This window comes from Pseudochaenichthys georgianus, chromosome 6 (genome assembly GCF_902827115.2).
Source record: "Pseudochaenichthys georgianus chromosome 6, fPseGeo1.2, whole genome shotgun sequence".
Classification (NCBI taxonomy): domain Eukaryota; kingdom Metazoa; phylum Chordata; class Actinopteri; order Perciformes; family Channichthyidae; genus Pseudochaenichthys; species Pseudochaenichthys georgianus.
This window is the reverse complement of record NC_047508.1, coordinates 1,080,858-1,369,215: the sequence shown is the minus strand read 5'-3', so window position 1 is coordinate 1,369,215 and position 288,358 is coordinate 1,080,858. Positions and strand designations below refer to the sequence as shown.

The following is a 288,358-nucleotide window of genomic DNA, read 5'->3' as shown; positions in this document are numbered from 1 at the left end:
CAGATTTATGCTTACATTCTCTGAGAAAGTTACTGAGAGATACACTTTAGTGTATAAAAGCTGAAAAGTAGATAATGAAGTACTTTGTGTCAGTAGATTTCGTTAAGAATCTGACTCTTAATGGCAGCTTGTGATTTTGAGGCTAATTCGGTGAAGCAAGGCTGTTTTGAACATTTGACAGATTTATGCTTAATTCTCTGAGAAAGTTACTAAAAGATACACTATTCTTTTTAAAAGCTGACCACTACCATGAAAGTACTCTGTTTTAGTAGATTTAATTAGGATCCTGACTCTTAATATCAGTTTGTGATTTTGAGGCTATTTCAGTGAAACAAGGCTGTTTTTAAAACATTTGACAGATTTATGCTTAAATTCTCTCAGAAAGTTACTGAATGATACACTTTGTATTTAAAAGCTGAAAAGTAGATAATGAAGTACTTTGTGTCATTAGATTTCGTTAAGAATCTGACTCTTAATGGAAGTTTGTGATTTTCAGGCTATTTCTTTGCAAGCAGATACTTCCTTGTAGTTAACAGTTTCACAACAACTTAAAAAGAACATCCTTAGCACTCACATATCATTTAAACAAAACTGAATCAGATCTAGGTTTTTTAGATTTTAGGTGTCTTAGTGAGTGTCTTAATTAACATATAGATGAACACCCCCTGCTTATCTCAAATCCTCACATCAAGGGGCAACTCCAACGGTGGTGTGTTGTGGTGTGTGTGTGTGCGTGTGTGTGTGTGTGTGTGTGTGTGTGTGTGTGTGTGTGTGTGTGTGTGTGTGTGTGTGTGTGTGTGTGTGTGTGTGTGTGTGTGTTAATTGTTCAGATAGTGTTCTAAATCTGCCTACCTTCCCTGCACTTTTGTGTATAAAAGCTGAAAAAAGTAGATAATGAAGTACTTTGTTTTAGTAGATGTCGTTAACCCCCTGACTCTTAATGTCAGTTTGTGATTTTGAGGCTATTTCAGTGAAAAACAAGGCTGTTTTGAACATTTGCCAGATTTATGCTTACATTCTCTGAGAAAGTTACTGAAAAGATACACTTTGTGTATAAAAGAGGACCAATAACACAAAGTACTATGTTTGATGAGATTTCGTTAGGATTCTGACTCTAAAAAGGCAAGTTTTTTGATGTAAAGACTTTTTTTACAGACACTCGCAGATTTATGTGTAAAGATTTCATTAAGAATCTGTCTCTTAACCCACCATCCCCCGAGAGCCAAAACATACTCAACCCCTGCAGCAGCTCGGGTGTGTACTCCCATACAGAATGTCAGTCACTGCGTAAAACTTTTTTAGTGACACTCTGCAGATTTGTTTGTAATTCGCTCACAAAAGGAACTGTAAGATACACTTTAATGGATGCAAACCTATAGTTAATAAAAGTAATTATACATTAGTTCACAATCCTACAACTAAAGGAACTGTAAGATACAGTTTTTATGTATGCAAAACCTGTCATTTTGGAGAAACCATCTCGAGTGAGCTATAATTTGAAAGTACACAAACGGGGGGAAAATATCCCCCTTCCTTCAGACTTCCTTAGAGAACCCCTCCTCCAACACACATGACCAGAAAGAGGCTGTACTCTGAACCCGGCCCCGATGCTGCATTAGTTTATTGACTGGCGCTCGGACGGGTGGCGGTCACAGGCTGGTTAAACCCAATTCGAGGCGTCTCTGGTTCATTTTTCTTTTTTTAATGGTGACTTGGTAAGTGTAAATGACTGTCTTTTTTAATTTAGTTTGAGTGTATTTCTATTTCTTTCCACCCCACTATCTGCTGGCTTCATAGCCACAGGAAGGGGGGTTGAGAAAAGGGGGAGAGGCCTGGGCTGGGAGGGGGCGGGTAGACAGTCTCACGCATAACTTCAAAGAGACACCTAGATTAACATCCAAGGCTTTCACCAGTGTGAAATCACACCTTACATCAAAGGGCAAAACATCAAAGGCTAATTCGATTAGATGACAAAGGGCTCTGAGGGACAGGGGCCAGACAACATAACTTCAAAGAGTCTGCCTTAATCAACACATCAAATAATTAGACAACAAAGGCACTACACAGGGGGGCTTTTCACACCTACCTGTTATAACACACATCAATGGACTATACTACAAAGGGGTGTGAGGGGACAGGGGCCAGACAACATAACTTCAAAGAGTCTGCCCTAATTAACACATCACAGAATTAGACAACAAAGGCACTACACAGGGGGCATTTCACACCTACCTGTTAGCACACATCAATGGACTAGAATACAAAGGGATGTGAGGGGACAGGGGCCAGACAACATAACTTCAAAGAGTCTGCCCTAATCAACACATCAAAGAAATAGACAACAAAGGCACTACACAGGGGGGCTTTTCACACCTACCTGTTATAACACACATCAATGGACTAGACTACAAAGGGGTGTGAGGGGACAGGGGCCAGACAACATAACTTCAAAGAGTCTGCCCTAATTAACACATCAAAGAATTAGACAACAAAGGCACTACACAGGGGGGCATTTCACACCTACCTGTTAACACACATCGAACAATGGGAGACGGGACATGGGAGGCGGGACTTAGCTCATTGCCCAATGGGAGACGGACTTAGCTCATTTGCATAATGGGGGGCGTGTCCACCTGTCACTTTTCATGCATACTAATGAGACTAAAGGGGTATGATTATAACTGTGACGGAGCGGATCACAGAGTGACTGACTTCGCCACTGACAGCCGTAGCGGCGACACACACACACACACACACACACACACACACATACACACCAAACATTTCCTGCGCTCTTCCGTTCGTCAATAAATAAGGTTAAATCATCACTAAAACGTCCACCTTTTCCCCCTTCCTTTCTGTAGCGTGACCACAAGTGCACGCTTGTGAGTCTACAATTATTTCAACATACATTTAACTATATTACACCATACTTACGTGGGGAGCGGCGGGCGGAGTTTCACCGCCGTCTCCCCAGCAAAGGGAAGGTGGAAAAGACGGAGGCGCATCACTTCCGTGATTTAAATAGGATGTAATTTATTATTTATTTTGTGTTTATTAATTATGGGGAATGACTGTTAAGAGGTAGTTAACCTTTGTATGTTTGGTTCAGATAGTTTCCTCATGTTTGAGGAAATTACATTTATGTTGACAATGTGGTTTGGAGATAATTGTGTAACCGGTTGACGGTAAGCCTGTGGGGAGGGGCTATGGGTACAAAAGGGACGGTGTTGGCCCTGGAAGAATCATTCGGGAGATTGTTGCAGTGAAGGCAACAGCTAGAATGTGTTTACTCCATGAGTAATAGACAACCAAATTTGGTAACTTTGATTTTGTTTATTTAAGTTATACTGTTTCACTTTTATCAAACAGTATATATTCTTTGGTTGCTGTATGTAGGGTTAGGGTTAGGGTAATGTTGTGAATCGAGTGGCCTGTGTTCGTCATCCATTACATACGCCTGCCCATACCATAACCCCACCACCACCATGGGCCACTCGATTCACAACATTACCCTACCCCTAACCCTACCCCTAACCCTAACCATACCCCTCACACCAGATACTGCCTGGTTTTCGGACCCCCCCAGACCCCCCCAATAAAGCAAAAATGCACGTTTCAGAGTGGCCTTTTATTGTGGCCATTCTAAGGCACACCTGTGCAATAATCATGCTGTCTAATCAGCATCTTGATATGCCACACCTGTGAGATGGGATGGATTATCTCGGCAAAGGAGAAGTGCTCACTATGGTTATTTTGTGTATATAACAAATGTTTTAGATCTTATAATTAACAAGGATACACTGATGTTTTTTAGTTGATGAGTACTGCAGATATCACTGTTCAATCATTTAATCATTGGTGTAGGAGCCAAAATGCTTGTTTTTGCCTTACTTATTATTTGTATTATTATCTTGTATTTCTGTTTACATCGCGTTTAATTCTTATTGTTTATCACTTCCGGCAATGGTCACGTGGGTATGGTTTATTGGTATGTAGTCACCTGTTGGATGCTGGTTGGGAGGATATGATGTAGGAAGAGGGTGAATTTGCTCCGATACTTTCTGTTGACCGTCAGTTGTATATTGTTTGTTTTCGTCTTTATTAAACACCATCGACAAACTATAGTAAAATAAACACTTAAATGTGTATTTTGTACGTTTTCCTTCCAAAAGCCTGAAAGAAAACATGTTATAGAATCAAAATAGCACAAAATCTCAAAATTGACCAGTACTTGAAAAACGATGTTTTTGCCTGCCGTGTCTCGCCTTAAAACGATAAAAACGCTGCTGAAGTTAATCCATAGGTTAATCCAATGTGTCTGTGTCCCTTTGAAATGATTTATGATAATCCATAAGCAAGAAACTTGAGTTTCCGTTTCTTGAAGTCAGACCTAGAGACAGCTTCACTCTGGTGCCAAACTGCATGCGCGAAGCTCACACCTTTTTGTTTTAGACTGTGTGTGTGTGGGGGGAGATTCCCCTTCGATTCTATTGGCTCTAGCAGTCAGAAAGAGATGTAAATCAGCAAAGTCGACCAATGGATTCCAGTGAAACGGTAAAACCCCGATTTCCACCCAAATCACCTCAGAGGTGGATTTTTTTTTTGTTAAACCTCTCTAAAAAGGTCAAATGTCACTTGTTTTGCATCATCTTGATACAGGGTACTTATTATATGTTGTACTTTGGATTCCTAAAGCTTGTAGTCTACCTTACCATCATCCAAGGGTAGTTTTCACTATAAGTAAAAAATAATTTTTGGACGGACACTATAATTTACAGTTTTTTACTATGTTCAATCTGAATTTTCTACATCCAACTCACAGGTTTATCATTACTTTGAGAAAAAAGATTATTAATGTAACCCTTTTAGAAGGGAAGATATGGTCAGACCAGATAATTAGCTTCTATGGAATAGAACCGCCCGCATAGAACCGTAGGCCATGGTCACAGTAGTAACGGAGGAGGTGCACTGCGTGGTGCACTGGCTCTCGGTAAATGAGGGTTTAAAATAAACATAGCCCTACAAGACCTTATAAAAACCCTTTTAAAAGCATTATAAAAGCTCTTTGAGGACAAGACCTTTTTAAAAGACTGGTTAAAAAGTGCAGGACGGGGCTGGACCACAGAACAGCGGCAGAGTGTTAAAAAGCAGATCTCCCCCACCCAGGGTCTCTGGAGGGGGCCGTGTGTGTGTGTGCGCGTGTGTGCGCATGTGTGTATACTAGGGGTGTAACGGTTCACAAACATTTCAGTTCGGTACGTACCTCGGTTTTTAGGTCACGGTTCGGTTCGGTACGTTTTCGGTACAGCAGAAAAAATTCTCACAAAACATAAAATATATTTTTATTTTCTTTATTATTATTAAACTGTGAACTCAAATAAATACAAAATATAATAAAATAAACATTAAGGTGCAGCATTTCTATGAACTGAAATCTGTGCTTGAACTGTACTGTAGTACTCTGTTCGTAATGTACATTAGCCGGCAGATTGCTTCTCATTGTATTTTCAGTTTTTTTTTTGGAAAAATTAACTTGTCCACATTGCTTGGCAAAAGGGCAGATCTGCTTGCACTAACAATGTCTCCTGCTGTGGAGAACACCCTCTCGCTAGGGACAGAGGTAGCAGATACAGCCAGGTAGCGCTTTGCTAACATGGCAACATGAGGATATTTGGCCTCATTGTTCTTCCACCATGCAAGTGGGTCGGAGTCCAGTGAAGTGCTGTCCGCTGCCATGTATGAGGTAACCTCTCCCTTCACCAGCTGCAAAGTGGGCTTGTTTCTCTCCTCAGTGTTGAAGAGCTCACCAAACAGTTCTGCCATGACTGACTTCCTGATGGGAGGAGGAGGAGGAGGAGGAGGAGGAGGAGGAGGAGGAGGAGGAGGAGGAGGAGGAGGAGGATTCTCCAGATTCCTCTGAGTCAGCTCTCCCTGCGGATGACATGGCTCCTGCTGTCTCTGTGGCCTCCCTCTGCAGAATTAAATGACAGAAATAATGTTATATTTTACATGAGAGTACTATTCACATTGTAACAGCTATAAAATGTTTCAAATTAAGCAAACATTGAATTTATGCATAAGGAAATTAATTAATTGTATACCTGTTCTTCAATGGCCACACTCTCTGTAGTGAGACTGTTGTAGACTGTTCACGGCAGGCATTATCCATATGAGAAAGGGCCTTGAACCTTGGATCTACAGCTGTGAATTTATGAAGAAAGTCCTGAAGAGCAGGGTCAGTGTATCTGTCCTTTACACTCCCTCTGATGGCAGCTTTGACTTCCTTCACAGTTGGACAGTCCTTCTCATTTGGTCCCATGTATTTAATCAGCATTGTTTTGAGAGGCATCATTGAAAGTGATGGAGTTGTTTCAGTGCACATCAGTGTTGTAATCGTTTTTAGGGGTTTAAGGACCTCAATTACTGCCATTCTCACATCCTGGTCACTCAATGTATTCATGTTTTTCTTGAGGGCCTTTTCTGTCAATGCTGAGTAAACAGCAGCTTGCTGCTCAAGATACCTCTCCACCATGTCATAACTGGAGTTCCAGCGAGTGGGGACATCATGGATGAGTTTGTGTGTTGGCACATTGAGCATCTCCTGTTTGCACTGCAATACATGTGCAGCTGTTGTGCTACGGTGGAAGAAAGACACAACACTCCTGATTCTGCTTAGCAGCCTGGACACCTGGTTGATTCCTGTTGCTTTTTGTGCTGCTAAATTAATTGTGTGAGCAAAGCATCCAATTTGGGGGCCCAGTCCAGCTTCACTGATTGCATTGACAATGTTTCTAGCGTTATCTGTTGTGACTGGAATTGTGTTACCTGGCCTCTCCAACTTCCATTCTGACACTACCTCCTTCAGTACCTCTGCCAGATGTGCTTGTGTGCTGTTCGTAAAGGGGGCGAGTTTGCAGGACGTGGCTTTGTATGTTCCAGTTGCAGTCGGGTGTAATGTAGTGCGCCGTTACAGTTAAATAACTCTCGGAGGCCCTAGATGTCCACCCATCGGTCGTTAGAGCAATAGAAGATGCCTTGGATAGGTCGTGTACAACTGTCGTTTTTACTTTATTGTAAAGTGCTGGTATCACTTCCTGGCTGAAGTGCGGACGAGAGGGAACCTGGTAACGAGACTCGACCACTCTCAACATGTGTTTGAACCCTATATTCTCCACAACGGAATATGGTCGCATGTCCGCTGCTATGAAAACACCTATGGCGTTTGTGATAGCTGTGGCTCGGTTGGAACTTTTTACGAGTGGTGGAGGCTTAAATGATAGTGGGAGTTGGGTTTGCACTTCAGTAATTTTTAGTTTGTTACCGGTAATATTTACGTTCAGGTGATGCCTTTTCAGATGCCTGTGCATGTTTGTTGTATTGCCGGCCAATGTGTGTCGAACAAATGCTTTAGTTCGGTCCACCTTTGTCCGTCATCGTTGTACGTAACTGCGAAACCATAATGTTCCCAAACCGGAGACTTCAATGATGGTGGAGTATTTTCGAGCTCAACTTTCCCTGCGTTCGCCATTTCGAGAGTTCCTCAAATTACTGACTACATTTGAACGCATCCCTGTGACCAGCTCTCATAGCATGCCTCTCGTCCAATGAAATGACTTGCTTGCTCTATGACGCGTTGAACCCAATGTGAGCAAATTACTCTGAATGCTGCGCCGCAGCACCTGAGATTACTTCCAAAAAGTTGTTCACGTTCTCAATTTTTTTACGTTTAACGTTATATTCGTTCGGTACACTTCGGTACACATGTGTACCGAACCTGTATACATGTGTGCATGCGTGTGCAGGTGTGTGTGTGCATGTATGGAGCTCGTCCCAATGGAATCAGTAAAAGACCTTAAAGGAGAAGGGGATCTAAGATGATGAATTTAAAAGTGATTCTAGTTCTGTTAGTTAAAACCATGCATAAAATACATTTAAAAGTGAAAGTACAAGTATTAAAACTAGGGCTGTCAGTCGATTAAAATAGTTAATCGCGATTAATCGCAAATTAATCGCACATTTTTGATCTGTTCTAAATGTACCTTAGAGGAATATTTTTCAAGTTTTTAATACTATTATCAACATATGAGTGTACAAATATGCTTTATGCTAATGTTTATTATCATTTGAACAATGACAAATATTCTCATGAATATTAAATACAACAACCTGAACATTACAAATATTCACCTCAATTCAACCTGGAACCTCTCTCATACAATACAAATGGTGTGTGTGTGTGTGTGTGTGTGTGCGTGTGCGTGTGCGTGTGCGTGTGCGTGTGTGTGTGTGTGTGTGTGTGTGTGTGTGTGTGTGTGTGTGTGTGTGTTGGATCGTTGGAGCTTTGTGCAACTCAAGGCATATGCTCGAACGGGAGCTGCCTGGACGCTGCAATCATGTTGCTGCAATCAACATGAGTGTGCTGACTTTTCGTACACTGTCCCGCTGTCTGGCTTCCTGCATCAAGTCAAGTGCTCGGCGCAGTTGTGTGGATAGAGCGCTCCTCTGTTTTTATTTAAACAGCTCCTTCTATCCGTTAGCGCAGCTAGCTAGCACCAGATGCTAACAACAATGCACGTAAGGTCTCTCTCTTGCTCACTCGCGCCACACATACACACACCCTCCCGGTCCTCCCGATGGCCAGTCGGTGCCTGCCGGTGAGCGTGGAAGTGTGGTCTGCCACAAGCGGGCGGCAGGAGCGGGGCTGTCAGCATCAGCTTGTTGATGGTATTTTAAACTCGATGCGCTCTGAAACTACGGGGCGGCCGAGGAAAAAAAATACACATGCTAATCGCGTTAAAATAATTAGTGGCGTTAATTTTTTTTTGCGTTAACGCGTTATTAACGCGTTAACTTGACAGCCCTAATTAAAACACAAGTGCAATAATAAAATTATTGTGTGTGTGTGCGCATGTGCGTGTGTACCAGTAATGGAATGATAATTTGAGCTGGGAATAATTAATCAGTCATTACTGTGTACAATCAGACTAAATGTGTTGTTAACATGGATGTGACACTGCAAGCAGACAAGCACGGAAATACAGCGAGAGCTTGCACACACACACACACACATGCACACACAAACACACACACACACACACACACACACACACACACACACACACACACACACACACACACCCACACACACACACACACACACACACACACACACACACACACACACACACACACACACACACACACACACACACACACACACACACACACACACTTAATTACAATACATTGGCTAAGACACTGACACAGTCTCTGTCAGTGTCTTATTCAGCAGGGCAATGCATTTGGACACATTAACGATTACAGAATGGTGTGTGTGTGTGTTTCACTGTTCAGCGGCGGACATGAACATTTTATGAGATAAAAAAGCAGCCAGTTATTTTACAGAAACAATAAATTAAAACAATTGAGACCAGTGTAATGTCAAAGTTTGTTCCACGTTTTTCCACATGGACTTCAGTTTGAAAGCCACAACAAGTGTTTAAAAGAGGTTTCCTGATTATGGTTAGTTGTAATCAGACTGCAGATACTGTTGTGTGTAACCCTGATGATGGCTTGTGTTGTTTTGAGGCCAGATACAGTGTGTTACTTACAGTACAAAGACTGTTTATAAGAAGTGGGCGTGGTCATGTGATATCACCTGTTGCTTAACCTGTTAAGCCCAGAGGAGCCCGAGGACGAGCCAGCGGCAACATGCGGCTGAGCTGCGCCCTCTCTTCCTCCAAGCGACTGAAACGCTGGGTGACCGAGGGGATCGACACGAAGAGCCCTTCCGTGGATACGCGGGCCCCAAGGAGATCATCACGGTCCTGTGCTTTCTGGCATCTGTGCACCGTCATCGCTGGGAAATGACTCTGACACTGTAGTGATACTTTCTAACTAAACTTTATGCATTTGTGACACCACAATGTTTGGGAAGCCTTGACGGTTAATAGGCCCAGTTTCTGAAATCAAAATGTGTGCATTTGCTGGTGAATTGAGCATTTTGATACTTACTCAGCATCAATAAACCACAAAGACTTATATAAACAATTTTAAAAAAACATGGAAATGTTACTTTTTCCAATAATTGACCTTTAAAACTTCATGTTAATAAAGACAAAGAGAGATTGTTTAAAAACAATCAGGGGTTGCTTTACTCTTTCCTCTGCATTTACTACAGGTATGTCCTTAACTCAAACCTGCAATGTATTGGGCCACTGTGTCATCCCATTATGTGAGTGGATCACCATGGTTACAGTGGATGAACTGGTTGGCAGGTTGAATGTGAGATCCCCCCAGCACACATACTCCTCCTCACCCTCTCCTCCCCCTCCGCTCTGATTGGCCTGGTTTAAACTGCTGGATGCATCCTAAAGAGGGGGGGGGGGGGGTCCCAGTGGGCCGGCAGATAATGAATGCCCTCTATCTCTCCTGGAGAGCGAGCGCCACTGAGAGAGAGAGGCTATACAGTCTCACATACTGTGGAATTATGGAAACATACTTTATATCCGTCTCTCTAACCCTCGCCCTATCACCTCCCTCTCTATTTACCGCTTATACACACACATTGACACACGTATGGGGCTGAACCCGCTGACCGTCTGCTGCACCGTCCTGACATCCATCCCCACATCCCACCGTGACCTTCAGACACTCAGCAGCTCCAGCAGGGGAAATTGGGAATGGCAGGTGTCATCTCCAATCATGATCGATAGATATAAAAATCGCAGAGCAATCTTATATTTAAGAAAGGAGGACATCGGTGGTAAAAGGGAGCATGCTTGGCTTAGGGATGGAATATATACCACACTTCGTCCAACATTTATCCTGGGACCTTTGTGGCATGTCACACCCTTCTCTATCCCTGTGTTTCCTGAGCTACAACTAACAGTTATTTTCCATCTCAACCAAGAATAATAAGGGAGAACAATTATGTGCAATCATTTAACGCTTAGATATTGCAATTCTGAATCTATAGATGTGTCTCCCATCACCTAAAACCCCTGACTATTCTCTCAACTCAGTGTTTACATTCTTTAATTGCAAATAAAATCAATAATATCTATAAAAATGAACAAACTAAAAGTCCCATTATATCAGCTCTGGCCGTTATGCAAAACGACATCATGTTTTGTAGTTTATTTTGGGTATGCACAAAGGTGTAAAATATAGGCTATCTACTGATTGCATCAAATATAAAAGTCATTGCAAGGAGATGTATTGTTTGAAGAGAAATTGAAGATGTTGTTTAATTGTGGATATATTTGTTATCCATGTCATGGATTCAATTTCGTTGTCAGAGTTCTTCCAGTTTGTCCAAAGATAAGATAAGATAGAACTTTATGGATCCCAATTTGGGAAATGTTTGTGTTGCAGCAGCATGAAAAGACATGACATTGTACAATACAAATTAAAAGACAAGATATAAACAAGAAAGTAGAAAATGTACATGTTGAATATTTACAAAGACAAAGGTCTTCTATTCAGGGCTCTATAAATAAAGAATTATGGCAGATGTGTAATGTTTAATGCAGCCGAACCATATAATATGCATTTATGTGATGACTGTAAAAGAGAAAAGCATGTTTTTGTCTGTTTTTTCTATCGCATAAACACCATTTCCAAAACTCAGAAAAAAGAAATGAAATGGAAAAAACACAAACGCATTCTACACAATTCAAACCAATTAATGTTGTGTAATTAACAAGGAGTTGATGAGTACTGCAGATATCACTGTAAAATCATTTGACAGTCAGGGGGATACTTCCGGTTTTACTATGTCATCAACAGGGACGGTTTCTCAATCTGTTGCTGGTTCTGGAACAGCTTCAAGACCTTTTAATGTATGGAGCGCCGTCTGATACTTATCTAAAATAGCATCCGGACAGCTGACACACACACAGACAGACACACACACACACACACACACACACACACACACACACACACACACACACACACACTACACACACACACACACACACACACACACACACACACACACACACTCCATCATACCTCACTAGCCACATGTCTGGTTTGACCCTCCTTCACACTTGAAATGCTCTGCAGTGGAGAAAGAATGCTGCTTTGACGCCCTCAGACACACTCCAGGTTTGCTTCGTCTGTCGCTGACTTTGAAACCCTCAACAACAGAAACCAGAACAGAAGGAGAGACAGTGAGAGAAAATAGATTCATAAAGACGAGAGTTACATATTAGTCTAGTTGCCAGCACTGTGAACCCGGGAATGTTGAGTACCAAAACGTTTTGTGTTAGAAATGTATAGTAGGTTCCTCAGCACATAGAAACTGCCGGATGCTCACCTGCATATGTTGGGCAATTTGCATATATTGCGTTAAATACTATATGTCGACAATAGTTTAAAAATCGCTTGGCAGATTTGGAAAATGTTGGAGGGGTTTTGGGGGTTATTGAGAATGCTAAATCTAATTATGACGTTATACATTAATGTATCCATTAATGTTGCCACCATGGATAATATAGGAAAGTAGAGGAAAAGAAAGGAAGGAAGGGAGTTAAGAAAATAAAAAGGGAGAGGAGTGAAAATAGAAAGTACAAAGAGGATATTTCTGCTGCTGGTAAAGAGGACGTTAGTGGGGCACAGGGGACAATAGGCAGTGTCCCCCACACACACACACACACACACACACACACACACACACACACACACACACCACACACACACACACACACACACACACAACACACACACACACACACACCACACACACACACACACACACACACACACACACACACACAGCCCCTCCCCTGGCTGGCAGTGTGTGTAAACCGGCATCATGTGTGTGTTTGTTTGTGTGTGTGCGTGTGCTGTGAGAGGCAGTTAGCGGCTTGTTACGGGACAGAGAGAAATTAAGGGACAACTCAGGTAGGTAAGAGAGAGGGACAAGGGACATGACTGTGTAATCATTACGGAGGTGAATGTATGTGCAGTGTGTGAGATACAACCACATGTTCATACTTGTAATTATATGGTGGCACTGAAAACTCATTGTGCTGCAAATTAAGAAAATGCATTGAGGCAAAAAGTAAGAGACCACCGACATAATGAAGCTGCGAAAACAGAAACAGTGTGTTTTCTAAGTGGCAGTGCACAACAATAATGTAAGCTTAATAATACACTGTTATACATAGTATGAGTTGCAACCTTACAGTTTTTCTCAATTGCTAAACCCACTAGTTATAATCAAAATTCATTTCTTCAAAACAAGAACATAGCCATCGAAACAGAAACACACTTGCCTCACACATAACTCTGAATATCTTTTGCAAAATGCACTTACATGACCAAAACTGAAAATACTGGTCACAAAAAAGAATAAGTCGATCGAAACAGAACCAATTGTCCTCTAATGAGACAAATGTGTTTTCATAACTGAAACTCCGGTCACCATAATAACACATTCTACCATAACAATATACATTTCTTGCAAGGTGCTCTAGGGCACTCAAAACTAAAAATACCCCTTCCAAAACCAGATACCTTCTCCAAAAACAAAACATTTGTCAGCTCATTAGAAGACTATTTGAACAGTCATTACTAAGTGGCACACTAAATACTGACTACAATCATCAACACACAAACCTCAAGCTATCGATATTGGAAACTGAACGGAAAACTGACAAGTTGGGAGAAACAAACTTACATACAGGAAAAACAGTATGTTACTGTAACTATATCATTGTTTTTATTGCCTCATTTTCAGAAGAGCACCGTAACAGAAACAAAAGATGAATAGCAATACACTGGAAACAAAATAACATGGGTAAATGATGTAAATCAGCAGTAAAGCAGAGAATGAGATCTATATAGCTTTACTGATCTGCTCTTTGGCCTCTGTCTGGCTACATAGCCTCATCTACGTCACAGCGTATGTCTTCCCTTGCAAGGCAGCGTGGGAAATATCTCCCTGCGTGTCGACACCACCCTTGACAGGATTCCGCAGAGATGTCCCGACAGCCAGCATTCATTGCGTCCAAAAGGGGCATTCTGTCATGAGGATGATGGTCACAAACCTTCCATCTCCAGGCAGAGAAGAACTCCTCAATGGGGTTTAGAAATGGGGAGTATGGAGGGAGGAACTCCATGGCCATGTGTGGATGAGCCTCAAACCATGCCCTCACGTCACGAGAGTGGTGGAATGCCACATTGTCCCATATGACCACATGAACCGACCTCACTCGATCCCTCTCTTATGGTGGCACCAGTCGGTCATACAGGACATCCAGGAAGGCAAGGACACGTTGCTTGTTATATGCTCCCATTACAGGGATGTGAGCAAGGACGCCTTGTGTCGAGATAGCCGCACACAATGTTATGTTTCCTCCCCTTTGGCCTGGAACAAAGACTGTTGCTCTTTGCCCAATAAGGTTCCTCCCACGTCTCCTCACTTTGGAGAGGTTGAAGCCTGCTTCATCCACATATACAAAAACATGTGGTAATGCATTGCCTTCCAGCTCCATCATTCGCTAAAGAAAATGAAACAAACAGAGGACCATTTTACATTACTGTAAGCAGTCCGACATACTAAAAATATAGGCAAGCCATCACTGTGATTGAGGTCCTTACCTGTACATACCGGTGCCTTAACTCCTTCACACGGTCAGAGTTGCGTTCAAAAGGAACCTTATAGATCTGTTTCATTCTGAGGTGGTGCCTCTTTAACACCCGGTCAATGGTTGCAACACTTATAGATGGAATGTTACTGAAGACATCCTGGTCTGCAATTATTCTGGCCTGAATCACCCTTAAGCGGATTTCATTGTTGGCCACAACCATATCAACAATGGCAGACTCTTGTTCTGGAGTAAAGGCCTTTCCTCTGCCACCAGAGTGGGGTGCTCTTTCAGTTCTATCAATACATATTTGAGAATGTTATGTACTGTAATATAAAAACAGTGATCATAAAAATAAAAATACATAAAAAATACATAAAAATAGAAATGCATGAAGTGCTGTAAAAAAGGGTTACAGTAGCTTACCTATTTGCGTGCCTGAAGATCCTAATAATGGATGCCACTGTTGATCTCCGTATGTTGGGCTGAACCCTTTGGCCAGCCTCAATGAGGGACATGCCATGGTTTATGACGTGGTCCACAATAGTTGCACGGGTGTTGTCCGAAACTACTATTCGCATTGGTCCCCTTTCAACTCTTCCACCATGCATACGTACAGCCCTCCCTCTTCCTCTGTGAACATCAGGGTTCCCTCTTCCTCGGTGAACATCAGGGTTCCCTCTTCCTCGGTGAACATCAGGGTTCCCTCTTCCTCTGTGAACATCAGGGTTCCCTCTTCCTCTCTGAACATCAGGGTTCCCTCTTCCTCGGTGAACAACAGGGTTCCTTCTTCCTCGGTGAACATCAGGGTTCCCTCTTCCTCTGTGAACATCAGGGTTCCCTCTTCCTCTGTGAACATCAGGGTTCCCTCTTCCTCGGTGAACATCAGGGTTCCCTCTTCCTCTGTGAACATCAGGGTTCCCTCTTCCTCTGTGAATATCAGCCCTCCCTCTTCCTCTGTGGACATCAGGGTTCCCTCTTCCTCTCTGAACATCAGGGTTCCCTCTTCCTCGGTGAACAACAGGGTTCCCTCTTCCTCTCTGAACATCAGGGTTCCCTCTTCCTCTCTGAACATCAGGGTTCCCTCTTCCTCTGTGAACATCAGGGTTCCCTCTTCCTCTGTGAATATCAGCCCTCCCTCTTCCTCTGTGGACATCAGGGTTCCCTCTTCCTCTCTGAACAACAGGGTTCCCTCTTCCTCTCTGAACATCAGGGTTCCCTCTTCCTCTCTGAACAACAGGGTTCCCTCTTCCTCTCTGAACATCAGCCCTCCCTCTTCCTCTCTGAACAACAGGGTTCCCTCTTCCTCTGTCAACATCAGCCCTCCCTCTTCCTCTCTGAACATCAGCCCTCCCTCTTCTTCTATGAACATCAGGGTTCCCTCTTCTTCTGTGAACATCAGGGTTCCCTCTTCCTCTCTGAACAACAGGGTTCCCTCTTCCTCTCTGAACATCAGCCCTCCCTCTTCCTCTCTGAACATCAGGGTTCCCTCTTCCTCTCTGAACATCAGCCCTCCCTCTTCCTCTCTGAACATCAGGGTTCCCTCTTCCTCTCTGAACATCAGGGTTCCCTCTTCCTCTCTGAACATCAGGGTTCCCTCTTCCTCGCTGAACAACAGGGTTCCTTCTTCCTCTCTGAACATCAGGGTTCCCTCTTCCTCTCTGAACATCAGGGTTCCCTCTTCCTCTCTGAACATCAGGGTTCCCTCTTCCTCGCTGAACAACAGGGTTCCTTCTTCCTCTCTGAACATCAGGGTTCCCTCTTCCTCGCTGAACAACAGGGTTCCTTCTTCCTCTCTGAACATCAGGGTTCCCTCTTCCTCGCTGAACAACAGGGTTCCTTCTTCCTCTCTGAACATCAGGGTTCCCTCTTCCTCTGTGAACATCAGCCCTCCCTCTTCCTCTCTGAACATCAGCCCTCCCTCTTCCTCGCTGAACAACAGGGTTCCTTCTTCCTCTCAGAGCTCCTCTACCTACTCGATCAGCCATTTTGTTCACACAAACATCTTACTGAAGTGAGGGAGGTCTTTTATAGGATTCTCACTAATTACAATTACTATAGGAAAGTCATTGATATCAGCTAACAGTAACATCATTACTGTAAGGTATACAGTACATTCCATGGAGTTACCTTTTTCAATGGGGTGATTGACTGATAACAAGTGTTAATATGTTGCACATCAAGTGTCAATTAGTGTAGCTATGGTCTACGTTTATGAGGAGTAAGTGTTATCGACTGTGAGAAGATTATTTTGTTTTGTAGACATGAGTTACACAAAATATTTTTGATGTTTGTGTAGAGAATTGTAACTTCAGTTAGAGAATTGTGTGATCTGTTTTGCAAAACACTGCTTAGCATCTGCATTTTGTGTGATATCAATGATAAATGTATACTGTTGTAGAGAAATGGTTTTCTGTTTCGATGGCTGTGCTGTTGGTTTGATGAAAGGAATTTTGATTCTAAACAGTGGGTTTAGCGATTGAGAAAAACTGTAACTATGGACAATCATGCGATTAATTGCGATTGCATATTTTAATCGACTGACAGGCCTAATATATATATATACTGTATATATATTTATATACATGATGTACTATACATCTGGACCTACAGTAAAGTGCTGCAAGCTAGTGTGCAATAATCTCTGTCAAAGACTATTTCTAAGTACATAATACAAATTGGCAGTACATCAACAACTGCAGACCAAAACGGAACCTGCTGCCCCGGACTCATCTAAGATCTCTATGAATACCTTTTAGTGTTTATATGCTGCTTATAAATGCAAAATAGTGGAGGTGAAAAATAAAATGTTATGGGAAACTTTTCTTCAGTTAACACACCATCAGCAGCACACTTGCATATGTGCACACACACACGAGTCATATACGATGATGGGAATCACGGCGCAGGTAGTTTAAATCTGACACCGGCATAAATGAATATGAAGGGATGAAATAGGATTAGCCTCTTTGCTATTGATTAGCTGGCCATGTAATAATTAAAGCAGGCTGAGCCGCAGGGCTACTGCAGTGTGTGTGTGTGTGTGTGTGTGTGTGTGTGTGTGTGTGTGTGTGTGTGTGTGTGTGTGTGTGTGTGTGTGTGTGTGTGTGTGTGTGTGTGTGTGTGTGTGTGTGTGTGTGATGAATGCCAAAGTCCCCAAACTGAAGATTGCTCCACTCAGCACAATCACGACCAGCTCTCCCCCTGCCAGCACTACAGCCAAACCACTGGTCACGTAACATCAGCTTTACTGTGTGTGCGTGTGTGTGTGTGTGTGTGTGTGTGTGTGTGTGTGTGTGTGTGTGTGTGTGTGTGTGTGTGTGTGTGTGTGTGTGTGTGTGTGTGTCAGAGACAGCACGAGTGTGTTCAAGAGACAATGTGAGCCTTTTTTTAAAGGTTGAACATCATTCATATACGAAGCAACACACTATAACTGTACTTTTTTTTGCAATATTGATGCCGTAACAACACTGAAAAAACTGAAGCATGAACCTTAATTAAATATATTATGTCAACATATACAATACATAACTGTATTAGGTTAGTTGAAAGCTATAATATTAGGATCAAATAAATATTAGGTTTGACTTAATACATGTTTTGTTTATGTAAACATGTGCTTGCCTTCTTTTTAAGATGTTAGACTACTCTTTTCAGTTGCCTATCACTGTCCCCTTTGTTGTAACAGTTTACATTTCCCTGCTGTTCTCCCAGTGCAGGATTTCTGATTCTGATATGTGAAATCTAAATAAGAAAAATCATTAGGGTGGCAGTTTATCAGAATGCGGGCGATATAAAGTTTAAAACGTGATATCATGTGAGGGATGTCGCATGTTAAAGCTCCTATGACATGGCCATTTCTACTGATCATAATTCCAGTGTTGAGGTCTACTAGAATAGATTTACATTGTTCAATGTTCCAAAATCACATTGGTACAGCATCTCTGAGTAGTATGTGCATTCACTCTCTGTCCTAAACGCCTTGTTGGAGCTCCAAACAAGCTGCTCCGCCCAGTGGGGCTCGAGGAGCGGACAGTGTGAGCTGAGTTACTGGTGTGGTCATTTCCTGGTTGCTGTGTGGGGTCTGCGAGACAGTGAGACGTCGCGGAACTCAGCCTGAGCACACACTCGAAGCCAGGCTGTGTGTATGTGTGTGTACAGTGTACAGTGAGTGTACTGTGAGTGTATCATGTTTTGGGTTAATGGAAGCCAACAAATGTACGCAGGTTAATTCATCAATGTTAATTCAACAAAACCACATGGTTATGTTTCTAATACTTGATTGGGCTATGGAAGAGATCTTAGTTTTGGTTAAAATAAGTATGTGTGTTGTATACTATTTTTGATGAATCCATCCTCTCCTTGTCGCGTTAAAAAATTACTTGAAATGAGCCAAAAAGGTGTGGTCGAACACACAATGCCATGCTAAAACAGGTGTAGTGGTAGAACACACAATGCCATGCTAAAACAGGTGTAGTGATAGAACACAAAATGACCTTTACTTTATTCATCCACCATTTGTGAGACCACTCTGGCACAGAGTATATTTCTGACTCCATACTCACACATGGTGGGCCTTCATTAGTCAGTGTGTGTGTGTGTGTGTGTGTGTGTGTGTGTGTGTGTGTGTGTGTGTGTGTGTGTGTGTGTGTGTGTGCACGTGCGTGTGTTGTAATACACCACTGAGCAGTTAGTCCTCTATCTCCTTAGAGCGTAATCTCTTGATTTGTGGGATTGACCCCTTTTAATTCAATGGAAAATAATCGCTGTGACAGCAGCACTGCATGGATTTTCAATGCACTGCACCTGCTCTAATAAGTTTAGGCATAACCTCGGCCTTCCTGCCGTGCACACACACACACGTGCACACACACACACACACACACACACACACACACACACACACACACACACACACACACACACACACACACACACACACACACACACACACACACACACACACACACACACACACACACACACACACACACACACACACACACACACACACAGAGAGGAGACAGAGAGGGGAGTGGCTCAGATATTGTACAAACTGAATGAAGTCATCGGCCTTAATCAGGCGATTGAATTCCTCCATTCTACCCTCTTACCTTTCCCCAGTCTCTGTAATGTGTCTCCAGTCTGGTGGCTCTGACCAATGTCAATGTCCTCTCTATGGCTCTGTCTCTGAGGACTCATCCCAGGACATCTTCATTAGGAGTCTGATGCCAGATCTCACAGTCCCCGACAATAAAGCCTGTTAAAACTCAGATCCATCAGTCTGAGACCTGGCTGTCATAAGGCTTACATTTTACATCTCAGGAAGCTGGCTGACACTCTGTTCCATGCTTTGAATAAGAAGAATTATTCAAGACTGTCAACACCTTCAACAACTCACGACTCAGGACATCTTTGGTTCACTTTATAGCACACTGGGTACCACTTGCCGAGGTCAGCAGTGCATCTCTTCTAAAGCCAGTACTTGTCAGGTTAAAGCAAGAACATAAGGCCAGCTTTTAGGGAAAGACTGTTAATTGGATTCAAATAAATACGTCTGTTACATTACTTAACCCTCCTGTCATGTTTGGGTCAAATCTGAGGGATTTACTACTTTCATCAAACATATTGTGTTTTACATTTGATTGCTTCAAAGTCTTATGATATCCTCCAAAGTAGGCATTGGAACATATACAATTACTGACCACCACATAAGCAAAGAATGGGCAACCTTTTTGATATGAAGTGGCATTAAAAAATGTTTGTTATCAACGAGCAGACGATCGTGAATTATCAACGGGAGGGCGGGGGGACCCTTGCTACGGGGAAGCAGTGTGTGGACCTGTCAGCGCAACTTACATTAGGGATGCTCCGATCGCCAATTTTGGGGCCGATCCAATCGAGTGGGTGGGGCCTATGGGGATCTTCCATTTAAAGTGATGTTTAAAACTCAGTTAATGGGGCTCATTCACTGGAGCTTCCACAAACAACAACCAACATAATTATTACATTCAAATGAAGTACATTATTCAAGTTTACATTCACTTTGGAGAATAACACGGGAGAAATTAGCAGAAGCGCTCTCTTTTCCTCTCTCCCCCTCTCTCTCTCTCCTGACAGCCTGTCAGTATCATTTTATTTCATTTCATTTCAAACCTTTATTTAACCAGATTGGTCCCATTGAGATCATAGATCTCTTTTTCAAGGGAGACCTGCAGTATCGTCTCATGCAGCTCACTGATCCAGTAATGAGTGACCGACAGTGAACAATGAATATATTTATAACTAGTTTAGCTTGTTCCAGAGGTAGATAAAATAGCTAAGTGTGTGAGGTCTAACTCTTGTGTGTTTTGCTCCGCTCAGCGGTCCGTCATAGCGGGTGGAGCTGCAGGATTTCTGCTTCACACACGTTGCATACCGCTATTGTCATTTTCGGACACCTTAAAAAACTGCCAGACCGGTGAAGCCATTTTGGCAAGCTTGTTTTGCCGCGCACAGAGAAAAGTGTCATGTATTTTACGTCATACGATCGGCATTTGAGCACCGATCGATCGGCAGAGAGTGAGTATCGGCCGATATCGATTGGCGGCCGATCGATCGGAGTATCCCTAACTTACATAATGCCGAATTTAACAAATACATTTAAATAATTGGTTTAAACGGCATAATAATAAGGACGATCGTCCATTCTGTGATTCTCCAGAACACACATGGCCAGTCCGCCCCTGTGTAGCATGTTATTTCAACACACTCTCACTCCCTAAGCGTCCAGGAGCGACGTTGGTCAGTGTCCGTGGCGTCCAGTTGTGACGCTCCTAGGCTCCTTCAGCGTCATAAAGGGACGCAAATAGCTTTCAACTGATTGCAATGTATTCCCATCTGCGGCGGGATTTGACGCTCATGGAAGCACGGCATTCGGCTGCCCTTAAAGGCAATGTGAGCGTCCATTCCCATTGGATAACGGAGAATTGCACACCCGGAAGTAAGTATTCTTCTTACTGTCGATTGATTTAAAGTGATATCTGCACTACTCATCGACTAAAAAACACCAGATTATCCTTGTTAATTACACAACATTGATTGGATAAACTTGTGACCATAATGGGCAGCATTAATATATATACACACATGCCAGCTAAGGTCAGAAGAGCTTTATTTAACAGCTGGTCTTATGTTTGTGACCCCTGTGTTAATTGATAACATTACATTACATTATATTAATTGATAAGCCTGAAACATGCACTTGTCAAGGTTCAGAGGCACATTTTGCAAATATGGCAGTAGCCATCAATCAGCTTAAGATAAGATATACTTTATTGATCCCAAGTTGGAAAATGTGTGTTACATCAGCATGTGTAACAGTTAAATATGCAGTTGTGTTTATTTGTAAATCATTTAGTATAATCACACAAATTATGTGTTTTATATTTAACAATTCTGTGTTCTTTATTTATTGATTGTTCAATACCTGACAAGGCCGGAGATGAAATATCTACATACATCTTATAAGAGTATAATACATTATGTATAATATCAGTTAAAATAAGTGCTTCAACATAGTTAACATTGCTGGAGGTATGCACAAATATTGATAGATGTATTGTAATGCACTATTGAGGAACCTGCGACCCAAGTTTGTCATTCAGTGCAGAACTACACCATAGTTGTGTAGGCCTATATGATATGTCAATAAACCTTAGAACATCTTGAAATCTTGAAAGGGATTTGCAAAATAGTCATTATATACAGTCTTTAATTAACTATTAGTAGAGAATAACGAGTAATGAATATACTTTATAGGGATCCTACTAATATCTAATAATACAAATAATGAAATTCAATAACATGCTTTAACCACCGGGTGTCCCTTTATATCAGCTGTGCATCTTTATGGTGTAAATACAGCCTATCTACCAATTGGATCAAATATAAAAGTGAGCCGAATTAGTGTTGATACTGCAAGGAGACGTATTGTGTGAAAAGAAATGTAAGATGTTGTTTAATGGCTGATATATTTATGATCCACGTCACGTTTTCAGTTCCTCATGTTTGTCTAGAAGTCTTCTCATCAGGGCTCTATAAATACAGAACTACGGCAGATATGTAATATTTAATGCAGCCGAACCGTGTTTTACAATGCAATGTGATGACTTTCAAAGAGAAAAGCAAGCACACTCGGAATAAAGTATTTTTTTTTTTTTTGTAAATGGTTTCGGTCTGTTTCCGGTATTTGTTAATGACGATGTGCTGTGAGACTGGAATTGCACAGGGGAAAATAACGTAGGCTATCTTTAGATGAAACGTAGGCTATCTTTAGATGAAACTAATATGTTTGCGCTGTGGACCAACACTATACATTGACGGGGAAGGGGGTAGCAATAAAGATAACGCCATTAAACAGTAACACAACATAACATAAATAATATCGATAGCAGCGTCCCTAGCAACCACCTTGGTAACAATGAAAACGTTGCGATTTCCTGAAGTAATCTTCGTAATAACTAGCAAACTAAAGATCATGTACATCCACTGCACACATCATCTGAAATAACAACTCATATTTCTCGCATCAAATGACATCAAAACGCATTTTAATGGCCAAACTAACTTTAAAATAGGCATTTTCCACCGAGAATAAAACGAAGTTCGGCCATGTTTTCTATTTCTGCAGGGAGAAATTTGAAGATCACCTTCAGCCAACGGGGTTTGTCAAACAGAGCACATGGTGTAGTCCAAACGATAGCTGGGGATTCTGGGTAGTGTAGTGTCTTCTGCCATCCTTTACTCCGAAAAAATATTTGTTTCTCCGAATCGAAGGGGAAAAATACAAAAGCATTGCACACAATTTAAACCAATCAATGTTGTGTAATTAACAAGGATAATCTGGTGTTTTTTAGTCGAGGAGTAGTGCAGATATCACTGTAAAATCAATCGACAGTAAGAGGAATACTTACGTCCGGGTGTACAATTCTCCGTTATCCAATGGGAATGGACGCTCACATTGCCTTTAAGGGCAGTCGACACAAACGAATGCCGTGCTTCCATGAGCGTCACATCCCGCCGCAGATGGGAATACATTGCAATAAGTTGAAAGCTATTTGCATCCGTTTACGACGCTGAAGGAGCCTAGGAGCGTCACAACTGGACGCCACGGACACTGATCAAACGTCACTCCTGGACGCTTAGGGAGTGAGAGTGTGTTGGTTATTTCGATGAGAGATGAGCAGATCGCCACTGGGCTTTCAACTAAAGACACAGCCAGGCAAAAACTGCGGCATGTGTACAGCTCCTTATGGGTACCCCAATTAGTGAAGTGCTTTCCTCTGTGGTGAAACTATCAGCACTGCACCACAGAGGAAAGCGGCAGAAAGTCGCCTGGAGTTAAAGAGAGCGGGGCAGCGGTAACGCAGGTAACGGGGAGACGTGCTCTGGCGGCGGTCTCGTTCAGGATCCGAAAATACAATTTAAATATTTTGCACACTTATTCCACTTATTCCTAGTGTGCCACTGGTTAGGGTGCCACGTGCCAATGGTGGCACGCGTGCCAGGGGTTGCTGACCCCTGCCCAGTGGCGTTGCGCAATATTTCGGGGCTCCCCCGCAGGTCGGACCATGAGGCCCCGCCCACTCCCATTAATCAATAATAGAGTGACATGGGATAGACATCGCGGCCACTTTTTTAAATGTTTATTTTTTCAGGCATCTTTTGTAAACAGTAGGCCTATAGGTCAGTAGGAACTTTCTGTATAAAGATACATCTGATTTAAACAGTATAGGGTCAGTAGGAACTTTCTGTATAATATACATCTGATTTAAACAGTAAGGTCAGTAGGAACTGTATAATAATATACATCTGATTTAAACATCATTGACAAATACAAACAAGTGGCTGTGTATTTTGTGTAACATGAAGGTATATTGTAGAACGTTATAGCCTATCATCATTGGAGTTCACACAACGGAACGGTTCACATATATATAACATTCTGTATAAAAGAAAAGTAGCCTACAAAAAACAAACAAATAAAACACATCCTATAGGCTACATAGAGGATGCAATCAGGAGCTGCTTTGTAGGCCTATTATTTTATACGAGCGTGTCTCCTGGCATTCTTCTGCGCAAAATCCTGTATAACAGTCTTTAAATCTATACTGCGCGCGTGTCGGCTCTCAAAACTAAGGACTGCTAACCCAGACAGTCTCTCTTGCGACATTGTGCTCCTCATGTCTTTATTAATTTAAGTTTTGAGAAAGATCTCTCAGCACTGGCAACAGTCACGGGTATAGTTAAAAACAATTTCAGTGCTGTGGCAACATTGGGGATACTTGGCAAAATGGACTGATTTTCAATGAGCAGGTTTGTGCAAGGTCTTTGATTATTCCACGCTCAATTTTCTTTATAGTAGGCCTAAGATAATTACGGAGGGACAGGATCTGGAAAGGAAACTCGGCTGACAGGTCATCTTTAAACTGGCCTGATAAAGCACTTGCGGACTCAGACAGATCCTTGTCTGTTTGCGGGCAAGCAGAAAAGAAAATCGCTGTGCAACTTCGCTCATTCCAACAAATCGATTTTTGAGTTGGGCAACGACAATATCGATATTTGCGTAAAATACCGCCACTCTAAAATGCTCCCCTGGGTCTTGGAGCCGCTGGTCCTCGCAAAGCTCTGAAAAGTGCTTCTTTTGACGCATGAGGATGCCAGGTCTTGCATGTGCGCTTTTAAGCCATCAAACTCTCCTCGGAGTTGGGCAAGTGTATCGGTTGCGTTACCAAGCATTGCTGTCGCCTGTAAGAGGTCCACGTCTTTGCGCTGGAGAGCTTGGGACACAATGTTGACTGTTTCAAGGACATTGCCCTGTATTATAGTCATTACAACAAACTCAAAGCTCTCCATGGCCTTTTTCAAGCCAGTCACCTCGGCACGTTCCTTTTGGAGAGCAAGTCTATCTTAGTTAGCGCTTGCATAATGTCAGCATAACAGAACCGCAATGATTGGACGGCGTCTTGTCTTGATGCCCATCGTGTCGGGCATAGTCTCTTCAGTGTAGGCTGGCCAGCCTTGGGCACTGAGAGGTGTGTTTCCAAAAGCTCCCCATCGTTTGATACTTCCACTAAAGAATATAATAGCCTTTCAACAGTGTCGTAGAAGTCTTTTATCTCAGGTATATTTTGGCATGTGTCATTGAGTACAAGGTTTAAATTGTGCGCAGCACAATGAATGTACACTGCGTTGGGCTCTTATCACTTATGCATTTTTGTACACCGGAGTAGACGCCACTCATATTGCTAGCCCCGTCATATCCTTGTCCGCGGCACTTCCCAAGTAGTATCCCCTTTCTCTCCACGATTCGAGAATTTCTCTCTCTAGACCTGCAGCAGTTTGGTTCTGTGACTGCATGGAAGCCCAAAAAACTTTGTTTATTTTCACCTCTGTAGGGTTTCCATTTTCATCATTTGCTATAGTAACATATCTGAACACTTGACTCAGTTGGTCTACTTTTGAAATGTCCTGGGTAGTATCCATTATAATCGAATAGAATTCTGCATTCTGTATGTCTGTAATGATTGTGTTCTGCACTTTTTTCGATAGCAATGAAATTATTTCGTTTTGAGTTTGAGGACTTAGGTAGTGCACCTTCGTTTTGCTTTCAATAAGCTTTTGCAGAACTGGATCATAACGCGCCATAAGTTCTATGGTAGATAATAAATTACCATTATCTATATCACCTATTTTCTCTCTGTGACCCCGGAAAGCAGAGTTGCGAGAGGCCATTGTTAGTGTAACATCAGTTATTCTGGTTAGGACCTCGGTCCAAAACCCCACCTCTCTCTTTAACTCAGATGATATGTGTGCGTCAATGGTCAGATAATTTTTTCCATGTATCATACACGACACATGCTGCCAAATGAGAGCGAGATCATTTGTGTTCTTTAATCTTTTTAGAGAGACCCTGCCAATCATTTATTCCTATTCTCCACGCTTGGTGGAGGTGATGGGCAGACGGTCTGTCACCGAACAGCCAGCACTGCTCACAGTACACCCAGTCCATAGATGGCGAGTAACATAGCCACTTGTGTGGAATTCTACATCCAATTTTGGATGTTTTGTTATAGAACTCTTTTGAAAAGCACCTTCCCTTCCCATCCCTTTTGAATGGCCCTTCAGGCTTGCATGGCCCGTTATTCAGAATGTACCGTTTAACATCATCGTCTTCTAAATCTACAGGGAATTTCCCCCTATCAGTAGGGTATTCAGTCACAGAGTTGTCGCTGGCCAACGTGTCCCTGGGGTGGGTGGGCAACCTTGGCTATGTCTGAACTGGCCTCGGAGGGGGCACAGCTGACTTCTTGCTGACCTGCAAAAATGAACGGATTAGATTCCAATTCCAATGTAACCTGTAGCATACTCTTACTGGTTATGGTGAATAAAACTTTCTATTATTCTAATGTCTAACCTGTCTCGAAGCGCGAGGCACGACTAGCTGGCTCGGCTGTAACGGAGCTGCTGGGCTGTCTGCCTGGACTCGGAGCTGACGGCCGGGGAGGTTGCTAGCGGTCTATCTGCAGTAACGTTAGAGTCTACGTCCACCTTTGCTGCCTGCCAGAACAATGACGTTATTTTAGGTAGTTTTGCCCTCTCCTGTTCGGCTTTCGCTCTCATTTTGCTTTTTCTGAGCACCGCTTGGGTAGTGGTGCTTCATTTTTCATGTTTACCGGCAACACAACTAATCACGTTATTTATATGAGCAATGCTTCCCGCTTTGTTTTGAACGCTGCCCAACCTGCCAATGAACATTAGTTATCAGCCGGCTAGCCCTATCGCAGGTGAGCAAATAATTATAATGATACACTGTTGTACTACTACAGGCAGCGTACACGTGACGGTAGCAACATAGCAGGGAGGGGGGGGGCCCCCTTGTTCCCGCGATAGCCTACAGTGGGGGCGGGGCCCGCTAAGCTCCGGGGCTCCCCCGCACCGCGGGGGGTGCGGGGGCCTCCGCTATGCCCTTGCCCTTAGATTATGTTCTTCTTCAGAGAGCACACACACAAACATTTGAATTTTGGAATACATTTTCAGTGTTCTATTCCTTGGATATTCACTACAGTTATTCATGTAAACCAGTATTCTGAGATATTGATTAAAGCTTAAAGGGAGTTAAATAAAATGTGGTGATGATTCATGTTTTTTGTCTTAATGCAGAGGTGCCTTTGAGCAAGGCACCGAACCCCCAACTGCTCCCTGGCGCCGGCTAACTGGCAGCCTCTCTGCTCTGCCACCTCTCCTATCTGCATGTGGTTGTGGTTTGTGCATGTATATCTGTGGAGTTAATTTTGGTTGTTTATTCATTTATTTTCTATTTATTTATTTCAATCATGAAGCTTTAATATATTTGTTTAGTTGTGCAGGTTGTAATGAAAATAGGTCTCAGTTGGGAGGGAACCTGGTTCCAGTATTTTGTTTCCCTTGTGACTCTTTTGATGAGGGGACCGTCAGCCATCTTTAAAAGGCCAGTGAAATGTTTGTCACTGTCACTACCCGATCCGTCCCCCTACCCGATCGGTACTGCGCATGTGCGAGATGGTCCGCCATATTGGACAACTCCGGACGGCAACCAAGATGGACACTTTACACAGTGGCTTTTAGCAAAGCTCAAAAATAAAACTCGAGAGAGATGAGTTATTGTTATACAAGTGACTTCACTATTATTTAACAACTATTTTTATTGGGTTCTTTTATTTGGGGTTAAGTACACGTCAGAATAAGTGAGGGAGGAATGAATTTAACGTTCTGTTAGACAGCAATATGCCATACATTTTTGCATACATTCACAGTAAATATTTATTCAGTATGATAGCTAACAGAAGTTAAATCAATTTGCTCACTTATTCTGACAATGTACTTAACCCCAAATAAAAGAACCCAATAAAAGAGTTGTTAAATAATAGTGAAGTCAAGTTGTAATAACAATAACTCATCTCTCTAGTGTTTTTCATTTTGAAGCTTTGCTAAAAAGCCACTGTGTCAAGTGTCTCAACTTGGGTTGACATCCGGAGTTGTCCAATATGGCGGACCCATCTCGCACATGCGCAAGTACCGATCGGGCAGGGGGACGGATCGGGTAGTGACAGTGACTTATGTTTTGATCAGCCACAGGGCACACAGGCAGCCGGTGAGTGTTTGGTTTACACATGGGATTTTGGTGACAGACTTTTGTTGTGTATGCTCTATGTAATTTGTGTGTAAATGTGTTTTCTCCTTAGGTTGATAACCTAACTGTAAATGGATTTGTATGAAGAAAGCTGGACTTTCTGATACCATGTTGCCTCTCTTGAGTGGAGAAGAGGCATGTTAAATAAACATAAATCCGAAACTAAAGTTGAGTGGTCACGCCCCGTGTGTCCAACACCCTTTCGGTGGGAGTAAACCGAACAATATCCTCCCTGTGTAGTATGGAAACACAACAGAATGGATAAATAAAGTATATCTTCTTCTTCTTAATGTAAGAGCAGTTAAAACAGACTGCTCAAATCTGACCAGGAACACCAAAGTAAGGGGGGAAAAAGGAGCACAGACACAGGAGGGTTAAGTTAAGTATGTTACGCAATGAATGTAAGTTATGAAGGTTGAACAGCTTGCATATGCAAATAGAATAAAGAACTAGTTTTACACAAGAAAAGTTGTTTTCTCACGGGAACCGAAAACAACTGGGTAAGAAGTCCTGGGGATATTTCACCAATCCATCCAACCTGAGTATGCAGACTTTGTGGGTGTCTCTTAATGTCGAGTACGCTTCCTTGGTAGGACATGTCTTCCGAGTCAGGTCCTTCAGAAGCGAGGCAGGAATCCTTCCTAGCCTCGGAAAACGAGGAATGGTGGAACAGGTGTGCAGGTGTGCGTTATATGCGAGGCTTAAATGGAGCTGGATTTCCGCCAAAGATTTGGGAAATTGTCTTGTGCGCCAAGCATGGGGATTTTAAGACTGCGGAGGATACACATGTGCAGCCTCAAAATTTTCACGCAATGAAGGACGCCGGGTCTGGTAGAATTCCAAGGATCCTGGACATTGGAACAGTCCTCGGTGGGAATCGATGACGTAGCATCCTTGATATAGTTGCTCTGGAGGAGCCTTCCTCGACATTGAGAAACACCCCACTGTCTCTGACTTCCTTCTTTCCCGTTGTCAGAATAACTAAAGCCACTAGAGGCAGCACTGCACGTACATATCTGCTGCTGCAGGGTTAACATGCGCATAATCACAGGATGACGAGTGGAGGCACTGACACGTTGATGGTGAGATGGTTGCTGATGTGTACATCTGCAAGTATGAAGATCAAACTTGTAGTCCTATGGTTGCCTTTTTTGTACTGACACTCAGTACGTTGTAGTGTACTCTTGGGGAGAGCTTAAAAATATGATGCATTAATAAAGACTAAACCTAACCAGTGGTGCCTGAGCCCTTAGGAAAAAACATTTGTGGAATTTTGGTGATTTTTCTCTTGTTTGGCTTTTTGATTGATTGAATGTTTTTTTATTATCCGATTATTATTTAACTCTTCAAATATGTAAAATGCATGGTTATCAGTTTTTTTTGTTTTTTTTATAGAGAATTGTATGCAGATTGTCAATATTGCAGATTCTCTATCTAAAGAAACTAAGAGGTGCAATATTTGTTTTAACATTGATTTGTAGTCAACATGGCTGGCACCACTTACTGTATTTTAAATGAAGCTGTATGCGGATGCGTTATTCTTTTATGTTTCCTGAAGCCACAACAAGCTCTGCTAATTGTCTCAAGTTTCCTTTCTCCATTTAAAATTATATTATGGAGAAGCTGTTTTCTGTCACCAAGATCAATATAAAATAAATAATACTTACTAACAGCTAACAATCAAAGAAGTGCATACGGCAGTGATACAAACAGCCTGCACCAACACATACTGTCTGAGTAATAGCCCTCTAATTATAAAGAACAGGGAGAAATCATTGGCCATTCAGGGGACGACTAATATCTAACCTTGGGATTGCTGTGAGCAATGAAAGATAAGATAAGACTTTATTCATCCCGAAGGGAATTGTTTGTGCCAGAGTAACAGTAACAGTAACAAAATACAATAAAAACAGCAGAAAAAGAGCAATCAAACATCCACCGACAACATGAAATAGATGGTCACAACAATCAATGCAATCATTATTAGCAGCATTCAGTAGTTTTCAGTAGTTAGTAGTGCAAAAAATAAAACGTAGTGGCAGTTACGTAATTGCACATTATCATAGCATTATTAATAATAATACTAATACTAATACTAATAATAATATAATAATGCACATCGTTATATATAGCTGTGAGTGTAATTGCAATGATGTTAATTATATTGATATTGCACATAGTGTTGGTATGGAAGTTCTCAGTGCCCTTTACTTAGGGGTGAAGAGTTAAAGAGTTGATGGCCACTGGGAGGAAAGACCTCCTGTGGCGCTGTGTGGTGGTTATCGGTGATCTCAGTCTGTGGCTGAAAGTGCTCCGGTAGGAAACCAGCGTGGCATGCAGGGGGTGAGACCCGTTGGTCCAGAATGCCGAGGAGTTTCCTCAGCATTCTCCCTCCGACACCACTGCCAACGACTCCTGATCCCTCCCAGGACAGAGCCTGCTCTCCTGATGAGCTTGTTGAGTCTGTTGGCATCAGCTGTCTTCACCCCGCTGCCTCAACACACCACAGCAAAGAAGATCACACTGGAGACCACCGAGTCATAAAACATCTGCAACATAGCGTTGCAGACGTTGAAGGACCTGAGTCTCTTGAGGAAATACAGGCGACTTCTGGCCTTTCTTATATAGGGCAGGCAGTGTTTTTACTCCAGTCCAGTTTATTGTCTATGTGGACACCCAGGAACTTGTAGCTGTCCACAATATCCACATCCATGCCCACTATGGTAATTGGGCTTGGGGCGGTACTCCGCTTCCTGAAGTCAACCACTAGCTCCTTGGTTTTTGTGACGTTGAGCTGCAGATGGTTCTGACCGCACCACTCCACAAAACTGTCCACCACACTCCTGTACTGCAAAGGTTGCTTTATAAATCAAATGTATTATTATTAATACTGAGGGACTGAGGAGTGAGTGGAGAGGAGAGTGGGCCCTCTAGTGATCAACATGAGTAGTACCAGAGCCTTCAGTCATCCTGTAAACATGACTTTTCTCTTCTACTTTTATTGCTCCTAACTTTTAATAATGTCAATATTACAAATGTGCTCTACAGTTCTGCCACATAAAGCAGCGTCAGACTGTGATCTTCATCAGGCCTAAACAGGATTATTCCTGGAGCATTGCATCACTCAATGCTCTGCTTTAATGTAGCACATTATCCACGCTATGTGTTGTAAGGTTTTCCCCAAGCCTTCCCTTATCCTCTTCATTCAGATGAAGCAATAACCTGACAGGGCTTCCAACTGTCATTTTGTGTGTGTGACAGATGAGCATTCATTTAAATCGTGATTCAGGACACCTGCTGAGTAGGGTCCATTATTTATTGTCCTTTCAGCTCTGATTTTGGTCCATAGCAATTCCCAAGGATATACGTGTCTCTTTTAGCCCCACTTTGTTCACTGTGTCACTAACAGTGTCTGTGTTTGATGCAGTATTTCTGTTGAGGGAAATTAAACGGGCCAGAAAACCGAAACTATGAGCTAAAAGATCCTAAAACCATAAAGATGGGGGGGGAACTGCAATGTTGATTCATCAAATATTATATATTGTTTCCCAATGACTCAACAATGATCCCAGTCCACAACTCCCCTGTGTAGCCCACAGAACCACTAAGCTTTATGCAAACTAATGTATGACTTCATCCGGTGATTCTTAGCAACTTCTGCAGCAAGTGCTTTCATTGAGAAAATTAAGGAATGAACAGTGATATACTAAAGGCCCTGTCACACTGTCCCGAAATTGACACCGATGGACACACGATAAAGGAAATGTTCAAATTCGGCTGTGATCGTTAGCAACATCGGGCCATTCGTGAGGGCATCTAAGCCATTGTATGACGCCGGTGGAGTTTCTCAGGCTCCGGGCAGCAACTTCGTGAGCGCATCTTGTCAAATCGTGTCATCTTCGTTTATCATCGGTGCATTCACCCTCACTCTGATCGGGGCGAATGCCCGATGGCACCGAGGATAACAAGATGCCCTCACGATGGCCTTACGAAGGGCAAAATTGACACACGAATTCAACAAAAAAAATGAACCTTCGCAAGGTCCTTCGGCAATTTTTTGGCATGCCAAAGATTTTGCCTCCGCTCACGAAGTTGCTGCCGGAGCCTGAGAAACTCCGCCAGCGGTCATACGATGGCTTAAGATGCCCTCACGAATGGCCCGATGTTGCTACGATCACAGCCGAATTTGAACATTTCCTTTATCGTGTGTCCATCGGGTTGTTTTATTGCACAACAAAATCATGTAAATATATTATGTAAATAACCCAATTTGTGTTCTGTGAACTAAAAAGGATATAATATATTATTTTGAAGGACAGTTGACAGGAAATTGTTGTTGTTATGGAAACAACATTACGGAGAAAACGTAATATTTTCTACATATAAAGACGGATAAAGTAAAGAACAAAGTCTGAAGATATCAGTACAGTATCATAGTACTGTAACATAATTGTTTTTGGTACTTTCATTGCAGTTGTATGTCTTAAATGTAATGTAAATGTTGCCTTCGTGTGTGGTTCGGGGCCATCTTCGTGCGAAATTCACAATTCCATATTCGTGTGTCCATCGGGTGTCAATTTCGGGACAGTGTGACAGGGCCTTTAGTATCTGGGAATAGCTACCAACAGAAGGGCTAGCTCTTCCTGTTTGGGTTGCGCAGGTTGACGCGGTTCCTTTGTTGTTTGGGAGATTGAACCTGGCAGACAGAACTGTGTTGTGAATGGAATGAAAACAGGAAACCAATCTAAACCCGGATAGTTCCACTGTTCTGCAGCCAGTACAGACAGTGCAATCCACATTTACTTCATAATGAAAAGTTGAAGCAAAAACATTGCCGAGTGCCACTTTAATGGTAGAATAATAACCTTCAAAATGCAGCAAAGTACAAGTTGTACGTACAGATACTTCAGCATTATACCTAAATAAAGTACAGGTTGACCTTTCACCCTTGCTTACTTGTGAATGTTGCTCTCTATCTTTCAGTCAGGTCTGCTGGTGTAGAAGGTGTGTTTATGTCCCTGAAAACACCACAGCCAGGGCCGTATCCAGGATTTCCTAAATACCGAGGTCCAAACATGTTAGGGGGGTACCCCCGAGATTTTTGGGATTTTCATGATCTAGTTAGGTGCTTTTTAAGTCCTGTGGGGGGTCACAAATTGGATAATATATTGATTTCAAACCAAGTCAGTGGGCTGCAGCATACATTATTTTTGAAAGTGTAATACATACAAATCAGTTGATTGCTACTATTAATGATCTGGACATGCAGAAGAGGCTAAAATGATCACACAACATTGTCAACATTCATTTTCCATGTCTCTCTCCTATCCATAACCTGCAGCCTCTCTTCCATCTTCTTGAGTCTCTCTGTCTTCTTCCTGTTCATTACTCTCTCTTAAAAAGTATGCCTATTGTAAATGAAGACTATTGTTATAGATAGATACATAGATAGATGGGCTTATTAAGCCTACCTTCTTTTGTGTGACTGTACCTGCAGTTCCTCCCTGACTTCCATCACTTTCTCTCTCTCTCTTTCTCTCTGCCTGTCCTGTCTCTTCCTTACCCAAGCTGAGCTTCGACTGACGTAGTCTTTTAATTATATCTTGTGGGTCTAAGGATAGAGGATGTCGTTTTTCTCATACTGATATTCTGAACAATCTGTGCTGTTGTATTTGCTGTAAAGTATTTCTACTGTAGGCTATTTTTATTTTATGTACAGCACTTTGGCTCGACCAAAAATCGTTTATAAATGTAACTTGATTTGATATCTGAGTCAGTGTAAAAAGAAAACAATACAATGTTATATCTTCAATGTTTTATTCAAATTGAAATGAAAGAAAAGCATTACAACGTTTGTTAAAACGTAATCCTTCTGACATTGGATGAATGTAATTAACTATAGCTCTCTAGCGAGTTTATTCACGCAATTTAATCCAAGGTATAGCCTATACTATAGCTGCTGCAATATAAGTTAGTGTGCATGTTGTCAGACGTCCACTAACTAACGTAGAGCGTTCACACAGGATCTGCTGGTCCTATGATGTCCTGATGAACAGAAGCACAAGCAGCCCGCTGGACTCAGATCTCTAGATACCTCATCACTCCTTCGCTGCTCCGGTTCAAGTCCGGGCTGCGGAGGTTTGTTGATACATGTCGTCTTTCTTGTTTGCTTTAATCGAGGCTACGTAGTTATGCAGCGCCCCCATCGTCAGTAAATTGAAGTACTACAAATAACCCCGTTTAGTGCAATTATTTCACAAGTTTTGTTATATACACAACTCGAAAAATATTACCGAGGTCCGGACCTCGGTGATCTCAATGGTAGATACAGCCATGACCACAGCTGCATGCTTTTCTGCATTTTCTGGCCCTACATCAGCGTCTCGTCCTTTGTTAGGCCAGCGTTGGGGTGGATGTCGACAGATCTCAACGGCCTGCATGTCATGAAAAGCCCTCATTAATTCTGCAGAAAAATACTCCGAAAACCTTTCTGCTGAAGCAGCCTTTCCCCGCCTGCATTGATTTTTCCGGGCCTCTCACCTCTTGCTCCCCCTTGCTCCCTCTCTGTCCAGGCCAGCTCAGCACACGCTCTTCCACACTGAATCATCTGAATATCATAATATAGCCCATGATGAATGCTAACTAGACAGCACTCCCGTTTGATTAATGGAGATACGGCACTGGTTCACAACAGCAGACCTGCGCAACGAGCAGACGATCGTGAATTATCAACGGGAGGCGGGGGGACCCTTGCTACGGGGAAGCAGTGTGTGGACCTGTCAGCGCAACTTACATTAGGGATGCTCCGATCGCCGATCGAGTGGGCGGGGCCTATGGGGATCTTCCTTTAAAGTGATGTTTAAAACCCAGTTAAGGCTCATTCACTGGAGCTTCCACAAACAACAACCAACATAATTATTACATTCAAATTAAGTACATTATTCAAGTTTACATTCACTTTGGAGAATAACACGGGAGAAATTAGCAGAAGCGCTCTCTTTTCCTCTCTCCCCCTCTCTCTCTCTCCTGACAGCCTGTCAGTATCATTTTATTTCATTTCATTTCAAACCTTTATTTAACCAGATTGGTCCCATTGAGATCATAGATCTCTTTTTCAAGGGAGACCTGCAGTATCGTCTCATGCAGCTCACTGATCCAGTAATGAGTGACCGACAGTGAACAATGAATATATTTATAACTAGTTTAGCTTGTTCCAGAGGTAGATAAATAGCTAAGTGTGTGAGGTCTAACTCTTGTGTGTTTTGCTCCGCTCAGCGGTCCGTCATAGCGGGTGGAGCTGCAGGATTTCTGCTTCACACACGTTGCATACCGCTATTGTCATTTTCGGACACCTTAAAAAACTGCCAGACCGGTGAAGCCATTTTGGCAAGCTTGTTTTGCCGCGCACAGAGAAAAGTGTCATGTATTTTACGTCATACGATCGGCATTTGAGCACCGATCGATCGGCAGAGAGTGAGTATCGGCCGATATCGATTGGCGGCCGATCGATCGGAGTATCCCTAACTTACATAATGCCGAATTTAACAAATACATTTAAATAATTGGTTTAAACGGCATAATAATAAGGACGATCGTCCATTCTGTGATTCTCCAGAACACACATGGCCAGTCCGCCCCTGTGTAGCATGTTATTTCAACACACTCTCACTCCCTAAGCGTCCAGGAGCGACGTTTGGTCAGTGTCCGTGGCGTCCAGTTGTGACGCTCCTAGGCTCCTTCAGCGTCATAAAGGGACGCAAATAGCTTTCAACTGATTGCAATGTATTCCCATCTGCGGCGGGATTTGACGCTCATGGAAGCACGGCATTCGGCTGCCCTTAAAGGCAATGTGAGCGTCCATTCCCATTGGATAACGGAGAATTGCCACCCGGAAGTAAGTATTCTTCTTACTGTCGATTGATTTAAAGTGATATCTGCACTACTCATCGACTAAAAAACACCAGATTATCCTTGTTAATTACACAACATTGATTGGATAAACTTGTGACCATAATGGGCAGCATTAATATATATACACACATGCCAGCTAAGGTCAGAAGAGCTTTATTTAACAGCTGGTCTTATGTTTGTGACCCCTGTGTTAATTGATAACATTACATTACATTATATTAATTGATAAGCCTGAAACATGCACTTGTCAAGGTTCAGAGGCACATTTTGCAAATATGGCAGTAGCCATCAATCAGCTTAAGATAAGATATACTTTATTGATCCCAAGTTGGAAAATGTGTGTTACATCAGCATGTGTAACAGTTAAATATGCAGTTGTGTTTATTTGTAAATCATTTAGTATAATCACACAAATTATGTGTTTTATATTTAACAATTCTGTGTTCTTTATTTATTGATTGTTCAATACCTGACAAGGCCGGAGATGAAATATCTACATACATCTTATAAGAGTATAATACATTATGTATAATATCAGTTAAAATAAGTGCTTCAACATAGTTAACATTGCTGGAGGTATGCACAAATATTGATAGATGTATTGTAATGCACTATTGAGGAACCTGCGACCCAAGTTTGTCATTCAGTGCAGAACTACACCATAGTTGTGTAGGCCTATATGATATGTCAATAAACCTTAGAACATCTTGAAATCTTGAAAGGGATTTGCAAAATAGTCATTATATACAGTCTTTAATTAACTATTAGTAGAGAATAACGAGTAATGAATATACTTTATAGGGATCCTACTAATATCTAATAATACAAATAATGAAATTCAATAACATGCTTTAACCACCGGGTGTCCCTTTATATCAGCTGTGCATCTTTATGGTGTAAATACAGCCTATCTACCAATTGGATCAAATATAAAAGTGAGCCGAATTAGTGTTGATACTGCAAGGAGACGTATTGTGTGAAAAGAAATGTAAGATGTTGTTTAATGGCTGATATATTTATGATCCACGTCACGTTTTCAGTTCCTCATGTTTGTCTAGAAGTCTTCTCATCAGGGCTCTATAAATACAGAACTACGGCAGATATGTAATATTTAATGCAGCCGAACCGTGTTTTACAATGCAATGTGATGACTTTCAAAGAGAAAAGCAAGCACACTCGGAATAAAGTATTTTTTTTTTTTTGTAAATGGTTTCGGTCTGTTTCCGGTATTTGTTAATGACGATGTGCTGTGAGACTGGAATTGCACAGGGGAAAATAACGTAGGCTATCTTTAGATGAAACGTAGGCTATCTTTAGATGAAACTAATATGTTTGCGCTGTGGACCAACACTATACATTGACGGGGAAGGGGGTAGCAATAAAGATAACGCCATTAAACAGTAACACAACATAACATAAATAATATCGATAGCAGCGTCCCTAGCAACCACCTTGGTAACAATGAAAACGTTGCGATTTCCTGAAGTAATCTTCGTAATAACTAGCAAACTAAAGATCATGTACATCCACTGCACACATCATCTGAAATAACAACTCATATTTCTCGCATCAAATGACATCAAAACGCATTTTAATGGCCAAACTAACTTTAAAATAGGCATTTTCCACCGAGAATAAAACGAAGTTCGGCCATGTTTTCTATTTCTGCAGGGAGAAATTTGAAGATCACCTTCAGCCAACGGGGTTTGTCAAACAGAGCACATGGTGTAGTCCAAACGATAGCTGGGGATTCTGGGTAGTGTAGTGTCTTCTGCCATCCTTTACTCCGAAAAAATATTTGTTTCTCCGAATCGAAGGGGAAAAATACAAAAGCATTGCACACAATTTAAACCAATCAATGTTGTGTAATTAACAAGGATAATCTGGTGTTTTTTAGTCGAGGAGTAGTGCAGATATCACTGTAAAATCAATCGACAGTAAGAGGAATACTTACGTCCGGGTGTACAATTCTCCGTTATCCAATGGGAATGGACGCTCACATTGCCTTTAAGGGCAGTCGACACAAACGAATGCCGTGCTTCCATGAGCGTCACATCCCGCCGCAGATGGGAATACATTGCAATAAGTTGAAAGCTATTTGCATCCGTTTACGACGCTGAAGGAGCCTAGGAGCGTCACAACTGGACGCCACGGACACTGATCAAACGTCACTCCTGGACGCTTAGGGAGTGAGAGTGTGTTGGTTATTTCGATGAGAGATGAGCAGATCGCCACTGGGCTTTCAACTAAAGACACAGCCAGGCAAAAACTGCGGCATGTGTACAGCTCCTTATGGGTACCCCAATTAGTGAAGTGCTTTCCTCTGTGGTGAAACTATCAGCACTGCACCACAGAGGAAAGCGGCAGAAAGTCGCCTGGAGTTAAAGAGAGCGGGGGCAGCGGTAACGCAGTAACGGGGAGACGTGCTCTGGCGGCGGTCTCGTTTCAGGATCCGAAAATACAATTAAATATTTTGCACACTTATTCCACTTATTCCTAGTGTGCCACTGGTTAGGGTGCCACGTGCCAATGGTGGCACGCGTGCCAGGGGTTGCTGACCCCTGCCCAGTGGCGTTGCGCAATATTTCGGGGCTCCCCCGCAGTCGGACCATGAGGCCCCGCCCACTCCCATTAATTCAATATAGAGTGACATGGGATAGACATCGCGGCCACTTTTTTAAATGTTTATTTTTTCAGGCATCTTTTGTAACAGTAGGCCTATAGGTCAGTAGGAACTTTCTGTATAAAGATACTCTGATTTAAACAGTATAGGGTCAGTAGGAACTTTCGGTATAATATACATCTGATTTAAACAGTAAGGTCAGTAGGAACTGTATAATAATATACATCTGATTTAAACATCATTGACAAATACAAACAAGTGGCTGTGTATTTCTGTGTAACATGAAGGTATATTGTAGAACGTTATAGCCTATCATCATTGGAGTTCACACAACGGACCGGTTCCACATATATATAACATTCTGTATAAAAGAAAAGTAGCCTACAAAAAACAAACAAATAAAACACATTCCTATAGGCTACATAGAGGATGCAATCAGGAGCTGCTTTGTAGGCCTATTATTTTATACGAGCGTGTCTCCTGGCATTCTCTGCGCAAAAATCCTGTATAACAGTCTTTAAATCTATACTGCTGCGCGTGTCGGCTCTCAAAACTAAGGACTGCTAACCCAGACAGTCTCTCTTGCGACATTGTGCTCCTCATGTCTTTATTAATTTAAGTTTGAGAAAGATCTCTCAGCACTGGCAACAGTCACGGGTATAGTTAAAAACAATTTCAGTGCTGTGGCAAACATTGGGGAATACTTGGCAAAATGGACTGATTTTCAATGAGCAGGTTTGTGCAAGGTCTTGATATTCACGCTCAATTTTCTCTTATAGTAGCCTAAGATAATTACGGAGGGACAGGATCTGGAAAGGAAACTCGGCTGACAGGTCATCTTTAAACTGGCCTGATAAAGCACTTGCGGACTCAGACAGATCCTTGTCTGTTTGCGGGCAAGCAGAAAAGAAAATCGCTGTGCAACTTCGCTCATTCCAACAAATCGATTTTTGAGTTGGGCAACGACAATATCGATATTTGCGTAAAATACCGCCACTCTAAAATGCTCCCCTGGGTCTTGGAGCCGCTGGTCCTCGCAAAGCTCTGAAAAGTGCTTCTTTTGACGCATGAGGATGCCAGGTCTTGCATGTGCGCTTTTAAGCCATCAAACTCTCCTCGGAGTTGGGCAAGTGTATCGGTTGCGTTACCAAGCATTGCTGTCGCCTGTAAGAGGTCCACGTCTTTGCGCTGGAGAGCTTGGGACACAATGTTGACTGTTTCAAGGACATTGCCCTGTATTATAGTCATTACAACAAACTCAAAGCTCTCCATGGCCTTTTTCAAGCCAGTCACCTCGGCACGTTCCTTTTTGGAGAGCAAGTCTATCTTAGTTAGCGCTTGCATAATGTCAGCATAACAGAACCGCAATGATTGGACGGCGTCTTGTCTTGATGCCCATCGTGTCGGGCATAGTCTCTTCAGTGTAGGCTGGCCAGCCTTGGGCACTGAGAGGTGTGTTTCCAAAAGCTCCCATCGTTTGATACTTCCACTAAAGAATATATATAGCCTTTCAACAGTGTCGTAGAAGTCTTTTATCTCAGGTATATTTTGGCATGTGTCATTGAGTACAAGGTTTAAATTGTGCGCAGCACAATGAATGTACACTGCGTTGGGCTCTTTATCACTTATGCATTTTTTGTACACCGGAAGTAGACGCCCACTCATATTGCTAGCCCCGTCATATCCTTGTCCGCGGCACTTCCCAAGTAGTATCCCCTTTCTCTCCATCGATTCGAGAATTTCTCTCTCTAGACCTGCAGCAGTTTGGTCTGTGAACTGCATGGAAGCCCAAAAAACTTTTGTTATATTTCACCTCTGTAGGGTTTCCATTTTCATCATTTGCTATAGTAACATATCTGAACACTTGACTCAGTTGGTCTACTTTTGAAATGTCCTGGGTAGTATCCATTATAATCGAATAGAATTCTGCATTCTGTATGTCTGTAATGATTGTGTCCTGCACTTTTTTCGATAGCAATGAAATTATTTCGTTTTGAGTTTGAGGACTTAGGTAGTGCACCTTCTTTTTGCTTTCAATAAGCCTTTGCAGAACTGGATCATAACGCGCCATAAGTTCTATGGTAGATAAAAATTACCATTATCTATATCACCTATTTTCTCTCTGTGACCCCGGAAAGCAGAGTTGCGAGAGGCCAGTGTTAGTGTAACATCAGTTATTCTGGTTAGGACCTCGGTCCAAAACCCCACCTCTCTCTTAAACTCAGATGATATTTGCGCGTCAATGGTCAGATATTTTTCCACGTATCATACACGACACATGCTGCCAAATGAGAGCGAGAATTGTGTTCCTTAATCTTTTTAGAGAGACCCTGCCAATCATTTATTCCTATTCTCCACGCATGGTGGAGGTGATGGGCAGACGGTCTGTCACCGAACAGCCAGCACTGCTCACAGTACACCCGGTCCATAGATGGCGAGTAACATAGCCACTTGTGTGGAATTCTACATCCAATTTTGGATGTTTTGTTATAGAACTCTTTTGAAAAGCACCTTCCCTTCCATCCCTTTGAATGGCCCTTCAGGCTGCATGGCCGTTATTCAGAATGTACCGTTTAACATCATCGTCTTCTAAATCTACAGGGAATTTCCCCCTATCAGTAGGGTATTCAGTCACAGAGTTGTCGCTGGCCAACGTGTCCCTGGGGTGGGTGGGCAACCTTGGCTATGTCTGAACTGGCCTCGGAGGGGGCACAGCTGACTTCTTGCTGACCTGCAAAAATGAACGGATTAGATTCCAACTCCAATGTAACCTGTAGCATACTCTTACTGGTTATGGTGAATAAAACTTTCTATTATTCTAATGTCTAACCTGTCTCGAAGCGCGAGGCACGACTAGCTGGCTCGGCTGTAACGGAGCTGCTGGGCTGTCTGCCTGGACTCGGAGCTGACGGCCGGGGAGGTTGCTAGCGGTCTATCTGCAGTAACGTTAGAGTCTACGTCCACCTTTGCTGCCTGCCAGAACAATGACGTTATTTTAGGTAGTTTTGCCCTCTCCTGTTCGGCTTTCGCTCTCATTTTGCTTTTCTGAGCACCGCTTGGGTAGTGGTGCTTCATTTTTCATGTTTACCGGCAACACAACTAATCAACGTTATTTATATGAGCAATGCTTCCCGCTTTGTTTTGAACGCTGCCCAACCTGCCAATGAACATTAGTTATCAGCCGGCTAGCCCTATCGCAGGTGAGCAAATAATTATAATGATACACTGTTGTACTACTACAGGCAGCGTACACGTGACGTAGCAACATAGCAGGGAGGGGGGGGCCCTGTTCCCGCGATAGCCTACAGTGGGGGCGGGGCCCGCTAAGCTCCGGGGCTCCCCCGCACCGCGGGGGGTGCGGGGGCCTCCGCTATGCCCTGCCCTAGATTATGTTCTTCTTCAGAGAGCACACACACAAACATTTGAATTTTGGAATACATTTTCAGTGTCTATTCCTTGGATATTCACTACAGTTATTCATGTAAACCAGTATTCTGAGATATTGATTAAAGCTTAAAGGGAGTTAAATAAAATGTGGTGATGATTCATGTTTTTTGTCTTAATGCAGAGGTGCCTTTGAGCAAGGCACCGAACCCCCAACTGCTCCCTGGCGCCGGCTAACTGGCAGCCTCTCTGCTCTGCCACCTCTCCTATCTGCATGTGGTTGTGTTTGTGCATGTATATCTGTGGAGTTAATTTTGGTTGTTTATTCATTTATTTTCTATTTATTTATTTCAATCATGAAGCTTTAATATATTTGTTTAGTTGTGCAGGTTGTAATGAAAAATAGGTCTCAGTTGGGAGGGAACCTTGGTTCCAGTATTTTGTTTCCCTTGTGACTCTTTTGATGAGGGACCGTCAGCCATCTTTAAAAGGCCAGTGAAATGTTTGTCACTGTCACTACCCGATCCGTCCCCCTACCCGATCGGTACTGCGCATGTGCGAGATGGTCCGCCATATTGGACAACTCCGGACGGCAACCCAAGATGGACACTTTACACAGTGGCTTTTAGCAAAGCTCAAAAATAAAACTCGAGAGAGATGAGTTATTGTTATTACAAAGTGACTTCACTATTATTTAACAACTATTTTTATTGGGTTCTTTTATTTGGGGTTAAGTACACTGTCAGAATAAGTGAGGGAGGAATGAATTTAACTTCTGTTAGACAGCCATATGCCATACATTTTTGCATACATTCACAGTAAATATTTATTCAGTATGATAGCTAACAGAAGTTAAATCAATTTCTCACTTATTCTGACAATGTACTTAACCCCAAATAAAAGAACCCAATAAAAAGAGTTGTTAAATAATAGTGAAGTCAAGTTGTAATAACAATAACTCATCTCTCTCGTGTTTTCATTTTGAGCTTTGCTAAAAGCCACTGTGTCAAGTGTCCAACTTGGGTTGACATCCGGAGTTGTCCAATATGGCGGACCATCTCGCACATGCGCAGTACCGATCGGGCAGGGGGACGGATCGGGTAGTGACAGTGACTTATGTTTTGATCAGCCACAGGGCACACAGGCAGCCGGTGAGTGTTTGGTTTACACATGGGATTTTGGTGACAGACTTTTGTTGTGTATGCTCTATGTAATTTGTGTGTAAATGTGTTTTCTCTTAGGTTGATAACCTAACTGTAAATGGATTTGTATGAAGAAAAGCTGACTTTCTGATACCATGTGCCTCTTTGAGTGGAGAAGAGCATGTTAAATAAACATAAATCCGAAACTAAAGTTGAGTGGTCACGCCCCGTGTGTCCAACCCTTTCGGTGGGAGTAAAACCGAACAATATCCTCCCTGTGTATGTATGGAAACACAACAGAATGGATAAATAAAGTATATCTTCTTCTTCTTAATGTAAGAGCAGTTAAAACAGACTGCTCAAATCTGACCAGGAACACCAAAGTAAGGGGGAAAAAAGGAGCACAGACACAGGAGGGTTAAGTTAAGTATGTTACGCAATGATGTAAGTTATGAAGGTTGAACAGCTTGCATATGCAAATAGAATAAAGAACTTAGTTTTACACAAGAAAAGTTGTTTTCTCACGGGAACCGAAAACAAACTGGGTAAGAAGTCCTGGGGATATTTCACCAATCCATCCAACCTGAGTATGCAGACTTTGTGGGTGTCTCTTAATGTCGAGTACGCTTCCTTGGTAGGACATGTCTTCCGAGTCAGGTCCTTCAGAAGCGAGGCAGGAATCCTTCCTAGCCTCGGAAAACGAGGAATGGTGGAACAGGTGTGCAGGTGTGCGTTATATGCGAGGCTTAAATGGAGCTGGATTTCCGCCAAAGATTTGGGAAATTGTTCTGTGCGCCAAGCATGGGGATTTTAAGACTGCGGAGGATACACATGTGCAGCCTCAAAATTTCACGCAATGAAGGACGCCGGTCTTGGTAGAATTCCAAGGATCCTGGACATTGGAACAGTCCTTCGGTGGGACTCGATGACGTAGCATCCTTGATATAGTTGCTCTGGAGGAGCCTTCCTCGACATTGAGAAACACCCACTGTCTCTGACTTCCTTCTTTCCCGTTGTCAGAATAACTAAAGCCACTAGAGGCAGCACTGCACGTACATATCTGCTGCTGCAGGGTTACATGCGCATAATCACAGGATGACGAGTGGAGGCACTGACACGTTGATGGTGAGATGGTTGCTGATGTGTACATCTGCAAGTATGAAGATCAAACTTGTAGTCCTATGGTTGCCTTTTTTGTACTGACACTCAGTACGTTGTAGTGTACTCTTGGGGAGAGCTTAAAAATATGATGCATTAATAAAGACTAAACCTAACCAGTGGTGCCTGAGCCCTTAGGAAAAAAACATTTGTGGAATTTTGGTGATTTTTCTCTTGTTTGGCTTTTTGATTGATTGAATGTTTTTTATTTATCCGATTATTATTTAACTCTTCAAATATGTAAAATGCATGGTTATCAGTTTTTTTGTTTTTTTTATAGAGAATTGTATGCAGATTGTCAATATTGCAGATTCTCTATCTAAAGAAACTAAGAGGTGCAATATTTGTTTTAACATTGATTTGTAGTCAACATGGCTGGCACCACTTACTGTATTTTAAATGAAGCTGTATGCGGATGCGTTATTCTTTTATGTTTCCTGAAGCCACAACAAGCTCTGCTAATTGTCTCAAGTTCCTTTCTCCATTTAAAATTATATTATGGAGAAGCTGTTTTCTGTCACCAAGATCAATATAAAATAAATAATACTTACTAACAGCTAACAATCAAAGAAGTGCATACGGCAGTGATACAAACAGCCTGCACCAACACATACTGTCTGAGTAATAGCCCTCTAATTATAAAGAACAGGGAGAAATCATTGGCCATTCAGGGGACGACTAATATCTAACCTTGGGATTGCTGTGAGCAATGAAAGATAAGATAAGACTTTATTCATCCCGAAGGGAATTGTTGTGCCAGAGTAACAGTAACAGTAACAAAATACAATAAACACAGCAGAAAAAGAGCAATCAAACATCCACCGACAACATGAAACATAGATGGTCACACAATCAATGCAATCATTATTAGCAGCATTCAGTAGTTTTCAGTAGTTAGTAGTGCAAAAAATAAAACGTAGTGGCAGTTACGTAATTGCACATTATCATAGCATTATTAATAATAATACTAATACTAATACTAATAATAATATAATAATGCACATCGTTATATATAGCTGTGAGTGTAATTGCAATGATGTTAATTATATTGATATTGCACATAGTGTTGGTATGGAAGTTCTCAGTGCCCTTTACTTAGGGGTGAAGAGTTAAAGAGTTTGATGGCCACTGGGAGGAAAGACCTCCTGTGGCGCTGTGTGGTGGTTATCGGTGATCTCAGTCTGTGGCTGAAAGTGCTCCGGTAGGAAACCAGCGTGGCATGCAGGGGGTGAGACCCGTTGTCCAGAATGCCGAGGAGTTTCCTCAGCATTCTCCCCTCCGACACCACTGCCAACGACTCCTGATCCACTCCCAGGACAGAGCCTGCTCTCCTGATGAGCTTGTTGAGTCTGTTGGCATCAGCTGTCTTCACCCCGCTGCCTCAACACACCACAGCAAAGAAGATCACACTGGAGACCACCGAGTCATAAAACATCTGCAACATAGCGTTGCAGACGTTGAAGGACCTGAGTCTCTTGAGGAAATACAGGCGACTCTGGCCTTTCTTATATAGGGCGGCAGTGTTTTTACTCCAGTCCAGTTTATTGTCTATGTGGACACCCAGGAACTTGTAGCTGTCCACAATATCCACATCCATGCCCACTATGGTAATTGGGCTTGGGGCGGTACTCCGCTTCCTGAAGTCAACCACTAGCTCCTTGGTTTTTGTGACGTTGAGCTGCAGATGGTTCTGACCGCACCACTCCACAAAACTGTCCACCACACTCCTGTACTGCAAAGGTGCTTTATAAATCAAATGTATTATTATTAATACTGAGGGACTGAGGAGTGAGTGGAGAGGAGAGTGGGCCCTCTAGTGATCAACATGGAGTAGTACCAGAGCCTTCAGTCATCCTGTAAACATGACTTTTCTCTTCTACTTTTATTGCTCCTAACTTTTAATAATGTCAATATTACAAATGTGCTCTACAGTTCTGCCACATAAAGCAGCGTCAGACTGTGATCTTCATCAGGCCTAAACAGGATTATTCCTGGAGCATTGCATCACTCAATGCTCTGCTTTAATGTAGCACATTATCCACGCTATGTGTTGTAAGGTTTTCCCCAAGCCTTCCCTTATCCTCTTCATTCAGATGAAGCAATAACCTGACAGGGCTTCCAACTGTCATTTTGTGTGTGTGACAGATGAGCATTCATTTAAATCGTGATTCAGGACACCTGCTGAGTAGGGTCCATTATTTATTGTCCTTTCAGCTCTGATTTTGGTCCATAGCAATTCCCAAGGATAATACGTGTCTCTTTAGCCCCACTTTGTTCACTGTGTCACTAACAGTGTCTGTGTTTGATGCAGTATTTCTGTTGAGGGAAATTAAACGGGCCAGAAAACCGAAACTATGAGCTAAAAGATCCTAAAACCATAAAGATGGGGGGAACTGCAATGTTGATTCATTCAAATATTATATATTGTTTCCCAATGCTCACAATGATCCCAGTCCACAACTCCCCTGTGTAGCCCACAGAACCACTAAGCTTTATGCAAACTAATGTATGACTTCATCCGGTGATTCTTAGCAACTTCTGCAGCAAGTGCTTTCATTGAGAAAATTAAGGAATGAACAGTGATATTACTAAAGGCCCTGTCACACTGTCCCGAAATTGACACCCGATGGACACACGATAAAGGAAATGTTCAAATTCGGCTGTGATCGTAGCAACATCGGGCCATTCGTGAGGGCATCTAAGCCATTGTATGACCGCCGGTGGAGTTTCTCAGGCTCCGGCAGCAACTTCGTGAGCGCATCTTGTCAAATCGTGTCATCTTCGTGTTATCATCGGTGCATTCACCCTCACTCTGATCGGGGCGAATGCCCGATGGCACCGAGGATAACAAGATGCCCTCACGATGGCCTTACGAAGGGCAAAATTGACACACGAATTCAACACGAAAATGAACCTTCGCAAGGTCCTTCGGCAATTTTTTGGCATGCCAAAGATTTTGCCTCCGCTCACGAAGTTGCTGCCGGAGCCTGAGAAACTCCGCCAGCGGTCATACGATGGCTTAAGATGCCCTCACGAATGGCCCGATGTTGCTACGATCACAGCCGAATTTGAACATTTCCTTTATCGTGTGTCCATCGGGTTGTTTTATTGCACAACAAAATCATGTAAATATATTATGTAAATAACCCAATTTGTGTTCTGTGAACTAAAAAGGATATAATATATTATTTTGAAGGACAGTTGACAGGAAATTGTTGTTGTTATGGAAACAACATTACGGAGAAAACGTAATATTTTCTACATATAAAGACGGATAAAGTAAAGAACAAAGTCTGAAGATATCAGTACAGTATCATAGTACTGTAACATAATTGTTTTTGGTACTTTCATTGCAGTTGTATGTCTTAAATGTAATGTAAATGTTGCCTTCGTGTGTGGTTCGGGGCCATCTTCGTGCGAAATTCACAATTCCATATTCGTGTGTCCATCGGGTGTCAATTTCGGGACAGTGTGACAGGGCCTTTAGTATCTGGGAATAGCTACCAACAGAAGGGCTAGCTCTTCCTGTTTGGGTTGCGCAGGTTGACGCGGTTCCTTTGTTGTTTGGGAGATTGAACCTGGCAGACAGAACTGTGTTGTGAATGGAATGAAAACAGGAAACCAATCTAAACCCGGATAGTTCCACTGTTCTGCAGCCAGTACAGACAGTGCAATCCACATTTACTTCATAATGAAAAGTTGAAGCAAAAACATTGCCGAGTGCCACTTTAATGGTAGAATAATAACCTTCAAAATGCAGCAAAGTACAAGTTGTACGTACAGATACTTCAGCATTATACCTAAATAAAGTACAGGTTGACCTTTCACCCTTGCTTACTTGTGAATGTTGCTCTCTATCTTTCAGTCAGGTCTGCTGGTGTAGAAGGTGTGTTTATGTCCCTGAAAACACCACAGCCAGGGCCGTATCCAGGATTTCCTAAATACCGAGGTCCAAACATGTTAGGGGGGTACCCCCCGAGATTTTTGGGATTTTCATGATCTAGTTAGGTGCTTTTTAAGTCCTGTGGGGGGTCACAAATTGGATAATATATTGATTTCAAACCAAGTCAGTGGGCTGCAGCATACATTATTTTTGAAAGTGTAATACATACAAATCAGTTGATTGCTACTATTAATGATCTGGACATGCAGAAGAGGCTAAAATGATCACACAACATTGTCAACATTCATTTTCCATGTCTCTCTCCTATCCATAACCTGCAGCCTCTCTTCCATCTTCTTGAGTCTCTCTGTCTTCTTCCTGTTCATTACTCTCTCTTAAAAAGTATGCCTATTGTAAATGAAGACTATTGTTATAGATAGATACATAGATAGATGGGCTTATTAAGCCTACCTTCTTTTGTGTGACTGTACCTGCAGTTCCTCCCTGACTTCCATCACTTTCTCTCTCTCTCTTTCTCTCTGCCTGTCCTGTCTCTTCCTTACCCAAGCTGAGCTTCGACTGACGTAGTCTTTTAATTATATCTTGTGGGTCTAAGGATAGAGGATGTCGTTTTTCTCATACTGATATTCTGAACAATCTGTGCTGTTGTATTTGCTGTAAAGTATTTCTACTGTAGGCTATTTTTATTTTATGTACAGCACTTTGGCTCGACCAAAAATCGTTTATAAATGTAACTTGATTTGATATCTGAGTCAGTGTAAAAAGAAAACAATACAATGTTATATCTTCAATGTTTTATTCAAATTGAAATGAAAGAAAAGCATTACAACGTTTGTTAAAACGTAATCCTTCTGACATTGGATGAATGTAATTAACTATAGCTCTCTAGCGAGTTTATTCACGCAATTTAATCCAAGGTATAGCCTATACTATAGCTGCTGCAATATAAGTTAGTGTGCATGTTGTCAGACGTCCACTAACTAACGTAGAGCGTTCACACAGGATCTGCTGGTCCTATGATGTCCTGATGAACAGAAGCACAAGCAGCCCGCTGGACTCAGATCTCTAGATACCTCATCACTCCTTCGCTGCTCCGGTTCAAGTCCGGGCTGCGGAGGTTTGTTGATACATGTCGTCTTCTTCTGTTTGCTTTAATCGAGGCTACGTAGTTATGCAGCGCCCCCATCGTCAGTAAATTGAAGTACTACAAATAACCCCGTTTAGTGCAATTATTTCACAAGTTTTGTTATATACACAACTCGAAAAATATTACCGAGGTCCGGACCTCGGTGATCTCAATGGTAGATACAGCCATGACCACAGCTGCATGCTTTTCTGCATTTTCTGGCCCTACATCAGCGTCTCGTCCTTTGTTAGGCCAGCGTTGGGGTGGATGTCGACAGATCTCAACGGCCTGCATGTCATGAAAAGCCCTCATTAATTCTGCAGAAAAATACTCCGAAAACCTTTCTGCTGAAGCAGCCTTTCCCCGCCTGCATTGATTTTTCCGGGCCTCTCACCTCTTGCTCCCCCTTGCTCCCTCTCTGTCCAGGCCAGCTCAGCACACGCTCTTCCACACTGAATCATCTGAATATCATAATATAGCCCATGATGAATGCTAACTAGACAGCAGCTCCCGTTTTGATTAATGGAGATACGGCACTGGTTCACAACAGCAGACCTGCGCCTCGCAGCCCAAACCTCAGATAACCATTCAGCTGGTATTAATCATGTTAAGCAGGCAGCACGTTCTTAAAGGACAAATTAAGTAGCTTACTGGGTACAATGAGATCCCCCTCACACACTTACTGTAAGACCAAATACACTCACACATCAGTGAGAGTATATAATGCGCAAGGTGATCTTTAGAAGCCTGTTTAATGATGAGTCTCTGCACAAAACAGAAGGACTACAGCCTGTTCTCACCTTGCTTCACAGTTACTCACTTGTTCTGTTCTCCTGACTTTACATCTCCATTAAAAATAAATCACCAATCTGTATTGCTTTGATTCTATTATGGCTGCATTGCTTTCTTGTTAACTGGAATGTAAAGAGTCTGACTTTAACAAATGTGTCATCAGGCTGTGAAATTACACTTTCTATTAACACTCTGCTGTCACATCTGAGCGCTTTGGTTTGTTTTCTTTATTCGGGCGATTAGTTTGGGCTGATGGGAAACCTTGTTCAAAGTTCGGTGTGAACCAAACCATTGAAAAATGTGGACCTTGGTATGAATCTAAGTGCACTGTGATCAGTTCCTCCCTACATCCAGGACATGGTTGAACCCCACACTCAAGCATTTGCTCTCTCCTTCTAAAGTTGGAATGAGCATTGATATCATTAACACAAATTCTACACATCTTCCATCAGAGACTGAAAACCCACCTGCCTCACCTGGCCATCAACCCTGACAACAATGCATTACTTAAAAGGTTGAGCCTTTTAGAAGCTGATTCATGCATATTTCTTGCGTAATTTTAATTGGTATCTGTTTGGTTGATTTCTTATAAGTCTATATGAAACATTTTTAAAAAGGCAAAATGTCCCTTTCATGCTAGTTTATACTTCTACAGCACATCCCAGGGAAATGTTGCTTATGCTGCACTACTTTTATTGTACAGCTATTATAACTTTACTGTTGAAGATTTTACATACAAACCATATGCCTAGAATATAAAATATAATTTGTTATATATTCAATTCCTTTTAATTTGTGTTAATTAATATCAACTAACTATTGTTATATTTTGTCTTTTTATCTACGAATACCTTTTTTTAAATATCAATTTATTGTTTTGGTTGTTAAGAAAATGACATCACAATTTTTCAGAACCCAAAGTGACGTCTTCGAATTGCTTTTTTCCAGAACCCAAAGAATTCCTCACATTTTCAGAAGATGGAGACAGAAAATATGTAATGCTTTTGCTGTCCATCATTAAACATCCCTTCCAATGTGTGAGGGTGTTTCTCTGTGAGCAAGGACCCTGGAAATAATTTGTATTAAATATCAATAATGTATTTGTTGTTAAATAACTTTTTCACTAACATGTGTTCTCTTTTGGGAATGTATTTACCACAGGATCAAAACACATCCAAGCCCAAGCCATTATTAATAGTTAAGATATATCATTGTATACAACCAGTGGCGACTGGTCATTAGGCGCACAGCCCCACCTAGTGTCAGCAGAAAGTATTACAAATAATGATTACAACAAAATGCAAAACAATCATCTGTACATTGCTGTTTTAGTATGTGTTCTTCTAATTAGTGTCTACAGTGTGCCTATTGAGCTGTTTAGAGCCATGTGGGACACAACCCGATCATGCCCCTCCCTCTCACTGTCTAAGTCAACGGTGACTATAAAAACTACACGGTGCATGCTCAGAGTACTGTCCTATTTAATGTGTGTGGCAAAAAAATAATGACCATAGGGGCATTGAGCTGCCATCCCCACCATACGTCATCTCACATCATTCAGAGCTGATTGGCTATAAGTACGTGTGCCGCGAAAAGTGTGGTGTGTGAAGAGGAGACGAGAGAGCTGCAGTGACGCGTCCTAAAACCCGAAAGTAAGCTACGCATGGCTTCCCTCGACAAAAAAGCAATGAGATTTCTCCATGGGATTTTTGAAAATAGCTCAAAATAAGATCTGTGGGAAACAAACCTGTTAGATAAATGCACGTTTTGTTCAGCCGGATAATATCCACATAAATAAATGTGCATAAATCTATAGATTAGATTCGATTTATGATAGACTTTTGAAACTACAAGAAGATAAGGAGGACTTTTACAAAAAAGGGATAGGCAAATGGACTTCATCTTCAAGTCAAAGACCACCATTTTATTGAAAATGGGATCTTACTAAGAGAGAACAATTCAATATTTAAATGATACAATTAAATTGTTTGGGTATCCTTTTATTGTCTGTTTAAAATGTATCGAAGCATCAGACAAAAAAAGCTTTTTGAAAATAATATTATATTTTGATTTAGGTCAAAATATAATATTTGTAAACCTGAAGAGCCAGTGCCTCACCAGCCATGAACCTCACTGCACGTCACTGCAGAAGCTCATATACTGTATAGACATCTACGTTTGTTGTGCCCCACCACTTTTGTACATATAAAAACACCACTGTATACAACGATAATTATGAAGAACACAAGCAGGGCAGCAAATACATGAGAAATCCAAAAATGTGGCAGAATTAAGTAAAATAAATATGCAGAAAAAAATAGACCTTCAGAAAATAATGAAGTCATAACAATTGAAATAACACAGACAATAATCAACTCCGAATCATAATAAATCATACAAATCTTGAAAACCTCATGTAAATCACTCTCCCCCCACCAAAAAAACCTCCATAGAAAAGAAACAAATAGGTAGCATTAACAGAAAATATTGAAATTAAATTCAAAGTGAATAGCAAAAAACCTTCAAACATAACAAAAATGTAGAGATGAATGATGTTTGACAGCATTAGGAGACCCGTACATCATTTATAGAAAGGGCTGGATAATTTCATTCAAAAGTTAAAGGATGTATTAAATGGAGATGTGTACATCTGTAAGTACACAGATCACGTTTCTTCCTCATTAAAATAATGACACATATTTTGAGAGACAGCTGTTCAACAGGCTCATACAGCTAAGGTCAGCTGACACATGAGTACACCCCCCTCCAGTGGTGACACACCGCAGATACACTTTCATATGACTGAAACTCTCAAATACAAAAGTCATGACATTCAAACCTTTTGCCCTCCAACAGGCGATATAAAGTCCATACATTTAAAACTCACTGGCGGATCAGTTATTTTATACAGCAGTATATCCTGTCCTCCAAAATCTGTGTGCTGCTAACAGAAATATCAATCGAGAGGAAATAATTTGATGTGTTTCATTTGTCATGTTCAATCAGTTCATTAACGTCTACGAAAGTGTGGTGTGAGTAACTTAATGTTCAAACAGTGTGAAAATACCTTGAGAGAACTGCCAGAGGAGCAACATTTATTTCAGTGTGAACTGTCGATAAAGAGAGTGAAAAACAAATATATCAAATTACCTGGTACATTTATACATTGCCCCCCCTAGTGGCTGAAATATGTCACAGCATTACTACTTCTAAAACTGGTCCAATACAAATATTTCATATATCAATATTTTAATAGATGTAATATAATGATTGTTACAATACAATATGAATAATATCATGTTTTGTTTGAAATAATTTCATTTTTGAGCAGTCACATATTGTGACGTGTGTGTGTGATGTGTTACGTATGAGGTTAAGTACACAAGCTCCCTCGCTTTTTTTTAGATACAAGTGATTCAGCTATTGTATTACAATAAGATATGCGGCGATTTTTAAAACGTAGGACACTGGCTAATAATAATGTAGCGTGTTCAAGTAACCAAGGGATATAGTAGTTATCAAATAAGTATAAGATTAGGGTTGGGTTTGAATTTCCACGATTCGGATTCTACTTTTTGATTCCAGTTCTTAACGGTTCTCAATTCCGATTCTTTGAGGGGCAGGGTAAAAAAATGATATGCTTCTTCCACCAAAAAGTTAAATTTATTCGAGAAACTTTTACACAGGTTAGTTTACAGTAATATTCACATTAATCAGTCTGTTTATATGCACTGCTATGTAACTGTAACCTGAGAACCACTGAAGCTACAATAGTGCAACAGTCCAACTTTTAAAGGAACCCCCCCCCCCTTTAAAAACAGTTCTTGTTGAGAAAAACAAGCATATCTGCCTTCTCAGGCATACCGGGAAGAAAGGTTTGAACATTTTAAAGTAAAATGCTTCAATCTGGTGCACTTTAAGCATAATTACTAGAGACTAGGGCTGAAGTCGAATAGTCCATTTAGCTTAGGAACCTTCCTAACAGAGTGAAATGACCCGGAAGTCCCTCAGTGGCAGCCATGATAAGTGCCATTCGAATTCTCTAGAATGATAGGAAAGGAGGTTTAAAACTTCCTTTATAACCTCCTTTAGCTTAGGAACTACTGGACCTCCCTAACCGAAAGGAGAGGAGAAAATGCTGCCCCACAATGCCTTGCAGCTGCAGCATTTGCGTCACACAACAGTCCAGTTCACGGAAACAAACGATTATGACGGAGAAATTATATCATGAAAGTTACGGTGCTTATTAAGCATTTTAAAACGTATGTGGTAAGTTGCCAAAGTGCTTTGTTTTGAACGTTCATCAGTATTATAATCAAAGAGAAATATGAACGTCAGTTTTTACTGAAATGATCAAATAAAGTCACATTTCACTGAACTGTGTGGGGTTTGTTCAACTTTTAAAATATGTTTGAATGGTGATGTACACAGTGATAGGTGTTAAGGACTAACGTTTATAATAAATACATTGGTATTGATTTTAAGATATTTTCATAGTTCATACAATCATACGTATTGGGATCATTTGTATTAATGTGGACCGGAGGGAGAGGGGGACGAGCATAAGTTTCACTTTCCTTTTTTATTTCAATTCCAACTTTGGTCATGAAGAATATGTTTCTCTGTTGTCCACGTTCATAAAGCAAAGCAACAGCATCAGAGCACGGTGCAGAGTCTCTAGATGAGTCCGTCATTCTTATTGAACATCCATGTTGTAGTCCGCTGTATAGAAAACTGTAGTTTCCATAGTTTCCCCACAGCAGCAGACACACAAAATGACGTCCGCTGGCGCATCATAAACACGTCGGATAGTGAAAGTGCATTCGGATTCTCCTAAGTCCTTTTGAATTCTCCTATCCACTATCCCTTAACCCTGTGACGTTTCACTCAGAGGTCAAGGAATAGGAGATAGGGTTAGAACTTAGGAGCTGATTTTTAAACTATCCGACCGCAATCCGGATCTAGAGGGTACAACTCTAAACACCCATATGAAAAAGATCAGTTTACATTTTAATAATTAAATAAGTATGTGAACATAACCAATACCCTACCACAGCCAATAACAAATACATGTAACGTATTCTATTTTTGTTGTTCATTCATATCGATAGTTACGGCTGTAACTACGGTTCTATGAGTCCCGGATGACCGCCAGAGGCGGTGCTTTTAGCACTGGATATGTCCATCGCACGCATGCACAGTTCGAGTACCTAATAACAACACCTGTGACCCACGTGACTACGGCTACATAGGCCGGCGTCACTAGTGGATCGGTTCCCAGAATCTTCTCGCGAGCACACAATAATTCTGAGTGACCGGAAACTCTGGCGGTCATCCGGGACTCATTAACCGTAGTTACAGCCGTAACTATCGTTCTATTTCGTCCCTACTGACCGCCAGCGGCGGTGCTTTTAGCACTGGATGACTATACCAACCATGTCATGAAGAATTTGAACACTTGCTTACCTAGCTTGAAGCAGCGGAGCTCGGCAACAGGACCACGCCCAAAGGATGGGGAGTGGCGACATTGACCCGGTAGAACCTGGAGAATGTGCCAGACGATGCCCACGACGCCGCAGCGCAGATGGTCTCCAGGGCAGCCCAAGATGTTGAGATGCTCCTTGTAGAGTGACATCTCAGCCCTGATGGTGGGGGGGCGGCCACTGGCCCCACAGGCATGTGAGATTGTATCCACAACCCAGTGGGACAGCCGCTGCTTGGAGAGAGCACAGCCCCTTCACAGCTAGGGGGATGCTGCCGTAAATCCCCTCTCAGGAAGAGGGACACCGACCTGTGGCACCCCGTCGTGGCACCGTCGACCCGAATATGTCGGGCAGAAATAGCAGCCACATAAATTCAGAGTGGAGTGAGAACGCCCACTGTCTAGAAGGGACTGCTGTCTGGGCAACATCGTACCTGCTGTCCCAAGGAACACGCACATTCTTGCCCCCCAGTAGGGGTAGAAAGTGCGTGAGTGCAAGCTGCCCAGCCCGAAGCTCTAGCACTTTGGCATGGCGTGCACCCTCCTGGGCAGACTACTGACCCTGAATGGTCCTGCCCTGCCGTACTGCACCCCACCCTGAGAGACCTGCACCTATGGTGACGGTCTCTTGGCGGGATGGGATGGCGCCCATGGGCACGCCCATCAGGAGATAGGCCCTGCCCCTCCAGTGTGACCGATAGTGGAGGCAACGCTGCGACACCCTGACTTCCCTGCGCCTGTGCCACTTGGCGTCCAAGTGAAGGCTGTTCAGCCACATCTGCATGGGGCGCAACACCAGCCTGCCCAAGGGCCGAAGGAACTGAATATAAGGCACCATGTTGCCCGGCCCACGTGGAAGTAGGCATCCCTCAATTCCACGGCTGTGCATGTGCTGTGGTCAGCATATAGAGTGGCAGCACCTTCAGGAATCTGTTGATTCCTCTGAGGTCCAAGATCAGGCGAAATCCGCCGACTTTCTTGCTCATGAGAAAGTACGCCGAGTAGAACCCCCATGGGCTAAGCAGAGGGTCTACTGGCTCGATTGCGTCCTTGGACAGAAGGACGGACAACTCTTGGGCCAGAGCTAGTGCCTCTGCCGGTTCGCTGACGACTGTCATTTTGGCCCGGCCGAAGGCTAGGGGCCGGAACTGCGGTTCGTACCGCTAGGTTAAGGTGAAAACCACCCAAGGGTCGGAAGTACAGACAGCCCAGTAACTGAGCTGCTGCTGGGAAAGCAGCCGACGACTGTCCCCGAGAGTCTCGGGGACGGTCGTAGGCCAGACCTGGCGACGAGTCTGCACCAATAAGGACATAACTCGTCCCCATTCCATAGACATTAGGGCAAAGGCTTACAGTGATGCATCACTGAGGCCCAGCAAAGAAGGCTCAGCCGGCGCCTGCTGCAGAGAGGTAGAGAAAGCCAGTATCAGATGCGTGCCGCTGTGTCTTAGGCCCTACAGAGCAGCTCGTTTGTGACCCTGCACTGGGGCCGAGGGCACCTGGCATCAGGAGCCCGAATCGAGGAGGCAATGGCAGGCTCAATGGATGGCAAGCGACCCAGCCCCACCCTCGCCGGATCCTGCCTGGCAGCAGAGTGGGAGAGGGCCCTGGTGTCTCTCCAGCCTGCATGTGGGAGTGAAAAGGGGCAGGGTTATGCCTGAAAAAGGCGCCTGAGCCGAGTCGGCCTGCGGAACCTGAAGCTGCAAGCGTACCAGGGCTGCACGAATAATGGCCGCCATGAAGGCGTCCTCCGTGCCCTGCAGAGAGCTCTGAGCAGAGGAGTGGGAAGCCTCCTCGGGGGTGAGCGGGGCCCCGCCCCCCTTCATAGAAGAGGTTTGTCCAGAGCCGCTAGCGACATGGCATCCTCAAGTAGAGGTGTGGCAACCGAAGGAGGGCCAGGCGGCAAGCTAGTAGCCCCCGCACCGGCCCCTGGCTGAAGGGCCAACAGGAGCGACTTTGTCTGCTCCATGACGGCATCTAACCGACCCACCTTAGAGGACAGCCTGTTTCTAGCCCTCTACCTGGGGGGTGAACCCATAGCCATCCCTCCATCAAGTCACCGGGAACAGTCAGACTGAGCTGGAGGAAGTTGTGACGAGGAGAGGTGCCACCTCTGCGACTCTAGCTACTCTGAGCACCCGAGGCATGAATCTACAGCTCATGCAGGCGCTTTGCGTGAGACCCTCCCTCAAATGCTCAAGGCCAAGGCAGAGGGGGGCAGCGGTCATGGCCGTCCTCGGGCTCAAGAGAAGCCATACAGGCGCTACATGAATGAGCCAGTCTATAGGTAGCCGGATGCAGCGTAGCCGGGAATGGGCGTGAGAACACAGCCTTCCCCAGCTACCTGCTAACAGGACAGTTTAGCCGGGCGGCTGCTGCTAGAATCAAGCAACACGTCTACCAGGAGCGGGGGCGAGAACACTGCCTTCACTGGTTGAGTTCATAACGAATGCCAGGCGCAGCGTACCCGGGAGCGGGTGCGAGAACACAGCCTTCACCGGCTACCTTCTAAACGGAAAGAGTAGAGCAATGCTCCTACTCGCCGAACACAGAGAGGGATGTAACTACACCCACGTTACCAGCAGAGGGAGCGGGAGCGAGAGCACTGCCTTCACCTAGCTGGATTAAATAAAGAAGCTTAACGGGGCAGCTTAGCCAGGTGGCTGCTGCTAAGAATCAAGCAGCACGTCTTCCAGGAGCGGGGGTGAAAAACACTGCCTTCACTGGATGAGTTATACAACGTAGCTCAACAGAACACGCCAGATGTTAGCCAAGTGGCCGCTGCTAACAATCAGAGCAATACGTTACAGGGAGCGGGAGCGAGAGCACTGCGTTCACCAGCTGAGTTTAAATAAAGAAGCTTTAACAAAACATGCAAGATGTTGGCCAAGCGGCTGCTGCTAACAATAAAGACAATAAGTTTACCGGGAGCGGGAGCGAGAGCACTGCCTTCACCAGCTGAGTTTAAATAAAGAAGCTTTAATAAAACATGCAAGATGTTAGCCAAGCGGCTGCTGCTAACAATCAAAACAATACGTTACCGGGAGCGGGAGCGAGAGCACTGCCTTCACCAGCTGAGTTAATAATGAAGCTTAACAGTACACGCAAGACATTAGCCAAGTGGCTGCTGCTAACAATCAAGCGAGATCAAGTCAAACACAAATGTTTAAGACCAGACAACTAGCTTCTAAAGAAGAGAACAGCACAGAGCCGTAGTTACGGCAGTAACCATGGCCAGTGCTTACACGGCATAGAACCGTAGTTACAGTAGTAACTATGGCCATTATTTACACGGCTTAGACCCGTAGTTACAGTAGTAACTCTGGCCAGTACTTACACGGCTTGGACCGTAGTTACAGTAGTAACTGTGAACGTTGCCTAAAAGTGGCAGCCAACGGCTGCACCCTAGATAATATAATATTGGGAGGATGAAATCCTCTTTAATGGCCACACATGCAGAGCACACAGCACACACAGTGAAGATTGTTCTCTGCATATCATCCTAGTACAGTAGTAGTAGTCTAGAGTCTAGTACTAGGAGCAGTAAATACCACGATATAGCGCCACTGCAATCAAAACCATACGTTACCGGGAGCGGGAGCGAGAGCACTGCCCTCATCGGCTAAGTTAAATAATGAAGCTTAACAGTACATGCAATCAACAATCAAGCAACCAAGTCAAACACAATGTTAAGACCAGATACTTAGCTTCTATGGAATAGAACAGCCAGCATAAAACCGTAGGCCATGGTCACAGTAGTAACCATGGCCAGTGCTTACATGGCCTAGGACCGTAGTTACAGTAGTAACTATGGCCAGTACTTACCTTACTCTCTGCATCTAAACAAAAAACGGGCAAAATATGGCACACTGGGATTTCCATACTAAATTAAATGAGAGACGCAGCTAAAGCTGGGACTCAAATGCTAATGATAGCTCGGGCACAACGCCACAAGCAGAACTTTCAAAAGAGCATAATAAGGGCAACTTTATGGGAGAGGAAGCGGGAACACTGTCGTCACCAGAAAGTCTAAGCCAAACAATAAATAAGACAGCAATCAGGATAACTTAGCTGGGAGAGGGTGCGGGGACACAACCATCACCAGCAACAAGTTGACACAAACCTGTCGGTCGAGGCTCACAGCGCACAGCCGGCCACAGCTCCTGGAGGACGCGTTAACAACCCGTAGCTCCGACTGTCAGTCACGAAGCTGCACGCGGCCAGCTGCTTGCAGAGAAATCCCTCAGATCAAACCTGAACGCTGTAGGCTACAAGAATGAAGCCACGGTACTCTCGCGAAGTGAGAAGATGAAAAGGAACCGATCCACTAGTGACGCCAACCTATGTAGCCGTAGTCACGTGGGTCACAGGTGACTTTGTTGTTATTAGGTACTCGAACTGCGCATGCGTGCGATGGACATATCCAGTGCTAAAAGCACCGCCTCTGGCGGTCAGTAGGGACAAAATATAACTTATTTTACTATTTTATTTATGCATATTTTTTTATCTCTCCAGTTTAAAATGATATGTCTGGTTTACTGTCCTATAGTATACATTGAAATTATTTAAAACCTGTTTTATCCCAATAATTATAAAGGAGTGCCTTGGAAAAATGTGTTTACATAAATTGTGATCAAAACGTTTGAGACCCACTGAGATAACTTAGACTAAAGTGAACTATCTAAACACTCAAGAGTCCTTTACCTCACTGAGCTGTAGTTATCAGCCTCTCAGTCTGACTGGAGAGGACTCTCCCCCCACATTATTGTAGAAACATCTTCTTCTAATATCCGTTAGAGCAGCTAGCACCAGATGCTAATAACAACAGCGCTGGTACCGGTGCACCCTCTCTTTCTCCCTCGCTCGCTCCCATGCTCACTCGCACTTTGGCTGTGAGCTGCGGGTGCCAGATAAGCCAACATCCCCCATTTGCATCACTTACAGCGCCCATCATACAGGGCAAATTAAAAGTGTAACCGGGATGAAAAGGGTGTTACATTTACTTAATTATGAATGTTGTTACATCAAGGCCGAAAATTAGGATGAGCACCAACGGCCAAAACATTTGTTTTCCCTCCCAGAGCTGTCAGCGCAGCGCCTCCACAGGTCTGGCGCCCTAGGCGAACATCTATAACACCAGTGCAACGGGCCGGCCCTGGTCTCAGGTTACGCTGTAGGAAGTGAAGGTACAACGCTACATTTCCCGCCCCGCCGCAGTCATACAGTAGGCTACGGAGAGCGGCGAGAAACATTTCCTCAGGCATCGAAAAGCGGAACCGAAATTCACATGTCTAAATGATGCCGTTGGAATCGAAATGTTGGAACCGGTTCCGAACCGGAACCGGTTCTCGGTACCCAACCCTATATAAGATGCGCACAGTTATGACATGTTTTACAGATGTAAATACAGTTTACACAGTTTTACAGTTTGAAATCCGATACCATAATGAGACATGTGTAAACGTGTTATGAACCACCACCAGTTATATGCATAGATACCATAGTTAGGTAGACCCTCCAGAAAAACGCGGGCAAAAATCCTAGATTATGCGGGCTAAAATCCTTGATTATGCGGGCTAAAATCCTTGATTATGCGATCAAACATGCGGGGTTTTATGTGATTTTATGCGGTGAAATTGCGGGAAGTTGCAAAATATGCGGAAAGTTGCGAAATATGCGGAAAAAATAAATATTGGGCTGTCTTATTTATTTATTCTCTCTCACACACAACCTGCCACTAACGTTAAACCCCTTTACTATTCAATTAAACACAATCAATGTTTATGTATTGTAAAAGCAATTGGGCTATTTTAATCTCACACACACACACACACACACACACACACACACACACACACACACACACACACACACACACACACACACACACACACACACACTTCTCCGCCTCATTCTGTTTTCATTTACTCGTTCGTTATCTGACCAGCTTCAGTCTTGTAGGCTACTCACTTCGTTTCTTGTAACCCTCGAAAGGGTTTTGGAGGTCGATGCCTCGATGAACGTGAGTTGTTTGGCTTTCTTGTCCGCAGCAGCAGAACACATTTTCGAATGTTTGAATGAATCAAAGTGGGTCGTCACCGTCGATGTACTCTTATGCTCCAACACAGTTGCACGGGGTGCAGAATAGTTTCCCGCCTCTTTCGTGCAAGACATCGGGGTACTGCTTTGCCCGGTCTTTAGCAGAAATGTTCGTCGGTAAATGAGATGGATATATTGTTTCATCGTGTGAGCTCCACACGTTCACTCTACGGTGTTATTTACCTTCTGTGATGCGCGAGCTGATGACGTCGTGCATCATCATCACTTCACGTCAAGACGAGTTAACTTTTTTTTTCAACTTTGTGTGGAAAAATGCGGGGATTATGCGGCCTTTTGATAAATATGCGGCTTTTTAAAAATCTGCGCCATTTTGCTGATTATGCGGGAAATTCTGCGATCGCAGAATCGCGTTTTTCTGGAGGGTCTAGTTAGGGTCTGAGAGATATTTGGGAAGCCAGTACGGCGCTGATGTCCGGGCGAATGTAGGTTGTGAAGGCGGAGGAGGACCATCGTCCTACAGATGTTGCGCTTCATTCACAAAATACACAAGGACAACTGGGTGTTGTAGAAACATCAATATTTTAGATCAAATAAAGTATATAGTTTGCTTTATGCAGTATATTTCTTGTAATATTGTTGGGGTGTTTTTACACAGTACAGGACATTGAAGTAAATCAATTTATACATTAAGATAAGATAAAATGGACCTTTATTAATCCCGTGGGGAAATTCAGTAGTTCAAACAGCAACAGGGTGAGAGTGAAAAACAGGATAGCACAGATTCACAGATTAATAAAATCAAAAATAAGATGAGAGATAAAAATAATAATAATGAGAAACTATGAAATAAGAAATGAATACAACTAAAATGTAATTATCATATCACATATTATAATGTATTGTATTATTAAGTAATATCATACATTAACCCCATTATAGCAGTTGCCACATTGAATGGATGAACACATGTATGCATCAATAATTACAACAGAGTATTTCTAAATTCAAGTTGTAAAAATACTTATATGTATTTAATATTAACCCTTTGGAGTCGACCGTCACGCCGGCGTGATCAGATCACATGAACTGTTCAAGCCGGTGCCGCATAAAAACAACAGTCCGGACAACATTGCCGTGTGTTTCTGTTGAAAGTACTGGCTTGAAACTATATCCCAGTCTTTGTTTCATGCAAAAATACCCAGTAAACACGGAGATACGATGATATAAAGTTAATACATTTCAAAAGTATGAAAAATGGAAGCACATATTTGAATATCTTCGCCGTATTTGATCATTTTACGAAACTGAAAATACTGGAAACTGTAGATCCTGCTCAACAGGATGTATGTGTATTTCTGTCGAAAGTACTGGCTTGAAACTATATGCCAGTCTTTGTTTCATGCAAAAATACCCAATAAACACGGACATACAATGATATAAAGTTAATACAGATATATTTCAGAAGTATGAATAATGGAAGCACATATTTTAATATCTTCACCGTATTTTATCATTTTACGAAACGGAAAATACTGGAAACTGTAGATTCTGCTCAACAGGATGTATTTACCAGGAAGGGGTGAGGTAATCAGGTAAACGGAGTGATACGAAACGAGACGAAAATAGACGAAGAGGGACGGTGGGAACCGAAGAGAGACGGTGGGAAATGGAGAGAGACGAAGACAGGCGGCGGGAGACGAAGAGAGATGGCGGGAGACTGCGATTGAAGTAAAGTGACAGACAAACATTGAGAATTTAGATATAGTTAGATAGATTTAGAGTTTTGAAGAGCCAACTATGATGAAGAGAACTCTGAACGTGAGTCAAGCTTTAAGCTTGTTTTTTGACCTGGAGGAGGAGGAATCTGTGATGTTGCCCTCTGTGTCGTAGTTGACAGAAACCACTTTGAAGCGTGGCACAGATAAAGACAGAAAAAACTGATTTTTGTACATAATATGTATATATATATATATATATATTTGTATTATATTTATAATAACACTTTTGCCTTATCAGAATGAAATCCCATGCTACCTCAATCAAATGTTCACATTATCATAGTGACATTCCATGTATATATTTCCAGCTTTTAAATGGTTTCGTTGTGTATGTTTGTGTTACCTATATGAAAAATAATATAATTCTCAAAATCTGTTTTTACGTTTTTTTTGTGATTTTGGGTCCAAAATGTTCATATAGTAGAAGATCACTGCTCTAAACAAAGTCAAAAATCCTACATCCAAACGAAATAAATATAATTAATTATGATGAATACGTTAAGTCTTGTTCATTGTTTTTCACTTTTATTAAATGTTTGATATTTCCGGTGGAAATGGTGGACTATCGGACATTCAAAATGCAGCATATTTTCACTCTTACACACATATATTCTCCTTTTACATACATACATTTTCACTCTCACACACGTATATATTTAAACTCACACATTCATACATTTTGCTCTCATATTATCATATTTCAATGCACACATTCATATATTGTCACTCACACATTCATGCATTTTGTTCTCATATTCATATAATTTAATGCTCATATTTATACATTTTGCTCTAATGCGAAATCTACTAAAACAAAGTATGTCATGGTGGTCAGCTGTTAAACACAAATGTGTATCTTAAGGGCTGTAAATATAATAAGCCTGTTGTCAATTTTAGACACAGGCTTATTATATTTACAGCCCTTAATAACATTCATTTTCTGGACTCAATGTGTGTCTTGGCTGTTTTCTTTGTTCTAAGCAAACGAGTGCTTTTTGTTTTGAAATCACTTCTGCGAGTTTCGCGGGCCCCCCCCCTCGCTCCACTGACCATTAGACCATTTAGTAAGGTAAAAAGAAAACAACCTGATCTCACCAGAATGCGTGACTCCACCACGACTCCTTAACACCACAATGCGTGGTGGAGTCACGAACTTTGTTACATTTGCGTGTCGGCACCACGCAAACAAGCCCAATGTAAAGTGAATGAGGCTCCTTTGTCGTGGTGCACACACGCATTTCTACAACGTGCATTGTGTGTAATGCAACTGTTATTTTTATTAAATTAGTTAGTTTTTAAGGAAGGCCAGAGCTTCAGCTGTGTCAAATAGATTGTTCCCTTCAGTTAACGTTATTTAAAAGATAATGATCATGTCCCCTGTATTGTATTACGAGCGTCCATTCCCATTGGATAACGGAGAATTTTACACCCGGAAGTAAGTAGCCTATTCTCCTTACTGTCGATTGATTTTACAGTGATATCTGCACTACTCATCGACTAAAAAACACCAAATTGTCCTTGTTAATTACACAACATTGATTGGTTTGAATTGTGTACAATGCTTTTGTATTTTTCCCCTTCGATTCGGAGAAACAAATATATTTTCGGAGTTTTTGGACGGCAGAAGACACTACACTACCCAGAATCCTCAGCTATCGTTTGGGACTACACCATGTGCTTAGCTTGACAAACCCCGTGATCAGTCCTCAACCTCTGTGATTGGATGCGCGACGTTTACACAGAGCGTCCAAAAGGACTTTGAAATGGAATGAAACCCATCGACGGTAGAGATGGCAAATCCGGATCATTTTATGGACTCGGAGTCTTCTGAGTCAATCATTGAAGAGATCCGGGTCATACGAGTCATTTGAGTCATTTGAGTCATATGAGTCAGCATGACCAAGACCGTAGAAATCCTACCTGTGAAACCGAAAAGTTGTTGCATTTAACCAGCATATTAAACTAACGTTACATTAACCTCCGCTACACAGTGTCTTTTGCTTTAATAAAACATGTGTGTGTGTGTGTGTGCCTTTTAAAAAATAAGTGTTTTGCATTATATGTATATAGTTATTTTAATATGTTCCTGTACTTAAGCTAATTTTGCACAATTGTGTTTTCATTTAATAATAATAATTGTATAATTACATGTTATATATTCTAACTGTTTTGAAATGTTCTATAATTAGTTTCTTTTTGTGTGCCATGTTCAAAATAAACGAGTTTCCAAGTAAGATCCGATTCCTTATTGGAAATGCAGCTATTATTACAGGAGAGTCTCCTTTAATAATAGCTGCATTTCCTGAGGAGACTGTTGCACAACATGACCATTTTGTTAGAAGTCTACACTGAAACTTAATTTAGAGCCGGAAAAATCGCGGGATCCGTGAATCCAGGTCAATGATCGAGAGAGACCAGTAGCCTACGAGGACTCAGAGCCGTAACATATAGCAGGCAGCAGATCCAGAGATCCAGCAGACTCGTCCCCATGCACGAATCTACAGCAGACTCAGCCCCTCCTCCGGCTCGCACGGCTCCGCGAGTCCACGGCTCCCGCGAGTCCCACGGCTCCCTCGACGAGTCGCAGCAGACTCAGAGATTTGCGGACTCACGGCTCACGGCTCACTCACGGCTCCCGCGAGTCCAACGACTCACGGCTCACTCACGGCTCACGGGACTCTCGCGGGAGCCGGAGGAGGGGCTGAATTTGCTGTTGATTCGTGCATGGCGACGAGTCTGCTGGATCTCTGGATACAACAACGTTGTAATGTGATTGTACACGTTATAAAGAGAGTAAAGAGTGACGCAATTTATAGTTTTAATTGTTACGTCACATCAGGTGTAGGACTCAAAGGACTCGGGTTAATCGAGAGGGAGACTCGTCACGACCGGCTCATTACTAGGATCCGGGTTAATGATCCGGATGAATCATGACTCGCCCATCTCTAATCGACGGCACACTATTCAAAGCAGGAATCGAACGTGTCCTACCCCCCTCCCCCCCTTAGGTCACAGGCTCCTCCAACAGTGCTACGCAATAAAACAGATGCACAGAAAAAATAGTGAAATAGTGCAATAAGAGTCTATATACAAGTGATTGGAATATGATATATTAGATAAATAATTTCTAAGTAGCAGCCAGATGAATGTTATTTCTAAGTTCAGGTGTTTAATAGTCTTCTGGCCTGTGGGATGAAGCTGTCTCTGTGTCTGGTGGTTTTAGTCCGGATGCTGTGGTACCGCCTGCCAGACGGCAGCAGAGAGAACCGTTTGTGGCTGGGGTGATGGTGGTCTTTTATAATCCTGAGGGCTTTCTTTAAGGTTAACCTGGTATTTTTACTCCACTACATTTATTTTAGTTACTTTACAGATTTGGATTAATGATGTGAAATATATACAACCCTTAAATCAGACTTTAGTTACACCTGAATGAAATGCAGTGAAGGTGATTGTCAAGTGCCAACAATCAGGCGAGATATTTGATAGTTGGTGCTTGAGAAGACTAAATATTTATCTGCAGATCCGTTTAAAGCATATTCATTACTCGTTATTCTCTAATAGTTCATTAAAGACTGTATATAATTGCTATTTTGCACATCCCTTTCAAGATTTCAAGATGTTCTAAGGTTTATTGACATATCATATACACAACAGTGTAGTTATGCAATGAATGAACAACTTGGGTCACAGGTTCCTCAACAGTGCATTACAAGACATCTATCAATGTGTGTATACTTCCACCATTACACTGTCGTACTCTGCACATTTCTTTAAATAAAGCCTTATTAGTTAGCACATCCTCCTATCAGGCACTAAACTGTTTTACTCTAGATATCATTTGAGTATCTTCTTGATATTTTCTATTCTATATTTATATAATTGACCTTCTTCTTTCCCACTATTTTGTATGTACTCTTAATATTTGAATGTTTTCATAAAATATAACACATTCAAAAGTGCGTTACAAAAATGAAAGACATTAAGAAAAAGGCATTTTAAACAGTCATTAAAAAGCAACACAATCTTCCTGCATTGCAATTACTCTAAACGTGTAATAACGTGCTTTAACCAGTAGGTGGTTTGGGTTAAAAGCATAGGTTAAAAGGCTGTCAAGTTTACAGTGTTAACAAAATAAAATATACTGCTGTTTCCGGTTTAGTTTACGACGAATATTATTTTGTTATTGTTTTGATATTTGTAACACAAAAGCGATGGAAAAAACCCATAGCAACCAAAAAAAGATGGTCTTAACATGACCCAGAAGTCTATAAGTTAATAAAAAACAATAATATCAAAACAAAATATTACTACTAACTTTATTGTGAAATTAAAACAGAACGGTAAAAGAATAGTTTCTGGTCTATTCTGATGCCCGATCTCTGTAGATAAATAAATAACTAAGACAGATGTGTAATATTTAATGCAGCCAAACCATTTATTACAATGCATTCATGTGATGACTATCAAAGAGTAAAGCAAGCACTGCTGAATAAAGTATGATTTTCTCGTTTACGAAACGTTTTTTTTCATATGGAATGCAGTTGGAGGTCAACCAATCAAAGAGCTTGAGGGCTGATCACGGGGTTCATGGTGTAGTCCCAAACGATAGCTGAGGATTCTGGGTAGTGTAGTGTCTTCTTCCGTCCAAAAACTCCGAAAAAATATTTGTTTCTCCGAATTGAAGGGGGAAAATACAAAAGCATTGCACACAATTCAAATCAATCAATGTTGTGTAATTAACAAGGACAATTTGGTGTTTTTTAGTCGATGAGTAGTGCAGATATCACTGTAAAATCAATCGACAGTAAGGAGAATAGGCTACTTACTTCCGGGTGTAAAATTCTCCGTTATCCAATGGGAATGGACGCTCGTAATACAAGACATGATCATTATCTTTTAAATAACGTTAACTGAAGGGAACAATCTATTTGACACAGCTGAAGCTCTGGCCTTCCTTAAAAACTAACTAATTTAATAAAAATCACAGTTGCATTACACACAATGCACGTTGTAGAAATGCGTGTGTGCACCACGACAAAGGAGCCTCATTCACTTTACATTGGGGTTGTTTGCGTGGTGCCGACACGCAAATGTAACAAAGTTCGTGACTCCACCACGCATTGTGGTGTTAAGGAGTCGTGGTGGAGTCACGCATTCTGGTGAGATCAGGTTGAAAGAAAAAGGGCAAAAACGCCTCTCAGGCGCTCTTCCGTTTACTTTTTTAATAAAGAAAAACAAATGGTCCGTAGATACACGGACTCATATAGCCTATGTATGTATACTGTAAGGAGAATGTATGTGCGTGAGAGGACCAGTATGAATTACGCCATAGAAATATGCAAAGAAAAACCTACAGAGTGGGGGGGGGGCTGTGGAATGTGACCCTTCCTCCACACATTCCGATGGCCAATTCGTTTTAAACAAAGAGTTCGCAACACAGGACAGCATAGGCAACATGGGGGGTGGGGGCTGGTGAACTGTCTGGTCAATGTTTGTAAACACAATCCCCAGGATGTGTCCTAATCAAACCAAAAGAGAAAATGCAGATATCATTCTCTCTCTCGACTCGCTGGTATCTCGAGCTGAGTGCTCATTGGTGTTCATACTGCTCACAGGCTGGGCTGCTGTGTATATCTAGTGTATTCATACTGTACCCCTCCTCACTGTTTATTCATCATTCAACCATTTACACCTTCCTTTTTTCCCGTCAAGAGGTTGAAAAAGATTGAGTCCTATGTTTCCAATTGGTTCCCAAATCTGAACATTGACCAGTGGCATAAGATCAGGAGCCGGGTAAATGAGAGGGAGCCCCCAGAAAACAGATCCCGAAATAGCTCGTCCTGGTTTCCGCAGCAGATAGGCCTACAATATACGGTGTCTGTTATGTCAGTTCTTTTAAATAAAACGTTGAAAACTGAACTTGAAAATTGTTTCCTCTTTTTATTTTATTTATCATTTTTGGGACAGGGAGACGTGGAGAGACGTGTGTGATTAAAAATGAATTTGCAGAAATGTAAAGTAATCTAATTAAGTTATATTCATATTCTTGACGGGAAGAGCCGTGTGGCCATATATGCATTTGAAAAGGAATATAAATCACACAGTTATTATACAATAGGCTATAAAAGCACCATCGATAACCATTACCTTTATCCAATTCAAACTTTGGACGGGAACAAAGGAAGGTGTACATGGTTTGGCTATACTGTAGGCCTACTGTATACATACAAAGGCCATTCAAGCTAGAGTTCTTCTGGAAATGTTCACATCAGGCCAGAGTCCTGCATCGGGTGACCTGCAAAAAAGGTGATTTGCGGGTGGTATTTTTTCAAACGCTTTTTTCCGGGTTCGGTTCTGGGTAAAACAAAGATGATGCGGTTCGGGTCGCGGGTTTCGCATAATAAATATATTAAAATAATAATAATTGAGTTTAATGTTTAAATCCTCAGACTTCTCCCCCGCGGGACCGCGCATAATCATAACCTCTGCAGCGCATCAATCTGCTGCTGTGCGCACCACATTCGAAATGGCTGAGGTGATGCTCTCTATGAAGAATACAGCATTTTCAATAACACTTCCTCAAGAGCGGAATCCAACGTCTGGGAGGCTTTTGGTGTCATCCTAGATGGAGGAAATAACCAACATCCCACGCTTTTTGAGACAAATATGCAACTGCATGTGTTAATAATTGCACGTTTTCACTACTCATATATAGGCTAAGCTATGCGGGTTCGGGTCGGGTTGCGGATCTTGTGCCGACGGGTCGGGTCGCGGAGCTAATTGGCAATATGTGCGGGTAGCGGGCGGGTCCGGTATTGCACCTCGCGGAGCGGGAGCGGGTCTTGAAAATCAGACCCGTGCAGGACTCTGCATCAGGCACTTTCAAGTTAAACAATACTACAGTAAACAATTAACACAGTAGGCCTAAATTATGCGGATTAAACCACATTTATTTCGTTAAAAATAAACGAAATATGATTTTGTTTGAATGATTAAATGTCATCAGGCACCTTCAAGTTAAACAATCAGGTGCACACTTTAATGTGCCGCCGCCTCCGGACTCGGCTTGACTCAGTTTAAAGAATGCACAAATGTGTTTAATCGTTTATGTCAGATATGTACTAAGTAGCCTAAATACATTTGTTCCTGCTCAAGATTAGATTCAACTTTATTGTTATTGCACATATTGCAGGTACTGAGACAACGAAATGCAGTTTAGCTTCTAACCAGGTGCAACAAGCAGCGAAAAGTAATGTGCACACTACTACAGTAAACAATTAACACAGTAAATGATGTGGATTAAACCACATTTATTTCGTTAAAAAGAAACGGAATATGATTTTGTTTGAATGATTAAATGTAGGGTGAATTGCCCTAATGTGGGACATTTTTGCATTTCAGACTTCGGGAATATATTGCGATATGAAGCCGATACAATAAATCAAAATCCAGTAGCCTACCATTCCGAAATCCCCAGTAATATTAGACACTAATAATACAGTAAACTATTAACACTGTACATATTATTGTTTGCCCGTGGGATTAGGATGATCGGTAGTGAGAGCTGCTGCATTTTCCTCCGGTCGGATGTGATATAAAAACAAAGCGATTATTTTTGTTGTTGTAAACTCACGTGGATTAAATGTAGTGCATTCATTTCAACTCGCAATCATATGATACATTAAATGAATGTGAGGATGATGATTGAAAATCGTTTGTTTGAGCCTGGATGCATTTCCTGATCTAAAAACATAGCGATGGTTTTGTACTTACGCCAATGTGAATTAAACATTATTTTGTTAAATAAAAACATGGTGATGTTTAGTAAATGATTACATGTCTCTTATTTAGCACAGAATATGATCCTATCCGTGACATATGGATCTGAACAAATATCCGCTATATCAGATACCTATAGATCAGCTGTTTATTTCACATGAGTTCCAGTGTGGCAACTTTTCACGGCTCCCCCTGGTGGATCCATGATCCATTGCAGCTGGTTTAATTATAATTAAATGTATTTATCAAGGGGGCGTTTCAAGTCCTGCGGGGGGTTTTCCTTTTCAGCAGGGGCCCACCCCGTGCCGATCACGGACCCGCACGGGTAGGCGTCTGAAACGAAGCGCTACATCTGTAGGTCCCAATCCTGGGCCCTTTATTGGTGTAGATGCTAAGGTGAATTCTGGGTAGGTTGAAGTTTCAGTGCCAACACTTGTGAAATACACTGTGGCCTGGATGTCTGTTAATAAAAGGGAAAAGTGCATAAATACATTATATAATACACTAATACATTGTAAAAGGCCAACAACTTGTGTACATCTGACAGATTAATTCATGAACAATTTAGAAAAAAATACAAACAGCACTGTATTTCCTGAAGTACACATAACAGTATTTCTGTGATATACAATAATATCAATTAAAGTTGTATTTATAGAGCACATTTAAAAATGATTTATGGTCAAGCCAAAGTGCTGTACATGTAATAAAAGCACAATTAAGGTAATGTATCACAAATAAAATAAAACAGTCAATGTCAGTGTTATAGTCTACCTTTGCTTCTCACGTGTGCCGACTTCAGTGTTCCCCAGGACAACTGTGTAGCAGCTGACACTTTCAATTCCACTGTCTGTGTTCCCACAGACCGTGTCTCAGCCCTCTATAGAGTTCCCACAGAAACAGTCTGTGTACGGTCTGTTTGCCATCCGACTGTACTGGAGCGGTGGGGGGTACCGGGGTCCTGTTGTGATGTACTCTAAGAAAGATACACATAATATTCATACAATTAATTTTGTATTCGATTAAATCAGTCAAAGCAAAAATCACAAAATATTAGAGAAACTTTGTTGTTTCAGGTTCGTTAGCTTGCCAGCTAGATGAATATGCTAACCTATGTTTGCTAGTTGTTCAGTGTAATATGCCAACCTACATGAACAAAAGGTAGTGGTTCATATTAGGCTAGCAATAACGTGTTTACAATTTAAATCTTACATAGTAGTCTTCTACGTTTCGGTCATTCTTTTGAGCTGGCATGAAAACAATGTTATCGCCTAGCATGTCTAGCTCCCGGTAGCGCGGTGGTTCATCTCGACACGATATGAACGCTATAGCTTAGGGTGACCAAACGTCCTGTTTTGCCCGGACATGTCCTCTGTTCACGCCCTGTCCGGGTCATCCGGGGGGGGGTTTATAAATTCATGAAAATGTCCAGGTTTCGCGGACCGTTTGCATGTACTTAAATTGACTGGCGCATTGCACAGAATACTACGGTACTCTGTTGCGTGTGTGACGTAATCCATGAGTCTGAAGCTTTGTGGGCGGCTCTACAACTACGCTGACACACAAACAGAGAAAGGGGACAGAGCGGACCGCAGCTCACATTCACAATGCCAAAGCGCAAATGTACTTTTACAGATGAATTGCAGAAGAAATTCCAAATGTACCGACCCGGTCGGAACAAATGGGAGGCGGAGTGCACCGTGTGTGCAAAGCTTGCACATACGTCTGTGTCCAATAAAGGTGCAGGCGATCTTAAAGCGCACATGGACGCAAACAAACATAGGAAAGCTGTGCAAGGTGAGAGTTTGTCAGCAAAGTTGACAGACTTCTTTGTTTGCTGTAAATGCAGCGGAGGGTGCGTTTGCATTTCACACTGTGAAACATCACAACAGCTACAGATCTATGGATTGCACAAGTGCCTGGCTAAAAAAATGTTTTCCAGACTCTGACACTGCCAAAAAATTCAGTAGTGCGCACACTAAAACCGAAGCCATTGTCAATGGTGTTATAGCGTGTGGAAATTGATGTAAAGTATTATGGCAAAAAGTTTAATACAGCGTAATTCTGGTATATTCATTGTTATGTCACCCGATATATGGGATGTTAAGTGTTAGTTAATGAGAGAAATGTATGTGCGTTCATTTCAAGACTCCTAAAGAGCAGGAGACGATTGGGTCGCACACAATTAGAGAGACAATGGTCCTTCTGATTCTGGGTAAGCTGACTTCGGGTGGATGGAAGTTCAGAGAGGGCCTGGGGGTATGAGGACAGTTAAGCTCTGTTGGTTAGCTGGTCCTGAGGAGGTCATGAGATGATGACTGTTAAATTCCCAACAAGTATGGCTTTCATAAAGAAAAACACATGACTAGTGTGTGATAAGTTACATGATAGGATGTGTTTTGCTTCAAACTGAAACTGTTTGGTTCTCTGCTGGCACGCGCTGATTCACTGTGACACAGCATATTTTGCATCTCCCAATGAGATGACCTGAAAAGATGACCAGCTGACCCAACCCCTCCTGTTTGTTTTGGTATGAAAGCCTGTTCGGCCTTGGGTTCGCTCTCTCTTCTCGGGCTGCCAAGACCGAAGGATCTAAGCAGCACGTGAACAAGGGCAGGAGTACTCCTTACATTACATTATATTATATTGTAATGTATTATATTGTATTGCATTATTACCTTTTATAATTAAAACAGATTATTGTTTAACCCCCGTCCTGGTTGTTTTGAGTGTTCCTTCTTTTAAAGCAAACTCATAGGATCGGCGCGGAGAAGAGATATTTACTCCAACAAGCGCCCCACTCGATTGATGTCGCACATGAAGCACTCAAAGAAATCCAGTACTGTGGTGTTTCTACAGACGGGAGTAACCACGGAGCAGTGAAAATATTCCCAATCATAATCCAGTACTTTGACTGGAAGAGGGGTGGCATGTAAATAAAATTAATCGAGGTTAAAGACACACCAAATGAGACAGCAGAAACCATTGCACAATATCTCATTGAAACATTGGCATAAACAATTTGTCTGAAAAATGCATTGCATTTACTGGCGACAATTGCAACACAAACTTTGGAGGAATCCGACGTGATGAAGGGGGAAAGAATGTGTTTGCAAATGTGAAGAGGTTGTTGCAGAAGAACTCTGATCGGTGTGGATTGCCCAGCACACATATTGAATAATTGTGTTCATGGGGCAGACACAATATATATTGACCTTGAGAATATCACGTTCAAAATCTACCAGTACTTCCACATGTACACTGTGCGCACTGAGAGCCTGAAGGAATACTGTGATTTTGTTGACATTAAATACAGAAGGATGCTTTCTCACAGCAAGACAAGGTGGCTGTCATTGTTCCCATGCATTGAGAGGATGATACAGATGTTTCCAGCCTTAAAGGCATTCTTTCTGTCTCAGCAAAAACCACCCATAGTGATCAAAACGTTTTTTGAAAACGAATTCAGTGAGATCTACCTCTGGCACATGCAGTCACTCATGTCTGTGTTCCACACCCACATTCAATACATGGAAAAGGAGAAGAACTCCATTATGGAGGTAAAGAAAATAATGAACAGCATCCACACCATTCTTCTTGAACGCAAGAGAAACAACTTCATGTCCCTTAAAGTTAAGGGACTACTGGCACAAAAGCGTAGTGATGGACTTGGTAAGGAATATGACCAGTTCTGTGCTGATGTGCAAGGCGTGTACAGTACATGTCTGGAGTAACGGAGAAGTGGATGACTCCCATGGAAGAGTTCTCCACATTCACGTGGATGGATCTGAGTGAGCCACCAGAGTGGAATGATGTGGAGGCCTGCATCAAGTTCCAAGGACAGAAGGAGGTGGTAATGGATGATGTCAAGTGTTTTGACCAGGTCACCAATTTGAAGAGATTCACAGAAAGGTGCAACCGTGATGAGGAGTTCAGTGGCCTGCAGGTGTACCAGAAGTGGACCAAATATTTGGAGAAGGCCAAAAGCATTGCATGTTACTCAGAACTACTGAAGATTGCACAGTTTGTCTTTGCACTTTCCTCTCACAATGCAAATGTTGAGAGGGTTTTCTCACTGATGCAGAGCCAGTGGACCAAGGAGAGGAACCAGCTGTCTGTTGAGTCAATGAAGGGGATTCTATTTGTGCAATACAATTTGAAAGACATGTCTTGCAAAGACTTTCATGCTTATTTGTTGAGCAACCGAAAACTGCTGGGAAAGATCAGCTCCACAGCTAAATATCGATGGGCAGACAAGGATGAAGAAGAAAAGCAGGATGAAGAAGATTGAAGTATGCAGCTATGCAGAGAGAGAAAGCTATGTAGCTGTGGGAGAGAAACTTTAACTTTTAATTTTAAATTGGGACCCTAGAAAACTGTTTGAAGCTAGAAATAATGTGAGAAGTTGTAGTTTCACTGTGGTTGTTTACAATGACAGGGCCTGGAATTGTGTTTACAAACATTTAAAGTAGGCTTATATTTGGTTAATGGTGCCTCAAAATGTGTTTGGTTTGATTTAGGTAATCAAATGTTATGTTATGTTATGTTCACTAATGGCAATTATGCAAATGTGAAATCCAAAACTGCATAGTGCACTTTTAAAATAATTAGATTAGTATATTTGTGAGTAGTGCTGCGTACCGGTACGACGAACCGGTACTGGACTTGTAAAAAGTTTCGGTTCAAGTCCGGTTAAAACCGGAACGTCGGGAACCGGTACTTGGACTCGCAAAAAAAACTAGCACTTACGTATATTCTGGTGTCTGTGGTTATTTAAACATTCCCTGATAAACGTTATTCAGCGTCAATAAACGAGTGCTAATCCCAGTGTGCTCAGTGTACAACATCACATGTAATTTCACCTTCGATTCACGGTTTGAAAACCTAGCATTTCGCCACATGCTAATGCTAACCTGAAGTGAAGAATTTTCAGGATAAAAGTATTACGTTAAGTGTGAACTTCCGGTTTTTTCAGAATAAAACTGATTTAAATTAAATAGTGTATTTAATTCAAAATTACGCCATATCAACATTGATTTTTAATTTCTAACAGTATGTATGTACATCACTATGTATGTAGTATACTGTATAATGTACACATGTAGAGTTGTAGAAAAGACATGGTGTACAGACAGTACAGTACACTGACTGTATAGTCACTCCAGTGTATACTGTATAGTAGGTGTGTAACAGTGTAATGCGTATAGTCTACTCTACACTCTACCTTTCAGCAACATTTTAGGGATTTAGGCTTAGTCAGCTCAGGGACTGTTTGGTTACTTTAGTTTGGTAAATGAAATAAATGTTTGAACTTTGTAGTAGTTCACTGTAGTTGCTGTCATAAGTCATGTGTAGACTAAGTGGCAAAAAGTGTTTTTTTTACATTTGTACTTTGTAGAGAAATGTAGACACAAGTTGGAAGGGAGCAGAATAAATCTGACGAGTTTGAATTTGAGTTGATTATGAGTTAATTTTCAATTGATAATTAGCTCACAATAAGTTCACTTTATTTACTCACACAACTTGACACAAGCCATGGGTTCAGGTCCGGACTTATAAGTCCGGACCTGAACCTGAACCTCTGGACTTGAGTCCGGACCTGAACCTGAATGTGAGTCCAGGTACGCAGCACTATTTGTGAGGTTACTGTTTTATTGTTTACATTGACAAGATACAAAGAGATTATTTGTTAAAGCTGGATTTTCTATTTTCTACTATTTCATATATTTTGTTATTTATTTTTGTCCAGTAAGACTTGAAAAGAAAGCTATTATTTTGTTACAGGTTGATGTTTAAGTTATTCTAGTGCATTTGAGATTTGTCAGAGATAATTCTAGGCATAATAAAGCATGTTGATTGTTGAGTAACCTTGGTTTGGTGTGTCTTTGGTTATAGAGAGATATTATTGTGTTATAAAATAATATAAATAATAATTTTATATCCATACAGAGGAGGCATACTTTAAAACAATAAGGCATCTTTGAGTAAACGTTGAGTATCATTAAGTATCTCGAGGCTCGGGGCAGCACGTCCTCTTTTTTGGAAATCAAAATATGGTCACCCTACTATAGCTCCATTAGGAACGACCATGGGCGTCGCCTGGGGTAGGCAAAAAAAGACGGCAATTCTCAAGTGGTGGCTCACACAACAACCCCAGAGCCACCACCTGAGCCAGGTGAACAAGGTATGTAAATGTCAGTAAACTTACAAGTTATGTCAACATGTAAGCAAAGCATAAATTATATCTACGTTGACGTTACTTTGAATCGCGTGGGTAAGCTAAACCGTTAGCAAGTAGCTTTAGCTAGCCAGATATATTAAATAAACACTTTGTCATACAATCTAAATGTTGTGTTTTTTAGCGTTACCTGGTGATTTCAAATAAAGCTCTCTGGGAAATGTTGACTTACTGTCTGTTAGTGTTCGACATGAAGCTAGAAGCTACCTTACATTACACAGTTGATCCTGAGTCCCGTCAGTTAAAGTGTTTCATAGTTAGCTTAGCTAAGCATCAACCTAGCACTACAATATATGGATGTTATGTGACAGTATTTCTGAGAAAAAGTCAGCTGCAATGGTGGCATAGTTGCCACTGCTTTACGTGTCGACAGCATGTTTGAACGTATTTGCAGCAGTAAATGTGGCTGTTTGGCCACTGACGCTGCCATAACAACACCTGCATTTAAATCTGCAACCTCTTTTTGTGACAGATTTTTGCATGAAATTATAATTCTTCTGATTGATATTTCCTATTGACAGATAGTTTCTATGTGAACAATATGAGATGGACAGCCAGCTAACAAGCTTTATATAAAAATATTTCAGATCAAAGCTAAACCAGTGGGGCTCCTGAATTGGGGCAAGGGATGCCATGCTCCCAAATATTAAGCCTTGACCCCCATCTTAAAATTGATATGATCAAAAAATTATCTGCATTGTCGGAGGCCTTTTCTCCTCATTATCATGTCAAATTGTACAGCTTTCCTTAGTGTTGAATGCAGAAAGATGACTATATTAGAGTATTAAGTGAAAATGACTATATTAAAGTGTTAAGTGAATATATTAAAGTGTTAAGTGAATATATTAACATGTGCTGCTGTAGCTGAGGCCTGGTTCCACCTGCTCTGCTCTGCTGTGCTGCTGTAGCTGAGGCCTGGTTCCACCTGCTCTAGTCTGTTGTGCTGCTGTGGCTGAGGCCTGGTTCCACCTGCTCTGCTCTGCTGTGCTGCTGTAGCTGAGGCCTGGTTCCACCTGCTCTGCTCTGTTGTAGCTGAAGCCTGGTTCCACCTTCTCTGCTCTGCTGTGCTGCTGTAGCTGAGGCCTGGTTCCACCTTCTCTGCTCTGCTGTGCTGCTGTAGCTGAGGCCTGGTTCCACCTGCTCTGCTCTGCTGCTGTAGCTGAGGCCTGGTTCCACCTTGCTCCGGGAACAGCGTGGATACTGTTGTGCTGGACTGGGAGAATGGCGGGTGTCGTGTTTCTGCTGTGCCTTTTCTTGGCTGTGCTGGACAAGGAGAAGATCGCTAGTCGTCCTGAAAAATCTACTGGATTCGGGTATGTTCTGCCGCCCGCAGTGGACATCTCCTGTACAGTTTCGGAGGTGTTGCACAAACAATTGCTGGTTGCACTGTCGCGGACATTCATTTCGGAAAATGTTTGTCTTTCTCACATGCCTGCCACGATGGTCCTTCAGAATTGTTTTTTAAACTCTAATCTCACTTTCGCGAAGTTTGCTGGTGACTCTAGAACAGTGTGACAATGTATGTGTGTTGATTAAGAGGAAAAGGTGCTTGGTATTTTTATTGTTGTTAATATCAGGAAATGTACAGCCAAATCCAGGTCCACCTAGCAGTATTAGTCAAATAGCTACTCCTGCTGATCTTATATCTAGATCTGGGCTAGGTTTAATTCATTTAAATGTGCGTAGTCTGTTACCTAAATTAGATTTTGTCCGTATTTGGGCGAGTTCGACTGATGCTGATGTCATTGTCTTATCAGAAACGTGGCTAGATAAATCCATTTTGGCCTCTGACATTTACATAAATGGTTACAGTGTATATCGTACTGAAAATCGTTCCAAATCTGTTAGTAAACAGCTAGAATTTGTAGCCGTGAATATTGAGGTAACAAAGGGTCAACAGGTCATGGTGGTGGGCTGCTACAGGGCCCCTTCGGCTGTCAAGGACTCTTTATCGTCATTGGCAAAACTGCTATCACAACTTTCCTACAAGGAAATAGTGCTGCTTGGTGATTTTAATTGGGACTGGTTAACTTCTGTGTCAGAGGATTTTAAAAACCTGTGTACCTCTTTGAATTTTACCCAGATTATAGACAGTCCTACTCGCCCAAATATTAAGTCCCCAAATAAATCCTCCTTAATTGATCTAATTTTAACAAATAAATACTCATCTGTGGGAGTATTTGCTAATGATGTGAGTGACCACTGTGTTGTAGCCACAATTAGGGACACTAAGGTCCAAAAGGTTAAACCACGTATCATCACAAAGAGAGACAAAAAACACTTTGTGGAGCAGGGTATTTTACATGATCTGTTTGATTTTGATTGGGGTAAAATCAATCTGTGTGCTGATGTAGAAACTGCATGGTCTTATTTTTATCTTGGTTTTTTGAAAATTATAGATAGACATGCACCTCTGCGTACATTTAGAGTGAAGGGACGAAACAATCCCTGGTTTTCTGCTAAGCTGTCCAGTCTACTTCATGAGAGAAATAATGCTTGGGCTAAGGCTAGGAAATCAGGCTGAGAGGTAGAATGGCTACGTTTTAGGCAGCTAAGAAATAGCTTCACATCTCAAATAAAAAGTGCTAAATCAAAGTACTATTTGGCGTTTACCACAGAAAACCTGAATAATCCTAGGAAATGTTGGAAAGCCATAAAATCGATTTCCACTGGTGATATCCCAAATGAGCTACCTCCGTGCCTTACCTCAGCATCTGGCACTATATCAGACAGGGCTACTATGCTAAATTGCTTTAATAAGCATTTTGTGTCTTGTGGCTCTATGTTTGATTCTGTCACTGACTGTACTTCTGCTTCTGTGAACGCTCTAATCCTTGACTATGAACAATGTGGTCTGGAAAACCCTTTCAGTTTTACTCCTTTAACTATTGGTATTGTTCATGAAGCATTATCCAAGTTAGATCCTAGGAAACCGGCTGGCCCAGACAACTTAGAACCTTTATTTTTAAAGATAACTGCAGATTGTATTGCTCCACCTCTTACTTCTCTTTTTAACCTCTCCCTCAGCACAAATGCAATTCCAAAAGTATGGAAGTCTGCTTATGTCTTGCCTTTACTTAGTCCACCGAACTGCAGACCCCCCCCCCCCCCCCCACGACTACGCCTCGAAATCCGATCCATGTATATTACAAACAGGATTGGTGACAAAGCGCAGCCCTGGCGGAGGCCAACCTTCACCGGAAATGGGTCCGACTTACTGCCGAGGACCCGGACACAGCTCTCGCTTTGGGAGTACAGAGATTGGATGGCCCTGAGTAGAGACCCCCTCACCCCATACTCCCGCAGCACCTCCCACAGTAACTCCCTGGGAACCCGGTCATACGCCTTCTCCAAGTCTACAAAACACATGTAGACCGGATAAGTGTACTCCCAGGCCCCCTCCAGGATCCTTGCGAGAGTAAAAAGCTGATCCGTCTTTCCACGACCAGGACGGAATCCGCATTGTTCCTCCTCAATCTGAGGTTCGACAATCGGCCTGACCCTCCTTTCAAGTACCTTGGAGTAAACTTTCCCGGGGAGGCTGAGTAGTGTGATGCCTCTGTAATTGGCACACACCCTCTGATCCCCCTTTTTGAAAAGGGGGACCACCACCCCGGTCTGCCACTCCTTCGGTACTGTTTCCGACTTCCACGCAACGTTGATGAGACGTGTCAACCATGACAGTCCCTCAACACCCAGAGCCTTCAGCATTTCCGGGCGGATCTCATCCACCCCCGGGGCTTTGCCACTGTGGAGTTGGGCACAACCATTAGTAGACATTCATTGGGTTTAGATGACATTTAACATCTAAGACAGATAGTAAGATTATGAAAATGGAGTAGAAAGGATTGGATATATTTTACCTCAGTGTGTTGGAATTAGCTATCGGTAATGCGTCCCGAGATCTCTCTCTCTCTCTCTCTGCCTGTCAGACTGCTACGACCCCATCTTCAGACAAATGACCTCACCACAGGAGACTCCTCCTCCTCCTCCTCCTCCTCCATCGAACAGACAGAGAACCCGAGCTGAACCAACAACAACCTGAGGCATCCAGAACCAGCTCCACCTGAGGCATCCAGAACCAGCTCCACCTGAGGCATCCAGAACCAAACCAGCATGCTGACAAAGAGGCAAACTCTCATCGGTCCCTCAATCGGGACCAAACTGAGCCACGAGATTTGGCACAAGAGCAGAGTGTGGGACATGAGAGCGGAATACGCCTTCCATGCAACAGCGTAGAGACTAAAAAGGAGGAGATGAAATGCAAAGCAGTTGGGCCACTGAAAAGAGTTACAGCGGGAGGATCCAAGAGCGGATGGACTAAGGAGAAGGCAGGACTGAGGAGAAGGCAGGACAGAGGAGAGGACAGGACGGAGGAGTTGGCATGGGCCAGCAGAACCTGAGGGGGTCGTGGCTTGACAACCAGAGGGGGAGAGAAGGAGTGAGTGAGTTTACACATAAACACACTTATTAGAAAATAATCCTAAAAACACACTGAGGGTAGAACATATTATTCAATCTTTTCATCATATAAACAAATTATTCTTATAGAGATTCTTATTCATGTGAGAATTTGGGGAAGATTTAATTTGTTACAATATAGAAAGCAGGCAAATCTTTATTTGAATGGAAAATGTTAAAGGTAGAGCTAGAACCAAGCCAACGAAAGTATTCCAATCTAGAGTATTGATGTCTCCATTGTAGCATAGGAGAACTGATAAGGTGGAAACAACATTTGTTTGTCGTTCAAGATGTAGAGTTTTAAAAAGACACTGGGCAAAGAGCGATTGCAAATTAAAATTTTGAAAAACTAGTATAATTGGGAGTAATACATGCGGGGCCTTGGATCACTCAATTTAATGGTGCATATTTTCAACAACAAATATCGTTCAGGGAGAAGGGGTCGCTCAACCCACCCTGCAGATGTTTTAAATCTTACTTGCTGCTTCAGAGGGAGCGCACGGCACCAGAGTATGAGTTTTAAAAGACAAGTGCCACCACCTCCTAATGCTCATCCATTTAATCAGTGATGACCAGACATGTAGAGATGTTATTTAAAAGGAGAAACATATCTGCCATGAGTGAACATTCCTGAATTGAACTACAAACCATTAATGAAATGACTTCTGTTTTTAAAGTCCTTGTTAAAGGAGGGAGGGTACATTTCTCATGAGGAGACAGTTACAAATGCTAGTAGAACAAGACGACCCACCAATATACAGATATTGATGGAAATGATGAGATTATTCAATGAATGTCAAGCTTATGTGATACTTTAAATTATGAAATCATGTGAAGAAGTGAGCAAACTAAAATGCTAAAATGGAGTGAATCCATTTATTCCAAGATAGTTTATTTATTCTTTATTATTTTTTCACTATTCTAATATGGTAGATCTCATGTTTTATAAATCATTGCTATTTTAAAATGGTTTGTTTCTTTTCACTTTGTAAAAACAAGTGCCTTAACACTGAGCGTGGTATGGGAAAGGTTTCTGTGAAAGGAGGGAGGAAGAAATGTTCTGATACCAAGCCATTGCTGCCATTTTGAAGAATGATATTGAATGTTAACACTAAAAGTTATGCACAAGGGAAAACTTTTATGTTTAAGCACAGTCAAAGTATTTTTAGTATTTTTGTAAAGTTGAGGCTATTGAACCATTCCATTTTTATTGTATGTTTTTAATATGAGTTATGTACTATGCGGAGTTCAGATGAAGAACTCATTGATTTCAGTATTATACACACCTTTTAGGTGTGTAAGGAGGGACTGTTAGAAATTAAAATCAATGTTTTATGGCATAATGTACCTTAAACATACCGTCAGTTTAAATGCTATTTTATTCTGGAAAAACCCGGAAGTTCTCAATACCAAGCTTTTATTCTGAAAATCCATCATGACGACATCCGGGACTACCGCCCATTAGTATCATTAAAGTGGCTATTGACGCTGTTAACATATATTACATATAAAGTTATGAAAGAGATAAGGAGAAAAGGCATGTGGAAGTAAGCAATGAGTGTAAAATGTCGAAATCCTCTGTTTAACGCAATATCGGACACAGACGAACGAGGGGGGAAGTCCCCTACTTCACTACAGCTCCCAGAGAGGAGGAGCGAACAGCCAGCAAGCGGGAAGGACGAATGCTTGGAAGCTCTCTTCTGCACGGCCATCAGAGGGAGAGGAAGCTGCAGACTTTCTCTCCTGACTGAACAATATCCTGCTTGTAACATTACCGCGCTTTTTATTAATTAAAGTACCAATTTTGAACCTTCTCAGAGACTTCATTTAGTCTCCTTTTTAAGCTTCTTACCTGGACGCGAGAATAACGAACACAGCATAACACGTGCTATGAGAATCTCCCACAATCCATTGCCGTAACAAGGCTAATGCAGGCACACGTTTGTGACACCAGATGGCGCAATTGTGTATGTGCGTGTGGGGAGTCTTGCAGTAGAAAATTCGACTGTAGCGACGCTACTGTGGGCTAAGCCCTGAATGTTTCCAGGTCCAGGCGACGCCCCTGGGAACGACAACTAAAATGTACTGACCATAGGGTAAATAACCCGGAGTATACTGTCTAGGCTAGCAATAACGTGTTTACAATTGCAAACGCTAGCAACTTAGTTAGCCCAGTTAGCACTGTGTCGATGCCTTAGCAGCCCGAAACAAGTTTACACATTTAAACAGTCGTGGTAGATACCTTGTTTGATAAATACACAAATAACAATGCAAACTTACAGGTTGTGTACTCGAATCTTCCCTTGCTCCAAACGGTCCAAACAAACTAGGAATAGCATCGTCCTTCAGTTTCAATCGCTGTGCATATCCGGCCTTAACCTGGGCAATGTTTTGGAAGCTTTCGTCTGTGAAATGCCACGCACACAGTGACGATCTTCGAACCTCTGAAGGAACAGTGTTAAACAGAAATGTTAACCACTGACTTTGTCGTGGTTCTTCCGACGGTAGCAGAAACAGCTCAGATTTCCCCTCACATTTCAGGAAACAGGTCCTTAGCTTTGGCATGACTGGATCGATTGTGAGCTGAACCAGAGCTTCCAACATGTTAGGATGGAAGAGGGTGCGGCCAGCGCCGCTGGGTGTGGCCATAGCTCTTCCGGATTTGTCCTTTTCGTTCCGGGGACGACATGACATCATGATGTACCCGGAAGAATCAAATGGACAGTGACGTATCTCCAACGAGGCGTTTTGGGGAGGTAAACTCTGTGTTAGAGTTTACTCGCTACATGGTGTACTTTGAGAGTTTTGACTCTGCACACCATTTACATGCATAAAAACCTTCATAACACACAAGGGGATAACCGAAAAGCATGACATGTCACCTTTAAGGTCATGGTGAAGACACAAAGCTTCTGCTGGTAACTGTCTGTCTGCTGGTTCAGCTTCACTCCTCACTCATTGGTCCAGAGCTGATGGAACCACACAGGTTGAACATCATTGGACAGGAAGATGGCTTCTGAATTCAGTGAATACATGTATAGGGGGTGATCAATGCCAGAAACAAGAAGCAGGGGGACGTGAATAAGAAGACTGTAAATTGTAAGCAATATCTCTAATTATGTGAAAGGGTAAAAGGAGGATTAACTACTTTAATCCTATATCTTGGCAGCTCTAAAACTAGTTTTATAAATCATTTTTAAATCATTACTAAAAGAGACAATTTTTTTGCATAACGATAATAATAATAATATTTAAAATGACAATGATTTGAATATATATAATGATGGTAGAGCTGTGGCGATTAGTCTACCAACAGAAAAATATAAATATCTATTTTCCTAATTGGTTAACAGTTGAAGACAATTTTCTAAAATGTCTGTATCAATTAATCTAGAAAATAATCACAAGATCGATTGATAATGAAAATAATATGTAGTTAAAGCCCTAGACAGTTATTTCAGCAGCTGAACTTTAAAACAGCCTTTTGTTGTCTGGGAAGCTCCAACACCAACTGGAGAAACAGAAAGGAAACCATTTATAATAAAAAGAAGGTCTGTAAGAAGCTCATGAGATACTTCCTCTGTACCCCCTATCCAGATATATCTATTTATATATATATATATATATATATAGAGATATATATATATATACCTCTATATATATATATATATACAGTGGCGGCCGGCTCATAGGGGTGCTAGGGGCGCCGCCCCACCTCTTCCCACATACAAAAAAATATATAAAAAAAAATATTAAATTCAAAAAGAAATATTTAAAAAAAAAATATTTAAAAAATATATATATTTTATATTTTTATTTTCAATGAAAAAGGTAAATATCATACAATTGGTATCAGTAAAATGTATAATCTACAATAAAATATAGTTTAAAATTGTGTTACGATGTCTAAAGTTACTGATAAGTCACATGTTTCCTGCCTGGCCTTGCCCGTGGCATTAGTTTATCATTACCGTGCAAGGAGCCCCCGAGCCAAACAGCAGCAACCAGCACGTTGCAAAAGTCTCAATAGTAAACTGTGCCGCCGAAACATAATTTCAGCCAATCAGCGCCGTCAAATATTTTGGTCACGAGGGCGCTCACGTTGGCGCGTGACGTGCGTTGTTTTTTAGACTCGTGAGTGACCAAGGTGACGCAGTAGTTGGATGAGAATGGCTTCGTTTGCAGGTGGAGTCGCCGGACCTCGGTCCCCGCCCAATTCCGTTCAAGAGCTAATCTCAAATCCTTTCGAAAGGAGAAGTTTGGGAGATAAACTGTTGCTTAAAGACCTTGGACCGGACCAACCCGATTTGTATATAACGCAGCAAGCTTGTGAAAAAGACAAAACATATCAACAAGGCTTCTCAAGTAGCTGTTACACCAGAAAGGCATGGCTAGATGGATGCAAACAGGTAAATGCTGTCTTTTGTTTCCCATGCTTGCTCTTCAAACAGCCGGGGACGGATACGATCTGTTCAGAAACTAGACACATGTACAAACCACAGACTGTCTGTGTCATGGAGAATACAGTCACTGGTTTATTTATGTCTGTATAGGCCGTTGTTGTGAGTGTGGACGGTCGGAGCATATATAACGTTAGCTTAGCCAAGCTCCATTTAGAAAACACGCATTTTAAAAGGGTTTTTCGCCTGCCGTCTGTCTGCAGACTTGTCAAAGCATTAATTCATGGTTTTTACTAACCGGTATCAGTATGTTGTTAATTCGGCATCATTTTGAAACGTGTATTACAATTAAATCACGGTAAAATATGTTCATCTTGCTGTAGTTGTAGCCCCCTTGCCAGCGATTCTCTCTCTAGTTTAACATACTCAGCCCGACTCAGCCTGGTTGTTCCTGGCCCTAGAACCACGATTTTATGGGGCCAGAAAAACTGTGAATTAGGACCCGCTAGCCGGTACTAGGCCAAGTGGAAACGCAACCAAAAACGGGCCCCGCACGGCTCATGGCGTGTCATGGCGAATACAGTCGCTGGTTTATTTATGTCTGTAGGCCGTTGTTATGAGTAGGCCGTTGTTATGAGTGTGGAGTGAGCATATACAACGTTAGCTTACCCTGGTCAACCCAATCTCCATTCAGAGTGTATTACAATTTAATCAAGGTAAAATATGTTCATTTTGTTGTAGTTGTAGCTCCCGAGCGCGTCTTGTTTGAATGATGCGAGTAAACACAGCTGGCAGCCGCGGTGAAACTCGAGCAACTAGAGCGATGCGATAGGAGCGTTTAGAGCGAAGCGAATATTCGCATCGCGTCTGGTCTGAAAGCAGCATTAAAGCGAGCTCCGCGCTGCACTGGAAACGCGCCATTACATCACCAGAAGTCCTAATTTAAGGGCTCATTTCTCCCCAAAAAAAATGTTTTACTCACTATATCAACAGCTCCACCAAACATATTTTCCACCAGCCGCCACTGTATATATATATATATATATATAGAGAGAGATATAGAGATATATATATATATATATGGAGAGAGATATATATAGAGAGATATACATATTGTTCCTTATCTGAAGCTACTGCTACCCTCTGTGGTGGCACTAATCACCCTCCATACTTGGAAGGCTTTCACCGCGGTTACTACTCATCCGCTCCATAAAAGAAGGGCGCTAACCAGAGCTGCAATTATTGCCAACACATCTGTAGCCTTCCAGCACGACCCCCAGCTCAGATGGCAGAGCATTCTGTGAGAAGAGAGGAGTGATATACATGTGTTCGAAGGTAAGCATGTTTATTTCCCTGTGGAGGATGCGCTGTGTGCGGGGCTGCTCAGCATCATGTGGGTTTTGTCACATGTTCAAACTTGATACTAAACATACATGTACTGTGTCATCTGCAACATCTTTACCATCCGTGGAGTAACGGGCACAGCTTCCCTCCACTGAGTCTGTCGACTGCTCGCTGGCTCACATGAACAAAGGCTTGTCTATCATCTGTTCATTAATCCTCACATGGAGCTTCCTCTCATCCATGCTCTGCTATACTGCTGTGTAGCAGGGACACCCGTGTAGCTGCCCAGCTTTAAAATACGTTTCAGTGTGTCACGATTATGTTTTAAATGTCTTCTGTGTCATTTCAGTGTTATTTTTTGCAGTTGAGAATATAAACCTCCGTGTCCTTATTGAGCCTCAGATTGATTATAAACCTACAGTGTTCCAGACCCTGCCATGTGCTGTGATTTGTTAGATAATCGATAACTGTAGCTCCAGCTATCTGCATGTGTCAGCTCCACTCAGGGAGGTGCCCTGCTGGGTACATGCTACCGATGTGGACATCATGTGATAATGTGTTTTCATTTCTGATCAGGAGACAGCTGAACTGTGTGTTGGGTCCTGAGCAGCAGGGTGTGTTGCATCAGCTTCCTGAAACACCTGCTCAGTGTTGTGGTTTCCTACCAGTCATATACAGCTTCATGCTTTGTTTGTTACATGATGATGCGCACCGCTGTGGCCCCGGACCGCACGCCCAGGGGCCTGAGCACGCGCTGCGCTGATGCATAGCTGCGTTATTTCGGGGGATTCCCAAAGTGCCACCCTCTGCCGCCTGATGCGTCTAAAATAAGTTATTATAATCGTTTTGTATTACTATAGAGCTTGAAGACATTATTATTGTTGCTTTTTACTTGATTATACACCTGCTGGGTGTTATGATGTCCACAGGGACAGTATACATCCAGCAGTGGACGAGTTATTGGACTACTTGGTTCAGCTATTATGAATAAATATACAGCTCTGAAACAAATTAAGAGATTCCAAATTGTTCTTGAATCTCAATATCTACATGTATGGCAGCCATTCCATTCCAGTGCATTCCAACACAGAGAAATGTAATTATAGAATAAAATATAAAATCATTAATTTAACTCAAACACATAACTAAATCAACTCGGTATCACGCCGAGACATGAACAGGTGACGCTTTACCATTGCTGGGAGACGTGAAGATATCACGGTTGGTTTCGTCTTTTCAAAGCGTGACAGCTACACGGTATTGTTAATAGTGGAGAAATAACCGCAAACCCCGACCTAATGATTTATTTTTTAATAGCCACACTCGATTACGCTGATTTTCTTGTTGCCGCAGCTGGTCGACACCTCTTTTAGCAGAAATAAAGGCTACATTAATGTATTAAATCGATGTTAATCCATGCGTGGAGATGTGACGGACGTGACGTTGTGAATAGACGTCGATGATTGGATGGTTATCCGCAATGCATGCTGGGATTTGGTGTTTATGTGATGTGAAATCTGAAAACGTTTTTTAAAAATACAATAATACTTTATTCCGAGTGTACTTGCTTTTCTCTTTGAAAGTCATCATATAACGGCATTGTAATACACGGTTCGGCTACATTAAATATTACATATCTGCCATAATTCTCTATTTATAGAGCCCTGTTGATACGTGCTCCTGTTTGTCTCTTGACAAACAGGAGAACTGCCGCCAGAGCTGAATATGTGACGTGGATCATAAATATATAAGCAATTAAACATTATCTTACATTTCTTTTCACACAATACGTCTCCTTGCAGTATCAACACTAATTCGGCTAATTTTGATATTTGATCCAATTGGTAGATAGGCTGTATTTACACCATAAAGGTGCACAGCTCTGATATAAAGGGACACCCAGTGGTTAAAGCATTTTATTGAATTTCATTATTTTTATTATTAGATATTAATAGGATCCCTATAAAGTATATTCATTACTCGTTATTCTCTACTAATAGTTAATTAAATACTGTATATAATGACTAGTTTGCACATCCCTTTCAAGATGAATGAAAAACTTGGGTCGCAGGTTCCTCAAGTGCATTACAAGACATCTATCAATATGTGTGTACTACACCATTAAACTGTCATTCTGCACATTTCTTATACTATCTACATACATCTAAGAGTATAATAATACATATATATAATATCAGTTTAATAATAAACACATAATAAACAAATAAGTGCTTAAACAATAAACATAGTTAACATTGCAGGAAAGCAATATATTAGACGTTAAGTACTTTGTCAGGCTTAATATGTATCTGTAAATACAAATGTCACTGTGTGTGCTGTGTGCTCTGCATGTGTGACCATTAAATAATCAGAATCAGAATACCTGTATTAGTTCCACAGAGGGGAAATGTGCAAAAAAAGTACTAAGTTATAATAAAATAAACAATATGCTAAAAAAAAGATAAAAAGTTACATAATTTTCAAAAATACAGATAAAAAACTACTTTTTTTAACGCATGTACGATATGCAACACTAAGCTGTATGTGGCTCTTTCCTGCTGTAACGCTGCACATAAGAAATGTGCAGAATGACAGTTTAATGGTGTAGTACACACATTGATAGATGTCTTGTAATGCACTTGAGGAACCTGCGACTCAAGTTTTTCATTAGGGCCTGAGCACGAAGCGCAAAGACCTATTGAAATCGTCAGTATTATTATTCTTCTTTTACCGGTTCTGCACTTTCGACCTGTTTTTGAGGGGGTTACGACACTATTCATGTAGCGACATTTGGCAACGCCGGCAGGACGGGTGAAAATGTTAACCTTCTGGATTCGATGGGTGAACAATTTCCAACTTGCTCTCTCGCACCACCTGTGTAAATTCAGGTTTTCGAAAAATGTACAAAGTCGCAGCATAAGTCTGACGGACCTGACATTTTGCACACTTATCCGGGTGGAACAGCTCTACATATTATCCTCTCATAGTAAGCTCCGCCTACTTTGATATTCTTTTTAATTAGCATAATGTGAAAAACATTGACATATTAACTTAAATTCCAATTTCTTGATTTTCCAAACCAAACTTAGTGGACAGCATCAATAGAGGGTCAGACACATTACCGTACAAAATGAGCACGAGGTGTGGAAAAATGTGGCCGACATCAATCAAAACTTATTAGCAAAAGAGCGTGGCCTACACATAAATGCTCACAATTCATCCAAAATGTATCCAAATATCACAGATTTCGGTGGATAGGTTAAATGTGTCTTGGGGAATAGGCACAACAAACAATGTTCATTTCAGACAATAGGGGGCGCCAAAAACACAACTAATTTATATCTCAAGAACCGATGGACTAAAAAAATATATGTTTTCATAGACATACTGGCAGGGTGAGTATAAACTGAGATTTAAAGGGTCGCAACCAATGAAAAATGTGGGCGTGTACTATTCAGTTTTTTCTCAAAATCCAAGGGTTAAAAAATGTACCGAGCCATGAGTAGGGGAAAAAATGAGTTATAGCCTTTAAATTCGGAAGACATGTCACAGCCCACAACCTTTTCCAGACTGTAGAAAAAAATCGTATGTTTTAGCAAATATGGCTCAGTAGCGCCCCCTATTGTGCGGTAGTCAAATATAGTTTCTTCGAACTACCCGAAACTTGGCACAGAGATTCCTCATGGAAATGCGGACATATTTCAAAATCGCTTCCATTATCCCCGCCCCCATGAAGTCGGCCATTTTTAAATATGTCCATTTTAAGCGCATTTTCGCATACTTCTCCTAGGAAAATGATCGGAACAATTCCAAACCAGGACAAGATCAGCCCATATCCAATGTGATGCTAAATTGCGAATGAATAGTCGACTGCTCAAACAGGGATCTCGTAAGCTAACAGAACATGTACCAATTTTGACGATTTAAATGCCACAAAATCGCTAAAATGACTTTCGGATGCAAAACTTGGAACACACGTCACAACCCACGTCTTTTTCCAGACTGTACAAAAAAAACGTACATTTTTGTACAGCAGCTCAGTAGCGCCCCCTATTGTGCAATAGTCACATATAGTTTCTCTAAACTACCCCAATCTTACCACAGACATTACTGATGGAATTGCGGACATATTTCAAAATAGCTTCCATTAGCCCCGCCCCCCAGACAGTCGGCCATTTTGAAAAATCGGTGTTATTCATGCATTTTAAGCGCATTTTCGCAAACACCTCCTCGGGAAAAGATCGGAAAAATTCCAGTCCAGGACAAGTTAAGCCCATATCCAATATCATATTAAATTGCGAATAAAATAGTTGCTAGCTCAATCGGGGCGAACGTAGGCTAACAGAGAATGTACCATTTTTGACGATTTACATGTCTCAAATGACTCCAAACTACTCGCATATTTTCCAGATATTCACGAAACGCTGTATACACATTGCTATTATGATGGCACACAAATTTACCAGCAACAGTTCTGCTTATTAATTTCCCACATGAACCATAAACACCCAATACATATAAAAGTCCTAAGCAATGTATGGTGAAATGTTTTCCCTCTTTGTTTTTCTATCTACGACTACAAACAGTCTTTCCACTACAAGCAGAACAGTAACACATCTTGTTATGCAATACAATAGAACAGTATGTGTTCACAGCCAATCCACGATTTAATGAGTATTTCCTTTGTGCCAAGAGCTGATTTAGTATGTTGCATCAACGACCTTTTCAATTAAATTGACAATTATTTTGTGCAATTAATAGTGTGTGAAACCAGGCAGAGTGAGTGACATGGTGTTCATTTCCACTATGCCAAAGCAGTTTACAGTTGCTGACGGTGTAAGGTAATATATATTGTCCTAAGTAATTGTATGTAGCCTGCTACAACTTTGTGATTGTTGTCTGACTAACACTCTTTCAGAGGATATGTTGGAAATTCACACATTATATATATTTTTTGCATCTACTTTCTGGATATTGTACATCTGTTCATCTGTTATATAAACTAGCTTTACTTAAATATGCAGACTAATTGAAATGTTTAAATATGTATTTCCCCCCCCCGATATAACATCAACCTATGTTTTGTAAAAGTTTATTAAATTAATCTGTAAAATGTTATCATATTGTGGATTTATTAAATTATGTATTTTCCTTTGTTATTTGTGTGTGTGTTTGTTTTGAGGATATAATTAATTAGTACCTAAACATAGTATGGTATAACTGCTTTTTGTAATGAAATTCACAATTGGTTTGGGAGCAAGAAATCTTTTAATCGTTGTTGCCCAGGCTTGCCGTAATGAATGGAAACTTATCTCCCGATTATAACATTGTGTAACTTGCTGCTGTTAAATACCGTCAAACTATGTGCAATAGGCCTATGTGCTTTATGTGCAATATATACTTTATATACATATGCCATCTTTAATAACTGTAATATATATATAACGGGCTGCTAAATCCTAAGAACTGCTACAGGATTTGATTTGTGGATTTGATTTGTTTTTTATCTGTATTTTTGAAAATTATGTAACTCTTTTTTTTTTTTTTAGCATATTGTTTATTATATTATAACTTAGTACTTTTTTAGCATATTGTTTATTATAACTCAGTACGATATTCAACACTAAGCTGTCTGTGGCTCTTTGCTGCTGTAACGCTGCAAATGTCCCCTCTGAGGGACTAATAAAGGTATTCTGATTCTGATAACAGGACTAATTTGTCCAAAGGGGCACACAGCAATGTAGTGCCGACTTTCTTACACGCTGGAAGGCCAATCGCTTTTCTTTACCCCGAAATCCGCTCATTCTTGCTCTCGGTATGACATAAACTCTCAAGCTGTCAAAGTTCTGTACTCAAACCGGAAGTACTCAGCCGCACACCCAGCCGCCGGAAGTTGATAGACGCCATCTTGTGCAGAGAGCCTATAGAACACATAATTTAAACCAGCAGGATGTAAACAGAGGAGAACAGCCTGTCTGATTTAGTGTCATGTGATTATCCTGTAATGAGTAACATACACGCTGTTGATCGGCTATATAAACAGTTCATTTATTGTCTCGATACATGTGTTGTGTAAGACATTTGAATCAATTTGATACGTCAATATTAAATGTACCTTTATTTAGAAAAACTTTATTGTGAAGGACAAACCGGATGTCACATTTCCGGTATTGCCGGTTTAGGTAGAGACTTAATTCAGGTAGCTTGCCTTGGCTGTGTGTGTGCGCGTCAACAGACTCATTAAACTACCCACTTCTCAGTACATAGAAACCCTGCTTCACTTTGTCAAAGGTGACTAATATAGCAATTGGTGTGTTATATTGACATGTGTTGCCGTTGTATACTTTTCATTGGAACACGCGGTGGGTGTGTGCATTGCTAATGCTAGTTAAGCTAATGAAGCAGGTAAGCTATTTTAGCCTAGCGCATGTTAGTAACGCGAGTTAACCTCGCAAGTTTGTATCTTTCAGTGTTCAGGTGGGCACCGTTAGATTCTGTGTCTTTACGGTCATAAACACTGTGTTGGATGTGGAGCTAGGATAAGTAATAAGGGAGCTAGGAGTGATTTTCGGTGCAGTAATAGGTTAGCATTTTTCGCTCGAGGCTAATTCAGAGGCTCACTGTTAGCATTGTGTGTTTTTTGTGGGAAAAAAAATGAAAAAGATCAGTTAAATTAGTTTTTTCCCGTTCTATGGATATAAAATATTCATAGTTTATTCAATATCAAGGTTCCTTAGACGTTGTTTCCTGCAAATGACGCGATTTCGGGTCCGTGGGGCCTAAGAGGATAACAGAGTATGTTTTCTTTTTTCTTTCAACAGTTGTATTTGGATGGAATTATTATTTATTTTTACAGTGAAAACGTTCAAATGGAGCTGATGGTTCCCAAATTACCCAGAGGTGAGTATGCCTGGACTTTATTTTTCTAAACCTGGTTAAAAACTAACTAATCTAATAAAAATCACAGTATTACACACAATGCACTGTTTTTTGAGAACAAAAATTCGTAACTAATGCACCATAATACATTCTGACGAAAAATAAAAATTATTATGAATACAAATAAAATAAAAGAAGCCTCCCGCGAGTTACTACAAGCTATAAAGTCGATTTAAAAAACGTTTTATAGAATAAAAGCTCACTGCAGGACGTTGTAGAAATGCGTGTGTGCACCACGACAAAAGAGCCTCATTCACTTTACATTGGCGTTGTTTGCGTGGTGCAGACACGTAAATGTAACAAAGTTCGTGAGTCCACCACGCAATGCGGTGTTAAGGAGTCGTGGTGGAGTCACGCATTCTGGTGAGATTAGGTTGGGCCATACCTATATAAGGTATATTTATACATTTCTGTTTTCAAAATACCAAACAGATCCTGCATTTTAGCCATGCCTCATTTCACTCTATTTTCTGTTCTCCAGCCCTGTTTTTGCAGGGGGCTGATTCTGTGAGCTGCAGCTGACCACGCCCCCCTGCAGGAGAGGGGAGCGTGCTCTGATCAAGTCAGAAGAGGGGGAGAAAAATAGATCTCCGTCCTCCGTGTTTTATTCTTATATGATTATATAGAGTCATTATTCATTTGTTTTAAAGGTCAATAAATAACAAAGAAGACCTTTGACCTGCACTTTTCTAATTTTATCTGTAAGATTTAAACTTTAACGGACATCTTGACCGGCGAACTGAAACTCTGACGCACGGTCCCCTTGTTCCTTGGAAGAGGCGGAGAGGTGGGTGTTTGTCATCTGCTGGTGGACTACCGGAGATAATTACAGTGCTTGCCTCGACGGGGAGGGATTGCATTGAATTACAGTGGCAAACGCTTGCCTCGGGGAGGGAGAAAAGAGCCACAGCGGAGAATAAACAGAAGGGCAACCATGCGCAGGAAGTCTTCTTCGCTGCTTTTGTGGCAGACTACAGCGCCACTTATAGGCCTGGCATATGTACTACAGCATCTCCAGCGCTGTCAAGTGGCAATGGCCCGCCGTGGCCCAACCCCACATTCCCCTGATAGGTGAAGAGTTGGCCCAATAGCCGTAGTGCCACCGTCCTGACGTCAGGACAGTGTTCAAATCTGGATCAGTTTTTATCAGATCCGTTGCAGACCCTTTTTCAGAGATTTGGGTATGGAGGAAAAGAGAGAGGGTTGTGTTTTCTGACACTTGTTGAGTTCCCTGGAACACCGGGGACACATATTCATGTATAAAAGACGTACAAAAGTGCATTTGGCATGATAGGTCCCCTTTAATGTAACTTTTTCAATGTCACCAAGCAGGTATGACTGACTCTGGAAGGGGGGCGGTTATTAGGGGAAGTTCATAAATCCATGTAAACATGACCATTGGTCAGTTAAAACAGACGCTGCGTGCGCACCTCCTAAACCGGAAGCTCCGGTCGGCTAACCATTATAATCCGTTTATAATTGTAATGATGGATTATCAGTAATCATCTCAAAGTTACAGAGACATTGGATTAACCTTCAGAAGCGTTTTTATGCCCTTGAACACAAATTCTGATCACAAACATCAAAGGTAAGACATCCTTATCATCATGGCTATGTAAAGTGAAGTTGTGTTCTTGCTCTTTCCTGGCTGCTAGTTCAGTGAGTTTTGGTCGTACAGTGATGAGACTTATACCAATGGAATCTGTGGAATCTCAGCTCTCGTGTGATATGTCGTTTGTGCAGACAGCATGACGTAGAAAAGATCGCTTTTGCCAGTTATGTGCTAAAGTAGCCGTTAGTCTCGTTAGCCCGTTTCGCTAGGTATTGATTTAGACTTGGGTTGTGGTCGGATAGTTTAAAAATCAGCTCCTAAGTTCTAACCCTATCTACTATTCCTTAACCTCTGAGTGAAACGTCACAGGGTTAAGGGATAGTGGATAGGAGAATTCAAAAGGACTTAGGAGAAGAGACTGCGGTACTTTCGAGAATCCGAATGCACTTTCACTATCCGACGTGTTTATGATGCGCCAGTGGACGTCATTTGTGCGTCTGCTGCTGTGGGTAAACTATGGAAACTACAGTTTTCTATACAGCGTGGATGTTTAATAAGAATGACGGACTCATCTAGAGACTCTGCACCGTGCTCTGATGCTGTTGCTTTGCTTTATGAACGTGGACAACAGAGAAACATATTCGTCATGACCAAAGTTGGAATTGAGATAAAAAATGAAAGTGAAACGTATGCTCGTCACCCTCTCCCTCCGGTCCACATTAATACAAATGATCCCAATATGTATGATTGCATGAACTATGAAAAGATCTTAAAATCAATACAAATGTATTTATTATAAACGTTAGTCCTTAACACCTATCACTGTGTACATCACCATTCAAACATCTTTTAAAAGTTGAACAAACCCCACACAGTTCAGTGAAATGTTAAGTTTATTTGATCATTTCAGTAAAAACTAACGTTCATATTTCTCTTTTTGATTATAATACTGATGAACGTTCAAAACAAAGCACTTTGGCAACTTACCACATACGTTTTAAAATGCTTAAAGGAATGGTCCACTCATTAGATAATTAATCAAAACTTCCGTATTTAGTGAAACATTATGTTTAAACCATACCCTGAAGAAATCAGCGATATTCCCCGGTAAATAATGATTTTATAGCTCTTTTTTATCAAAACCTGTATATTCCGTCTGGCCGCCGCCATTTTTGCCATTTTCAATAGTCACGTGATGGTCGTAACGTCATCCATGCGTTCACTTTGTTAACACACGGAAACATGGCGGGGTATTTGAGTTCGGACTCGTCAGCAGAGGAAGAAGTTTTGACCAATGTGAAGAGATTGGATGGGGGAATTCAGCCATACATATCAGTATGACAATACGACGCCCTCTGTCCTTAGACCCTCACATCGTACAAGGAAAAACTTCCGAAGAAAACCCACAGTTTAAAGGGAACATGGGAGAAACCTCAGGGAGAGCAACAGAGGAGGGATCCCTCTCCCAGGACGGACAGACGTGCAATAGATGCCGTGTGTAAATTGAAAAGATAATACATTTGCAACATAGGTAGTCCAAATGTTTGGAAATGCATGTGTGTATAATAGGAAGATGATATAAGATACTATATGTATGCATGTAGTACCACCCTTGCTAGCGATTCCCTCTCTAGTTTAGCATACTCAGCTTCGTTGTCCCTGGCCATAGAATCACGATTTTATGGGGCCGGAAAAAACTGGGGGGAAATACACACTAGCCGGTACTACGCTATATGGAAAGGCCACCAAAAACTGTCCTGGTCTGGACGCTAAAACGGGGCTAGCCGCTGCAATGGAAATGCGCTATAACATACCTTATTCTTACTCCGAGCACTACTTCTGCTCCTCCGTCGCTTCACACTTGCAGAGGGCGATTTCTCAACTGGCCGAACTAGTGTCCTGGTCTGTGATGACACCAGAAAGACCGATGGTACTGCATCTCCATTAAGTAATGGTTGTTCCATAAATCCCATGTTATGTGTTATCATACTCTCAGAGTAGTCGTCCGGAATTTTGAAATGTTCGCTGCATACATGAGCCTGTGAATCTTTCAGTTCGGGGCGGCCACATTTCGCTAGCCACTGCCTCCGAATGTACTTCTTACGCTTACCTTTTGGCAACAGATGGAACCGAGCATTCCGTGGATTGTTCCTATCAGAATTGTGGCAATATTTCGCGATACAGTGAGGCATATTTGAAGAGAGAAACTACAGTAAATAACATGGAGATCAACGTGTCTTCGAAAACCAAACGCATGGTTTACGTCACGTCCGGAAAATGGCGGCGCCCACAGTGTTGATGTTATTTCGGTATATAATCAGTTTAAAATCACTGATAATGTCATCGGATTAAAAAACAAACAAAAAAGACTGGCAGAGACTGGTCTGTTTTATCTGATGATAATTATTTAAAAATGAGTGTCATGAGCATACCATTCCTTTAATAAGCACCGTAACTTTCATGATATAATTTCTCCGTCATAATCGTTTTTTTCCGTGAACGGCCGACTGTTGTGTGACGCAAATGCTGCGGCTGCAAGGCATTGTGGGTCAGCATTTTCTCCTCTCCTTTCGGTTAGGGAGGTCAAGTGTTTCTTAAGCTAAAGGAGGTTATAAAGGAAGTTTGAAACCTCCTTTCCTATCATTCTAGAGAATTCGAACGACATTTTATCATGGTTGCCACTGAGCGACTTCCGGGTCATTTCACTCCGTTAGGAACGTTCCTAAGCTAAATGGACTATTCAACTTCAGCCTTGGTGTTGGACTTCTGTTCCGGGTACAAATGGTTAAAGCGTCTGTTAGCTGAGTATGCATCATTAAAGGTGGGGTAGGTGCGTTTGAGAAACCGGCTCGAGATACACTTTTTGTTATATTCCATGGAATGCTCTTAACATCCCGATAGCAATGAATGAATGAAAAGTGCTTTGACAAAAAATCCATAAAAAATGTTCATCTGTGGAAGCCGTAGTACTGTAAAAAGCACGACCAATCATCTGAGCCGGCCCGGCTAAAATAACTGGATGGCCTACCTGCCTGTCAGCCTTCCATCTGTGCACAAACTTATCTCGTGCCCTCATTGGTCATATGTGGAGGAGGGGCTCTGTATTTTTTCCGGTTGTGTATTTTCAAATTCTAGCGCACTTGAGCTGGTTTCTCCAAAATTACCTACCCCACCTTTAATAGGTTGTTAAATGTTAAGAAGCCTTGAGACGCTGTTTCTTGCAAGATGTTGCGTCTGCCCCCTCTCACAATAATAAGAGCACTGTTAGGAGAGATGACGAGTGACATTCACAGTGGCCAATCAGAGGGGTACTCAAACTGAATAAGTCACACAGGATGAGGGTTCCCAACCAACCAGAATTGTTTAAAAATTCATAAATCGATAACAGCACCGTTTGTGCAGCGGCTTAACGGTATACCGATACCGCCCAATCAGCTACCGGTACTGACTGAGTACCGGTGCTCAATACCCATCCCTTCTCATAACCATGTGCTATAAGCTGCTCCCTTTTCATGAAAATGTAAAAATGTAAATGTGTGTGTGTGTGTGTGTGTGTGTGTGTGTGTGTGTGTGTGTGTGTGTGTGTGTGTGTGTGCAATGACTCAGCATGTCCTGACAAAGCACAAGAGGCCTATCAGTCTACTTATGAAAGGTTAAAGCTCTTCTTCATTTGGCCATTCCTTAAAGGTAGGGTAGATAAGAATGGAGAAATGTGCTAGAATTTGAAAGTACCCAGCCAAAAAAAATCTGCCTATTCTTTCAGACTTCCTTACAGAGCCAACACACACGAACGTGCACATGACCAATGGTGCACGAGATGGAAGGCTGACAGGCACCACGGCTTCCACCGATGACATTGTTTTATGTATTTATTGTCAAAGCACACGTATTCATTGCTATCGGGATATTAAGAGCATACCATGGAATATAACAAAAAGTGTTTCTGAAGTGAATTACCTACCCTACAGATGTAGCGCTTCGTTTCAGACGCCTACCCGTGCGGCAGGGTTTCCGCTAGGATTTTTTCTCACCGGTCAAATGTCCGGGCAGAATTTATTTTACCGGACTAATTTGAAACTTACCGGTCATATTTCAATAATAATAAGAGTTGTGTAGCAGAGTTTCCGTTAGCATGTAATTACCGGACTATGAGCAGATATGCTTCAGTTTAAAACTCAGTTCACGGGGCTCATTTTTATATTGCTTCAGTTTATAATCGTAACAGATCGAAAAATTCAGATTCATTTTTCAATAAATGATTCCACAAACAACAAACAACATAATTATTACATTCAAACAAACTACTTGTAGTAGATAACGTACATTATTCAAAAGTTTACATCAACTTTGAATAATAACACGGGAGAAACTCTCTTTTCCCCTCTCCCTCCCTCTCTCTCTCTCCTGACAGCCCGTCAGTTTCTCATGCAGCTCCTGCAGCCCGCTAAACAGAGGGCGGGGCTTCAGGTGATTTTACAGAGCTGCGTGTCTCCGTCTGACTCAGCAGCTGACCTGATCTCTCTCTTGCGTCCGGTTACACTTCACTCGCGTTTATGTCCATATCGATCAGATCCAGCTCTCCTGATCGGCCTTTATAGAGAGCACCGATCAAACTATTAAGAGTGAATATCGGCCGATAATGACCGACGGCCGATCGATCGGAGCCTCCCTAATTATTACCAGACATGTTGACCGGCAGGTTTTGAATTTACCGGTTTTTAATAAATGTTACCAGCTAAAAACCGTTAATTACCGGCTAACGGAAAGCCTGCCGTGCGGGTCCGTGATCGGCACGGGGTGGGCCCCTGCTGAAAAGGAAAACCCCCCCGCAGGACTTGAAATGCCCCCTTGATAAATACATTTAATTAAAATGAAACCAGCTGCAATGGATCATGGATCCACCAGGGGGAGCCGTGAAAAGCTGCCACACTGGAACTCATGTGAAATAAACAGCTGATCTACAGGTATCTGATATAGCGGATATTTGTTCAGATCCATATGTCACGGATAGGATCATATTCTGTGCTAAATAAGAGACATGTAATCATTTACTAAACATCACCATGTTTTTATTTAACAAAATAATGTTTAATTCACGTTGGCGTAAGTACAAATCCATCGCTATGTTTTTAGATCAGGAAATGCATCCAGACTCAAATAAACGATTTTCAATCATCATCCTCACGATCATTTAATGTATCATATGTTCGCGAGTTGAAATGAATGCACTACATTTAATCCACGTGAGTTTACAACAACAAAAATAATCGCTTTGTTTTTATATCACATCCGACCGGAGGAAAATGCAGCGGCTCTCACTACCGATCATCCTAATCCCACGGGCAAACAATAATATGTACAGTGTTAATAGTTTACTATATTATTAGTGTCTAATATTACTGGGGATTTCGGAATGGTAGGCTACTGGATTTTGATTGATTGTATCTGCTTCATATCGCAATATATTCCCGAAGTCTGAAATGCAAAAATGTCCCACATTAGGGCAATTCACCCTACATTTAATCATTCAAACAAAATCATATTTCGTTTCTTTTTAACGAAATAAATGTGGTTTAATCCACATCATTTACTGTGTTAATTGTTTACTATAGTAGTGTGCACATTACTTTTCGCTGCTTGTTGCACCTGGTGAGAAGCTAAACTGCATTTTGTTGTCTCAGTACCTGCAATAACAATAAAGTTGAATCTAATCTTGAGCAGGAACAAATGTATTTAGGCTACTTAGTACATATCTGACATAAACGATTAAACACATTTGTGCATTCTTTAAACCGAGTCCAGCCGAGTCCGGAGGCGGCGGCACATTAAAGTGTGCACCTGATTGTTTAACTTGAAGGTGCCTGATGACATTTAATCATTCAAACAAAATCATATTTCGTTTATTTTTAACGAAATAAATGTGGTTTAATCCGCATCATTTAGGCCTACTGTGTTAATTGTTTACTGTAGTATTGTTTAACTTGAAGGTGCCTGATGCAGAGTCCTGCACGGGTCTGATTTTCAAGACCCGCTCCCGCCCCGCGACGTGCAATACCGAACCCGCCCCCCGCACATATTGCCAATTAGTTCCGCAACCCGACCCGTTGGCACAAGATCCGCAACCCGACCCGAACCCGCATAGCCTAGCCTATATATGAGTAGTGAAAACGTGCAATTATTAACACATGCAGTTGCATATTTGTCTCAAAAAGCGTGGGATGTTGGTTATTTTCTCCATCTAGGATGACACCAAAAGCCGCCCAGACGTTGGATTTCGCTCTTGAGGAAGTGTTATTGAAAATGCTGTATTCTCCATAGAGAGCTTCACCTCAGCCATTTCAAATGTGGCGCGCACAGCAGCAGATTGATGCGCTGCATAGGTTATGATTATGCACGGTCCCGTGGGGGAGAAGTCTGAGGATTTAAACATTAAACTAAATTATTATTATTTTAATATATTTATTATGCAATACCCGCGACCCGACCCGCATCATCTTTGTTTTACCCAGAACCGAACCCGGAAAAAAGCGTTTGAAAAAATACCACCCGCGAATCACCTTTTTTGCGGGTCACCCGATGCAGGACTCTGGCCTGATGTGAACATTTCCAGAAGAACTCTAGCTTGAATGGCCTTTGTATGTATACAGTATAGGCCTACAGTACAGCCCAACCATGTAAACCTTCCTTTTCTCCCATCCAAAGTTTGAATTGGATAAAGGTAATGGTTATCGATGGTGCTTTTATAGCCTATTGTATAATAACTGTGTGATTTATATTGCTTTTCAAATGCATATGGCCACCCATTTACACGGCTCTTCCCGTCAAGAATATGAATAGAACTTAGTTAGATAATCACACACGTCTCCCCGTCCCGAAAATGATAAATAAAATAAAAAGAGGACACACATTGAGTCCAGAAAATGAATGTTATTACAGTTTTTCTCAATCGCTAAACCCACTATTTAGAATCAAAATTCATTTCTTCAAAACAAGAACATAGCCATCGAAACAGAAACACACTTGCCATAACTCTGAATATCTTTTGCAAAATGCACTTACATGACCAAAACTGAAAATACTGGTCACAAAAAAGAATAAGTCGATCGAAACAGAACCAATTGTCCTCTAATGAGACAAATGTGTTTTCATAACTGAAACTCCGGTCACCATAATAACACATTCTACCATAACAATATACATTTCTTGCAAGGTGCTCTAGGGCACTCAAAACTAAAAATACCCCTTCCAAAACCAGATACCTTCTCCAAAAACAAAACATTTGTCAGCTCATTAGAAGACTATTTGAACAGTCATTACTAAGTGGCACACTAAATACTGACTACAATCATCAACACACAAACCTCAAGCTATCGATATTGGAAACTGAACGGAAAACTGACAAGTTGGGAGAAACAAACTTACATACAGGAAAAACAGTATGTTACTGTAACTATGTCATTGTTTTTATTGCCTCATTTTCAGAAGAGCACCGTAACAGAAACAAAAGATGAATAGCAATACACTGGAAACAAAATAACATGGGTAAATGATGTAAATCAGCAGTAAAGCAGAGAATGAGATCTATATAGCTTTACTGATCTGCTCTTTGGCCTCTGTCTGGCTACATAGCCTCATCTACGTCACAGCGTATGTCTTCCTTTGCAAGGCAGCGTGGGAAATATCTCCCTGCGTGTCGACACCACCCTTGACAGGATTCCGCAGAGATGTCCCGACAGCCAGCATTCTTTGCGTCCAAAAGGGGCATTCTGTCATGAGGATGATGGTCAGAAACCTTCCATCTCCAGGCAGAGAAGAACTCCTCAATGGGGTTTAGAAATGGAGAGTATGGAGGGAGGAACTCCATGGCCATGTGTGGATGAGCCTCAAACCATGCCCTCACGTCACGAGAGTGGTGGAATGCCACATTGTCCCATATGAACCGACCTCACTCGATCCCTCTCTTATGGTGGCACCAGTCGGTCATACAGGACATCCAGGAAGGCAAGGACACGTTGCTTGTTATATGCTCCCATTACAGGGATGTGAGCAAGGACGCCTTGTGTCGAGATAGCCGCACACAATGTTATGTTTCCTCCCCTTTGGCCTGGAACAAAGACTGTTGCTCTTTGCCCAATAAGGTTCCTCCCACGTCTCCTCACTTTGGAGAGGTTGAAGCCTGCTTCATCCACATATACAAAAACATGTGGTAATGCATTGCCTTCCAGCTCCATCATTCGCTAAAGAAAATGAAACAAACAGAGGACCATTTTACATTACTGTAAGCAGTCCGACATACTAAAAATATAGGCAAGCCATCACTGTGATTGAGGTCCTTACCTGTACATACCGGTGCCTTAACTCCTTCACACGGTCAGAGTTGCGTTCAAAAGGAACCTTATAGATCTGTTTCATTCTGAGGTGGTGCCTCTTTAACACCCGGTCATTGGTTGCAACACTTATAGATGGAATGTTACTGAAGACATCCTGGTCTGCAATTATTCTGGCCTGAATCACCCTTAAGCGGATTTCATTGTTGGCCACAACCATATCAACAATGGCAGACTCTTGTTCTGGAGTAAAGGCCTTTCCTCTGCCACCAGAGCGGGGTGCTCTTTCAGTTCTATCAATAAATATTTGAGAATGTTATGTACTGTAATATAAAAACAGTGATCGAAACCTACATAAAAATAGAAATGCATGAAGTGCTGTAAAAAAGGGTTACAGTAGCTTACCTATTTGCGTGCCTGAAGATCCTAATAATGGATGCCACTGTTGATCTCCGTATATTGGGCTGAACCCTTTGGCCAGCCTCAATGAGGGACATGCCATGGTTTATGACGTGGTCCACAATAGTTGCACGGGTGTTGAGCAGAATCTACAGTTTCCAGTATTTTCCGTTTCGTAAAATGATCAAATACGGCGAAGATATTCAAATATGTGCTTCCATTTTTCACACTTTTAAAATGTATTAACTTTATATCATCGTATCTCCGTGTTTACTGGGTATTTTTGCATGAAACAAAGACTGGGATATAGTTTCAAGCCAGTACTTTCGACAGAAACACACGGCAATGTTGTCCGGACTGTTGTTTTTATGCGGCACCGGCTTGAACAGGTCATGTGATCTTTTCACGCCGGCGTGACGGTCGACTCCAAAGGGTTAATATTAAATACATACAAGTATTTTTACAACTTGTATTTAGAAATACTCCGTTGTAATTATTGATGCATACATTCAATGTGGCATCTGCTATAATGGGGTTAATGTATGATATTACTTAATAATACAATACATTATAATATATGATATGATAATTACATTTTAGTTTTATTAATTTCTTATTTCATAGTTTGTCATTATTATTATTTGTATCGCTCATCTTATTTTTGATTTTATTAATCTGTGTGAATCTGTGCTGTCCTGTTTTTCACTCTCACCCTGTTGCTGTTTGAACTACTGAATTTCCCCACTGGATTAATAAAGGTCCATCTTATTTTATCTTAATGTATAAATTGATTTACTTCAATCTACTGTACTGTGTAAAAACACCCCAACAATATTACAAGAAATATACTGCAAAAAGCAAACTATATACTTTATTTGATCTAAAATATTGATGTTTCTACAACACCCAGTTGTCCTTCTGTATTTTGTGAATAAAGCGCCATCTCATGGTTAACTCCTGTAATTGAACAAATGGGGAAATTGGGCAACGCCCTCTAGCAATTTGGCAACACCCCCAGCCACTGGCATCCGCTGGGCTTTTGACTGGGACACACCCATGTGAGTCCTATCTGGGGTGCTACATCTGTACCTTTAAACCTTAGCACAGCTCAACATGTTTACTGAAGCCTCTGTCAGCATTCAGCAGGTCATCAAAGCTTTAGGCTGCAGCCACACGAGGACGATAACGGACCGCAATCGTTATCAAAAAAGTATTCCGTCCACACGCAACAGGCACCAGAAACGTGTCTGTTCACACGAGACCGCTCGAAAGCGCTGGAGACGCTGTAGTACATATGACAGGCCTGTAAGTGGCGCTGTACTCCTACCACAACATCAGCGAAGAAGACTTGCACATGGTTTCCATGGTTGCCCTTCTGTTTATTCTCCGCTCTGGCTCTTTTTCTCCCTACCCGAGGTAAGCGTTTGCTCCTGCTGTATATCTCTCCGGTTTGCCACCAGCAAATGACAAACACCCACCTCTCCGCCTCTTCCAAGGGACGAGGGGACCGTGCAGCAGAGTTTCAGTTAGATTTTTTTCCGCCGGTCAACATTTCGGTTAAAGTTGAAATCTTCCGGACAAAATTAGAAAAGTGCCGGTCAAAGGTCTTCTTTGTTATTTATTGAGCTTTAAAACAAATTAATAACGACTCTATATAATAATATAAGAATAAAAAACGGAGCCTCTCTTTTCCTCCCCCTCTTCTGAGAGCCCAGCAGCTGATCTCTGAGCAGGAGAGGTGCGGAGAGGAGGGGCTATTGCGTCATCGATATCAGGACATGATCGTATAGGCGAGTCAGGGTCCTTTTTATTTTAATGTAACTTTGGAAGTTGTGTTACCAATGCGGTAATACAATTAATAAAAACAACAAGGTTTGGGTTCGTTCTTCAGATGACTGTGACGTTAAAGAGCTTACAAAATGAAGGACAATACTGTTCTTATTACGATAATATATATACTATTATTAATGGGAAATCACGTCATTCATGACAATATGCCCGCTGTATTTATAAATCGTGGTTTATTACAACTTTCCATGCTCACTTCCGATGTTACACGACCGCTCCGAACAAAACAGCTTTCGCCGGTTAGTGACGTCACGCACGTCACGAGTAGAACACCTGTTGAATAATACACTACCTCTATGGCTGATGTTGGACTCTGGAGACAGAATCGAGTGACAGTGAGTCGTCAAGACTCATTTGGCGGGGATCCGATGCGGCAACAGAATACAGACTGGTATACATTTGACTTTAATTCATAGAGATTCTCAATAAATAGTAAATCAATAATAATTAGGGCTGTCAAGTTAACGCGTTAATAACGCGTTAATGCAAAAAAAAAATTAACGCCACTAATTATTTTAACGCGATTAATGCATGTGTATTTTTTTTCCTCGGCCGCCCCGTAGTTTCAGAGCGCATCGAGTTTAAAATACCATCTACAAGCTGATGCTGCTGACAGCCCCGCTCCTGCCGCCCGCTTGTGGCAGACCACACTTCCACGCTCACCGGCAGGCACCGACTGGCCATCGGGAGGACCGGGAGGGTGTGTGTATGTGTGGCCCGAGCGAGCGAGAGAGAGACCTTACGTGCATTACCGTACCGCAGTGTGAACGCGGCTATTGTTGTTGTTAGCATCTGGTGCTAGCTAGCTGCGCTAACGGATATAAGGAGCTGTTTAAATGAAAACAGAGGAGCGCCCTATCCACACAACTGCGCCGAGCACTTGACTTTATGCAGGCAGCGGGACATTGTACGAGAAGTCAGCACACTCATGATTGCAGTAACATGATTGCAGCGTCCAGGCACCTCCCGTTCGAGCATATGCCTTGAGTTGCACATAGCTCCAACGATCACACACACACACACACACACACACACACACACACACACACACACACACACACACACACACACACACACACACACACACACACACACACACACACACACACACACACACACACACACACACACACACACACACACATACACACACACACACACACACTTTGTATTGTATGAGAGAGGTTCCAGGTTGTTGTGTTTAATATTCATGAGAATATTTGTCATTGTTCAAATGATAAACATTAGCATAACGCATATTTGTCCACTCATATGTTGATAAGAGTATTAAAAACTTGAAAAATATTCCTCTAAGGTACATTTAGAACAGATAAAAAATGTGCGATTAATTTGCGATTAATCGCGATTAACTATGGACAATCATGCGATTAATCGCGATTAAATATTTTAATCGACTGACAGCCCTAATAATAATACATCGTAATGTATCAGGCAAACTGTAGCATGGTCAATAGCGTCCGGAGCACGATAGCAACTCTGCGATCCGCCATTGTTGTTGTTGTTGGTGGCGAAACACTTCAACAATGGCGCGGGGTAAGCGGAGGTGAGCAGAAGAGGTGGGGAGAGGCGGGGCTATTGCGCAATCACTATCAGTGATCTGAAAATGTTCGGATAGGGCGTACACACGGAGCCGTTTGACCCCCAGAGAGTTGTGTATGCCTTTCTATCCACCTTGGGACCCGTTATCGTTTCCTCAGTCGTTTAGTACCGTATTCAGTCGTCGTTGTGTGGCCGAACGGTCTATATGACACTAAACAGTAACGCAAACGACCAAATTCGTCCTCGTGTGGCCGCAGCCTTAGCCTGCAACCTAACCTGCTCCGGGGCAGGTTAGCCGTTCAGCATAAGTTACCATGGAGATCTAGCCCTCTAAAAAGAGAACCAGCTTCGTAGGACCGGAAAGCCGGAGTTTTCCCTGAAGTTAGCCGCTAAGAGAACATCCTGCTTCGTAGTACAGGCCTCAGGACTAACTGAAGACATGTGGAACAGAGGACAGGCATGGTTCCATGTACAGGAAACTGGAACTTTGAACAGGTGTTTTCATCTTTTCTGCCTGAAGATTCACAAGTTCTTGATCAGGTGTTTGATGTGAGCTGGCATGATCCTTTCTGCAGCGATAAATAAAGAAAACAAAGAAAACATTTTTAATAATGGTAATGATGGTAACAACAATAATATTAGTATAATTATGTATATAGCACTTACACAATTGCAAAGTGATTCCCACAACAAAAATAAAGAACAAAACAATGTCAACAATAAAACTAATTAAAAAAAAACTAATTATTACAGGAAAGTTGAGACAAATTAATGTTTTTTCAGTCTTTACAATGCACTGTTGGAAATGACATTCCAAAGACTAAATTCAAACTCAATACCATAAATAACTGGGTACCAAAGTGCTTTACCTGATAGAACACGCTCCACACGGAGCAGCAACCATCTGGCTGGGCCTTTTGCTGCATATCATCTCCTCCCTCTATCCCTCTCTCTCTGGTGTTAGGTTCCAGTAGATCTCTAGTATCCAATAAAACAGAAATTTCCCAAAAAATCATATTAAAAAAGTTAAAAACAATGACTTGCTGTTGGCATTGAAATGGATTAGAATCTCACCTTTTTCCTGGATGTCAGGAAGGCCATGGAGTCGTTCCCTTCAAGTCCGCAACCAGTCATAGGAGTTCAAATGCAAAGCCTGAATGATGACAAGAGCGAGAGACTTACATTTTACAATTATATTTTTAATTCATACCAGAGCAGTGTGTACAGGCCCTGTACGACATGCAAAGAACAGATCAAATCCCCTAACAGACTCACACACTTTGGTGATGTCCTAATCTGATAATGTTTCATTTTTTAGCAGCAAAGTAACATTACTCAAAGTATATGTCAGACCCAACTTATTTACAGTATGTTTTGCATATCCTCAATAATGGTCTGTATAGTTGAGTAGAAAAAAACTGTCCCTACAATTTCAGGTAGATTAACACACATTTGTAAGAAAAGTTTACAATGAAGCACAAAACCCCTCTTTGTATTAAGCGAGCTGCCACAGAAAGTGCAGCTTAACATGCTAACCTTTGGTGAGCTACAGTAAAGCTAACTTCATGCTCAACACAAAACCTTTAACGTGCATTACATTGACGATTTTAAACACAACTTAACTCTCTCTACTTGTAAGATAACGTTTAGTTAACTTACCTTAAATAACTACATCACGTTTTTCAGCGGAAACACAAACTGCAGAAAACGTTAGCTGCTAACTGTTGTTAGCTAAGACAGCTAGCTCTTAATGGCATCGGTTCACAAGAGCGACTGAAGAAATCCTACAGTCCAGCATGTATCTTGTTCTTCAGTCCAAGGACTTTGGGGGAAAGCCTTTCACCACCCATTTGCAAGAGCACTTTCTGAATGAATTCATAGTTGTACCTTAGCTCTTTGGGGTAAGCCATGTTCAGTGTATAGATGACTCCCAGCCAGTGGCGGCTCCAGGTGGGGCTCAAGTCAGTAGGCCTGTTTGCAATGTAATTGCATACACGCTCCCCTTGACAGTGAAACGCCACGCGTGAGGTTTAGATTATTTCCCTGTTTCAATCCAAATTGAACGGTATGAAATAAAAAAGCACATTTGTCTTGTAGTAAATAAAAAGGGCGACTTGGAGCCAATCCTGTAATTTACCCACAGGTGAAAGAGTTGACATGCTGAAAGCCCAACCCCTGTAGGGGGGTCTGGGGGGATTTTACCCCAGGAGATTTTTTGAAATACTAACATAAAATACACATTCTGGTACTCTTTTGAGAAGAAAAATAAATACATCTATTACTACACGACATATTTAAAAAAATGAATGCCATTTTAGTTTTTTGTTACTTTGTTCTGAAAGCTGAACCTGCTGCTCCTCACTGAAGAGGGAAGAGGCTGTGTGGATTACTTTACATTGTGGATAAGGTTGTTGGTTGTTCCTAGAATCTTTAAAAGTACAATGGGAGCCAGAGCCTTTTCTTATCAAGCTCCACATTTGTGGAATCAGCTTCCAGTTTGTGTTCGGGCGGCAGACACCCTATCCGTTTTTAAGAGTGCGCTTAAGACCTTCCTTTTTGATAAAGCTTATAGTTAGGGCTGATTAGATTCAGCCCCTAGTTTTGCTGATATAGGCTTAGTTTGTCGGGGGACATCTTACTTCTTCCTTCTCTCTGTCTATACCCATGTACACTCATGTTCCGATTAACCCAGCTTCCCCAAATGTCTTTCTTTTTGGTGTCTATATACGCTGGGATCCGGATTCATGGATGATCCTGCGGTCCTGTGTCCTGGATCGCGAGCGCTGGATCTTGAGTCGTGGCTGTGGTCCTGGATCATAGGTCCTGGATGGATATCCTCGTGGATTCATCTTCCTATTATACACACATGCATTTCCAAACATTTGGACTACCTATGTTGCAAATGTATTATCTTTTCAATTTACACACGGCATCTATTGCACGTCTGTCCGTCCTGGGAGAGGGATCCCTCCTCTGTTGCTCTCCCTGAGGTTTCTCCCATTTTCCCCTTTAAACTGGGTTTTCTTTGGAAGTTTTTCCTTGTACGATGTGAGGGTCTAAGGACAGAGGGTCTAAGGACAGAGGGTGTCGTATTGTCATACTGATATTCTGTACACACTGTGAAGACCACTGAGACAAATGTAACATTTGTGATATTGGGCTATATAAATAAACATTGATTGATTGATTGATTGATTGATTGATAAGGGTGGATAGCCCCCATTGTTCTGTGTGTCAAAATGAAAGACAGCCCACACACCTATCAATCATCAAACCGTGGGGTCTTATTTCATTACGTGTTGATTTCTATCAACACGTAATGTTGTATCGATGTATATAGACAGGGGTGGCCAACCAGTCAGAGGTTAAGAGCCACATTTTTTCTATGTTACTGCAAAGAGCCACAGTCACTGATACCGCTTGTTTCAGTTTTTTGTTTTCTGGAGACAAGATTTCAACCACTGATGCATTTTTGTGGCATTGGGATATATATTCTTTAAATCCTCTGGAGCATAGAGAGGAGCTGTGGATTATTGTTATTGATTAATGCGTTAGTGTTTCTTAGGGTCAAAAACACTAAACTCACAACTTCAAATGAAAGCGTTTAGTTTATTTAATAATAGAGCACATGTTCAATGTGAAAAGTGACTGTAGTTATAGATTATTTGCAATTTGGTGCTATATATTTAAAAACATTATATATATTTTTTAAACACCTTGAATTTCAGGGCGGGCGCGGGGCTACCAAGACAATGGTAGGGGAAACACTGGATAGTGTTTAATCAACGATAGGTTTTCCCCCCCTCAAACGTGATTGGGTCACTGCATCGCAGGTATTATTGTGATTGGCTCTTGGGCCACATCAAAATTAGACGCGCTGTCATCCTCTCATACTGACATCTGACACCACACATACACACGTAGGGAGAGCCGGGACGAAAGTAACACGGGACGAAAGTAACACGGGACGAAAGTAACACGGGACAAAAGTAACGGAGCGATTTTATCCGAGCCCAAACAACTTTGACCGGCCAAATTACGTCAGAATTATCAGCATTAAAGACTTAACAGACCTACTAAATATCAGGTTTAACTGTCAGGAGTCGCTAGTGTTGTCACCAGTGGCGTTTCTATATGTACAAAAGTGGTGGGGCACAAACAACTCAGATGTCTAAATATAAGCTTCTGCAGTGAGGTTCATGGCTGGTGAGGCACTGGCACTGACTCTTCAGGTTTACAAATATTATATTTTGACCTAAATCAAAATATAATATTATTTTCAAAAGCTTTTTTTGTCTGATGCTTCAATTAATTTTAAACAGAGAGTTCAACAAAAGGATACCCAAAACATGTAATTTTATCCTTTAAATATTGAATTGTTCTCTCTTAGTAAGATCCCATTTTCAATAAAATTGCAGTCTTACCTTGACATGAAGATGAAGTCCATTTGCCTATCCCTCTGGACAAAAATCTCTATTACTTTTTTGTAAAAGTCCTCCTTATCTTCTTGTAGTTTCAAAAGTCTATCATAAATCTAATCTAATCAATAGATTTATGATTCGAAAATTATAAAAGTAGGGTAGACATGTGGATATTAACCGTCTGAACAAAACGTGCATTTATCTAACAGGTTTGTTTCCCACAGATCTTATTTGGAGCTATTTTCTAAAATCTTATGGAGACATTTCATTGCTTTTAGGTCGAGGGAAGCCATGCGCAGCTTACTTCCGGGTTTTAGGACGCCTCACTGCAGCTCTCTCGTCTCCTCGTCACACACACCACATGTACTTACAGCCAATCAGCTCTGAATTATGTGAGATGACGTATGGTGGGGATGGCAGCTCTATGCCCCTCTGGTCATTATTTTTTTGCCACACACATTAAATAGGACAATACTCTGAGCATGCGCAGTGTAGTTTTTACAGTCACCATTGCTTTAACAGGGAGAGGGAGGGGCAGGATCGGGTTTTGTCCCACATGGCTCGAAACAGCTCAATCGGCACACACTGACAGTGTGTGCCTATTGAGCAGTGTGACACTGTAGACACTAATTAGAAGAACACGGACTAAAACAGCAATGTACAGACGAATCAGATGATTTTATATTTTTTTTTTGCATTTTTTTGTAATCATTATTTTTAATACTTTCTGCTGACACTAGGTGGGGCTGTGCCCCACCTGCCCCTAATGACCAGTCGCCACTGGTTGTCACGATACCAAGTCAAGAATTGCGATTCCAATTATTTTTCGATACTTTTCTTAAAAAAAGGGAAACAGTCTTAAATGTAATTATTGTTAGGATTATGTTTTAAACAGGACCCAGGCGCAGGCAAGGACTGAAGATGTTTAAATAATTTATTGCTTCGGAGACTCAGGCAGGTTTGGTGATATGGAGGTCCGGAGTGGAGGTAGGCAGTGAGAGGCTGGACTGATTTACAAGGCAGGCAGGAAGAAACAGGCAGGTTGGCTGGAAGCTCTGGTGGACGATGGCCGAGGGATTGCACTGGAAACACAAGAGAAACTAGTTACAAAAAGGTACAGAATTACACGCAGACATGATAACTCAATGGGCAGCCAGGAGGATGTACTACCACTGATGTAGAAAACAATCTGGCGGTGAGTTGCTGGGAGACTGGAGTAGATAAGCTGTGTCCCGATTAGATGATGAGGGACAGCTGAGTCGGACGGCCAGGTGAGAGCAATCAGGCTGCAGCCTGCAAGGGAAAACACACCCTCTCCACACACAGGAACACAGTTTGGACCGTGACAATTATTGTGCTTTATTTCACACCAGAACCATAACCATAACACAAACTTTTAAACAATGAGAACAATAAATAAAATAAATGACAAGAATTCGTATTAAATACAATTAATACATTTCTTACAGACAGGCCTCGTGGTGTCCGTAGGCTTGCCCTCACTGTCATATAGCTAAAATACATCCAAATGTAGCTTCTGGCGTCTTTTTTGTCAACAAGCCGAGGCGCAGCGGCAGTTGCACTCCCACTTGCAGCCATGCTTCTCGTTTTCTCACATGCTCTGGCAGCTAGCGCGTGCACGAGAGAGGGGAGGCACTTGAGCGTGCTTGAGAGGGGCGGGACTGCAGGCACGGCTGCAGTGCAGGGAGTGGAAGCAGCAGAGCGCTGAACACACACGGCTCTTATTAAAATGGCGCTTTCTCACCGGAGTACTTTCCCCCGCCACAATTAAATATCGTCCACCACAAATAGATCTCATAAAAAAATAAATAATTTTTGAATAAAATATACATTTAATTGTAAAGCGCAGTTACCCGCTCAGCCCCTCTTTGCATGCTCTTTGCTCTCAACGGCCCCTGAGCCCCACCCCCTCCTCACTGCAAGACATTTCTGAAGTTTTAAACCAGATGCCGCGTGCCAGAGAATGACGGCCCGTCCACACAGCGGCGTATATGGTATATATATGGTATATGGTATATGCATACATTTGTCCAAAATGGATGTATTCAAGTTAACTCTGATAAGTTAGTCTCTCTGTTCGTATCACGCTGTAAATCGCCGAGACCCAGCTCTTCAAATAAGTTATTAGCTAACAAGCATGAAAGGAGTTCATGTCAAGGTTAGCACGCTGTGTAACATTATAGCGCTCCTAACGTTAGTCAACTACCGACTGCATTTAATTCTTTAACGCTGAATGATGTTTGCTCCCTCAAACCAGATGAATATAGAAACATATTTTCAGAGGCAGAAACAGGCTCATCTTGAAGAGGAGTAAACACAGCCTGGAACAGAGGTATGAGCAAGAGTACCTATAGAAACACACGTTGGTGGGACACACGCGGGAAAGCTGAACAGTCCGACCAGTGTGATTAGCTATCCAATTAATTAGTTTGAAATATTTCCAGGCCAACCTGATCTCACCAGAATGCGTGACACCACCACGACTCCTTAACACCGCATTGCGTGGTGGAGTCATGCATTCTGCTACATTTACGTGTCGGCACCACGCAAACAACCCCAATGTAAAGTGAATGAGGCTCTTTTGTCGTGGTGCACACAAGCATTTCTACAACGTCCCGCAGTGAGCTGTTATTCTATAAAACGTTTTTAAAATCTTCTGTTATTTTATTTGTATTCATAATAATTTTTATTTTTCGTCAGAATGTAAAAATTACATTAGTTACGCATTTTTGTTCTCAAAAAACAGTGCATTGTGTGTAATATAACTGTGATTTTTATTAAATTAGTTAATAAATAAAATAGAGGGTGCTCACACATTTAGGGTTTCCCATTAATGTACCGGTCGCTACAGTGGAATGTTCTACTGCAACACTCCCCACGCATATACACAATGTACCCGCGACTGTTACAATGAAGGCTCGATATCAGCTCACGGCATATAGGTGTAAGCAGGGGTAAAGTGCTATTTTTGTAGGTGGTGTGTGGACCTCACATAGGGGGGTCCGGGGGCAAGCTCCCCCGGGAAGATTTTTAAATATTGAAGTTAAAAGCATCAATCTGGTGCACTTTGAGAGCAACATTAAGAGATCTATGGATACCTCTCTCAACACCCAGATGAAACAGAACTGTAAACAGATGTACTTTTTCTTTATGTATATTTTACAAATCACTCCCTTTTAAACTTTATTCTTTTTTTACTGTATTTCATACCTGTTTTTCATTTATTCTCTTATTTTTTTAGAACTATAATGATCATATAAACGTGTGCCTCGGAAATAATTGTTTACATTAATGGTGACCAAAACATTTGAGACCCACTGAGATAACACTGAGAGAGTCCTTTAGCTCACTGAGTCTCTCAGTCTGACAAGAGAGGACTCTCCTCCACTTTGTTGTTGAAAAAACTTCTTATATCCATTAGCGTAGCTCGCTAGCACCAGAAGCTAACAACAACGATCTCCGGTACCGGTGCGCGCTCGCTCTCTCTCTCTCTCTCTCTCTCTCTCTCTCTCTCTCTCTCTCTCTCTCTCTCTCTCTCTCTCTCTCTCTCTCTCTCTCTCTCTCTCTCTCTCTCTCTCTCACACACAAAATGGCTTGTTCCACACACACACACACAGCCAAGCTTTAATGAAACACAGAGACCCAGACCTAATATGATTTTTTTAAACTACTAACTACTAGACCGCTGAGTCATGTTAAGACCATATTCTCTGTGTTGCTGTGGGTTTTTTCCATCGCTTTTGTGTTACACATATCAAAACAATAACTAAATATATCTGTCGTAAACTAAACCAGAAACAGCAGTATATTTTATTTTGTTAACACTGTAAACTTGACAGCTTTTTAACCCGCACCTCCTACTGGTTAAAGTACGGTATTACACGTTTAGAGTAATGCAATGCAGGTAGATTATGTTGCTTTTTAATGACTGTTTAAAATGCCTTTTTCTTAATGTCTTTCATTTTTGTAAAGCACTTTTGAATGTGGTATATTTGATGAAAACATTTAAATATTAAGAGTAGCCTACATATAAAATAGTGGGAAAGTAGAAGGTCAATGATATAAATATAGAATAGAAAATATCAAGAAGATACTGTAAATAATATCTACAATAAAAGAGTTTAGTGCCTGATAGGAGGATGTGCAAAACAGACAAACTAATAAGGCTTTATTTAAACATTAAAGAATACTTAGGCTAAGGTCTTTGAGCTTTGGGGGTATCTATCTACAGATACATATTAAGCCTGACAAAGTACTTAACGTCTAATATATTGCATGGTTTGTTTTGGAACTTGACAATCAACTTTCCTGCAATGTTGAAGCACTTATTTTAACCGATATTATACATATTTATTATACTCTTATAAGATGTTAGATAGAATAATACATGTGCAGAATATGACAGTTTAATGGTGGAGGTATACACACATATTGATAGATGTCTTGTAATGCACCTGTGACCCAAGTTTTGCATTCATTGCATAACTACACCGCAGTTGTGTATATGATATGTCAATAAACCTTTGAAAATCTTGATATCTTGAAAGGGATGTGCAAAATATCAATTATATACATTCTTTAATGAACGATTAGAGATTAACGAGTAATTAATATGCTTTATACGGATCTGCAGATAAATGTTTAGTCTTCTCAAGCGCCAACTATCAAATATCTCTCCTGATTGTTGGCACTTGACAATCACCTTCACTGAATTTTACTCGGGTGTAACTAAAGTCTGATTTAAGTGTTGTTTATATTTCACATCATTAATCCAAATCTGTAAAGTAACTAAAATAAATGTAGTGGAGTAAAAACACCACGTTAACATTAAAGAAAGCCCTCAGGATTATAAAAGACCCCCATCACCCCAGCCAAAACTGTTCTGTCTGCTGCCGTCTGGCAGGCGGTACCGCAGCATCCGGACTAAAACCACCAGACTCAGGGACAGCTTCATCCCACAGGCCATAAGACTATTAAACACCTGCATTTAGAAACAACATCCATAACATTCATCTGGCTGCTACTTAAAAATTATTTATCTAATATATCATATTCACAATGTAGTGACTTCTTTTTTGTCTTTTGTTTTCTTAGTTATGTTCTCTTTTATATGTATGTGTTATGTGTAATGTTGCTGCCTTCTTGGCCAGGTCAGCATTGAAAATGAGATTGTATCTCAATGCTTTTATCTGGTTAAATAAAGGTTAAATACAAAAAATAAAAAGATTCCAATCACTTGTATATAGACTCTTATTGCACTATTTCACTATTTTTTATGTGTATCTGTTGTATTGTGTTGCACTGTTGGAGGAGCCTGCGACCTAAGGTGGGGGGGGATAGGACACGTTCGATTCCTGTTTTGAATAGTGTGCCGTCGATGGGTTTCATTCCATTTCAAGGTGCTTTTTGACGCTCCATGTAAACTTCGCACACTACCACTCCAACATCCAATCACAGAGCTTGAGGACTGATCACAGGGTTTGTCAAGCTAAGCACATGGTGTAGTCCCAAACGATAGCTGAGGATTCTGGGTAGTGTAGTGTCTTCTGCCATCCAAAAACTCCGAAAAAATATTTGTTTCTCCGAATCGAAGGGGAAAAATACAAAAGCATTGTACACAATTTAAACCAATCAATGTTGTGTAATTAACAAGGATAATTTGGTGTTTTTGAGTTGATGAGTAGTTCAGATATCACTGTAAAATCAATCGACAGTAAGGGGACTACTTACTTCCGGGTGTAAAATTCTCTGTTATCCAATGGGAATGGACGCTCGTAATACAATACAGGGGACATAATCATTATCTTTTAAATAACGATAACTAAAGGGAACAATCTATTTGACACAGCTGAAGCTCTGGCCTTCCTTAAAAACTAACTAATTTAATAAAAATCACAGTTGTATTACACACAATGCACTGTTTTTTGAGAACAACAATTCGTAACTAATGTAATTTTTACATTCTGACAATAAACTTTTTAATTATGAATACAAATAAAATAAAAGAAGCCTCCCGTGAGTTACTACAAGCTATATAGTAGATTTTAAAAACGTTTTATAGAATAAAAGCTCACTGCGGGACGTTGTAGAAATGCGTGTGTGTACGACAAAAGAGCCTCATTCACTTTACATTGGGGTTTTTTGCGTGGTGCCGACACGTAAATGTAGCAGAATGCGTGACTCCACCACGCAATGCGGTGTTAAGGAGTCGTGGTGGAGTCACGCATTCCGGTGAGATCAGGTTGTTCCAGGCTTCAATCAGTGCGAGTGTAGCAGTAAGAGAGGGTCAGGGAGCCGTGGCAGAGCCAGCTAGCTCAGAAGCAGCAGGTGAGATTGACAGAAAACACAGAGATATAGAAGCAGGTCAGGTGGTCAGAAAACCAGATTTCTGAGGCATCATTTATATTCTTCTGTGCCTCATTTATGTAATTGTGAAGCAAGCAGCAAGCATAGACGCACTGGATTTGATCCAGAGTGGTTGAATATGCCTCCATTTAAAGCCCCGGCCACACGAGGACGATAACGGTAGTTTCCGTTACCGTTTTGTGTCATATAGACCATTCGGCCACACTAGGACGACAGAATACGGCACTAAACGACTACGGTAACGATAACAGGTCCCAAGGTGGATAGACTGGCATACGCAACGCTCTGGGGGGGTCCAACGGCTCCGTGTGTACGCCCTATACGATCATTTTCTGATGATGGTGAGGAAATAGCCCCGCCTCTATCCACCTCTGTTGCTCACCACCGCGTCAAAGTAAACTGCACCCTGAATTCAGATTATTTATCTTTCTCTCGATATGGACCTAAACGCGAGTGAAGTCTAATCTGACAGGACGGAGACACGCAGCTCTGCTCACCTGCAGCTCCTCCCGCTCTGATGCAGCGGTGAACGGAGCAAAACACACACTTCAAGTCAGATCATCACCCTTAGCTATTTTAATTACCTCTCAAACTACCTAAACTAGTTATAAATATGTTTATTTTTACTGTCGGCCGGGTCACTCATTACTGGATCAGCTGCTGCATGAGACAGACACTGACACTGTCAGAAGAGAGGGAGGAAAAAGAGAGGCTCCATGTATTTTATTATTATATTATATAGAGTCGTTATTCATTTGTTTTAAAGCTCAATAAACAACAAAGAAGACCTTTGACCGGCACTTTTATAATTTTGTCCGGAAGATTTAAACTTTAATACACGTTGACTGGCGAAAATCTCTGCCCGGTTCCCTCGGCCCCCACCGCGGAGAATAAACAGAAGGGCAACCATGACAACCATGCTTCTTCGCTGCTTTGTGGAGGAAGTTACAGCACAACGTACAGGCTCAGCATATGTACTGCAGCTTCTCCAGTGGTTGGAGCTAAACGGAGCTGTCTCGTGTGGACAGAAACGTTCCGGTGTCTATTGCGTGTGGACGGAAGCCTTTTTTGCGATTTGCGTTTGCATATGCGTTTTACCGTTATCGTCCTCGTGTGGCCGGGGCCTAAGCCATGGCTATACCACACACAGCATGGTCAATTTGATGAATGGGCTGAGCTCTACCCCTGCCTGAGCCTCCTTGCGGGCATAGGACTAGTTATCCCCGTTTCTAGTGTCAACTGTGAACGCGATTTCTCGACGATGAACAGAAAAAGCATCACTTTGAAAAGCACAACAAATTATTATGCATTTTCTTTATTAGTTCAGTTTGTGGTATTCCATGTTGCTTCATCCTCAGGTGAAAACAGACCTCCGAAACCAGCTCCAAGGAGAACACCTGGCTGCTTGCTTGAAGATCTCCATAAATGGACCCTGTCCTGAGGCCTTCCCATAAGATAGGACATTAGAATATTTGTTCAGGAAGCCCCGTAAAATCGGATGTCAAGACAAAGGGTGCAAACTTTGCACATTGTCTGAACATCTGAAGCGTTGTCTAGCCAAGCCACATTTTATTTTGTTTGTTTGTTAGACATCCTAGTCGTGGTGTTCCAGGCGGGATTTGAACTCGGCACTTAGCCCTCAGTTACTCCAGGGAGAATTGAGTTAAATGTAAATGTATGTAATCTAATGTAAATCACTTTGGAATAAGGCATCTGCTAATTATATCTTTGGGAGAATAAACCCCACAGATCCTCAACTCCGGTGTGGCTCACTCATTGACAAGGCGGGAGGGGGGGTGCCCGAAGGGGGGGTGCCCCCACAAATAGAATCAAATGATGTGGGAAACACTGCATGTATAGTTGTGTCCTAATATTACCACAGTGATAAGAATACGTTTTTTAAAAAAAAACATACTTACAGTCGGTTAGGAACACAGCATGGCCAGTATACAAGCCGGGGCAGCGGTGAAGCTACAAAAAAAGCCATAGTAACAGGCAGTTAACATTGATTAGCCACAAACTAATAAGAAAGTCTAAAAAGACAAAAATTGAATTTATCACGTATTTAACTTGAGAGCAGTATCAAGTTATCTTATAATGTTAATGATGCATGTTACACTTCAATTAGGTTACTTAAAGGGGACCTATCATGCAAAATGCACTTTTGTACGTCTTTTATACATGAATATGTGTCCCCGGTGTGTCAGAAAACACAACCCTCTCTCTTTTCCTCCATACCCAAATCTCTAAAAACGGGGCTGCAACGGATCTGATACAGACTGATACAGATTTGAAATTGTTCTGACGTCAGAAACGGGGTGCTCCGCCTATATGGGCAACTCTCCACCTATCAGGGGAATGAGAGGTTGCGTGGCATGGTAACATGACGCTCGTGCCTCGCCCCCCTCCTTTGCAGGGGGCGTGGTCAGCTGCAGCTCAATTGCCACAGAATCAGCCCTTGTGAAGACAGGGCTGGAATAGAGCAAATAGAGCGAAATGAGGCATGGCTAAAATGCATGATCTGTTTGATTTTTGAAAAAAAACCTTCACAGAAATGTTTTATATAGGTATGGCTAGGGGTGGGCGATATGACGATATATATCGTCGTGACGATATTAGGTCTCCACGATATGCTTTTTCAGAGATTTTTTTTCAGAGATTTCAGAGATCGTGATAAAAAAAAAAAAAAAAAAATAGCGGGAGGGGAAGTGGCTCTCCGTGCGCGGCGCAGGGGGCTATGACAGCGGACGGAGAGCCTCTTCCCCTCCCGCTCCCCCAGCCTCACCTACTGATTTTAATTTCACCATATATCAAGCCCGATCGATTTCACAATGTCAGCGCATCTCTGCTTTCGTTCAGTCCGAGTTGTTTGACACGCTCCCAAAGTCCCCGCCCCCTTTCTTTGCAGCAAGGAAAAATACACTGTTGGCAGTCTGCACACACAGCAATAATGGACGGAGAGTCATATTCTGATGTAGAAGAATTAGATTTAGTCCCCAAATCGAACTCTACGTCTGTGGTATGGAAATATTATGGATATAACACAACAGACACGGAGCAAACAAATGTAATTTGCAAAATGTGCAAAAAAGGAAATTTCAAAGCGACAGATGACAACACGTCGGGCTTACGAGACCACCTCAAACGCAAGCACCAGAAAGAGCATGCAGAGACTGAGTGCAAGGTCCCCCGCGTGTGAATGCACAATCTACCGCAGCGACTGCACCAAAACAAACTACCATAGGGCAGGCATTTCAGAAAGGGGCTCCTTATGAAAAGACTAGCAAACGGTGGAAAGACATAACTGACGCGGTGGCGTTTTATGTTTTTCCCTTCAGTTATGCTTAAGTATTTTATTACACTTCAAGTCTTCTCTAAAGTTTACATTTTAATTGTTTGGCACTGACTTTTCCTCATTGATGTTTTATGTTTTACTTAGTTATGTTTTACCCTCCTTTTCATGTTTATTGATGTTCACTGCTCACTTGTTCATTCAGGGATTCATTTCTGAAATAAAACTAGCTTGAAATGCTATTTTGGTCTGTTACTCCTTTTTGTTTTAGTTTCTGTTACCTTGTAGGTGCTTGTACTGTTAAGTAACTTGAAAAATAACCATAATAACCGACATGAAAAAATATCGTGATATATATCGTCTATCGTGATACTGCTTGAAAATATCGTGATAACATATTTTTCAATATCGCCCACCCCTAGGTATGGCCCTACAATATATTATTTAAATATAGCATGATAGGTCCACTCTAAACATTACTACAAAGCTCAGCTAGGTTAAGGGTAGGCTAACAGTTAGCTAGCTGCTGTAGGCCTATGTTAATGGTTGCTAATGTTAATCTATCAAAACACACAGTCGATAGCGTTAATGTTAGCTATTAAGCTACCTGTTTAAGTATAATATAATACACCCAAGGTTATAAATTAGCTACTTACTTAAAACGGAGAGCCGTGGAGAACGTTCACCTCACGACAGCGGAGCTACGCAGGCAGTCCTGTCTTTCCGAATGGAAAAGGGAGGGAAAAGTGGCGGTCTACTTGTGTATGCACATGCACAGACAGGACAATGTGGTGGTAATTAAATTGTACATAGTTTGTTCTAATTACTTTTAAATGAATGAAATGAACTTGTTTTAAACAGTGACAATATATGTTAAGATTAATTAAAAAAAGATAAGAAGGATGCAATAACACATTCAAATCTATTAAAAAAGGCTCGATTAAAACATGTAACATCTAAAAGGGGTCAGAATCAGTTTTTTTCAGTGTTCCTAAGAATATAAACAAATACGTTTTTACATAGTAAAAAGCAATATTTATAAAGTAAATGATCATATAAAAGTATCGAAGGAGCCGGTAATACATATACAACACAATGCAAATATTGCACATTACTGTATATTGCTCATCTCAATGGAACCTAACATGTGTTTACCTACCTCGCCAGCTTTACTCTTCTTTTAACTACCGATGCCTATTGCAGAACAACCAGCAGGGTTCAAAACCAGCTGAAATAAATGTAAAAAAATATTAGGGACCGTGTGTTTATGAATGTGGGGAGGAGGGGGCTTAGGGTTAGGCGCTTGATTGAGTGAAGGGAGCGATGCTGCTGCTGCTGATGAACACTGCAAATCTTTCGCCCCACCATCAATTCGTAGCTCGGACCACTGCCAAGGCCAATGGTGCATTTACTTGCTCCTCAAATGTATTCCCATGGGAAGTCATCCATCCATTATTTTTTTAGCTGGTTACATTTTCCCTGTGGTTGTCTTGGGCTTTTGAGAAATTAGGTCTATTAAAAGCAGGTAAAAACAGAAATAGTGAATTCTTTTTTTCCCCGGTTCTTATCTAGACATTTTAAGTGAATTGTAGCTCATTACTAATGTCTAGGAGTTTGAATACATCTTGTGGAACAGAAACAAGAAGTTCTTGTTTGGTTGTATAACCTAAGATGTGTGAGAATAAGATCTGACTGATGTCTCCCCCCAAAAGGATATTTGTGATGTCCCTTAGAATGGTTTTGAGCCTAAGATCATCCAGCAAACCATTATTATGTATTGAAATGTATGCAATGATGCATTGATCCCTTCCACCACCCGTCTTTCACTGACAAGGTATAGAAGCATTATTTTCAATAAGAGGGAAATAGTAACACTTCTGTCATTTTCATCAGGTGAAAAAGTGAGTGATACTCACCTGAATTTGTGACCTTATCATCAAATGGAGCTGACAGAGCCACATAAACCAGGGTTTCTTTCTAATTGCACTGTATGTATATTCCAGTCCATATTCAATGTTCTCAGTGTTTTCCCTCTGTGATCATTGTGACACCAAGAGGGTGCAGGAGGTGACACTTCCCTCCTGCACCCTCTTACCCTCCATGATTCCTTGAAAGCAGAGGTGCTCAGGCTAAGGCGGTGTTTCCACGAGAAGGAAACGGGTTGTATCTGCTACTTTTCTCTCGCGTATAGCCTAGGGTGACCAGACGTCCCCGTTTGTATTGCCCTGTCCCCGGTTGAAACTGTCCCCGGAAATATCCCCGTTTTTTAATATGCGTTAAAAACTCATAGCAACGTGAAATAAAACGTTTCATGTCAGGAAACACTGGGTAAACACTACAGACTGTGGTCAAGCCAGCCTCCACTTCGGAAAACACAGTCAAGCCAGCCCGCACGTTGTATTGCGGTCTGATTGCGGTGCGCGAATATCCTATGCATTACGGTAGAGGCCTGTAAAAACTGCCTTCAAAATAAAAGCGTTTACTCGGTCAAAAACAAATATACCTAAAAAACACACCAAACATATTCATATATACTGGAGCTTAAATTAAGAAATATGTGCGATATAATGTGATCAATAATAATTTAAAACACACTACGTATATAACTACCACATTATAACTGAGTGAATGTAAAATGTAAGGATACAGTTATGAAGACATATCAATCAATCAATCAATGTGTATTCATATAACCCAATATCACAAATGTTACATTCGTCTCAGTGGTCTTCACAGTTTGTACAGAATATCAGTATGACAATACGACACCCTCTGTCCTTAGACCCTCACATCGTACAAGGAAAAACTTCCGGTGAAAACCCACAGTTTAAAGGGAAAAATGGGAGAAACATCAGGGAGAGCAACAGAGAAAGGATCCTTCTCCCAGGACGGACAGACGTGCAATAGATGCCGTGTGTAAATCGAAAACATAAGTAGTAGTAATGATACTGTTTCAATCACATTAGTATGCATGAAAAAGTGATATGTGACACGCCCCCAATTATGCAAATGAGCTAAGTCAGTCTCCCATTGGCCAATGAGCTTAGTCCCGCCTCCCATTGTCCCGCCTCCCATTCTTTGATGTGTGTGTTATCAGATTGGAGTGAAAGCCCCCCCGGCGTAGTTCTTTGATGTATTGATTAAGACAGTCTACATGAAGTTAAGGTATTTGACCCCTGCCCCTCAGAGTTGAGTAATTAGCCTTGTAATCAGATAGGAGTGAAATGCCCCACGGCGTAGTGCCTTTGTTGTATAGTTCTTTGATGTATTGATTAAGTCAGTCTCTCTGACCCCTGCCCCTCAGAGCCCTTTGTTGTCTAATCTAATTAGCCTTTGATGTTTGCCCTTTGATGTGATGTGTTATAACAGGCAGGTGTGATTTCACACTGGTGAAAGCCTTTGATGTTAATCTCTGTATATCTTTTGAAGCTATGTGTGAGAGTGCCTACCCTCCCAGCCTCCCCCCTTCTCCCCACCCCTCCTGAGGCTATGAGCCAACAGATAGTGTGGGTGGAATTAGATGAAGATAGAGATATCTCTCCGCGTTTCGTTTACAGTGATCGGTTTATCGTTCAATTCACACTGCCCAAGTAGATGTTTAGGAGTCTCTTGGAAGTATACGTTTTACAAAGGGGGTATGCATGTTATTTTTAAAAGATCTTATTTAGGTTTTTTAATAGTGATACCTGAGGATATTCTCTTTTTTTAATTGTAGGGACTGTGAACTAATGTGTACTATAAGAAAAGTCTCTCTGAAGAGGGGAAATAATAAAACAATTTAAAAAACATGATCTTTGTCTTTTTTTATAATTATTTTACACCACTATAAGGAAACCCAATATTAAGTTTGTGTGAGGTTGTACTAGGGATACTATTATAATTTTGCTGTACCCATAAAAGAGAAGTATCTGCTCCATTTCACTCCATGAAGCCTCCAGCTTGTACAAGGGCTCCGCCTCAACATGTCCCGCCCTCCTCACCAGAGCATTTAAAAGTAAGGGGATGGAAATAGAAAAAAAATACGCTCAAACTAAATAACAGGCCAGTCATTTACAATCACCAAGTCACCTTTCAAAAAAGAAAAATGGCCAAGAGACGCCTAGATATGGGTTTAATCAGCGAGACGCCTGTGACAACTTACAGCCATCCGTCCGGAGCGCCAATCAAGAAACAAATGCAATATCTGTGCCGGATTCAGACGCCTCCAGCCGAAGAACTTCATGAAGAATGGACTCTGAAAAATGGCGATGTTTGGGGTTATGTATTCAACTATATGGGGAATGAACTTCATTTATACAATCTGAAGAATGGAGAAACGTATGGACCACGTAGTGTTAAAGCGACACTGACCTCAACAGATTGGGCTGTGTTAACTCTGGTGTCTTCCAGAGATCTCCACGCAACCACTGTATCGGAAGAAGTAGTGCATCAAGAAACCATAGTGGAACCATCGGTGTACAATATATTTGCAAAGAAAAGCAAAGAAACACAGACAGAATGCGAGATCAAAGAAGAGTTTTCACCGCCGCCCCTCAATGTGGAGGAAGAAGGAGTTTTTCCCCCGCTGCCAGAAGTGAGAAGAGTCCTGACAAGCACCGTCTGGGAAACTAAAAGCGGACCATCGCGGCGATGGTATTACCGCGCAAGCCGTTTGGTGACGCTGGGGAAGGACCCCTCTGATGATTTTGTTTTGGTGTATTTCCACTCTACATGCGGGGTTTTTCAGACATCCTTGCGGGTGCCTCTGACTGCTTGGCTGAAAATGATTGATGGAAAAGCTACAAAGCTTAAAGAACTTTTTAAACAGAGTCAGACATCGATGGACATTATACTGGTGAAAAAGACTCTCACTTTTGCAGAGGACTCCGCCTCCCACTCAACATAACAAGTCACACCCTACTCACCAGATCATTTAAAACTAAGAACCCCTCAAAGAAAAACATTGTGCTTTCTACCTATGTAAAAAGAGAGTCGGGGTTGTCTTACGAAAATGTGTTATCTCTGTATCAAGACGATGTGTTTAAAAATGAATTTTGTGGAAAATACCAACGGTGTGAGAGACGTCATAAAGACACTCATTTTAACCACAGTGTTTGATCTCTACAAATGTTTAAAGATTGTTACAAAATGTAAAAAAAATAAAAAGGTATGGAGACATAATTAATTCAGGTGACTCTGTCTTTATTAGGAAAACAAAAATATAATACAAATGGTTTACGGGGTAAAATGTCACCATCTTGGACTTAATATTCTAACAAAATACTTTATCTGAATACATTTTCTTTTTAAACGCATTTTTTGAAATTATTTATTTATTATTTCAGTAGAACAATCCAGTTTTTGTTAACATCAATGCTTTTTTCTCTTTTCTTGTGTTACTAAGATACTTTTAGACACACTTTGGCGTATGCAACACTTGTTCAGTTAAACAAGGTTTTTTTCTTTTTTCTGATAACCTTACATATTTTAGTTTTTTTCTGCTACCAAGATACTTTAACATACACCTTGATGTACGCAACACTTAACAAAAGGTATAATATGAAGTACTTGGTAAGGAAGGGGTTTTTCTTTAAGGGGTGCAAAACTTTAGAACAGGGTAAAATATTCATTAATTTGTATTGAATTGAGTTTTCTTTTTCTTTTTGATTTTCAACATACTATTTGTACACAATGACTTTTCCATATTTCTGACAAACTATACTTTTTTGACTTTTTTCCGTAGAATCTTGACAAAACTATTACTTGTTCTTAAATGATGACCTATTGCTGGAGATGAGATGAAAAAGCTACAACGCTTAAAGAACTTTTTTCTAAAAACTCTCAATTCTTTAAATGACTCCCCCCATTCAAAGCAATAAACCCCACCCTCCACTCCAGTTTAATGATTTTGATTGAAAAGCCTAAGGAGGCTGGTAAACATTGCAAAGAGGGATTTGTATTCCTTAATAATATTCATAAACGTAACCATGTTGTAGCCTGAGAAAGGCTAAACCATATCAAAGAATACATGTATTAACTACATTATCTCATTTAGCTGTAGCTTTTATAAAAAACAAAAAATACTTATTGTTTAGTTGTTGAACCAGGGACCCTGGGGTCATGAGTCAACTGCTTTCCAGCTGAGCCACAGCAAACACACTAAAGCTCCCTGAAAACACTGCAAGATATGTATTCCTGTATTTATTGATGTTTTTATTCCTACATTTATTTATGCTTGTATCAATGACATGTTCCGACCTCTATAAGTGAGGGTCTGAGCTCTCTTCATTCCATCGTGTCCCCGGGCCCGCCGGGTACAGGAGGGGTACTATGGTTCTTCTTATTATACATCCATGGGTATTATGAGCGCTGTGGTTCAACGGTTCAACCGATCTGAATCGCTTCGTGAAGCAGTCACGTGGTATCGACAGGCAGCGAGGCTTCGTTTGTCATCGATGACGTCACTGGCCCAAAACGATACAAGCCTTGATACATGCTTCACAAAAAGCTTCGGGGATTACTCGACACACGCTCCGAAGCTTCGGCGCAATACGTAACATCACTAGATAGAACACCTCCAGAAGAACCAGCATTTCAATTATTATAATACTATAAGTGAAAATATATGTAAGTATTGATCATTTGTGTTGTTTATGCTGTACTATACGGTCTGTTTCTTTATTGTGAGAAGTAAAGCTGCTGTGAAAGTTCGCTTTTGCTACCTTTAAATCCATAACAATGCAAGCTAAGTAGCCTAACAGTTAGCTACAAAGCTAGCAGTGAGTGAGCGTTCAGACATCGGCGCACACACTCAAACGGACTCGTGTGCCTGACTCTACCAACAGACTTTCATGATTCTGTTTAGATATGCAAGTATAAGCCATGATAGCTTATTTTATTTAGGTGTGGGGAGTGTTGCAGTAGAAAAGTCAACTGTAGCACCTGGTACATTCATGGGAAAACCTACATGTTTGAGCACCCTCTATGAAACATCAAGCTACCCCACAGCCCCCTCAAAAGAAAATCTCTGGCGCCGCCCATGCTGTTGTGTATTATCATATCACCATTCCCCCAAAGGGCATCTCTTTGGTGGCCCCAGATCTGGTAACTAATATCATTCATGTCTTCAGTAATCAAACATTGTAAACAAATAAAACTGAATTAAATGATCACATATCTAGTTTTACAGGCAGACGATATTGTCTTACTATGAAGAAGTATGACAAAAGATTTCTCAGGCAGATATAAAGGCTGTGTATATCTTCTGGTCAACGGATGCTGCCCCAGTGAGATGATAGTGAACTGTTCATGAACTTGTCATGAAAAGTTCATGGAATATCAGTGAACCATATTCATGAACAGCTCATAAACAGCTCATAACAAAGTTGATGAACTGTTCATGAAATTGTCATGAACATTAAATGGCACTAGGGCAGTTCATGAACTACTCATGAAACTCCTGTGCTGGAATGGTTCATGAACAATTCATGGAATATGGTTTTAGGCAGGTTCATGAACAATTTATGAAATGGAGTTTTCAGTGAGTGTGTAGGGATATTCAGTTTTCAACCAAGAACATATCAATAACTGTTCATAACAACTTCATGAACAGTTCATACCCAGTCACTGAATATAATTCAATGGCTGGCTATGAACTGTTCATGAACTGTTCATGAACCATTGACTGTGGGTCAATTGGCAACCATAGAAAACAACAATTATGTCCATCACAATGGAACTTTACTCAAATTAACATACATGTATACAGGTGGAGCACTACAATGAATCCTATCACTATTTGAAGCACAGTTCTTGATACTCAGCTGCACAAAAAAATGTATTACGGGTCCCAAAAGCTTGGGTACGACAGCAACAATAAATGATTTCTGTAGAAAACAGAAAAGTGCAGCAGCAATAATTATACACAGGATCCGGTTGATCGTCTGGATTGCTTCTTATTCAAAATTCAAAGTACACAGTTACATTCAAATAGCTGTACTTTACAAACATCACATTTCTCCATTTAAGTTATCCGTCTGTCACAGTCAATTACTGTATCTCAAGGAGACATTCAACATAGTCAATATAAACATATAACGCTATCAAATAATACTTTCTATCAATATATCTACCTTTACCAAATATAACATATTATGGAGATTACAAAAATACACTGTCAATGTTAATAAACAAAAAACAAGACAATGTGCCTGCAAGACTTCACTCAGGTAAACAACACATATTACCCATGCACAGCAGCTAACCTGCCTGCGAGCCTTCGCTCAGGTCACACTTACCCAGGCGCGGCTGAAGCCCGCGAAAATGGCATCTATTGTTGCCGACAGTTTAGTATTTTTAAAATACCGTTACTATGTCAAACATGCTCAAACCTTTCTGACACACTCTCCTAAACATCTCCAACATCATATCTAATTCACACAAGTTAACATCGATCATTTTCATCATGTACTGACCTGTAGAAAACAGAAAAGTGCAGCAGCAATAATTATACACAGGATCCGGTTGATCGTCTGGGTTGCTTCTGAAGAGGGGGCGGAAGTGTAACCCAGATAACCCAGATGTCACCGCTCACCTGCCAAAGGTTCCACCTTGGCGCTACTTACTCATACTGCTTCTCAGACAGTACAGATACACCATAAAATGATATGAATGTCACCAAAATAAATACAGATAATGTTCAGTTTCAAATTCACTATTATTTTGTTTTAAGATTAAAAGTTTTAAAAAATAAAGAAATGTTCAAATAGTAGATGAATATTCAAGAGGTCTTTAAAATCATCACACTGATCATCAAAAGTTCATAAAATGCTCATGAATATTAAAAAATATTCTGAACTTGCCACAATCATCCAAAATGCATGAAATGCTAATAGTCATGAAAAGTTCATGAAATGCTCATGAAAACTTTTTGGGGTTTTAATTATAATTTTGTGATTGGCTGGATCATGATAAGTTCATAAATTGCTCATAAAAGTCTGTCATGAGCAAAACAGGAACTTTATATGAATGAACAATTTTCATGAACTGCTCTTTAAAATGGTTCATGAGCATTTTAAGAATTTTGGTTCATGAACATGACAAGTGAACATATAATGAGTTGTTCATGAATGTTTCATGAGTGCTCATGAACAGCTCATAAAGTCATGAACTCCATCTTGCAGGGGTGGTAGCTTACAACATGTGCTCAACAAGGACAAATGCACAATGCTGCTGGAGTTTTATTTACAGTCTGAATGCTTTTTCTAATTTAAGGTTCAAATAGGTGGTTCCTGGCAGAACAGCAGTGCTAGGTTCAAACAGGGATGCTTGTTCTCAATGACTCCCTGAATCTCAGCTCCACTCCAGTCTCACAATTTCTCATCTACTACTATATTGTTTTCCTCCAATTAAAACAGATTTTACTTCGTTGTAGTGACATTTCACTGATGCTTTATTTATTATTGACAGTTGCAGACTTAGTCTTATTATGCAGTTTCTCAGATGTTAAAGAACCAGAAAAGAGGCGTCCCTTTGATGTTTCAAAAGGCTTTGTTTACCACGGAGGAGGAAGGACTCCCCAGCTCAAAGCAAATAAGTCTCTGCTATGAAGATGAAGGACCCGGTAGGTAGCGCAGAGCGGCTTGCTTATTAATATTACTACTCTGCTCTGATCTCACTTTGAAAACAGAAATTAAAAGAGCAAGATAAAAAATGTGATAGGAATACAATTTGAAAAAATAACCCAGTGAGAACCTTTCAAATTGGCTCATGTTCTTAGCAGTAAAGGACAGAAAAACAAACAGTGGAACCGGAGGGTATTATCTCACCATAGTGCATTGTTATCAGAGCGCCCCGGTTTCAACTTTATAGACACTCCCACCTCTCACTCATAATCACCTGATCCACTCACTCTCCCCTTCCCCGTGTTTCATGTTATAAACTCTCAACCCCTTACCTCACCAAGGCGTCACATCAAACCTCAGACCACGGAGGACAGGAAGAAAGGTCCAACTACATTTGTCCGTCCATCAATCCTTAATTGGATTCTAGCCCTGGCTTCCCTCCCAAAGCCTATAATTTGTACTTATCACACGCGATTGGCTGAGTAGACAACAGCTCAGAGCAGCATGGTTGGATAGTTCTATTCATTTGCTGTTGTTCAGCAAACAGCTTTGCTTGTGAGGACCCTCTGGTATTCTGTGCTCAGTGCAGATCGTGCAGAATAATGAGCTTGGTAGCTTGCCACCAGCCCTTTTAGAGGCTGCGTTTTAGTTTCAGTGCTAAAAATTGTAGTCAAAGAAAAGCCTGCAGTGAGCATTTTTGTATGTGCACATTCATTGTCGGCACTAAATAGTTGCTGTCCTAACGGGGGACCTGTGTTTTCTCAAAGTTTCAGTCAAAACATCAAGGCAAGGCAAGTTTATTTATGTAGCACCTTTCAACACAAGGCAATTCAAAGTGCTTTCCAAAAAAACGAAAGACATTAAGAAAATGTCAGTCATTAAAAAGAAAAGATAATAAAATAAACATTAAAAGAAAAAATATATGGATAAAAGTTACAGTGTAGTTTAAGATGTGAATTGTTCAATTAAAAGCAGCGGCAAAAAGAAAAGTCTTCAGCCTGGATTTAAAAGCAGTAAGAGTTGCAGCGGACCTGCAGGTTTCTGGGAGTTTGTTCCAGATATTTGGAGCATAATAACTGAACGCTGCTTCTCCATGTTTAGTTCTGACTCTGGGGACAGAAATCTGACCAGTCCCTGAAGACCTGAGAGATCTGGATGTTTCATAATTTAGCAGTAGGTCAGAAATGTATATTGGGCCTAAACCAGCAGCAGTATTTTGAAATCTATTCGTTGACACACAGGAATCCAGTGTAAAGACTTCAGAACAGGAGTGATGTGATCCACTTTCTTAGTGTTAGTGAGGACTCGAGCAGCAGCGTTCTGAATTAGTTTGCAGCTTTCTAATATATTTGTTATTGAGACCTGCAAAGACACCATTACAGTAGTCCAGTCTACTGAAGATAAAAGCATGGACAAGTTTTTCCAAATCCTGCTGTGACATTAGTCTTTTAATCCTAGATATGTTCTTTAGGTGATAGTAGGCTGATTTAGTAACTGTTTTAATGTGACTGTTGAAACTCAGGTAAGAGTCCATGACTACACCTAGATTTCTGGCTTTATCTGTTGATTTGAACATTGCAGACTGAAGCTCAGCGCTAACTTTGATACGTTCTGCCTTGGCACCAAAAACCATTACCTCAGTTTTATCTTTGTTTAATTGGAGAAAGTTCTGACACATCCAGTCATTGATTTGTTCAATGCACTTACTCAGTGTTTGAATTGGAGCATAGTCTCCTGGTGAAATTGTTACGTACATGTGTGTGTCATCCGCATAGCTATGGTAACTTCTTTTGTTGTTTTTCATTATCTGAGCCACTGGTAGCATGTAGATGTTAAAGAGAAGAGGCCCCAAGATGGAGCCTTGAGGTACCCCACATGTCATATTTGTCAACTCAGATGTGTATTTACCTATAGAAACAAAGTTTTGTCTGTCCTTTAAGTAGGATTCAAACCAATTTAGAACTGTTTCCGAAAGTCCCACCCAGTTTTCTAGTCGGTCTAGTAATATGCTGTGGTCAACAGTGTCAAACGCAGCACTGAGATCTAATAATACTAACACTGAAGTTCTGCCACTGTCTGCGTTTAAGTGGATGTCATTGAAGACCTTTACAAGAGCAGTCTCAGTGCTGTGGTTTGGACGAAAGCCTGACTGGAACACATGGAAACAGTTATTTAAATGCAAGAAATTACTCAACTGTTGAAAAACAACTTTTTCAATGATCTTACCTAGAAATGGGAGGTTTGATATAGGCCTGTAATTGTTCATTACTGAAGCATCTAGATTATTCTTTTTGAAGAGCGGTTTAATGACTGCAGTTTTCAGGGCCTGTGGAAAAATACCTGAGTGAAGAGATTTGTTTACTATATGAAGTAGATCTGAGGCCATGCAACAAAACATCTTTGAAAAATCCTGTTGGAATAATATCAAGGCAGCAGGATGAGGATTTCAGAAGTTGAATAATGTCCTCTAGGTTTTTATCATTAATCTGATGGAATTGTGTCATGGTGTTTGAATTGATATTAGGTGGACATAGGGACAACACATTTGCTGTACCTGATGCAGAGGCACTGACTGCTTGTCTGATTTTGTAAGTGAAGAAGGAGGCAAAATCATTGCATGCCCTGGTGGATAGAAATTGAGAGGCTACTGACACTGGGGGGTTAGTTAGTCTGTCGACGGTAGCAAACAAGACATGTGCATTGTTTTTGTTTTTGGCAATGATGTCAGAGAAGAAAGACTGTCGTGCGTTTTTCAATTCCGAATTATAAAGGCCAAGTCTCTCTTTATAGATTTCAAAGTGAACCTGGAGATTTGTTTTTCGCCACCTACGTTCAGCTTTTCGACACTCTCTTTGTTCTACTCTCACGGTCATGGCCTTTCTCCATGGAGATATGTTCTTCCCAGTCACTTCCTTTACCTTAGTTGGAGCAATGGCATCTATAACATTTTTCATTTTTGAATTAAAATGATCTACTAGCTCATTTACTGAGATGTTAGCAGGGGCAAGTGTGGAAGAAAAATTCTGAGTAAACATTTCCCTAGTATTTTTAGTTAAATATCGCTTTGTGGTTACCTCTTTTTGAAAAAATGTGTGAACAGAAATAGAGCTCTCAAAGAAAACACAGGAATGGTCAGAGAGTGCAACATCAGTCACCACAACCTTAGAGATATTCAGACCCTTTGAGATAATTAAGTCCAGAGTGTTCCCCTTATTGTGCGTGGGCTCCGTCACATGCTGAGTCAGTCCATAGTTATCAAGAGCACAAAACAGTTCTTTAGCCCCTCTGTCCTGGGGGTTGTCAACATGGATGTTAAAATCTCCAACAATGACTAGACGGTCAAAGTCAATACACACTATAGACAGCAGTTCAGTAAAGTCATCAAAAAAGCTTGCACAGTATTTGGGTGGTCTATAGATATTTAGGAACAGAGCTTGAGAGGAGCATTTCAGCTGAAGGGCCACATATTCAAAAGAAGCAAAGTTCCCATACATAGTCTGCTTGCATTGAAATAAATCATTAAACAAAATAGCTACTCCACCCCAGAGGTTGCACTAGACTTTTTCACTGCCCGTCATTTTGACAGACAGGATCGTAACATTTCCATCAAAATTCAGTATCACCCGTCGGCCTTTACACTCTGGGGGGGGGGGGAGAGAGAGAGAGTGAGAGAGAGAGAGAGAACTGTCAACCGGGGGGGGAGAGCACGGTCGTGGACTGTCAACGGGGTAGTGGGGGGGGGGGGGGAGCACAGTCGTGAACTGTCAACGGGGGCGGGTTGCACGCTTGTGAACTGTTAACGCCGTGATATGCATGCCCACTGCACCTCGCGGGAGTCCGCACAGCGTAAAGCCAAAACTCAGACATTTCAATAATTTGTAGGGCAAAGTTGGGTTTGGAAACGGTATAATTTCCTTTTTGGCAGGCATGCTTAACACCGGAGCCTCGCTGCGGGGAAACTTTGGCGCTGTTCCGAGTTTGTTCTAATCCGTCAAAATGACGGACTGCTTTCAGATATTTCCGTCATTGTTCAAAAACATCCGTCACAGACGGAAAATATTCGGTTAACGCGACCTCTGCTCCACCCCCTTTCTTATGCATTATTTCCTGACTCATCAAACTAAAGTTGGGAGGGGTTGATTCGATAAGAACAGCTGCACTGTTATTTTGTTCAATCCAAGTTTCCATTAAAAACATAAAATCAAGATTGTGCTCAGTGATAAAATCATTGATTAAAAATGTTTTTCCTGCCAGAGACCTGACATTTAATAAAGCTAGTTTAAGTTTGTTAGATACACTATCAGTAAAATGTTGTGTGACAAACTGTGGCTGATATGGAATCACTGCTAAATTTGATAAACTCACATCAGAACAAACTGTTACAGCCACCACAAATAACCAACTTCTGGCCTGAGGATTTATTTGTATGTATTGTGAACGCAATGCTGTTCAAATGTGGGTCTGCCTCACACAGGGTGACTGGCTGTCTACATGAAGTGGCCTGCTCACATAAAAGACCTCGAGGGGTCTTGTTGTTAGCATCTTGTACTAGCTAGCTATGCTAATGTCTATAATGCCCCTTTCACACCAACGCGGTTCCAAGGCCGGTTCGGAGCTTGAGCATGTTAAGCACCGTTTTTTCCTGTTCACACCGCAGCAGAGCCGGCTCTTTTCCCCGAAAACCGGTTCTTACCAAGCTCGAAACAATTGTCGGTCTAGAAGAAAGAACCGCATATGTCACGCTTACGTCGGACGGGGCGAGATTAACCTGAGCTAACAGTTTATGGCGAGTATGGCAAATACAAGTTGTAACAAGCAGTAGCGCTGAGCATAGTGACTAGAATGCAACAACATACTTTATAAAGTCAGGCAACACTAACCAGGCTTCGTGTGATTCTGTTTATTTGTTCCTTACTTTGACCATCCGTTCACTGTCATTGATCATTGTGGAGAGCATGTAGGAGCAAACACAATGGTGGTGGCTTAAAGCCCACCTCCGCTCCGTGCCGTCCGTTAGATGAGCCTGGTCAGATTAATAAGAGAAGGAGTTCAAAACACCGGAATAAAAGTTATAACAATAATCTGATTTTAATGGTAAAAAACACCAATACAAGTTACAGTTACTCTGGAATCCCAGTTCTACTGCTGTGCGATACAGATATCGGGACCAGCCAGTCAGAAACAGGGGGCATTTTGCATGAATCAACAACAGTATATATAGACATATTTGGGGCGGAGTTGTGTCGGCTCTTCCGTCCTGGGTTCTGGGTCATTGAGTGTAAGTGAGAAGGTTATATATATATATAGGATTACTTAAAACAGTCCAAAATAATACATGTTTACTTCAATACAGTTCAAGATAATACCTGTTTACTTTAATACAGTTTAAAACAATATCTGTTGACTTCAATCCCCCTTTTGATCTCACCTTCAGAGATCAATTTATACACAGCATTTGAAACATAACCACTGTCATTCTATTCTACTGTGTCTGTTTCCCAACATTTATATAAATCCATCAGAAGCTGGGATTTAGAGCACTTTAAACCTTTAGGAACAGTCCACCATAACAACTTCTTATGACAGTGGAGGGAGACCAAAATATGTTAAAAAAAACTCGTCCTTGTCGACTGAGTCATCGTGCTCTTCCCCCTCCAACGCGTAAGCCAACAAGGGCATTTGGTACGAAGGGGAAGGGGCAGCTTTTCCCTCAATGGTGGAACTGATGAGTCTAACACACACTGACCGGATACAAGGCACACAACAACAACCACATGTCACCAAAATGGCAATAAAAGTAGTCACAGAAATTAGAAGAGACATTATTAAACCTTTCCATTTACCAAACATGTTTGTCATCCATTCCTACATAGGATTGTTGATCCCTGATTGTTCATGCATGGTTTTAAATAGGGTGCGTAGACCCTCTAAGGCTTTAGTCACGGAACCGTCAGGCGCCGTGTTGTTGGGAATAAACGTGCAGCACATATCACCGAACATTGCGCAAACACCCCGTTTCTCCGCCAGAATCGTATCCAACGCCATTCTATTTTGTACAGCCATAAGGGAGGTAGGCCCTAACTGTTCAGCTAGGCCTTCTACTGCATCCCTAGTGAGGTTTGCTAAACGGAGGACATTGTAATGTACAAAGTTAATCCTGTCTACATTTTTGTTAGGGGTAATTGGAAGAATAGCTGAAATGATAGGAATATTTTCGAACCCTGCGGCGATCTGGTCAGCTAATTTGTACTCATTAGGGACCCCCCGAGGGATTCCTATGGAGTCAATGTAAGTAGGGGAGTTACTTGAAAGGTCAAAGATGACCTCTGTCTGTCTTTTGTTTAAGACGTGTCTTCGCCGTCGGTTAGCTAACTGACCATTCGAGACGTGTTTTGCATCGAGGGGAATTAACCTATCACCTAGTAATGTCAAAGGGGCATGGAGGCGGGTCATTGCACAAAGTCCTATTGATGCTTCCGGAATTCTGGTATACAACCGTCGGCCGCCACAATAATAGTAACGCCCACCCCTGGCCCACTGACCTACCATATTACCTGCTAGAGTGCTGTTGCACCAGTCAGAGGAAACATTACCCAGATTCAATTTAGGGGAGGCGCTGGTTAATTTGAAACAAGTGTTTTCATGCCATAAATCAGTGGGAAAAGGCTGGCTAAGGTTGTACAGTTTGATGGGCTAGCCATTTGGGTAAGTTGTAACCACAGGTATCTGAAGGGAAGAGAGGAGCTGGGTCAGTTATCAAGTGGGGACGAGCGATCGTGCAAGCTAAACAATCACCTACCATTTGTTTGTGAGCAGTCCCAGCAACCCATTTTAACCATAGGTTATCATCAGTAAAACCCGTGGCCATTTGACTTATGTCTAGTGGTTCAAGTTCGCCAACTTCGCTAGTACATTGATCTCCGCAGATGATTTTGGACATATAGTGTACCTCGGTGGTAGTTGGGCGAGTTACTGCTGGTTTCGGAGTGACAACTATCTTAAACAGACTTTGGGGTGACTTCTTTCCTGCATGTGCTGCCAAAATATATAGACCTGCATCGCCGATCTCAACCCTTCTTAGGATAATTAAGACGGGGTTGCATCTTCGTGTAGAACAGGGAGAGGTAGGGTTCTTTCTAATGACTTTCATTCTACGTTTTAGTGACGCAACAATCCTTGCTGATTTGAATTTAGGCGTATATCCCCAGTCTGTCGGACCAGAGTTAACTAGTACATAAGACCAGGATTCGCATTTACATCCTTGGGTGTGAGTAATAGATCCCTTATCTTCCCTGTTAAAGGGAGAAACAGAGGCATAACTTGCACCTGTGGACCTTCGGTCGGTGAATGTATTGCATACTGTTGAGTGAGGCAGACATATTTAGCGAGACTTGAGTATGATTTGTCAGAGTTGGAACATGGGGCGATCGCGCACAGATCTATGTCCACTATTCCGTCGCTACCTTCTTGGAGAGTGAAGGTTCTTTTTGGGGACATAAGGCTCGCTACTCTAGTACCTCTTTTGGTCCTTAATATCTCATCCTCAGGTGCGGGGGTTGGAGAAAGAACATCATTAGTTTCACAGACAATGAAAATTATCGTTACCATAATGGTAAGTAGGAGGCCCAAGCCTGCTACCATTCTCCAGTGCCCGTACATAATTATGCTGTTAGCTCCAATTCTTCTGGTATCTTTAAACCGTATATTACCAACGGTCAATGCGATCGTACCTTGGTTCCCCAGAATACAAAACGTGCCCCCTGAGGGAGATTGAGACCCAGATATGCCAAAACCCTCTTGAGTACGAGGAGTATTTAAATAGACATCTACCCTCGTCCAGCTGTTGAGTAATGATAAAAGGGCCTATTTGGAAAGTAAAACAGGAGTTACTCCAAACTTGGTTAGTGATTGATTTTAAGCGATAGGTTTCTAATGGTAAATGTGGGTCCCCACATATATCAGTATTCTTCCACCAACTGATCCAAGTTAGCAGGGGTGAGGGAGCTACCCGAGTTTTATTACCTATCTCACGGAGGTCTTCTAAGCGCCTCTGAAAGTCTGAAGAGAGATTACTGTGTCTGCCCTAAAAAAAACCTTCAACATTTCCTGGAACCTTTAACACATATTTCTGTAGAATAAAAATAAACAAATCCATTAAACAATGGGCTAAAAATATACAAATCCCTTAAATTATGGGATAAATCAAGTCCCTCAAATAATGGGTTGATAAACAAAGTCCCTCAAAAAATGGGTTGATAAACAAAGTAACTCAAATAATGGGTTATTAAACAAAGTCCCTCAAAAAATTGGTTATTAAAACAAATTCCCTCAAATAATGGGTTATTAAAACAAACTCCCTCAATTAATGGGATATTAAAACAAAGTCCCTCAAAAAATGGGTTATTAAAACAAACTCTTTCAAAAAATGGGTTATTAAAACAAAGTTCTTCCAAAAAATGGGTTATTAAAACAAAGTTCCTCAAAATGGGTTATTAAACAAAGTACCTCAAAAAATGGGATATTAAAACAAAGTTCCTCAAAAAATGGGATATTAAAACAAACTCCACACCGGCTATATCAACCTGGTTCAGCGGAGAGTGGAGTCCCCTGTGCCGTCTTGGCTTGCCATGTCTTTGTCCCCCGATCCGCTGACGGCGGCTTCTGGGCTGCCTGCTAGAGAGATGTCTTCTGGATCCTCCTCCTCCGGCCCGCTGATGGCGGCTTACGGGTCGATGCTGGAGAGATGTCCTCCCGATCCTCCTCCTCCGGCCCGCTGATGGCGCCTCCCGGGTCGATTTCCTTGACGAGGGCCAGGTCTGTCTTGATGTCGTCTAGGGTCCTCGCAGGTGTTTTCCCGATCGCACACTGGCTCCAGTGGTAGCAGTTGTCGCCCTTTCCTTCTAGGCGGACGGCATGGGAGGTCCTCTGGGTCATTCGGTAGGGGCCGGAAAACCTGGGGTTGAGCCACTTAGGCCTGATGACTTTCAGCCAGACGAACTCTGCTGTGTTGGCCTCGTGCTTCTCGGGTCCCCCTTTGGCGTCAGTAACCTGTGTGTAGAAATCTGATACCAAGCCCTTAAGTTGCCGGTAGTATGGTTTTGAACACATGACCTCTACTTCCTTTCCTACGCTCAAGGCTCCTGGGCCCGGGAATTGGTGGCCATGTGTCAGCTCAAATGGGGAGAAACCTGTCCCTCTGTTAATGGAGCTTCTGATTGACATAAGGGCTAGAGGCAAGGCATCTAGCCAGTTCATGCCTGTCTCCTCACATGCTTAGCTGAGTCTCTGTTGGATGTTCTGGTTCATTATTTCTACCTTTCCCTGTGACTGTGGATGGTAGACTGCTCCAAAACTGTGTCTTAGTCATAAGGACTGTTCTACTGTGCGTATGTCATGGTTCTTGAAATGGCTGCCATTGTCTGACCTCACTTTCCTAGGAAACCCATGTAGTGGAATGTAATGTGTGACTAGGAATTTGATCACTCAGTCTGCATCCTCTCTCCTACATGGCATAGCTTCTGGCCAACCTGTGTATGCATCTACCACAACTAGTAAGTACCTGAACCCTCTTACTTTGTCAATCATGTCAGTGTAGTCAATGATGATTTCTTCTCCTGCCATCTTTGGTAAAGGGAACTTTCCCTGGTGTGGTTTTACAGTAGCTCTGATGTTGTGGGTTAAGCACATTACACATTCTTCCAGGTGATTAGCTATCATGTCAGGTAGGTTCGGGTGCCACCAGTGAGTCAGGTGTCTGCTCATTTGAGTTTTACCGCAATGTGTTGGGCCGTGTGCTTCTTTAAGCATTGATCTTACCCATCCTGGGGGTATCACTAGTCTCCCATCTGGGGAGTACCATATCCCATCTTTGTTGGTAGCTCCTCTGTCTAACCATACTGTTTTACCCTGCTGCTTGAGCTTCTTTGAGAGTATCATCTGTTACTGCGGGCAGTAAGTCAGCAGATTTTGTAACAAGCATTTGAAACCAGGGTGTATACCCTGCTTTGGCTTTAGCTGCTTTGTCTGCTGCATTGTTACCCCAAGTCAAGTAGTTGTCTGCCGTGCTGTGACCTTTGCACTTGAGTAAAGCTAGCTTGTTGGGTAACATTACTGCTTCTACAAGCCTTTTGATCTCTCTCTCGTGTTTGATGGGGGTATTGGTGGATGTTACAAATCCTGCTCTCATCCACTGGCGCATTTCCACATGTATGACACCATGAACATATGCTGAGTCAGTATAGATATTTACCTCTTTTTCTTTTGATAGCTCTAATGCTGCAATGACTCCCATTACTTCTGCCAACGGTGCTGAGACTTTCCCTGTTACTTTTCCTGCTGCTCTTTCCTCAAACTGTCCCTCAGCTGTTTGACCCACCACTGCGTAGGCCGATTGGAGCCCGTTGGTGGGGTGTCTAAAACAACAGCCGTCTGTGAACAGGTTTTCTGCATGTGGCATAGGCTCGTCTCTGAGATCTATTCTTATCTTCACATCCTGGATGATTCTTTCCTCACACCTATGGGGTTCTCCGCTAACCATGGTGTCTGCGCTGTTAACTCCCTCATGTATGTAGGTGATGTGTGCTTTTGTCAGAGTTTTCTCTAACCTGGTCTGTCTGGCGGAAGTCATTGTGAATGCACTTGAGTTCACAAAAGAGACAATGCTATGTGTTGTCAGTACTGTCAAAGGGTGTCTCATCACAATGTGTGAAATCTTGTTTAAGATACGTGCTGTACCTGCTGCATGTCTTGTGCATGGAGGTTCTCTGTTCTCCACTCTGTCCAGTGTGATACTAATATACATCAGTATTGACCTACATCCCCCTTTTTTCTGAAATAGAATACCATTTACTGTGTTTTCACTTTCAGAAATATCAAGGAAAAATGGCAATGCATAGGATGCAGCGGTGAGAGAGGTGACCTGGGACATGGATTGTTTGAGAGAAATGAACGCAGCTTCTTTAGCTTGTGTCCAGTTCAGTGTGGCAGTGAGATTGAGCATGCCTTTCTCATTGATCAGTGCTCTGAGTTCAGCTGTTATTGGGTTATACTCTGGGATGTAGTGTCTGCTGTAGCCTGTGAGACCCAGAAAAGATAGCATGTCTTTGACTGTCTTGGGATTGGGGTGGTTTAAAATGTGTTCCTGATGTGCTGCTGACATGCATGTACCTGCTAGAGAGATTACTCCAAAAATGTCACCTCTTTACGGGTGCATTGTAGCTTTTTCTTAGAGACTTTGAACCCTGTTGCATGGAGGCGAACCAGTAGGTTCCTGGTGGCCTCTAAACAAGAGGCTGCGGAGGGTTCTGCAATGAGAAGGTCATCTACATACTGTATCAATACCACCCCCTCTGGCAATGAAACGCCGTCTAGCTGTTCCCTGAGTATTTTGTTAAATATTCCTGGAGACAGACTGAAGCCTTGTGGTAGTCTTGTGTACTGCAGTTTTCCCCTGCCCATTGTAAATGAAAAAATAGGTCTCATACTCTCTGCTAGAGGTATGCAGAAGAAAGCGTTGGCCAGGTCCGGGTAAATGAGGGTAGACAAGATGGGAGCAGACGGGTCCCCTATAGGTCCTGTTGGAGACCTCTCCTCTGAGCTAGCCTTCTGTGCCATGCACTCCTCATTTACAGCACTGCGGATAGTTTGCCTCCCTATGTCTTCTCTATCAGAGGCAGAGGTTTCATCTTTATTTATATCCCTAAAAAATTTGACGCGTTTTGCAATAAAGTCAAATATTTCTCCATCCGTAGGTGCATTTGTTGACACTGGTGTTTCTTTAATGTCCTGAGGGAACAGGAGAGTGCCAACGTCACTAGAGCGTTGAAACTCCCCTCCCTGTGTTTGGGCTGCTATCATGGTTGGGGGATTTTTGGCTGGGAGGAGAGTAATAGTTGCTCCTTTCATGGCGAGTGCTGCGTTATGGCAAATCCTCCTTAATTTATCTACCGCCTCTTTCTCTTTGTTTAGTTTCTTACGGCCAAATAATCCGGGCTTTTGCCCGTTTAGGTTTCCAAGTTTCTTTACAAGCTGTCGCTCATAAACATTAAGCGCTGAGCTTAAACTTCCTAAAGTCTCATCTCCTCCTACCCTGTCCTCTTCCATCATTTTATTTTTTAGGAACCTCAGATCTGCACAAGCCTTTTTCTTGTCTCTCTGTTTGATTCCACTGAGAATCAATCTCTCAGTCTGTTCCCATTGTTCGCGGAAGCTTCTGGGAATTGGAACGCCTAAATCACTCTTTTCAAACTCTCCTTCCATGATTGACTTCAAATCTATTATCTGACTAGGTTGATATGTGTTCACTTGTATTTATTAATATACTAGACAATTATTGTCATTACTCTTAATGTCCTTATTCTATTTATTTGAATGCCCTGTCCTTAATTCAGACGTGCACACAGTCTGAATCCAAAATTCAAAGTTTCCAGCGTGAAACAACACAGAATATTGTTACACACCCTGTTCGCCACCAGAGGGCAGCAGCTGACCACGAATGAGCTTCCTCTGTCTGATGAAGCTCTGAGCTCTGCAAACGTTGTCTCCTGTCGACACTAAATGATACTTCTGCTCTTTCCTCTCAATTATTACACAGATTCGACGTAAAAAATCACACAGAGTTTATTCCCTTATACATTCTGTCCGGCTTTTTTTGTGTGATGTATTATTTCAACAGATAATTACGGCCTTGAGGGCGCTTCGACACCTCTCTTTAGAGATGCGACCCTCACACGGAGTTTTAATCCCAAGCCACAAAAATCCTTTATCGTCACGTTTAGCCATTCAGATCAAACCCACAGCAAGAGTTTGCGAGATCCGGTCATTTCAAATTGATTTTGAAAGTTGCGTATCTCCTCTTGAATACCCACATATAATATCGACTTCAGCTTTTTGTCAGCCGTGCAGGACTAGACTACCTCACGGGGACCTCGCTGGTTCACTTTACTTTCTTTAGTGAGTTAAGGTACGGGAATGCACTCTTACACTCTTGGTGCCTTAGGTACAGGACTGCTCTACCTGACTCTAAGCGCTTCCTTACTTAACTAAAATATGTATTGTATTTTTTACCGTGACTAAGAACACTGAGAATGCCGCTGACAACTCTAAAATGTTGTAGTATAGCCAATTACAATCAACAGGTGTCTGCTCACCTTTGTATCTGGACGTCCTGGTTTAGTGGTCAACGGTGTCCGGGGTGTCAGAAATTCGTCCGCTAGCTGTCGGTGGTCCTCCTATAGACCAGCACTCATCACGTCGGAGGTCACCAGAATTGTAGGAGCAAACACAGTGGTGGTGGTTTAAAGCCCACCTCCGCTCCGCGCCGTCCGTTAGATGAGCCTGGTCAGATTAATAAGAGAAGAAGTTCAAAACACCGGAATAAAAGTTATAACAATAATCAGATTTTAATGGTAAAAAACAACAATACAAGTTACAGAGTACTCTGGACTCCCAGTTCTACTGCTGTGCAATACAGATATCGGGACCAGCCAGTCAGAAACAGGGGGCATTTTGCATGAATCAACAACAGTATACATAGACATAGTTGGGGCGGAGTTGTGTTGGCTCTTCCGTCCCATTTTACTCCTAAGCGAATCAGAGAGTCCGTGGGGAGGAGTTGTGTTGGCTGCTCACTCCCCTAGGTGTTATTTACTGGTTGGATTCACTTCGGGTCGGGCCCAATACAGCGAATCAGAGTTCTGGGAAAAAGTATTTTTCTTCTGAACAGAGCGTGAGAGCTTCGGAAGTAAACAAGGACAGAGTCACTTTTTATCTTGCACCTGAATTCACTCCTTTACTTTCCCAAGGAATATTTCACACAAACTCTATTCTTTCCTAAACAATCAAACATTATACACAGATATATTGGTGCTTGAGATTATATTGGCCCCAGAAAGAACCTTGAAAAGAATATGTGTGTGTGCTGGTATCTGGGTCAGTGAGAAGGTTATATATATATATATATATATATAGGATTACTTGAAAACAGTCCCAAATAATACATTTTCACTTCAATACAGATTAAAATCATACATGTTTACTTTAATACAGTTTAGAACAATATCTGTTTACCTTAGTAACCAAGGCAACGTTAGCCTAACATGTATACGTTAAAATGTAAGATAGCTGTTCACACTATGTATATTTTCTACTTTTTGTAATGCTATTTTATTTCTATTTAAGATGTTTACATTTTTCGATTGTTTAACTCTTGTCTTTTAACTGTCTAATGTACAATGCCTTGTCGTTTGCTGCTGCAGCGTAAACATTTCCCCAATTTGTATCAATAAAGTACTTCTTATTTTATCTTAATCCTCAAATATTAGCACATTTTACTTTAAAAAAAACAAAACACATTGATCTAACTGTTAGGGATTCATTTTTTCTTACTCCTAGGAGTCTAACCTTTTCTGTGTGTTGACGTTTAGGACCAACCCTGAGTCTGTTATCTGTCTTAAGGAATGGGAGGCGTCAGCTATTGTTGATATTACCAGGTCAACTATCGGGCACAGAGGGTTTTATGACTGTGAGAATGCTGGCTTCTAAGCACCACAGACAGGTGATCCAGTGTTTCCAGATGTGGGGGCTATCTCCAAGTGTTCCCAGAATGTTTACGTCAGCCCCCCAATATGTGGATTAACTCTCTGTAAGCTAGTTAAAAGGTCTATTCGAGAGAGAGAGAGGCTATTCAGATTTGACATGGCAACCCACCAGTGCAGTCAGAATCTCTGGCTGCTGTGACTTGTGATGTGAATTTCTCCGACCGTATACTTGTAATAAACATCAGTGTTTAACATCAAAGCTCCAACTCTCCTCGTGTCTCTCTGAGTCCTGACTCTCCATTGCTGCAGAAGTTTCCCTGACAGTAACTACATACACATATCAATATGTTGTATAAATATTGCAAATCAAGACCTTTATTGACCACTAATTACCAAAAATTGCATTTATATCTCGTTATGAATGCATTCAAATTGTGATTCAAATGGCCCGCCACAAACTTCCGGGAACTTTCTGAGTCTCTCTGAACCACGTGACGATCAAGAATTTTGGACTTCCGCTGTCACCAGCAAATCAGAATTTACCTTCTCGAGTTCTCCGATTGGTTGATTTTGTGCTACATTTGTAACGCTGTGACAACTTGAGCGAGCAGGCAGGCAAAGCTGAGCATGCACAGGGTGGAGAGGTCGAGCGAGGGAGAGAGAGCGTGTGCAGCGGTCTGCTTGCGCACGGAGCAGGAGTTTTATTAGAGAAAATATATTTCTCTGCTCAAAAATGTTCAAGTGCGCACTCAATAGCATTTACTATGCTCAACATGTTTCATTGCGTGCTCAGGATAGAGGCACAAATATAACGCCATAGTTTTTGTCCACCTCCTCATTGTGTTTCCTCACCGCAATCCTGTGGCCCTCGTCCAGCTGCGTAGCAATGTTCACTCTGCCTAGCGTGGCTAGCTTCATAGCATTGTCCATGTGTGCTCTGGTGTTCTCATGCTTACTCACTTTCTCAGACAGCCAGGTGCTTCATATCCCTCACTCCAGTTGTTGTACATGCTGCATCTGTCCCCGTTGTTTTAAAAACCAAGCAAGGAAAGCTAAATAAGGCATTAGCATGACTGCATCCAGTTAGCAAATTAGCCTTTCTCACTATCCTGCTGTTTGATGACAATATCAGGTTGATCTGGGCCCAGGTCTTTCACCTGAAGTTTGTCCGCCAAACTTCTTCTCTCTAACGGCTCTTGGATGAGAGATTTCACCGAGTTAGGGTTGAGTCTTGGGATAGTGCTCACGCTCGCCATTGTCTTTGTTGTTAAAATGGCCCCCGCAGAGACCGGTCCAGGTTATATCAGTTGCTTACTTGGGGCGATACAAGAATCGTCCCCCTGGAAGAAGTTTGGAGGATGCTGATTGGCTACATTTTATGACACTCCTTCATATATTGAATCAACAATTGGCTAACCTGCTACAGAGACCCACCTCCGTGGGGCGATTTCTCCATCACCCCAGCACAGTACTTCAGTCATACTCATACAAGTGTATAGGAAAAGCAATTTAAATAAAGTTTACATTTTTAAAAAAAATAGAAAAGCATTTCCTTGTGTGTGTGGTTTAGGGAGGGCGGTGCCCTATCACCCCCTATGGGCCAGCTGCCACTGATAGGAAGGTGGTGGAAGACTGAGAAGCTCTGATAACTACAGCTCAGTGAGGTAAAGCACTCTCTCAGTTTTTAGATAGTTAACTTTTGTCTAAGTTATCTCAGTGGGTCTCAAACGGTTTGGTCACCATTTATGTAAACACATATTTCCAAGGCACAGCTGTTATATAATTTGTATTATAGTTATAAACAATAACAGAATAAATAAAACAGGTATGAAATCATTCTAATTCATACTACAGATGTAGCACTCCAGATCAGACTCAAATGGGTGTGTCCCAGTCAAAAGCCCAGCGGATGCCAGTGGCCGGGGGTGTTGCCAAATTGCTAGAGGGCGTTGCCCAATTTCCCTATTTGTTCAATTACAGGATTTAACCATGAGATGGCGCTTCATTCACAAAATACACAATGGGTGTTGTAGAAACATCAATATTTTAGATCAAATAAAGTATATAGTTTGCTTTATGCAGTATATTTCTTGTAATATTGTACAGTAGATTGAAGTTAACCAACTTATACATTAAGATAAGATAAGATGGACCTTTATTAATCCCGTGGGGAAATTCAGTAGTTCAAACAGCAACAGGGTGAGAGTGAAAAACAGGACAGCACAGATTCACACAGATTAATAAAATCAAAAATAAGATGAGCGATAAAAATAATAATAATGAGAAACTATGAAATAAGAAATGAATAAAATGAAAATGTAATTATCATATCATATATTATAATGTATTGTATTATTAAGTAATATCATACATTAACCCCATTATAGCAGATGCCACATTGAATGGATGAACACATGTATGCATATATATTTGTATTATATTTATAATAACACTTTTGCCTTATCAGAATGAAATCCCATGCTACCTCAATCAAACTTTCACATTATCATAGTCACATCCCATGTATATATTTCCAGCTTTTAAATGGTTTCGTTGTGTATGTTTGTGTTATGAAAAATAAAATCATTTTCAAAATCTGTTTTTACGTTTTTTTTGTGATTTTGGGTCCAACATGTTCATATAGTAGAATATCACTGCTCTAAACAAAGTCAAAAATCCTACATCCAAACGAAATAAATATAATTAATTATGATGAATACGTTAAGTCTTGTTCATTGTTTTTCACTTTTATTAAATGTTTGATATTTCCGGTGGAAATGGTGGACTATCGGACATTCAAAATGCAGCATATTTTCACTCTTACACACATATATTCTCATTTTACATACATACATTTTCACTCTTACACACGGATATTCTCCTTTTGCTCTCATGCAAAATCTACTAAAACAAAGTATGTCATGTATATTTCGTTTTCGTTGATGAGACGAGACGGACTAAGGTGTTAATGGTGGACTATCGGACATTCAAAATGCAGCATATTTCCCCCAAGTGTCTGTCAAAATGCATTTTACGTTTCTAACTTGCAATATCATTATTTCCGCTCTCTTCACTCCAGAAGAGCGATCTCCCTCTCTCTCTCTCTGTGTGTGCGGGGGATCACAGGAGGGGGGAGAGCTGTGGAATGTGACTCCACACATTCCGATGGCCAATTAGTTTTAAACAAAGGGTCCCCAACATACATAGGACACATGGGGGGTTGGTTGACTCGGTTTGCATTCATAAAGAATGCACAAACGTGTTTAATCGTTCATGTCAGATATGTAGGCCTACTAAGTAAATAGCCTACATTAGTTCCTGCTCAAGATTAGATTCAACTTTATTGTTATTGCACAGATTACAGGTACTGAGACAACGAAATGCAGTTTAGCTTCTAACCAGGTGCAACAAGCAGTAAAGTGAAAAGTAATGTTCACAATCTACAGAATAAAATATATAATGAATTGAATGATGAATAAACAGTGAGGGGTATGAATACACTAGATATCAGCCTGTGAGCAGTATGAACAGTGTGTTAATCGTTTATGTCAGATATCCATCCATCCATCCATCCATCTTCTCCCTCTTATCCGTGGTCAAGTCGCGGGGGTAGCAGTTCCAGCAGAGAGCCCCAAACTTTCTTTTCCCTGGCGACATCAACCAGCTCTGACTGGGGGATCCCAAGGCGCTCCCAGGCCAGCGAAGAGATATAATCCCTCCACCTGGTCCTAGGTCTACCCCTTGGTCTCTTCCCAGCTGGACGTGCCTGGAACACCTCCCTAGGGAGGCGCCCAGGTGGCATCCTAACTAGGTGCCCAAACCACCTCAACTGGCTTCTATCGACGCGAAGGAGGAGCGGCTCAACTCCGAGTCCCTCCCTGATGACCGAACTTCTCACCTTATCCCTAAGGGAGACACCAGCCACCCGGCGGAGGAAACCCATCTCGGCCGCTTGTATCCGCGATCTCGTTCTTTCGGTCATGACCCATCCTTCATGACCATAGGTGAGGGTAGCAACGAAAATGGCCTGAGAGACAGAGAGCTTTGCCTTCTGGCTCAGCTCCCTTTTCATCACAACGGTGCGGTAAAGCGACTGCAGTACCGCTCCCGCTGCTCCGATTCTCCGGCCCATCTCACGCTCCATTGTTCCCTCACTCGAGAACAAGACCCCGAGATACTTGAACTCCTTCACTTGGGGTAAGGACTCATTCCCTACTTGGAGTGGACAGTCCATCGGTTTCCTGCAGAGAACCATGGCCTCAGATTTGGAGGTGCTGATCCTCATCCCAGCCGCTTCACACTCGGTTGCGAACCGATCCAGTGAGCGCTGAAGGTCGCAGACCGATGAAGCCATTAGAACCACATCATCTGCAAAAAGCAGTGGTGCAATCCTTAGTCCACCGAACCGCAGACCCCCTCCCCCACGACTACGCCTCGAAATCCGATCCATGTATATTACAAACAGGATTGGTGACAAAGCGCAGCCCTGGCGGAGGCCAACCCTCACCGGAAATGGGTCCGACTTACTGCCGAGGACCCGGACACAGCTCTCGCTTTGGGAGTACAGAGATTGGATGGCCCTGAGTAGAGACCCCCTTACCCCATACTCCCGCAGCACCTCGTGTCAACCATGACAGTCCCTCAACACCCAGAGCCTTCAGCATTTCCGGGCGGATCTCATCCACCATCCACCCCCGGGGCTTTGCCACTGTGGAGTTGTTTGACGACCTCAGTGACCTCCCCCCGGGAGATTGGTGTTGATCCCCCGTCATACTCCAGCTCTGCCTCTAACATAGAGGGCGGAGTTGTCGGGTTCAGGAGTTCCTCAAAGTGTTCCTTCCAACGCCCTAACACTCCATCAGTTGAGGTCAACAACGTCCCATCCTTACTGTACACAGCTTGGATGGTCCCCTGCTTCCCCCTCCTGAGGTGTCGGACAGTTTTCCAGAACAACTTTGGTGCCGCCCGAAAGTCCTTCTCCATGTCTTCTCCGAACTTCTCCCACACCCGCTGCTTTGCCTCGGCCACGGATGAGGCTGCTGCCCTTCGGGCCTGTCGGTACCTTGCAACTGCCTCGGGAGTCCCCTAGGATAACAAATCCCTGAAGGCCTCCTTCAGTCAGACGGCTTCCCTGACCACCGGTGTCCACCAGGAGGTTCGAGGGTTACCGCCCCTTGAGGCACCTAGGACCTTGAGACCACAGCTCCCCGCCACGGCTTCGGCAATAGAGGCTTTGAACACCGACCACTCTGGTTCAATGTCCCCAACCTCCACAGGAATGCACGAAAAGCTCCGCCGGAGGTGCGAGTTGAAGGCCTCCTGAACTTGGGCCTCCTCCAGACGTTCCCAGTTCACCCGAACTACACGTTTGGGCTTACCAGGTCTATCCAGAGGCTTCCCCCGCCACTCGACCCAACTCACCACCAGATGGTGATCAGTTGACAACTCCGCCCCTCTCTTTACCCGAGTGTCCAAAACATACGGCCTCAGGTCCGATGATACGATAACGAAATCGATCATGGACCTTCTGCCTAGGGTGCTCTGGTACCACGTACACTTATGAGCATCCTTATGTTCGAACATGGTGTTTGTTATGGCCAATCCATGACTAGCACAGAAGTCCAGTAACAAACCACCACTCCGGTTCAGATCAGGGGGGCCGTTCCTCCCAATCACGCCCCTCCAAGTGTCTCCATCATTGCCCACATGTGCGTTGAAGTCTCCCAACAAGATTAAAGAGTCCCCTTCAGGAGCCCCATACAGGACTCTTTCCAGGGTCTCCAAGAAGGCCGTATACTCTGAACTGCTGTTGGGTGCATAAGCACACACAACAGTCAGAGTTTTCCCCCCCATAACCCGCAGGCGTAGGGAGGCGACCCTCTCGTCCACTGGGATAAACTCCAACAACGAAGCATCTAACCGGGGACTTGTGAGTATCCCCACACCCGCCCGGCGCCTCACACCTTGAGCAACTCCGGAGAAGAATAGAGTCCAACCCCTATCCAGAAGTAAGGTTCCAGAGCCGACGCTGTGCGTAGAGGTGAGCCCAACCAGATCCAACTGGTACCGCTCCACCTCCCGCACAAGCTCCGGCTCCTTCCCCCCCAGAGAGGTGACGTTCCACATCCCCAAAGCCAGCTTCTTCCGCCCGGGTCTGGTCCGTCGAGACCCTCCGTTTTCACTGCCACCCTTCTGGCAGCGCACCCGACCCCATCGTTGTTTCCCGTAGGTGGTGGTCCCGCGGGAGGGAGAAGCGGAGGTGTTGCCCACGTTGCCTTTTCGGGCTGGGCCCGGCCGGGCTCCGTGGCAAGCCCGGCCACCAGACGCTCGCCGACGAGTCCTACTTCTGGGCCTGGCTCCAGAAAGGGACCCCGGGCTTCCTCCGGGCCGGGTATCCTCACTTCTTGTTTTTCCTTTCATGAGGTCTTTTGAACCAATCTTAGTCTGGCCCCTTGCCTGAGACCAATTTGCCATGGGAGACCCTACCAGGAACACAAGGTTCCAGACAACACAGCCCCCAGGTTCATCAGGGCACACAAACCTCTCTACCACGGTAAGGTGCTGGTTCTTCAGAGAAGTATGTCAGATATGTACTAAGTAAATAGCCTACATTAATTTCATGATGGATTAAACCACATTTATTTCGTTAAAAATAAACAAAATGATTAAATGTAGGGTGAATTGCCCTAATGTGGAATTTTTTTGCATTTCAGACTTCGGGAATATATTGCGACATGAAGCCGATACAATAAATCAAAATCCAGTAACATTCTGAAATCCCCAGGATGTGTCCTAATCAAACCAAAAGAGAACATGCAGATATTAAACTCATAAAATAAATGGTAGACATATTAGTACTCTTAGTGCCAAGTTGTCTCAGACAATCTGTTTTCCTAATGTGGGACAGTTCTGTGCAAAATGTGGGATACTGAAAAGTCTATATTAAAAAGCCCCAGTCACCTTCATTCATGTAATAAAAAAATCTCAGGCCAGTAACACTCAAAGCTACAGTAAATGTGCAATACCATGCTATGTTACTATTTATAATGTTATTGTTGTTACAATAGAAGATGTTTCTATTTAAATTGAAGTTAAATGCATCAATCTGGTGCACTGAGGGCAAAATTAGTAGATTTGTGGATACAGCTCTCAACACTCATATGAAACAGAACTGTTCTTACAATGTGTGTTGGAAGGTATTACATTACTATGCATATTTTATTGTGTAAACACACAGCTGATCACCTGAGAGCTGCCGTTTCATTCAGAGCGTTTAAAAAAAACGACGGTCTGATTTCAACAACTCAATGTGTGATTATTATAGCAGTAATATTAGACACTAATAATACAGTACACTATTAACACTGTACATATTATTGTTTGCCCGTGGGATTAGGGTGATCGGTAGTGAGAGCCGCTGCATTTTCCTCCGGTCGGATGTGATATAAAAACAAATCGATTATTGTTGTTGTTGTAAACTCACGTGGATTAAATGTAGTGCATTCATTTCAACTCGCGAACATATGATACATTAAATGAATGCGAGGATGACGATCGAACATCGTTTGTTTGACCCTGGATGCATTTCCTGATCTAAAAACATAGCGATGGTTTTGTACTTACGCGGCGTAAGTTACGCCAACGTGAATTAAACATTATTTTGTTAAATAAAAACATGGTGATGTTTAGTAAATGATTACATGTCTCTTACTTAGCACAGAATATGATCCTATCCGTGACATATATGGATCTTAACAAATATCCGCTATATCAGATACCTGTAGATCAGCTGTTTATTTCACATGAGTTTCAGTGTGGCAGCTTTTCACGGCTCCCCCTGGTGGATCCATGATCCATTGCAGCTGGTTTCATTATAATTAAATGTATTTATCAAGGGGGCGTTTCAAGTCCTGCGGGGGGGTTTTCCTTTTGAGCAGGGGCCCACCCCGTGCCGATCACGGACCCGCACGGGTAGGCTTCTGAAACGAAGCGCTACATCTGTATAGGACAGTAAAACCAAAATACAATTTTAAAGGGGAGTGATTAGTCAAATATGCATGAATAAAAAGAAAATATGTTAACTAGGTGAAATAAGAAAAGATAAACTTTAAAAACTTGTTGAGAGCAAAAACTAGTCTTTACTTCTGCATTACAGAGGAGCAGAGGGAGAGGAGGGAGAGGAAGGAGAGGACGGAGGAGAGGGGAGAGAGGAGGGAACATATTCTTACGATGTTATGATTATTGAAATGTATACAGTTCTGTTTCATATGGGAGTTTCCATAGATCTAGTCTCTTTATTTGTAAGTGCACCAGAGTGTTGCATTTAACTCAAATGGTATATAAAATCATGAACCCCTAGAAGATTTGAGGTCCACCCCCACTTGAAACATGTTCACATGGATAGGTTACCACTAGTGTTAATTTCGTCAGCTATTTTTTAATTTAGTTTTAGTCTTAGTCCTGTGTTAAATTTCCTTTTTAGTTTTAGTCATATTTAGTCACCTTCATCCTGTTTTTATTTAGTCAAGTTTTAGTCGACTAAAAGTCTGAGCATTTTAGTCTTATTTTAGTCGACTAAAACAGTACACATTTTAGTCAAGATTTAGTCGACTAAAAGTCTGAGCATTTTAGTCTTATTTTAGTCAAAGAAAACTAATTATTTTAGTCTACTTTTTGTCAATGAAAACTGTTGAGTCTTTTTTAGTCATCAGATTATATAGAACATTTCAGTCAAACTAGTCTAGCCAAAACCAATAATTTGTCATTTTAGTATATAAATAAATAAGATTATATCTTGTCCTTATTTGATGAAAAACACAGATTGAATGATTAAGAAGCTTTGCAGAGAGTATCTGGTTTGTGGTGTTTTTACCAGCTGTTTTGCCACATTGCTTCCCTTCTGATAAAACAATGCATTCGCTTTTTTTCTCCGCCTCATTGTAGCAAAAATGGGCCCAAATATCACATCGTTTCTTTCTCCCAAGCAGTGGTGGCTTTAGACTTTTTCGTTGTCAGTCATTTTGACGGACAGGATCGTAACATTTCCGTCATAATCCATTATTATCCGTCGAGTGCACAATGTATCACTCACTCGCGCTGACGGGGGGGTATTCGGTTAACGCGACCACTGCTCCTAAACCCTGTTGTTGCCATTTCATTTTCTGTTGAATAAGGTTAGTTAGACCCGAGTCTTCATGACAGTTCATATTGTGCCGCTGCCCGGTGTAATTCAAATGTACCGCCGCGCGCAGCACAGAAACAGCTGCTGCTCTGCCGCAGCACCGGAAATGGAACTGCTGGGAGAACAACTAACTATCAGAGATTTAAGGTTATCTTTGATAATATTTCGTCTCCTCATTTTTCGTCAACGAAAGTAAAGAGAGATTTTGTCATAGTTTTTATTTAGTAAACTACATTTTCGTCTCGTCACTTTTCGTCAACGATATTGCATCATGATTTCGTTACAGTTATTGTTTACTGCCGTCGGTGCCGTCTCGTCATCGTCTCGTTTTCGTCATGGAAAAAAAGGTCGTTGACGAACATATTTCGTCATAGTTTTAGTCAACGAAATTAACACTAGTTACCACACTTTTTTAAATAGTAACCTATGTCCATATGTTTCTGTTTGGGTAGTAGAACCACCAGCACAGAGGGACTGGAAGGTACAGGGCAGACAGTCCACAGCAAGACACAGTATTAATGTTAGGGAGATTTAAACTATAAGGCTATCACTAGGGATGCGTCGATCGATCGGCCGCCGATCATTATCGGCCGATATTCATTCATAGTTTGATCGGTGCTCTCTATAAAGGCCGATCAGGAGAGCCGATCAGATGACTCAAAATACATGAGACTTTTCTCTGTGCCTGGCAAAAGATGCTCGCCAATATTGCTTCAATGGTCTTTCAATCAGTTTTTCAAGGTGTCCGAAAAAGACAACAAAATAGCTATATGCAACGTGTGTGAAGCAGAAAGAGAGAGAGATCAGGATCAGCTGCTGCTGACGGAGAACACGCAGCTCTGCACGATCACCTGCAGCTCCGCCTGCTGCGACGGACCGGTGAGCGGAGCAAAACACACACTTCAAGTCAGACCTAACACACTTAGCTTTTTTATCTACCTCTGGAACAACCTAAACTAGTTATATATGTTTATTATTTACTGTTGTGTCGGGTTACTCATTCACTGGATCAGTTAACTGCATGAGACTGAAACAGACGGGCTGTCAGGAGAGGGAGAGAGAGAGAGGAAAATAGAGGCTCCATTTATTTCTCCTGTGAGAGGAGGCAAATCCTACTTTGATTGAGCTAAGTATCGCTGGTGTTTTGTTTTATTTGGTTGTTTCGCCCCTCATGTTATAATCATGTGTATTTTCTCCATTCCTGTTTATGTGTCTTCTCGCAATTATCACTGGCCCCGTGTATCTCCTAATCGATATAACCAGCCTGCTCTCGTCTATCCCACATGCTCCACTGAGATCCAACATCTAGTTGCAGGCGGCCTGTGGCACTGCCAGTCAGCTGTTCCTAAGGCTGACTTCATCTCTGGCTACGCTTCCCTGCAATCTCTGGATTTCCTTGCTCTCACTGAGACGTGGATTACTCCATCCAACACATCCACCCCAGCAGCTCTCTCCACAGCATATTCCTTCTCCCATACACCCAGACCCACTGGCAGAGGAGGGGGCACTGGTCTCCTGCTCTCTCCCAAATGGAGCTTTTCCCTCTTCAAGCTACCTAACTTCACTCCTTCCACCTTTGAATTCCATGCCGTCACAGTAACCCATCCAATACAATTAACCATTGTTGTTCTCTACCGTCCACCAGGCGCCTTGGGGGACTTCTTGGAGGAATTAGATCATCTCCTCTCACACATCCCTGAAACTGGCCCTCCCGCTGTACTTCTCGGAGAGTTCAACCTCCAGACGGGGAAGATAGACGAACTAACATCTCTGTTAACCGCCTTTGCTTTCTCACTGTCTCCGTCCCCACCGACTCATAAAGCTGGCAATGTCCTCGATCTCATATTCTCAAGGAACTGTGCTACTTCTAACCTCTCTGTAAACCCGCTCCACACATCCGATCACTTCTTCATTTCATTCTCTCTACCCCTTTCCAAACATAACAAACTAATCTCTTCTCATCCTGCACATGTCCGCCGTAACCTTTGTTCCCTTTCCCCCTCTACCTTTGCCTCATCGGTGCTCTCAGCCCTCCCTTCCTCTGACTCGTTCCAATTGCTGCCTCCAAACTCTGCTGCAGAAACTCTCCTCTCTACTCTCTCATCCTCTCTGGACTCTCTCTGTCCTCTCACATCTCGGCAGGCTCGTCAGTCCCCTCCTGCTCCCTGGCTAAATGACGCACTGCGTGCTAATAGAACCGTCCTTCGGGCAGCAGAGCGGAAATGGTGGAAATCCAAACACTGTGACGACCTCCTAACCTATCAGGCTCTCCTCTCCTCTTTCTATGCTTCGATCTCTCAGGCAAAAAGCACTTTCTTTCAAGATAAAATCCAATCTTCCTATTCCAATCCCAACAAACTATTTTCCATCTTCTCCTCCCTCCTGGACCCCCCCAAAGCCCCTTCCCCCTCCTCCCTTCTGTCAAGCGACTTTGTTAACCACTTTGAAAAAAAGGTTGATGATATTCGCTCTTCTTTCTCTGACTCACCTCTACTCACCGCTGGGTCACCAGACCCTCCTTTCACCCACACACTGACCTCCTTTTCCCCTCTCTCTCCAAGTGAGGTTCTTACCCTCATTACCTCTGCCCGCCCTACCACCTGTCCTCTGGACCCTATCCCTTCAAACCTCCTTCAGACTATCGCTCCTGATATTCTACCGTTTCTCACCCATTTCATCAACACTTCTCTAACTTCTGGTCACTTTCCAAACAGTCTCAAGGAGGCAAGAGTAAACCCTCTCCTAAAGAAACCCACTCTCAACCCGTCAGATGTTATAAACTACAGGTCTGTCTCTCTCCTCCCGTTCCTGTCTGAAACACTTGAACGTGCTGTCTTTAGACAACTCTCCTGTTATCTCCATCAGAACAACCTTCTGGATCCGCACCAGTCTGGTTTCAAGGCAGGTCACTCCACAGAAACTGCCCTCCTTGCTGTCACTGAGGAACTGCACACTGCTAAAGCAGCCTCCCTCTCCTCTGTCATCATCCTGTTGGACCTGTCTGCTGCATTCGACACGGTGAATCATCAGATCCTCCTTCGCACTCTCCAAGAACTTGGAGTTTCAGGCTCTGCACTTTCCCTCCTCACCTCATACCTCAAAGACCGCACCAACAGGGTTACTTGGAGAGGGTCCGAGTCCGACCCTTGTTAATTAACTACAGGGGTCCCTCAGGGCTCTGTTCTTGGTCCCCTCCTCTTCTCCTTGTACACAAACTCGCTCGGATCAGTCATTAGCCCGCATGGTTTTTCATACCACTGCTACGCTGACGACACCCAATGAATCCTGTCCTCTCCCCGCTCAGAGACCCAGGTCGTCGCACGCATCTCTGCTTGTCTAGTTGACATCGCTCAGTGGATGTCTGATAATCACCTCAAGCTCAACCTTGACAAGACTGAACTGCTTTTCCTTCCGGGAAAAGATTGTCCCACTCTTGACCTAACAATCAACATCAGCACCTCTGTTGTTTCCCCGACTCAGACTGCAAATAATCTGGGTGTGACCCTAGATAACAACCTGTCCTTCACTGCAAACATCGCTGCTACAACCCGCTGCTGCAGATACACTCTTTACTACATCAGGAGGATACATCCCCACCTGACCCAGAAAGCGACGCATGTTCTGGTCCAGGCTCTCGTCATCTCACGCCTAGACTACTGCAACTCCCTCCTGGCTGGTCTACCTGCATGTGCCATCCGACCTCTGCAACTCATCCAGAATGCAGCTGCTCGCCTGGTCTTCAACCTTCCTAAATTCTCCCACACCACGCCGCTCCTCCGCTGCCTTCACTGGCTTCCGATAACTGCTAGAATCCACTTCAAGATAATGGTACTTGCGTACCATGCTGCAAATGGATCTGGCCCTTCCTACATCCAGGACATGGTTAAACCGTACACCCCAGCACGTGCACTCCGCTCTACATCAACCAAACAGCTTGCTGTACCATTGCTGCAAAGGGGACCCAAGTTCCCATCAGCAAAAACATGTGGGTTTGCTATCCTGGCTCCAAAATGGGTGGAATGAGCTCCCCATTGACATCAGGACAGCAGATAGCTTACACACCTTCCGGCGCAGACTGAAAACTCATCTCTTTCGACTCCACTTCGAGCGATAGAACTATTAACAAAGCACTTATATACTAATAAAGGGCTGGCTTATCTAAAGCCAGTTGAGTAGCACTTGAAATGTTTTTGCTCCATGAAGCCCGGTTTACTTATATGATTCTGTTTTCTTCAAGTTTGTATTTTGTTGGTCGAACGCACTTATTGTAAGTTGCTTTGGATAAAAGCGTCAGCTAAATGCAATGTTATGTAATCCTTTGAATAATGTACTTCATCTACTATGAGTAGTTTGTTTGAATGTAATAATTATGTTGTTTGTTGTTTGTGGAAGCACATCATTTATTGAAAAATTAATCTGAACTTTTCGATCTGATTATAAACTGAAGCAATTTTAAAATGAGCCCCATTAACTTAGTTTTAAACCGATGTTTTTTAGGACGCAGGTCCTATTATATAGTATATAAGGAAATGAGGAAGAGTAACAAATTAAATGTTTCAAAAATGATATCTATGCGAGTGCCGACGCTGGTGCAGTAGGGGGGGCAAAATTACTCCCCTCGGCGGTTCTAGGGGAAATGGAATGTTTTAATACACTGTATATTGCGCTAAGGGGAAATTATTTTGACCGGAGAGATTTAGATTTGCCGGTCTTCAGCATATATTACCAGTCATAGTCCGGTAATCCGGAAACTCTGCTACACAATTCACAATACAACACTTTAAATGGAAGATCCCCATTGCCCCCACCCACCCTATCAATCGGTGATCGGCCGATTCTGATTCCGGTGATCAGCCCCAAAAACCTTGATTGGAGCATCCCTAGCTATCACTATGGGCAGCAACGCTGTAACTATAAAATTCATTTCCTGCTGCAAATGTGTGTGAATGTTGTAAACTGTACATGTTTTGCTGAATTTTGTTGAAAATGTAGAAAAACCTGAATATGTTATTAGCTGAATGGAAGCTGCTTTTAGCTACAGAGACCAAGTAAGTGTGTTGCTGAACTTAGCAGAGAAATGTAGAAAAGTTAAATGATTTGAATCAAATTGTTATAGCTCAAATGTATTGCAATGACTTTGCTGAAAACTTGAAAGTGAAATGTTAAACTGGAAGAGTAGGACAAATAGTGAAGAAGCTTAATATTTTAAAGAAAAAGTTTAAAAAAGGTATAAACAACAACATGTATAGCCTCAATGTCCTGAAATAGCTGAATAATGTAATAGTTGAATGGTTTCTGCAGCTGAAAGTAGGCTGAAGGAGTTAGATATTAAAGGTAAGTAGTAGTGAATGAATGTGTATTAAGAAGAGAAAAGAAAGTAAATATTTTAACTGCAATTTTTTGAACTAACTTGATGGCGAGTGATCTGTAAAAAGAGTTTAAAAAGCTGAATATTTCAAAAAGTATACAATATTTTTAAAAAGTTGAAAGTTTCCCATCATGTGCTGAAAAGGCTGAATATGTTGACATTTGAATGGTTTCTGTAGCTGAAAGTATGCTGAAATTATTGACAGCCAAACTATTTGGTTGAAATAAGAAGAAGAGGAAGAATAAAGATTTGAAGAACTATAGTGGAATGCTAATAATAACCCTAATTCTAGGAAGCTCACAGACTAAAGTCATACCGTTTTTTTTTAAAGTTATTGTTGATTAAAGTACAGATAAACCATAACCATACCCCTCCTTAATTATCAGTAGCCGTGTGCTCCTGTTTGTTGGCCTCATTAAAGATGCTCTGAGAGCAGTTACACCGAAATCTAAGTCAGATGAACGTAGTGATCGAGACAAACAGAGCAAACTGATGCAGATGTGGGCTGTAACTCAAACATAATTATTTAAATGAATGTGAAAAAACGTGTAACATTTGGCATGTAGCCTGCTCAAACACATCGTAGCATTCTAACTATAAATAAGTGAAGACAAATACAATTGCATACTATACTGATATTCATTTATTTTCCGTTCAAAAGTTATTGATATGATCACAATAATATAATAAATGCATATAACAGCAGACTGTGTTTGCTGTGTGTAAGCGTGGAAATGGGGGAGCAAAACACTGCAGTCTACCTCCAGTAGGAGGCAGCAAATCTCCCATGAGCGGTTTCTCTCAGGTGGGTGGGACCTCCCCCCCCATCAGACTGCCTGCAGGACTGATGGGGCGTTTGAGTACTGATCTGCTGCCTAACTATAAGAGGCTTTCAGAGACTGATTTCATCAGGCACTTTCCATCTTTACTTTCTCTCTTCCACTTCGTCTGTATAATTGTTCAATTAAAATATCACCTGACCTGTGGATTGTCATAAGCCGGAATGGAGGTAGGAGGCAAGAGAGTATTTTTAGAATTTGATTTCTTGTTTTATATTTTGAGTCTTGAGTTGGTGATGAAGTTGAATGTGTGTGGCTAAACATATTATATTGACCTGATTGACAATTAATGTAATCTTAATTGTAAGGCCTGCATACTGTTGTTAAGTGGTTGTTATGTGGTTGTTGTTGTTGTTGTTGTTGTATAAAACCGAGCGTGTTATCTCTGTTGAGAGAAAGGGAGTTTGAAGTGTGAAGTGTGGATGCTTGTGCCAGGGGTGTCAAATTCAATTTCATGGCGGGCCACATCAGCATTATGGTTGCACTCAAAGGGCTGCTTGTAACTAGGGGGGAAATATTGCTAGCAAATATTCAACAATTACACTAATAGTACCATTTATTTAAAAAGGTTTTTTTATTCAGTAGTTTACTTATATGTTAAGGTCAGATTATGTGAGGCCAACATTAACACAGACTGTTACTGGAGCTTCATTATCCAGCTTCTGTGTCAACTTCTACTCAATGTAACAAACTCATGTTTTAGGTAGACAAATGGCTGAGACCACTGCAAAATTATCAGTTTCTCTGGTTTTACTTTGTATAGGCTTGTGTTTGAGTTAAATGAAAAATATTGAATTGTATTCTATAAACTAGTGACATCATTTACTGGAATAGCTGCCATACATTTAGAAATTGAGATTTAAGACAAATTGAGTTGCTATATCTGGCATTAGATCTGACGTGTGAGTTAATAATGTTCTTAATTTATTATTATATGAGATTGTTTTGAAGTAGAAATGTGGATAAACTGCACTAGTTAGTCAAACTAAATGTAGTACAAAAGCCTGATCTACACAATGGTTATTAATGTTGGTGTTGCTGTGATCTGTGTTAGTGCTTGCTGGAGCAGAGAGTGCGTCTTACACTTCATTACACACTTGTGATTTGAGCTTTTATAGCCTGTAATTGTGTAACTTCTGAACATAATTTCTTGGTAGTTTGTGTTGGTAAATACTGCAGGGAGCTGGGACTCAAGCTGTTCTGAGTCTATTCTCTCAGCAGTGTCACGATCTGTCTTTATGGTGTCTTGTCTTGTCTATATCTGTTTTTGGTTTTCTGTCTGCGTTGTGTTTTGTCTTGTTTAGATCTGTCTGTGGTTCCCTGTCGTTAGTTTCCCTGGTGTGTCTGATTACCCGATTGTGTTCACCTGTGGCCCCTGTGTTTTCTCCTCCCTCCTCACCTGTGTCTTGTTTGTGTGATTAGTCTTGTGTGTATTTAAGTTCTGCTTTTTCTGTCTGTCTTTGTCGGTTCGTCTTGTGTATTGGCTTGTCCACGGTGAGTGTTCTGTTCTGTCATTGTCCTTATAGCCTTGAAATAAAGGAATTTCACGTAAATCTGCATTTGGGTCCTACCTGCTTCACACATCGTAACATTAATGCAGATTTACGTGAAATTCCTTTATTTCAAGGCTATTAGGACAATGACAGAACAGAACACTCACCGTGGACAAGCCAATACACAAGACGAACCGACAAAGACAGACAGAAAAAGCAGAACTTAAATACACACAAGACTAATCACACAAACAAGACACAGGTGAGGAGGGAGGAGAAAACACAGGGGCCACAGGTGAACACAATCGGGTAATCAGACACACCAGGGAAACTAACGACAGGGAACCACAGACAGATCTAAACAAGACAAAACACAACGCAGACAGAAAACCAAAAACAGATATAGACAAGACAAGACACCATAAAGACAGATCGTGACAAGCAGCACTGTGGCGTCTCCTGTGAAGGTGTGTGTATGTATTTGACTGAATTGGCATCCATATGAAGCAAAGACAAATGAGGCAGCAACCAATAACTACTGGTGACACAAAGAACACTGTGGTATTATTACTGTTACTTAAGTAAAATGTAAGAATAATGCTTGTTATTTGAGTATAGTTATTGCTGCAATATGTAAATGATTTGAAGGTTTCTAAAATTCCTTGGAGTAATCATAGACAATAAATTAAGTTGGAAACCACATATAAGCTATATCAAAGCCAACATATCCAAATCAATAGCAATTCTGAATAAAGCCAAATACCTAATTAATCAAGCTTCTTTGTTTATGCTGTACTGCTCCTTCATACTTCTATACATGATGTATTGTGTGGAAATTTGGGGGAACACAACAAATACACAACAAATACACATCCTATCTTCGTCCTGCAAAAAAGAGCCATACGAGTTATAAATAAAACTACGTACAGAGAACCTACAAATAAATTGTTCATCAAACTAAAAACACTTAAACTACAAGACCTGGTTGACTATAAAACTATTCAAATTATGTTCAAAGCCGCAAATCAACAATTACCTCATAATATCCAGGAACTTTTCACACGGAGAGAAAGCATGCACAAGTTGAGAGGAAACTGCATTTTCAAAAAACCACCCGTACGAACAAATGCCAAACTTCATTGCATCTCATCAAAAGGTGTTAGTCTGTGGAATAACTGTAATGATGCACTGAAATATTGTACAAGTCTATCTAAACTGAAAGTATTATTTAGGAGTCAAACCATTAATGGTTATGAACAGGACCTGTAAAATCCCATTTGTTGTTATTTCTTGTAATTGTAAAAGTTATTTATTTCTGATTGTTTTGTAAAAAAACAAAAAGCAAACAAATTAACAAGACAAACATATCGCTGATGACGATGACCTAATATTTTATTAGGGGGTAGGACCAGAAAAGTTTTTTTTAAGCTTCTTCTTGCCCCTGTTGAACATGACAGAGACTATCTGAGAATTATTATTGTTTTTTTTTGTTATTATTTGTTTTTTGTACTTTGTTATAATTATTAATTTGAGTGAGAAAAAAAAGAGAATATATATATATATATATACATATATATATTATTGTTGTATGTTTTTGTTTGACATGTTCAATAAACTGACTATAAAAAAAAAAAAAAAGGTTTCAGCAGGTAAAGACGTTTTAATTTTTACGTTGGTAACTACTTGATGAATTTGAAGGGATTAAAGGGGCTCTATTCTGCTCATTTTCAGATTCATATATCTGTATCATGTGCTTCTACTGTGACATGTCAACATGCTTTGATGTTTAAACAGTTTTTTATTTTCCTGTGCTGCTCCACCTCTTTTCACCCTCTGCAACGCTGCGAAATAGCCCATGCTCTGAAAGCCCAGTCTGCTCTGATTTGTTGACGGCCAACTCTGTTGTAATTGGTCAACCACTTAAAGATGTTGCTAAAGCCCCCCCTCATTAGCATATCACGTACAATGTAAAGACAACCGCACAATAAGCTTGTATTACATGCATAAAGAGATTTGCAACGTTTAAGTGAACAACCTCGAATTGAAAATGGCTCCAAGCATAAGCCATGTTGTACATTTAAGCTGGTCATCTTTAGCTTGGCTAATTTTAATAATAATAATAATAATAATACATTTGATTTATCAAGAGCTTTATCAAGTGCTCAAATACGCTTTACAGAAGTAAGAATAAATAAGATAAGATAAAAAGTAGAATTTAAATTGAGCAATAAAACCACATTTATCAGAAGGACATGTCATCAATCACATGTTAAAAGCTATTCTAACAGGTGAGTTGTGGTCAGAGTTCTGAAGGTGGGGGGGGTCAGTACAGTCTCTGATTTGTTGTGGGAGTGAGTTCTAGAGGGTGGGGGCAGCGATAGAGAATGACCTGTCACCCCAGGTCCGATGCTTGGTTTGTGTGGGGATAGACAGGAGGTTGGCTTCTGATGAGCGAAGGCTGCGGGAGGGGGTGTGGTGGTGAGGGCTTTTGTGGGGATGTAAAGTTGGATGTCATCAGCGTAGTAATCTGTAGTAACACAGATATGACATTTTAACAGTGACTGAGTGCTTCAACAACAACGCTGGAGATATTATCAACTTACATGTAGCTTGTGTTAGCAAGTTAGCCAAACTAAGTTAAAGTTTGTCATCTCTTCATTACACCCATGTGATATCTTTAGCCAAGGCTACAACTGTGTTTGCAACTAAAGTCAGTGGCGAGCCGTGACTTTTATACTTTTATATCTGACCCCCCCCCCCCCCCCCCCCCCCCCCGTTTCTCGAAAAAAAAGTAGAGTTATTACGTCACATAGACTGTATATATAAATGGACGTAGGGTCCGTGACATCACCCATAGGATTCTGCAGAGTTGCCGAGAAGCCCTTAGTAGGCGGAGTCGGCCACTACTCGCCACGGCTCGACAGTGACGTCAGAGTTCAACTCCCGCCTGTTCCAGCCCGCTCCAAATAAGGGCAAAGAGGCGGGACCTGATGCCACCGAGCTGGAAGTGCCAGAGCTAGCTGAAGCTACCAAGCTAAGCTAACATGCTCCCCATCTGCACACTGCCGTCGCATTTTACGTTTCTAAGGTAAGCGGACATGAAACTATTCAGCAAAACTATAAATAATAATCCAAGTTATTGAGTTTTTAGCATAATACTTCAGAATCTTAAAACCCCTTAATGTATGTATGAAATTGTGCTAAATTCAACTCTGGAATCAAGCAAATATTAATGTTTGCATGGCATTAGTTATTTGTATTTTGATATCACTTAACTATACGTGTAATACATTTAAGTCAAGCTAAGGTGCACGCTAGTTAGTGCTCTTACCTGTGAGGCCTCCTCCAAACAGCATAATAACCAGACTGTATCATTAAAACTAAGTACCAGTTCTAGATCCTTGACTTTAGACAAACAATTCAAAAGACAACATGTATTTAAAGACCAATCTTTATTTGAATGTGCCTCTTAACCTGATATATTAGTTATACAGTAATAGTATTGACAATCTAAAAAAACTGAGCAACTCAACAGTTATGTTTCTTATTGTCTAAAGCATTTATTATTTTAATTTTCCCCCTCTCATATTCAGTGTGGACGGATTGAGACAGCATGGTGTCCAGAGAGCTGCAGAGACAGAAACCTCCGTGTGATGGACGTCCAGTCTGTTGGTTTGGAGAGGACTGAGGGTCTTTCCTCTGCGAGGAGGACCAGGCCTGATGGAGGAGCCCATGCTGGGCAAAGCTGATACCAACTGCACAGGCCTAGTCTGTCACTTTATTTGACTAAATGTGTTTACTTATACATTTAATAGGTTTACACCTTCTGTCCATATGTGCTTTTTATTTAAAACATTTGATTAACTTTTGGTTCACATTTCAATCAATTGTATTTGCACTCCTTTTGTCCATTATTCTTACTGAAAATGTTACATATTACACATTCACATCTGACTGAAGATTGGCCCCATTTATTTGTGACATTGCAAACTCTGCGGTACAAGGCACAAGTGATGTGAAGCAATGATCCAGGTCCAGACAAGATTCTCCGTTGTGCATTTTATTCCAATAATATAGTACAATGAACAGGTTTCCTATACCTCTTTTCCTTTAGCCGTTCCTATGGCTTTCCTTTGTGTGGCTTGAAACAGCCTGGTAAAAAAACGTTTGCCTACTAGTGCTTTGGCTCCCACCACCCACCTGTCTCCAATATATACAATTACACCAGGTGCTCTAATCACCCAGTGCCCAAAACATGCCTTCAAAATAAAAGCATAGAAACTACTTTAACTTATGACGCTAACTAAGAATACATATAAATAAATGATAATAAACACTATAAACAGCAAGGAAATAAATGTTAAACTATTAAATAATATAAAGAGATATATATAGCTCCAACATTCCGGCCCCTAATTGTGAACTGTGTAAACACACAATTACTTAAATGATATATAGATGGAGCTATACTCTATCCTAACTATACAAATAATCGTCTATAGTCTTCAGGCAACAGCTTCCTGGAAAAGAAATGGAGAGAAAGAAAAATAGTATAGAGAAACAGAAAGAATACATGTTCATGATGCTACGCTGCTGCATCCAGGAGCAGGCGGATCTTCAAACAGGTCTCTCCATGACACTGGAGTAGTTAGAATCATACGGTTTCAATCACATTAGTATGCATGAAAAAGTGACAGGTGGCACGCCCCCAATTATGCAAATGAGCTAAGTCCGTCTCCCATTGGTCAATGAGCTAAGTCCCGCCTCCCATGTCCCGCCTCCCATTCTTTGATGTGTGTTATCAGGTAGGTGTGAAATGTCCCCCTGTGTAGTGCCTTGTGTTGTCTAATTCTTTGATGTGTTGATTAAGGCAGACTCTTTGAAGTTATGTTGTCTGGCCCCTGTCCCCTCACACCCCTTTGTAGTCTAGTCTTTTGATGTGTGTTATAACAGGTAGGTGTGAAAAGCCCCCCTGTGTAGTGCCTTGTGTTGTCTAATTCTTTGATGTGTTGATTAAGGCAGACTCTTTGAAGTTATGTTGTCTGGCCTCTGCCCCTCAGAGCCCTGTGTTGTCTAATATAATTAGCCTTTGATGTTTGCCCTTTGATGTGAGGTGCTATAACAGGCAGGTGTGATTTCACACTGGTGAAAGCCTTTGATGTTAATCTAGGTGTCTCTTTGAAGTTATGCATGAGACTGTCTACCCGCCCCCTCCCAGCCTCCCCCCTTTTTCTCCACCCCTTCCTTATGGATATGACGCCAGCAGATAGTGGGGGTGGAATTAGATGAAGATAGAAATACACTCAAACTAAATTAAAAAAAGACAGTCATTTCCACTTACCAAGTCACCATTCAAAAAAGAAAAATGGCAAGAGACGCCTCGAATTGGGTTTATTCAGTCTGTGACAACTTACCGTCACCCGTCCGGAGCGCCAGTCAAGAGACGAATGCAGCAGCAGTGCGGGGGTTCAGAGTACAGCCGAAAGATCTGTGCACAAACTTATCTCGCACCCTCTTTTTTGGGTCAAGTGAGCGTTCATGTGTGTTGGAGGAGGGGCTCTGTAAGGAAGTCTGAAGGAAGTGGCAGATTCTCCCCCGGTTTGACTGCAAAAGACTCTGACTTTTCTCCAAAGGGCTCCGCCTACCACTCAACATAACAAGCCCCGCCTTTCCTCACCATATCATTTAAAAATGAGAACCCTTCAAGGACATTTTAGAGAGCAGCAACCATGGATCTGAGAAAAACCAAGTCTCTCCCCGCGAGCTGCAGCACGGAGCAAACGCCTGGAGGACCTCCATCCTCTCCTACAATCTGGACACCAGATCTGGACAGCGCTATGGCTGGCATTGATATTACAGGATGGTTGAATATGTATCAAACTCCATCTACTCTCGACTCTCCAGGGGAATCAACAGCAGTAGGCATTGATTCGCCATGCTTTCCTTGTGCTCCCGAGGGTGATGCTACAGAACGTGCTAGGACATCGGCATTCCTGAATACGGTAAAAGCAGTTGTAGTTCATCTGTTGGATAGAGTCGTGTACCTTTACAGAAAGGAAAAATGTTACGGATGTCAAGTCGATCACCCCAGTCAGATGCAGCACGAGTGTTTATTCCCTACCGATGAATACTATCTGGATCGAAACTATGATGAATTGGTAAAGAGACTGTGGACCGTTCGTTTCATTCCAGCCATTCGGGACGCTCTGCACCAGAACCACCTTCATGTGTCGGAGAGGAGAGTCTTTGGAGCTACCGAGGCGATTCTGCACAATCTCAGAAGCACCAGACTCTTTGAGGCTAAAATCGAGAAGCTATACGAACAGCTTATAGAGAACGACGAGACCCAACTGAAGATTACAAGAGCAGCTTGGGCCTTCTGGCAGCATTAGGAAGAGTTTTTTATTTATTTTTTGATACTTTTTTCGTTAAAGTATGTTTTATTTTTATTTTTCTTGATATAGTGTGTCCTTCCTTTTATTATTCTCTGCTTGGAGAAAATGTTTTATATACATATCAATAAAATGCATTGTAAGAAAAACTGTTGTACTCATTACCTCATCGGGCTGTAACAGGAAACATGTCTGAGAAACGTGTTATGCATAGGGTGTATTACACTCCATCTAACCCGGGGAGTTTAGGAGGTGTGGATAAACTCCATAGAGCTGTACAGAATGAAATGGGTAAACAAGTAAATGTAGAGAAAGTCAGAGAATATTTATCTGAGCAGGATGCATATACTTTGCAAAAGCCGACTCGGGTGCATTTTGTAAGAAACAGAGTTTTTGTACTCAGACCGCTACAACAATTTCAAGAAGATCTCTGCGATATGCAGTCGCTGTCCGAATATAATGATGGTTTTAATTATTTGTTAACAGTCGTAGATGTATTTTCGAAAAAAGCCTATGCTCAAGCATTAAAGAAGAAGTCGGGTATTGAGGTTACCAAAGCCTTTGATACAATTTTAACACAGTGAGATTCCTAAAAAGATACAAACAGACGCGGGGAAAGAATTCTTTAATAAAGTTTTTCAAAACGTATTGAAGAAAAGAGGTATAGAACATTATGCAACCGCTAGTGACATGAAGGCATCTGTGGTAGAGAGATTTAACTGTACGCTGAAAACTAAAATGTGGAGGTATTTTACAGCTAAAAAGATTATGATGGAGAAGAGATCAAGGGGACTTTTTATGAGAAAGAGTTACAAAAAGTGAAGATATCCAATGACAAGGCTTTTCAAGTCGAGAAAATTCTAAAAAGGCGTGTGGTGAGAGGGAAAAAACAAATGTTTGTATCTTGGCATAATTGCCCCAAAAGACTCAACAGCTGGGTTGATGCAGGCGAAATCAAAGATGTATAAAAGCAAACAGAATCAACGCTCAGTCCTTCATTACAGCCATGGAGATAAATGAAGGGTTCTACATTACGCTGCCGTCTAATGCCAGCCTCGATGTATTTCAAAACAATACAAGCTCTAGTTATCAGGTGAACCTGGCACAACCTTTACACTTGGATGGTTCGTGGCAGGTTGCCCTGACAGAAATGTCATACCCACACACCTGGTATAACTTACCTTCGGAAGTAGCTTGGTTTGAGTGGATAAAGAAACCAAAACTCCCCGACATATCCCCGTCGAGCAAGTTAAAGCTTCATATGTTTAGAGCTGGTTACTATAGTAGCATAACTCAGCTCATGGAGGAACTTGAGTCCTGCTTCAAAAAAATTGACTCTGATGTCAGTTTATACTATAGTCCAATTCACAGGAAAATCGAATTTCTAGGAGGGGCCCAATATCGTTTCCACTTTCCAAAACCCATCGCTTATATGCTTGGAATACAACCAGACCAGTGGCTCAAATTTGATGATAAATCAGCAGCCTATCCCACGGATATAAATGCTGGCTCAACACATCTGTACTGCTATACCAATGTGGTCAGTCACCAGAGGGTTGGCGACGCTTTTGCTCCTCTCTTGAGAACTGTGGATATAAGAGGAACATTCGGCGATACCGTAACTCAGTATTTTAATCCTGCGTATTACTTCCCGGTAACCAAAACGCACATCGAGAATATACAGACAGACATAAAAACCGATCAGAACAAACCAGTAAAGTTCAAATACGGAAAGAGTGTGGTGAAACTTCATTTCCGACCCTCAAAAGCAGGGCAATCTTTTACAAAACGATGATTGATCACGACCCCCAACGTTTTGTGAGTTATTATGAAAATTAAGCGGGGGGATCCCTGCCGGGTTTTTATGGAGCCCCAGTGATGTACGGGCGAGGCATTGGCTCTATATTTTCGAGATTATTTCGTTTTGTCGCACCCCTGGTGAGAAAAGGGTTCGCCATAGCTGAACCTCATCTGAAATCGGCGGCCAAAAATATTGCATCAGATGTTATCAGTAAGGCTGTACATAAATGTGGCCGCCAGTCAGACCCCGGATCTCAAGAAGGAGCAGGTGGTCTGATGGTTTTGGCCAGAAGGCCCCGGAAGAGACCTCCAGGCAAAAGGGTTCCGAGGGGAAAAGCACTCAGTCAAAAGAAAATCATTAGGGAAAAAACAACCTAGGAGAAGGAACGTATTTGGGGGAGATATATTTTAGAGTGTTAAATATGGCTCTTTTACATCACAAATCTGCTGAATGCAGCATGGCAGAGCTGGATTTATTTTTTGCCCCCATGACACAACTTTCTATTGACGAAAAACACTACACAGAGGTCCTTCCGTTGTCTGCCATTACGGAGGACGGACAGATTGCATTTTTTATTCCCGGGGACGGGGATAAATACCTAGATATGAATGACACATTGATACATCTCAGGATCAAAATAACCAACGCCGATGGGACTAATCTGGTAGCTGATGCCCCCGTGGCCCTGGTTAATTATCCTCTGAATACCATTTTTAGTCAATGCGACGTTATTCTAGGGGACAGGCTAATTTCTCAATCCAGTTTGACTCATCCTTACAGAGCTATTATTGAAACGCTATTGAATTACTCTGATTCTACTTTAAAAACTCAGTTCACTGCCGGCTTATTTTATAAAGACACCGCGGGAGCTATGGTCTCTGTAGTGATCGCCAATGGACCAAACAAGGGTTTGGTAAAGAGATCTACATTCACAGCAGAATCTCGAGAGCTTCATTTGATGGGAGCTTTACACACAGATATTTTTTTCAGCGAGAGGCTTACCCTGAACTCTGTAGATTTGAGAATCAAACTCACCAGATCTAACGATGCCTTTATTCTCATGTGTGCTAATGATTCTACATACCGTCTAAAAATACTGGGGGCTTCACTTTTTATCACGAAAGCCACCATCTCCCCTGCGGTGCGCTTAGGTCACGCCTCTGATGAGAGGTAACGCCCTCTACCCCTTATCACGGGTGAATATCAAAACCTATAGTATCCCCGTGAATTCCAGAATATGCAACCAAGAAAATCTCTTTTTGGGTAATATGCCTAAATACTTAGTTTTGGGTATGGTAGATCATGAAGCCTTCACTGGAAGGAGACCGCTTTCACCTTTTAATTTCCTTCATAATGATATGGAATACCTGGCTCTGTGTCAGGATGGTAGGCAAGTACCGGCCAAAGCATTTCAGCCTCAATTTAACCGGGGGTCGTCAGTCAGAGAGTTTTACAACATGTTCACAGCTACAGGGAGACACATGAAAGACTTACCTCTGAGTATTGACAGAGATGATTTCGAACAAGGATACTCATTATTTGTGTTTAATTGAACTGCGGCGGAAGACGCTGAAGCCCTGTCTCCCATTACAAGCGGTAGCTTAAGACTGGAAATGAGATTCAGAGTACCGCTGCCACAGACTACCACTTTAATCGTATATTCTTGTTTTGATTCGATTCTGGAGATTAATTCAAAACGTCAAGTGTTGGTAGATTATTACTAAGAAGACTACAACATGAATAATCATCAATTGGACAGTCTCCTGCGTCATATGGTGGGGGACTCTTTTGGGGGGATATCAGACCAGCTGCCCCCGAGTAAAACAATTATTTAGATATCCTGTATACATGATTGTAAACACCCACCCATCCCACATGCCCGGAGAACACTGGCTAGCAGTGACTTTGGAGGAAGAGGAAGGGGTTGGAACTTTTTTTGATTCTTTCGGATTTCCTCCCGATTTTAATCATTACCCGAAAAGCATCCTACATTTTCTAGAAAAACAATGTAAAACTATTTTATACCATAATCGGCAACTTCAGAATGTCATGTCTACAGCCTGTGGTCAACATTGCATTTTGTATCTATGCAAAAGAGCATTGGGGTTGTCTTACAAAAATGTGTTATCTCTGTATCGAGATGATGTGATAAAAAACGATGCTGCTGTGACTAATTTTGTGAAAAAATACCAACGGTGTGAGAGACGCCATAAAGACACTCATTTTAATCACAGTGTCTGTTCTCTACAAATGTTTAAAGATTGTTATAAAATGTAGAAAATAAAAAGGTCTGATGACAAAATTAATTCAGATGACTCTGTCTTTATTAGGAGAATAAAATATAATACAACTTTAGGGGGTAATTTGTAACCAGCTAGGACTTAATATTCTGTCTTTCCTTATCCTTTTCTTCTTAAGCGGGGCACTCAAAGGTTCTTTTGAGGGGCATGGGGTTCCTGCCACCTCCAAGCTGAGGGTCGGAGGAGATGATTTATTATTTCCTCTTCTTTTTCTGAGCATATTTTCTCCATATGGGTCGCCTTCTTTGATTATACGATATTGTTCACGAGCGTGCAGGTTTTGAAAGGCTGTTAAAGGAATGTTGAGCTCATTCAGACTATTTAAAAAACCCCGCCAGCCTTTAGGTTCCCTGGCATTTGTTTTATACGAACAGGATAAATCTTTAAATAAATCTAACATGTGTGAACCTTTTACAACTATCCCCTTTTCTACAAATTCCCCCGCTGGTGTCCATCCAGCTGTACTTGTGATTAATTTACTCATAATGTACTCGGCATTCTTACGGCTGCGCGTAGGGAGATTATGAAGTACATCGTTCTTTATTTTATCATCGGACGTGCCATCCTTTTCTTCTCCTTTTACCAAACCTGTGTCTTCAGGTAGAGTTAAAGTAATATGTCGTTCCTCCTCCCCGTCTTGTTTGAGTAAGGCGAGATATCTCTGTAGCAAGGTGTTGTATTTTTTTATTTTTTCATAAGGGGGTAATCCTGTTTCGTTTAGCACTGCTCTCATTTTTTCATCCAGAACATCTTCGGCAGTGCGTCTCATTGATTCCATACTATGGGGTTTAGTTACACCAGTCTGATTGAGCTGATTAAACTGATGAGGTGATAACAAAAACATCTTTTGACTCATGATCGAGCGAGTCCTCCTAAAAGCTGCCCTAAAATGAGGATAATAGCACCGAGCAGAGGCAAAAGAAAACCTCCAGATTGCTTTCTTAAGGCCTTGAATTTAGTTTTTAAGTTGGTCTTTTTATTGGCCAAGAGTTTGAAACATTTATTTTTCTTTTTGAGCTTCTTATACTGAACGCCAGACAGAGGGATGTTACCTTTTAAAATATTTAAAGATAGCTCACAGAGTGATTGAAGAAAATCCGGGGAGCAGTTATTGAGAATATCCTTGCGCTTCGACGGCTTGGCGTGACACAAGGCCTTCAGCAGAGGCATGTTTCTTTTTAAACAGGCCGACATACTGTTTTTCAAGTTTTCGTTTTTGGTACATAAACAACTGGCCACAGATTAGGTAGTGCCCCGACCTAAGTCTGTAGATGTCTGGACAGCTGGGGGTCATGTCTACGATTACATAGCTGTGAGGTTCGTTGGTAGCGTCCTCAAAACTTTGTAGGAAAAATGATTTATTACCCGGGTGTATTTGCTGACCAAGTATGTTCATCTGTAATCTGTCTCTGGGGTTTTTAAAACAAAACCATGTAATTGGTATTCAAACTAATGGTACGACTGTTTTTCCCTTGATGAAAAACATTTTGAGTAAGCATCATAACGCTCATATTTCTATGATGACGGTATTGGGTGAAAAGTCTGACTACTTCAGGATGCTCCGAGGCCTGAAATATAACATCGTCCAGTATAATCGAATGACTCTGATTAGGAGGAAATAGGGTTTCGTCTTGAAATGTCTCAGGCAGATCTTTGATGAATTTTATATTTTTATTCTTTTCCTGCAGTTCGGCATACATGAGCTGAAGAGAAGTATAAATCCATACAATATTCTGAGGCTGTACATCCATTACATGAATACAATTTTGCAATACATTCTTGACAAAAAAAGTGTTTCCACACCCACTGGGGCCCACTACTACACAGGAAAAAGGAACTCGTAGTCTGGGCTCAAAATCTATTTGACGAGGTGAAAACAATTTTGTCTCTTCTTATTATTTCTCAATACCCAAAAGGTAAAGTATTTCCTCCGTCTAGCAGACGTCTCTTATCAAACACAACTCGGAACTTTTTGGTGAATGACACTGCTGTGAGGAGTCCAGTTCTGTCTCTCACTCTCTGGTCCAGCCTGTTTGCATCACCTGGACACCTTAAACAAACAGATATATATGTAAAGTACCATGTGTACAAACAATATAACTGATTCTCTTCTGTTGAACATGGATTGTGGATTGTCCGAGTCAGGGTCCTTTTTATTTTACTGTAACTTTGGAAGTTGTGTTACCAATGCTTACTGTTTATTTGATACCCATTTGGTAATGCAATTAATAAAAACAACAAGGTTTGGGTTCGCTCTTCAGATGACTGTGACGTTAACGTGTAAGCTCAATAATGAACTCCAGCTCAATCAACCATATTGTAATATCTAAGTAATCATCTTGAAATATGACATTAATAATTGTAATATACACATATTATTGTAGGTTGATTTCACATACACTACTTTGACGTTAGCTTGTCTACATACTTGAGCATAGCCAATTTAAATTAACCTTAGAGATGCATACAGTTCCTAGCTACATAATAAAATATCTCTCTACGTTACAGATGTAGCGCTTCGTTTCAGACGCCTACCCGTGCGGGTCCGTGATCGGCACGGGGTGGGACCCTGCTGATAAGGAAAACCCCCCCGCAGGACTTGAAACGCCCCCTTGATAAATACATTTAATTATAATGAAACCAGATGCAATGGATCATGGATCCACCAGGGGGAGCCGTGAAAAGCTGCCCTGTACCTGTACCTTCCAGTCCCTCTGTGCTGGTGGTTCCACTACCCAAACAGAAACATATGGACATAGGTTACTATTTAAAAAAAGTGTGGTAACCTATCCATGTGAACATGTTTCAAGTGGGGGTGGACCTCAAATCTTCTAGGGGTTCATGATTTTATATACCATTTGAGTTAAATGCAACACTCTGGTGCACTTACAAATAAAGAGACTAGATCTATGGAAACTCCCATATGAAACAGAACTGTATACATTTCAATAATCATAACATCGTAAGAATATGTTCCCTCCTCTCTCCCCTCTCCTCCGTCCTCTCCTTCCTCTCCCTCCTCTCCCTCTGCTCCTCTGTAATGCAGAAGTAAAGACTAGTTTTTGCTCTCAACAAGTTTTTAAAGTTTATCTTTTCTTATTTCACCTAGTTAACATATTTTCTTTTTATTCATGCATATTTGACTAATCACTCCCCTTTCAAATTGTATTTTGGTTTTACTGTCCTATACAGATGTAGCGCTTCGTTTCAGACGCCTACCCTTGCGGGTCCGTGATCGGCACGGGGTGGGCCCCTGCTCAAAAGGAAAACCCCCCCGCAGGACTTGAAACGCCCCCTTGATAAATACATTTAATTATAATGAAACCAGCTGCAATGGATCATGGATCCACCAGGGGGAGCCGTGAAAAGCTGCCACACTGAAACTCATGTGAAATAAACAGCTGATCTACAGGTATCTGATAGAGCGGATATTTGTTAAGATCCATATATGTCACGGATAGGATCATATTCTGTGCTAAGTAAGAGACATGTAATCATTTACTAAACATCACCATGTTTTTATTTAACAAAATAATGTTTAATTCACGTTGGCGTAAGTACAAAACCATAGCTATGTTTTTCGATCAGGAAATGCATCCAGGATCAAACAAACGATGTTCGATCGTCATCCTCGCATTCATTTAATGTATCATATGTTCGCGAGTTGAAATGAATGCACTACATTTAATCCACGTGAGTTTACAACAACAACAATACTCGCTTTGTTTTTATATCACATCCGACCGGAGGAAAATGCAGCGGCTCTCACTACCGATCACCCTAATCCCACGGGCAAACAATAATATGTACAGTGTTAATAGTTTACTGTATTATTAGTGTCTAATATTACTGCTATAATAATCACACATTGAGTTGTTGAAATCAGACCGTCGTTTTTTTTAAACGCTCTGAATGAAATGGCAGCTCTCAGGTGATCAGCGGTGTGTTTACACAATAAAATATGCATAGTAATTTAATACCTTCCAACACACATTGTAAGAACAGTTCTGTTTCATATGAGTGTTGAGAGCTGTATCCACAAATCTACTAATTTTGCCCTCAGTGCACCAGATTGATGCATTTAACTTCAATTTAAATAAAAACATCTTCTGTTGTAACAACAATAACATTATAAATAGTAACATAGCATGGTATTGCACATTTACTGTAGCTTTGAGTGTTACTGGCCTGAGATTTTTTTATTACATGAATGAAGGTGACTGAGGCTTTTTAATATAGACTTTTCAGTGTCCCACATTTTGCACAGAACTGTCCCACATTAGGAAAACAGATTGTCTGAGACAACTTGGCACTAAGAGTACTAATATGTCTACCATTTATTTTATGAGTTTAATATCCGCATGTTCTCTTTTGGTTTGATAAGGACACATCCTGGGGATTTCAGAATGTTACTGGATTTTGATTTATTGTATCGGCTTCATGTCGCAATATATTCCCGAAGTCTGAAATGCAAAAAATGTCCACATTAGGGCAATTCACCCTACATTTAATCATTTTGTTTATTTTTAACGAAATAAATGTGGTTTAATCCATCATGAAATAATGTAGGCTATTTACTTAGTACATATCTGACATTAACGATTAACACACTGTTCATACTGCTCACAGGCTGATATCTAGTGTATTCATACCCCTCACTGTTTATTCATCATTCAATTCATTATATATTTTATTCTGTAGATTGTGAACATTACTTTTCACTTTACTGCTTGTTGCACCTGGTTAGAAGCTAAACTGCATTTCGTTGTCTCAGTAGGCCTACCTGTAATCTGTGCAATAACAATAAAGTTGAATCTAATCTTGAGCAGGAACTAATGTAGGCTATTTACTTAGTATATATCTGACATTAACGATTAAACACGTTTGTGCATTCTTTATGAATGCAAACCGAGTCATTTCGTTTATTTTTAACGAAATAAATGTGATTTAATCCACATAATTTACTGTGTTAATTGTTTACTGTACAGTAGTATTGTTTAACTTGAAGGTGCCTGATGTGAACATTTCCAGAATGTATTGTCTTCACTTTGTAAATGCCTCTGTGATGTGCTGCAGACCATACCGTTCACCAGCCCAACCCCCCATGTGTCCTATGTATGTTGGGGACCCTTTGTTTAAAACTAATTGGCCATCGGAATGTGTGTCACATTCCACAGCTCTCCCCCCCCCCCCCTCCTGTGATCCCCCGCACACAGAGAGACACAGGGAGATCGCTCTTCTGAAGAGAGCGGAAATAATGATATTGCAAGTTAGAAACGTAAAATGCATTTTGACAGACACATGGGGGAAATATGCTGCATTTTGAATGTCCGATAGTCCACCATTAACACCTTAGTCTGTCTCGTCTCATCAACGAAAACTAAATATACATGACATACTTTGTTTTAGTAGATTTCGCATGAGAGCAAAAGGAGAATCTCCGTGTGTAAGAGTGAAAATGTATGTATGTAAAATGAGAATATATGTGTGTAAGAGTGAAAATGTATGTATGTAAAATGAGAATATATGTGTGTAAGAGTGAAAATATGCTGCATTTTGAATGTCCGATAGTCCACCATTTCCACCGGAAATATCAAACATTTAATAAAAGTGAAAAACAATGAACAAGACTTAACGTATTCATCATAATTAATTATATTTATTTCGTTTGGATGTAGGATTTTTGACTTTGTTTAGAGCAGTGATCTTCTACTATATGAACATTTTGGACCCAAAATCACAAAAAAAACGTAAAAACAGATTTTGAAAATGATTTTATTTTTCATAACACAAACATACACAACGAAACCATTTAAAAGCTGGAAATATATACATGGGATGTGACTATGATAATGTGAAAGTTTGATTGAGGTAGCATGGGATTTCATTCTGATAAGGCAAAAGTGTTATTATAAATATAATACAAATATATATATATATACACATTATGTACAACAATCTGTTTTTTCTGTCTTTATCTGTGCCACGCTTCAAAGCGGTTTCTGTCAACTACGACACAGAGGGCAACATCACAGATTCCTCCTCCTCCATGTCAAAAAACAAGCTTAAAGCTTGACTCACGTTCAGAGTTCTCTTCATCATAGTTGAGTCTTCAAAACTCTAAATCTATCTAACTATATCTAAATTCTCAATGTTTGTCTGTCACTTTACTTCAATCGCAGTCTCCCGCAGCCTCTCTTCGTCTCCCGCCGCCTCTCTTCGTCTCCCGCCGCCTGTCTTCGTATATCTTCGTCTCTCTCCATTTCCCGCCGTCTCTCTTCGGTTCCCGCTGTCCCTCTTCGTCTCTTTTCGTCTCGTTTCGTATCACTCCGTTTAACTGATTACCTCACCCCCTCCCTGGTAAATACATCCTGTTGAGCAGAATCTACAGTTTCCAGTATTTTCCGTTTCGTAAAATGATAAAATTCGGCGAAGATATTAAAATATGTGCTTCCATTATTCATACTTCTGAAATATATCTGTATTAACTTTATATCATCGTATGTCCGTGTTTATTGGGTATTTTTGCATGAAACAAAGACTGGCATATAGTTTCAAGCCAGTACTTTCGACAGAAATACACATACATCCTGTTGAGCAGGATCTACAGTTTCCAGTATTTTCCGTTTCGTAAAATGATCAAATACGGCGAAGATATTCAAATATGTGCTTCCATATTTCATACTTTTGAAATGTATTAACTTTATATCACCGTATCTCCGTGTTTACTGGGTATTTTTGCATGAAACAAAGACTGGGATATAGTTTCAAGCCAGTACTTTCGACAGAAACACACGGCAATGTTGTCCGGACTGTTGTTTTTATGCGGCACCGGCTTGAACAGGTCATGTGATCTGATCACGCCGGCGTGACGGTCGACTCCAAAGGGTTAATATTAAATACATAAGTATTTTTACAACTTGTATTTAGAAATACTCTGTTGTAATTATTGATGCATACATGTGTTCATCCATTTAATGTGGCATCTGCTATAATGGGGTTAATGTATGATATTACTTAATAATACAATACATTATAATATATGATATGATAATTACATTTTAGTTTTATTCATTTCTTATTTCATAGTTTCTCATTATTATTATTTGTATCGCTCATCTTATTTTTGATTTTATTAATCTGTGTGAATCTGTGCTGTCCTGTTTTTCACTCTCACCCTGTTGCTGTTTGAACTACTGAATTTCCCCACGGGATTAATAAAGGTCCATCTTATCTTATCTTAATGTATAAGTTGATTTACTTCAATCTACTGTACAATATTACAATAAATATACTGTATAAAGCAAACTATATACTTTATTTGATCTAAAATATTGATGTTTCTACAACACCCATTGTGTATTTTGTGAATTAAGCGCCATCTCATGGTTAAATCCTGTAATTGAACAAATGGGGAAATTGGGCAACGCCCTCTAGCAATTTGGCAACACCCCCAGCCACTGGCATCCGCTGGGCTTTTGACTGGGACACACCCATTTGAGTCTGATCTGGAGTGCTACATCTGTACAAGGATGACCTTATTTTATCAACCTCAAACAGAAGTCCACAGTATTATCCCACTTAACGTCTATTTCGTTTTAACCTTTATATATACAGTCTATTATTTTAACTTGGAGGCTATGATTAGCATCGTTAGCACCGATGTAGCTACCACTCGCTACAAGCTAACCCAAGCCTTAACATTCATTATGTAGCTGATTAAAATCATTAACACATAAATAAAGCACTCAAATGTCACTTACCGCAAAACCGCATTCATGCACCGTCTGTTTTAACCTCAGAGCGAGTCACAATAGTCCGATATATAAGCATGAAGAACAAATAACCACGGCCGGCTTCAAGTTGTGTTTCCTGGATGAACTGACCAGGCAGAGTCCCTGTAGCTTCACGGAGCAGGTAGCAGAGAGACAAGAAGCTAGCAGCAGCAGTCACTTGACAGAGCCGTCACTCAATGTGACCATGCCCTAATGTATGCAAAAACGTTAAGACCTAATATAAATAAAAGGGTCGTGTTAGAAAACAATTCACTCACAGATCCATAATCATGAAGTTGGAATCTAACTATATCGATAATAAAATGTATGGAGCCAGGGGTAGAAACATCTTTTTTTCTGCTGTAAAATTGGGCATTTTAACATGGGGGTCTAAGGAAATTGCTCCTTTCTGCAACCATCGCCTATCGGCCAATATATGAACTGCAGTGTGTGGCACTTCCGTATTGGCGTCCCGGCTATTCCCCAGAGTTTGCCCCTTGGTCACAGCGTATACTTCAGCGGAATATCAAAACAGCGGTCCGGGTTGGAAAACGCATCAATGACAGCGACCCTCTACCACACAAATCAACACCATTTATATAAACACCTAGCATGACAGGGCACCCACAGCCAAGTAACAATTAAACATGAATTAAGTCGGCACGGTGGCCCACATTGAAAATGACTTAGGCCTACCTTTGATGATCAAATCACTTAAACACAAAGTCCATCCTCCTGTCCTTTTGGATGCAGCTGATCTTTTGCCGCTCCAGTTTATCATTGTAACTCAATCTTGAAAATGCCTCGGTTAATAATTTTGCAAACGATGTCATCACTATCACTGAAGTGAGCCATCATGAACGAACTTATGCTAATCATAAATCTATGGATCATAAATCTATCGATTAGATTTATGATTCGAAAATAATAAAAGTAGGGTAGACATGTGGATATTATCCGGCTGAACAAAACGTGCATTTATCTAACAGGTTCGTTCCACAGACCTTATTTCGAGCTATTTTCCAAAATCCTATGGAGAAATCTCATTGCTTTTGTGTCGAGGGAACCCGAGCGCAGCTTACTTCTGGGTTTTAGGACGCGTCACTGCACCACTTTACACATGTATAAATACAGTCTATGGTATAAACCTCACAGCCGGCGGAACTTGTCATAAAGTCCGCGAAAATAAAGCCCACCCATTTAGAGGGAAGATATGATTGGTCAATTGTACTGTTACTTGACATTACTCTCTCATTGAGTTACTATAGCTGGCCCTCTGGGAATGTAGAGAGGGACCAAGCTCTCCCGTCTTCACAGTAACTCGCAGAGACGGCATTTAACCCTTCACATTCCAACAGAAACTGAACAGGCAGATTCAAAGGATTTATTTCTTTGGAAAGGTTATTTTAAAAACAATTAAATGAAGTTATTTTGGTAAAACTAATGAAACATTTAACGAACATTTTTTTTTTTTTAAATGTTGTTTTTTTTAATGTTTTCAAATATTATTTTTTAGAATATCTTAGGCCCTCACAGAGCCTAGGGGCCCTGACGGCTTGCCACTTACTAAACTTCCACAACAGCTCCAGAACCACATGTAATAAAGACTAATTACAGGTGGGAACTACCCAGTATTTAACCAGTAACTGTTGAGAATATCTGACGTTAGTCTGTTAAATATAGTATGGTAGTCCAATAAAAGGAAGGTTCCGTTCCCAAAGCAGTAAACGGCAGATTCTCAACATTTGTTTTGCAGGTATACAAACAACTCAACCTGTGCTTGGGTATGGAGCTTTATTCATAAGAACACAGTACTTGAGTAAATACACTATGTGACTTTCCATCACTGCCAATACCTTGACTGATGACTTATCATACTTTCAGTCGTCCAGGTTTCTACTGTTCTGATTTCTTGATGTTAGAATCACATCTGAAGAACATGTTTACTTTGCGATACTTGTTTTCCCTTGTTCTTTTTTCAGATGTACTGTATATGCATCATCCATTCCTGCAACCCTTTAAGTATTCAGTGCCTATTAAAACTGCTTCATATTGCTTTATTAAATCCCTGTTTCTCTTTCCCTTTTTTCATAGGATGCCATTACTCAACATGAGTATGAATGACCTGAACAACCTTGTACAGATATGTGAACTAACTGGAGAGCCTTAGTAAATATCCAGCACTGTGGACACATGCCATACAAGCCACCAATAGATTATTTCAAGGACAGAGATCCTGACCACACTGCCCTCACCTCGAGCCTCAGCTAATTGTCCTTTTTCTACAATATTGTTGTAGAATTATCTACCCAGTTAAGAGTACCCCTCCACCCCCTCCTTCTGACACAGTACCCCTTGAAGGGGAAATGCCTGTGTTGCTTAATGCCAACGCCACCTTCAGCTCCAAGCAGGAGCTCCTGGACGTTCAGGACTGCCCTCTCATCGGAGGCCCCTCTCTGGACACCCCTAGCCCCCCAGACTCCCAGACAGGCAGCCCAGTAGGCTCAGCCCCGAGAAGTACTGGCAGCCCCGAATATGTCCCCATTCGGCCCCATATTTTCACAGTGGCTTCCACAGCACCGGGGCAGCTATACAGGGTCGACACGAGACCCACCCCAGAGGCTCCCTTGGGGTTAAAGCGGATCTCAACCAAGGCGGATCAGCTATGTGGTTGGGGGGCCCTGACGCCCACAGCCATCCAAGGGTTCAACACCCCTCGCTGGGTGCTGTTTTTCCTGTGCGTGGCTTCTTTCCTCCAAGGGATGATCATCAACGGCTTCATTAACACGGTGGTGACCTCCATCGAGAGGCGCTTCGACCTGCGCAGCTACCAGGCAGGGCTCATCGCGAGCAGCTACGACATCGCCGCCTGCGTCTGCCTGGCGTTCGTCAGTTACTTCGGCGGGACAGGACACAAGCCTCACTGGCTGGGGTGGGGGGTGCTGATCATGGCTGTGGGTTCTCTTGTGTTTGCCTTGCCTCACTTCACCACCCCCCTGTACCAAGTCAGTCTGACGGAGGCAACAGTCATGTGCTCGGACAACCGCACCAGTCCGTGCCGGGACAAAGAGGGCGGGGGACTGTCCAGCTATCGGTTTGTGTTCATGCTGGGGCAGTTTCTACACGGTGTGGGGGCCACGCCTCTCTACACACTGGGGGTCACATACCTGGATGAGAACGTCAAGTCCAACTATGCACCTGTTTATATTGGTGAGTTAGTCATTCAGAACAGCGTGTTATTTTGCTTTGTTTGTAATTATGTTATTTCTTACTAACTGGACCATCTTTTCTCTGTATGTCTTTGACTCGTTTTCATCCTCAACGACTTATTCCCGAGATACTTAACAGTATATTGGGTCAAGTCAATTTACACGTGGACATATTGATTAGTTGATATATCAAGATTTGTGAAACAAGGAATTCTTTTTTTTATAATGCCAACCTTACGCACACTGAAACATATTTGACACATTGAACTTGGGCTGACCAGTTCATTTAATTAATCAAACATTTTAATTTAAAAATTGGTTATAGATTTCAAATTGCATAAATAGTATATCATATAGATTTTCTCTTGCAATTTGTTAATCTCCTTTTAAATGGCAATTGGATTTAAATAAATTGTGCAAACCAAGGTCTTAGGTGTGAATATATCACCTAACACACTGATGAGACACTAATGGCGCATTTCCACTACAGCGCGGAGGTCACTTTAAGCGTGTCGAGCCGTGCGGGCCCATTTTGGTTGCGTTTCCACTAACGTAGTACCAACTAGCGGGTACTATTTCACAGTTTTTCTGGCCCCATAAAATTGAGGTTCTTTCCGGGCCAACAACCAGGCTGAGTCGGGCTGAGTATGCTAAACTCAGGGTCGGCTCTAGAACAAATCGAATGGGGGGGGAAATCATTTACCACGGGGGGGCACACGTTGCCATCAACAACCAACACACAAACACAACTTCAATTTAAAAAACATGCTGTCTTTCACACACATTGCATGGGTGTAGTGCTATTTTATAGCGCACCTATGACTTGTGCATACATGCACGGTTGTGGCACGACCACCAAAACAGAAACATATGGACATAGGCCACCATATAAAAAGTGTGCAAATATATTTAGCATCCTATCCATGTGAACATGTTTTAGGTGGGGGGTGGACCTAACCTCCTCTAGGGTGGTCTGGGGGCATGCTCCCCCAGGAAGATGTTTTTTAAAATATTGAAGTTAAATGCATCAATTTGGTGCACTTTGAAAGCAAAATTAAGAGATCTATGGATAGCCTACATCTCTCAACACCCATATGAAATAGACCTGAACACAGATTTTCTTTCTGGATATTTTACAAATCACTCCCCTTTTAAACTGTATTCTTGTGTTACTGTCCTATAGTATTTCATACCCGTTTTCATTTATTCTCTTATTTTTTAATAACTATAATGATCATATAAAGGTGTTCCTCGCAAATACTTGTTTACATAAATGGTGACCAAACCGTTTGAGACCCACTGAGATAACTTACATTACATTACATTTAGCTGGTGCTTTTATCCAATTCGACTTACAATAAGTGCGTTCGACCAACAAGATACAAACTTGAAGAAAACAGAATCATATAAGTACATCAGGTTTCATAGCGCTAAAACATTTCAAGTGCTACTCCACTGGCTTTAGATAAGCCAGTCCTTTATTAGTATATAAGTGCTTTGTTAGTAATTATATCGCTCAGTGGAGTTGAAAGAGATGAGTTTTCAGTCTGCGCCGGAAGATGTGGAAGCTATCTGCTGTCCTAATTTCAATGGGGAGCTCATTCCACCATTTTGGAGCCAGGATAGCAAACCCACGTGTTTTTGCTGATGGGAACTTGGGTCCCCCTAGCAGCGAGGGTGCAGCAAGTCGTTTGGCTGATGCAGAGCGGAGTGCACGTGCTGGGGTGTACAGTTTAACCATGTCCTGGATGTAGGAAGGGCCAGATCCATTCACAGCATGGTAGGCAAGTACCAGTGACTTGAAGTGGATTCTAGCAGTTACTGGAAGCCAGTGAAAGGAGCTGAGGAGCGGCGTGGTGTGGGAACATTTAGGAAGGTTGAAGACCAGACGAGCCGCTGCATTCTGGATGAGCTGCAGAGGTCGGATGGCACATGCAGGGAGACCAGCCAGGAGGGAGTTGCAGTAGTCTAGGCGTGAGATGACGAGAGCCTGAGCCAGAACCTGCGTCGCTTTCTGGGTCAGGTGGGGATGTATCCTCCTGATGTTGTAAAGAGTGTATCTGCAGCAGCGGGTTGTAGCAGCGATGTTTGCAGTGAAGGACAGTTTGTTATCTAGGGTCACACCCAGATTCCTTTCAGTCTGAGTCGGGGAAACAACAGAGGTGCCGATGTTGATTGTCAGGTCAAGGGTGGGACAATCTTTTCCCGGAAGGAAAAGCAGTTCAGTCTTGTCAAGGTTGAGCTTGAGGTGGTGAGCAGACATCCACTGAGAGATGTCAGCTAGACAAGCAGAGATGTGTGCGATGACCTGGGTCTCTGAGCGGGAAAAGGACAGAATTAATTCAGCTCAGCATTCAACACCATCATCCCCCAGCAGCTTGTAAAAAAACTTACAGACCTGGGCCTCAGCCCCTCTCTCTGTAACTGGTTGCTGGACTTCCTAACAGAGAGACCACAAGCTGTACGGGTCAACAATAAAACCTCAAACACCCTCATACTGAGTATGGGGGCCCCCCAAGGATGTGTGCTCAGCCCCCTTCTATTCACTCTGCTGACCCACGACTGCAAACCCATCTTCAGCACCAACCACATCGTGAAGTTTGCAGACGACACTACTGTGGTGGGTCTCATCAGCAACAACGATGAGACTAACTACAGGAAGTAAGTGAATCAGCAGGCCCTGTGGTGCCAAAATAACAACCTCTTCCTCAACCTGGAGAAAACAAAGGAGATAGTTGTTGACTTCAGGAGAACCCACCGTCGTCCCCCTCTCCCCCTGACCATCAACGGTGCTGCTGTGACGCAGGTGACCAGCACCAAATTCCTTGGGGTGACCATCACTGATGATCTCACCTGGAAAATCAACACCACCGCACTAGCGAGGAAAGCCCAGCAGCGCCTGTACTTCATCCGGAAGCTCAAGCGAGCTGGAGCATCACCCCCCATCGTGCTGTCCTTTTATCGAGGTGCCACCAAGAGCATCCTCAGCAGCTGTATCACGCTGTGGTTTGGAAGCTGCACCGCCGCCGACCGCAAGAGCCTGCAGCGCATAGTGAACTCTGCCCAGAGGATTATTGGTGCCTCGCTCCCCTCACTACAGGACATATACAACACCCGCCTCTCCCGCAAAGCACTCATTGTGGGTGACTCCAACCACCCCTCCAACAGCCTCTTCAGCCTCAGGAAGAAGGTTCCGCAGGCTCAGCTCGGGCACCGTCAGGCTGGGGAACAGCTTCCTCCACCAGGCAGTCAGGATGCTGAACTCTCTCCCCTCCCTACCTCCCTCTCTCCCCCCTCTGACATCTCTCCCCTGAACTCTCCACCCTGCCTCCGACCTTTCTTCCCTGCCCCAAATGGTCAGGATGCTGAACTCTCTCCCCCCCCTCTGACATCTCTCCCCTGAACTCTCCACCCTGCCTCCGACCTTTCTCCCCTGCCCCAAATGGACACACACACACACACACACACACACACACACACACACACACGTCACTTTTCTGCCATCTCCGCTGAACACTTTAATATATTATTAACATTTTAAACTGTATACACCCGGTTATCTAGGCCCTTTTTGTTTTGTTGTTGTTGTTTTATGTATATATGTCACACTGTAGGACCTCGAAAAATGATATTTCGAGATTTCTGGATGGAAAACATGTAGAATTATTGACAATAAAGCTGACTTTGACTTTTTGACTTTGACTAATTGGGTGTCGTCAGCGTAGCAGTGGTATGAAAAACCGTGCGGGCTAATGACAGATTCGAGCGAGTTTGTGTACAGGGAGAAGAGGAGGGGACCAAGAACAGAGCCCTGAGGGACCCCTGTAGTTAATTGACAAGCGTCGGACTTGGACCCTCTCCAAGTTACCCTGTAGGTACGGTCTTTGAGGTATGAGGTGAGGAGGGAAAGTGCAGAGCCTGAAACTCCAAGTTCTTGGAGTGTGCGAAGGAGGATCTGATGATTCACCGTGTCGAATGCAGCAGACAGGTCCAGAAGGATGATGACAGAGGAGAGGGAGGCTGCTTTAGCAGTGTGCAGTTCCTCAGAGACAGCAAGGAGGGCAGTTTCTGTTGAGTGACCTGCCTTGAAACCAGACTGGTGCGGATCCAGAAGGTTGTTCTGATGGAGATAACAGGAGAGTTGTTTAAAGACAGCGCATTCAAGTGTTTTAGACAGGAACGGGAGGAGAGAGACAGGCTTGTAGTTTATAACATCTGACGCGTTGAGAGTGGGTTTCTTTAGGAGAGGGTTTACTCTTGCCTCCTTGAGACTGTTTGGAAAGTGACCAGAAGTTAGAGAAGTGTTCATTAAATGGGAGAGAACTGGTAGATCAGGAGCGATAGTCTGAAGGAGGTTTTTGGGGATAGGGTCCAGAGGACAGGTGGTAGGGCGGGCAGAGGTAATGAGGGTAAGAACCTCACTTGGAGAGAGAGTGTGTGGGTGAAAGGTGGGTCTGGTGACCCAGTGGTGAGTAAAGGTGAGTCAGAAAAAGAAGAGCGAATATCATCAACCTTTTTTCAAAGTGGTTTGACAGAAGGGAGGAGGGGGAAGGGGCTTTGGGGGGGTCCAAGAGGGTGGAGAAGATGGAAAATAGTTTTTTGGGATTGGAATAGTAAGAATGGATCTTATCTTGAAAGAAAGTGCTTATTGCCTGAGTGATTGAAGCAGAGAAAGAGGAGACGAGAGCCTGATAGGTTAGGAGGTCGTCATGGTGTTTGGATTTCCACCGTTTCCACTCTGCTGCCCGAAGGATGGTTCTACTAGCACGCAGTGCGTCATTTAGCCAGGGAGCAGGAGGGGACTGACGAGCCTGCCGAGATGTGAGAGGACAGAGAGAGTCCAGAGAGGATGAGAGAGGAGAGAGGAGAGTTTCTGCAGCAGAGTTTGGAGGGAGGAGTAGGAACGAGTCAGAGGAAGGGAGGGCTGAGAGCACCGATGAGGCAAGGGTAGAGGGGTAGAGGGGGAGAGGGAACGAAGGTTGCGGCGGACAGGTGCAGAATTAGAAGAGATTAGTTTGTTATGTTTGGAAAGGGGTAGAGAGAATGAAATGAAAAAGTGATCCGAGGTGTGGAGCGGGTTTACAGAGAGGTTAGAAGTAGTGCAGTTCCTTGAGAATATGAGATCAAGGACATTGCCAGCTTTATGAGTTGGTGGGGATGGAGACAGTGAGAATGCAAAGGCGGTTAAAATAAATATTAATTCAGATGTCTTCCCTGTCTGGAGGTTGAAGTCTCCGAGAAGTACAGCGGGAGGGCCAGTTTCTGGGATGTGTGAGAGGAGATTATCTAATTCCTCCAAGAAGTCCCCCAAGGCGCCTGGTGGATGGTAGAGAACATCAATGGTTAATTGTATAGGATGGGTTACAGTGACGGCATGGAATTCAAAGGAGGAAGAAGTGAAGTTAGGTAGCTTGAAGAGGGAAAAGCTCCATGTGGGAGAGAGCAGGAGACCAGTGCCACCTCCTCTGCCAGTGGGTCTGGGTGTATGGGAGAAGGAATATGCTGTGGAGAGAGCTGCTGGGGTGGATGTGTTGGATGGAGTAACCCAGGTCTCAGTGAGAGCAAGGAAATCCAGAGACTGCAGGGAGGCATAGCCAGAGATGAAGTCAGCCTTAGGAACAGCTGACTGGCAGTTCCACAGGCCACCTGAAACTAGATGTTGGATCTCATTAGAGCATGTGGGATAGACGAGAGCAGGCCGGTTATATCGATTAGGAGATACACGGGGCCAGTGATAATTGCGAGAAGACACATAAACAGGAATGGAGAAAATACAGATGATTATAGCATGAGGGGCTAAAAAACTAAATAAAATTGTCAGTCAGTCAGTTAGTTCAGTTTTAAGGTTTCTGTCAAATTAGTTGTCCCAAGTTTCTGCCTGACAGATACTGTAGCGGTTTTGAGATTGAAAATCAAACATTTCAATCAGATCAACTACAGAGCATTTATACAGAGTACACACACTGAAACAGAGAAGACTAAAAACAGAATGTTACTCACACAATTCTAGAAGTCACCAGTTGTTATCCTGTCAAAATCGAGTTGCACACTAAACCTACACTAAAGTTAACTATCTAAACACTGAGAGAGTATTTTACCTCACTGAGCTGATGTTATAAGATCCTCTCAGTCTGACAGGAGAGGACTCTCATCCACCTTGGTGTAGAAACAGCTCTTTATATCCGTTAGCATAGCTAGCTAACCAGATGCTAAGAACAACATTCCACGTTACCGCTCGCGCACTCACAAAATGCACTCGTGCCACACACACAGAGCCGAGCTTGAATGAAACACAGAGACCCAGAAGTAGGCTACTTGTACTGTACTGTACCGTATATCATATTATTTCTGATGGCTTTACTGTATAATCAGTACAACCCAATATCACGGCAAGACGTGAACACGTGACGATTTACCATGCTGGGAGACGTGAAGATGTCACGATTTCATCCCTTCAAACGTGACAGTTACACGGTATTGTTAACCCATGTTAACCATTGGAGAAATAACCGGAAATGCCAAGCAAATGCTACCCCGACGGTCGGTTGTTATTGTCAATATTAATATAATAATGATTTATTTTTGAATAGTCACACTCGATTACGCCAATTTTCTTGTTACCCCAGCTGGTCGACACCTCTTTTAGCAGAAACAAAGGCTAAATTAATGTATTAAATCGATGTTAATCCATGCGTGTAGATCTGGTGTGGATGTGGAATTAACGGACGTGACGTTGTGCGATTGAGTTGCCAGGCAACAGCTTCGGTTCATGTTAATTTACAAACTCTTCAACTACAACCGTAGTTATATTTAAAAACATGTTGGAAGGCCTCACGAAATACTTTAATGCAAATTAAAATGTAAATGTGAAGGAATGTGTGTATAACAAAATACATCTGTGATAAATGAAACCGGAAACTGACGTAGGCAAGATCCTCAGCTCGATGATTGGATGGTTTAGCCGCAATGCATGCTGGGATTTAGGGTTTATGTGATGTGAAATCTGAAAACGTTTTTTAAAAACAAAATAAAACTTTATTCCGAGTGTGCTTGCTTTTCTCTTTGAAAGTCATCACATATCAGAATTGTAATACATGGTTCGGCTGCATTAAGTATTACATATCTGCCGTAGTTCTCTATGTATAGAGCCCTGCTGAGAAGACTTCTAGACAAGCAGGAAGAACTGAAAACTGAAAACGTGACGTGGATCATAAATATATAAGCAATTAAACAACATTTTACATTTATTTTCACACAATACGTCTCCTTGCAGTATCAACACTAATTCGGCTGACTTTTATATTTGATCCAATTGGTAGATAGGCTGTATTTACACCATAACGGTGCAGAGCTGATAGAAAGGGACACCTGGGGCCTGTACTACGAAGCTGGTTCAACCTAACCTGGATATGTTTGAGTTAGCCGGTTGGCCTAATCCAAAACATACGCGCTCTCGCTAAACGGTACTACGACGCGGGTTATCAAGTGGATCGCTCAAGCCAGCCGTCCTATCTAGTTAGGTGCGCGTTCACATGAAAGGGGTGGTATTTGGAGCGTTCGACCAATCACAAACATGGAGAAGCATACTGACAGCGCAGCGTCATACTTCCTGAATGAAAAGTCAACTATAATATTAGACATATGAAGAAGTTAAACTTTAAACATCCATGACTTAAACACTTTATCCAGGATCAAAGCCACATAGCTGCACATGCAAGGTGAATACAGCTGGTAACAGAAAAAGTGTTTGAATGCATACATTAACAGGTTTATGATATCACTGCCCCGTCTAAAACACGAGTGCATCTGACTTTAATTACATTTGTCTCGAGTGTTTCGTCAACTTAATGTGTTGCTTAAAATAATACTTCTGCATACAGTATGTGACACTGAGTGTTGCACGGCCATATACGGCTCAGCTGACTCAGATAAGAAAATATATGATACATTATGAAGTGATATGCCGCGGACTGTACTTAATGTTACTCTGATCTGGTTACTTATGTTGTGGCAGATATGTAAGTAAGCTTTCTTAACGCTAATGTTATAATAGTCAGATTGCTCTGAAGATGGGAGGTGATATTCTATCATCAATCAATCAATCAATGTTTATTTATATAGCCCAATATCACAAATGTTACATTTGTCTCAGTGGTCTTCACAGTGTGTACAGAATATCAGTATGACAATACGACACCCTCTGTCCTTAGACCCTCACATCGTACAAGGAAAAACTTCCAAAGAAAACCCAGTTTAAAGGGAAAAATGGGAGAAACCTCAGGGAGAGCAACAGAGGAGGGATCCCTCTCCCAGGACGGACAGACGTGCAATAGATGCCGTGTGTACATTGAAAAGATAATACATTTGCAACATAGGTAGTCCAAATGTTTGGAAATGCATGTGTGTATAATAGGAAGATGAATCCACGAGGATATCCATCCAGGACCTATGATCCAGGACCACAGCCACGACTCAAGATCCAGCGCTCGCGATCCAGGACCGCAGGATCATCCATGACTCCGGATCCCAGCGTATATAGACACCAAAAAGAAAGACATTTGGGGAAGCTGGGTTAATCGGAACATGAGTGTACACGGGTATAGACAGAGAGAAGGAAGAAGTAAGATGTCCCCCGACAAACTAAGCCTATATCAGCAAAACTAGGGGCTGAATCTAATCAGCCCTAACTATAAGCTTTATCAAAAAGGAAGGTCTTAAGCGCACTCTTAAAAACGGATAGGGTGTCTGCCGCCCGAACACAAACTGGAAGCTGATTCCACAAATGTGGAGCTTGATAAGAAAAGGCTCTGGCTCTCATTGTACTTTTAAAGATTCTAGGAACAACCAACAACCCTGCATTCTTGGAACGCAATGCCCTAGTAGGACAGTAGGGTATAATGAGTTATTTAAGGTAAGATGGCGCCTGCCCATTAAGGGCTTTGTAGGCGAGAAGAAGAATTTTAAATTCTATCCTGTGTTCTATAGGGAGCCAGTGTAAGGCAGCCAGAACAGGAGTAATGTGGTCCCTTTTCCTAACTCTGGTTAGTACACGAGCCGCAGCATTTTGAATCAGCTGAAGCGACTTGATTGACTTCTTAGTACTCCCTGATAATAAAGAGTTACAATAATCCAGCCTAGAAGTAACAAATGCATGGACTAGTTTCTCTGCATCGTTTTGAGGCAAGATATGCCTGATTTTTGCAATGTTACGTAGATGGAAGTAGGCGGTCCTTGAAATTGATTTTATGTGGGCGTTAAAGGATAAATCCTGATCAAATATAACACCAAGATTCCTTACAGTCTCACTGGAGGCCAAATTAATGCCATCCATAGTTAGTATGTCCTTAGATAATTTGTTTCGTAGATTCTTCGGGCCAAGTACAATAACTTCAGTTTTGGTCGTGTTTAACATCAAAAAGTTTAAGGTCATCCACGTTTTTAAGTCCTTAAGGCAGTCTTGAATTTTATTTAGATGATTAATTTCATCAGGCTTGATTGATAAATATAGTTGAGTATCATCCGCATAACAATGAAAGTTTACAGAATGATTCCTTATAGTATTGCCTAACGGAAGCATATATAATGTGAACAAAATAGGTCCGAGCACTGAGCCCTGTGGCACTCCATGGCTAACTTTGGTTTGCGTGGAAGATTCATCGTTAACACGTACAAACTGAGAGCGTTCAGATAGATAGGACCTAAACCAGCCTAAAGCAGTTCCCTGTATGCCAACTAAGTGCTCTAGTCTTTGCAATAGGATAACATGGTCGATAGTATCAAATGCAGCACTAAGATCGAGCAAAACAAGAATAGAGACAAGTCCCTTGTCTGAGGCTATTAGAATATCATTTGTGACTTTAACCAGAGCTGTCTCTGTGCTATGATGTGTTCTAAAGCCAGACTGAAAATCTTCAAATAAATCATTGTTTTTTAAGTAATCACACAACTGTTTTGCGACCGCTTTCTCAAGAATTTTTGAGAGGAACGGAAGATTAGAAATAGGTCTATAGTTGGCTAAAACCTCTGGATCGAGGTTGTGCTTTTTAAGAAGCGGTTTTATCACTGCTACTTTGAATGATTGTAGAACATAGCCTGATAATAAAGACATATTCATAATATTTAATAAAGAAGTGCTAATTAATGGAAAAACTTCCTTCAACAGCTTAGTTGGAATTGGGTCTAACATGCACGTTGATGGTTTAGAAGAGAGAATCATTGAATGTAATTGTTCAAGGTTAATGGCTGAAAAGCATTCTAGTTTACTATCTAGTGTAATATTAGAACTTACGATTCCGGGAGCTGTTGATAACACTATACTGGTCGAAGGCAAGAGGTCATTAATTTTGTTTCTAAGAGTAACAATTTTATCGTTAAAAAAGCACATAAAATCATTACTACTGAGTGCTAAGGGAATAGAAGGCTCAATGGAGCTGTGGCTCTCTGTCAGCCTGGCTACAGTGCTGAAAAGAAATCTTGCATTATTCTTATTCTCATCTATTAATGAAGAGTAGTAGGCCGCTCTCGCTTTACGCAGTGCTTTCTTATATTCATTGAGAGTAATATGCCAAATTAAACGAGATTCTTCAAGTTTAGTGGAACGCCATATCCTTTCAAGTTGTCTAGACTTTTGCTTTATTTTGCGGGTTTCGGCATTATGCCATGGAGCTAATCTATGTTGTTTTATTTTCTTCTTTTTCAAAGGAGCAACAGAGTCTAATTTTATTCGCAGCGCATCTATAGCACTATCAACAACATGATCAATTTGGGGTGGTGTACATTTTGTATAAGTTTCCTCCCCTACATGCAGACATGCTATCGAGTTAAGTATTGGTTGAATCTCTTCCTTAAATGTGGCTATAGAACTAACAGATAGGTTTCTGCTGCAAGAGCTTTTGACTAATGCTTTGTAGTCTAGTAACAGTACTTCAAAAGTTACTAAGAAATGGTCGGATAAAGCAGGATTATGCGGTTCGACTAATAGTTGCTCAATTTCAATACCATAAGTCAGAACAAGGTCGAGAGTGTGATTATAACAGTGGGTTGGTTTATTTACACTCTGACAGAAACCAACAGAATCTAATATAGAGTTAAATGCAACAGTAAGGCTATTTTTATCATCGTCAACATGAATATTAAAGTCACCTACGATAATTACTTTGTCTGTTTTAAGAACCAAAGTTGATAAAAACTCAGAGAATTCTGATAAGAATTCTGAATAAGGACCTGGTGCACGATACACTGTAACAAATAAGATTGGCTGCAAAGTTTTCCAGGTCGGATGCGTAAGACTAAAAACGAGGCTTTCAAAAGAGGTATAATTACATTTTGGTTTAGTATTGATAAGTAAACTTGAGTCAAAGATTGCTGCAACTCCACCTCCTCGGCCCGTGCCTCGAGCAATATGAGTGTTGACATGGCTGGGTGGAGTGGCCTCATTTATGCTGACATATTCTTCATGTCTCAACCAAGTTTCAGTGAGACAGCATATATCAATATTATAATCTGATATTAAATCATTTACCAATATTGCTTTAGATGCTAGAGATCTTATGTTTAAGAGACCACATTTAATCTTCCTGTTTTGTTGCACTGTAGTAGTTGTTACATTTACTTTTATTAGGTTATTATGTATAACACCTCTATTAGGTTTTACCTTAAATTGTCCTTGGGCAGACACACACACCGCTAATATTGGGTATTTTATTGGGTTCGGGATTCCTATGGGTGACTGCCTAGGAGAGAGCGCAGAGAAGCGTGTAAGACTGCGACTCTGCCTCCTGGTCTCAACTCCAGTTTGTCATGGATTACGTCCACAAAGCCCTGAAATGTTTGCCGAAATGAGATCTGCACCTTTCAAAGTAGGGTGAATGCCGTCTCTCTTAATCAGACCAGGTTTTCCCCAGAAGGCTGTCCAATTATTTACGAAGCCCACATTGTTTGCTGGGCACCACCAAGACAACCAGCGCTGAAATGATGACATGCGGCTATACATGTCATCATTGATCAGATTGGGAAGGGGACCAGAGAAGATTACGGTGTCCGACATTGTTTTAGCATAACTACACACCGACTCCACATTAAGTTTTGTGCATTCTGATTGGCGTAAACGAACATCATTACCACCGACGTGAATAACAATCCTACTGTATTTACGTTTATCTTTAGCCAGCAGTTTAAGATGCGCCTCAACGTCGCCCGCTCTGGCCCCCGGAATGCATGTGACTGTGGAGGCTTCGGTCTCTAAATTCACGTGTCTCATAATAGAGCTACCAATAACCAGAGTTGGCTTCTCAGCGGGTGTCTCGCTGAGTGGGGAATATCTGTTAGATACGTGAACGGGTTGGTGGGGACCTGCGGGTTTCGCGTTATGCCCCTTCTGAACAGTCACCCAGCCTCCCTGCTGCTCGGGAGTTGCCGGGGGACGGCTAAGAGGAGCTACATTTTGCCGGTCCGCACATGCTAACATGGGCTTTACTTTAGCTGAGTTACTTTCTAAGATGCGGAGCCGGGCTTCTATGGCTATGATTCCCGCCTCCAACCTAACAACTATACTACATTTAACACATGTATCCTTACCAGTAAGGGAGGCCGGGAAGTAACCAAACATGAGACAGGAAGAGCAGGAAATAGCACCAGAAGGTGGGGAAAGAGCCATGGCTAGCTATCAAGCTAAAGTAGCTACCGTTAGCAAACCCGAAAAGAGTGTAGGCAACTGTGGAGTTACAGTCGCTAAGAGAAGGAGAGTTGTGAGTGCTTAAGCTGTAGTAACGTGTGATTACAACGTCAGGCAGTTGCCGTGATCAAGAGTTTTAAAACGATCGATTACGTTTAAGTTAATAAGCTATCAGCAACAGAACAGGCACACGGGATACCCGGAGATGACAACAACAACCGGAAGTTACAACGTGCAACGTGCTCACCGCAATAGGTTCCTCCTTCCGCTCAGTCTCACAGACACACACAACAGCGTTATCCACATGAGCAGGTACCAACGGTCAGAGCCTTCTATTATTGTTCACGTTCACACAGTCGGTGATTTTTGCCGGCCGTGATTTTTGCCGGCCGTCTTTCCTGCATCGGCAGCTTTTCTGTATTTCCTTTCTCCTGTAATATGACTTGATCGCTTTAAACTCCGCACACTGAGCTCTGATTGGTCAGCAGGCAGTGCTTTCACTGAGTTGAGCTCTTAGCCTGCAACCTAACCTGGTCCCGACCAGGTTAGCCGCTAAGCATAAGTTACCATGGAGATCTAGCCTGCTAAAAAGAGAACCAGCTTCGTAGGACCGGAAAGCCGGAGTTTTCCCTGAATTTAGCCGGCTAAGCGAAAATCCTGCTTCGTAGTATACCCCCCTGGTGGGTAAAGCACGTTATTGAATTTTATTATTTATTATTAGATATTAATAGGAGGATGTGCAAAACAGACAAACTAATAAGCCTTAATTCAAACATTAAAGAGTACTTTAGGTGAAGGTCTTCTTTTGAATAAGAAAAAAGCTTTGGGGGTATAGAAGAAGAATATGGAGGGATGAAACCCTCTTTAATGGTCACACATGCAGAGCACACAGCACACACAGTGACATTTGTATCTACAGATACATATTAAGCCTGACAAAGTACTTAATATAATTGCTTTCCTGCAATGTTAACTATGTTTAAGCACATATTTGTTTATTATTAAACTGATATTATACTGTATTATACTCTTATAACATGTATGTAGATAGTATTAGAAATGTGCAGAATGACAGTTTAATGGTGGAGGTATACACACAATATTGATAGATGTCTTGTAATGCACTGTTGAGGAACCTGCGACCGTACACCGTAGTTGTGTATAATATGTCAATAAACCTTAGCTTAGAAAATCTTGAAAGGGGTGTGGAAACTAGTCATTATATACAGTCTGTTGTGACAACACAGTCTTTAATGAACTATTAGTAGAGAATAACAAGTAATGAATATACTTTATAGGGATCCTATTAATATCTAATAATAAAATAATAAAATTCAATAACGTGCTTTAACCACCAGGTGTCCCTTTCTATCAGCTCTGCACCGTTATGGTGTAAATACAGCCTATCTACCAAGTGGATCAAATATAAAAGTCAACCGAATTAGTGTTGATACTGCAAGGAGACGTATTGTGTGAAAAGAAATGTAAGATGTTGTTTAATTGCTTATATATTTATGATCCACGTCACGTTTTCAGTTTTGGCGGCAGTTCTTCCTGTTTGTCTAGAAGTCTTCTCAGCATGGCTCTATAAATAGAGAACTACGGCAGATATGTAATATTTAATGCAGCCGAACCATGTATTACAATGCTGTTATGTGATGACTTTCAAAGAGAAAAGCAAGCACACTCGGAATAAAGTTTTATTTTGTTTTTAAAAAACATTTTCAGATTTCACATCACATAAACCCCAAATCCCAGCATGCATTGCGGCTAAACCATCCAATCATCGAGCTGAGGATCTTGCCTACGTCACTTTCCGGTTTCATTTATCACCGATGTATTTTGTTATACACACATTCCTTCACATTTACATTTAAATTTGCATTAAAGTATTTCGTGAGGCCTTCTAACATGTTATAGTAAATATAACTACGGTTGTAGTTGAAGAGTTTGTAAATTAACATGAACCGAAGCTGTTGCCTGGCAACTCAATCGCACAACGTCACGTCCGTTAATTCCACATCCACACGCATTGATTAACATCGATTTAATACATTAATTTAGCCTTTGTTTCTGCTAAAAGAGGTGTCGACCAGCTGGGGCAACAAGAAAATTGGCGTAATCGAGTGTGAATATTAAAAAATAAATTATTATTATATTAATATTGACAATAACAACCAACCGTCGGGTAGCATTTGCTTGGCATTTCCGGTTATTTCTCCAATGGTTAACATGGGTTAACAATACCGTGGAACTGTCACGTTTGAAGGGACGAAATCGTGACATCTTCACGTCTCCCAGCATGGTAAATCGTCACATGTTCACGTCTTGCCGTGATATCGGGTTGAATCAGTATAATAGATGGACAGATCGCCACTTGGCTTTCATCTAAACCAGAGGTGTCAAACTCAATTTCATCGCGGGCCACATTAACATTATGGTTGCACTCAAAGGGCCGGTTGTAACTATATAAATATACATATATAAATATATAATATATATATAATGTATTATATTACATTATTGCCTCTGAATTTGATTATTATCGGATAGGATAATAACTTAGTAATTAACTACGTCTGAAAGCAGAAGTCCAGGGCAAATAATTGTAAGTCTCTTCAGTGCGCATGTCACAAAACGAGATGCATTGTGGGACATGTAGTTTATGGGCAACCTGCGTCTGTAAAGTGGCATGTAACCGTATAATAAACATATTATATTCTTTGCAAGCTCTTGCGGGCCACATGAAATGAAGTCGCGGGCCAGATTTGGCCCCCGGGCCTTGAGTTTGACACCCCTGATCTAAACACATAGCCACGCAATGATAACAAAACAAAGGTTGGGGTCATTGGTCAAGCAACACACCAATCAGAGAGCAGCAGTGAGCACACCTCAGGCTGTGTTTTATATTTGTATTCTTTATTTCTGATTTATATCACACAAAAAACTTGTAGTGGAAACGTTTTCACTTATATGATTAAAAAAAACAAAAAAAACACAAAGTGACAAGGCTTGCCCACCCTGCGTTGGGGGGGCACAGTGACTCATTTGGGGGGGCATGGCCCGCGAATGACCCCCCATGACGCCGACCCTGGCTAAACTAGAGAGAGAATCGCTGGCAAGGGGGCTACCATCTACAACAAGATGAAAATATTTGACCGTGATTTAATTGTAATACACGTTTCAAAATGTTGCCGAAGTAACAACATACTGATACCGGCGGTGGCGGCTGGTGGAAAATATTGTTGGTGGGGCTGTTGATATAGTGAGTAAAACACATTTTTTTGGGAGAAATGACCCCTTAATTAGGACTTCTGGTGATGTAATGGCACGTTTCCACTGCAGCGCGGAGCTTGCTTTAAGCGTGCCGAGCCATGCGGGGCCCGTTTTTGGTTGCGTTTCCACTTGGCCTAGTACCGGCTAGCGGGTCCTAATTCACAGTTTTTATGGCCCCATAAAATCGTGGTTCTAGGGCCAGGAACAACCAGGCTGAGTCGGGCTGAGTATGCTAAACTAGAGAGAGAATCGGTGGCAAGACATATTTGACCGTGATTTAAATGTAATACACGTTTCAAAATGATGCCGAAGTAACAACATACTGATACCGGATAGTAAAAACCATGAATTAATGCTTTGACAAGTCTGCAGACAGACGGCAGGCGAAAAACCTTTTAAAATGCGTGTTTTCTAAATGGAGATTGGCTAAGCTAACGTTGTAAATGCTCCGACCGTCCACACTCACAACAACGGCCTATGCAGACATAAATAAACCAACGACTGTATTCACCATGACACAGACAGTCTGTGGTTTGTAATTGGTTAACTTTTGTCTAGTTTCTAAACAGATATGAAGAGCTGTGAGCTCTGAGTGCTAAGAGCTAATGGCTGTGTTGTTTTTCTGGGGCGCTCATTGAAGATGACGTCACGGCTCCGCCAACACTGCGTTACTATAGATTTTAGACAAGATGTGCCTATTCGTGTCCACTTCTTCATTGTGCTTTTCAAAGAGATATTGTACCCTTGATCTAGCTGCGCGGCTATGTTAGCTTTGCCTAGCATGGCTAGCTTGAAGGTACTTGTCATATGTAACTTCGTGCACTCGTGCTTTTTAATTTTTTCGGACAAATGCTTCATATCTTTTACCCCCGTCACAGCACATCGTATTTGTCCCCGGCTGTTTGAAGAGCAAGCATGGGAAACAAAAGACAGCATTTACCTGTTTGCATCTAGCTAGCCATGCCTTTCTGGTGTACAAGCTACGTGAGAAGCCTCGTTGATACGTTTTGTCTTTTTCACGAGCTTGCTGCGACATATACAAATTGGGTTGGTCCGGTCCAAGGTCTTTAAGCAACGGTTTATCTCCCAAACTTCTCCTTTCGAAAGGATTGGAGATTAGCTCTTGAACGGAATTGGGCGGGGACCGAGGTCCGGAGACTCCACCTGAACATGAAGCCATCCTCATCAACTACTGCCGTACTGCGTCACCCCACCGGATACGAGTCACTAGTGTCCAAACTACTCACAGACTGGACCGGGCGCTGACATTGGCTCCCGGTGATCATCAGATGTGACGACGCTGATTGGCCGAAATTATGTTTCGGCATCATAGTTTACAGATAGCAACAGTCAGCTGCTAGTGGCTGCTGCTGCACTGGTTGAGGGCTCCTTTCTTAGCGCCCAGATGAGAGAGGGTAATGACAACCCAGTCTCACAAAAAAACGTGTAATAACTACGTTGGTCCACAACGTAGGACGTAGTATTTCTACGAAAACGCCTCTGAAATTGTAAGATCCCTACGTTTTTGTTCACCATTCATTCCAATGGCTATGTCACGTGATCTTCACATTTCTCCCTGCAGAAAAAAAAAAACATGGCCGAACTTCGTTTTATTCTCAGTGTAAAATGCCTATTTAAAGTTACTTTGGCCATTAAAATGCGTTTTGATGTCATTTGATGCGAGAAATATGAGTTGTTATTTCAGATTATGTGTGCAGTGGATGTACATGATCTTTAGTTTGCTAGTTATTACGAAGATTACTTCAGGAAATGGTGTCTATACAACGTTTTCATTGTTACCAAGGTGGTTGCTAGGGACGCTGCTATCGATATTATTTCTGTTACTTTGTGTAACTGTTTAATGGTGTTATCTTTATTGCTACCCCCTTCCCCGTAAAAGTATAGTGTTGGTCCACAGCGCAAACGTATTAGTTTAACAAAATCCGCATCTAAAATGGTGCAGAAACGTTATTTTCCCCTGTACAATTCCAGTCTCACATCTCACAGCACATCGTCATTAACAAATACCGGAAACAGACCGAAAACACTTTATTCCGAGTGTACTTGCTTTTCTCTTTGAAAGTCATCACATAACGGCATTGTAATACACGGTTCGGCTGCATTAAATATTACATATCTGCCGTAGTTCGGTATTTATAGAGCCCTGATGAGAAGACTTCTAGACAAACATGAGGAACTGCCGCCAACACTGGAAACGTGACGTGGATCATAAATATATCAACAATTAAACATCTTACATTTCTTTTCACACAATGCGTCTCCTTGCAGTATCAACACTAATTCAGCGGACTTTTATATTTGATCCAATTGGAAGATAGGCTGTATTTACACCATAAAGGTGCACGGCTGATATAAAGGGACACCTAGTGGTTAAAGCATGTTATTGAATTTCATTATTTTTATTATTAGATATTAATAGAATCCCTATAAAGTATGTTCATTACTCGTTATTCTCTACTAATAGTTAAGTAAAGACTGTATATAATGACTATTTTGCACATCCCTTTCAAGATTTCAAGATTTTCTAAGGTTTATTGACATATCATATAGGTCTACACAACTATGGTGTAGTTATGCAATTAATGAAAAACTTGGGTCGCAGGTTCCTTGACAGTGCATTACAAGACATCTATCAATATTTGTGCATACCTCCAGCAATGTTAACTATGTTGAAGCACTTATTTTAACTGATATTATACATATGTATTATACTCTTATAAGATGTATGTAGATAGTATAAGAAATGTGCAGAATATGACAATTTAATGGTGGAGGTACACATATTGAAAGATGTCTTGTGATGCACTGTTGAGGAAGCTGTGACCAAAGTTTTTCATCTCCGACCTTGTCAGGTATTGAACAATCAATAAATAAAGAACACAGAATTATGGGACGCGGTGGACCCGTTCAAATCCAGTTTTGGACAGTCTGCCGTGGTTCCATCACATTTCAAGTGCTGTTCGACGCTCTGCACACTCTCCAATCACAGAGCTTGAGGACTATCACAGGGTTTGTCAAGCGAAGCGGAGAGAATACTTACTTCCGGGTGTAATATTCTGTAAAGCAAATGAACTGCTCCGATCCTCGGTCCTGACGGACTCCAACTTGTGTTTATTAATCAAACAAATAAATAAACACAAGGATAAGTATGTGTTATTGTTGAGTAAATGGAGAATTGCACAGGGGAAAATAACGTATCTATTGTGGTGATTGACATTATTCACCCACGGATCTATGGGTTAGGGTATTGTTCTGCACGGACATTTGAGTGAGCCAGACTTCCTGTCCCGGAAGGAAAAGCAGTTCAGTTTTGTCAAAGTTGAGCTTGAGATGATGAGTGGACATCCACTGAGAGATGTCAGCTAAACAAGCAGAGATGCGTGCGACGACCTGGGTCTCTGAGTGGGGAAAGGACAGAATTAATTGGGTGTCGTCAGCGTAGCAGTGGTATGAAAAACCATGCGGGCTAATGACAGATCCGAGCGAGTTTGTGTACAGGGAGAAGAGGAGGGGACCAAGAACAGAGCCCTGAGGGACCCCTGTAGTTAATTGACAAGGGTCGGACTCTGACCCTCTCCAAGTTACCCTGTAGGTACAGGTGGTAGGGCGGGCAGAGGTAATGAGGGTAAGAACCTCACTTGGCGAGAGAGGGGAAAAGGAGGTTAGTGTGCGGGTGGAAGGAGGGTCTGGTGACCCAGTGGTGAGTAAAGGTGAGTCAGAAAAAGAAGAGCGAATATCAACCTTTTTTTCAAAGTGGTTAACAAAGTCGCTTGAAGCAATCTGCAATCTGCAATCTGCTTCTGTAAAGTGGCATGTAACCGTATAATAAACATATTATATTCTTTGCAAGCTCTCGCGGGCCACATGAAATGAAGTCGCGGGCCAGATTTGGCCCCCGGGCCTTGAGTTTGACACCCCTGGGTTAGGAGGTCGTCGCGGTGTTTGGATTTCCACCGTTTCCGCTCTGCTGCCCTAAGGACGGTTCTATTAGCACGCAGTGCGTCATTTAGCCAGGGAGTAGGAGGGGACTGACGAGCCTACCGAGATGTGAGAGGACAGAGAGAGTCCAGAGAGGATGAGAGAGTAGAGAGGAGAGTTTCTGCAGCAGAGTTTGGAGGCAGGAGTTGGAACGAGTCAGGGGACGGGAGGGCTGAGAGCACCGATGAGGCAAAGGTAGAGGGAGAGAGGGAACGAAGGTAACGGCGGACAAGTGCAGGATGAGAAGAGTTTAGTTTGTTATGTTTGGAAAGGGGTAGAGAGAATGAAATGAAGAAGTGATCAGATGTGTGGAGCGGGTTTACAGAGAGGTTAGAAGTACCGCAGTTCCTTGAGAATATGAGATCAAGGACATTGCCAGCTTTATGAGTTGGTGGGGACGGAGACAGAGAGAAAGCAAAGGCGGTTAACAGAGATGTTAGTTCGTCTATCTTCCCCGACTGGAGGTTGAAGTCTCCGAGAAGTACAGCGGGAGGGCCAGATTCAGGGATGTGTGATAGGAGATTATCCAATTCCTCCAAGAAGTCCCCCAAGGCGCCTGGTGGACGGTAGAGAACAACAATGGTTAATTGTATAGGATGGGTTACTGTGACGGCATGGAATTTAAAGGTGGAAGGAGTGAAGTTAGGTAGCTCGAAGAGGGAAAAGCTCCATGTGGGAGAGAGCAGGAGACCAATGCCACCTCCTCTGCCAGTGGGTCTGGGTGTATGGGAGAAGGAGTATGCTGTGGAGAGAGCAGGAGACCAGTGCCCCCTCCTCTGCCAGTGGGTCTGGGTGTATGGGAGAAGGAATATGCTGTGGTGAGAGCTGCTGGGGTGGATGTGTTGAATGGAGTAATCCAGGTCTCAGTGAGAGCAAGGAAATCCAGGGACTGCAGGGAGGCATAGCCAGAGATGAAGTCAGCCTTAGGAACAGCTGACTGGCAGTTCCACAGGCCACCTAAAACTAGATGTTGGATGTCAGTGGAGCACGTGGGATAGACGAGAGCAGGCCGGTTATAGCAATTAGGAGATACACCAGTGATTGCGAGAAGACACATGAACAGGAATGGAGAAAATACACATGATTATAACATGAGGGGCTAGAAAGCTAAATAAAATAAAAATAAAACACCAGCGATACTTGGCTCAATCAAGGTAGGATTTGCCTCCTCTTTGCCACCCTCGTGACTCCCGCAGGACTCCAATGTCTTTGTCTGTCTTACTCCCGCAGGACTCCAATGTCTTTGTCTGTCTTTGGCTGTCTGACGCTGAAGGAAAGAGCTACCTAAATGGACGCCTGATAGCTGAGTTCACACAGCTGTGGCGCCACGCCCCTCTAATTAGTTAACTCTCTACAGCTGATGGGCGACAGCTGAGAGGCCGTGCCTATTTTAATACACGCTTGATTGCCTACTGAGCCCTGTTTAACATCTTCACGTGATCAGATCTGAGATTTAAAATCTCTCAAAAGCGCCGATTTAGCTACAATAACTACAGAACAATTATACAGAGTAGAATAACTGAAATAGAGAAGTCTAATTAAACACTAATAGTACTTACAGTGGCTGCTGCGTCAATAGGTAACGTCGCCACCCGGTCAAGATGCACACTGACTTCTTCAGTTTTTAAATGCTCTATTTGAATGCTTTTTAGCTGGCAGATGACCACTCCACGCTGTTGTACACTTCACGCAATCAGCTGAGAGGCCGTGCCTATTTAATGCACGCTTGATTGCCTACTGAGTAATGACACATGGGCGAGGCCAGGCAGGAAACATGTGACTTATCAGTAACTTTAGACATCGTAGTAACACAATTTTAAACGAGATTTAATTCGTAGATTATACATTTTACTGAAACCAATTATATAATATTTACCTTATATATATATATATATTTTTAAATATATATATGTTTTTGTATGTGGGAAGAGGTGGGGCGGCGCCCTTAGCGCGCCTATGGGCCGGCCACCACTGATACCGGTTAGTAAAAACCATGAGTTAATGCTTTGGCAAGTCTGCAGACAGACGGCAGGCCAAAAACCTTTTAAAATGCGTGTTGTCTAAATGGAGATCGGCTAAGCTAACACAGTATATTCTCTGACCGTCCACACTCACAACAAAGGCCTATACAGACTAGTGTTGTCACGAAACCAACATTTTGGTTTCGATACCGATACTTTTCTTAAAAAAAGGGAAACAGTCTTAAATGTAATTATTGTGCTTTATATTTCACACCAGAACCATAACCACATTGGTAAGTTAGCTAAAAAGATAGCCATATTAGACAGTTATCATTGCCATTAATTGCCTCGGCAAACTACGAAAACGTTAATTTGTCACAAAATAAATTACACTGGTTTGATTTAGATTTGAGGGCAGTTCTTGATATGTTCTTGGTTGAAAACTGAATATCCCTACACACTCACTGAAAACTCCATTTCATAAATTGTTCATGAACCTGCCTAAAACCATATTCCATGAATTGTTCATGAACCATTCCAGCACAGGAGTTTCATGAGTAGTTCATGAACTGCCCTAGTGCCATTTAATGTTCATGACAATTTCATGAACAGTTCATCAACTTTGTTATGAGCTGTTTATGAGCTGTTTATGAGCTGTTCATGAATATGGTTCACTGATATTCCATGAACTTTTCATGACAAGTTCATGAACAGTTCACTATCATCTCACTGGGGCAGCATCCGTTGACCAGAAGATATACACAGCCTTTATATCTGCCTGAGAAATCTTTTGTCATACTTCTTCATAGTAAGACAATATCGTCTGCCTGTAAAACTAGATATGTGATCATTTAATTCAGTTTTATTTGTTTACAATGTTTGATTACTGAAGACATGAATGATATTAGTTACCAGATCTGGGGCCACCAAAGAGATGCCCTTTGGGGGAATGGTGATATGATAATACACAACAGCATGGGCGGCGCCAGAGATTTTCTTTTGAGGGGGCTGTGGGGTAGCTTGATGTTTCATAGAGGGTGCTCAAACATGTAGGTTTTCCCATGAATGTACCGGGTGCTACAGTTGACTTTTCTACTGCAACACTCCCCACACCTAAATAAAATAAGCTATCATGGCTTATACTTGCATATCTAAACAGAATCATGAAAGCCTGTTGGTAGAGTCAGGCACACGAGTCCGTTTGAGTGTGTGCGCCGATGTCTGAACGCTCACTCACTGCTAGCTTTGTAGCTAACTGTTAGGCTACTTAGCTTGCATTGTTATGGATTTAAAGGTAGCAAAAGCGAACCTTCACAGCAGCTTTACTTCTCACTTAACACAATAAAGAAACAGACCGTATAGTACAGCATAAACAACACAAATGATCAATACTTACATATATTTTCACTTATAGTATTATAATAATTGAAATGCTGGTTCTTCTGGAGGTGTTCTATCTAGTGATGTTACGTATTGCGCCGAAGCTTCGGAGCGTGTGTCGAGTAATCCCCGAAGCTTTTTGTGAAGCATGTATCAAGGCTTGTATCGTTTTGGGCCAGTGACGTCATCGATGACAAACGAAGCCTCGCTGCCTGTCGATACCACGTGACTGCTTCACGAAGCGATTCAGATCGGTTGAACCGTTGAACCACAACGCTCATAATACCCATGGATGTATAATAAGAAGAACCATAGTACCCCTCCTGTACCCGGCGGGCCCGGGGACACGATGGAATGAAGAGAGCTCAGACCCTCACTTATAGAGGTCGGAACATGTCATAATAAATTGATACAAGCATAAATAAATGTAGGAATAAAAACATCAATAAATACAGGAATACATATCTTGCAGTGTTTTCAGGGAGCTTTAGTGTGTGTGCTGTGGCTCAGCTGGAAAGCAGTTGACTCATGACCCCAGGGTCCCTGGTTCAACAACTGAACAATAAGTATTTTTTGTTTTTTATAAAAGCTACAGCTAAATGAGATAATGTAGTTAATACATGTATTCTTTGATATGGTTTAGCCTTTCTCAGGCTACAACATGGTTACGTTTATGAATATTATTAAGGAATACAAATCCCTCTTTGCAATGTTTACCAGCCTCCTTAGGCTTTTCAATCAAAATCATTAAACTGGAGTGGAGGGTGGGGTTTATTGCTTTGAATGGGGGGAGTCATTTAAAGAATTGAGAGTTTTTAGAAAAAAGTTCTTTAAGCGTTGTAGCTTTTTCATCTCATCTCCAGCAATAGGTCATCATTTAAGAACAAGTAATAGTTTTGTCAAGATTCTACGGAAAAAAGTCAAAAAAGTATAGTTTGTCAGAAATATGGAAAAGTCATTGTGTACAAATAGTATGTTGAAAATCAAAAAGAAAAAGAAAACTCAATTCAATACAAATTAATGAATATTTTACCCTGTTCTAAAGTTTTGCACCCCTTAAAGAAAAACCCCTTCCTTACCAAGTACTTCATATTATACCTTTTGTTAAGTGTTGCATACATCAAGGTGTATGTTAAAGTATCTTGGTAGCAGAAAAAAACTAAAATATGTAAGGTTATCAGAAAAAAGAAAAAAACCTTGTTTAACTGAACAAGTGTTGCATACGCCAAAGTGTGTCTAAAAGTATCTTAGTAACACAAGAAAAGAGAAAAAAGCATTGATGTTAACAAAAACTGGATTGTTCCACTGAAATAATAAATAAATAATTTCAAAAAATGCGTTTAAAAAGAAAATGTATTCAGATAAAGTATTTTGTTAGAATATTAAGTCCAAGATGGTGACATTTTACCCCGTAAACCATTTGTATTATATTTTTGTTTTCCTAATAAAGACAGAGTCACCTGAATTAATTATGTCTCCATACCTTTTTATTTTTTTTACATTTTGTAACAATCTTTAAACATTTGTAGAGATCAAACACTGTGGTTAAAATGAGTGTCTTTATGACGTCTCTCACACCGTTGGTATTTTCCACAAAATTCATTTTTAAACACATCGTCTTGATACAGAGATAACACATTTTCGTAAGACAACCCCGACTCTCTTTTTACATAGGTAGAAAGCACAATGTTTTTCTTTGAGGGGTTCTTAGTTTTAAATGATCTGGTGAGTAGGGTGTGACTTGTTATGTTGAGTGGGAGGCGGAGTCCTCTGCAAAAGTGAGAGTCTTTTTCACCAGTATAATGTCCATCGATGTCTGACTCTGTTTAAAAAGTTCTTTAAGCTTTGTAGCTTTTCCATCAATCATTTTCAGCCAAGCAGTCAGAGGCACCCGCAAGGATGTCTGAAAAACCCCGCATGTAGAGTGGAAATACACCAAAACAAAATCATCAGAGGGGTCCTTCCCCAGCGTCACCAAACGGCTTGCGCGGTAATACCATCGCCGCGATGGTCCGCTTTTAGTTTCCCAGACGGTGCTTGTCAGGACTCTTCTCACTTCTGGCAGCGGGGGAAAAACTCCTTCTTCCTCCACATTGAGGGGCGGCGGTGAAAACTCTTCTTTGATCTCGCATTCTGTCTGTGTTTCTTTGCTTTTCTTTGCAAATATCTTGTACACCGATGGTTCCACTATGGTTTCTTGATGCACTACTTCTTCCGATACAGTGGTTGCGTGGAGATCTCTGGAAGACACCAGAGTTAACACAGCCCAATCTGTTGAGGTCAGTGTCGCTTTAACACTACGTGGTCCATACGTTTCTCCATTCTTCAGATTGTATAAATGAAGTTCATTCCCCATATAGTTGAATACATAACCCCAAACATCGCCATTTTTCAGAGTCCATTCTTCATGAAGTTCTTCGGCTGGAGGCGTCTGAATCCGGCACAGATATTGCATTTGTTTCTTGATTGGCGCTCCGGACGGATGGCTGTAAGTTGTCACAGGCGTCTCGCTGATTAAACCCATATCTAGGCGTCTCTTGGCCATTTTTCTTTTTTGAAAGGTGACTTGGTGATTGTAAATGACTGGCCTGTTATTTAGTTTGAGCGTATTTATTTATCTATTTCCATCCCCTTACTTTTAAATGCTCTGGTGAGGAGGGCGGGACATGTTATGTTGAGTGGAGGCGGAGCCCTTGTACAAGCTGGAGGCTTCATGGAGTGAAATGGAGCAGATACTTCTCTTTTATGGGTACAGCAAAATTTATAATAGTATCCCTAGTACAACCTCACACAAACTTAATATTGGGTTTCCTTATAGTGGTGTAAAATAATTATAAAAAAAGACAAAGATCATGTTTTTTTAAATTGTTTTATTATTTCCCCTCTTCAGAGAGACTTTTCTTATAGTACACATTAGTTCACAGTCCCTACAATTAAAAAAAGAGAATATCCTCAGGTATCACTATTAAAAAACCTAAATAAGATCTTTTAAAAATAACATGCATACCCCCTTTGTAAAACGTATACTTCCAAGAGACTCCTAAACATCTACTTGGGCAGTGTGAATTGAACGATAAACCGATCACTGTAAACGAAACGCGGAGAGATATCTCTATCTTCATCTAATTCCACCCACACTATCTGTTGGCTCATAGCCTCAGGAGGGGTGGGGAGAAGGGGGGAGGCTGGGAGGGTAGGCACTCTCACACATAGCTTCAAAAGATATACAGAGATTAACATCAAAGGCTTTCACCAGTGTGAAATAACACCTGCCTGTTATAACACATCACATCAAAGGGCAAACATCAAAGGCTAATTAGATTAGACAACAAAGGGCTCTGAGGGGCAGGGGTCAGAGAGACTGACTTAATCAATACATCAAAGAACTATACAACAAAGGCACTACGCCGTGGGGCATTTCACTCCTATCTGATTACAAGGCTAATTACTCAACTCTGAGGGGCAGGGGTCAAATACCTTAACTTCATGTAGACTGTCTTAATCAATACATCAAAGAACTACGCCGGGGGGGCTTTCACTCCAATCTGATAACACACACATCAAAGAATGGGAGGTGGGACAATGGGAGGCGGGACTAAGCTCATTGGCCAATGGGAGACTGACTTAGCTCATTTGCATAATTGGGGGCGTGTCACATATCACTTTTTCATGCATACTAATGTGATTGAAACAGTATCATTACTACTACTTATGTTTTCGATTTACACACGGCATCTATTGCACGTCTGTCCGTCCTGGGAGAAGGATCCTTTCTCTGTTGCTCTCCCTGATGTTTCTCCCATTTTTCCCTTTAAACTGTGGGTTTTCACCGGAAGTTTTTCCTTGTACGATGTGAGGGTCTAAGGACAGAGGGTGTCGTATTGTCATACTGATATTCTGTACAAACTGTGAAGACCACTGAGACGAATGTAACATTTGTGATATTGGGTTATATGAATACACATTGATTGATTGATTGATTGATATGTCTTCATAACTGTATCCTTACATTTTACATTCACTCAGTTATAATGTGGTAGTTATATACGTAGTGTGTTTTAAATTATTATTGATCACATTATATCGCACATATTTCTTAATTTAAGCTCCAGTATATATGAATATGTTTGGTGTGTTTTTTAGGTATATTTGTTTTTGACCGAGTAAACACTTTTATTTTGAAGGCAGTTTTTACAGGCCTCTACCGTAATGCATAGGATATTCGCGCACCGCAATCAGACCGCAATACAACGTGCGGGCTGGCTTGACTGTGTTTTCCGAAGTGGAGGCTGGCTTGACCACAGTCTGTAGTGTTTACCCAGTGTTTCCTGACATGAAACGTTTTATTTCACGTTGCTATGAGTTTTTAACGCATATTAAAAAACGGGGACATTTCCGGGGACAGTTTCAACCGGGGACAGGGCAATACAAACGGGGACGTCTGGTCACCCTAGGCTATACGTGTAGGTGCCATAACACTACTTAGCTCAAGTTCATTATTTGTATTATCATTATTATTTACGTCACCTTTATTTTCTTGTTGAGCACTTCCGGTAATTGTCACATGGGTGTGGTTTGGTTATATAAGTCACCTGGTTGATGTCGAGTGCACATGACAGAGGGTGAGCTTGTGCTGTCATTTTTTCTGTTGACCGTTTTTGTCCATAGTTACTATGTTTTGATTTTGTTTATTAAATATCCTTACAACTATATTGTTTCAACATGGACTTTCTTTTCGAAAACGCGTCACAGTTTAAAGCCAAGTTTAGCCTCTCGGCGACTCAAATGTAATTGGGTATTGAGCCGCCACACTAAGTCAACAGAAAAAATCTGGACCGAACTGGACTGGACAGACCGGCTGACTTCCTAAGCTTACGGATCGCTTGGATGCTTCGGATAACGGACTTAACATTTTGTAGCCTACCTTTGGAACCTTTTCCCTGATCGATATGGATTGGAGTAGCCACGAGGACTCACTTATGGACACTCATTGACTGCAGCGCACAACAAGCTAAAAGCGGTAGGCACGATTATTTCCTTTCTTGTGTATTTTTTGCTGGACACAGTTTGGGAAGCGTGACCGTTTGTCCATTGGGGACTTTGGCTTTTGTTGTGTGTGTTTATTATGCCGTGAGCGGCGGAAGTTTTGTTATGTGTTGTGCTGTGAGTGGCGGTTGTGCGTGCTTGTTATGCCATGAGCGGCGGAAGTTTTCGAATTGTTTGTTTTGCTGTGGCGGCCGGGCCCCGCTGGTTTAAGTTTCATACCAGTGAACACTGTCGTGTTACTTGAAATGCTAAGGCACCACACATATTGCATCAAATATGAGTGACACAAACGGTGAAATGGGAAAAAGGGCTGCCAAGCTTACTAGTAAAGCCTTGGCTTACAAAATTGAACAACTACAAAAAGAATGTCAGTCAAACGTGCAGAAGATTAAAGGACGCACACAGGAAATCAAACATCTAATGAAAAATGATGAAAATGCAACGGATGTTAGACTCAAACTGGACAAATTAATTCATCAATATGAAAATGCAAAAACAGCACATGAATCAGTTATTATGTTGCTTTCCGAAGACGTCCTGGAAATACAAAATAACTGGTTTCAACAAATAACAAAACATAACAATGATTTTATGGAGGATGTACAACAATGGCTCTTGGAAACAGGGAGGAGGCCCTTTCTGCAAACGGGTCACGTGACTGTCAATGAACCAATCGCTGCAAACACAGATATTCCTCTCATTCTACCAGACAAGGCACCCGCCAATGTAAAGGAGCAATTCGAGCACACCGAGGCTCAGCAGGACGTTCTCTTTCCCCCGTCAAACATGAAGGCTACATCAAGCACACAAGATGATATACAACCTGGTGACAGCATATCAAACATTGGTAGCAGAAAAAGCAGCCAAAGCTCAAGATCAAAAGTTTCCAGCACCGCATCTGCACACATAAAAGCTGAGGCCGAAGTGGCAGCCATGAAAGTACTCCAAAAACTCCTAAAGGACAAACATGTCCTGGAAGCACAGGAACAGGAATTGAGGAGGCAAAAGGAGGAATTGAGGAGGAAAAAGGAGCAAATGGAATTAGAAGGGAACATTGCTGCCACCATTGCAAAAATGAAAGTGTTAGCAGCCCCCAGGGGATCAGCTAATTGTTCTATATCATCCAATGGCATGCAGTCATATTTTGAAACGGGACAAAGGGAAATACAGTTTGTACCATTAAAACAACCAATCATAACCACCACAGACAGAGCTGTCACTAACATTGATACAGCTCCCCTAACACCCAATGCAGGCATCAGGAATCTAGATGAACATTTACATGTAGCATCTCCAGATCCAGTAACTGCCACAAGCAACAGTGACAAGTGCAATATATTTTCAGTCATGGAAAAACAAAATGAAATAACCGCTTTATTAATCCAGCAACAATGTCTATCATCCATGCCCAAGAAAGACATTCCAGTGTTTAATGGTGACCCACTTCAGTACCAAACATTTGTGAGATCTTTTGAATTTAATATTGAAAACAAAAACAATAACCCCAGAGACTGCCTCTACTATCTGGAGCAATATACAACAGGACTGCCCAGAGACCTTGTACGGAGTTGCCAACATATGGCATCAGACAGTGGATTCAGTACGGCCAAACAGTTACTGCAACAGAACTTTGGCAATGAACATAAAATTGCTACAGCATACATGGAAAGAGCTCTTTCATGGCCATTAATAAGGGCTGAGGACACAAAGGCTCTACAGGCATACACGGTCTACCTTAGAGGATGTTGCAATGCGATGGAAGATGTAAACTACATGTTTGAGCTCAACATTCCAGCAAACATGCTAGCCATTTTAAAGAAACTTCCATATAGGCTGAGGGATTTATGGAGAACTGTAGCATGTGACATCCAGGAAAAACAACACCAAAGAGCTGCCTTCAAGGATATTGTGGAATTCCTTGAAAGGCAAGTAAAAATTGCTACAGATCCAATATTTGGGGACATTAAAGACCCCCCTCCCGTAAGCAAAGACATAAGAAGGCCACAGCCTCATCCAAGAGGAAGCATCTTTGCAACCAATGTGAAAGTTACAGAAAACAAATATGACAGAAGCACTGTAGAGAAAGGGATTTTGTCTGCTGTGAAAAACTGCTTGTATTGTAGATGTGAACATGCTCTGGAGATGTGTCCACATTTAGAAAGGAGGACACATCATGAAAAAATCACATTTCTTAAAGAAAATGGTCTTTGTTTTGGCTGCCTGTGTAAAGGACACATAAGTAGAGACTGCAAGAAACGAATGAGGTGCAACATATGCAATCTAAATCATCCCAGAATGTTGCACATCTACCAACAAAGGAAGGAAATGGAAAATGAGCAGGAGGAAATGGAAGAAGCATCTGCAAACACTGCTGACGCCTCAATTCAGACAGGTGGCCTTACTGGGGCCGGTGAAGATGGGTGCAAACTCTGCATAGTACCAGTCCAAGTTAAAGCTAAAAAGGGAAACACAACAGTGCATACCTATGCATTTCTTGACCCAGGCAGCACTGCATCGTTTTGCACATTAGGGCTTATGAACAAACTTAACCTCCAAGGAAGAAGGTCAAACATTCTGCTGAGAACTATGGGTCAAAGGAAGGTCATTGAAACCAGCATTGTGTCAGGCCTAGAGGTTGCAGGACTGGATAACAGCGACTTTTGTGATCTACCCGGCACATATACTCAGAAGACTATGCCCGTTCACAAAGGAAACATTCCACGTCAAAACGACATCCATCAATGGTTGCATTTGAGGGATGTTTATCTACCTGAAATTGATGCTGAAATTGAGTTGCTGATTGGGTCAGATGTTCCAAAAGCCCTTGAACCAATTGAGGTAATCAGGAGTGTGGGGGATGGACCTTACGCCGTAAAAACCATGCTCGGATGGACTGTTAATGGACCATTAGGAGGATGTCCTGATGATACTCAGGACAAAACTTCAATAAATGTAAACAGAACATCAGTTGTGCAACTTGACAAGCTGTGGGAACAGCAATTTAAGACTGACTTTCCCGAATGTGGGAGAGACAACCAGGAACCTTCCAGGGAAGACCAACAGTTCTTGGATCTGGTTTCAAAATCTGCCCACCTAGTCAATGGACATTATTCTATTGGATTACCATTTAGAGAAAAGGAAATATGCATGCCCGACAATAAAGGTGTTGCTGAGCAACGCACTCTGAACCTTAAAAGAAGATTTAAGAGAGATCCTTCCTTACATTCTGATTATACCAACTTTATGTCTGAGATGATATCCAAAGGCCACGCAGAGAAAGTACCGGATCATGTCTTGGAACGTAGAGACGGCAAAAAATGGTATCTACCACATCACGGAGTTTTGCATCCACAAAAGAACAAACTTCGAGTAGTGTTTGACTGTGGAGCAACATTTCGGGGAGTTTCACTAAATTCTCAGCTCTTCCAGGGGCCGGATCTGACTAGTACCTTGCTGGGAGTGTTGTCAAGATTCCGTAAAGATCCTGTTGTCATCACTGCAGACATCGAAGCCATGTTTCACCAAGTGAAAGTTCCAAGTGAAGACCGTGACTTCTTACGGTTCCTCTGGTGGCCTGATGGAGACTGCAGTCAGAACCTGGTGGAATATAGAATGACCGTGCATCTCTTCGGAGCAACCTCATCCCCAAGCTGTGCAAATTTTGCCCTTAGGAAATGCGCTGAAGACAATCTAGAACAGTTCAGCCCTCAAGCCATAAATGCAATTATGAATAACTTTTACATAGACGACTGCCTCACTTCAACAGCTTCAGAAGAAGAGGCAACAGCCCTTTATCATGAACTACGAGCCATTTGTTCCAAGGGAGGCTTTCTACTAACAAAATGGATAAGTAACAGTCGGCATGTGTTGGCTGCAATACCTGAAATGGAAAGAGCAAAGGAAATAAAAAATCTGGATTTGGACCATGACAATCTTCCAGTGGAGAGAGTACTGGGTGTACAATGGTGCATTCAGTCTGACGTCTTCAAGTTCAAAATCATCTTGAAAGATAGGCCACTCACAAGAAGGGGGATTCTCTCAAGCGTCAGTTCAGTGTATGATCCCCTTGGAATATTGGCACCAGTTGTCCTCACTGCAAAAAAGATCCTGCAAGATTTGTGTAGGAGAAAGCTTGGCTGGGATGACAAATTACCAGAATCTATCTCACAGGAGTGGATGAGTTGGACCCAAGACCTTCATAAACTGGAAGACTTCAAGGTTGACAGAAGCTTCAAACCTACCGACTTTGGAACGGTGTCATCTGCTCAAATGCATCATTTCGCTGACGCTTGCGAAGAGGGTTATGGAACTGTAAGTTACCTGTTTCTGCAGAACAACTCCGGCCATTCACATTGTGGATTCGTAATGGGAAAAGCAAGAGTGGCTCCGTTAAAACCAGCCACTATCCCTCGCATGGAGCTGACTGCCGCTACTATGGCAAGCCGAATAGATACCATGTTAAGAAGGGAGCTACAGATGGAACTATCAGATTCTGTATTTTGGACAGACAGCACTTCCGTACTCAAATACATCAACAACAACACCTCAAGGTTCAGAACTTTTGTGGCCAATAGAGTTTCGGAAATTGCCAAAGTATCAAATGCACTACAGTGGAGATATGTTAACACCATAGACAATCCAGCAGACATGGCTTCACGAGGTTCGACTGTAAAATATTTTCTGAAGAAAGAAAACTGGTTGTCCGGACCTCAGTTTTTACTTCGACCTCAAGATGAGTGGCCCCAAAACCCTGATGGATTGAAAGTAATCTCCCTAAAGGACTCTGAAGTCAGGAGCATAACCGTTAACACTACTCAGATCATGTCCGAGGAAATGGATCCTGTCAACCAATTAATCCATCACTTTTCCTCTTGGAATGGTTTGAAAAAGGCAGTAGCATGGATGCTCAGACTTAAAAGACTGCTTTTGTATCGCAGCAGAAAGAGAAACGAAACAAGTGTTGTTCTTCCTCAACTAATTCCAGATAACATACATCAAAGAGATCTACCACAAAAGGAGAGAGGGAATCTCAACAGGCAAGAAAACAATGGTCTCACAGTTGAAGAACTGGCAAACGCTGAAATAGAGGTAATCGGTTTTTGCCAAAGAAAGAGGTACACCGATGAAATCTCAAATCTGAGAAAAGGGACAAACGTCAAGAGAACCAGCCACCTTCATAAACTCAACCCCATCCTGGAAGATAATGTGTTACGGGTTGGTGGACGACTTAGCCGGGCAGCAATGCCGGAGGATATGAAACATCCTGTCATAGTGGCTAAAGACTTTCACATTGCCGATCTTATTCTGCGAAATGTTCATGAAGAAGTGGGTCATGGTGGTCGCAACCATATGTTATCCCGACTACGCCAACAATATTGGATTCCTGGAGCTACCGTAGCAATAAGAAGAACGTTGTCGAAATGCGTAGTCTGCAGGCGTATAAATGCTACTCCTGGACAACAACAGATGGCGGATTTGCCCCTGGATAGAGTCTCTCCTGATGAACCTCCATTCACCTATGTTGGAGTTGATTATTTCGGACCCTTTGGAGTGAAGCGTGGAAGGAGCATTGTGAAACGTTATGGCGTCATTTTCACATGCTTAGCAATAAGAGCAATTCACCTTGAAATGGCATCATCTCTTGACACTGATTCATTCATCAATGCGCTACGGCGCTTTATAGCTAGACGTGGTCAAGTCAAAGAACTCAGATCTGACAATGGCACTAATTTTGTAGGATCCGAACGCGAGTTGAAGGAAGCAATTGAAAGTTGGAATCAAGGTCAGATCCACAATACACTTCTCCAGAAAGGAATTCATTGGATCTTCCATCCCCCAGCTGGCTCACATCATGGAGGTGTTTGGGAAAGATTAATCAGATCAGTACGAAAGGTTCTCAATTCCACTCTGAATGTACAAAGTCTCGACGAAGAGGGACTTAACACAGTCTTCTGTGAAGCAGAAGCTATTCTCAATAGCCGTCCAATCACCAGAGCTTCTACAGACCTAAACGACCTAGAAGCACTGACACCGAATCATCTTTTGCTCCTTAAGACAAGACCATCCCTGCCACCAGGACTGTTTCAAAAGGAAGACATTTACGCTCGCCGCAGGTGGAGACAAGTTCAGTATATGTCAGATTTATTCTGGAAAAGGTGGATTAAAGAATATCTTCCCCTACTTCAAGAACGACAGAAATGGTCAAAAATCAGACGCAACTTCACACCAGGAGACATCGTGATCATTATGGATGACTCAGCGCCTCGGAACTCCTGGCTTACTGGAAAAGTTGCTGAGACCATCGTTGACAAAAAGGGACTCGTGCGTATGCTTCGGATCAAGACCAAGACTGGTTTCCTGAGCAGACCAATTAACAAAGTTAGCCTTCTTCAGGAGTCAGAGGACTTTTGCCATGTCTAAATGGACTATTTTTGCCCATTTTATTTTGTCTCCTACCCCCTGCACACACACAAACCGAATCATTTTTATTGATACTGATTAGTGAGAAAAGATGATCACTTTTCCAAAAAGACTGCAACATATAAACTCTGAACAAATAATCCAAGAAAGAGATCTGAACGTATATTTTGTGTGTATTGTCATTTATTATAGTAATTATAATTTTGAGAAATGATAATTAGGGGCCGGTATTGTAGGTGCCATAACACTTCACCACTGAATTAAGTGGCAGGGAGGCCAAGGGAGGAGGAATCGACCTGTTTTGTCTATTTTAACGGAGCTGGATTTTTTTATTTTATGAATGACTCGCGATCTACCAGCAATGCCCCCGCGGTCGACCGGTCGACCACGGTCGACGTACTGGGCACCTCTGCTCTACAAGATCCAGCATGTGAGCAAACTGATGCAGTCACCCTCCATACAGTTAGATGTGGCTGTCGACCTGCTGAATAAAACAGGAGATTCCCTCACCTGCTACAGAAGGACTGGATTTTCTGATGCACAGACAACTGCAAAGGAGATGTGTGAGGAGATGAACGTGGAGTCTGTTCTCAAACAAAAGCGGCTGAGATCCACAAAACGGCAGTTTGGTTATGAGTCTCCAGATGAGCCTATTGATGATGCACTTAAAAAAATGGAAATCACATGTTTTAATGTGGTTGTGGATACAGCCCACTCTTCACTTGATGAGAGATTTCAGCACCTTGAAGAGGTAAATGACAAGTTTGGAGTGCTCATCAACTTTCCCACCACATCAAACGAAGAACTGCCAAAGCACTGTCAAACCCTGAGCTCTGCTCTGACCCATAATGGACAACCAGACATTGATGGCAGGGAACTTTCTGCAGAAATGCAAAATGTTCCACATTTGCCATCAAAGAAGATGACAAACATGGAACTATTGACCTTCCTTCATGAGAAGAAGCTGACAGAAATGTACCCCAATGTGTGGGTTGCTCTGAGAATCTCTGCCACTCTTCCTGTTACAGTGGCTGCTGCTGAAAGAAGCTTCTCAAAACTCAAACTTACCTGAGAGCTTCTATGGGACAAGAACGTCTCAGTGGACTATCCATCATAAGCATCAACCATGTAGTCTCAAAACAGCTGTCTTATGATGATGTCATAGATCATTTTGCTTCAAGAAAGGCAAGGAGAGTCAGGCTAAGGTAAGGTGTTGAGGTGTGAGATTGAGGCCTGTAGTATTTTAATGGTTGGATGTTGGCTAAATCTTGCTTTTAACCAAGACTGAAGTGATTGATAGCAAATATTTCGCTACCCAGAAGAAGTATGTTTAAGTGTTCAGCAAAGCAGCTTTTGTTTTAAATTAGTAAATGTTTCTGGGTTGTACTTCTTACACATCCAGCTTTTAAGGTGAGGCAATTAGTCTCTCACGGACTGTATATCAGTACAGGTGGATTGTGTGTCAGCAGAGGAGCAACTTGTTGCCCTGTCTGACCTCAGCAGGGAGCAAGTGAAGGGGCCATTTGTGAATAGGCCTTTAGAAAGCACTGGTGTGTTGGCGAGGCTGCTGACTGCAATTATAGGTTTTAATGTTGTATTTGTGTTCAAATAAATAAATCTCCCAAAAAACGTATACAGCTTCTGTGTGATTTTATTAACATCGGCCCCCCCCCCGGGGGGGCACCATCTAAAATCTCGCCTAGGGCGGCAAATTGGTCAGGGCCGGCCCTGGATGCTGTCAACAGTGATCTACAGCTGCACACAGACATCAGATGGATGAGCCGCGGTAAATGCCTAGAGAGCTTTTACGCACTGTGCCTCGAAATTCCGTGTTTTTGGAGAACAGCCTTACTGCGGATACAAGTGCGTACTATGACACATTGAGGGATCCACACTTTCTCTGCGGAGCACGCCTTTTGTGACGTAGGAAATAATTCAAATCTGGATCAGACTGTATCAGATCCGTTGCAGCCCCTTTTTTAGAGATTTGGGTATGGAGGAAAAGAGAGAGGGTTGTATTTTCTGACACTTGGTGACTTCTCTGACACACCGGTGACACATATTCATGTATAAAAGACGTACAAGAGTACATTTTGCATGATAGGTCCCCTTTAAGTTTGCATTATTATACCATGTTGTACAATAATTATAATGAATAAGTTCAAACAAACTAAAACTTACAGCTGATTAATAACGGTATCTAACTTGAGTTTTTATTATATCAAAAACCTGTTGAAATGCTACTGTTATTTTTACTGTCCCCCAAAAGCGCGTTGGCAGCCTCCAGGAATGCTTCTTTCACAACTTCTCCGTCTTTGAAAGACTTCATGTGTTTCGCAAGAACGTGACTGACACGATAAGATGCTATGGTAGCAGCCTTGCTCTTGTTGTTGGGCCTGGTGAACATGGACTGCTGTGCATTTAGCTGTCCTTTCAGGACAATTAGGAGGGAATTCCGTCTCGTAGCGTTTGTGCACTGTTTTGAAATGCCGCTCCTAAATTACCCTTCTTCGATAAAGCCACGCTCGCATTGCAGATGAGACAATCAATCAATCAATCAACAACCTTATTAATCCCGCAAGGGGCAATTGGTTATGAGCAGCAGCTTATGTCATGTGCACAGGCAGGAACATACAAGAAGAAAACACAGAGATACACCCGGGAGCACAGATGTGGATAATTCCAATTTACACTATAAATAGTTCAAAGCATCACAATAATAAATAAATAATCAAGTTAAAAGCCTTTTCAAGAATTTAAAAGTTTGAGTGCAGAAGGGATGAATGATTTAGAAAAGCGATTAGTCCTTTGAGCAGGTCGAGCATATCTACGCCCTGATGGCAACAGACGAAATTAATGTGAAAGTACATGACCTGGAGAGTACGCGACCTGGAGAACACGCGACCTGGAGAGTACGCGACCTGGAGAGTACGCGACCTGGAGAGTTCAGAATGCTCTCTGCTTTCCGCAGAATCTGTTGGTTACAGAAGGAATTTAAGTCTCTCTGTTTCACGCCGATGATCTTGGAGCAGGTCTTAACGTGCTGTTCAGGCTGTTCCTGTCTTTCAGTGTGAGGCGATGGAACCAGCAGATAAGAGAAAAACAAATAAGGCTCTCAATGAATGCTTGGTAAAAACGACAAAGAACGAAAGGCCTGACAGAGAAAGAGTTCAATTTGCGAAGAAGGTGCATCCTCTGTTGACCCCGCTTCACAATACACTCAGTATTCAAATCAAATCAAATCAAATTTGAGGTGGTCATCGAAAATGGTGCCCAAGTATTTGTATGATGTGACAATTTCTACCTTGTCATTGTGTATGATGCACTCCTTAGGAACATCCTTGTCACGTCTAAAATCAATGATCAATTCCTGGGTTTTAGAGACATTTAAATCCAGAAAACTGTCATCGCACCAGGAGATGAAATCGGCAAGAGCACCCTCCTGATTCTGAGCCGCTAAGGAGGAACAAGAGGGCGGTGTCTTCAGAGAGTTTAACCAGGTAGCTGTTGTCTTGCATGCTCCTGCATTTATCAGTGTACATTATAAAAAGTAGGGGCGAAAGAAGGCATCCTTGAGGCGAGCCCGTGGAAGTGATGACAGAGTCAGAGAGGCGTCCATTGACAGACACCTTCTACTCTCTATTAGTTAGAAAGTTTAAAATCCATAAAACAAGTTGATCGGGCAGTTTAAAATGACATGATAGGCTCTCCACCAGGAGGTGCGGCTGCATTGTGTTCAATGCTGAAGAAAAGTCAGCACCAAAAACCTGGCGTGGGCTTGTGGCTTTTCAAGGTGTTTGTGGAGGGTGTGCAGTATAAGAAGCTTTGCATCCTCTCCGCCTCTCCATGCCTGATACGCACATTGTAGTGGATCAAGTTCACCTCCTATTACTGACATGACAAGGCCTTTAACAATTTCTTCAAAAATGTTCATGACCAATGACGTTAAAGCCACCGGTCTGAAGTCATTTAGGACTTTAGGATGAGGTTTCTTAGGGATGGGAATTACAGTTGAGGATTTCCACATATCAGGAATTTGGCTATTCTCAAGTGACAATTGGAAGATATGCTGGAAAGCACCACAGAGTTCGCTAGCACAATACTGGAGTGTACGCCCACAAATATGGTCAGGACCTGGGGCCTTCCTAATATTGACTCGTTTTAAGAGATTCCTAACATCATCCTGTTCAATGACTATGTCTGAGATAGGGGAGAGAGACTCTCTAAGGGTTGAGGTGCTTAATTCTCTGTTAATTTATTTTTTGTCCTGACTGTTTCCAGTATAAAATATACATTTATTTCTATTTATAACACTCTTTAGTTCCTTCTTGACCCACGGCTTATTATTAGGGAAGATGGTAATGTCTTTACAAGGAATGTTAGACTCCACACAAAATAATATGTAGGATGAGACAGTTGACGTCAGTTCATTGAGATCAGAGCATGAGCTATAAAACACATCCGAATCCGTGCAGTCCAAACATGCCTGTAAGGTGGAAATGCTTTCCTCTGTCCAACATTTCACAGTTTTTTTTGTGCACACTTGTTTCCTGCAGATGGGTTTGTAGATCGGCACCAGAAGAACGCTCGTGTGGTATGAAGCTCCAAAAGGGGGCATGGTCAGGGACGTGAACGCACCAGGCACCGTGCCATAACATAAGTCAATAGTGGATTTATTTAAAGTTGTAGGACATGTGACATACTGCTCGTATGTTTTTAAGGTCTTATGCACCTGACAGTGATTAAAATCTCCTAAAATAAATTTAGGAGCATCGGGGGAGAGGGAGTCCAGTCTGTTAGTAACTTCCTCAATCAGCTGGGTGGCTGCTGAGGCGTTTTCCCGTGGGTGAATGTAAACAATAGTGAAAAACAGCTGGGGGAACTCTCTAGGCAAGTAGAAGGGGCGAAGCTAAATGGATAACAGTTCAAGATCCGGAGTACATATTTCCTCCCGAACAGTGAAGGAATTACAGTACCTTTTGTTGATATAAAAGCATACTCCAACCCCGCAGTATTTCTTTGTTATGACAGGCGACCGGTCCATCCGAACAGGGTACCCAAAACCGCTGATGTGTAGGTCCTCGTTGCTGTCCGAGGCTTTCAGCCACGTCTCAGTGAATTCCAGCAGACACGCGTCCCTGTAATCTCGCATGAATGTAGCACAAGCCTCCAATTCGTCCAATTTGTTCCGTAGGGATTGAACATTGGAGAGGAGGATAGTTGGGAGTGGGGGGAGCCGGTGTTGTGTCACATTATGCCTCCCCATCATGAAATGCCCCCCTTGTCACGGGAACGCGCATTTCTAAATGACACGTTTACACCTCTAAATGACACGTTTACACCATAGGTTTACACCTTAAAACGAAGTTTAAAACGAAAAGTAAACGTTCAGGGTTTTTATTAATGGTAATTTTCAGACTGTGAGTTGTTTAGTGGTAGCTCATAGTCTTGATTCTTCCGGTTTAACTTTTCGCTCTGTATTTGAGATGTCGAAATGCATTCGTCACTTCCTTTTCAGTTTTTGTTTTATTTAATCTTTTTTTTATCATTATTTTTACGTCCTGTCTGTATAAAAGTGCTTTAAAATGTATTATTTAATTTTACATAGTTGTCATCTAATAATCAAAAATATATGTTTACAAATGTTACATAGTCTTTGTCAGCATATTATATATACGCTATGCGTACAAAATAAAAGTGTGACATTCATGAAACTTGCTCCATTTATTGGTACCAGTCCTAGAACCATACCCTAAAAAATGCTTGAGGGTGGGATTCATAGAAACCTCTTTTGGGGGGGGGGGGCATTTTATGACAGGCCTGTCCATCACAATATGCCCCCCCTTGCTATCTTACAAAATAAAAGTGTGACATTCATGAAATATGCTCCAACCTCTTTTGGGCGGGGGGGCATTTTATGACAGGCCTGGTTTATCATCCGAGTCAGAAATAAAACCAATATGGAGTGAGTGCTAGTCCTGCAATTGTCCAATACATTTACATACACACAGTAATTAATAATACATGTTGAATGAAATAAAGAAATAAAGTGACATATTATCCATACTAAAATTGTGTACATTATCCAATTGGGGTTGTTTGCGTGGTGCAGACACGTGAATGTAACAAAGTTAGTGACTCCACCACGCAATGCGGTGTTAAGGAGTCGTGGTGGAGTCACGCATTCTGGTGAGATCAGGTTGACATTATCACACATAAAATAAACATTTATTTTGAAGATTTATTAGATTTTTATATGCAAAGTTTAATATAAGAAACTTTGCAGTCTCCCTCTAGCAGCCAAAATCATATAGAAATAAAACGGATAATTAACTTAAAATAATACAGTCGCTGAGGCACTAGTTAGCGGATCTTACGCAGGGCAATGATCATCCAAATCCAGACAAGAACCTCCATCTGTGCATTTTATTCCATTAACAAAGTACAATGAACAGGTTTCCTATATCTCTTCCTTAAGCCTTCCCTATAGCTTTCCTTTGTGTGGCTTGAAACACCCTGCTGAAACACCCTGCTAAAAAAACGTTTGCCTACTAGTGCTCTGGCTCCCACCACCCACCTGTCTCCAATATATACAATTACACCAGGTGCTCTAATCACCCAGTGCCCAAAACATGCCTTCAAAATAAAAGCATAGAAACTACTTTAATTTATGAGACTAACTAAGAATACATTTACAATACACACTATAAACAGCAAGAAAATAAATGTTAAACTATTACATAATATTAAGAGATATATAGCTCCAACACTCCCCTTATTATAGCCCAGATCAAGAAAGAATGTAATGCAGGTAATTGCTCCTGTGGGGATTGTCCTGAATGTATGTTAGTCGCTTTGGATAAAAGCGTCTAACAAATGACATGTAATGTAATGTAATCATTATCTTATATATGCGCACATGTCTGTCTACTGGATTAATTTTCCGCATTACCAACACAAGCAACTTGCACACGCGCACCCCACTCGTTCCCGCGTCCCACAGTCATTAGTGACGGCGCGAAAACCAATTTGCGGTACAGCCGACAGTTACACCGTGAAGCTTGCTCTGGTCAAATGGATGACAATGTGTACCAAACCATTGTCGATTACAAGTGTAAAGGCCAGTATCCGCTAGACAGCACAAAGACATGTAAAAAGGAAATAAGAAGAAAGGCTTCCACTGGATGGTGAGTTTTTGATTGATTGTTTAAGTAGCCTATTCATAGACACCCCACACACTTTTGTAAGTCAATATGTGGATTGTATAACTGTCATTTATTTGATGTCAACGAATATTACAATTTATGTTAAAGATGGAGCCCTGTATTACATGAAGGGTAAGGCCACCAAGACCAAAGTGGTCAGAGGCGCGGAGGAGGCAAACGCGATCTTTTGAGATTTCCACGATAGCGCCACAGGTGCTCATACAGGCCAACACAGGACCAGAGACGCCATGTCGAGAAGATTCTTTTGGCCTGGGATGTCTTCGGACATACATAAATGGGTAAGCACTGCAACTGCTGATAAGCAAGCTGTTCACTTTTTATAGCTTCAGCTTATCGCAGATAAAGTTAAATACCCTGCCTACTTGCATTTAAGTTTATGTATTATTTCTAGGGCTGTCAGTCGATTAAAATATTTAATCGCGATTAATCGCATGATTGTCCATAGTTAATCGCGATTAATCGCAAATTAATCGCACATTTTTAATCTGTTCTAAATGTACCTTAGAGGAATATTTTTCAAGTTTTTAATACTCTTATCAACATATGAGTGGACAAATATGCTTTATGCTAATGTTTATTATCATTTGAACAATGACAAATATTCTCATGAATATTAAACAACAACCTCTGAACATTACAAATATTCGCTGCTCATCCTATAAAACAGGAGGTGGAATATACCCCAATAAAGGCAATAGTTTTTACCACATGCTCAAAATCAATGTCTGTTGTTGTATCACAAAACACATTTACCTCACATATATCACATCCATCTCAGCAGATAATGTAGAAAGGAAGAAAGCTCTGATTGATTTGAGCAGAATTATTTTCCCTACACAACATGCTCACAAACATTATATCCAGAATAAAATGTATAATTATTATTTGTCCTTTTTTTCAAGGTTGAACATCCATTTGAGCTCATTGGCATGGACTTGATTGGCAGGTTAAAAACTACCAATAGTGGGAATGTATACATTTGCGTTATGGTAGACCACCTCACCAAATGGCCGCAAGCATATCCTCTGAAAACCAAAACAGCAACTGAGGTGACAGAATGCATTGTGAAGTTTTTCCATCAGCTTGAGGTGCCAAAAAGAATCCTGACTGACCAAGGAAGAGAGTTTGTCAATGCGGTAATTTTGAAAATGGTTTAAACAATTTTTGCAAGAATATTTTAGTTGTGTTTTCATCTATATACAACGTTATACAATGTTCTTTATATTTACAGATCAACAAGAATGTATGTGCCAAGATGGGGATTCAGAGAAGTCTCTGTTCGCCCTATCACCCTGAAACCAATGGGCTGGTAGAGAGGATGAACGGCACCATACAAAGGTGAGGCAAATGCCAGTCAGACCATATATATATATATATATAGTTTTGTTTTTTTAGAGCTCTCAGGAAGCTGGTGGCAGACAAACCAGAAGACTGGGATGAGTACCTAGATGCAGTCATGTTTGGCTTGAGAACAAAAAAGCAGATGACAACTAAGTTCTCACCATACTTTTTGATGTTTGGCCGAGAGGCTCGGTATCCAACCGAGGTGCCAGAACACTTCATGGTTGGTAAACACGTCTCAATATAACTTAAGGTATATCAAGTTAATGTTGAAAACATTTACTGAAGGAATATCAAAACATTTATTCACAGGTAGACAGCAGTGTTGAGGATGTTGTGGCTGAGGAAAAGGTTTCCCAGGGCGTTAAAAACCTTGAGGAAATCAAGGACATTCTCCATGGCAATATTTCCAAGCAGGTAAAAAGCACCAGGGAGCGCTTGACAAAGGGCATTCCTAAATGCCACTTCAGAGTAGGTGACCAGGTGTGGCGACAGAATGTGCGGAGCCAACAAAGAAAAGGTGGCAAGCTTGAGGCAAACTTCCTTGGCCCTTTCCAAATTACAGAACTAGAGGGGAAAAGTGCTGATCTTCTGTCGGAGGATGGTAACGTTTTTAAAAAAATCAATGGTGGACATGCAGCACCCTCCCCCATAATCGCCAACAAGACAGCACATCCTGTGGTGTCCTGGCCTTAAAAGTGAGTGTGAAATGCATTTAGCCAAACATTACTCTCGAACTCAAATTCAGTAGCAATTAGAATGAATATCTTGACTTGGTTTTATACATCTTGATCAAAGATGTATTGAATTGTGTCAAACTACACATATACAACATGTCGTTCTTTAAATCTGTTGGGTCATTTGTCTGTATTCCATTAGAGGGTGAATCATAGACCATGCAGTCCAGATACTAATCAGAGTTCTCTTCAGTTTGCAGAGAAGATTTGACTGGGGGAGACAATTGAGTTTGAAACCTCCCAGAAGGCAGTGCACGAGCTGAGGCTGGACATTGCTACTTCTCTCCTCAGAGAATCTGGTTTGTTACCTTTTCTCAACATTGTCAATGACTTCATGTAGTTACTTTTATTAATTGTATCTCATAAGTATGCATCAATAACCTAGTATATTAATAATGTGCCATGCAAATTGTTGTATTGTATCATTGCTTGGACCATTGGTACTGTTGGGTTCATATTGACCAGGGACATTATCAGGGTTTTAAAAGCAACACAGTGGCTTAAGTATAGATTAGGGTCAATAGTCACTACATACAGTATATTGTGTATCTCAACTCCAAACAGATAACATATGAAGCATCGCAGGCAGGCATCTTCAACTGCAATTTCATATAGGCTACACACGTCACACTCTAACACACCCTTTCAATTCTGCGGTTTATTTAAGATGTGAGTTTTCCCCATCTTCCTCCTTTCAATGTGCTCATTGGTGTGTATTACTTTTAACTGATATCCTCAGTTAATTTTGACCTTGAACTTATTATAATCAAAGCTGTAAAGCTAATGCATGTGATGAACAACAAAAGAACCATGAGAACCAAGCTTAAATCGATGCGTACAGTGCGAAATAAGTGTTTAGATGTTTTGTAATGACATTGTGCAGGTTCCCGTTCTCCAGAGGGTAAGGAGAGTGAACGGAGGAGCAGATGCTCCTCTGTGCTCATATTTAATCATTTAGAACATCTATGTGTTTGTGTGTGTTTTGCCTTTTCTTCACACAAAATAATAAAAGACCACAACAAATGTGTCCTTATATAATTGACCTTTTAGTCAAAAATTGGAATGGGTCACCTTGACCCCAAATCTGCAATGTGGTTTATCTGAAGATATTGATCACGTTTTGTCTCAACAGATGATCTAAGCAGGCTTTGCTGTTACTGCGGGATGGAGGAGCAGGATGAAGAACATTGGGTCATTTCCTATTGCACATACAAATAAAGAAAATTAGCAGAAATATGTTTCCAGACTTTATCAACAAAACATTTGCGTTGGTAATTGCTACTTGGCATCTTCAGCATTAACTGATAAAGGATTAATGTTTTGTTTCTTTTTCATACATTTTTGTTGAAAATGTATTTCTTTCTCATAACACAACATTTATGTTTTTTGAAAGATTTCAATAATTGAAGGAATGGTTAGAATGTTAGTGGGAAATACATTAGAGATATTCTATTATCAAAAAAAAATCCCATAATGCATACTTTACATAACAAGTATTTATTGTTTTCTCAGATTTGCTGTGACATTTGTCAGCGGTGGAACCACCACCAATGTGTACAAAGGCCTCCAGTGGATCAACCGTACTCGTGCCCTGGATGCACACAATGCCCCGGAACCATCATTAACTGTCCACTGTCATTTCAACCAATACAACTATTGTTTGGCCCCCACCCCAAAATATGTTTCTATGAATCCCACCATCAAGCATTTTTCAGGGTATGGTTCTAGGGCTGGTACCAATACATGAAGCAAGTTTCATGAATGTCACACTTTTATTCTGTAAGATAGCAAGGGGGGGGGCATATTGTGATGGACAGGCCTGTCATAAAATGCCCCCCCCCCCAAAAAAAGAGGTTTCTATGAATTCCACCCTCAAGCATTTTTCAGGGTATGGTTCTAGGACTGGTACCAATAAATGGAGCAAGTTTCATGAATGTCACACTTTTATTTTGTACGCATAGCATATATAACAATATCCTGACAAAGACTATGTAACATTTATAAACATATATTTTGATTATTAGATGACAACTATGTAAAATTAAATAATACATTTTAAAGCACGTGACGTAACAATGATAAAAAAAAAGATTAAAAAAAAAAAAACTGAAAAGGAAGTGACGAATGAATTTCGACACCTCAAATACGGAGCGAAAGTTAAACCAGAAGAATCAAGACTATGAGCTACCACTAAACAACTCAAAATTACCATTAATAAAAACCCTGAACGTTTACTTTTCGTTTTAAACATCGTTTTAAGGTGTAAACCTATGGTGTAAACGTGTCATTTAGAAATGCACATTCCCGTGACAAGGGGGGCATTTCATGACGGGGAGGCATAATGACACAACACCGGCGTCGGTTGTCTAGCCCGTTTGTCCTCAGTCTGCGTTGAACGCCTCCTCTCCTTCTCCGACGATTTGTGGGCAACATCTCACCTGGTAAAGCATTTGTAGGCCTACTACTACTTCTTAGGAAGTGGGGAATATGCGGAATAGGGTTACTTGCTGCCAGTGAACTTATATCCAGCAGCAGCTCGCGGCTGTAGATGAGCCTGTGACTTAGCACATCACCGCTGAGTCCCCATGCCATGCGGCTGAACAGAGTCCAAAGCACCGCAAGGACGCATATTTTGGGCTTTTTTGCTTCTGCCATAATTGCGGTCTTGTGTGTGTAAAGACTGTCACTCCTGTTGACGGACAACGTCAGCGAAATAGTGCCCACCAGCCACGCCCCAACACATGGGGTCACGCCCATAGATATATATAAACACTAGATGGCTCATGGGAGATTTTCCAGCGTAGCTGACTGGCCGCCATCTTGCTACAGTCAACAGTTACTCTGATTCGCGTTATGGTAGCTGTTGTAAGGTGAGTGATCTGCACAAAAATACTCTTAACTCGCTGAAATCTTGACTGATTTACAAACGGTTTGGTTTATTATAAACATTATTAGCATGGCTATGATACAGGATGCTTGGACATGTTGAAATTGAAGCTTTTCTTTGTGTATGTGGTTGTATTTATTAGCTGTCAGTGAGACCTAGTATTACAAAGTTCACCCAGCAACTTTACACCAGTGGGAGAGGCAGAACTGCTCTTTCTTTTCAACATAACTTAAGTTACACATGATTTCTTCCAAGTGGTTTGGCTTGTTAAAAACATCTTGCATTATGATACAGGAATTTGCTGGCTTTGTGTTTACAGAAGTACCTGACTATGCCGGACTTTTGTGCAGCCTACGGATGCTCCAATCGCCGCTGTCTGCAAACAAGAACCCGTGGGATCACCACATATGTTTATGTTTGCTCAGTCTAATAAACCCATAACATGGTTGTGAAAGAATACCAAAGCTGAGGCTGGACGATGATTGATTGTTAGTGTGCCATGTGTCACTGTGTGTCTTATTGGTTTTGTGGTATACTGTATTTTATTTTATTGTGTGCAAGACACATTTAAAACAAATAACCTTGAACCTTGAAGCCCCATCTCTCCCCACCTGCTCCTGCTTCCTACATCCCCTCCACACCACACCAAGTTGTTCTTCTTAATAATAATAATACATTTATGTTGGGGGGCCGCCTTTCATAACACCCAAGGACACCTTACAGGGGCATAGGGGCAATATAGGGAACAATTTAAACAGTGGATTTTGTGATATATCAGCCGGGGTGAGTCAAGACAAACCACAAATGGACTACAGAAGGACATATGGTACAGTTTATATTATTCTTGGTCTTTTTTCAATAACATATTTCAAAGGTTCTGGATTTGTTTACAAATCTAGAAACTAAATACAAAACTAGGATGATAAGATCTCATGTCAAAAATAATTGTGATAAATTAGACAGAACTGGCCTGTATGTGAGCACATTTTATGTTGGTTTGGTTCTTCTGATAAAGGTGTGAATATCTAAATAATATACCAACATATGCTATTGTCATTAGTTGTGTCCCTGTTCTTCAAGCTAAGGCATTGCTCAATTAACAACTCTTGGCTTACAGAGTGGTAACATGAGACCGATTTTTATATATAAAATATAAATGTATTTTAATTGTATTTATAATTTATTTTAAATATTGACAATATAATAAAATAAATGGAAATATATACACCGGCAAATATTTAATATAAATACCTTGTGTGTGTGTATAGCTATTGCTTTATCTGATTAATGTTATTTTCATATCCATGAAAGTCCATGATTATAAGTATGCAGTATCATAACTACATCTTTGATGTTTATAAAAAACCAAACCGTTTGAAAATCGGTTGAAAATTGAGCAAGCTATGGTTATTTAAATAGTAAACCATAATGTTATGAATGAGAGCACTGCCTGTAGCAAGATGGCGGCCAAGTGGCAACGTCGGTCTCCATTGGCCAGCAGCGCGTGTGAGCCATCTAGTGTTTATATATATCTATGGTCACGCCGGCCAATCACTAAGCTTTGATGCGTTCAAGTGCATTATTCTGGCACAGGAAGATTATGTTATAGGACATTAACGATAAAACAGAATATTGTTGTTCTATTTTTAGACACATCTCGCAATCGACTGGGAATCTGCACTGATCTATACAATAGAGTCTGGCTGCAGACCGCAGCAAGGAGGCGTTTCCTATAGGGGCGTTTCCTATAGTGAACGACGGGAGCCGGTGTTGTGCCGTAGATTGAAGCCTTGCCGAAGATTGAAGCCCTGTTCGCGGGGACGCGCAAACGTGACGTCATCGCCTGTATTGAGTGTTCGTCTAGTTTAATAAGCTTTTGTCTCTCTTTTGAATGATATATTTCCCATCAGATTAAACAGCAAACGGCTGAATAAATAATGTGCATACAATTGCGAGGAGGGTCGTTTTAAGGACACTTTTCAGATAGTCACAATCTTCGTATTGGAACAAACTTCAGTTTTTGAGTGCAGTCCCACTCTGTTATATTCCTCCTTCCTACAGAACAGACAATGACAGGATAATAATTACGTCATTTGTCAGTATAGTCCTATTTCTTAAAACCCTCTCTGTTTTTTAAGTGTCTGATAACCACGAATAGTAAGCAATGATATGACAGTAATGATATAACATATGTCAGACACTGTGTTATTTTCAAGCAAGCCTAAAAGATAATGTGTTCAAACTGGCTTCACTCACTTCAATTGCTCCTTTGAATATCATTTGTATATATTACTACTCAACACATGTTTGTATTGTAATGCCACTCATATTTTATTTTTTATTGTATTTTAAGGTGACATTGAATGCTTTGAAAGGTGCCCTAAAATAAAGTGTATTATTGATCTTATATCTGTGCCTGTATCACACTATTAATGTTCCTTATTTTAGAGCTGCACTGTTCTCTATAACATGTTCAGCAGAGCAGGTATTTCTCCTGCCAGATATGGCACCCCCCCCCCCCCCCCCCCCCCCCCCCTACAACTTTCTCCAGGACAGTCACAACTTCACCAACATCACACTGGTGCTTGCTGTTCCCCTCTAGTTTGTGCTCACCAAAGCATTTCACTCTGGGCCCAGCAGGTACAAAAATAAATAAAAATAAAGGGCTTCCATATCCGGCAGTGCAGTTGCTAGAGCTGCCAGATTTTGAAGCGCCTCCTGTAATTTTGGCCAGGAAAGTCACAATGTCACCACAATCACACTGGTGTTGCCTGTTCCCCTCTAGTTTGTGCTCATCAAAGCATTTCACTCTGGGCTAAAGAGGGGCGTCCATATCCGGCAGCACCAACACCTGATCTGCCGGATTTGGAAGCCCCTCTTTAGTTTTTCACCTGCAGGGCGCAGAGTGAAATGCTTTGGTGAGCACAAACTAGAGGGGAACAGCAAGCACCAGTGTGATTTTGGTGAAGTTGTGACTATCCGGAGAAAGATATAGGGGGGGGGGGGGGGGTTCCATATCTGGCAGGAGAAATACCTGCTCTGAACATGTTATGTAGAGAACAGTGCAGATCTTCCCTATTGACACCAGGATTAAGCTAGTCTAAAATAAGGAACATTAATAGTGTGATAGAAAATGATATGTAATGTAATAGAGGCACAGATATAAGATCAATAATACACTTGATTTTAGGGCACCTTTCAAAGCATTCAATGTCACTTTAAAATACAATTAAAAAAAATAGTTGCATTACAATACAAACATGTGTTGAGTAGTAATATATAAAAATGATATTCAAAGGAGCAATTCAAGTGAGTGAAGCCAGTTTGAACACATTATCTTTTAGGCTTGATTGAAAATAACAGTGTCTGACATGATCATGTGATATCATTACTGTTATATCATTGCTTACTATTCGTGGTTATCAGACACTTAAACAACAGAGAAGGTTTTAAGAAATAGGACTATTGACAAATCACATATTATCCTGTCATTGTCTGATCTGTAGGAAGGAGGAATATAACAGAGTGGGACTATACACTCAAAAACGTAAATTTATTCCAATACGAAGATTGTGACAGATCTGAAAAACGTGTCCTTAAAACGAGCCTCCTCGCAATTGTATGCACATTATTTATTCAGCCGTTTGCTGTTTAATCTGATATATAATTCAAAAGAGAGATAAAAGCTTTGAAAAGGGTGAAAAAAGCTTAGAAAACGGCGAACGCTCAAAACAGGCGATGACGTCACCTTTGCGCGTCCCCGCGAACAGGGCTTCAATCCACGGCAAGGCTTCAACCTACGGCATAACACCGGCTCTCGCCCGCGAACGAGCCGTTTTTTGTTTTGTTTTTGCGGAGGGATCTAGATCGGCATGAAGGCACATTATGCAATGTGCAATGTGGACATTATCCCGCTTATTACACATGGCCACATTCTCAACAAAGTAACGACATGACTCCCAATAATAATTGAAATGCTTTTATGGATTTAGAAAAATATTTTATTGATTTAAAAAATAGTTTTATGTATTGATTTAAATTGACATGCATCCTCTAAGAAAAGTAGTCCGTTGTTACTGTTTGAACTAACGTAACAACGGCAGGAACTGCTTCTATAGTGTTTTTGAGGAGCTTTTTGATTACAGATTTGAAAACATCGTTGCTTGCTTTAAAAGTAGCACGATTCATTATGTCAAACCTTGAAAGATATCCCTGCCCTAATGCCAAAAGTAACTGGCAACTGAATATGTGTCGCTGTAGCTATGATGTCTATGTCTGGACCGCTGCGTAAAAAGGAGGGTTTCTGCCCCATTACTTCTCTTCTTACTTCTATAAGAATAAAACACGGAGAACGGAGATCTCTTTTTGTCCCCCTCTTCTCCCCGCTGCAGCCTAGCAGCGGATCTCAAAGCACGCTCCCCTCTACTGCAGGGAGAACAACTATATTTATATACTTTATATAGGTTGATACAGTAGCCCCTTTTTTAAAATACTTTGTATAGGTGTTGCCATCTGTTTTGTGTAGCGTGGTTCTACAAGCAAGTCAATGCATTCATTGGGTGGTATCAGAGAGTTACACGGGTCTGTAAATGCAATGAAAACAATTGGCCACAGCAAATCATTTATATTAAACATGTAATTTTTACTTTTGAATACTTTAGTACAAAGGATGTCTTGAATAATTTAAGTGATATATGTGTACACATATAAATCATTAGTCAAAACAGGGCTACATTTGATTTAATTAAAAGGTATAATATGTGGTAAACTGAAGAGCCCTTTGGGAGCCGAAAGAGCCGGCTCTTCTTGGTGAGCCAAATGATCCGGCTCAGCAAGAAGAGCCGGAATTCCCATCACTAGAAGGAATGACTTCTTCTGCGAGGATTTATAAAAGCAGCTGGAATCCCTTAAGTTGCCATTGGATAAAAAAAGTTATCGCCCCTATAGGAAACGCCCCTATAGGAAACGCCCCTATAGGATCCGCCTCCTTGCTGCGGTCTGCAGCCAGACCCATCTCGATCTATAGGAACGCAGTGTAGGCGGAGCCGTGACGTCATCTTCAATGAGAACCCCAGAAAAACCACATCAGCCTTTAGCACTCAGAGCTCACAGCTCCTTATATCTGTTCAGAAACTAGACAAAAGTTAAACAAGTACAAACCACAGACTGTCTGTGTCATGGCGAATACAGTCGCTGGTTTATTTATGTCTGTATAGTGTGGACGGTCGGAGCATATACTGCTTTAGCTTAGCCGAACTCCATTTAGACAACACGCATTTTAAAAGGTTTTTCGCCTGCCGTCTGTCTGCAGACTTGTCAAAGCATTAATTCATGGTTTTTACTCATCAGTAACCGGTTTTGAAACGTGTATTACAATTAAATCACGGTCAAATATGTTCATCTTGTTGTAGCCCCCTTGCCAGCGATTCTCTCTCTAGTTTAGCATACTCAGCCCGACTCAGCCTGTTTGTTGGCCCGGAAAGCATAGCCGTGGGAACATGTTTCAAATGGGGGGTGCTGTGGGGATGACACCAGGGCCGGTTTTGACCAATTTGCTGCCCAAGGCAAGATTTTAGCTGGCAATTACATTGCATGGCAATGAAAAACCTCTACAAAAGACCACTACACTACAAACAGAGAAACGTATTGATATGGTGGACAGCTTATATAAAAAGGCTTCAAATGTATTTAGTATTACATGAACATGTTGTAATTGCGTGGTGGACTTCACATCCTCTAGGGGGGTCCGTGGGTGGTCCCCCCGGGAAGATTTGTTTTAACATTTTAAAGTAAAATGCTTCAATCTGGTGCACTTTGAGCGTCCAATTACTAGAGACTGATCTAGGGGATACAACTCTAAAACACCCATATGAAAAAGATCGGTTTGCATTTTAATAATCAAATAAGTATGAACATAACCGATAACCTACCATAGCCAATAACAAATACATGTACGCTAACTTGTTTTATTTTTGTGGTTCATTTATATCTTATTTTATCAGTTAACATTTATTTATGCATATTTTTAAATCTCTCCAGTTATAAACAATATTTTTGGTTTACTGTCCTATAGTATACATTGGAATGATTTCAAACCTGTTTTTATTTATCTAATAATTAAGGAGTGCCTTGGAAATATTTGTTTACATAAATTGTGATCAAAACGTTTGAGACCCACTGAGACAACTTAGACTAAAGTGAACTATCTAAACACTCAGAGTCCTTTATCTCACTTACCTCATTCACACCAACGCAACTCCGGTTCAAGCTCCGTGCTAGAGCTTTCCAGGTTCAGAACCGGTTCTTCGGTTTAGCTCCGGCTCTTTTCACACTGCCTAGAGTCTGACTGCTGCTGCATCATTGCGTCATCGTTTGCGTCATGACGACGTAACCGTTTGCGTGCTTGCTTCATAAAGCCAAACCGCGCGGAAACCCCTCACAGCTGACACCGACAACAACAACAATGGCCGATTGTGCTCCAGCTTCATCTGTACCTCTTTCGGAAGACCAGATTCCCAGCAGGTAGCTGGTCTCTTCAGTGGACCACTGCTGCTTGTTAAGTTTCTTCATCGTTGTGTACAAACTGGATAAAACGCGGGCTTGTTGTTGTTGTTCAGGAATTGATCCCGCCCCTGCCCCTGCCCCCGCCTCGACGTAAGCGTGACGTATGTGGTGCTTTTGCTCTGGCCGGACAATTTTTTGGTGCTTGAAACGAACCGGATTCCAGAGCTAAGAGGCTGCTCCACTGCGGTGTGAAGAGGAAAACCCAGTGCTTTTCAAGCTCCAGCTCCGAACCGGCCCCGAAACACCGTTGGTGTGAATGAGGTAACTGAGCCTCTCAGTCTGACAGGAGAGCTCTCCCTCCACAACATTGTAGAAACAGCTTCTTATATACGTTAGAGCAGCAGAAGCTAACAATATTCCCCGCCAGTACCGGTGCACCCCCTCTCTCTATCTATCTATCTATCTATCTCTCTCTTTCTCTCACGCTGGCTGTGAGCTGCGGGCGCCTGATCAGCCAACATCCCCCACTTTCATCACTTACAGCGCCCATCGTACGGGGCAAATGGAAAATGTAACCGGGGTGAAAAGGGTGTTATCTTTACTTAATTATGAATGTTGTTACATCAAGGCTGAAAATTCATTTTTTTTGGATTATATTTGTATTTAATCTTGTGGAAGTGCAGATCCCCTGTCCTCCACCAAGGTGTGCTGCAGCACCCTCAGATTCCCTACTTCCCACAGCCCTGCGGAAAGAACCTCAATTTTATGGGGCCAGAACATTTGGAAATAGTACCCACTAGCCGGTACTAGGCCAAGGGGAAACGCAACCAAAAACGGGCCCCGCACGGCTCGGCACGCTTAAAGCGAGCTCCGCGCTGTAGTGGAAATGCGCCATAAGACTTGTGAAGCTGACTTTTCTGTTACCGGATGTTTATTTTAGTTTTTTTAAAGCGCTATGATTTCATAGAATAATAAGCACACATGCATATTGCAGGTCTTGTAAAAATTCCCAACTGTATCTTTTTGTAATAGAAGCATGTTCTGTAGCAGTTTCAGTCTGTTGTGGCATTAATGGTATCTAAGTTTGAGCATGATTATAGAAATACCAACACATCAAAACGGGTTTCATCACACTTTCTTCCTCCTGTTTTCATGGCGTCCAATTTGAATCAAAGCATTTTATGTTGTAAATTAGATGAATATTTTCAACACTTTCCTTCTATAGTAACACTTGTTTCTCTCTAACGGCACAGTACCGATCCAGAAGTCAATCGGAGCACTTTTATTACATCTATTACTGAGAATTGAAAACAGATAAAGATTGTATTTTAGATGTGAAGTGCCTTTTTGCTAAACACAGAGATAGAGTCAGTAAATCTGCTGCAAATGTCACATCCTAGTCATCGTCTATGATGCTCCTTGTTGTGTTACCTTTTACAGAGTTGTAGTGTTGGCACTTTCATTTTGAGGGTTTCAGGCTCTTGAGTTTTGTAATATTCACCATTCAACATCCACTCTTCCAAAATATTACTTTGTGCATTTCAAACAGAATCAGAGCACAGTGTAACCCATCGAGGAAATCCTCTCACCTAATCACATTCTCACATCAAGTTCCTTCTTTCTCATAAAACACTCACTTTGAGAACAAACTCAGAAACTCAGCAAAGAACAATGGGGCTCTTTTGACCTGTAGGAAACAGGAAGTAGACAGTCAGTATTCTGACTCTCTCTCTTTCTCTCTAGGGATCTTCTACACGGCAGCCATTGTGGGCCCAGCAGCGGGCTACCTGTTGGGGGGATACTTCCTCAACATGTACACTGAGATCCACCTGAAGTGAGTCTGCTTTGGATGATAGGATTAGAACTCATTAGAATGAACAAACATATGCATATTAGAATAGAACAGTCTAAAGTGGAAAATGCATGAAGAGATCAAACTACAGAGTAACTAGAGTACATTAAATAAGGGATAGTAGGCAGCGATGGTGATTAGTTCCTCGGGCTATAATGACTGGCTTGCTGCATATTATCCCAATTATAAAGGTTATAAAGGAAGGATTGAAGCTCCTTTCCTATCATCTAGAGAATTTGAACAGCTCTTATCATGGCTGCTACTGAGGTACTTCCAGGTCATTTCACTCCGTTAGGAACTTTCCTAAGCTAAACCCTTGTCTGTCTGTCTTCTGCTGTTCCCTTTAGTGTTTACTTCCTGTCTGTCTGTCTTCTGCCGTTCCCTTTAGTGTTTACTTCCTGTCTAGCTTCTTCTGCCGTTCCTTTTAGTGTTTACTTCCTGTCTGTCTTCTTCTGCCGTTCCTTTTAGTGTTTACTTCCTGTCTGTCTGTATTCTACTGTTCCCTTTAGTGTTTATTTCCTGTATGTCTGTCTTCTGCTGTTCCCTTTGGTGTTTACTTCCTGTCTGTCTTCTTCTGCTGTTCCCTTTAGTGTTTATTTCCTGTCTGTCTTCTTCTGCTGTTCCCTTTGGTGTTTATGTCCTGTCTGTCTTCTTCTGCTGTTCCCTTTAGTGTTTACTTCCTGTCTGTCTTCTTCTGCCGTTCCTTTTAGTGTTTACTTCCTGTCTGTCTTCTTCTGCCATTCCTTTTAGTGTTTACTTCCTGTCTGTCTTCGTCTTCTGTTCCTTTAAGTGTTTCCTTCTTTTCGGTCTTCTTTTGTTGATTTCTCTGTCCTCTAGTTCTCTCCCTTTTAACTTCTTCCTTCTCTTGTGCTGTTTTCCTGTTCTCTTTTTCTTTTCTATACAGTTCTGTGCTGTTCAAAAATATGAAAATGTATTCCATGGTGTTTTCTGATGGAGGAATTATAATGTTTTTTAGGCCGTGTAATAACGTTATTTTCAATAATGTTATTTTAATTAAAAACATTTAAATCTTTATTTCAAACTGTCAACATAGTATCAAAAGAAAACACCAACATACAGATAAAGCTATAAGACAGCAGAACTAAAAGCAGTACCGAACAGAAAAAGTCATGACAGTTGTCATCACTACCAGATTGCATTGTGGGGTATTATGCCAGTGTAGTGTAAAGTGTTAACCAGAGAAAGTATGCAGTTGGTTTTCAAACAAAGTTTTTGCAATACAAAAATCTCACACAGAACAGGCTGGAATAGAACAAACTACACTATTAACAGACTAGAAATGTGAAGAATAGAATATACATTTCACAGCATTCGATGTAATAATGTGTGTGTGTTTTTTTTTCTTTCTGACAGGACAGAGATGACTCCAGATAACCCTCTGTGGGTGGGGGCCTGGTGGATTGGATTCCTGGCAGGAGGAGCAGCAGCTCTGCTGGTAGCATTCCCCATCCTGGGCTACCCACGACAGCTTCCTGGTACCACACACACACACACACACACACACACACACACACACACACACACACACACACACACACACACACACACACACACACACACACACACACACACACACACACACACACACACACACACACACACACACACACACACACACACACACACACACACACACACACACACACACACACACACACACACACACACACACACACACACACACACACACACACACACACACACACACACACACACACACACACACACACACACACACACACACACACACACACACACACACACACACACACACACACACACACACACACACACACACACACACACACACACACACACACACACACACACACACACACACACACACACACACACACACTCACTCTCTCTCTTTTGTATGGGAATGTCATTTGTCACTCAGTCTTATTTTCTCTTCCTCTCCCTGCAGGCTCTCAGGAGTACGTGGCCATGCGGGTTTCTGAAGCCCACCAGCTGAAGGATGGCAGCCACACCACAGCCGCAGACCCTCAGTTTGGAAAATCAGTCAAAGACATGCCAAGGTTAGGCATTTACTGAATAAGAAGAGGACATTAGAGTGGTTTATACTGTAGACAGACATGACATCACCATAATGTGTGTGGGCACGTATGGGTTGTAATAATGACCGAGAGCATTCACATGAAGAGCTGTTTTTGTGCAATACATCACAAAAGTATTACATGGAAAATATTCAGAGAAAGAACCTAGATATTAAGAAAGGAGGAGGATATTTAATTGTACGGTGGCTGACAGGGGTGAACACGCACTGCAGCTTCAGAAAGGATGCAACTGTGACAATGATAGTGATTGTTGGCCAATGTAATAATCAACAAGCGCTCCGGTCCCAGCTGTGTGCGTCACTTTTTAGTGTCCCCTAGTTTCCGTTGGGTTTTCAGCTTCTTGCAGCGTTCTGTATTTGCGGCGTTTCGTTTACGCAACGCTTTCGGTAAAACCTTGCATGTTTCCTCATGTTGGTGTATGTTCTCTAAATGCTACACGTGTTCTAAAGTTGGTGAAGATTTTGCTTCATTTGCATGAGTTTTGGCACATTTGTTATTTGCATCGCTTTTGAAGCTGCAGCTCGTTTCTCCTTGTGGAAGTGTTTTTGGCGCGTTTGAACCAAGCAGCAAACTCTGGGGAAGAGCCGGGACGCCACACACTGCAGTTCATATATTGGCCGATAGGCGATGGCTGCAGAAAGGAGCAATTTCCATAGACCCCCATGTTAAAATGCCCAATTTGACAGCATAAAAAAACATGTTTCTATCCCTGGCTCCATACATTTTTATCGATATAGTTAGATTCCACCTTCATGATTATGGATCTGTGAGTGAATTGTTTTCTAACACGACCCTTTTATTTATATTAGGTCTTAAAGTTTTTGCATAAATTAGGGCGTGGTCACGTTGATGGACACGTACATGCCTCACTGTCAGCTAACAGCAACTTGTCCACTCTGCTAGGCTACAACCATAGAGGCTACAACGTTAGTTAGTCATAGTACTGTACTTGACCCTTTAGCCGTGTTCGTGGTGATTGTGGGAATATTGTTACAAATACCAGACAATTAAAATGTCGTGCTGTGCGCTTGAATGTACTAACAGAACTTCCAAGAAGTCTACTCTCAGCCTTTTTCGGTGAGTAAAATGATAATATTATACATGTTAACCCCGTTAGCAGATGTTTGTGTGCTTGTTAGCTTAGATTGTTATGTAGCTTATTAGCCAGCTAAGGACGTAACCCTGTATACATGTGTGTGTATATATATATATATATATATATATATATATATATACAGTTTAGTTTATGATTCAGCCTTGGGTAAGACTTGTATAGTCTATGGCTATGACGCCCATAATGCTAAATGGGAGCAAATGTTAAAAGGGGACCCAATTATCCCACCGGAGTCCGCCGCCGAAGCTAACCGGAGCCGAAGCTAACTGGAGCCGTAGCTAGTCCTTTGCGGCTCCGTTAGCTTCGGCCAGCGGCGGAGCCCGGCGTTATAACTGGAGATCAAGGAATGCAGCGAAACGCGGAATTGGTTCGCCTGCAGCCTTCTATAGTATTTGCTAAAGAAATGATGTTGAACAAGGCTTATTAAGCTGAAGATCGCCACAATTGTTCTGCTATGTATCGGTCCTTAATATATATATATATATATATATATATATATTTATATACCGTGTGCTGTTTATCTACAATTGTGCACACATGTATATATACATATATGTATAGTATGTTTGTGTGTAATGTCAACCATCTGAAGTCATGTAAAGTAAGCCAGGACCATCAACTTACAGGTTGTGCAGTTTGGCGTGGAGGAGGTTGCCATCTTGTTTTTTCTTAATGCTGAAAGAAATAAAAATGGTTTAATCAATATAAAAGCACCTTTCTTTTTCTACAGTCATATTTCATTAATTAAATGTAATTCACGCAACACTGGCCATATCTCTGCTAGTTTACAAAGTTTAGTTACAAATGACATTTATATTTGAAAAACGGTGAAGCACTTAAAGGAATGGTCCACTCATTAGATAATTAATCAAAACTTCAGTATTTAGTGAAACGTTATGTTTAAACCATACCCTGAAGAAATCAGCGATATTCCCCGGTAAATAATGATTTTATAGCTCTTTTTTATCAAGACCTGTATATTCCGCCTGGCCGCCGCCATGTTTGCCATTTTCAGTAGTCACGTGATGGTCGTGACGTCATCCATGCGTTCACTTTGAACACACACGGAAATATGGTGGAGTATTTCAGTTCGGACTCGTCAGCAGAGGAACAAGTTTTGACCAATGTGAAGAGATTGGATGGGGGAATTCATCCATACATATCAGTATGACAATACAACACCCACTGTCCTTAGACCCTCACATCGTACAAGGAAAAACTTCCGAAGAAAACCCACAGTTTAAAGGGAACATGGGAGAAACCTCAGGGAGAGCAACAGAGGAGGGATCCCTCTCCCAGGACGGACAGACGTGCAATAGATGCCGTGTGTAAATTGAAAAGATAATACATTTGCAACATAGGTAGTCCAAATGTTTGGAAATGCATGTGTGTATAATGGGAAGATGATATAAGATACTATATGTATGCATGTAGTACCACCCTTGCTAGCGATTCCCTCTCTAGTTTAGCATACTCAGCTTCGTTGTCCCTGGCCATAGAATCACGATTTTATGGGGCCGGAAAAACTGGGGGGAAATACACACTAGCCGGTACTACGCTATATGGAAAGGCCACCAAAAACTGTCCTGGCCTGGACGCTAAAGGACGTTAAAACGGGGCTAGCCGCTGCAATGGAAATGCGCTATAACATACCTTATTCTTACTCCGAGCACTACTTCTGCTCCTCCGTCGCTTCACACTTGCAGAGGGCGATTTCTCAACTGGCCGAACTGGTGTCCTGGTCGGTGATGACACCAGAAAGACCGATGGTACTGCATCTCCATTGAGTAATGGTTGTTCTTTAAATCCCATGTTATGTTTGATCATACTCTCAGTGTAGTCGTCCGGAAATGTGAAATGTTCGCTGCATACATGAGCCTGTAAATCTCTCGGTTCGGGCCGGCCACATTTTGCTAGCCACTGCCTCCGAATGTACTTCTTACGCTTACCTTTTGGCAACAGATGGAACCGAGCATTCCGTGGATTGTTCCTATCCGAATTATGGCAATATTTCGCGATACAGTGAGGCATATTTGAAGAGAGAAACTACAGTAAATAACATGGAGATCAACGTGTCTTCGAAAACCAAACGCATGGATTACGTCACGTCCGGGAAATGGCGGCGCCCACAGTGTTGATGTTATTTCGGTATATAATCAGTTTAAAATCACTGATAATGTCATCGGATTAAAAAAAAAAAAGAGAGACTGGCAGAGAGTCTGTTTTATCGGATGATAATTTTTAAAAAATGAGTGTCATGAGCATACCATTCCTTTAAAAAACAATTGTATAGTGTAGGTTCAAGAACATTTAAATCAAAAGGACAAGTTTTGTAAAGTTACAGGGTATCTTACCTTCAGAATATGCCGGGAACGAGGAGCGGTGACCGCAAGCTGGGTTGTTAGCATAGACTGTGTTGTTAGCATAGGTTGTTAGCTTAATACTGAGAGCATGTTAGCTTAGCTGCTTAGCCAGAGCTAGGTCTGGAACGTCACGCTCGGTGGCAGCAGGTCCCGCCCTGTCCCGCCTCAGCACCACCTCTTTGCCCGTATTTGGAGCAGGCGGGAGAAGGCGGGAGTTAGACTCTGACGTCACTGTCGAGCCGTTAGTAGGCGACTCCGCCTACTAAGGGCTTCACGGCAACTCTGCAGAATCCTATGGGTGACGTCACGGACCCTACGTCCATTCATATATACAGTCTATGGTTTGAACAGGTCAGTCACAATTTAAATTAGAAACGGGTGAGGAGGAAACATCTTGTTGATGAATACTTTGTCTATGAAGCCAAATGTCCCAACCCAGTCTCACGGCATTTCGTGTTCACCAACACGATTTTTAATCTATTGATTCGTGTTCACCAACACGATTTGCCCCTTTTTTTCATGTTGCACAGCACGATTTTAAAAGCAATGCATTTCTACTGCCTGCAGCACGTCTTTTTCTCCGGTCGGGTCGTGGAAGACCGGAAGCTGTGTGGTTCATAAAAACATGTTCTTACTCAATATCAAGCCACAATTATTGCTTTTATTTTAAATCGTATAATTTTGGACTGTTGTTGCCGTCTGTGAGGAAAATAAATGGGGCTCAGAGCCTCATAATACGGAAATCTGTATTTTTAAATATTTGTTTCCTTCTAATTCGTTATTCTTTTCAAAATAACACACTGTTATTTACTCACCAATAACACACAATTATCCTTGCTTTTATTTATTGGTTTAATTCCATAATCTCTGGCTTTTTTGGTGTCCGTCAGGAACTGAATTTCAAAATAAAAATAACCGGAAACAGACGTAGGCCTATAAGGGACATTTCGAGCATCATTGCGATTGTCAACATTTCTGAGTTTAGGATGACCGAAGACACTACACTACCCATAATCCCCAGCTATCGTTTAGGACTACAGTCCCATAAGGTTACGCAGAGCGTCAAACAGCTGTGTGAAATGGAACGAAACCACGCCAGACTATCCAAAACTGGAATCGAACGCCCCCCCAGAACTACACATGCTGGCTATTGTGTTTCGCAAAATGTTCTATGGGACGTCTCTACTGAACGTTTTCGTTTTTCCCACAATTAGAAGTTGCCAGTATTAAACACATTGGTGTTATCAAATGTAAAACATATAATTAATAAATGGGTGAAAATCGCTTGTGTCCATAATGCGCAGCATTAATATATACCCACATGACAGCTCATTGCTACTTTGTAATTCTACTCCACGACAATTCAGAGGTTAACCTGGTATTTTTACTCCACTGCATTTATTTGAGTTACTTTGCAGATTCTGATTAATGATGTGAAATATAAACAACCCTTAAATCAGACTTTAGTTACACGTGACCTGAGTAAAATTCAGGTAAGGTGATTGTCAAGTGCCAACAATCAGGAGAGATATTTGATAGTTGGTGCTTGAGAAGACTAAACATGTATCTGCAATTGACATGAATGGAAACGAGTAATAAAGTATATTCATTACTCGTTATTCTCTACTAATAGTTAATTAAAGACTGTATATTATGGCTATTTTGCACATCCCTTTCAAGATTTTAAAGGGTTATTGACATATCATATACACAACTACGGTGTAGTTATGCAATGAATGAAAAACTTGGGTCACAGGTTCCTCAACAGTGCATTACAAGACATCTATCAATATGTGTGTACCTCCACCATTAAACTGTCATATTCTGCACATTTCTTATTCTATCTACATACATAAGAGTATAATTCATATGTATAATATCAGTTAAAATAAGTGCTTCAACATAGTTAACATTGCAGGAAAGCAATATATTAGACGTCAAGTACTTTTTCAGGCTTAATATTTATCTGTAGATAGATACCCCCAAAGTTTTTTTATTATTTAAAAGAAGACCTTAATCTGTTATTTAATGTTTAAATAAAGGTTAATTAGTTTTTCTGTTTTGCACCTCCTCCTATTAATATATTTGTACATCCTGCACTAAACTGTTTTATTGTAGAGATCACTTAGTATCTTCTTGATTTTTTATATTCTATATTTCTATCACAGACCTTCTACTTTCCCCCTATGAAAGTATGTACTCTTCATATTTGTATTCAAATATTCAAATAATATTTGATGAAAAAAATATTAAGAGTACATTATTGTTTTTATGTGTTATATTAACAGATAAAAACAATAATTCAATAACGTGCTTTAACCACTAGGCGGTGCACACAAGGTACACACAGCCATAATAACTTTGTATTATTAGTGTAGGACACGTTTTATTCATGCTTTCACATCATTTTACAGCATATTGCTATACTATTTCAGACTCAGTATTTACATTCTTACATTCAAAGAAAATCAGTAATATCTTTAAAAACTACAGTCCTTTTATATCAGCTGTGCACCGTTATGGTGTATATATCTGTGAATTAGATAAATGTAAAAGTCAGCCGAATTAGTGTTGATACTGCAAGGAGACGTATTGTGTGAAGAGAAATTGAAGATGTTGTTTAATTGTTGAATATATTTATGATCCACGTCAAGTATTCAGTTTCGGGGCCATTTCTTCCAGTTTTTCCAAAGGTCTTCTCATCAGGGCTCTCTAAATAAAGAACTACGGCTGATCTGTAATATACAATGCAGCCGAACCGTGTATTACAATGCCGTTATGTGATGACTTTCAAAGAGAAAAGCAAGAACACTCGGAATTAAGTATTATTTTATTCTTTTAAAATGTTTTCCGGATTTCATATCATATAAACACCAAAACCCAGCATGCATTGCGGCTAAAACATCCAATAAGTGAGCTTAAAACCATAGCTGAGGATCTTGGATAATCGCTCGAAATGCCTACGTCTGTTTCCGGTTATTTTTATTTTGAAATTGAGTTCCTGACGGACGCCAAAAAAGCCCGAGATTATAGAATTAAACCAATAAATAAAAGCACGGATAATTGAGTGTTATTGGTGAGTAAATAACAGTGTGTTATTTTGAAAAGAATAACAAATTAGAAGGAAAAAAAGATTTAAAAAAATACAGATTTCAGTATCCTGAGGCTCTGAGCCCCATTTATTTTCCTCACAGACGGCAACAAAAGTCCGAAATTATACGATTTCAAATAAAAGCAATAACTGTCGCTTGATATTGAGTAAGAACATGTTTTCTGGCCCCGTGCTGCAAACATTCTAACCATTTAAAATCTGGACAATTACGACTGAAGTAAATAGGCAGGCAGGTAACAGTTATTATGTTGTTGAAACAATCTTTCCAACAAAATAATAAAACATAGAGAAAATCAATTGCAGCAGCCAAAGTGTGATGTCACCACTGGAGCACTGAGGATTACACTCAGAAGTAGGCGATAATCATGGCACATTATGTAACAAGAGGAAATATCCCGTGCCATGTTGATCTGCATTAGGAGCGTCTCCAGGCTGTTGAGATTAGCACAGCCGGCTTTAATTAAAAAGGAAAATTACGTTTATTAGACTCACCCCTCCTCTCTTTCTCTCTCCAGGTCCGTGCTGCTCCTCTTAAAGAACCCCCCCTTCCTGTTCCTGTGCCTGGCCGGGGCCACGGAGGCCACGCTCATCGCAGGCATGTCCACCTTTGGTCCAAAGTTCCTGGAGTCTCAGTTCAACCTCAGTGCATCAGAAGCTGCCACATTGTTCGGTGAGTGACCAAGGGTAAAATCAGACGACGCATCATTCAAGTCTATTGGAGTTTTGGATAAAAGGGCAAAAACTATTGCATGGCAACACTGGCCAAGACACCTTTAATCTGATACTGTATCTTTAGTGCAAAATGGAAATGTAGACTCAAATTTTGAGCTGCAGGAAAACCAATAACGTATCCACAATGACAGGAGAGGGAGTATTAATCTGCGCAGTAGATTTGAATACAATTTACCTGATTGTAATTGTGAAGCTGACAATTGAGCGGCCAGACCAAGCAAGGAGGCAGAGGCAGAACGTCCAAAATACAACCCGGTGTGGGCATTTATTAAGTCAGGAACACATGACACAGCCTCAATCCTGCTGTTTCTCCCTGACCAGCCTGCAGCCACAAGGATCTCACACACACTCTCTCCCAAACAGCAAAACCCCAGAGCCTAAATGCCCAACCCAATCAACCCAACAGGACACAGGTGAGGGGGGAGGAGACACCACAGAGCACCAGGTGCACACAAGCAATGGCAACAGACATGGGGAAAGGGGAACACATTTCAAAATAAAATACAATAAACACTACATCAATCAATAATATAAACTGTATAAACATGTGCACATATGCAAGGCCCGAAGCCATCAGTGACAAAGTTACCTTCGTCACATTTCCTTACCCCTCTCCCCAGGAAGCACAGTGTCTTAACAGTCTCGGCTTCGGGACAACCAGTCAGCCACCCGGTTGTACGTCCCTGGCCGGTACTTAACCGCAAAGTTGGATAGCTGCAAGGCAAGGGACCACCGCGCGATGCACATGGTTGCATCTCTCTCTGGCCTTGGCCATTTTGCTTTCCTCCATGGGTCTCCACTCCGCCCGGTGTTTCCTGGACTCCTCTATGTGCCGCGGAGTGGCTCTGACCTTCTCCAGCCTCAGCGGCCTCTGCACCGGATCCTCATCGTCCCCCTTCCTGACACACTCATCAACCAGGAGCTTCTCTGTCTCAGCTGTACCGTCTGCTTCAGCGTCTGAAATGGTTACCTTTGGGACGTCTATCCCCACGACAACAACCTGCTTCCCCTTGTGCAGCAGGGTTTTCTCAGAGGGGGCCGTGAAGTCGACAGGAAGCTTCCCTTTCTTCCTCTTTGGGATGTGATTCTTCCTCTCCCGGCGCTCCTGCCGTTTCTCCTGCATGACGCGCTCTCTCTCCTGACGGATTTTCTCAGCCATTTTCACCCGCTCCTCCTCTGACAGTTTCTTCTTCGAAAGCTTGGACTGCGGCCTCTCTAGCTGAGCAGGATCCGCCCGGGACCGCTGCAGTTGCATCAGAAAGGCTATCTGCTGCTTCATCTGGATGAGCTCCCTCTCGCGCTTCTCCTCCGTGCTGCGCTGCAGGTGACACTGCAGGCTGATGTTCACCTTCTCCAGCTTCTTAGCGGCCGCTCGCTCAAATTCCCTCTTCATCTGGCGGTTATTCTCCTCCAGGATTTTTACCAGCTCCTCCCGCTTATATGTTTCTTCCTCCTGTTGTTTTCTGCGGTCCTGCTCCCGAAGCTCCATGCGGTACTCTTTAATCTGCTGCATCACTTTTTCCCCTCTTTGGGTCCGGTCCCCATACCGATGCGGTCGAGCTCCTCAGCCAATCTGCCGTCTTGCCTCTGGAGTTTCCGTGCCTCTTCTATCTCAGATACCTGTTGCTGTATCCGTAAAAACTGCTGCTCTCCGGCTGCCTGAGACTGCATGAGTAACATCATCTCCGTTAGTTCCTCAAACTTGTGGTTATTCTCCTCCAGCATTTTCACCTCCTCACTTGGTCAATCCCACTTCTGACACCAATTGTGAAGCTGACAATTGAGCGGCCACCCGACCACGGATAAGCGGGAGAAGATGGATGGACAATTGAGCGGCCAGACCAAGCAAAGAGGCAGAGGCAGAACGTCCAAAATACAACCCGGTGTGGGCATTTATTAAGTCAGGAACACATGACACACAGCCTCAATCCTGCTGTTTCTCCCTGACCAGCCTGCAGCCACAAGGATCTCACACACACTCTCTCCCAAACAGCAAAACCCCAGAGCCTAAATGCCCAACCCAATAAACCCAACAGGACACAGGTGAGGTGGGAGGAGACACCACAGAGCACCAGGTGCACACAATCAATGGCAACAGACATGGGGAAAGGGGAACACTGAAGTAACAGCACTCTGTCCGAATCTGACCAGTTTCTTGCCTCTGCTATGCGTTCAAATTGAGTGAAAAAAATGTCCGGGTCACGCTCATTGAACTTTGGCACTAATCGCAAGTAAGAAATGATATCGCCACTGCCTGATGCCGACCTATCACCACCATCCTCCCCTGGAGAAAACTTGCCCTCTTCCATCAGCTGTAATCTAGCATATTCCACCTCACATTTCATCCTTTCCACCTCCAGCGTCTTCTCCGCCTGCAACTTCTCCTGCTCCAACTTCAACTTCTCCTGCTCCAACCTCAATCTCTCCTGATCAAACTGCATGGCCAAAAGCTCCTTTTGCTGCTCGAACGTCAAACCAACTGTCTGAACCACTACCGGCACGAACCCTGCCGCACCAGACTCACTCTTCTGCAACACCCCCTGCTCAAACAAAGATGACACAATGACAGTTTTAATGTCATGTTTCCGCTTGCTCCCCACCACAGCAATGTCATAGTGCTCTGCTATTTCTATCAACTGCGCCTTCTGGCAATCATCTAATAAAGACACGGAGGGCGCATCCACAAACGCTGACAAAGAAGTCATAATAGCCAATCAGAAAGCAAAGTATTAAACTGCCAACACGCATGGGCATAAGATGAACCCAACAGAGAACTTCCCCCTAACTGCCTAAACACAATCTTCCTAATCTCCCCTAGTCTTCATGTGGCTTGCGGCGGGTAATTACGCACTGGAACCCGGCGGAGTTATGGAGCGACCTGCACACAGGTAACACCAAGAACTCACGCGGACGTGCCCCCGAGACAGCTGTCCGAAAACAGCTGACACTAACCACGTCGCCACAACACTATGAAAAAAACAAACAGACGCAACCCAAGGGGAAACGCCACTTAAGCCTAGCGGGGAAAACTCTTTACAAAAGCGTAACAAGCAGCAACATCGTACCTTCCGATTGGCACACTAAACCTGACGACATGTCAAACACTAAAGCTTCCTGAAACCCAAAAAACCATGATGTGACCAAATAGCAGCGCCGAGCCAGCACACAGCTGGACCACATCAACTAATTAGCTGCTCAAATGACGCCATGTGCTCTGAGCACTACACAAACTTTTGACCAAACCAAATGACCTGTAGGACGAGCCCCCATTTGTTATGACCTGGCTCAAAAGGCCACAACAGAAAGGAGACACGACATCTAGACGGTTAACAACATGTGTTTATTTAGGACAAACAAATCAAATCAAGTCAAAACCAGTAAAGTATGAGGTGTGGATGTCAGTGGTATCAGTAATGTAAATGCAGGGTGAGGACTGTATGGACATGTATGTGTGTGAGAGTGTTGAAGTGCACAAAGTAAAGCAACTGAAGAAACTCATAATATACTCAACAAAACCGGAGTGCCTGCAGGGAGAAGCAGAGAGCACAGACAGGAGCAGAGAGGCTTTAAAATAGCTGCAGAGCACCAGACCCAGGTGCCCTGAGTTACTGCAATCAGTGCAATCAATGCAGCCAATGCAGCACAGACAGAACAGCCACACCCTCTCTACTGATGGACCCACAGGGGCATCACACAAAATAAAATAAAATGCAATAAACACTACATCAATCAATAATATAAACTGTATAAACATGTGCACATATGCAAGACCCAAAGCCATCAGTGACAAAGTTACCTTCGTCACAGTAATACATGAGGTCTACAAGTACACTTGATGACTTGATGGTGGTGAAGGATCGTTCTATGATCATCACTATCATGTAAAAAGCTCTACTATAATGGATAAAAGCACGAGTCCTTTGGACGCTATATTTACAGCAAAGAAGCATTACTGAAAGTGTATTTGTCTTCCCAGGATACATGGTGGTCCCAGCAGGCGGGGGGGGCACCTTCCTGGGCGGCTACATAGTAAAGAGAATGAACCTGCGCTGTCGAGGCATCATCCGTTTCTGCATTGTGTGTGCCATTGTAAGTCTCCTCGCCATCTTCATCTTCCTCATCCACTGCCCCAACGTGCCAATGGCCGGTGTCACAGCACCATACCAGTACGACCTGATGGAGAAACACCAGCTGGACCAGTACAGAGACTTGTACGACGAGCCCAGCCAGCTGCACCTCAGGAACAGGTGGGAAGTGTTCCTGTTAATTACTCATTTGACTAAAATATGTTTTAGTCATAGCCTTCCTTCCTTTCATCTCATTGCTGTCTTCCCTCTGCCTGCAGCTCTTTGGAGGAGACCCTGACGGTGGGCTGTAATGCCGGCTGTGGTTGTGTCAGAGAGCTTTACAACCCGGTGTGTGGGGCAGATGGTGTGATGTACTACTCTCCCTGCCACGCTGGGTGCAGCTCCGTCAACCACACCGACCGTCTCACAGGCAAACAGGTACACTCCACACACTGGAAACAGGTACACTCCACACACACACTGGAAACAGGTACACTCCACACACTGGAAACAGGTACACTCCACACACTGGAAACAGGTACACTCCACACACACACACACACACACACACACACACACAACACACACACACACACACACACACACACACACACACACACACACACACACTGGAAACAGGTACACTCCACACACACACTGGAAACAGGTACACTCCACACACTGGAAACAGGTACACTCCACACACTGGAAACAGGTACACTCCACACACACACTGGAAACAGGTACACTCCACACACTGGAAACAGGTACACTCCACACACACACTGGAAACAGGTACACTCCACACACACTGGAAACAGGTACACTCCACACACACTGGAAACAGGTACACACCACACACTGGAAACAGGTACACTCCACACACACACTGGAAACAGGTACACTCCACACACACACACTGGAAACAGGTACACTCCACACACACTGGAAACAGGTACACACCACACACTGGAAACAGGTACACTCCACACACACACTGGAAACAGGTACACTCCACACACACACACTGGAAACAGGTACACTCCACACACACACTGGAAACAGGTACACTCCACACACTGGAAACAGGTACACTCCACACACACACACTGGAAACAGGTACACTCCACACACTGGAAACAGGTACACTCCACACACACACACACACACACACACACACACACACACACACACACACACACACACACACACACACACACACACCACACACACACACACACACACACACACACACTGGAAACAGGTACACTCCACACACACACTGGAAACAGGTACACTCCACACACTGGAAACAGGTACACTCCACACACACACTGGAAACAGGTACACTCCACACACACACTGGAAACAGGTACACTCCACACACACACTGGAAACAGGTACACTCCACACACTGGAAACAGGTACACTCCACACACACACACACACACACTGGAAACAGGTACACTCCACACACACACTGGAAACAGGTACACTCCACACACTGGAAACAGGTACACTCCACACACACACTGGAAACAGGTACACTCCACACACTGGAAACAGGTACACTCCACACACACACACACACACACACACACACCACACACACACACACACACACACACACACACACCACACACACACACACACACACACACTGGAAACAGGTACACTCCACACACACACTGGAAACAGGTACACTCCACACACTGGAAACAGGTACACTCCACACACTGGAAACAGGTACACTCCACACACTGGAAACAGGTACACTCCACACACACTGGAAACAGGTACACTCCACACACACTGGAAACAGGTACACTCCACACACTGGAAACAGGTACACTCCACACACACACTGGAAACAGGTACACTCCACACACACACACACACACTGGAAACAGGTACACTCCACACACACACTGGAAACAGGTACACTCCACACACTGGAAAACAGGTACACTCCACACACACACACACACACTGGAAACAGGTACACTCCACACACTGGAAACAGGTACACTCCACACACACACACACACACACACACACACACACACACACACACACACACACACACACACACACACACACACACACACACACACACACACACACACACACACACACACACCACACACACACACACACACACACACACACACTGGAAACAGGTACACTCCACACACACACTGGAAACAGGTACACTCCACACACTGGAAACAGGTACACTCCACACACACACTGGAAACAGGTACACTCCACACACTGGAAACAGGTACACTCCACACACACACTGGAAACAGGTACACTCCACACACACACTGGAAACAGGTACACTCCACACACACTGGAAACAGGTACACTCCACACACACTGGAAACAGGTACACTCCACACACTGGAAACAGGTACACTCCACACACACACTGGAAACAGGTACACTCCACACACACACACACACACACACACACACACACACACACACACACACCACACACACACACACACACACACACACACACACACACACACACACACACACACACACACACCACACACACACTGGAAACAGGTACACTCCACACACACACTGGAAACAGGTACACTCCACACACTGGAAACAGGTACACTCCACACACACACTGGAAACAGGTACACTCCACACACTGGAAACAGGTACACTCCACACACACACACACACACACACACACACACACACACACACACACACACACACACACACACACACACACACACACACACACACACACACACACACACACACACACACACACACACACACACACACTGGAAACAGGTACACTCCACACACACACTGGAAACAGGTACACTCCACACACTGGAAACAGGTACACTCCACACACTGGAAACAGGTACACTCCACACACTGGAAACAGGTACACTCCACACACACACTGGAAACAGGTACACTCCACACACTGGAAACAGGTACACTCCACACACACTGGAAACAGGTACACTCCACACACACTGGAAACAGGTACACTCCACACACTGGAAACAGGTACACTCCACACACACACTGGAAACAGGTACACTCCACACACACACACTGGAAACAGGTACACTCCACACACACACTGGAAACAGGTACACTCCACACACTGGAAACAGGTACACTCCACACACACACACACACTGGAAACAGGTACACTCCACACACTGGAAACAGGTACACTCCACACACACACACACACACACACACACACACACACACACACACACACACACACACACACACACACACACACACACACACACACACACACACACACACACACACACACTGGAAACAGGTACACTCCACACACACACTGGAAACAGGTACACTCCACACACTGGAAACAGGTACACTCCACACACACACTGGAAACAGGTACACTCCACACACTGGAAACAGGTACACTCCACACACACACTGGAAACAGGTACACTCCACACACACACTGGAAACAGGTACACTCCACACACACACTGGAAACAGGTACACTCCACACACACACTGGAAAGAGGTACACTCCACACACTGGAAACAGGTACACTCCACACACTGGAAACAGGTACACTCCACACACTGGAAACAGGTACACTCCACACACACACACACACACACACACACACACACACACACACACACACACACACACACACACACACACACACACACACACACACACACACACACACACACACTGGAAACAGGTACACTCCACACACACACTGGAAACAGGTACACTCCACACACTGGAAACGGGTACACTCCACACACACACTGGAAACAGGTACACTCCACACACTGGAAACAGGTACACTCCACACACACACTGGAAACAGGTACACTCCACACACACACTGGAAACAGGTACACTCCACACACTGGAAACAGGTACTCTCCACACACACTGGAAACAGGTGCACTCCACACACTGGAAACAGGTACACTCCACACACACACTGGAAACAGGTACACTCCACACACACACTGGAAACAGGTACACTCCACACACTGGAAACAGGTACACTCCACACACACACTGGAAACAGGTACACTCCACACACACACTGGAAACAGGTACACTCCACACACACACACACACACACACACACACACACACACACACACACACACACACACACACACACACACACACACACACACACACACACACACACACACTGGAAACAGGTACACTCCACACACTGGAAACAGGTACACTCCACACACACACACTGGAAACAGGTACACTCCACACACACACACACACACTGGAAACAGGTACACTCCACACACTGGAAACAGGTACACTCCACACACACACTGGAAACAGGTACACTCCACACACACACTGGAAACAGGTACACTCCACACACACACTGGAAACAGGTACACTCCACACACTGGAAACAGGTACACTCCACACACTGGAAACAGGTACACTCCACACACACACTGGAAACAGGTACACTCCACACACACACTGGAAACAGGTACACTCCACACACTGGAAACAGGTACACTCCACACACACACACTGGAAACAGGTACACTCCACACACTGGAAACAGGTACACTCCACACACACACACACACACACACACACACACACACACACACACACACACACACACACACACACACACACACACACACACACACACACACACACACACACACTGGAAACAGGTACACTCCACACACACACTGGAAACAGGTACACTCCACACACTGGAAACAGGTACACTCCACACACACACTGGAAACAGGTACACTCCACACACTGGAAACAGGTACACTCCACACACACACACACTGGAAACAGGTACACTCCACACACACACTGGAAACAGGTACACTCCACACACTGGAAACAGGTACACTCCACACACACACTGGAAACAGGTACACTCCACACACTGGAAACAGGTACACTCCACACACACACTGGAAACAGGTACACTCCACACACACACTGGAAACAGGTACACTCCACACACACACTGGAAACAGGTACACTCCACACACTGGAAACAGGTACACTCCACACACTGGAAACAGGTACTCTCCACACACACTGGAAACAGGTACACTCCACACACTGGAAACAGGTACACTCCACACACACACTGGAAACAGGTACACTCCACACACACACTGGAAACAGGTACACTCCACACACACACTGGAAACAGGTACACTCCACACACACACTGGAAACAGGTACACTCCACACACTGGAAACAGGTACACTCCACACACTGGAAACAGGTACACTCCACACACACACTGGAAACAGGTACACTCCACACACACACTGGAAACAGGTACACTCCACACACTGGAAACAGGTACACTCCACACACTGGAAACAGGTACACTCCACACACACACACTGGAAACAGGTACACTCCACACACTGGAAACAGGTACACTCCACACACACACACACACACACACACACACACACACACACACACACACACACACACACACACACACACACACACACACACACACACACACACACACACACACACACACACACACACACACACACACTGGAAACAGGTACACTCCACACACACACTGGAAACAGGTACACTCCACACACTGGAAACAGGTACACTCCACACACACACTGGAAACAGGTACACTCCACACACACACTGGAAACAGGTACACTCCACACACTGGAAACAGGTACACTCCACACACACACACACACCACACACACTGGAAACAGGTACACTCCACACACACACACTGGAAACAGGTACACTCCACACACACACTGGAAACAGGTACACTCCACACACTGGAAACAGGTACACTCCACACACACACTGGAAACAGGTACACTCCACACACTGGAAACAGGTACACTCCACACACACACTGGAAACAGGTACACTCCACACACACACTGGAAACAGGTACACTCCACACACTGGAAACAGGTACACTCCACACACACACACTGGAAACAGGTACACTCCACACACTGGAAACAGGTACACTCCACACACACACACTGGAAACAGGTACACTCCACACACACACTGGAAACAGGTACACTCCACACACACACTGGAAACAGGTACACTCCACACACTGGAAACAGGTACACTCCACACACACACACTGGAAACAGGTACACTCCACACACTGGAAACAGGTACACTCCACACACACACACTGGAAACAGGTACACTCCACACACACACTGGAAACAGGTACACTCCACACACTGGAAACAGGTACACTCCACACACACACTGGAAACAGGTACACTCCACACACTGGAAACAGGTACACTCCACACACTGGAAACAGGTACACTACACACACTGGAAACAGGTACACTCCACACACACACACACACACACACACACACACACACACACACACACACACACACACACACACACACACACACACACACTGGAAACAGGTACACTCCACACACTGGAAACAGGTACACTCCACACACACACTGGAAACAGGTACACTCCACACACACACTGGAAACAGGTACACTCCACACACACACTGGAAACAGGTACACTCCACACACTGGAAACAGGTACACTCCACACACACTGGAAACAGGTGCACTCCACACACTGGAAACAGGTACACTCCACACACTGGAAACACGTACACTCCACACACACACTGGAAACAGGTACACTCCACACACACACTGGAAACAGGTACACTCCACACACACACACACTGGAAACAGGTACACTCCACACACTGGAAACAGGTACACTCCACACACACTGGAAACAGGTGCACTCCACACACTGGAAACAGGTACACTCCACACACACACTGGAAACAGGTACACTCCACACACACACTGGAAACAGGTACACTCCACACACTGGAAACAGGTACACACCGAACATGGAGAAGCTGGTCAGGGGGACAGCATTCGTGTTTCATATGCTCAGGATTTCCTGTTCGCATAAACTAATCTTACTGTGTCTCAAAACATGTGCTACCCAGAACAAGGTGCCAACAAGCAGTAGTGCATTTAAATAACCTACAGTTGTAGAAACTGAATATACAGAATTGTGCATCACAGGGCTTGACTAAGACATTTAAATGACTTAAGGTATTTAACACTAGAACCGCCAACGGGTAAATTTTACCCGCAGCTGTTTTTATTGTATGTAACTTTTTTTCAATAAAATATTAACGTCTCCCAGTCCGTGACTTTTCCTGAAAGTGTGTTATGTAACACCCTGTGTTGTTAAAAATTGTCAATATGAAGTCCGATTGAAAAAATCGCCAAAAAAATTGATATTTATACCTATTTCCGCCAGCGGGTAATATTTACCTCATGGAAATGCAGCGCTCCTCGCGCTATTGATTTTGCGATCAAAATGATCAAAATACTACGGAGGAAGATATTTTCATTTGGAGGGGAAGCTCGCGAGTGTGTGTGTATGTGTATACGTGTGTGTGTTTGTGTATTTTTGCGTTTGTGTGTATTGTGTTTGTTTCCCAGAGAAAACCCTCACGAGAAACACCGGCTGTTGTTGTGCCTGCTGCTGCCTGCTGTCAAGTTACTCCGCTCTGCTCAGTATTTCCCTGTTCGCATAAACTAATCTTACTGTGTCTCAAAACAGGTGCTCCCAGAACAAGGTGCCAACAAGCAGTAGTGCATTTAAAATAACCTACAGTTGTAGAACTGCATATACAATTGTGCTCACAGGGCCTTGACTAAGACATTTAAATGACGTTAAGGTATTTAACACTAGAACAGCCAACGGGTACATTTTACCCGCAGCTGTTTTTATTGTATGTAACTTTTTTTCAATAAAATATTAACGTCTCCCAGTCCGTGACTTTTCCTGAAAGTGTGTTATGTAACACCCTGTGTTGTTAAAAATTGTCAATATGAAGTCCGATTGAAAAAATCGCCAAAAAAATTGATATTTATACCTATTTCCGCCAGCGGGTAATATTTACCTCATGGAAATGCAGCGCTCCTCGCGCTATTGATTTTGCGATCAAAATGATCAAAATACTACGGAGGGAAGATATTTTCATTTGGAGGGGAAGCTCGCGAGTGTGTGTGTATGTGTATACGTGTGTGTGTTTGTGTATTTTTGCGTTTGTGTGTATTGTGTTTGTTTCCCAGAGAAAACCCTCACGAGAAACACCGGCTGTTGTTGTGCCTGCTGCTGCCTGCTGTCAAGTTACTCCGCTCTCCGCTTGTAATTATGCCGAAGCTTCAAAGTTATATTTATCATCTGAATTTGCCGAAACAAGTTTAATATTCTGAAAGCCAAGACTTTGTTTAATTTAAATCAGATGAAAACAAACTGTAACGGACCCTGCCGTGTTATCTATGATTACTTTACTCTTACGTTCATAATTTCAGCCGGAGGGAGGGGGGGGGGCGGCGCTGCGGCGCTGCTGGAAGAGCAGATTGCGAGTGAGAGGTGCCTGTCTTCGTCCCTTTACAAGCTTCAAAAATGTATTTATCGTGTGATTTTGGAAATAAAAGTTTCATATTCTGAAAGCCAAGACTTTGTTTGTTTAAAATCAAACAAAACACCCGAACCCTGAAAAAAATAGTTGTTTACGTAAATCCACGTTTATTCTGAAATGAGCCGTTGCGACTTCCGACTGATTTTGATAGAGCGGGTCACATAATATGAAAAGCTGAGAGTCCACAGATTATATTGGTATACATGTCATCCCTGTGCGATCAAAACTCACCGTTCTGTATGGTACATTGTACCTTGGAAATCAATAGCGGGTAAACTTTACCCGTTGTCGGATATAGGTATACAGCGACCTCTGGCGGTTCTAGTGTTAAGAAAAGAAATAAAAGATACATGTACATCATTCCAAGGACAATAGCCTTGTGTTAGACTTGCTACTCATGAAATGATAACCTTTATAATTTAATGATTTGTTATGTTACTCAGATGTATATGTAGATTAAATACACATAGCCAATGCATTTTTAGGATGTACACATGTGTGGTCCTGGTTATAATTATAGGGATCAAATATATAAAACAAGAAAACGTAAACAACTTGAGATGAAGGAAGATGGGTGAGAAAGTGTTGCAATTAAAGATATGCTGTCATATTTGTAGTCCTCATTGGTGGAAATGGGTTCCCATATACATATAGAAGTATATATTCAGCATTAACAAAGAGATCGTGTATGAATCGTGTATGATGTGAACGCATGCTTGGTCTAGCTCCCCCTATACTTACCTGGGCAGTTGGTGGTTTCCAGTTAGCTGAGAAGATAAAAAGCTTTTCACTGGATCAATGATTAAGAGAGGAGTTGAAGGCCTGCTGTGAGGCTGCAGGTCTATTTGGTGATTGTTTTTGCTTTAGTTAAAGCTAATTAGTGAAATTCCCGGTTTAATTGTTTCCCTTGTGTTTCAGTTAACATTTTGTTAATATGACAATTTCATAGGCTCTTGGTTATGTACCTGGTACTATAACCGTTTAACCCCATGATGAGTTCTCTGATCCCAAACCTTTTTGAGGCAATACCACAAAGCAATTTATTTTGCAGTTAACTGAAACTCAGTTGAGGGGATACTTTCACATAGCATTATCCAGGTTATCAGTCTGATCTCAGTTGTAAACACAGTGAGGATATGCTGTGTGCATGAAGCATAAATGAGTGGCTGGTTATTTTCCCCTTAACTCATGATTGATAGGCAGCAGCAGTGAGCTGTTAGCAAATGAACCCTCCGTCCCAATGAGCTTTCAGTTTATGGTGCTGTATGACCTGTATTTTACAATATGTCTTTACAACTATACATATTTTATATACTGTTTGAGTTTTGAGCTAGCATTATTGCAACCATTTTCATGTCCACTGAAGAAGCTGACTGCAATGCTGCTTCAGGATGCCATTCCAATGAGTCTTTAGTTTGTGTTTAACTGAGTGTCCCCAAGAGACAGAATATAACACATTGTGCACTTTTAAGAATAATCTGAGGAGATGTTGGAAACATTGCTTTATATCTGTGCACATTAATTCAACAGAAAAAAGTAAAGAAGTGTTTCTTAAAACATATGGACTTTGGATCTATGAGAAAATAAGAATCAAATTGAGCTGATGCTCTCATTTTATAGACGAGTGACCATGACTGCTTCAGTATGTGTATATGCACTGTGTATTGTACACAAGAATATTTCTTTCTTTCAAGAGAGCAGCATATTAGACACAACTAATTGTGTGTGTGTGTGTGTGTGTGTGTGTGTGTGTGTGTGTGTGTGTGTGTGTGTGTGTGTGTGTGTGTGATTCAGGTGTACTCAGGATGCAGCTGTGTGGTGGGAAATGTGTCGAGGGCCGAGGAGGGCTTGGCTCTGAGAGGGAAGTGTGTAAGCTCCTGCCACCACATGCCAGCCTTCCTCTCCTTCCTCTTCATCATCATCTCCTTCACCTTCCTCTGTAGCATCCCAGCACTCACCGCCACGCTCAGGTGGGCGCCGCCGCCATAGTGAAGCCATAGAGGAAGAAGATTGCTTGTACTGTAGATTCTGAAACTGTTCAGTTTGCTTTTGTAAACTAACAGAAAAAAAACGTACTGACACTTACTGCACTTTCAGAACACTCAGAGGGACCACAGTTTTATTTGATTAAACTACATATATATGTATAGTACCAGTCAAAAGTTTGGACACACTTTCTCATTCGAAGGTTTTTATTTATTTAATTGTTTGTACATTGTAGATTAATACTGAAGACATCAAAACTATGAAAGAACACATATGGAACTACGTAGTAAACAAAAAAGTGTAAAACAAACCAGAATATGATTTATATTTTAGATTCTTCAAAGTAGCCCCCTTTTGCCTTGATGACAGCTTTGCACACTCTTGGCTTCTCTCAGTCAGCTTCATGAGGTCGTCATACTACATAATTCCATAATGTGTTCTTTTATAGTTTTGTTATTAATCTACAATGTAAAAGATTTAAAACAAATGTAAAAACCTCAGAATGAGAAGGTGTGTCCAAACTTTTTACTGTTACTGTATATATTTAGTTTCTTTGAAGAAGGACATTGGGAAAATAGAGTCTGAATCTTAGATTCAATCACTGTCATCGCATGTTCTAAAGGAGCCTCAGAGCCCTTCTATTTTTTTGGGGAAACGCTGCTGTTTCAAACTGTTAATCAACTTGATTGTAATGAAGTTTTAGATCCATGATACCAGTGTGTCTGACTAAATGTTTTGTGTAGGTGTGTGCCGGACAGCCAGAGATCCTTTGGACTGGGAATCCAGTGGATCGTAGTGCGCACGTTAGGTAAGTCCTTTTTTTCCTTAAGTTCCTTTTACTGTAAAAGAATCCCATCGAAATGTTAGAATTCTCTCTACTTTCTTTCTACCCAGAAGCCATGAGATTGAATCTGTGCTGTTGTCTCCCCACAGGTGGTATCCCAGGACCCATAGCCTTTGGCACTGTGATCGACATCTCCTGCTTGCTGTGGCAGGACAGGTGTGGCGAGCAGGGCTCCTGCTACCTATATCACAACTCAGCCTTGAGCCAGTACACACTGATAGCTGGAATTATCTATAAGGTAATTTACATAGCTACATGCCATTTTACATTCAACCAACTTTTTTGTATTTGTACAAGTTGCATGTGAGGTAAAATACAGTATATCTGCTCACCTCCAAGTCAATAACAATGCATTGTGCTTTAGGGACTGCTAAGCTAATCACCTGTGGGCTCTAGATTCACACATAAGGCAGAAACATGAGGGTGATATTGATATTCTAAAATAATTTTCGGTAAAAAAGCAAATAATGTGCTTCCTAAAATGTAAGTGAATCAGTCTCTGTGTACCATTCATCTGGCTTCCCCTCATCACTTCTATCATCTGCTCTCTGTCTTTAGGTTTTAGGGATAATCTTCTTCTTGTTAGCCAGCATCCTGTACCAGCCCCCCCCTGAGTCGCCTCAGAGCAGCTGTGAGAGCACGGACCACGGGGGGGGGGGGAGCTGAGTGACCTGCCTGTCAAAGACCTGCCTGAAGACGGCGTCATTGTCAACCTGCACGCCAGGTTATGACCTCTGAGCCCCCCCCCACCCCTGCGTCTCTGCCTGACCGTGTGTATGCTTGTGTGTTTCTAGGTTCTGCAGTTTGTGAACATGTGTTTGGGTGGTGATGGGGGGTGCTTCCTTTGTACCAACAGCCTTCTCTCAGCCATAATGTCACCCCCCCAACATACACATGTGCATGCAAACACATAGAATCACACAAATGTACAAGATAACTGAAATACAGACACACACACCACAAATAGCCCCAGGATGCCTTCATGCACATCTCTATTTCTCTCTCTCTCTCACACACACACACACACACACACACACACACACACACACACACACACACACACACACACACACACACACACACACACACACACACACACACACACACACACACACACACACACACACACACACACACACACACACACACACACACACACACACACACACACACACAGAGTTAGTTCTAACATGCTGCTCTCTTGAAAGAAAATGTTTTTCTTTGACAAAACTTGTGTATGTACTTGTGTATGTACTTGTGAGCGTTCTCACTCCTACTTTGTCAAATACGACAGCTTGGTAAACGGCCTAAGGAATAAAACTATGAGGCTTCTCTTACTCCCCTCGCGTCAGTTTTGCATGTGCAGGGCTGCATGTAGTGGCCAAAGAAATGATAAAACGATCGAAGGAGGTATTATAATAATAATCATTACAAAATGTTATTAATGTACTTTCACATAAAAACAGAACACATTTATGCACACAGAGAATGAAATAAACTAAAAACCAGCAACTGAAACATACCTAAACAAAAACAGAATAAATGTAAATTCTAAAAAAAGAGGATTCTAAAAAGTGATTTAAAGGACGTGACAGAGATTTCAGCTCTGATCTCCTCAGGCAGGCCGTCAGAGGCTGTCTCCTGTTTGGACCTTGATCGACCCGGAGCGGCGCTTCTGAGGATCTCAGGCTGCGGGAAGGGATGTAAAGCAACAGGAGGTCAGATGAATAACTGGGGCGAGGTCTCTCTTGGGTTGTGAGTAATTCATAGAAACTTCAAATAGATTCTTAAAGCAACAGGTGAGGAAGCAAGGATCCGTGCGAGGAAGTCAGTAGGCTCCGTGTGAAAAGTGAAAACGTCCTTGTTTAGAAGGGGTGGATGGGTCAAACAAACACAGAACTGTCACCCAAAACACTGCTGTTCATTTCCAAGGCTTAACAGAAATGTTGTCAAAATGCACTTGTTTTATACTTATGTAACCCACATTACTTACTTAACTTACGTACATTACTTATATGATATATGACCCCAACCATTATAACAAAGTAGTAACATCGTGTACTTATGTAACAAAAGTACTTTATTTTAAGTCGAACAGTGATATTTTCCTAAACCTAGCCAAGTAGTTGTGTGGCCTCGTAATAACGTAATGTATTTAACTTAGATCACATACGTGACGTCAAGTTTACTACCTGTTTAAGTCAATCGTATTGCCCTGCACGTTTAAAAAGAGGTTATATAAGTAGCAATTTAGTACAATTGTTGAATTTACAAGCGTTCGTATTTGACTAGTTGGGACTGAGAACATGTTGCAATGCCACTCAAGTTGTTCACAACGATTCTACAGACAACTGAATACTAAGTTCAATCATTTCAAATGACTTTTCAGAATGTAAGTCTGATGGAAAAAGACATGAAACTGACACACGTGTTATTGTATGCCATGTGTATGAAGCATTTATGAAAAAAAGGTTTTTATATCAATCCACTTTTTCTGTTCTTTCCCCATTACTGGAAGATAGTTACACTGCTTGATTCACCCCCCAGAGATAAAGCTATGGTATACTGTATGAGATCTCCAGGCCAGTCATAGTGAAAGCCAAATCATGTCATATCATATGTTATATTTTAAGCCAAGAGTATCTAAAATTACTAATATTAGTATAATGTGAATACCAGGTCACAGTACAGCAGCACATATATATTTCCAATTAGATACAGTAAGCACATGTGTATTTTTTATTATCTCTTGGACACATGTAAAAGAGATGTATGACCACTAATTGGCTTGCATATTAGTAGTAATACAGAGAAGAAGAAAACTACAATGCGTTGAAAAAGATCTATATACTGATATACTGCACTGCTCGCTAGAGTTTAACAGAAAGAGCTTTGACGCTTCTCTTTCATAGACATTTCACAGCTGCACTTTAAAACAACAACACAAAAACACTGAGAAGCTTGGAAAGTACGTTTGGACACGATAAAGGCTTGTTCACACCAGCGTTTAAAATCGCAATTGTGCACCAAAATAAAATAAGACCTATGGAATATCAGCGACTGGTTCGCTGGGCTGAGTTAAAGTGTTGAGGAAACAGGAGGCTGAAGGATCATGACAGGAACATATTTTGTCCTTTTTCATACCTGCAGTTCCAAAAGTTGGAAAGTTAGTTGTTCCAAAAAAAGAGTAATTTGGTAAGGATGGCCTTGAGTGAGGTGAGGGTCCGAAGCAATACCATGTAGTTATTTAAACTGTGGAGGGTCCAACGTGTAGGGAGCTATCGTAGTGTTGGCTTTCACACAGAGATGAAGCAAAAACAGAACTGTTCCAGAAGTAAGAAAGCCTTATTCAAAATGCCGTTGACATTTTTAATAGATTAAATAAAATGGGGACCTCTATCCACTGTGGAAAAACCTAACCCTGATCATAGCGATTCCATAAGTGACACAATTTGAACATTTGAAATGCTGTGAACGAGCCTCTGAGAGGGATATTCTGGGATGTAGCTTGAAGTTTGAGCTGCCAAATGCAATGCACAACTGGCATGAGATGCAGTTTAACAGATGAGCAGTTATTTGGACCTAATTATCACTGTACTGTACTGAAGCCAAAACAGCCTTGCCTAACAACTCTTGTGTTTTATCTTTTTAACCATTAACCTTATTTATGCAAATTATGTATTTATAATGTTTCAGCACATATTTGTTTTGTTTTTGCATTCACTGTGCGATGATAAAAGTAATGTGCCGTCGCTCTCCTCCTGCCGTCCTTTGCCCACTAAAGTGACAGCCTACTGTATGTTCCCTGTGTTGTTGTCATGTACTCTGCTCATGTAACGGTTGACACCCTCCAGCTGATGGGGACAAGTTCCTCCATGTGAATTTGTAAATGCAGTCCTCCCAGTTGTGCTTTTTAACCAATCCCGAGCTTTGACGAACCACTCTGTAAATTGATTTTTATTCTTTTTTATTTTGTTTTTGGTACTGTATGTTTTTTTTTTTAAAAGCAGTGGACTTGAAATCAATGACCTTTTTATGGAATGATTCAAAGATGTCAAGTGTTTTTTAAATACAATAGCTGAATAGTGGATTACACAGTGTGGACAATCATTGTTTAGTGTGTGTGTGTGTGTGTGTGTGTGTGTGTGTGTGTGTGTGTGTGTGTGTGTGTGTGTGTGTGTGTGTGTGTGTGTGTGTGTCTGTGTGTGCGTGTGCGTGTGTGTGTGTGTCTGTGTGTGCATGCGTGCGTGTGTGTGTGTGTGTGTGTCTGTGTGTGCGTGTGTGTGTGTGTGTGTGTGTGTGTGTGTGTGTGTGTGTGTGTGTGTGTGTGTGTGTGTGTGTGTGTGTGTGTGTGTGTGTGCACAGAGATCTTTGTGAGAACAAAAAGGGTAAAATAACATGTGACAATAACAACATGCAGGAACTACAACAAACTCAATTTGAGCCAAGTAAACATAACAACATTGCAGGGGCCAGCCATTGTTCAGAGCCACAACATGTATTGTATCATGTACAATTATCAAGTTATTTCCTTCCTTCTTCCTAAAATCAAGTTTCTCAGTTGATATTAAGGGGGAATTGAAATAGAAATCAGGGATCAGTCAAGTTATATGTGAGGTTGTCTCAGGGCCGGCCCTTGGCATAGGCAGTATAGGTGAATGCTAAGGGCGCATAACCTATGGGGGGCGCCACATTTTTTAATCTAAATTTTTAAATAAATACATTCAAAAAATTGTTTTATTTAAATGTCATAACAAAACAATTTCTCGATATTGGATCAACAAAGTACATCCTATTATCTTATCTTAACAGAACTACGCCTATATTGCATACAGCGTCCATAAACTATGGCGCAAAGGACCCTGACTCGGACAATACACAATCCAACATGTTCAACAAAAGAGAATAAGTTGTATTGTTTGTACACATGGTACTTTACCTATACAGTGGGGCAAAACAGTATTTAGTCAGCCACCAATTGTGCAAGTTCTCCCACTTAAAAAGATGAGAGAGGCCTGTAATTTTCATCATAGGTATAACTCAACTATGAGAGACAGAATGGGGGGAAAGAATCCAGGAAATCACATTGTAGGATTTTTAAAGAATTTATTTGCCAATTATAGGGGAAAATAAGTATTTGGTCAATAACAAAAGTTAATCTCAATACTTTGTTATATACCCTTTGTTGGCAATGACAGAGGTCAAACGTTTTCTGTAAGTCTTCACAAGGTTTTCACACACTGTTGCTGGTACTTTGGCCCATTCCTCCATGCAGATCTCCTCTAGAGCAGTGATGTTTTGGGGCTGTTGCTGGGCAACACGAACTTTTAACTCCCTCCAAAGATTTTCTATGGGGTTGATATATGGAGACTGGCTAGGCCACTCCAGGACCTTGAAATGCTTCTTACGAAGCCACTCCTTCGTTGCCCGGGCGGTGTGTTTGGGATCATTGTCATGCTGAAAGACCCAGCCACGTTTCATCTTCAATGCCCTTGCTGATGGAAGGAGGTTGTCACTCAAAATCTCACGATACATGGCCCCATTCATTCTTTCCTTTACACGGATCAGTCGTCCTGGTCCCTTTGCAGAAAAACAGCCCCAAAGCATGATGTTTCCACCCCCATGTTTCACAGTAGGTATGGTGTTCTTTGGATGCAACTCAGCATTCTTTCTCCTCCAAACACGTCTAGTTGAGTTTTTACCAAAAAGTTCTATTTTTGTTTCATCTGACCATATGACATTCTCCCAATCCTCTTCTGGATCATCTAAATGCTCTCTAGCAGACTTCAGACGGGCCTGGACATGTACTGGCTTAAGCAGGGGGACACGTCTGGCACTGCAGGATTTGAGTCCCTGGCGGCGTAGTGTGTTACTGATGGTAGCCTTTGTGACTTTGGTCCCAGCTCTCTGCAGGTCATTGACTAGGTCCCCCCGTGTGGTTCTGGGATCTTTGCTCACCGTTCTTGTGACCATTTTGACCCCACAGGGTGAGATCTTGCGTGGAGCCCCAGATCGAGGGAGATTATCAGTGGTCTTGTATGTCTTCCATTTTCTAATAATTGCTCCCACAGTTGATTTCTTCACACCAAGCTGCTTACCTATTGCAGATTCAGTCTTCCCAGCCTGGTGCAGGTCTACAATTTTGTTTCTGGTGTCCTTTGACAGCTCTTTGGTCTTGGCCATAGTGGAGTTTGGAGTGTGACTGTTTGAGGTTGTGGAAAGGTGTCTTTTATACTGATAATGAGTTCAAACAAGTGCCATTAATACAGTTAAGAAGTGGAGGACAGAGGAGGCTCTTAAAGAAGAAGTTACAGGTCTGTGAGAGCCAGAAATCTTGTTTGTTTGTAGGTGACCAAATACTTATTTTACAGAGGAATTTACCAATTAATTCATAAAAAATCCTACAATGTGATTTCCTGGATTCTTTCCCCCCATTCTGTCTCTCATAGTTGAAGTGTACCTAGGATGAACATTACAGGCCTCTCTCATCTTTTTAAGTGGGAGAACTTGCACAATTGGTGGCGGACTAAATACTTTGTTGCCCCACTGTATCTAATATCCCCAAAATGCAGTTTCATGCCACATTCTTATGTTTATAGCACCAGGATAATTTTCTACATGATTTAAGGTATCACTCCTTAGATGTTGTATCTGGAAGAAGCCAGATAGGACACTTAATACTTTTTTGCCCCACTGTATATATGTTTGTTTAAGGTGTCCAGGTGATGCAGACAGGCTGGACCAGAGAGTGAGAGACATAACTGGACTCCTCACAGCAGTGAACTTCAACACAGGTACAAAGACTCTATTTTTCATACTGTACAAAGAATCAAGAAAGATATTCGTTTAAATGAATGAAGTATTTACTTTAATACACTGATATACATTCCATTAAACAATACTAAATACTAGATCACCAACTGATAGAGATTTTGAGTGGATAACTAGTCCGCATTTTCAAATCTCCGCGCGTCGCTAAACAAGCTGAAAATCTTACAGGAAGGAAATCCAGAGCATACAATTAACCGTTAAACAATAATCCACTTTAATGGTAATATACAATGCAATACAATCAAATACATTACCATACAACACCATATCATATCATATGCATAATGTCAGAAGTGGGTCCACCCCTGGCCCCTGCCCACAGGCCGCCACGACGTTCCAGTCCAAGCGGCGCGAGGAGAGAGAGAGGCAGAACAGAAAGCTGGATAGGCTTTCATACCAATGATACAGGAAGGGGTGGAGTTTAAGGACAACTGGTCGTCTTTTCCAGTCATCTCAAACAAACACCTCTGACCCTCACTGTCTCCTATTTCTGCAGCCTCCACACATACACACATCCCCCCATCACATTCCAGAGACCACAGTGGGGTCTTGTTCCAGCTCCCCCACAGCAATAAAACCCTTAACAGGCCTTTGTCTACCGTCATTTTAGTCCTCACATTTATGAAAGGATGAAACAGATAAATCAATATAAAACACAAACATAGGTATTGTTTGAACAGTATTCACTTAACTGCTACTATTTGATAATTACCAGAGGAACTCAATGGACCTCTTTTAATATCTGGAAATTGCAACAAGACTTTCTGCCTTTTTCAAATGTAACACACTTCTTAAATATCAGATGCTGCACAACGCATCAGTGAAGTTGTTTTTTTCCATGCAAAGTTACATTTAGATGTTAACAAGCAATATGATTTTGTCATCTTTCTAATTTAATGTATTGATATTTAACACATAGTGAGAACTGCTACTATTTATCTCTCAATATTGTCTTTAAAAAACGTGGTAAAAGTTATTCTTTCAGTGAAACAGCAGAGCAAGCTTCTACATTTGCACTACGTTTTGATAACAGTTCAATATTATTTTGATAATAACATATATTTCAATGTTGATGAACTTCATACTGTTCATTCATAATCTGATTGTCTTTGTAGCTCACTGTTTAAATGAAAAAAAACATTACAATTACAAAATAATTATATCTACAGCCCCTAAACACACAAACACACTGCTTTCATAAATAACACACTTGTTCTGCAATAATATGTGTTATGTTTCCTGTAATTTTTGTTAGGAAAGGACATGCCTGAAAGACACAACGTTTTCTCCTTCTCCGAGGGTCAAGAAGAACATCCAAGAGGAACATTAAAAGCTGATTTTAAGACCAGTACAGGACATTCACTAAGAAACTACTTTTATTGTGAAAACACAGTCAGCTGATCAAATGCACCTATTTCCACATCTACACTCCATCAGCTGATTATTTCTATTTGCCTCACTTTATGAGCTTCACATCACTTGTACCTTGTACCGCAGAGTTTGGAACGTCACAAATAAATGGGGCCAATCTTCAGTCAGATGTGAATGTGTAATCTAACATTTTCAGTAAGAATAATGGACGAAAGGAGTGCAAATACAAATATAATTTATTGAAATGTGAACCAAAAGTTAATCAAACATGTTTTAAATAAAAAGCACATATGGACAGAAGGTGTAAACCTATTAAATGTATAAGTAAACACATTTAGTCAAATAAAGTGACAGACTAGGCCTGTGCAGTTGGTATCAGCTTTGCCCAGCATGGGCTCCTCCATCAGGCCTGGTCCTCCTCGCAGAGGAAAGACCCTCAGTCCTCTCCAAACCAACAGACAGGGGAGGTTTCTCCCTGAAATCTCTGCAGCTCTCTGGACACCATGCTGTCTAAATCCATTCATCACACGGAGGTTAGTCTCTGCAGCTCTCTGGACACCACACTGTCTCAATCCGTCCACACTGAAAATGAGAAATAATAAATGCTTTAGACAATAAGAAATATGAAGCTGACTGTTGAGTTGCTCAGTTTTTTTAGATCGTCGATACTATTACTGTATAACTAATATATCAGGTTAAGAGGCACATTCAAATAAAGATTGGTCTTTAAATACATGTTGTCTTTTGAATTGTTTGTCTAAAGTCAAGGATCTAGGACTGGTACTTCTAGTTTTAATGATACAGTCTGGTTATAATGATGTTTGGAGGAGGCCTCACAGGTAAGAGTAGGCCTGTCGCAATAATCGATAAATTGACTTATCGTACGATAAATAAAAATGGACTCGATAACTTTTCTGAGCTCGATAAATTGCTGTTTACATAAGGATGTGACCAGCATTTTAGCTACAGCACTGTGGCTGCCAGGGGCGCTGTGGCTGCCGGTGTTCCGGATTAACTTGTTTCCCGATCAACTTGTTTCCCGATCAACTCGTTTCCGTGGGGTGCGTGGCTTTCGACTGAAATACACATTTCGATCGCTTTCTTCTGTCGTTTACATACATCTTTTGGTATATTTGGCTTCTTAGGAACACGTTGATGCACATCCAGTACCAGTGTGTGAGGTTGTGATTACGATGGCAATATCCGGACGCGAACAGCGAGGACTACAACAAGACAAACGAGTTGCTCGTATACATCATTTAAACCAGCTATTGTTGCCAGACTTATTACGGAATATCGTTGTTAATGTCCAAGTCCATCTGTGTATACCAGAGGTGCCCAGTACGTGCCCAGTACGTCGATCTACCAGCATTGCCGGCAATGCTGGTAGATCACGAGTCATTCATAAAAAAAAAATCCAGCTCCATTAAAATAGACAAAACAGGTTTTGATCCCTCCTCCCTTAGCCTCCCTGCCACTTAATTCAGGAGTTTACTTGATTGACAGAAAAAGTGACCTATTGCTTTCCAGTCTGTTAACCCAGAATGCAATGCAATACAAAATCAGTCAAGTGCCGGGAAAACTCAAATTAAGTTAAAGAGACAAACAAGAGACAAACGACAAAATGAGTGCGGGACCAAACAAAAAGCTAAAGACATACCACTTCCACCCAGAATGGGAGGAAGAATATTTGTTTGTGATGTCACATTCAAAGGTTATTTGCCTTATTTGTAAAGCAAGCGTCACTCGCCAAAGAAAGGTAACGTGGAGAGGCATTATCGGAGTGTTCACAAGGCAGAGCAGCGACTTCCCTCCGAGTAGCGAGTTTAGAAAGAGAAAGGTCATGTATCATTGCTACAAAAACATTATCTTGCAGTCTTAGTGTCGCCAACTCGTTTCTAACATGCAAAAAGACAAACAAATGCGTCTATGGTCGGTGTATTTTTGATCTTTCCAATCGAGATGAGATCTGTCTCTCCCCCGTCTGTGTGCGAGGGGGCGGGGCAGTTTACACACGCAGCTGCTACATGCAGCAACACACAGAGGAGATGGCGGAGAGAAGCGCTCCAAGGTGTGGTTAAATGTTACCCATCTTGAGGTGGACAATGCTCCTTGCCAAGAGTGTTTAGCATGTAAGGGCGGTAACACGAGCAATTTATCTAAACATTTAGCAAAAGTGCACCACATTCAGAGGGAGTAATGCACCAGGTTCGACTGTCTTTCTAGTAGCTCTGTAGCTCCATCCACGAGTACATTTTCCACGTCAGGTATTATGTATGCTAGCAGCAACACACGGAGTTAACTCAATTATACAAACATGGGTTTATGATTAGAGGTAACAGAGTTACTCTTTATTTTTGTAAAAGTTTCAGCTATTCTGTTTACAGTTCTGTCATCAGATTATTTAATACGATTTGTTAAAACATTGTTGTTTCTTTTGATGTGAAATATTATTTATTATATTTAAATAAAAAGCAATGTTAATTTTGTTCACAATTTTTTAAGTTAATTTAATAATATATGTATTTGTGAATCAAGTATTCATCTTTATTGTCTTCATTGTTAGTTTCCACATGCCTAAAACAACCTGACAGTTGATAAATAAATAAGAGCATTTGAGAAATTGTGCAAGGCATGCAGTAATAGTCCGAATAGTCGATTAATCGTTTCATTAATCGATTATCAAATTAGTCGTTTGTTGCAGCCCTATTGTAGTTATACCATGTATAAATAAAACGTGTTATTCAGCAACCCTTGCAATTTGGGATTTTATTTTTGGTTGGTAGACCTCGGTGAGCTGGTCATTTCAAAAGTAGCTCACCAGCCAAAAAAGTGTGGGCACCCCTGGTGTATACCTTCAGACAGCCTCCAAGTGAAGCACACAGTGTTTACTCACAGTTTGAAAGCAGCGTGGAGAAGTCTTCATCTGTGTTAAACTGTGATCCTCCCAAGGAACTGGGACCCGCCCAGGTTAAAATGTGACCCGCCCAGGTTAAAATGTGACCCGCCCAGGTTAAATTGTTTTACGATTGCTGTGGCTATCTACCAGCGATCATGTTTAATATGAAAGACTACCCACACATGTGTCCCTTATAAAAACGGTATTGTGCAGCACTCATCCAGATAATGATGATGTGACTGTTACCTCGTGTTGCAAAGATAGCAGCAGAAATGTCATTGGGGATATTTAGACTTTAAAATGTTGCTTGGTCATGAATGTTGGCGTCGGCAAACAATGTTACGAAACCTCTATTCAAACATAATATTCAATGTGCATCGACATGAAAATAACAAAAAAGTTCATGCTGGACTCAAACCCGAGTCCCAACAGTAAAAATCAATCAAATCCTGCGCGTTATGAGTGCGCCACAAACAATCACGTCCTAACAGATCACCACAGCTCATTTTGTTACATTAACATTGTCAACAAGTTCTAGAAAAATGCAACCCGACATCATATTGATAATAATATATGATACAAATGTAAGACTGACAACAATAATAGTTAGTAAAGGATGTATTGATGTGACTGTTTTGAACAGTGAATACTTATTGTAAATTGCTTTGGATAAAAGCGTCAGCTAAATGCAATGTAATGTAATGTGATGTAACAGGCATCAACACAGCGACTTGATTTATTGTTCTCTGGTGATCTGTTAGGAGGTGTTGAATGGAGAAGTCTTCATCTGTGTTAAACCGATCCTCCCAGGGAACTGAGACCCGCCCAGGTTAAAATGTGACCCGCCTAGATTAAACTGTGACCCGCCCAGGTTAAACTGTTACGATTTATGTGTTAAGTGTTCACTGTTCAAAACATTCACGTCAATAAATCCTTTACAAACTATTATTGTTGTCAGTCTTACATTTGTATCATATATTATTATTAATGCTGTCAAAATTATCGCGTTAACCGCGGTAATTAATTTTTTTAATTAATTGCGTTAAAATGTTTAACGCATTTAACGCATGTGCAGAATGGTCCGCCCCATACATCCCCCGAGTGGCAGCGCCAGGGTATGGCTGGGGTAGGCTACACCCATACCAAGAAATGGCTTAGCCCCACCATGAAAAATTATGTTAAAGTAAACAAAATAAAGTCCGCCAACTCGCGCTGAGAATTGCACAGACAGCAGTTAGTAAGATTGATTTCAGTAGCCACTTGTCTGGAAATACCGAAGACCAGAAACGCTTTTGAAAACTTTTGTCACGTAGTGATCGTCTTCTCAATAGAACATCTTTGATAATGTCTTCTGGCCAATCAGAATCAAGATAACGGCGTGGTGTTGTTGCAGGAAGTCCAGACGGAGAATACTTTTGCTGTAGTACAGGGGTGCACTAACTGGTACGCAGGTTATGTGCGTAATCTGAAATGCGTAATCTGAAAGGGGTACTGTCTGTCACTTGTTTCTCAAAGCGCATTTGCGTACGTACTTGTGAAGCTTTTCCAGAAGGCGGTTAGATCACCGGACGAAAGAGTCGGTCTCCGTGTGCACAGACAGGGCTGCTGTTAACGTCGGTCTGTACAACGGAATTGTGCCAAAACTACGCCAACCGGCTGCGGAGGGAGACTTCCCCCCTTCACTGGAGAACTATGCTAAAACAGCTGATCACAACGTTCACACTCTGTGGTCACGAAGTACTCCACTAGCCCCCCTCCCCCCGTCGACTTTCCTGAAGTACTCCCCCGTTGATAAAAATCAACACGTAATGAATTAAGACCCCACGGTTTGATGATTGATAGGTGTGTGGGCTGTCTTTCATTTTGACACACAGAAAAATGTTGTAATAAATATGCATACTGTATGTTAAATGGATATATCCGCCTTCTTTCATTTATTTTTCCATTCCCACAACAATAGCCTATACATAAAGAAATATTTTGGACATAGTTCGAATGGTGATTAATCATGATTAATTAATGTTTAAGCTGTGATTAATCGGATTAAAATGTTTAATCGTTTGACATCCCTGATTATTATTAATATGATGTCGAGTCGATTTTATACCCATTTATACTTTCATACGGTCTGTTAGTGAAACATACAATTGAACAACAGGTGTATAGACTTAATTAATTAATTTGTGCATGGGTCCAGTCTATATACATTGGATTAACATTTCGTCATGTTATGAGGTTAGTGAGGAGATAGCGAGAGACAGAGAGATACAGAGATACAGATATAGAGATAGAGACATATAGAGAGATAGATAGCGAGAGATAGTGAGATACAGAGATACAGATATAGAGAGATAGATAGATAGAGATAGATAGATAGATAGCGATAGATAGTGAGTGATAGTGAGTGATTGAGCGTTGCCTGTGATAGAGTGATTGTCCTGGTGAGTGATAGTGGGTGAGTACTTGAGGTGCGACCTTGTGTATTTGAGAGAGGCTGGTTTGCGTGTATTTGTCACTTTTTTTGTTTGTCTTTGTTGTATTAATTTGTTTGTGTGTGAATAGGTGAGGGTAAGTAGGTAGGAAGTAGTAGGAGTTTAGGCAAGACAGGTGGAAGTAGGTGGAGTAGAGTAGAAGGAGGGACAGAGAGTTGAACATGGATCCCAGAATTGTGAAACAAATTCTGGATCTAAAAGTCCACCACCAGTATCCTGAAGGGTCAACAAAGAGGGACAAATATGTCATTAAGAGGAGAGCTGACACCTTCAGGATAAAGGGTAAGGATGCATGCCATATGGAGTCTAGAACACAATGATAATATGCTATGGTAAAACTAATTCTAATATTATGACATATAAACACCAGATGGAGAGCTGTACTACATCTGCAAGCGCAGACAAAACAAGACTGAGCACCTTGCCAAAGTTGTCTCTACTGCTGAAGAAGCAGACCAACTGTTCAAGGAGTTTCACTCCAGTAACATTGGTGGACACTGTGGAGTGGAGATGACACACTGTGCGCTTATTGCTCGCTACTATTGGCCTGGCATGGAGAGTGACATACGCAAGTGGGTGAGTTGGTATCTTCAAAATAATGAGGTGGAATACACATTCAGGTTCAAAAGTAGAGCACAGAGGAGTGTAATGTCAAGTGTATTTCAAAATTGCTTATACTGTATGTGCAAACATCCTATCAGCAGGATGATTAAGAGGTATGACTTTCAGGTGTTAAGCCATCATTGCTCTTAAGACCTGAAAGTCATAACTCCTGCATGTGAAATAAATGTGACTCTGTATATATATTTATATATATGTGACCCGCTCTATCGAAATCAGTAGGAACGGCTCATTTCAAAATAAACGTAAAATGTACGTAAAAAACTATTTTTTCGGGGTTCGGGTGTTTTGTTTGATTTTAAACAAACAAAGTTTTGGCTTTCAGAATATGAAACTTTTATTTCCAAAATCACACGATAAATACATTTTTGAAGCTTGTAAAGGGACGAAGACAGGCACCTCTCACTCGCAATCTGCTCTTCCGCAGCGCCGCCCCCCCTCCCTCCGGCTGACATTATGAATGTAAGAGTATAGTAATCATAGATACCACGGCAGGGTCCGTTACAGTTTGTTTTCATCTGATTTAAATTAAACAAAGTCTTGGCTTTCAGAATATTAACTTGTTTCGGCAAATTCAGATGATAAATACAACTTTGAAGCTTTGGCATAATTACAAGCGGAGAACGGAGTAACTTAACGTCACAGCAGGCATGACAACAGATGGTGTTTCTCGTGAGTGTTTTCCCCGGGAAACAAACACAATACACACAAACGCAAAATTACACACACACACACACACACACACACACACACACACACACACACACACACACACACACACACGTATACACACAAACTCGCGAGCTTCCCCTCCAAACGAAAATATCTTCCCTCCGTAGTATTTTGATAATTTGCTCCGCTAATAATCAATCAGATCGATGGATTCCAGAGAAGAGAAAACTTTGAAGGACTTTTTCTCAAAATGATGACTCGGTGACAGTCATTATATAATGTGACATAATTCGCTTAATATTTGGAGTACAAAAACAATCCTGATATCATTAGAAAGCTAGGAATATCCTCTTTCCAACAGTGTATACAACTCAAAATGTGTCTTCGGGTCAATGCGACTGATTTTGATGGAGCAGGTCACATATCATTATTATTATTATAAATACATACCTACTATTATTATTCATTACATTTTCGATTGTATACCCCTGCAAATAATTACTGCACTTTATTCCTTATCAATCAATCAATCAATGTTTATTTATATAGCCCAATATCACAAATGTTACATTTGTCTCAGTGGTCTTCACAGTGTGTACAGAATATCAGTATGACAATACGACACCCTCTGTCCTTAGACCCTCACATCGTACAAGGAAAAACTTCCAAAGAAAACCCAGTTTAAAGGGAAAAATGGGAGAAACCTCAGGGAGAGCAACAGAGGAGAGATCCCTCTCCCAGGACGGACAGACGTGCAATAGATGCCGTGTGTAAATTGAAAAGATAATACATTTGCAACATAGGTAGTCCAAATGTTTGGAAATGCATGTGTGTATAATAGGAAGATGAATCCACGAGGATATCCATCGAGGACCACAGCCACGACTCAAGATCCAGCGCTCGCGATCCAGGACACAGGACCGCAGGATCATCCATGACTCCGGATCCCAGCGTATATAGACACCAAAAAGAAAGACATTTGGGGAAGCTGGGTTAATCGGAACATGAGTGTACACGGGTATAGACAGAGAGAAGGAAGAAGTAAGATGTCCCCCGACAAACTAAGCCTATATCAGCAAAACTAGGGGCTGAATCTAATCAGCCCTAACTATAAGCTTTATCAAAAAGGAAGGTCTTAAGCGCACTCTTAAAAACGGATAGGGTGTCTGCCGCCCGAACACAAACTGGAAGCTGATTCCACAAATGTGGAGCTTGATAAGAAAAGGCTCTGGCTCCCATTGTACTTTTAAAGATTCTAGGAACAACCAACAACCCTGCATTCTTGGAACGCAATGCCCTAGTAGGACAGTAGGGTATAATGAGTTCTTTAAGGTAAGATGGCGCCTGCCCATTAAGGGCTTTGTAGGCGAGAAGAAGAATTTTAAATTCTATCCTGTGTTCGATAGGGAGCCAGTGTAAGGCAGCCAGAACAGGAGTAATGTGGTCCCTTTTCCTAACTCTGGTTAGTACACGAGCCGCAGCATTTTGAATCAGCTGAAGCGACTTGATTGACTTCTTAGTACTCCCTGATAATAAAGAGTTACAATAATCCAGCCTAGAAGTAACAAATGCATGGACTAGTTTCTCTGCATCGTTTTGAGGCAAGATATGCCTGATTTTTGCAATGTTACGTAGATGGAAGTAGGCGGTCCTTGAAATTGATTTTATGTGGGCGTTAAAGGATAAATCCTGATCAAATATAACACCAAGATTCCTTACAGTCTCACTGGAGGCCAAATGAATGCCATCCATAGTTAGTATGTCTTTAGATAATTTGTTTCGTAGATTCTTCGGGCCAAGTACAATAACTTCAGTTTTGGTCGTGTTTAACATCAAAAAGTTTAAGGTCATCCACGTTTTTAAGTCCTTAAGGCAGTCTTGAATTTTATTTAGATGATTAATTTCATCAGGCTTGATTGATAAATATAGTTGAGTATCATCCGCATAACAATGAAAGTTTACAGAATGATTCCTTATAATATTGCCTAACGGAAGCATATATAATGTGAACAAAATAGGTCCGAGCACTGAGCCCTGTGGCACTCCATGGCTAACTTTGGTTTGCGTGGAAGATTCATCGTTAACACGTACAAACTGAGAGCGTTCAGATAGATAGGACCTAAACCAGCCTAAAGCAGTTCCCTGTATGCCAACTAAGTGTTCTAGTCTTTGCAATAGGATATCATGGTCGATGGTATCAAATGCAGCACTAAGATCGAGCAAAACAAGAATAGAGACAAGTCCCTTGTCTGAGGCTATTAGAATATCATTTGTGACTTTAACCAGAGCTGTCTCTGTGCTATGATGTGTTCTAAAGCCAGACTGAAAATCTTCAAATAAATCATTGTTTTTTAAGTAATCACACAACTGTTTTGCGACCGCTTTCTCAAGAATTTTTGAGAGGAACGGAAGATTAGAAATAGGTCTATAGTTGGCTAAAACCTCTGGATCGAGGTTGTGCTTTTTAAGAAGCGGTTTTATCACTGCTACTTTGAATGATTGTGGAACATAGCCTGATAATAAAGACATATTCATAATATTTAATAAAGAAGTGCTAATTAATGGGAAAACTTCCTTCAACAGCTTAGTTGGAATTGGGTCTAACATGCACGTTGATGGTTTAGAAGAGAGAATCATTGAATGTAATTGTTCAAGGTTAATGGCTGAAAAGCATTCTAGTTTACTATCTAGTGTAATATTAGAACTTACGATTCCGGGAGCTGTTGATAACACTATACTGGTCAAAGGCAAGAGGTCATTAATTTTGTTTCTAAGAGTAACAATTTTATCGTTAAAAAAGCACATAAAATCATTACTACTGAGTGCTAAGGGAATAGAAGGCTCAATGGAGCTGTGGCTCTCTGTCAGCCTGGCTACAGTGCTGAAAAGAAATCTTGCATTATTCTTATTCTCATCTATTAATGAAGAGTAGTAGGCTGCTCTCGCTTTACGCAGTGCTTTCTTATATTCATTGAGAGTAATATGCCAAATTAAACGAGATTCTTCAAGTTTAGTGGAACGCCATATCCTTTCAAGTTGTCTAGACTTTTGCTTTATTTTGCGGGTTTCGGCATTATGCCATGGAGCTAATCTATGTTGTTTTATTTTCTTCTTTTTCAAAGGAGCAACAGAGTCTAATTTTATTCGCAGCGCATCTATAGCACTATCAACAACATGATCAATTTGGGGTGGTGTACATTTTGTATAAGTTTCCTCCCCTACATGCAGACATGCTATCGAGTTAAGTATTGGTTGAATCTCTTCCTTAAATGTGGCTATAGCACTAACAGATAGGTTTCTGCTGCAAGAGCTTTTGACTAATGCTTTGTAGTCTAGTAACAGTACTTCAAAAGTTACTAAGAAATGGTCGGATAAAGCAGGATTATGCGGTTCGACTAATAGTTGCTCAATTTCAATACCATAAGTCAGAACAAGGTCGAGAGTGTGATTATAACAGTGGGTTGGTTTATTTACACTCTGACAGAAACCAACAGAATCTAATATAGAGTTAAATGCAACAGTAAGGCTATTTTTATCATCGTCAACATGAATATTAAAGTCACCTACGATAATTACTTTGTCTGTTTTAAGAACCAAAGTTGATAAAAACTCAGAGAATTCTGATAAGAATTCTGAATAAGGACCTGGTGCACGATACACTGTAACAAATAAGATTGGCTGCAAAGTTTTCCAGGTCGAATGCGTAAGACTAAAAACGAGGCTTTCAAAAGAGGTATAATTACATTTTGGTTTAGTATTGATAAGTAAACTTGAGTCAAAGATTGCTGCAACTCCACCTCCTCGGCCCGTGCCTCGAGCAATATGAGTGTTGACATGGCTGGGTGGAGTGGCCTCATTTATGCTGACATATTCTTCATGTCTCAACCAAGTTTCAGTGAGACAGCATATATCAATATTATAATCTGATATTAAATCATTTACCAATATTGCTTTAGATGCTAGAGATCTTATGTTTAAGAGACCACATTTAATCTTCCTGTTTTGTTGCACTGTAGTAGTTGTTACATTTACTTTTATTAGGTTATTATGTATGACACCTCTATTAGGTTTTACCTTAAATTGTCCTTGGGCAGACACACACACCGCTAATATTGGGTATTTTATTGGGTTCGGGATTCCTATGGGTGACTGCCTAGGAGAGAGCGCAGAGAAGCGTGTAAGACTGCGACTCTGCCTCCTGGTCTCAACTCCAGTTTGTCATGGATTACGTCCACAAAGCCCTGAAATGTTTGCCGAAATGAGATCTGCACCTTTCAAAGTAGGGTGAATGCCGTCTCTCTTAATCAGACCAGGTTTTCCCCAGAAGGCTGTCCAATTATTTACGAAGCCCACATTGTTTGCTGGGCACCACCAAGACAACCAGCGCTGAAATGATGACATGCGGCTATACATGTCATCATTGATCAGATTGGGGAGGGGACCAGAGAAGATTACGGTGTCCGACATTGTTTTAGCATAACTACACACCGACTCCACATTAAGTTTTGTGCATTCTGATTGGCGTAAACGAACATCATTACCACCGACGTGAATAACAATCCTACTGTATTTACGTTTATCTTTAGCCAGCAGTTTAAGATGCGCCTCAACGTCGCCCGCTCTGGCCCCCGGAATGCATGTGACTGTGGAGGCTTCGGTCTCTAAATTCACGTGTCTCATAATAGAGCTACCAATAACCAGAGTTGGCTTCTCAGCGGGTGTCTCGCTGAGTGGGGAATATCTGTTAGATACGTGAACGGGTTGGTGGGGACCTGCGGGTTTCGCGTTATGCCCCTTCTGAACAGTCACCCAGCCTCCCTGCTGCTCGGGAGTTGCCGGGGGACGGCTAAGAGGAGCTACATTTTGCCGGTCCGCACATGCTAACATGGGCTTTACTTTAGCTGAGTTACTTTCTAAGATGCGGAGCCGGGCTTCTATGGCTATGATTCCCGCCTCCAACCTAACAACTATACTACATTTAACACATGTATCCTTACCAGTAAGGGAGGCCGGGAAGTAACCAAACATGAGACAGGAAGAGCAGGAAATAGCACCAGAAGGTGGGGAAAGAGCCATGGCTAGCTATCAAGCTAAAGTAGCTACCGTTAGCAAACCCGAAAAGAGTGTAGGCAACTGTGGAGTTACAGTCGCTAAGAGAAGGAGAGTTGTGAGTGCTTAAGCTGTAGTAACGTGTGATTACAACGTCAGGCAGTTGCCGTGATCAAGAGTTTTAAAACGATCGATTAAGTTTAAGTTAATAAGCTATCAGCAACAGAACAGGCACACGGGATACCCGGAGATGACAACAACAACCGGAAGTTGCAACGTGCTCACCGCAATAGGTTCCTCCTTCCGCTCAGTCTCACAGAAACTTATATATACTTATATGCTGCGTGTATTTGTTTTCTTATGTTGTGATGTGTTTTGTTTTGATGGCACCTTTGCAGAGGGAGAAGCATTTCTTTCTTTCTTTTTCTCTATTCTAGTTTAAGATATAATATAGCACATTTATTTGCACTAACTATTAGTCATAACTTTGAAATGATGTTTGTCTGTTTTAGATTCCTCGGTGTCCACAGTGCCAGGCCAAGAGAGCCAACATAAAGGAGAAGCAGGAGTACAGTCCGATAGAGGTAAAATAAACAATGGCATACTGGTATTGTCAGTGTAGAAACACGTCAACAGTGATTTACTGTAATGCTCATGTATTTATTTCCCCCCAGGTTACGGAGCCTTTGGAACTGGTTGGGATGGACTTAGTGGGTAAACTCACAGTAACAGATGGTGGCAACCAGTACATATGTGTAATGGTTGACTATTTCACCAAATGGGCAGAGGCCTACCCACTAAAGCAGTGGTCGCCAACCAGTCGATCGCGATCAACCGGTCGATCACGAGTGTGGTGCGGGTAGATCGCGGACCGTTAAAAAAAAAGTAACAAAAGAAAGAAAAATTAAATAAAAATAAAACTATATTCTAAATTCTCAAACAATAAAAATGTTTGAAAAATACGTTTTTAGATGTAAACCTATCATCCACCACCCTGTTAGCAGGTGACATATATTTGAGACACCTCAATAATATAATACATTAACCGTGCTTTACGTGAAGCTCATCATGACACAAGAGAGGACGTCAGGACTGCAATTTCCGGTGTTCAGTGAATGCAACAGACACCAGACCAATCAGAGAGTTGCATGGAAATTATGAAGGTAGATATGGTGCAAAATGCGAGAGCGTGAAAACCTGATGTGAGCACTTGCAGAAAAACAATCTGAGCTTGTGTGCATACATTTACACTTGTAAAAAATATCCACGTAACTGTGAACCAAATTTACAATTGTAAAAAATATCCACGTAACTGTGAACCAAATTTGAAGTCACAGAAGAAAAAAAAAGTTGTGTAGCTTGTATAAAAAAAAAATGAACTTAGTTATGAAATGTTCACTTGCAGAAAGATACATATTCTTTAAATATATTTTCCATTACAACTGCAACTTTATTTATTAAAACCTCTCAAATCAGTCATTACAACTTGACGAATCTGCTCTGTGGCAGTATAAATCGACGAATCTGCGGTCTAGACTTTTGCTACACTTCTTGCGATAAATGTGTCGCAAAAGTAATTTTCACCTGTAGATGTGGGGGGAGAGAGGGGGGTTGGAGCGAAGGGGCGGAGCTATCAGAAGGACGAGGCTCGGGTGACTGGAGACTGCGGGGCTAACGGTTTGTGTCGCTACCAGTCCGCTGACATGGCGCGTCAATCAACGGTAAGTTTTGCCCATTACTTGCCCAGTATTACTTTGAATAGTATTATTGTGATTGAGGATTAAATCCGCTTTGAAGACCACCGTTTTATATCGTGCAGTTTAGCGGCAAAATAATGTCAGTTAGCCAGCTAACGCTAGCTTTGTTGAGTTTATGCTAGCTAAACAAGTAGTGGTTGTAGTCTATACAGCAGTAATTCATATATGATAGCCTACTGCTTTGGCACTAACGGTTGATAACCGTTTATGAAAATAAAACCAATTGAACTGTACTGAAATAATGACAAGTTTTATAATTGTCTTGGGCTCCTGCTGTGTTTTTAAAGCCTTTGTAAATTATCCATGCTATTTTCTATTTAGCTAACGTCTAAATAGTGTATGTGAAATCAGCCTCACAATAAGATGTGTGTATATTACAATTATTAATGTCATATTTCAAGATGATTACAGATGTAGCGCTTCGTTTCAGACGCCTACCCGTGCGGGTCCGTGATCGGCACGGGGTGGGCCCCTGCTCAAAAGGAAAAAACCCCCGCAGGACTTGAAACGCCCCGTTGATAAATACATGTAATTATAATGAAACCAGCTGCAATGGATCATGGATCCACCAGGGGGAGCCGTGAAAAGCTGCCACACTGAAACTCATGTGAAATAAACAGCTGATCTACAGGTATCTGATATAGCGGATATTTGTTAAGATCCATATATGTCACGGATAGGATCATATTCTGTGCTAAGTAAGAGACATGTAATCATTTACTAAACATCACCATGTTTTTATTTAACAAAATAATGTTTAATTCACGTTGGCGTAACTTACGCTGCGTAAGTACAAAACCATCGCTATGTTTTTAGATCAGGAAATGCATCCAGGGTCAAACAAACGATGTTCGATCATCATCCTCGCATTCATT

The 288,358-nt window shown here is 41.8% G+C and overlaps 1 protein-coding gene across 1 annotated transcript; it reads left to right on the top strand.

Annotated features, from left to right (window-relative positions):
- Positions 1–88,269: 88,269 nt before the first annotated feature.
- Positions 88,270–266,457, top strand: slco4a1 (solute carrier organic anion transporter family, member 4A1). The gene is made up of 12 exons (XM_034085582.1): positions 88,270–88,385; positions 184,502–185,617; positions 240,810–240,900; positions 242,293–242,414; positions 242,867–242,978; positions 250,122–250,276; positions 254,315–254,585; positions 254,684–254,843; positions 264,756–264,931; positions 265,691–265,755; positions 265,881–266,029; positions 266,350–266,457. Exons 2-12 carry the CDS (start codon positions 184,774–184,776, stop codon positions 266,455–266,457), a joined length of 2,253 nt encoding a protein of 750 aa, XP_033941473.1. The 5' UTR covers positions 88,270–88,385; positions 184,502–184,773.
- The last annotated feature ends 21,901 nt before the right edge of the window (positions 266,458–288,358 follow it).

Bases quoted from the DNA above. Each gene is read 5' to 3' on its own strand.
- slco4a1 (XM_034085582.1), top strand. From the start codon at position 184,774: ATGCCTGTGTTGCTTAATGCCAACGCCACCTTCAGCTCCAAGCAGGAG. The intron at 242,415-242,866 runs GTACCACACACA...CTCTCCCTGCAG, and splicing joins CTACCCACGACAGCTTCCTG to GCTCTCAGGAGTACGTGGCC. The intron at 266,030-266,349 runs GTAATTTACATA...CTCTGTCTTTAG, and splicing joins TAGCTGGAATTATCTATAAG to GTTTTAGGGATAATCTTCTT.